General features: G+C 39.7%; 6 protein-coding genes and 1 long non-coding RNA gene across 25 annotated transcripts in view; 4 read left to right on the top strand and 3 right to left on the bottom strand.

Annotated features, from left to right (window-relative positions):
• The first annotated feature begins 15,731 nt into the window (after nucleotides 1–15,731).
• On the top strand, nucleotides 15,732–18,992 carry dbx1a (developing brain homeobox 1a). Its single transcript, XM_067495581.1, has 4 exons — nucleotides 15,732–16,241; nucleotides 16,354–16,455; nucleotides 17,987–18,189; nucleotides 18,313–18,992. Exons 1-4 carry the CDS (start codon nucleotides 15,875–15,877, stop codon nucleotides 18,604–18,606), a joined length of 966 nt encoding a protein of 321 aa, XP_067351682.1. The 5' UTR covers nucleotides 15,732–15,874; the 3' UTR covers nucleotides 18,607–18,992.
• A 70-nt stretch (nucleotides 18,993–19,062) lies between these two features.
• nav2a (neuron navigator 2a) lies at nucleotides 19,063–193,398 on the bottom strand. Of its 14 annotated transcripts, XM_067495572.1 has the most exons (41): nucleotides 193,305–193,398; nucleotides 191,714–192,228; nucleotides 92,984–93,101; nucleotides 89,740–89,792; nucleotides 78,530–78,602; nucleotides 77,590–77,833; nucleotides 77,296–77,352; nucleotides 75,067–75,200; nucleotides 67,742–68,978; nucleotides 65,977–66,080; nucleotides 65,782–65,890; nucleotides 64,157–64,576; nucleotides 58,841–58,963; nucleotides 45,454–45,583; nucleotides 43,934–44,252; nucleotides 43,016–43,739; nucleotides 41,826–42,045; nucleotides 40,553–40,839; nucleotides 39,547–39,612; nucleotides 38,816–38,860; nucleotides 38,120–38,280; nucleotides 37,557–37,739; nucleotides 35,373–35,425; nucleotides 33,330–33,353; nucleotides 32,872–32,946; nucleotides 30,720–30,803; nucleotides 30,505–30,628; nucleotides 29,648–29,817; nucleotides 27,688–27,860; nucleotides 27,158–27,311; nucleotides 26,484–26,670; nucleotides 26,276–26,376; nucleotides 26,075–26,170; nucleotides 25,671–25,848; nucleotides 25,252–25,487; nucleotides 24,727–24,878; nucleotides 23,396–23,467; nucleotides 23,098–23,294; nucleotides 22,886–23,004; nucleotides 21,915–22,115; nucleotides 19,063–21,584 (listed from the first exon to the last, which is right to left on the bottom strand). In XM_067495572.1, exons 2-41 carry the CDS (start codon nucleotides 191,792–191,794, stop codon nucleotides 21,459–21,461), a joined length of 7,410 nt encoding a protein of 2,469 aa, XP_067351673.1. In that variant the 5' UTR covers nucleotides 191,795–192,228; nucleotides 193,305–193,398; the 3' UTR covers nucleotides 19,063–21,458. The 14 variants fall into 14 exon arrangements, with proteins under 14 accessions (XP_067351673.1, XP_067351680.1, XP_067351675.1 ...); XM_067495579.1 differs by lacking the exon at nucleotides 38,816–38,860; XM_067495574.1 differs by lacking the exons at nucleotides 191,714–192,228; nucleotides 193,305–193,398 and adding an exon at nucleotides 155,647–155,776.
• On the top strand, nucleotides 49,172–51,938 carry LOC137116518 (uncharacterized). The gene is made up of 3 exons (XR_010913583.1): nucleotides 49,172–49,442; nucleotides 49,571–49,669; nucleotides 50,359–51,938. It is a non-coding gene; the product is annotated as an uncharacterized lncRNA (long non-coding RNA).
• A 3,573-nt stretch (nucleotides 193,399–196,971) lies between the features above and the next one.
• On the top strand, nucleotides 196,972–204,191 carry e2f8 (E2F transcription factor 8). 2 transcript variants are annotated; one of them, XM_067495556.1, is made up of 13 exons: nucleotides 196,972–197,261; nucleotides 198,163–198,424; nucleotides 198,514–198,667; nucleotides 199,242–199,568; nucleotides 199,951–200,112; nucleotides 200,230–200,367; nucleotides 200,575–200,772; nucleotides 200,870–200,945; nucleotides 201,282–201,816; nucleotides 202,136–202,402; nucleotides 202,489–202,624; nucleotides 202,783–203,129; nucleotides 203,393–204,191. In XM_067495556.1, exons 2-13 carry the CDS (start codon nucleotides 198,254–198,256, stop codon nucleotides 203,555–203,557), a joined length of 2,676 nt encoding a protein of 891 aa, XP_067351657.1. In that variant the 5' UTR covers nucleotides 196,972–197,261; nucleotides 198,163–198,253; the 3' UTR covers nucleotides 203,558–204,191. The 2 variants fall into 2 exon arrangements, with proteins under 2 accessions (XP_067351657.1, XP_067351659.1); XM_067495558.1 differs by having other exon boundaries at nucleotides 196,973–197,261; nucleotides 199,242–199,556.
• A 937-nt stretch (nucleotides 204,192–205,128) lies between these two features.
• csrp3 (cysteine and glycine-rich protein 3 (cardiac LIM protein)) lies at nucleotides 205,129–208,631 on the top strand. Its single transcript, XM_067495560.1, has 6 exons — nucleotides 205,129–205,285; nucleotides 205,930–206,041; nucleotides 207,091–207,262; nucleotides 207,552–207,681; nucleotides 208,108–208,201; nucleotides 208,411–208,631. The coding sequence occupies exons 2-6, from the start codon at nucleotides 205,930–205,932 to the stop codon at nucleotides 208,482–208,484; spliced, it is 582 nt and encodes a 193-aa protein (XP_067351661.1). The 5' UTR covers nucleotides 205,129–205,285; the 3' UTR covers nucleotides 208,485–208,631.
• Nucleotides 208,632–209,882: 1,251 nt separating this feature from the next.
• zdhhc13 (zinc finger DHHC-type palmitoyltransferase 13) lies at nucleotides 209,883–217,744 on the bottom strand. The gene is made up of 17 exons (XM_067495559.1): nucleotides 217,636–217,744; nucleotides 216,360–216,583; nucleotides 215,460–215,582; nucleotides 215,005–215,082; nucleotides 214,533–214,677; nucleotides 214,383–214,447; nucleotides 213,925–214,087; nucleotides 213,396–213,521; nucleotides 213,150–213,283; nucleotides 212,946–213,046; nucleotides 212,622–212,746; nucleotides 212,453–212,515; nucleotides 212,269–212,362; nucleotides 211,772–211,855; nucleotides 211,536–211,693; nucleotides 211,143–211,240; nucleotides 209,883–210,465 (listed from the first exon to the last, which is right to left on the bottom strand). The coding sequence occupies exons 1-17, from the start codon at nucleotides 217,657–217,659 to the stop codon at nucleotides 210,327–210,329; spliced, it is 1,944 nt and encodes a 647-aa protein (XP_067351660.1). The 5' UTR covers nucleotides 217,660–217,744; the 3' UTR covers nucleotides 209,883–210,326.
• Nucleotides 217,745–245,291: 27,547 nt separating this feature from the next.
• Nucleotides 245,292–252,380, bottom strand: part of mpped2a (metallophosphoesterase domain containing 2a) — a 54,403-nt gene continuing 47,314 nt past the window's right edge. For all 5 annotated transcript variants that reach the window (XM_067495551.1, XM_067495552.1, XM_067495553.1 and 2 more), the window contains exons 5-7: nucleotides 249,247–249,362; nucleotides 247,904–248,017; nucleotides 245,292–247,133 (exon numbers count right to left, since the gene is read on the bottom strand). In XM_067495551.1, the coding sequence (XP_067351652.1) occupies nucleotides 247,015–247,133; nucleotides 247,904–248,017; nucleotides 249,247–249,362 (349 nt within the window). In that variant the 3' untranslated portion in view covers nucleotides 245,292–247,014. The remainder of the gene's footprint in view (nucleotides 247,134–247,903; nucleotides 248,018–249,246; nucleotides 249,363–252,380) is intronic.

Raw genomic sequence — 252,380 nt, 5'->3', positions numbered from 1 at the left:
TTCATGATCACTTTTCACTCTTTCTCTTTCTTGCCTGACTGGGTCTTTTTAAACTGGGAGGGAGATGAGTGAGAGTCAGAGAGAGAATTTTTTCCCCTCTTAAAGGTTTTGTGTGAGGACGGCTGAGTGAGCGTCCATTATAAAAAAGGCCCAGACCACCACTGGATGACCCTGCTTGGAGGGACAAAACCCAATTGGTCATGGCCGCCAGCAGCTAATGGGCCAGAGAGGAATAGCCCTGGGTGGGTAATGACTGTATTCTCTGCTTTTCTCTTTACGTCCTTCTGGTGCCCCCGTACCCCCCACCTTACCCCAGTGGCCACCAGCCCCGTGCCCTCTCCGTAGCCCCTGCCCCATACACTATGTGCCCCCTGGCCTTCTCTTCCAGTGTCATTTACACTAACACATATTTACACAATGCTGTATGTCATAGTGTCTGATTTTGTGGTGCCCTTGGAAGACAGGTCAGTCAGAACGACTCGTAGAACCATATGTTTAGATGAGTTGTTGTCCTCTTGCCTTTCCCAAATAAATGGGTGTTTTTACGGCAAGAATATTTAAGGTTCTAAAGTTGTGTTTATATTAAAAATATCTTTACTTTCAACCTTATCATTCATTTCAAAAAAAGGGCTGCGTTGATGTCAGTATGTGTCCCTACCTGAGGGACAAACATAGATTGTTCTGTCAGTTCCAGTGCTTTTTTTACCTTCCAACCAAATTCCAGACTTATGGTCTGGTTTAATGTGGCCAATTAAAGCAACAATTGCCCAGTATCAATATTATTAATTAACTCCAGTAATCCTCTGTTGCTTTGACATTGTGTTAACTTTAGCTTGTTCACTGTCTCAGTGGGAGATGTTTAGACACTGCTCCAGTACACACAGAGACATGCATGTTGGCCTTTACTAAAGAGGAAAAATGGGATTTCCCCTAATTTCTGTCTTGTGTTATTTAAATCATGGGTTCTAGATTCTGGTCCTCAGATACCAATTCACTTTTTCTTCCCACACTCAGACCTCTTAAATGGTATGTTCCAGCTTCTCATTGACTAAACACACCTGATCCAGCAACGAATAGGCCAGATAGTTAGAGAACACACAGAGGATGAGTTCTTTACGATAAGGACTGAGAAACCCTGGTTTTAATGCTGTATGCTCTTTTACATGCTAAATGAGTAAACTAAAATAAGTTAAATAATAAACTTATCTGCATCTACGCCTCTCATACATAATATACCTAACCACCGTATAAAAATCATGAACGACTTTGGTGATGGCCCAGATCTTTTTTAATCATGACGAGACAAAATTTACATACATTTAAGTGAACATCTGGATTCAACAAAATCCGTCAGGATATTCTTTTAATTTGAAATGATTATATACCCAATAATGTTGGAAAATGTCTGGAAAAAAAGACCCTAACACCAGTTTGAATTTTGCTGTTTTAGCACCTTGAAGGGAATTATAAGTTTAGTTTATTTTCTAAGAAATCATGAGTAAAATTATGTGCAGTAGTTTCTCAGGAAACCAAAAGTAAATTTTCATCAGTCATGAGTGTTTTCAAATGACTGCGTCTCAGAAAACTCTGAGGGGAAAAATCTTTTCTAAATTCCCGCATGAATTTTTCCTTGCACAAATGTGTTTAAGAAGTCATATCGTTAATGAGTTGAATAGAATTTAATAGAATTTAATAGAAGTTAAAAATTTAGCTTATTCAGTTAAAAAAAACAGTGTGATTAATTTTCGAATACCAATATTAGCGATATTCACCTTAAGTAAAATAACCCAAAACAAAATAAAATCAATACACCCTTTGATTGACCTCTCTCAGCACACACTTACAGGGCTATAATTTTGGTCATTCTTTGCATTTTGTTGCAGCAGTACAGTGCTGTACACTTTGTGGAATAACTACATTATATGGAATTGAGAGTGAATTTTTCAGCATGTCAATAAACATCATCATTAGAACACAAATAATTAACATAATATATATAAATATAATATATATATATAATAATTAATTCATCAAACAGATCTTAATTCTGTCTATACCAGTAGAAAATCAGCACAGTGCACACAAAATATGCATTTAATGAAAATATGTAAGTGAAAACTGAGGCTGTTTGTGAAAGTGAAGTTGACAACAAGGCACTTATTTATTAGCAGGATGGTTGGGGATGCTGGGTGGTTGGCTACAGATAGGAAGGGTAAAAGGAGAAAAGAGGAGGAGGAGGTGGTGGGCAGGTCACACTGGCTCTATTCAGGCCCTAAGACAACACCACATAGAATGATAGACTCCTCAGGATTGTTTGTCCCTTACAGGCCATTCTCTCATGTCTCCCTCAATGGCACCCTTAGCCGCACATGAGAGGCTCTCACAGGTACCACAGACAGAGAGAGAGAGGGTGTGTGTGTGTGTGTGTGTTAGAAGGGTGGAATGGGGTGGTGGAGGTGGGGTTGTATTTTAGAGATAAAGCCTCCTAGTCCCATGGTTGATTGCCCCGCTATAGACACTCACTCAGTGGCTCTGAAAGGCTCCCTCAGACACCAGTGAATAAACTCTTACTCTTACGCTTCCATACATCACCCTCCACCTCCCCTTCATCCTCCTCCTCCTCTGGCAGATCCACCCCCTCCACTTTCTTACTTTGTATTTTCCAGGGACTTGAGTACCACCCTTCAAACCTTCCACCTTCCCAAAAGTCTCCACTTTTCCAAAAAGTCTCTGATTTTCAATGCTTAAAAACATTCCTGACTCACAAAATGAACAGTCAGCCTCCATGTTAACCATTGTAGGTACAACACTTCTAACTGAATATTTGAGAGAAAACTTAGTAGAAAAGTCAATTATGTCAAATTAGATACAGTATATGTTTTGGATAGTGGTATTTTGTTGTAAATTCTTTTTATTACTGTTGTTACTATCTGCTGATAAATAATCACATATTATACAGTAGCCCTCATTATTGTCTTTTGACAAAAGGCCGAAGTGTTGCCTTCTGTCAGCCGTCTTCCTTTTCCTTCCTTATTTGACACATGAAAGAGACAGATGCTGAAATGGTGATGTTAATCTGGTGAGCTAACCATTAGCCTGCATCTCTAAGGCCACAGTTAGCACTGTCATGGCTCATGTCAGCAGTTTCCTGCCTGCAGGAAGAATCCATCTGACTCTCGTCACAACAGAATGAGCTGAACAAGTAAATGACCAGAGGTGGAAAGTAACTAACTACACTTTAAGGTTATCAAGCTCCTGATTCTGTAGTTTCAATGTACAGGTGTATTTATTTTAGGAGAATATCTAGTTTACCTTAACTGCAATTTGGCAGACAGTATTAAAGATTATTTGCTAAACTTAATAAATGCTCATTACATTTTGTTGTTGTTAGGGATGTGATTTTTTTAAAACATTATACAATTTTAATTTCTACTTTTAAATTGAAACATTAATAAATAATTATTAGCCTTAATACTCATTTATCATCAGGATGTACAGGAGTTGGTCAGTGGTTAAAGCAATTTCATACGTCTGTCAGAAAACAAAATTTGTTTTTGGAATACTGGTGACATTTGCTTTAATTTTAGCACAAACACAACTCTGCCAGGTTTAATAAAAGATACTGGTTTTAGTTAAAGTTATGGGACGCTCACCATCTTGGTTTCACTAATAGTCACACAATTGAGCAAGTGAGGCCTTTTTTGGCACTCTACTTCCTGATTTGCTGTAGGTTGAGGGGATTTCAAGCCATAAAGTCATCTGTCCTACCCTGTCATTAGACTAAAAGACCATTTTGTTAAAACAGCAACTCCACATAGGGAGGTAGATATCTGTTAAAATTACACCTGTTTTGGCACCCTAAACCAAAGAAAATATATTTTTAGTCCTTTCGTCGAGCAGATCATTTGTCCACATCTGGATTTGGCCAAATTTATTATTTTTTTGGCCACTCTATCAACTGAGCCACTGCTGCCCCCCAGAAAGATGACAAAAAGAGTAAAACAGAGACTAAAACAGAATTTATTTAATTAACATTAACCTTCATCAAAAATGTATTCAAAATAAATGTAATTAATTAATTGACTAATTTATATATTCGCACTAATTTAATTATTATTTTCGTATTACTTTTTTTATAAACTCCATAAATATTTTGGTTACTTGTGATAATGAAGGAATTTTGTACTAGCTAAATGTGCAAATGTGTTATACCAGGGTTACACTGGCATTCCCTTATATATATTTTCAATGGAAGAGATGCAAGCCCCTCCTTAATCCTAACATCATCATAATATAGCATATTCATCAATAGTACAAATGTTTTTTTTATCATTAGAAGTAACAAAAATGGTCAAGGAGTACATAAGAAAAGTTGTAAAATTAGTGAAAAACTTTGCACCCCACTTGTCTGTAATACATTTCTGATGAAGGAACAGTTGTACTAGCTAATTGTGTATTAAATATTTTTGTTGATTAAAATAAATTATTTCTTTTAAAACTCTTGTGTTCTGCAGCTTGAAACTAAGGAAAAAGTCAAACATTTATTTTGAAAGCGGTTTATCTCCGACTCATTGTTTTAACAGTACACTACATAACTGTGTAGGTCAGTTGCCTCAGAGGCCATGGCTACAAGGCTTTACACACAGCTGTGTGACTGAAACTGTCTGTCACATACAAGGAACTCAAATGTTAAATTTCTTTTTTGTGAGGAAACTCTGAAACAAATTTTATAGATACTTATTAATTTTTTATTTGCTTGACAGTTGACTATCTATTCCCTTTCCCAACAGTGACACTATACATACTCACATTTCCATTTTTTGACCCCTGACTTCCCAGCCACTATCATACATTTACATTTTGTAAGCTTTATATGTAAAGCCAAAAGGCTTGAAGAGAGCTTAATGTTGCCTCCTTATGGTGCAGCCTGGTTTAAGTCATTCAAATTCAGCCTCAGTGTGGAGGTGCAAAGCTTTGCATATTCCTCAGGGACCTTAGCACAGGCGGCTTACCTTTGTCTGCACCTCAGCCTGTGGACCTCTGGGAGTTATTTACTCTGATCAGACCTTAATTTAAACAAGTGAAACAAAAACAGCATCTAAACCAACCAGGTTCCATCCATCAGAGACTGATTTGCAAGCTGTTGCCCTTCTGCCTCTGGTTGGATGGTAAATGCTAATTCTTAAGGTTTTTGCAGTGTTTCCTAATTTACACTTTCACCACAAAAATCATCTGTTTTATCTACTTCTGCTTACGAAATACTAAAACTCTGTATGGTGTAATTTTTTTGTGCCATTTTCAATTTTATGGAGGAATAGTAAGCCAGCTGAGTAGCTGTCTTTTTTCCCAAACTGTTTTCTTTTTAATGACACTTTCAAACATTTATAAAAATCTTCAACAATACATCCAATATAGACTCCTCTTCAGCCTTCTTCTGCACTGCTGTTTCAGTCATCTCATACACTTGTGAGGAACTGTGGCTAAATTAGTCTGCTTAGAAACAGAGAAGTGCCTTAATTAAAACTTCATCCCTTCTCCAAATCCCGCACTCTCCTTTATTCTTCTCTTCTCATCCTCTTTCCTTCTCATCAAGCAGACAGAAGAGCGGCATCATTGACTTGCACTCCAAGGCCTTCACTTGTACGCCGGTGTCAATAGAAACTCCCCGTTAGATACAATGACCTTGCAAATTAAAGGAATGACTGTCCAAATTAAATCAGGCAAGCCAACCCCATGCAGGCAGCCGGGCTCTCTAGTCTGAGCTTAGCCTGCTCTCTGCTCACTCCCCCCTCCTTCCAGCACTTCAGTCTTTCTCATAAGTGAGAGGTGAGCAGAGAGAGTGAATGGAGGTTTTCTTCACAGTCCTCCTTGAGATGCTACTTCTTGCTAATTAACTGGTGCTCTTTGTCATCTCCTCTGTGAGAATGAAGGACCTTGTGGGGACTGAATAGAGCTTTCTCAATTGGCAACCCTTGCCAACTGTCTCTTGCTCTCTTCATTCTGCTCTCTTTGGCAAATGTTGCAATAGCAAATGAATTGATAGTGCTTTTATTACTTAGCATTGAGAGTGTGTAAAACATATTATCATTGCAAAACTAGGAATTTTTGGTGAAAAAATGCCTGGCTGTGGTAAACATTTTGTGTTTGCAGGTCATTAAAAATGTATTTTCAATTGAAAGAGGAGTAAACACATTTACAAGTGTGTGTATGTGTGTGTGTGTGTGTGTGTGTGTGTTGGTGTGCGTGTGTGTAATCTTTTTGCATGTGAATGCATCCATGATCCCTGGATTCACACGGCCTATCATGGCCTGTCATCTTTAATCCTTGAAATATTGTCCCAGCTCATTGAATGGTGTAAAATTGGAACATATGTGTCATTATTCTGTAAATCTTTCATTATACTGTGATCGCTCGCTTGTCATCTCATCCAAGCCTCTATTCACAGACCATTCTTTACAAGCTGCCGTTATCCCACATAACAGTAATTATTTGCAAATAATGTCCTTTTTTCAGCAGAACATGCAGAAAATTTCAGCTTCTTGGATTGCATGTATGATTGTTGTGGATTTACTTCAAATAATGTTTGAGTAAAACTATGTGTCTGCCTCTAACAATAAAGAGTGGCTATCATTTCCCATCCATCTGCTGGGATCTTGGAGATTGTCAGAGATCTGGACAGGCTACACTGTTTGGACACACATCGTAAAGCTAACATGGTTAGACTGTGACACTTGATTTTCCCTTCATCACTTGTCCCATTGTATCACCCCCCGAAGAAAAGCCTGCAAAGATCCATCAAACCAAAGGCAAGACGATGGGAAATGTTCAAGGAGAGCCATAACCATGGATAATAGCTGGAATTGCATTCTGTCCAGTGGAAAAAGTAAAACAACTGCAACCAAAAATTCTAGTTTAGCACCAGCTTCAGGATAGGTATTTTTCAGCCAAAGAGGAACCATGAGTGACCTAAGTGTAGCCAATGCAGCAATCACGATGGAGAATGTTTTTGATTTAGGTTCAAAGCTGTTATAATTTTCATCCCAGGGCTGCTCTAATGACACTTTATTGTGTTTTCCTGTTAGAAAGTGCTGATTTATTCACAGAAAATTTGGTCAACTTATACAAAAAAATTGCTGTGCGTAATTGTGATTCTGTGTTTTAGCCCAGTGGGATGCTCTCTGTCAGGTGAAATATTAGTGATCTCATTAGAATTCCTGCTCCAACTCAGTGACTAACCCAGCAGTGGAGGGTAGTGGTGTGATAAATTACCACTGGCTTGCGTTCTGGGATTGTTGAAAAAACACATTTATTGAATAGAAGTGTGCAGGCTGAAAAGAATAAAGGTCTATATCAGGACTATATAAATGCACCCTTAGCCAGCTTCAGTGCCACCAATTGTGGTATGAATGCAAACAGAAAAAATCCCAGTGAAGGTACATAACTCTGAGGGATCCTCCCCAGGGGAAGTCCCCCAACTGAGTCACTAGAACAGTATGGTACAAAAAGTGCCCAACTGGTCACTCCCTAAGTGTTCACGTCACCCATACTGACCAAACAGAAGCCAAGGTGTAAGAGCAGGTCAAGGACCCTCCATCCTTGATGCAGCTCATATTGTCCCAAATGAAAAGTTGACCTATTTTCTGGAAGTTTTACCTCAACTAATTTTTAGAAGGGAAGTGAAAGTTTAAAATTCCTGCTCTGCAGCTTCTTGTCTTAGGAGTGCACTTTCTCTAAGGCTATTGTGCTCTCTTTGACCTTAAGTGTCTTATCATTTGGCTCCGCAGAGCAGAGGTCACTCTGCAATAGGTGACCCTCCCCCCATCCGGTTCATTCGGCTTTTGTACAAGTATGAGGGGACTCTAGGACGACTCTCCAGCTGAAGATAATATACAAAGTACTCTGAGATAAATCCTATTCTAATTTGAACGACAAGGAATGGAAGCCAATTAAAAACATTTAAGAGGTTTGATCATTCAGAAGAAGATTTTCAGACATTAATCGCTTCATTTAAAGTATCTGAATAACTTTTGAAGAGAGCCCTGCATTCACTTCCATGTTGTCTCTGATGGACGGATTTAACGTCACATCTTGGTCATGAGGTCATCATGAGAGGCCAATTGCAATTCTGGTGTTTCTTTGTTCACTCAGCTGATAGCTGGGAGGAAAAAAATGAACCTACTCCTGCCTCCCAGTGTGTCACTGGATTTGGATAAACTGTCATTTCTTGCTCATTAGGCTAAAATGGCTCTGAGCTCAACATGGTGGCTAAACCTGGGAAGGGAGAAGGCGTGAAGAAGAAGAAAGGGGTAAATGGCCTGCAGGAGATGTTGAAAGGAATAGATGAGTGATGGTTTGGAGAACTGACAAGCAGAAGAAAAAGGGTGGAGTTGAAAACCTGGTGGAGCAGAGGTCACCTCACCTAGTGCCTCATAGATCCACCATAATGCGATGATGGGATCAATTACAGGCCACGCTGGGATGGAGAACCAGCTCAGGCCAATGGATCCAAATGGCTGTATGTGACTTTGAGATGCAGGACTCTGACTGCTCCAGGAATTAGACCCTGGGGGTCTGCTGTGTTGAAAGTCAGTCAGACCACATTACTGCTGTCTGTATGACCAAAGTCCCTGACCGTCCTGATGGTCAACATGCCTCACAGAGTTTCAACAGGGTAAATCGACCAGTTTATGCTCCACATCCGGGTTGAAGAGAACTGGCTTTTGCTGCTGGCCACCAACAAACCACTACAACTACTGAGGTTCACACATGTTGCTGGCCTTCTACAGCTTTATCAACAGATGTTTGATTTATCATTTCCAACTGAAATATTTAACAAACATGACAGCAACATCGTTTCTTACACTTAATATTAAAACGCTGATAATAATTTTCCAGTTAGAGTATTATATTCACTGAGGAAAAAGCCAAACAGTGAGAAACAGTAAGTGTGATATTGTGGGTATTGTAATTTGATGTGGATAACAACCTCAACTTAAAGCTTATTGTTTCATTTGGAATTATTTGAGCTGGAGGACAGCCAAAAAAGCATTTACAATAAATTGTCTTAATAGTTTCTGGCCACAAAATTGATTCAGTAAAAAGAGCAAAGCTTAAGAAAAGAACTCAAGTTGTAGATTTACAGCTAATTCACCAAAATCTGCACCTCACATTTCAACATTTTAAAACTATATTTGGTATATGATGTTTTAATCTGTATATCAGCAATTTGCCTGCAGGCAAATTCAACATTCATGTGGCAGAGAACAGTGATGGTGGAAGATACTGTTCTTCAGATACAATATCAGATAAGACTCTAACAATGCTTCTTGAAACTTTTGGTAAAAATCCACAGAATCTAAAGATTAGCAGCGTTTACTCTGGTCATGTTCATTCATAGCAACATCAACAGTGATCTCCTGCTCCTGGCTCATTTTTTTTATTGGTCAACGTGTAAAAAGCTAAATGTTGTGTCGCTTTGTTGTTGATCTTCGATTAATCATGAGAGGCCAAGGGCAAGAACCGTGTCCAGGCTTGTTTATGCAAGGCTCAGCTAGGGCCCTTTCAAACACACACACACACACACACACACACACAGTGCAGCATGCAAACACACACTTGTGCAGCAGGAGCAGCAGCAGCACTGAAAAGATCACTAGTTTCCTCCTGTTATGCAAATGCATCAAAACGCTTGAGTGAGAATTATATATGAATCCAATGAGGCTTTTTCTCTCTTTTAGAACTGCTTAGCCACAAGTACTGAGAGTCCTCAATGGCAAGCGTCCGCTTCACTCCCTGGCCATGCGCATTATTCAGCTTGACGAGATGCAAACTGACATAAGCACCCGGGCTCACTTTCACCCACTGGCAATCCGATTATATGGCCAACACGGCATCAATGCTGCAGAGCCAACAGGCAGTGAAGTCCGTCAAGCATCCCCTCCTTCACCCAAGCCCCTTCTTTCCCCATTCATACCTTCTTCTTCTTCTTCTTCAACTGCCTCACACAGCTACCCCTCCCACACACACACTCACAGACACACACACACATTTCTTCAAGCCTCAAATCCCAGTAAACAACAAATCTCCAGAGCTAAGTAAAACTTTCTAGAAAAGATGAGAAAATAGTGAAGTAAAACTTATAATTGCTCCTTTTTTAGGGATTTGTCTTTGAGCAGGACGAAAGAAAACAACGTTCGCTCGTTTCATAATTACTTATGGTGCACATAACTTAAAAACATCTCGCATAACATACATTTTGTTCCTTTTTAAATCCAGCAAAGTTTTCAAGTTGATGCAGCTCTGCAGAGCACAAAGGCAGCATTAGGCAGCTGCATGTGGTGGCCTTCTGAACCCTGTCTAGTGTCGGTTCATTCCATAATAATCAGGTATTAGCAGCTATATCTATATCAAACAAGTGCTGCAGGTCAGTCTGACCAGGAGAGTAAATATCATGATGGGACTCCTAAAGTTGTGTTGACAACCACAAAGCCTGGCCTTCTATTTCAGGCTGCCTGGTGACGCTTGGGTCTTCAGAAGGGGCACCCGTTGAAGTTGTGCTATTTGCATGATGCTACACTAAAAGACTGCCAGGTGCTGGGGGAAGGGGGTGGGGTGGGGTGGAGGCTCCTCTTTAAAATCGTACTGCATCCGTGAAACTAATGTAGAGATGAGATTAAACTTGCCGAGAGATACATTTGCAATTGATAAATGTTGAGCCACTGTGACAAATTGCACGTACTTCTGAGAGAGAGGGTGTGTGTGTGTGTGTGTGTGTGTGTGTGTGTGTGTGTGTGTGTGTGTGTGTGTGTGTGTATGCGTGTAATCTAAAATCAATGCAAAATCAATCAGAATAACTGGCAATTTTGTGTTTAAGCCAGAGAGACAACTTCTCACACTATCTGATCCATTTTGTTTGTTTGGGGGTTGGTTTTGATGGTTTAGATGCTTCTGTTCACAAAAAGTATTAAAATATTTAGATTTTAATAAATTCTAATCATTTCAGGTCGAGTTTAATAACACAGGGGAGGGTGCTTCACCTGCCTGCCTAAAAACTAGGATTTAGAGAGATATGCTTCCTCTGCACCCCTCTGCTTTTAATGAGCAATTAACTTTGCATACAAGGTCATGGACAATGGTATTGGTTGTCAGATTATGCTAATGCTGTTGGTTGTGGCTGCACTGAAAGAGGACAAGGAATCCCGGTGAATAGAGAGGGTTGTGGCCTTTCTACGAGATGAGAAAATGATATGCAAACTGTACCAACATGCGCTTTAAGAGGATTAGGACAGCACTCAACATCCATACTGACAACTGCTAATAAATGAATAGCAAGAAAAGGAGATAAATGTTCCAGTCTGGAGCAGATTCAGCCATTTTGCTGCGAAACTTTCTGGAGTTTAAAAGAGAACTTGCATGCTAGTGCAGACAGCAAACTTGAATGTGAAAGGCTTGAGCTTAATGATGTGATCTGAGGAGTTGTAAATGTTGGGGTCTGAAGATGAGATCAAAAATGATGACAAAAGCCCAACTGAAAGAATTCAATGTGGGGTGAAAGCGGATGAAAAAAAAGCCTGGGGTGAAACTAAGAAGTTGAACTCCCGTGACCAAGTGAGAGGGAACAGGTGCAGCCAGAGTTCATACAGAGCGCTTTGTGTGCTGATATGGCTCCAGTCCATTTTGGGAAGAGGGAGGGGCCCATGTTTAATACAAAGTTAATATCAATTTAATGCTTGTCACTGCTCTTCTGAATGTTGTGGCATTGCTAATTCGCTCAGTGTTGAGCAGGGGGCTTTTGCAGCGCCTGCAGCAGATGTTTCAGGGACCTTCAGTGCCACCGGTGAGCTGAGGTGAAGCCACGGCCAAAACACCCCAAGTGGGAGCCGCTGCTGAGGTGAACCCCCATCAAACAACTGAAATAGTTGTTTAGTTAACTTCACATGGCAGGGGCGAGGATTCACTTCACCATCATCTGAAATCTGTGCAAATAATCTGACAATGTGCAGCGATGTACTCGTAAAGCAATACCACAATAAAAAAGTAGTTCATTACAAGTAACATCTTGACACTCAGACATTTTCATGTAATAGTATGTAAAAATGATTATGGCTTCTTTTGGGATCATATTTTATTCATTATCAAGGATGTATTGCTATCCACAACACTGCTCAATGAGTTATTTTTACCTCCTTGATTTTAATTTTAATTTCCATAATTATTGTTGAGTAGTTTAACAGTGGATAATTTATTTAGTAAAACTAGATACCCAAACTGTACAAAAAAATAAATCATTGGTTGTTTAATGTCATAATGTTATAGGCTACCAATCAATGCAAACATCTCTTTAAGACTTTATTTTAAAAAATACTCAAATAGTGATTAAACATTGACAACACAATCTAGTGCAACATATGTAAAACGTTCAATTATTCAACATTGTATGAACTTACAAATAATTATAAAAAAGAATAATAAAGTTAGTAGGCAGGGCATATGATCTCTAGTGAATACAAAGAGGTTACATAAGGCCCACCGTGTCAAACCTGGGTGAACATAATTGAGTTTACCTGTAATCACTGCAACAAACGCGATACCCCTGATTTCCAGTGAAGGTTAAGAAAATAATAAAAAGGTTGTAAAAAAACTAACAAAAAAAAACAAAAAAACGGGGAATTCTGCAACTTCCTCCGTTATGGCCTTAGGTGTGTCTAATGCAACTTGTGATCATGGGTGAGGAGTTACCTAAAGATTTCTAGACGTCTTTAGGAGCAGAGAGAGTAAAAGAGCATCAGAGTGACTGATCAGATTGAGGCTGCAGGAAGTCAAACAGCATCGAAGAACAAAAGCAAACAAAGAAGAACTTCAAACTTCAGAAGTAGTCCAATTACCTGACTCCTGTTGTGCTGGGACGTCCTGTATGACCTACAGCACGCATGCACTTTCACAGAAAATAGCTACAGTAAATAGTCTGGATGCATGTATTAACTGAACTTAAGAATTTCATTTATCGAACCCTGTTGGAGTTGGGTGTGGGCTGAATGGCTGCAGGGCTGAGATGGATGGACTTGTGACGGGTGTCATTTACGAAGCTGCAACCAGTCAGCACAATCTGTTCATAGCCGGTTGTGAAAAGATGGGGAGTTCCCCTTCTGCGGGGCGTCCACGTCACCGATAAATAATGAGGGAATAATAAACAGTTAACCACCTGTCGGACCTGCAGCACAATAGGGCGGCCCATTGAGAGCCTCTCATGCATGGGTAACATATTTACTCAGCCCTTTTCACCTAACGTAGCAGAAAGAGAGCCAAGACAATGGTTAAGTTCATCTGTTTGGTAAACTGGCATAGCCCTGTCGGAAAAAGTGTAACAGTTCCATAACAATCTGTGATAAATGCATTCTACAAAATATAGCTGGAATACGATGGATGATTTTAGTAATATAGCAGCGTGAGTTAATGCAGTAATCAATATGAGTAATCCCATCCCCTGTACGGATGTCTTCAGTCTATAGCATATAAGATCAGCTGCCAGTGTGAGCGGGACGCTGCAGAAACACGTGAGACGACGCCGTGCAAGTTAAGCACACAACTGTAAAATACTGTAAACTCGCAACAATATCTGTAGTAATATTTTTCAGTCATCGTGCAGAGTATTGGACCGAGAAATAAACAGGCTCCAAATTAAAAATAAATGGCACCAAGTGTCCCATCATTTATGTATAGTGCAACTTCTGTTGAATCTGATACAGTGACGGGACATCAGTGATGGTGATAGTGATGGTGGGGTGGGGGTGGGGGTTTGTTGGTTGTAATGTTTCAGAGATGTGCTTTTAATGGCTTTAATTCAGCCGCAGCCAGCTGTTTTTACTCGGCCTGGTAAAGGAGCGGGGACGTGGCAAGCTTGCAAAGCTCGTAGAAATTGGTCTCGGTCAGCCAGCGCAGCCTGTGCTTCCTGCTAACCATCTGCTTACAGCTCACAAAAGGCGGATTTTGGGCAGCCAAGTAAAGGAATATGGGCTCATTAAAAGCTTTGAAGGTCTCGTTACTTATTGGAAACGTGGCTGTGGTGACGGAGCGCCGTGTCACCGCCTGTTTGTGCGTCCTGTGCAGACGCACTTCTGATAAGCGTTGACTCTGTCCAAAGGATCATTTCACGGAGGCGTTCCCTTTTAATTATCGGATTGTGGCCAATTTATATTAGATTCATGTTGAACTACTTATCATTATTGAGCTGATTCCAAACGCTGCGAACTGATCTGACGGTTTACTCCAGCAATTTCTTTTGGCAAATAAAGCTGACATATTGATTTGACACACCGGGTGCCATAATTTAAATTGAAATTTTAAAGTTAATGTACACGCACTTGAAATTAACTTCCTTTATTAGCCGGGTTATTAGTCTTAACAATTAGTGGGTCATGGTGGCGAGCCCAACATAAATGTGTTAAAAATATAGTTAAAATATAGTCTAAAACTAGTAAGAGCATATTATTGGTTTGATCATTTAATTTTAAACCAGTAACACAGAGCTACATGACAATAAAACAATTAAACTTCCACAGAGTTGATAGATATTTCTGATGTTTAAATCTAAATCCTTTTTCTCTTAAATTGCTTTATTGTATTTATTTTAACTGGCAACATTTACGCGTTTTTTTTCCCTTTTTTTCTCCTCTTTAAGTCTGTAACGCTTTCTCGCCTGATTGCCCTGCTTTAACTGGTTTTCAGGGGTAAAGCTGACAGAACACGACTATCAGGTTCCAAGTAGCTTTAATACGAGTTTTATTTGGGGTCTCAGTGTCCGCTCATATGAATGCGTTTTAAATCAAATCGCAGATGCACTTTTATTCAGCCGGTTAAAATAGCAGAACAAAACCGTCTTTAGAAATAAACCTTTTTTATTCTACTGGGCTTTTCTGAAGCCGAGAGAGGGAAGGAGAGAAAGGCCGAGGGGCGCCTCCTCCGCAGCTGAGGGTGACAGTTAGTTCATGGTTAACAGGATCATGAGCGCACGGCTCAGGCCGCACACTTTTCCTGTGCGCACTGAGCTGCGGCTCCACACACTGAATGAAGCCTCTGCAAAAAGAGTGATATTTAACACATCTGTTAAAGCGTTTTGATAGCAGAAATCCGTTTAAGACATAATTCCATGACGAGGGCCAGATTGAGTGTTGAGAATCCTGTGAAACCCTAAAACTCATTTACATTTGAGACGCCACATACGCATGGCGTCTGTAACCCATGTAGAAATTTGGATTTAACAATAAAAGACAAAATATACACAAAAAAATAAATCGTTTTATATACCTGTGGCCATTTATTTTTCAACTTTATCAAATAGAATACAGACATAATTTAGGATTTAAACGAGCTTAATTGTGTGCAGTGCAGAACAGAAGCGCACGTTGAGCGAATAAATCTATTTCATTAAAAGCGGCTACTCATTAAGAGTCCTCTTTAAAGGCGGCATCTGTAAAGATTGCTCTTTAATTAGGCCGCTTGCCTCTGGCAAACAAAAGAAATTGAAAAGAAAGTGGTCAACATGCAAAATTGATGACTGGGTCCCTTTTGTCGTGGTTACATTGTGTGTTGCTAGCTTATGAAGTCTAATGCAATCATAAATTGCGTCCTCTGACCAATCAGCGGGCCTGGGGATGCAGCATGAAAGCGACCCATGTGGAGAACTTTTTTGAGCCCCATTGTTGAGGCTGTCAGCCCTGAGAGGAGGGCCAGGGGTGGGGGGGCAGGCTGCTATATAACTCGTCTCCCCAGAGTGAGGAAACCAGAGGACTTAGCAGCCATTCAAACGACTGGTTCTCCCCTGGCTGACACAAGGAGTATTTCAGATTTCACACACTGACTTTTTTAAGCCGGGACCATGATGATCCCAAGCGTCATTGCGCCTCCTGCCCTCTACCCCGGGCTCTACAGGCCCGCTGCAGCTCTGCCGCTCCACCAGACTCTGCCCTCCGCCTTCCCGAACCACTCCAGCTTTCTAGTGGAGGACTTGCTGCGGATAAGCCGCCCTGCCGCCTTCATTACTCGGACTGTCCCGTCAGCGAGCGCCTCCCTGACAACCGCCACCACCACTGTGTCCTTCAGTGGCGCGCACGCAGAGCGCGCGGTGGCTACGACCGCGGTTACGCGCGAATCGTGCTCACCGAAAACGTCAGTGCCGAGCAGCAAGGACCCAACTTTTCTCAAGTTTGGAGTCAGCGCCATTCTCGCACCTTCACCAAAGACCGGTGAGTAGCTAGACAGCGTCCACCGTGTTTCCATAGTCTGCAAAGTGTGTTCCTTTACATTTCACTTCTCACCCTGGGGAATGATTTTTAACATGCATCATGTTCTCCACAGCGTCCTCACACCCTATAGTCCACAGCCTGCACTCCAAGACCTTCCCTGTCCCCTGCTTTGACGGAACCTTTCATCCCATATTCAGGACGCCTTATTTACCAGGTAGGCGCAACTTTTTCTCATTACAGCTTTAGCTATTCGCCTGTTTTTAGCCTTTAGAAATGTCTCCAAACTAATCGCATATAAATGTAAAAGGCTTTCACCCCTGTCACATATTTTAACGGCAGGGGAAACAGAAAAGGGACAAACAGCCAGAAAAAAAGAAATCACTGTCCTATTAACGATGACCGCTGGCTCTGCCCCAACCCGGACCAACCCACCCACCCCCTAATTAACCAATTATCCCAAATCGTCACGCTCTAAATTTGAGGCGGGATGGCGAGTTATCGTCCCCCCTGCTTCCCATTGGGGGGCGTTTTGGCATTTCCCTGGCTCCGCGTTTTCCCACAGCGTCCGGGGGGCCACTGGGCCGCTGTGGCGGGCAACAAAGCCTTCAGCACCGTGACCAATTTGGTCAGCTCCCACCGGGCGAACCACCCACACACCCCTGAGAGTGACTTTTACCAGGCGGGCCAAAGGCGTGAACCAGTCATGCACTAATTTCCCTATTAGGCGCTATTGAGAGTTTTCAATATTCTCACAAGACCACATAGCGCGTCGTTGTTCCCGATTCTGCTGTGGCCACAGGGCAGGAAGTCCCAGCAGCAGTGTGCAGAGGGGAAAGGTGTTTTGCACGGCGGGATTTGAAGTAAAGCGATTTTTCCCCCCTCAAAAGCCCAAGTACAGCCAAAATGTCCCAGCTGGGGAAAGTTTTTCTCTCCGTGCCGCACGCCCCGATATCACTGACCTCAAATTTTCACTCTCTCTGGGCCCTAAACGTTCCTCTTTTTTTTTTTTTCAACCGGGCCAATCAACGAGCTGGAATAAAGAATAATCTCCTGGAAAAGTCTATAAAGTCGCTAGTCCGTTCTTTCATTCCAACAAATCATAATGGGGATAGAGCCTTTTCATGAGCTCAGCTGAATGCCCCAACAAAACAACGCCAGGGTGCTGAATAGCTTTTCGTGTTCATTTAATGAAAATGATTCGAGGGCACGAAGAAGAAAAAAAGCGCCGTTCCCCTCCACTCTTCACTCCCCCCTCTGGGCATCAGTATTCTGGTATGCAGTTGTGTTTAGTTTGAAAGTGTAAATCTCCCTTTGTTGCCATAATATATGGCCTTCGCCGCCTGTCCAGAGTCTTTTCTACGTTAGTTCATTACTACACAATTACCGTTCACGGTTTATTAACTCCTCTATCCGCCCTCACAGGGTTCCTTAAAGGATACGCTACCTCTTTACCATACCAATGCGTTGGGGACCGGCCAATGTGCTAATTAGTCACCTCGTGCCATTTCACTCAAAACAGAGACGTACTGCACAGACTAAAAACGGGAAAACGTCCAATTATAAGCGCTTGGAGAGAAATCCTTATTTTCATATGGAGCCTCCTGATGTCCCGAGTGGTTCAGTGTTCAGATTCATAAAGCAGACCTGTGATTCTCTTATTCTAGCTTTATGATATGCTATAAGAATAGTTTTGTGGGAAGATGTGACAAAGCAGCGTTAACAAATGCCAATTTCTCTTCTTATAGCATCTTCATCGGTTGTTCCTATCCCCGGGACTTTTTCATGGCCTCTAGCCGCCAGAGGAAAACCCCGGAGAGGGATGCTGAGGAGGGCGGTGTTCTCCGATGTGCAGCGCAAGGCCTTGGAGAAAATGTTCCAGAAACAGAAATACATCAGCAAGCCCGACAGGAAGAAACTCGCCTCAAAACTGGGCCTGAAAGACTCACAGGTAAAAGTTCAGTGACGCTCACATGGGTTTAAAATGTGCAGAATTTGACACTTAGGCGCAGTTTACTCCTCTCCACGTGACGCAGACCCATTGTAAACGCTCCATTTTCTCCCCGGCCTGCAGGTGAAAATCTGGTTCCAGAACCGGCGCATGAAGTGGAGGAACTCCAAAGAGCGAGAGCTGCTGTCGTCCGGTGGCTGCCGTGAGCAGACGCTGCCCACGAAAGCGAACCCGCACCCGGACCTCAGTGACGTGGGCAAGAAGTCCTCAGCGGAGGAGGAAGACGAGGAGGAGCAGGAAGAGGAGTTCGGAGGAGAGAGAAGGAGCGCTGCAGGCTCCAGAATCTCCTCTCCCTCTCTCTCCGGTAAGCACTCGGACTTCTCAGAGTCAGATGAAGAAGAAATAACAGTATCTTAATTTATTTAAAAAAGCAAATATAGAGATTTAACCCACGTTTTCTTTTCTATAAGACTCTGACCACATTTGTAAAAGTCCATAAATGCCACTGTTTAAAAAAACAAAACTTTTGCTCAACTTTGTTGTTTTGTCAGTGCATGCTGACTGTACAGGATCTGCTTCTGAGACACAGGTTGCTGTTTTGCACAGCTTTGTTCAATTGTACAGTATTTTGTACAATTTTGTATGGAATTTTTATGCCAAGTTATTGAGTTGCTTTTGCCTTGTCCTTGAATAGAGTTGTTTATTAAAAATGTAGCTATTTCGTTAATAATTTATATGAAGTTGTTTAATAAGTATGTTGTATAATGCGCTGTATATATGTTCATTTCACACTTTTTGTATAAATACCAAATAAATGTGTAAACAATTGTAAGTAAAAAGTTTCTTATTTAAAAATACTCTGACAAAGTTAAATCATAAATAATCATTATTTTTATTGAATCACAATAACTTAAGACTAGTACAGTGATATCAGATTTAATTGTCTCAGTCCTGGACAGACCAGTAACGGATCACTCTGCTCTGACTTAAAGAGACTGTACACAAAATACTCCTTTTCAAGTACTGTAACAAATCAGCTAGAAAAAGTCATCAAAATGCTGCAAGATAAACTATTTACAATGTTATGTTACATATAAAAATGCAAATAGCAAAGAAGGCTAAACATTCATTGGAGTTTGTGAGTAATAAACAGACAGGTCAAATGCTTCAAGGACATCCATTCCTCTCAGAGCAGGCTTTAAACCAGACACAGAAGCAGTCTCTTTGTGCTTACATGGACCATAGCAGGAGAGGTTCTATGGAATATACAGACACATGTATGGACAGACAGCATTGGCTACAAATGCCAGAAGTTTTCACCAGTCTGGTTCCGTGCTTTATGTCTCGGCAGTGCTGAAAACCTCACGTGGGACACACGCACATTCAGCTTTTGGCTTCCATTTGGAGAATACAATAATTGTTGCATAGGATCGGTGACAAAAACACTGAAAGCGATGGAAGTTGTGCTGAACTGAGTGACCCCTCCTTTAAACGTCTGTATGCCCTTCCCAGAAAGGAAGGCAGGCAGGGAGGTTTAACACAAAGGAAAAATACAATATACTTTATTTTTGAAGCCATAGAAATGATGTCAAAGTGTTTTAAATTATCGTTAAACCACATGTACCTTTAACCTCCCAATTAATTATATTACTATAAACAAAGCAGCATATACACTAGTTTTCACATAATTAGTTCAACATGTTTGCTATGACAGCTTGTTCATCACAAATCACATCATCAAAACTGACACTGAGCCTGTTGAGGGAGGATGCGAAATCAAATCCACGCATCCTCTTCAAACTTCGGATTCTGAGCACCTAAACACATCATTTTCTTTTCTGCTAGTCGTCCAAATATTTACACCAGCGTTGGGTCATACATGCATATACCGTAATTTGAAACTCAATACTACTACTCATCCACATCTCTTTAATCCCACGGCATTGGTGTTTGATATGATGAGAGGTCGACACCGCTCCTTGACAACCCAATGTACTTGAGGAGAGAGTCGACTTGGAGCCCTGTTAAGTTTACAGCCATTTAGACAAATAAAGAATCAGTTAATGCACATAGTCTGTTAGAAAAAAGTAAGGCATTGTTAGACTTCAGTCCAGCACCACAAGGTATTTGTGCTACAGCAGCCTGTAGGGGCCAATGTGCATGGAGTTCTCAAAGGATTATCAAGGGGTTAAAGAAAACAATTATGAGTATAAATCACATGGGAAGTAACTACACAGACAGAAAGGACATTGTCTCAAACATAGTAAAAGTTTAAAGGATGAATATCACCATGGTGAATGTTAATTTCCTTCCTGAAAGACTTTGTTGTTTGAGCTGGGACTTTTTGTACATTAGATTTTGTTCTTGTTTTGCTTGTAAGAACTAGCTGTACATAGAGTGGACAAGAAATGTTTTTATATTTACTCATTCATTAATATGTTGGTATTACAATTTAGCATGTTGAAACACCAGCTCTCACCCCTTTTCTTCATTAGGTGATTTGAAATTAAATTAAAAAAATGCAGCTATGTCTCAGTGACACTTTGACACAACAATGTGTAGAGTTTGGGATTTAAAATGAATGATTTCTTAGGACATTTTGGAAGTGAGAGCATGTTTCAGGACTCAGCATTCATTTTGGCTCAATTTATCCTTTAGCAATCACACAGGCAACTTCAGCTGCAGATGAGGGGAGGCATGAAGTGGCTGGTTGTTCATCCCTCCATCCCTCCATCCCTCCATCCAGCAGCCTCAGTGATGCTCCAGAAAAATGGCCCTATGTCGCCATCTGCAGGCAGCTCAGATACTCTGTGGTTGGGGAGGATCGGCCTGAGGAGCCATAGCTACTGGTGTGCTTTGGTGGAGGATGGAGGACGCCTGGCTGGTGTTCGTGTATGCTTATGGCTGGTGATGATGTAAGGATGATGCCTCACAAACAGTGTGTGCTTTTATTCTGTCTGTGTGAAGTAGATGACAAGCTCCTGACAGAGGAGCTACGGGCCACAGCGGTGACAAAAAATAAACAAAAAACAAAAAACGGAAAGACAGAACAAAACAGCACAGTGCAGTAGGAACGTTTGTTGCCCGTTTTTCTTAAATGTAAGTTTAACTCTGTTTTTCTTTCCTTTTTAAATTTGGGTTACCTGCACCCAAATTATTGTGGCTGCTTTTGTGGCATGAAGTTATTCTCTCAACAAGAAGTTTTCACAGAACAGTTCTCGCAAAAAGCTTCTCCTAAAAACTGTTGCCAGTGTTTACTTTTGACGGCATCACAAAGTTGACTCCAGTGACGAATCCAGGAAGTCGTCCTGGTGGCTGTTGCTGTTTGAGTCACTGTCGTAGCTCTGCGGGCTCGACGATGTTGCTGCCTCCTTTAGGCGCATCAGCATGTTCATCTGTTGGCAGAAACAGGTGTCAGCCTGATTGAGCTTTACAACACACGGGATGGAGGAAACACCGGTTCATGTTTGATTAAAATTTGTGGATCATTTTCTTTGACTCCACATTCCAGCTCTATAGAAGCTAAAAATCTGAGGAAGCTTAACAGAGGAAGCCAACTGCTGTTATTTAGACTGAACTTTTTTTCATCCTGTTTGTATTTTTCAAACAAAGGTAACTTATAAAATGTAGAAACTCAAAATTAGTGAGTGTTTGCACTTAAATGTCATGCCTCACTGTTTAAACTAGTAACTCTTCTTTGTGTGTGTTTGTTTTTTTTGGCTCACCAGTGGGTCTGCATCACTATCACTCTGTGGTGGCTCTTTCCTGATTCCTTCTCTTGGAGCAGAGAAACCATCAAACCCCACATCCTCTGGACGTAGCTGCAGCAGCGGGGGCCATTCAGATGGAGTTGGTGTGGCTGACCACGGGTAAGTGTCAATTACCCATGCAGCAGGGTCCTCCCACGCAGCCCTGCGGCCATACAACTACAACGACACAGAACGGACACTGAAACATACTAGAAGGTGCTCTGAGGCAGAGCTGGTGTTGTTTGTTGAACAGCTGAAGTTTGCTGGAGCCAGTTTGTTTGTGTGTTGTCTGAGGCACAGCTTGAGTAACATTTCTCTGCATCTAAAGTGTAGGTGCTAATCTGCACAGGCTGCATTATGAAGGAGAAAAACGACAGCAGGCAAAACTGAAAGCTGCTCTGATTTTGGAACCAAAATGGCATCTGAACAAATAATCCACAATTAATAAAAAAACAACTAGTAATACTGCATGCAATGTTTTTCAAGCCAAGATTAACAGAAGCCACCGTAAAAAAACTGTATTCCCACTTCAGCATCATTACATTATGGTTTCTGTTCTAAGCCTCTTGTCATACAAGCATCCCTTCACTCCCTGTGAGTTGTTGCATTAGCAGCTACTTAATTAAATCAGATGCTAATTACACACAGATTAGGAGAACAAATTGTATCCATTTCACTTTGATGAACATATGGCTGGTCCTGTGAGGTTAAATCTATTCTACTTATTACTCATTCTGCTTAATTCGGATGGAGGCTTCAAACATCCCCTCAGGATGCCAAAATCACTTTCTTTATTAGTTTTATCATAGTGTTACGTCTAAAAGATTTTTAAAATCCCCGATCACAAAGAAAAATCAAATCAGTTCTATGGCCAGCACCTGATCTGTACACCATGAATCCGACACAGCTTTGGACAGACTGTGTGTTTGTGTGTGTTTTTGTGTTACCTGCAGTCCCTCTCGTATGGCCTCCAGCATGTAGGGGATGATAGAGTAGTTCCAGAGGTCAGTGAACCAAACCCTTGACCCCTCTACGTCAATAGGACATGACAGGAAGAGACGAGGTCCTGCACACCACAAAGCACACAAATAAAACACCAGCTGTTCGCCCACTAACCTTTATGAAACAGTCCTTCTTCACTCATGTAAGGTTGCCTTACCGATGGTGACATCAGACGAGCTGTGTGTCTCCAGGAAGCGGTTAAGGTGGTGCCACACCCGTGGGATCCAGTCGACAATCTTTACTAGCTCCATGTTACGTGTTCTGCTGCTAATCTCCATCTCTATCAGTTTCCTCCTCAGGTAGCGACCAAGGAAGCCTTTCACTGGCTCCATGTGGTTGGCACACAGCACCCATCTGATCAGAGAGAACACAGGTATATGAGGACTCACAAATAGTAAAGTGTTCCCAAACACTGTTATCTTCTTTCAGCTGGGGGCAGGAGGAGAGGCGTTTACCTGAAGTTGTGATGAAGCTGCAAGTTGGGAGCAGATGACGTAGCTTGGCTCATGGTTCCAATGATGTATGGGCTGAAGAGAGAAACAAACACAAATTGCTATTGTGTCATCTGGTAACATTAGTCCCTTAAAGTTTTAAATAATGATTAATAAATCATATACAACCCCAATTTAAAAAAAGTTGGGATGATGTGTACAACGTAAATAAAAACAGAATGCAATGACTTGCAAATCTCATCAACCCATATTTTATTCATAATAGAACAAAAACAACATACCAGATGTTGAAACTGAGACATTTGGCAACAGGTCAGTAACATGACTGGGTATAAAAGGAGCATCTCAGAGAAGCATAGGATGGGAACATATGCTCCCATCCAGACAACATGTCTTTCAGGGAAGACCTTAGATATTTCATCAAGACAATGCTAAACCACATACTGCATCCATCACAACAGCATGGCTTCGCAGGAGAAGAGTCCTGGTGGTGAACTGACCTGCCTGCAATCCAGACCCTTCACTTTGGTATTTTGGTACATCATAAAATGAAAAATCCCGCAACAAAGGCGCAGGACTGTTGAGCAGCTAGAATCCTGCATTAGACAAGAATGGGACAACATTCCTTACCTAAAACTCTGGAAACCGGTCTCCTCACTTCCCAGATGTTTTATAGACAGTTGTTAAAAGAGGAGGGGATGCTACACAATGGTAAACAGCATTCTGTTCCAACTGCCATCAAATTCAAAATTAAATATTTTCCATGAAATGTTACAATTTCTCAGTTTCAACATCTGTTTATGTTGTTTATGTTCTATGCTTTATGAAATATGGCTTGATAAGATTTGCAAATCATTGCATTATGTTTTTATTTACGTTTTAGGTATCGTCCCAACTTTTTTTGAATTGGGCTTGTACAAGCAGAATATTAAAAGGGGTATATTTCAGTTTCATAATGGATCAGAGCCACCTACTAGAGGTTCAGATAGCTTCAGAAACCTCCTCCCACCACCACATATTTCCAGTGTTGTATACGGAAGTGGGTATTGAAACATTTCTGCACTTTTTGAAACTGACAATCACATTGTCTTTTTAATTTTACCTTCAAAAATACGTGTTTGAATTAGAACACATTTGATATAGATAGACCCTTCATCTTTACTGCCTTTACTCTCCTTTGCACTGTGTCAGATGCCCTGTATGCTGTCCTAGCAGGGCTACTCTTTCACAGATACCATTTGTTTTTTAACCATATTCATTCAAACATTCACTTTTAATATGAGTCTGCACATAAATGAATATGTGTATTTTAGCGTTTGTGTGCGTAATCTGACCAGTGCTGATAGTTGCAGTTGAAGAGTCCGTTGAAGATCTCTCCCAAGGAGCTGACGTGGTGCAGGTTGTCCAGAATGATCACCAGAGGACTCTCCACCCCTGGGACACCACTGCACTGTTCAGCTAAACCTGACAGGTACTGACGCAGCTCCTACACACACACACACACACACACACACACACACACACACACACACACACAGAGTGAGACCATTTAATGTTATTTTATTATTTATTTAATCTAAACATCTTTCTGATCTACATAAGCCAGGATGTTTAGATGACATAAGGTTTTGAGTTGTCCTGATTTGCTAAATTAATCACCTGTTACCTTAATCTTGCCATCCAGAACTAGTGTTAAAATGCTGTGCATTTATCTCATTTTAATGATTGTTAATTATTTCTATCTAATATATTTTGCAAAATGCAGCAGAGTGTCTTGTTATGTTGCAGTGCCTTTTCTAACAATAATCAACTTTTGGAAAAAAGATTTAAATACTAAAGAAGAATTTGAATGTGTTTACTTTGCTGGACTTGTGGTCCACGTTGAAAGTTACGACCGCTTGTGATGTCCATGGACGGCCCTCCAGCAGCAGCAGGTGTCGAGACAGCTGATTGGCCAAATAGGTCTTTCCTGTCCCACTGGGACCCGACAGAATGATGCGTCTGTGCTCCTTTAATAGGGAGACGTACCGCTGCAGCATCAGCTTTGGGATCAGAGAGTCGAACACCAGGGAGTCCACACTTTCACTATTTGCACCTGGATATTCACAGACACACACACAGACACACACACACACACTTTGTTTACCAACGAAGGGGACTTTTTCTATTCTTTTTCTCTCTGCTGTCAACAGACTGTTAAGGATGTAATAATGTATTAGACTTGACGTAGGAGCACAGCACGATCCTTTGTGCAATGAGGTTAGCAAAGCATCAGTACCTTTGAGCTGGATGCTGATGGTGTTGCTGTCTCCCACTAGGTAACCACAGGGCAGCAGCTCAGGTGTCTGGGCGGTGCTGGGGCTGCTGGGTCGGTGGATTTCCCCAATGTTGTATCCTTCCACACTGTCTGAGCTCAGTCCCAGCTGGCTTACTGGGTCCACATGGGTTATGTACTCCTGTTAGATGCAAAGTGTCAGCGTTTAATGAATGTAATGGTAAAATTTCTAAAAAGAAAACCAGCTAGAAATTTTTTTCTTGTTCTAATTGAACATGTTCTTAGTGCACAGAAGCATGTTTTGCTGTACTAGAAAACACGAACGCTAAGACTCAATAATTTCAAGATTACCAACATTGTTGGATTTTTTTCAAAAGCCTGCTTTAGTTATTCCTGATTAGCTTTACCTTGAAAAGTCGTCGGACCACTCCATCCAGAACGTCCCACTTGGTTTTTCCACTCACACCAATGCAACCAATCAGAAAATGACGAGACCGACCCTCCTGTGATAAAAGAACACAGCTGGTCTTAGATACCAAAAAGCCCACAGCTACAATAAAAAAATAAACCTTAAAAGATCTTTGAGTTGTAATTTTAACAGGTCTCACCTCTCCCCACTTTCTGTCTTCATCCAGGCTGACAACAATTTTTACATGTCTCCCCTCCTTCCTCATTCCAGCCTCTCCAACAGTATCATCTAGTAGCATGTCTGACAGAAGAGCACAGCAAAACAGATACGGTTTTTACATTTGTCACTACCAACATTTAAATCAGGTAGATCTGGAAAAAACAACAACAAATTTTTCAACTATTTACTCAGGCTGGTGGACTCGCTGGTGGTGAGGTTGAGGCTGTGCTGGGAGAGCCCTGGCCCTGGCCCTGTTATCTGGCTGTGTGTTTGAGGGAGAGGAGATGATGAGATGGAGACCTGGGAACCCGTCCTGCTGCCCTGATTCTCCAACTTAAGACGATCATTCTCTGCCTTCAGTTTCTCAATCTCTAGCTGTAGATACACAAAGATGAAGTTGGGTTAAAAGAACATGTAAAGGAATTAGCTGAATAACCTGTGTAAGGAATGTGTTTTGATACAAAACATTACTTTTATCTACTATATGTGCATCCATAGGGGATGCTGCTATAACCTTAATGTTATCATTCTAAAAATGACCGAGCTTTAATTAAAAGCTAAGATAGTAAGTACTTCAGGGTATTTATATTCTTTTTTGTTGGACATAAATGCAATTTGATTATTGTATCTAAAATGTTATACACTGGACACGTCAATATTTAATATATCCTATCTAATATTTTAATAATGTTTTCAATAGTACCACCCAGCACTTTATCAACTGTTTTTCCACAGCCTTGGCACACCGCTCCTGTTAATGTCAGTGCTGCAGATTATCAAACAGCTGTCAAAACTAAAAACCTACTGTGGGTTACGTGCAGCACCAGCTTTGATTTAGGTGTGTGTGTGTGCGTGTCCTGACCTGCATTCGGTTCATGGCCTCCCGAAGCTGGTCCAGCTGATGTGCAGAGCTGAGAGCCTCTAAGCGAATGTCAGTCAGCTTCATCTCCTTCTCTCTGAGCTCACTCCGCAGTTGCATCACTGTCTCTGCTTCACTGTCTAAACACTCAGACAATCTGTACAAATGCACACACATTCACAGACATTAGGATGATAAATGCTTCACAAAAATACAGACCACAGACAAAACAATGTGACATACAGTACGACTATGCACTATAACCAGCTGAAAAGTGATAAAAGTATTTAAATATAGAATTATATAAGCAAGTAAAGATGAGAGCAAAGATAAAATTCAGTTAATATGCAGAAACAAAAAACATTTCAATAAAAGACAATATGATTTTCCAGATCCAGAAATGACTTAATTTCATCGTCAGTGATCAGGTCTGAGTTTGATATTTTCTTCCTTTGTATGCAGAAAAAAAAATAATTTTCTACAAACTACATTCTACATTCCCAGTAGGAGAGTAGTAGCAGTGGCATACGTACAGAGTGTTGGAGTGTGTATTCCTGAGCAAGTGGCTGGTGGCTGTGGTACCATTGTGGGGTAATTTGGGGGAAGATGGCAATGACGAGTCAGTCATCTCCTCAATGTCAGAGTGAGAGGAGGCCGACTTGGGAGATTTCTTCTTGCTGAAGGCTTGTTTGAAGGAGCTTCGCAGCTACAGGTAGAAAACAGAAAAAGGAGAGTAGCTAGTGAGAAGGTGAAGGACATTCTCCTGAAAACACACGAGTGAGAGGGAGGAAAGGAGTGTGCCAGGGAAAGTGGGGGGTAAAAAGCTATGAAAAAGTGCATGTGACTCAGGGGGAGACAGGGAATTATGACTTGAGCTAAAGCTCTAAACAGACACACAGTGTAGTGTGTCAGGTCTTTTTCAGAATGCAATTACATGTCATTTTATACTTTATAAATAGAATATCAAGAGAAATTAGATTTTAGTATCTGTCTTAATGTCCATTTCTTTCACTTTGTAGAACTGAAACATCTCGTAGGCTTTGCTCTTAGTTTAGCTCTATAAAAACAATGTTTTTGGTGAAAATCATTGTTATATTGAAACTACTAAGCAAATACTTACTTTTTCATAGGAAACGTCTCAAAATCTGTTTAATATTCATTATATTACTTTAGCAAAAGTTTTGTGTTTAAAGGAGAATTCCACTGGGAATTCCACACTTAGCTGAAGATACAAAGACACATCTGTAAGCTGTAGCCTTTACATATATCTTTTCCTAGCTTCCATTAGAATTTATTAAATAAGTGTGGCAACTTCAGCGCACCAGCCCGATTTTTTCCCTTGCACTGAAATTATCCCAACACTCCAAAAGTATTTTAGGGTGGACTTGTCCTTTTAAGATTCAGCTCATGTGTCATAAGAGCAATTTTCAGGCAGCAGCAGTGTTGAAGAGGAGAGAAAAGACACTACGGTGGCAGCATAAGCCAGGAGGAGAAGAGGAAAAACAGAGGTTAGTAACCTATAAAAGGTGTGGGGGTTAGGCTGCGATTCTTTTCATTTCACACAGCATGCCCTTCTTACCTCATAGACCTGCCACATGAAGCGAAGCAAAGGAAGACAGAGAGACAAAACAACACATGTTCATATGTGTTGGGGTGTGTTACTGTGTCATGGGGGGACAGATTAAACCAGAGGCCCCTAGAAGACTAGAGCGCATTTCATTTGACTTCCAGCTACATCTACATCACTACCACCATGAAAAGGAGTCTTTCATTGACCATTATAGACCCTCTTACACACACAGCCCCTATGCACTCAAGATCGCACACTGTCTGCCACCTGCATGGATGAGCCTCCTGTGGGGTCTCCCTCACTCCATTTATTATCACAGTTAACCAAAGCAGGAAACTGTACGCAAGCTGGCGTTGTTTAGCAGCTACCACAAAACACACACTGTCCTTCCTAAAATTCACATCAGGATCAGAAACTAACAACCACAGAGGTCTAACACAACATTGTCTCATAGAATAAATAAGCTGCATACTTCATCTTCTCTGACTTGTCCTCCGGTGCACATAAGAGTCTTAACAGCAAAAAGGAAAAGTTCATCTTTTAAGTAAATGTTAGACATTTTGTAGTATGATGAATTATGCAAAATGAGTGATGACTAATGGGCTAACATCACGACTACGCCATAAGCACTGCTTTGGTCATTTGCAGCTTAAAAGATACCAACAACCAAACTCAGCCCAGTTTTAACTTGAATGGTATTTTTCAACCTTGCAAATCACCAAGTTAGTCATTACTTGATATTTTCCAGAAATTAGTATATTCACCTTCTCTCCAGTGAAAGACGCCTAATGGGGCAGAAACCCAAACATGTGAAAACAACATGCATATGCAAACATACAAAGAGACAAAAACCACATGGCTGCTTTTTTGTCGGGTAACTCATCACACATTGACATTTGCCTTTTTATTTTCTGACATCTTACCCAGTTCTTCTTGTTCTTTTTCTTGTTCTTTGCGTCTGCGTCCAAGTTGGAGCCCACACTAGAGTGGCTAGTTGCACTGGCGACGCTGCTGACACTGTCAGAGGAGTGCTGCCTCCTGATGCGCAGGTCTGGCTGCAGATTCTGCTGTTGTGGACTCCCATTACTACCAGCTGAAGAGAGACAGGCAAGGACAGATTAGATGAGCCCATATACTGTACATGTACATTATAGGCTTAAATATGTCTTTCAATAAATATTAAACCTTAACCAGGCAGGGCTATGCGCGGTTGATAAGATACAGGTTTTTTAAATTAAATCTTTAGAATAGGTTCCTTTCAAATTAATTAGGTAAAGTGCATAAAGTGCATTACCCAAGTGTAAAATGCTGATAACCCACAAGAGTTAAAACTTTGTGTCGGTTATCCTACTGTTTCAGAGGTTTTTCTCTCCTGACAACATAAAATGTCCCACACATTCATATGACAGATTATTGACAAAGGAAGATTGTTTATTATGAGGTGTGGTTTGGGCAGGCTATGGGATTCTTTTTGCACCATGTGTTTTGGGCTTTGTATCTACTATAACTGATCACTTTCAACAACACACATTGCAGAAATTTGAAGTAATTTGGATTTTTTTGAGTGTTGAATATTTTTAGTTCTCCCAGATGTTTGCACATGTCAGAAATACTGTTTAACATTTTCAATTTTTTAGGTGAAATAAAAAGAAACAGTGTATTCATGTTTAATAGCATTTGTTTGCTTCACAGTTTATTTAGTGGATAATCAGACTGATGTTGAGGAACACATTTGTTTTTTTGATTATTTTTGCATAATGTTTGCAGGGTTGGTCTGTACCTGTCCTGTCCCCTTTAGGTGTGAGTTCAGGTGTATTGATAACTCCAATGATGGCGGCCTGAGCAACAGCATTCTGCTTTTTCAGCAGCTCAATGGTCTTCCTCAACTCATTCAGCTCAGAGTCCTACACAGTGAAAATAAAAAAGATCAAATCAGCTGCAGAGTTTAAAAGCAAACTTTAACAACTGTTATAAAACCGGAGGAGGTATTTTTACCTTCTGCTCTGCCGTCAAGGTGAGACTCTTCAGTCTAATAGTCATGTTGCCCAGACTCTGTTCAAAGGCTGCCACCAGGTGAGCCTTTTGAAAAACAAACACGTTATAGGTGTATTACTTAGTCTATGTGTAGTTATATTGCAGTGGAAAGTACTGAAAACAAACTCAATATATTGACATTAAAGAGAAAGGGACTCTAAGTTTATCTAATTTTCTGCAAGCACACAACCACAGCAAAGCAATTGTGGCTAAAGAAAATACTCCAGTCCCAGAATCCAGGGGTGCAAACAAAACCTCCTTAAAACATTAAGAGACAGAGATAACAACAACTGAAATGTAAGACTCCAGTAATCACTCTAGTCACAGAAGAAAGCTTTGTTCATAAACCTCCTGTAAAGATATATCCCCATTAAAACAAAATGAGCAATTTCCCCCACTGGCTGCTGTTCGTGGAGGGGTAAAAGTTTAGGGGAGCCAGAGTCCTGTGCTGCTTGTTGCAGGTTGGTGGCTGCTAAATGCTATGAAAGAGAAGTCAGCTAGAGCTGTTCCAAGATAAAACAGCTTATACCTTCTGAACCACTGACATCTGAATGGATGTCAAATGATCCAGGGGAATGTTAGGTATTAGCTGAGCTGTGATAACCAGCAGAGAATGAACAAAATTACCCGTAACCAGCAGAAATATGAGAACTGTTGACACAACTGCTTTTACCTTGAAGCGAACACCCAAACATGACATCAGTCAAGCAGTCTTCATTTTAAAATAAAAACATAATCCAAATAATGGTGCAAAATAACAACCCTTCTGTTAGAATGATACCCTGTGGGTCCGGCTTGGACAGGTCCCCACACTAAAAAATTCAACAAATGAATGCAAAACAGTCACATCATGTTTGCCAAAAACTGTCCTTGAAGCTACAGCCCTCCGTTTACCCTTCGACAACACAAATTCATCTTTGGGTAAACCCATTTTGACAACAGTGTTCCTTGCGTTATAAAATGACCTTCTGACAAAGAGATAACAACATGGGAGGCTTCAAACTGAGTAGGTGGTGGGAAAATAATAAAAAGGTTTAAATAAAGTAACATAACAATACAAGACAAAACAAGTATTCATTTAAAAACTTTTTTTTAGTAATACCACTGATGTTTCCTGTTTCAAACAAATCAGCTAAACAAGGGTAAGTGCAGTCATTCTCCATTATACTGTATTGCTGGCTGTAGGCTATAGGCTTAACAAATACAAATCATCCATGACTGCCCCACTAAAGTTGGTGAGCTGACTAAGGTTTTGACTGAGGTGTGATTTAAATTGTGAGTTTATGCAGCAGAAGATGTACTTAGATTCTCGGCCTCGGGCCTTCAAGGCGTGTTCTGATAATTCATCTGTCTGCAATGTGTAATTAAATATGTACACAAAGCCCCCTTAACATCCCACCCCAGGACCTCCCACTATCAACTTCTCTGTTTCCTGTCTGTTTTTATTCCAAAACACACCACTCCTTCTTGTATCTAAGCATCGTGAGCTGTAAATCTTCAGTTCACATCTGGAACAGTACCTCAGCAGTCTGCTCATACTCAACCCTGTGTTGTAATCTAAAACCTTTGCCTTCCTTGCATATCTCTAATCCACATATTAACTGCCAGCGTGCACTAACTGAAGCAACAAATTACAAGCAGAGCGAGGCAAGACTTGTGCAATATAGAAGGTAGCGTGGCAGCAAGGATCGTGTCTGGAGACGCTTAAGGAGATTTTCTGATGGTGCTGCCAGGTGTAAAATTATACCCTCTGTGTGCAGAAACTATCTGTTTAGAATTGGATAAATATCACAAAATGTTCTTGTCTGTGTGGGTACTTGTGAGAGATAGTGTTTTTAAGTGGGTTTTGAGACTGGAAAAACATCAAAGTTCACTCAGGTCAGCCTGATTACATATATTTTCTGATATAAATCTAGATTGCGTTGTCCTCCATATTAATCAGTCCCTCAATACTAGAGACTGATATAAACTAATTTACAGTATAATTTGCATGAACAAACATGCACAGCCTATGTAAGTATAACATTACTTTTAAAGTAGCCATGTAAGTGATTACATTCATAGAATGACAAGCATTGTTCAGGGGTGAGCGCATGAGTGCTTGTTCACTCACATTGGCACTCAGCTGTGTCGTCAGGGCGGAAACTTTTTCCTGGGAGGCATCCAACTCCCGACGCAGCTTGCGGATCTGAGAACGTAAGAAAGCATGACATCAAAAAGCACCAAGACAAAAGCACAGATACTTGCTCCATAAAACACACACGTATGTACCTAGACACACAATGAAAAGAAAAACAAAAAAAAAAACTGTAGCAACAAAAGAGGGAGGTCCCCAGATTTGAGCTCTGATATGTTCATGTTGAAAGATGAAACATGGCAGATGCATAAAAGAGCACATACAGGTGTACACAGGTGTTTGGGGAGAACCAAAGGATTGTTACAAGGTCAGTCACAATAGTTACACATGTAACAAGATACAACTGTAAAAATGCTCCCATTTTTCAACCATTCTATTAACTGCACGCAGAAGATTAAAAAGGACAGAGGTGATGTGGGTGGGCTGAGGCTTACCTCCGACTGAGACTTCTCCTCGTTCTGTAAAACAAACATCGGAATAAGAGAAAGTCATTAGACTACATGACTGAAATCCGCTCTAAAGGGAAAAAAAGAGCAGTTCGAGCTCCCAGTACAAAAAAAAAACTGCACATGTCCTGATTCCCCTTTGAGTTGTTGGGGGATGAGCTTTATAAACTATGGAGGATATTGTTTGGTGTATAATATGTCTGGGAAGTAGAGCTTTTCTCCTGAAGGCATATCTGAGTGTGAGAGTCTCATCATCGTCATAGGCAAACAGAACAATAGTAAGGAAGGACAGGTAGGCAAATACATAACGTACAGAGTGAGAGCATGCAAAACACTCACAAGAACACAACACACTCTGCTGTAAACCCAAACAGTTCAACATGAAACACCTACATTAAATGTAAATAGGCTGCACTGTACAATTTTCGATGACTGTCCAGCTAAATTGGAACTGGGAGCTCCCTGTGTTTTCTTCTTTCATTTTTTTGTTTTATAATTCCACCATTTTTTAGCATTTGTAAAGCATTTTGTACCGGGAGCAGCGAAGCACTGATAATTAATGATTTTTCATGTGGTTCCACCTACCAACCACTAAGCACTAAAACAGGTCTAATGTGTCTGTGCTTGTTTAGCAGTGTTCTGTGGCACGAGTGGATGGTTGACAAAGTAGCAACTACCAGCACATGGTCTACACACCCAAACAGACCTGTTAATTACACATGTGTAGCAAGTTGACCCTAGCTACTAAAAACATAGCAGCCAGTCTGTCTTGGAAACATAGACAAAACAAAGATCACTCGCTCTGACGCAAAACCCTGGACCAGCATTTCACAAACAAAAACAGTTCCACTGCCTATTTGTGTAATAGCTGGAAACATAAGCAGTTAAAAATGAACAGAGGTCAAAGGTATTTAACTAATGTTGGAAGAAAAAGGCAACATTGGCAGCAGCAGATATCTTTTCATCTGTTTTTCAGATATGAACCATTTCATGACACATGGATCCACATCTAAAGAGACTTTTGCCCTCAGTCAATAGTCTTTACTGCATAAAATATTGATAGAGACACAGAATACATTTCTAAAATATTAGTTCCAGTTACTGACACAACAATATTTAGCCCCAGTGGAAATGAAAACATCCTCCTCCTCATCCCTACCGTTTGTTGCCAGGACGTGACAGTTCCCGTCAGGGATAAAGTCGCCATCATTTTGCCTCCTCTCTACTCTTCTTCTGTGAGTCTCTGATTCAAAGTACAAGCCAGTGCTGAGAAGGGATCCAGTGTCAGTGTCAGTTTCTCTACTACACCTGCCCAGGTGAGTAAAACAGCCCACTGAGGGAGGAGGAACTTTGATTTGAAGCACCAGTGCTGATTGGCTACAATTTATATATGTGGGCTGTCTTAAGTTTGCCTGTGTTTCCACAGCCAGGCCCTTTTCTCACAAAGTGTTTGAGTCAGATTTCTAGATGGATTAGTTGGTAAATGTATAACAATGTATAACAACTCAAATACTTAATAGTTCATAATAAAATAGTTCATAATTCTCAAGACAAAAACAAAAACTTTTGATTTTTGAGGCTTATACCAATGTAGATGTATAGAATACAGAACAATCTAAAAGATAGTTTTCTATTATTATTTTACTGTCATGCTGACATTATTCAGCAATGTACAGTGGATAACATGACCGGGTGCATGAGTAGGACAAGGATGATGCTGTATGCAGCAAAGAGACCTGCTGAACCCCGAATGTTGTAGTTACATATATGGTTTATACCCTAATTATCAGCCAGGGCATTTTGAAACGGTCTCTTAAATGTAGTTATCGAGGGGTTGGAACTTAGACATGTTCCATATGATATTTATCCTGTACAGGACATGAATAGTCAATAAATTATCAAAGTATTTAATAGTCGCACAATATGTACGCAATAAGAAAATAAATTACCTTTGTACAATATCAGTGTTGAGGCAACACACACACCAAAAAAACCCAGCTCCAATTAACTATTGATGTTTTGTGAACTCACCGTGGAGTAAATTGAAGAAGTGCTGGAGACAAGAGACAGAGAGGAGCCATGAACTGAAGAGACAAAAAGCACAAGTAAAAGTGGGATTAGAAAGTACATCTGCACACAAAACAATACTCTGATTATTGTCAGACCGCCCACAGTCTATATACACACCACCGATCGTGCTCCAACCATTCCTCCCAGTGTTCCCAATGCCTTGCATTATCTACCCACCTCCTCCTGCACATGTCTGCAGCGTTGCTATCATAAAGAGAAGATTTCTACACGTTACAACCAGACTACAGCACAACTAATGACACCCTGAGCATTACTCTGCTAATGACTCAGCCTCTAATTACTGTACACATCAGAGGCAGGGACACAATGCCAGCTCTGTTTCCTGCCTGGGAGCAGATCAGAATGGATCAGCAGCTTGAAGTCTTCAGCCACGCAGACAGGTTGAACTGAGCCCAGCAGAATTATTCATTCCCTTCACCAGGAGCAAACATGAGTTTACTAAGGACTCACCTTTATTTTAATTTAGATGAGACAGTAGTTGTACTAGGAGCAACACAAGAAGGACCATATTCATTTAGATTTAGTGTTTTCTGGTCTGGATTGCATCAGTCTGTTTGTACAGGTCATATGTGATATATTACCACAGAGACTCACTGGCATTGTTTTCGACCTACTTTGACTATTGCTTTACAGATTACACTCAATATATTTAGTGTTGATAGAATACAGATTACAAAGTGACTCTGCCTAATGGTGTTGTTCAGGTCTGGGTGGATGATGCAACCTTTGTCCTGTCAATCTAACACAATCGTGTAACTCTACACTTTCACAACTTGCACACAAACCATATACTCACACAGGCCTACACACTTAAACACACACACACACATTAGGAGAGAGGGAGGGAGAAAGTCATTTTGAAGGATTCTTGTATGTCATCAAGTCTCTCTCACGCCTCTCACTGTGATCCCTGTAATTATCTCCTCTTCTGAAAGGGAAGAGAGACTCTTGGAACTGGGAAAAAAAGAGTGAGACAGATATACAGTAACCATGCTACTTGCGGGGCGGGTACATTAGGACAAAAGCATAACAAAACCAGCAACAGCTCAACAGGATTTTGCTTGAGAGAAATGATTTTTGGAAATGGCTGTAAAATGTAAGAGTTTTTGTAGTGGAGCTCAGTGGGTCGTCACCAGTTAAAAACTGCAATCAGTTTGTAAATACATTTGTCAAATACTTCATCTATCCATTCATTAGCTTTACCACATATCCCAAAAGAGGGGGGCTGAAGCCATGCCTTGGCCGTGAAGTGGGGTTCACTGGGCAGCTTGTCAGTCTATAACAGGTATGAGATGTAGAGACATTCATGCTTACATTTAAAACAAGCTTTCAGATTGGGGTCTTTCTGCACACAGCTTTCACACCCACTCAGCTTAGCTAGATTTGATGCCCAAATCTTTGTCTGTGTCTTGCCCTCTACATCTGCCATGCAGCTCTACAGGAAATAACTACGGTTGGATCTGTTTACACTGTCAGGTGTAAAATCAGTTCTCTGAAATAGAAACATTTTGTTTAGTTTAGGAAAACTTAAATGTGGCCCCTTTAGCTTCAAATGTGTGGCGGCGTCATGTTATGGTTTAATATTGGATGTGGACTGTTTTTTTTTACATCACTGAAATGTTCGAGGCAGGATTTTGTCAATAAAAGAACCACTTTTCACAAAATACTATGGCTACATTCATAGTTTGTTCCACTAAATCAAAGCACTGTGTTTCTTGGCTCTGAGGATTGAACAGTGGAACAACCTTGCCTCAGCAGTTCATCTGCCTGCTGGTGGAAAAAGCACTACTGGATACTATTTCTAATAAACAAGCTTATGAAAAACAAAGCCCCCCTAAAGCTGATTAAGGATTTCTAAAGGTTAAGAGGGCTTTTCTTAGAGAAGCAGTTGTAATCCGCCCAAATGTTCCTCTAAACAAATGGAATAATTCTTTTGGCTTGGGGATTTGGAATAAGAATGGGAAGGCTTCAGAGAGGTGCGGCAATGAAGGTCTCGGAAACAGATTACACCTAATAACAGATTTCATCCCATGACTAGAGGAAATGTGACCAGAAGTCACACTGTCACTAAATATCCAGCACCCTTGTCGTATATATATTTATCCTGCTTTCGTCTCTTTTTACCTTCCTCAAAGCCTTCCCTGAACGAGCCTGATCGACTCATGGTGCGAGTCTTCTCATCAAGCGACATGCAAGAGTTTCTCAGTCGATTGTCACTGCAAGGGTCAAAGGAGACGTCCTGATTGGTCAGGCTGTTGTTGCGCAGGCCAGCGAGGTTGATGGGAGCCCCTGTGGTTGGGCTGGATGCTGTGAAAGTGATAACAAAAAATTATATAACCTGCAAGTAAGGATTTATTTCATTATATAGATATACTGTATATTTTATACAATGTTTTATTGATTAGTGTTAAAAATGTCAGCAAACTCAGAAAGCAGCCATGAAAATTTCCAAGGTAACATCTTCAAATTAATTATTTTGTTCATCCACAATTTCTAAAGCCACTGATATAAGATTTGAAATTACATAAAAAAGCAGCAAATATTCACATTTGAATGTTTAGGATTTTTGCAGGATAAACTTCTTTAATTTTGTGTAACGATGAGATTAAAAAAGCTTATCACAGGAGCTAAATCCAGTAGAGTTTGGTAACTACTCTCAGTGGGTTTTGTTAGTGTGCAGTTCATACCAAGCTGTCCAAAGTTGAAGCGAGTGCCGGAGGGGGAGGTGATGCTGGAACCAGGGGAAAATGGGGAGTTACTGGCCGAGTCCTGCAGCCCGCTAGTGGAGTGGGAGCGCAGCCAATCACGTGCCTCCTCATGGCCTCGAAGCTGTGGAGACGGGCCATACCTACAGAAGTCAAACAAATGGTTTAAGTGGGGGCGAGGACACCAAACAGAACAGGTGCAATGTGGATTCTATACTGTTAAAAAAGTTGATCTGGGTTCTGATTTTTCCGCTTTTCAGAATTAATGAGGTAGATATTTTTCCCCTTAAGCAGCCAGGTTATCAGCCAGGATCAAACAAATAATCAATCAAATGCTGAAACATGAAATTACAACAGCACGAACAAAGACTGATTCTCAGCTGTGAGCAACAGAAACTGGGGAAAAAAAGCAGTAAAGAGAATTTGACACCTAAAATTAAACCCGCTATAGCACAAAGCGATACACGTGTACAAAGACAAAGTGACATTCTTCTTCACAGAAGCACAACACAACAACACATGTGCGAAGTGCCAAACAAAAACTACGAAAATATTTTTAAAGTATGGGCACAAGCCTCAAAAGTGAATGCAGACAAAGAATAAAAAGGAAAAACATAAGAACATTGGTGAACCAGAGTGAAGAAGCTCAACATGTCCAGCAAGAAGTGAAGTCAGTACCTGAGTCCCTTCTTAGGCAGAGTGTTTCTACCACAGTGTGGCCCGCTGTGGGAGAGAAACACTTCAGAGAAGGAAAGCAAAAAAGAAAAAAAAAAAAAGCAGGGAGGGAAAGAAATATGTAGCTACATCTCTCAGGCGCTAACTAATACCAGTTGTAACCAGCAAGATATTTCTGACAGTAGTACTGTAATGCTACTGAAATAAGCAAAATTATACACTGCAAAAGCAAACATTTTTCTTTAATCCAGCCTGCTTTCTTTAGTCCAGTTCTGCTTTTTCTTTGTTCTTGACTAAAAATAGTGAGGTATGAGCTACTAAGCTCTGAAATTCTTAACATGTTAAGATTTAATTTATAACAGACATGTTTGCAGTGTACAATTGATAGTAAACTTTCTATGCTCATGCTTTTGGGCAAATTTACACAAACCACAAGGTGGCAGCATGTACAAGTCATAACACACTAGAGTAAAACACTGACGCTGCCCACATCCAAACAGGCAACCTCACTTACACAATTACACACAAATCTCCATTCATACAGTAGTTGAAGGTCCAAAAACAACCACAAGCCATTACACAGAGAGACACGCACAAAACCCCCCACAAAGTACAACAAGCTGCTATGGAGCATCTTTGTGGTGCTCTCTGTGCAGCAGCAGGTGGTGGTGGTGCAGTAGGAACCTCCACTGCTGTTTCATCAGAAGCCGAATACCGCACACAGGTACATTTACCTGTCCTGCTTCCGAGGCAGCGTGTTTCGGCTGAATATAGGGCTAGCAGAGGGGGAGGAGAGAGGACTGATGGATGACAGCAAGGGAAACGCACAACAGAAACAGAGAAAAGATATTTTTAAAAATAAAGTAGATGAAAATATCCTTCAGAACAGATTTCAACTGATTTTTCACCAGTGAAGCTAATAAGAGAACTCAGCGAGGAGTGTGATGTCATAGCCTTAAGGCTGCGACTCCTGATGCTAGTTTCCTCTGAGACATGTCACGTTACACAGTCAAGCTGACAGGATGGGCAGGATTTTAACACAGTCAGAGATGGTAGAAATAAACAGGTTTTACACTTAATTAAATGTGTCAATATCAATAAGGGGAAAACATCAATTAAAAAATACCATATTTAAAGGTATTCCTGAGAAAAAGTACATGTGTTTTATGAAAAATTAAAAAGTGCTCATGCTAAATTATTAGAGCCTTCCTATATTGTATTACTGGATTATTACTGCATTATATACAGCTGGTTGAGGTATAGGTAATTTAATTTATCTTTTATAGCAACTGTATTGTATTTTATAATCTTATCGTATGTTTTGTATGTGAAACTTACCTGAGAGGTAATTAGTGACCACTATAGTTACTCTGAACTACTGCAGAAGTTTCAGTGCAACATGTGAACTCATTAGCAATAAAATCGCCACTTACTCAGTTCAACATACTTATACATTTTCCTGCTAAAGAATTGTTCTTCAAGTACAGTACTTGAGTGAGTTGCAGACCAGTACAGACCAGCGTAGTCATCATTATAAGCCCCCCCAAAACTGCACCAGTCTATGAATTAGTTTGTGGCTACAAGTCCTTTAAGTCATGTTGATTTATAAGTCACACAAAATAACAGATTGTGTTTAAAGTTTGTAGGAAAATGAAGGCATGATACTACAGATATATACTGTAGCTGGAGAACAGGGAACACAACCTTTTTCAAAACCTGGCACCGCTTTTGTGTTCTTACCTCTCCGACATGCCAGTCTTGACACTGCCAGTGCGGCCCAGTGCGGACAGAGTATCCTCCCTGTGAGTCCCATGACCACCGCCTCCTCCAGTGCTGCCCAGGCTCATGTCGATGGACTCGCTGCTGGTGTGCATGCTGCTGACAGAGGGGTAGCCCACGCTACCCATCCCGCCGTGCCCACCAAGCGTGCTCTCCCTGCTCTGGGCAGAGGAAGTGCTGAATGTGGTGCCCCATATCAGGCTGTTGGAGGGGCCCGTGGAGGAGTAGACTGAGCCTGGACTGGAGGCCTGTGGAGGGATATAAGGGAAATTATAATTTAAAAATCAGTCTATCTAGTGCTAAAATAAATAAGTGAAAATTTTCGTTCTGTACTGTTTTTTGAAATAAAACAAGGTTAAAGATATTGTGTTATTGAAATTCTAATTGCCTTTTTATAAATGTTTGTATCAATTTATAAATATTTTTCTTTTTTGCCTGATGATCTACAGTATGTTTACAGATAACTCATTAGTCAAAATTCTGAACCTATACTTTCTGCTTGTAAAGAGAATACTGCTGCTTTGAAGTACAATGTCCTACTGCATGTGTCACTTAATGACTCATAACTAGTCTGAAAAAACTTTTATGAATCATTGGAGGATATGACTGAGCATGCTCACACACTGTTCTGCTTCACTTCAATATGTAGCCTATAGCTAGTTGAGCAAGTGTCAACACTGCCCATTCAGTATTTCCAACGAACACCCTTATTAGCATTTGAAAGAAATCATCAGGTTTGAGGCATTAATCAGATGAGAACAAAATCATCTTGCCTTCATTGCGTCAAAACTCGACGAACACTCGCCCACATGCTTTCCACCTACATACTTAATCATCTCTAAGCTCAAATGTTTGGAATAATGTTTAATGTTAAACCACCATTCAAACTGAGAATGAGAAAAGTCCTCTCAGCACTACATCATTCATTTCCTCCAGTAAGTGCTGTGAAATTTCAGTCTTGACTAAAGATTGAAAAAGACTGAACAGACCTTGCCAATTCAAAATCTACACTGGTACCATGGAAAAAGATCTCAAACTCAAGTGCAACTCCAAAATTAACCGGAAAAAAATGGGCGGTGATTCACAGGAGAATGTGCGCAGCTAAAAATAAGCAGCTAATGAAAAAGCAACTGGTCCTGGTGATACAGTTTTAAAAATAAACGCGGCTACCGGTACTTATACTAGTAAAACAAGTTGAAACCAAGACATATTAAAGGAATGTGCTCCCGCTCACCTGCTCACTGCCCAGTGTCCCCGTCCCTGATCCCAGAGCTCTGCCTCCAAACAGGGGACTGCTGGTCTCACTGTCCCCACCTCCCAGCCCTCCATCAGGGGACTCCAGCACCGTGGACACATGGTTCATGGTGGCATGTGGGTTAGATATAACAGTGGAGTTCTTCATGTTTTCAGCTGTAGTGACTGGAGCCTGCTTACTGGGCTTCCCACCAAACAATCTGCGACAAATCAGACATGGTAGGAAAGAATATAATGTATTATTTATGACCAATAAAATGTAGAATACCAGAAATTTTCAGCATCACAAAAAACATAATTCATAAGAGAAACACCATTAAATGGCAAAAAGAATCATGTAAATGTTAGAGTCATTTGGATGTCTATAAACAAAAAAAGGTACATAGCTTTTTGTGACCACAAAGGGGAGTAAGTTATCGCTACTTTACTACTATCTACAGCAGTGATCGTGTGGAAGTGCACATTTTAGCCTGATGGCACAAGAGAAAAGGTTAGGAATAGGAATGTTAACACAATGTTCCTGTAAACATCGTATTCATGACTGGTCTTGATCAAAGTGTTATATAAAGAAAAATAGTGGCGATGAGAAACAATGAATACAGTGAAAATACACAGAGAAGACACTGGTGGTACAGTAGCAGGTAGTGCAGAAAGTTAGGAGTCAGTAAAATGGCCAACACACATGCACACTCTGTCCTGGTTCTCTAATCCTGGGGAAGAATTAAATGGCAGGGTGTGATGACTGTAGCCGTGGTGGGTGAAGATGGCGGCGTCTTTTGAAGAGTTATCACTCCCTTACGTTAATGAAGGCAGAGCACTGAGGTATGACTCATGACCCATTGGCTTACACCAACCAACCCCCCGTACAACCAAGGCTGAGGCTTGGCAGCTGGTCGGCCAGCTCAAGGTCTGCATTCACAATGGCCTGATTTAGCCTCCCTGAGTGAGTGAGTGTCTGTGTGTTTGTAAAACAAGCCCACACACGTGAAACTTATTCACCGCTGCTTATCAATTACTGTGACAGCATGATTAATGTCATTTAAAAAAAACGTTTGCATGTGTGTGCTGTATGTGGGTGAAGTCAAGCCCATACAAGAGGGCGCCACTCACTGTGGCTCATCAGTAGCAACAGCTTTGTCTGTGTGAGCCACTATGTGGGCACGAGCTCACCTGCGTAGTGTAGGTGAAGAAACCTGCTGTCTTCCGGTCAAAGGAACAGTTGCTGCTCCTCCACCCTGCATCATGACTCCACTCCTCAGGTTGTCAATCTCAGAGATGCCCTTCTCCCGATCCGTCTGATTGGCAAGCAGACCACCTGAGCCACTGGCTTTGGTAATGCTGATTGGGTTTTTAGCTTGAGATGTGACGGAGAGTACAGCACCTTCAATGCTGCTAGTGGAAGAGCGATTTCCGTTGCGGATGGCGGCTCCTGAGCGACTCGGTCTCGGCAGGCTGCGGTACTGAAGCGTGGAGCGGGCACTCATGGGGAGGAAGCCGTCGTCATGGTGACCCAGTGCTGACCCTCCATCCTGACCACTTGCCTTCAGGCCTCCTGCCAGCGAGCGTGCCCCAGATTTGGGCATCTTCCCCAATGTGGCAGAGCCACTGGTGATAGTGGCACCACTGGCAGTAACTATGGTTACCATTCCAGGGCCCTGCTTCTTAAAACCGAAGGTGCTTGTAGGGGTGTGTGATGTGAGTGTGTTAGTCTGAGGGTGGGGGTCAGAAACAGTGTGTGTGAGTGCATTTGTTGTTTGCGTGCGGCTGGTGGAGACGGAAAGCTTTTTTGCTTCTTCACCACTGCTGCGCCCTGCATCCGAGGATGAGTGGTGGAGGCCGTTATGACGAGGAGAGACATGTCCTTTTTCTGACACCTTGACATCGTCTGTCTTACCTGCAGGGTACACAAACAGAGACTGCTTGGGTGTGGGTGCTACTGCTATGTAATATAACATCACAAAACAATGTCAAAATGGCATCGCGGTTTTAGAGTTTCAGTCAGCTGGGTTTTTTTTCAGTAGCCAGCAGTACAGGCTGCTGGTCTGCAGTACAACTATAGTTTGAAGATTGCTGTACAAATAAAGTTACCTGAGCTGTGGGATTTGAGGCTTACAGAGCCTGCCGAGCCTGTGCTACTGGTGCTTTTAGTCCGAGGGGATGTCACTCCAACCTGAGTGCTCATGCCTCTCCTCCAGGAGCCTGTGTGGGACACAGACGGGGTCTTTCTCCCTGAGGCGCCCTTGTCGGAGTCATCAGAGATATTGGAGGGGTTTCGGCGGCTCCACTTAGAACCTGGCTCCATCCTGACCCCACTGTCTGACCCACCGTCTGGCCTCTTCACCTCGTCTCCTGACCAGGCCTGCTGCACTGCCGTGGAAGCCGAGTGCTTCTCTGCATCTGTCACAGGCTATGAGGACACAGACACACAGTATTTCAGATTTATTACTGCTGAGGAAAGCGTCTTTTATGAGACACCACCAAGGGCTATAAATAGCATGCTTTTCTAAGACCACATTTTGCTGGGTAAACCTGCATCCACACCACTCTCACCTAAGCCGTTTGTCAGGAAGCTGTTTGATCACATCAAGGCCTGAGCAAAAAGAGTTCTCTTAGCTATGTGATAGAAGTTTTGCTACTTTTCTTTGCTTTGAAAAAAGAAAAAAGAAACACAGTCCAGCTAATTTGATAGACTTTATTAACCTTAACTGTCTCAGAGCTGCTACAAAGAAAAGCTCCTTCATGTCTTTTGTTTTTCTTCAGCACTTCAACAGCTGCACCAATGACGGTAACATGTCACATGTTGACTGGCACATGTGTTAATCATATATTATCATTATGAAATGCCTTCCTAAATCATATTGGCTTTTAATCAGAGATTAATGTTTTCAAGCCTGTGTCAACATCAGCATTGGCTTCTGAGTTCACAGCTGTGTCACCCAGACATTATCTCACATTCTTCTACAGAGGAATGCTGCACCAGACTTGCTTTAGGGAGGAGAGACAAATTGTAGTGCAGACCATGCAGATGTATTTTGAAAGCAGAATATTTTTGTATTAACATACTGTAACTACCCACATCTTATTTCTATGTTTTCAACAATTTTTCAATGTCAGTTATACTTATACTACCTTTTTTTCATTTATATTGAATATATTGTTAAGTATGTTTCTCACTGTGAGTTTTGATGTTTCCACTTATGATCTACTACTGGATGCTGTTTATCACAGAGCCTATTGATTTATTACTGCAAACATCATTCAGTTCACTGTGAGTTATGTATATACAAAAGTAATTTGCCAAAATGACTCCTTACACTGAACTTTGTTTTTTTTTTGTTTTTTAATGGGATCTACAGGCTGTTATTTAGTGCTTTTCTACCTATTGGTACTCAAAGCGCTTTACACTACTTCTCATTCATCCATTCGCACTATGCTTTGCAGCTGACCGGGAGCAACTAAGTTGGGGTTCAGTGTCTTGCTTAAGGACACTTCGAGATATGGCCGGAGGAGTCGCAGATTGAACCAGCAACTGGGGGATCGGTGGACAACCACTCTACCCTCTGTGCCACAGTCGCAACATTCATGTATGTGAATGTGTGGAGTTTTACCTGTCCGTTAAGGCCCTTGCGTTGTGCTGCAGGCGTGTTGGCGTAGGAGGAGATAGATGAACTAGTGTTGATGTCATCTGTGTCTATGTTATCACTGATGCCGCTGCTTACAGAGCTACTGTCATCCCAACTGGAAATACAAAAGAAGATAGAGAGAGACTCACTTTAATATTCTTTAAGCATTAGATCATCCAATGTGATGAGTACTGGGTCTGAATTATTACGGTTATGGATGAATACATTTACAACAACACATACATTCACTGGTCTTAATGTCATGACGGCCAAGGGTCAGCATGACCACTCTGAGCAGTCTGCAGCTACACAACCCCATATGCAGAAAAATGTGATACACTGTGTGCAGAGGTGGTAGAAGTACAAACTAAATACTTAAGTAAAAGTGCAAGTACTGACCTAATAAACTTACTGAACCATGGATACGGAATACATTTTATATATACAGTATATAGTTCTGTGCATTTCTAAGTTAATGGACACAATCTATAAACTACAATGTTACATGGACCTAAGACTGAAGTACTAACAAAAAATAAATAAATAAAGATAATAATTGAAAAAAAAAAAAATCGATCTGGTTTCTCTGACCGTCTCTTCATATATTTTTTTCAGTCTGACTTCAGCTTGGGCACACAGACACACACAGACACACACATGCAAACAGGCTGAATGGGGCTGTCTATCATATGAACAAAGGCTTGGCAGAGGGGTGGCATCATGGTGGGTCTGTGTGGCTGTGAGTTGTTCAAACAGACCCATCTGAACAGAGCAAACATACTGGGAGTTAATTCAGAATATCTGGAAATTTGTGTGGCTAAGTGTGTGTGTGTGTGTGTGTGTGTCTGTTGAGAGTCTGTGAGGGACAGGAAGTTCGGCCAGTTGGCAAACATCACTCTGAAAGGATCAGAGGGGGACTGTTGATGATTCCCATTGAAGGGTTGACTGCACTAGACACACACACAAACACACACACACTCGTCAGTATTTTCATAGACATCATGAAGCTAATGATATATCAAGCAAGATTATACAACAATAGTAGGAACATATATGCATTTCTCCCAACATTTTAAAGTAGTTTGAGCAAATGTGTTTTTAAACATTTTCAAAATGAACCAAAATTATAAGATTAGTACATTGTAAAAACACAAAACATTGTAACACAACACAAGAAGCCAAACAAGAATTTCCTTTGCCTAAAAAAAGTGTTTGTTTACAAATCTAAGATTCTTAGCATCTCAGCAGGTATTAAACACAAAATTTGTGATACTTGATGACAAACACATTTCTCAGTGCAGTAACAAATAAAACGAACGGAAGTTTAATATGCAGTGCTACATATTAACTCCCATTCATGGGTCAAGTGAGCTCAGGAAGTCAGTGCAATGCTGTTCAGGGGCCAACATGAGCACATGAACCCATCAACATAATAATGGCTTTGAAACACAAAACAAAAACAAAGTTCAGTGGCTGCAATCCCGGATTCAGATTACCACCACTTTTGTTTAGCAGATTCCATGCCAAATACAGTTGTTCATTTTAAAGCGACCTTGCAAATAACCTGACAAACAGACATAAACGGATAACATAACTTCCTTCAGGATTTACTATCAGAATAAATAAAACAGCAGCAGAGCGGAAACACTAAGTTTTAGAGTTGAAAGCATCAGTGAATCAGAAGAGCTGAGAGCTGCTGAGAGATTTAGAGGGACCACAGTGTTCTTAGCTTGTTCATACAGCTATAGGGGAAGTCCCCCCACCACACACACGCACACACACACACACACACACACACACACACTGTAAGGAAATAAAGAAACAGACATGTACAAACCTGCAAAGATCTCAATGCTTCCTTAACACTGACAAAGCCATCATAACTAGTTTAATGATCTACACATTGCTGCGTAAACTTTCCTGTACACACTCGATCACAAGCATGCATCTACCTGGTCAGGGTGCCTGGGCTGCCGTGGGAACCAGAGCGCTGGGGGAAAATGCCAAGCTGGACAGAGAGCTTCATGACTCCATGACACTGGGAGAGTTCAAACAACCAAATCTCTCTCCCACTCCCTCCCCTGCTGCCTTTCTTGCTCTCAACTTTCTCTGTGTCTCTCGTCCTCTCTCTCACCTGGCAATGTTCCTAGACTGATCTCCTTTGTCACTCGTTGCACTGATGCTTCATCCCTTGGGCACTGTTTGTCTCTCTCTGGACTGAGATAGAAACTCAGGGAGAGAAGAGGAAGGACCTGCCCTGCTGTTAGTAACATGAGCCTCCCCTGGGACTGTTAACCACTTCACTGCTGCAGATGCACCACACAAACACACCCCAAGCTCTCAATAAGCCACTTCAGCCTAACAAGAATCAAATGCCAACACAAGTCAAAGCCACATGATCAGACACAAACTGAGAACAATCCTCATCCCACTGTTGCTCTACTGTGTTTTCCCCAGCTATGGTTTGTGTGTAGGTTTGTCTCTTTGTGCAAGTCTGCAATTTCCCAGACAGATCCACCCTTACTAGCTGACAACCCAGTGCTAATTAGAGATCAGGCCAAGTGGCGTGGCCCAGCCCACAGCCTCCCCCTGGCAAAGCAACCCACCAGTTAGCAACCACTGATCCCTTCATGGCCAATCACAGGAGATGGAGACATTAACCACAGGCTGCCCCAAGAACTGGTGCCAAAGCCAGGAATATTATACCAGTATCTAATATAGATAATAAATAACTTTTTTTTTTTCAATTACATTTTACACTATCTGGACATGCTGTTTTCAGAGATTTCTGCCTTCCCTATAATGTAAAAGAGAGAGAATGAGATTTTGCTTCTGGCACTCATAGGAATTAAAGAATATTCAATTATAGTAGACTAGACACCATTAAAATGTGAGCATGCAGGAATAATATGCACAATCCAATACCTGTCCTCACACATTAATTAGTTAACTTTACTCAGTTATCAACAATTTGCACTGCTTACTAGTTTTCATTAAGCTAGAGGTAATTGCTGGGTGAACGAACTTTTGTTTTGTTTTTGATCTGTGCATCAGATAATTACAGGTAATCAACACAAAGCGCACTCTTTCGATAGGTTACCTTAGTAGTATAGTATAAATTAATAGTATTGTTTTACAGTATCGCAGTGTTATCATAGCAAAGCTTACTTGGCAACTGGTTTGCATGGTTTTACTAATTACAAAACATTAACTTGCAGGCAATTGTAACATTAGTTAGCTCAACTTGAATGCGTGGTATAGAACACACAAAGTACATTTAACTTGAAATGATACTGTTGATTGGAATTATAATTCTGAGTACTCCATACTAAATTAAGATTGTGTAGAAGCGTACTGCACACAACTACAGAATATATCCCTGTTCCAGTTAACTTGCTTATTTCAAGGTTTGCATTTTTTTTTTTTTAAGAAAGGTCAGCTAATTAGAATTTGCAGTGTAGAAGCTTGTCATTCATTATGATGACATAAGACTTCGCTCATTCACTCACTAAAGAGGCTAAAAGGCTTGTAAATCAATAGTAGAGGACATTAGTCGAGGAGAAGTGACCCACAAGGAGACATTCCACAGAGAAATCTTGCCTCTCGTCAGGTCCTTTTAGAGTCTCTCTGCTTTGCCAAAGGGGTCAGAGTTCAGAGGCCAAACCCCCAAACTTTCCCTATAGAGAAGATCACAGTGGGGGAGAGGAGGGGGCAATGAAGAAAGGGCAGCCATGTAGGTCAGCCAATAGGAGTGTCTGGTACTATCCTGAGAAAGAGGCCGTGGACGTGTTTGTTTAACTTTTCTTGTGTGCGTCCCTCAGGACTGTGGCTGTGTTGGTCTGTTGGTCGGCCCTGCAGTACTGTAACCCCCCCTCCTCAAAAACCCCGTCTGGCTCTGGCACATGCTCACAGGATCTGTGCCGCAGAAATATATACACACAGACATGTGGCCACAACAGAGCTGTGAAGCAGAAGTAAGGGGATTTCCTGTTACACTATCTAGACATGCTGTTTTCGGAGATTTCCTGTGTTTGATGGTCAACTACTGGTCTTCATATTGTGTCTGGATCATATAGCTGCAATTCTCTGTCTCTGTCCATAGAGAGAGACAGACAGACAGCGGCAAGAAGAAGGGAGGACTTGTCAGCCCTCAGGGTTGGGAGGGGACACAGACGACATCATGGACAAGTTGACAGGACAGGTTTGTGTTTAAGAACAAGACATGCAAAATATGTTATTCCTCCCAGGAAATATGCTTTGTATAACAGCAAAATGTGAAAAAACAAGTTTTTCTCATTGATCTGGATCATAAAGATTTACAGACAACAACACAATCATCTAGCAGGTGTGTTTTCAGTGTAATCATAAGGTACCCTGATAATGTGGGTTTGAGACAGTTTGAAACTTTTTGATAAAAGCACAAAGACTGTGTATCTTACCCCATGGAATAAAAACGTTTCCCTGAAAAACCTGTAATTTAATAAAAGAAGGTTTGACATGCAGGCTAAGAGATGACATGATCACGTGGTGTTATATTGTCTAAAATAAGTTGAATTGCACTAGAGAGATTGTAAACACAATCAAGCGAATACAGAAAAACACTGTTTGTCTTACAAACATTATATTATGTGGGGGCAGAATTTATTTGCAAATGAGCTGAACAGAAAAACACCACAACAGATATTTCTGCTCAGCTGCTTAACCAGTTTTACTTGCCTACATGACTATCTGTACTTGCAGCTTCCAGAAATACAGCTAATAACATTGTTTTGATTAACTATACAGTTTTAAATATACTTCTTATTAAAAATTTAATTTTCCCAAAAGAAAAGTTACTATAAATCTGTAGAAAAATACTACAAATCTAATTGTAAAAAATTCTGTGCAAAGTAACAACAGCCAGGACTCAATGGACAGAGTGTAGAGGACACAGTGATGGGGCCACTGGGACGGTCCCTGGTACATTCCAGGCTAAAGCCCAGGAGCCGTGTGGTACAAAAATGACACAGCTGTCCCTAGAGTGACGAGAAATGGCAGGACTGGACTGGACAGCAGAAGCAGGAATGTCTCTCTCTCTCTCTCTCTCTCTCTCTGTCTTTGTCTATCTGTCTCTCTATCACTTGCTCCGTCTATGTCTGTCTCCCCTTGGTCCCATTGTCCATAGTCTTGGGAACACATTTACTATCTGCATTCAGAGAATTTGTCAAAGCATTGCGAGCCCTCTGGCTGTCTTTTTCTTTGACTTGTCTCGTTCTCTTTTTCTGTTTGATGTGTAAACACACACTCCCTTAGATTCCACCAACTGAAACACAACAATACTGTCACACGTGTGACATGCAGCACTGAACACAGGCACAGTGGTTGCAACACGATGCCATCAGTCATGCACCCAAAAGTGAAATTTAAAAGACTACTGGGACAAACACAGGATTTCTTGTGTATGTATCTTGCAGACATATTGGTTTAACCATCACTGCATACAAACTAATTTCACCTCAGTGTTAGAATGAACCTGTAACTCCTGCCACTACACATGTGATCTAGAAAATTGATTCATGGGATGGCTTGGAGCCAAATAATAAAAAATGACCAGTTCTGGAAAACTTCAAGCAGAAGTTTCCCAGAATCTGTCCTTTTTTGGGCCTCATCTGGTTTGAAACTTTTAAAAATGTCCCCTGATGACAGATGACAATCCACTTTGAGAGAAAAAAATAAAATACATTTTCAGGAGTTTCCACTCTGAGCATCTCTTCTTTTTGCTCTCTCCACCAACATCTCAAGTTCATTTGTTTTGCAAATAAATAACACTTTCAAATTGTTTAAAATTGTTTATGTAAAGGAATGGGTTTGTGAAAAATAGCATCATCATTACACTGCCGTTTGGAAAACATCAATTAATACACGTATTGCCAATTGTATAAGAAAACCTACAACTGATATTGACAGACAAGTTTAATAATGATGGTTTTGAAGCCAAAGATAGATTAAACCAAACTTAATATAAAGACAATGATTACCAAACATGTCATTGCTAATGTTGAATATTGCGTAAAAACTGAATTGTAGTTTTAAATCTAAACATCAAATAGGTTAAACAAGGAGCTGGTATAAGCTGAAAAAATAAAAGAAATATTTTATTCTGTCGGACAGTGTGGAAGCATGGGATTTTTCCAACCTTATAGCTACTTAGTGGTAAACAAAATGGAAAACCCGCAAGAATCACAAATAAAAATGTTTCATGTGAATGGGACCAAATTATAGGAATATGTTGGTCTGTAGCCTGTTGTATTTCAAGAGTCCATGACATTATACTTCTAGCTTGCTCACTTCCTTGTCCATAAGCTTTTCCTGCAGCTCACATTCTGAAACACACATAATCAACTTTATCCCTTTATTTAAAGCTGCAATCTACATGAACCTGCTGACTTTTGGACCTGCTCGTATCCAACTTCACAGAAAATAGGAGTCAAAGGAGCACAGGATTAAAGCTTTACCCTGTCCTGAGTACACCACAAACCACTCACTGAAGATTAACTGAAGTCACTGATCTCGCTCTACTTTCTCCATCTACTGTTTACTCCTTGTTCAGACATGGGACTGAGCCTCTGACCTCTGTGTTTCTCTTATTCAATTACTGGCTCAGTGGTAGCTTTGGTTGGCCGAGGCTCATGTACTTTGCAATCAAGACATACTAGTTTTGAATCTGGCCAGCAACCTTTGTCGCATAACAAGCATTTTTCTCTCTGTGGGTCATTACTACATTCCACTGCTTTCAGCTGCGTTATAAACCAAATACACTTAAGATAAAGAAAAATCAAAATCAAACTTATAGCAACAAAATGGCAGCACAATGATTAAAACAACACTGTAGGTGTGACAAAGAAAACCTCTTGATTACCTGAACAAGAGCCCCACCCTCGTTAGTGTGCAGTTGTAGGATTTCTGGAGTAAAGCAGGTCTGCTTATTAAATGCCTATAGAGGACAAAGATGGTCTGCTGATACAACATCCATGGAAACAGAAATATCTGTCTCTCAGAGCAAACTTTCTAATTTCTGCCCATGGATTCTTTCTCATTTGCTCTTTATGTAATTCTAGAATCTCAACAGTAATTAATCAAACTTCTTCTTTGATGAAGCTGGGCAGCAAATTTCTTCAGTGTTTGCTTACACTGCAAAATGTCTTTTGCCAAGTAATGTTGCCTAAAACTATCCGTGGAGCAAGACGATTCTAATAACCCCTAAACGTTGTTTGACTAACAAGAAAGATTTTCTAGACATTTTTGTCTTTACTAGAAACAACAGATAAAGACAAAGTCACACCCCAATAATCTAACTAATTATTATTAGTATGTAATTAAAAGCAGAAAACAGACGCAAATAGAGAAAATAAACTTTTTTTCGTCACTTTTTAGTCTCCCCCAGAACTGTTGTGGACAAGTTTTAGTGTGAACACTAAAAACATTTGGATTTGTAAATGTATGTTTAGTTTTTCCCGGAGACATTTCCGTGGTGTTGTACTTTGCGTTTCGTCATTTGGTTTTTATGGCTTTGGCAGTGCCTTTCTCAATTTGATGGGTTGGGGCTTTTTGTACTACATTTCTTAATGCTCCACCTGTGTTGTCAAATTGACAGATTTGTTCTTGAAATTTGCTTGCGTATTGTCTATTTGCATGTGTTTTCTCGATTTGTAGTGCCGTGAGCTCTCAGGGCCAACGTACACTAAGCTGAACTCATCGTGTTGCTGGAGGGCTGTACCTGTCATTGTGAGTCCACACTGGACAGGTTCCCAGGATGACATTAAAATGATTTCTCAGCCCTGCCTCATTTTTTCACTGACTTAACTAAGATGGAGATAGGTGGAGGAGCAATCTGCAGCAGCTGAGGTAAGTTGAAGATTCATTACCTTGGGAACAAATTTGACCCCACAGTTTACATCTAATAGCTATAGACTACCACACACACACACACACACACACACACACACACACACACACCACTGAGACACAGCATCCAGCATGAGCTGGAAGGCATTTATAGTATTTAGCATTCGAATGGAGTCAAAGGCTGTGCAAAAGTCTAGATATCTTTGAAAAAATATTTGGCTACAGTACAGAAAGTGTGTTGTGAATTTGAGTGAGTGTGCCTCAAGTGCACATGATAAGGATAAAGCAGACAAATGATAGGACCGACTGTAAGGAAGTAACTCGAACCAAATGCTTAACATATTTTGTTTAGGGTCAAGTCTTTTTTACCTTTACTGACAAGACACAACTTTGATATACAGGACCTGACCAACCAAGTCTTCTAGAATTTGCATTAATATGTATAAATATGTTTTGTAAAAAACATAATCACATTTAAAACATATTTTTAAATAAATTCCATGGAGTCGTCCATGGACCACAGGGTCAGTGGTTCGATCCCTGGTCCCGGATCCCTGGTGGTATCACTGATATGATCAGTACTAGTTAAAACCGCGTTTAAATTTTAGAAGCAACATTTTTATCTTCCCTCTTTTGACTCATTTCATGCATACATAATGCTATTCCAAGATGTTAAGCAATGCAGACATTTTGAGATTTCCATAATTTACTAAAATATTTTATTTGTAACACCACAATAAAAAATAAAAAAAATCAATGGAGGAATTCACTTGTAAACTTTCAAAATCCTTTAAATTAATTTTTAAGGTTTTCATGTTTTTTAATACAAAACAATACAAAAATCTGGAAAACTTCACTGACAAACATGGTAAGCATATTCGCCCTGTAGCTACTAATCTTGGTAACACTGATTCAGTTTGCACCAGTCTGCCACCATTAAACAAACACTCCTGGTGTTTTAGAAGCAAGGCCTAACACACACGCATTCCAGACTGGGACATGTAAACTGCAGGGTTAATTGTCTCCTAGCAGGAGAGAGACTGACCAGGGGAGTTTGTTGGAGGTAAAGGTGCAGATGAAGCTGTATTCCTCCTGGTCTGTGATTATCATAGAGATAGACTGTTGGTTCTACAGGGAAAAGAATAACTGGAGCAGAGTGAGGGGAGGAGACTAATGCAATGCTTATTATTTCAGCGAGAGAGAGCTCAGGGGCAAACCACAACATTCACTCTTCTGAACCGGGGGAGCAGGTGGAGGTGGGGTTATAGAAAACAGACATAGTGATAGGTAGACGGCGAGACAGGTGGAATGCCAGGTGTTGTTGGTAGCTGAGGAGACTTGATAAAGGAGAGTGAACTTCTTTCTCCCTGAGGCCAGATGAGAACATGCTCAAGTCCAGACAGGAGGGCATAACATCCTAGGGCTTTGAGCATGTGTGTGTTAGTTAGTGTGTTATTAAACGTTCTATTCAAGCTCCAGGATCAAAACCCCCTTTAGAGTACAAGATGCTTCTAATACACACAAACACACACAGCGGTAGCTCAGTTGGCAAGGCAGTCGTCCACAGGGGCAGTGGTTTGATCTCCAGTCCCGCCTATATGTCGAAGTGTCTCTGGGCAAGACACTGAACCCCCAACAGCCCATTCCCATCCCAAGCTGTACATTGCCCGGGGGTGGAGTTGTACTGAAGAGCCTTATATTAAGAGGTTAATAAAAACATTTCATTAAAAAAGCACGACAAAAAAACTACAAAGGTAAAGTTAAAAATAAAGAAAACAAAATTCTTAAAATTAAGGATCATCCCAGTTTCTAACTGGTCATTCACACAGAAAACAGCTCCACTCTACATCATCAAGTGCACAAGGCCATGTTAGATGGGAAGCATTTTGTTTTGTGTACCAATAAGAAGATAATTCAGGAATAGAGCCATTAGTTGGAGTTTAACATGTGCCATAAAAGTGCAAAGAGAGAAGGGATTTTCACACCTCCATAAAGTAATTACAACAGAATTAATCAATTCACATTGCAGAGTAATCTGCTAGGAATGTGGGCTTGCATTAATTTGATTGGCCAGTGAAAGAGGATGGTAAATGATGTCATGCTATGTTGTTATTTGGTAAGCATTAAATCAATTTGAAGGTTGCATGTTTAAATGCAGGGCTTATGTTGACCTGCCCAAGAACTAGTGTTCAAAGGCTTAGGCAAGTTTACTCTTATTTTTATTGCACACTTTTTAAACTTTCAAGGAATTCAAGTACTTCACAAAAGGCATAACATCTACAATTTACATATAATCAGAATGACAATGAAAGCATTCGATTGAATGACAGCTGCTAAAGAGACAAAAAACACCTGCTGATGGGAGGCTTTACCAGTGCTGTTTATGCCGAAAGAAGCATCACATGGTGCCAGTGGAACAGCCATCGCATAGATTAACATATCTTCTTATACTCATTCTCGTTAGTTATTCCATCTTGTAACAACTGCTGATCTTTACTGATGGTGTTTGACTCTATTTTATGAATAATGAATTACATTAATTGCAATCCTCTCATGTCCAGATGCTTACTGTCAGACCTCTGGCATTTAGTTTCATGTTTTTTAAAGCATTTCTTGAGTTGGTGAGGTCATTTTTTTTCACCAACTCCGAGCGAGTAGCCTTTGCTAAATTTGCTAATTTTACCTCATAAACTGACATCCTTCTCTGATGGATTATATGGCACTTGCAGATTTAATTTTTCTTAAATCCCTAAATATCTAAATGTAAGAGAAATGCAGAGGAGGTGGAAATGGAGGCTCTTTCACCACCCTGCCACCTCATTATAGTGATATATAGACTTTTTCATGTGAAATCATCACGTATGAAGCTATGAGTGGTTTGTGTGGTATCTTTTCTTTCTTCTTTGTGTCAATTTCCCATTTGGAAAAAAGAAATGATATCTTCACAGCTTTACAAAGATGGGAGGGAGGGGTTTGGCTCTCTTTCTAACACTCACAGCTACAGCGGTTTCACAACACAAAGACCTCTCCTTTGTCTGCTTTAACAAAGAGGATTCAAATCAGAAGGCAGACTGTTATAGATTGCTTCCTCTTTCTACAGCCACAGAGATAAATGACCAGGATAAGCATGCTCTCTCTGACACTCACACCCTCACTCACACACACACACGCACAGTTTCTAGTCTCTATTGTCTTTGCCTATTTATTCAGCCTTGCAGTTCCTGTTGTCCCATGACTCAGTGTGATCCTGCTCTGCTTACATGTGTATGTGGCCTGATACACATCTTCGTAAAACTAGTTTTAGCACTTCCAGCACTCACCATCTCAGCTGATGACCTATACTCTAAAGCTTTTCAACATAGTTTCTCTATTAGCATTCTTTATTCTCCCTGTTAATTCAGGTCTGGTCTGATTGGGAGGGTTTTGGCTCAAAGTGTTTTGGAATGCTCCTGAGTGTGAACCTTGACTCTTTGAAGCTTGTGACCTTCTCGTCAAGGGGTAAGGAGGTTTTCGCTCCAATGCCACAGTGACATCCAACACCTTTCCCCACCCCCATTTCCTCACCAGCTCTGAGAACTGCATCACAAAGCAAAGGATGTAAAAAAGGCTTTTGAACACTAGCAGGTTTACACTTTGGATAAATCCCACATAATGTTGGAAATACATGCAGAGAAAAGTGCTCACCCGTCACTACGTGGCCAAACTGCACCATTCATCCATATCTAATGTACTAAATTAGTCTCATCTTTAACAACAGAAACCAGTCACCCTTTTTTACCCTCCAGCTCCACAGGCTCTGTTTATTATGCTAATGCATTCAATCTGCAGCTTCTGCAACTCTCCTAATTAATCCCAAAGTAAAACCAGTAAGCACATTTATCAGACTTTCCTTCAGGGAGGAGAAGGAGTCACCTCATCTTTTCTTTATCCTAGAACTTTCTCCCTGCTCTTGTCTCTTATCTTAGGAAAGTGATAATGAAGCCAATTGACGATCATGAAAGGAAACGTGACATTACTTGAACATAACCTGCGAACTCGGTCAATTAAACTTCACAAAGATACATGAAAGCTAAAAAAAAAAGAACAGAAAGCACCCAACTTTGAATATTTAATTGCTTTATATTTTCTTATACTTGCTGCCCTCTCTAATCAAAACATGTTTGAGGACAAAATAAGGACAGGAAAGATGGACGCATGCATGCATTGGTGGGGAGTGGGGGAATGAAAGGTGGAGAGGACAGCTTGCGTTAAGCTCCACCTAAAGGCTTTTGGGGTTTAATATGGAGGACTGAGTTTATGTGCAGAGCATACGGGCAAAGGTCAAAAGTCTTGAACACAGGAAATTAGCCACACCTGAGGATTTAGGAAAAAGGCTGCTTAAAGCACTTGAAACAGCTTCAAGACACACCAGCACACCTCTCTGCATAACAGGTTTAGGGCCCAATAATTCTAAAGCCAGTGTTTAATATTTTGAATAATATTAGCTATTAAACATTTGTAGACATTGTAAAGATCACAAGCTGCTGATGGCTTGACTTGAAGCAGGGAAAAATGTATCATTCAGCATGTTTTGTGTTAGGCCATTGTCTTGCGATTTGTCCTCCACTCATTTATTCTGACAACCACCATCACCCATTCTGCAGTCCATCTTTTATCAAACTGGCTCCTTCCCCCACTACTCTTTCAGTCTCCCCCCATCTTTCTCTTTTGCGACTTGGCCTTCATCCATTTCCATTTGTCAATTATCCAGGAACCAAATCCCTCTCCATCTCTGAGACAGGACAAAGACTAAAGCGTTTCACCACATCACTCACGTTGACATGGGACACTCTGGAAAGTATATCGCCATAATGCATGTAGAAATGCATTTGTCTCACTGCTATCCTTCAACAATCAGGTTCAGTTTGTACTGTAGTATCAATAGTGTGGCTTATTGCACAAAATTCAGTTGCATCATGTTCTGTATAGCTGTACTAGTCAATACCTGTGTGGTATTAGTCTGTTGAAGAGACGTGTAAAACAGAGTGAGAGAGATGACGTAAGACAGAGAGCCAGCTAACGTCTCAAATTTCATTTACTTATTTAATGCATTAGATTCTGGCAAGTTGGTTTCATTGTAAAATATTTCAGCTAATTCAGCTTGTTAACATTAAGCAGAATACACTGTGTCTTAAGGTCTTTGTGTTGTTTTCTGAAAAGCTCTCTACACTGGCTTCTTAAGAGATTACACCCTGATAACTGACATTTAAAACTTTATAAATTCTTTGAACTGTTTTCCCCATCAATACAATCAAATGTTACTGGTTAGAATAAGTTAAAAGCCAAAACCCTTGTGATTCTTCCTCTTAAAAATAAATAAAATAAAAATATGTCAAATCTGAACTCAGATAAGGTAGAAACAGCAATTCTACTCCTGAAATGAAATAAACATCACACATTGTTACTCACATTTAGATAATTAGGAGGGTGACAATTTTTTTAGACCTACCTGTCAGCATCTCCCTGCCCTGATGAGGTGTACCGATGGAGTGTTTCACGCACAGCACCCATGTTTTCAGGCAGGCGGTTCAGGCGCCGTGTATACAGACCCAAACCTCCATCAGTCATGTAGCTGCAAAGCACAACAAGTACAAGTACATTAAATAGTGGCACAAGTAAGTGGGTCTATGATACACAATTACAGGGCTTAGAGAGGGTGATTTGAAGTTGTGCAGTATCAGAGTAGAGGCCAAAGCTAACACTGCTTTCTTCTTCACAGAGCTGGGGTTTTTTTTGTTTGTAGGGCTGGAGGAACCCACATCCACGTAGTTATCCGGCTGAGGAGAAGCTCTCAGCAATCAAAGTAAATATTTGTCAAAAACTTCCCACACAATCACTCAAGACAGCAAACTGTCTGACTAAAGTGGAACATTATGGCCTGAAGAAAACAACAGTGGTCTTACAAGACATTCAATAGACAGAGGACGAGTCTGTTCTTGATTCCTGCAGAGAGGATATAGCTAAGTCCATCATAAACTCCATGCTAGGATCTCATGATTGACAAAGTAGCTAAAAACTAAGAAAAGCTAAATACATGTCATTCCCCAAATATAATAACAGAAATTTTGAAGGGACTTCAGTGAATGGTTGGTGCAGTCAGAGCTGACCGTTAGCAAGAGTTACAGTCTGAAGCTGATGCTGTGGCCCTCAACAAAAACAAACATTCACATTCAAACTAAAACAACACTAACCAATTCCCCAAATATTTGCCCATGGAGGCGATTGCTAATGGAACTAAATATTGACCCATCTATCCCAGGTGAAATTTAATAAAATATTTGCTTATTTAAAGTTCAGCCTTGACCGCTGACATGCTGAAAGCTTGTGTGAAACTATGTGATGTTTTTGCAGTTAGGTGGGTAGAACAGTAAACCCAGTAGTCGTCCGATAACTAATCAACCTTCTGTGCTATCTATGGGGATCTCAGCCAGAGGAAATCCAGCACACACATTAATTTAGATACACGTTCATCTATATACAGTAAACACACAGCACGGTAGTCCTACAGACAGAGCTCCTTTGAGTATCTGCTGTCAAACAGAAACAGCGTCTGAGCTGCAAAGCCAAACCTCAAAAGCAATTACTGAAGAAGTCACACAGCAGACCTGAATAAAAGTGGGTTTATTGGAACGTGGTCAAAACAAAAGCTGTTCAAAATGAGAGTTGAGTTTCCAGTCTGATGTTGTAAAACATTGAGATAAAAGGGGCTAAAAGGTTCCTTACGAGTACTATTAAATGAAGGGAAAGCAGAAACACCTCATATCATATGGACCTAATAATTATTTCACATGATAAATTACTTAATTATTAATGATTTCACTGCATTTGGGGCTAAATTGTTATGCCTCAAGAATGTGCATAGAACTTTAGAGGTTTCAGAGGCAAATTTGGAAGGACCAGATGTTATACTAGCTCCCCAGAAAGTAAGTGCAGTGTAAAGGATGTGGCTGCTCCCTCAGGTCATCTGGTTGCGGTTTGGTAATCATTCCCAAGAGTCCTAACTAAACATGGACATTCAGCATTTTGGAATACCAAAAGACAAAAAAGCTCGGACAAACGTAAAGATAAAAGCCTGATTAAAAAACCCCTAAGCTCACATAATAACATTTTACTATACTGTTTTACATTCATTCACAAGTAAATTGTCTAATTGTCTGTTTTTTACGTCAAGCATTTGATATTGTCTTGGGTTTTACAGAGGTAGGAAGGGAAATCTAAATAAATCTGTCTTAGCTACAGAGGTACAATAACAAATACAGACCACCATTAAAGTTAAATCAAATGAATTATAGACCAGTATATATATTTTCAATATAACTTCCTGACAATAATTGTTTAGAAGATTCTCACAATAACAAGGGAGACAACAGACAAGGTTCAGTTGAAGAATGCTAAGAGGGGGGTTAGCTGTTCTTTATGGAAAGCATCCATCATCCCAAAGCAAAGTCACCTTGAAGACTGTTGCACCCCCCAATGAACACACACACACACACACACACACACACACACACACGCACACACAATTATTCAATCTCACTAATGAGTAACTGAACCTTCCTGTCCTCCTCTCTTAGACGCTTATTAACCTGTAACCTTCTGCAGCAGGGGAAACATGTTCAAACCAGAAAGTTTATAGGCTCCAGCTAGGTGGAGTTTACACAGATAAGAAACTAACAAAAGCTAAACTTAGACTTCACATGTAAATTAAAGTGCAGAGATTTTGGAGTTCACAAAGAATGCATGCATTCAGGTTGAAACAAAAGGAAATTCTCTACATGTCACACTCTTAACATACCTTTCTGCCTCAAACATGGCAACACTGTAAATCCAAAGAAAGTGAAACACGTCCAGGTGAGGGTTAATCCGTGTCGGTAAAACTTTCTAAATCACAGGTTTCCGTTTACAGCTCCGGATACTGACTGTTATTACTAATGTGCAAGATCTTTTATGTGAATAATCTCACCACGTAAAAACGTGGTTGATCCTGCCAGAAGTAAGAGGTTTACTATCAGTGAGCTCCTCGTGCATGTAAACATGAGTAGCCTGAATATGTGTGAGAATGTGTTGCTCTGTGGTAGCTCTGTGTCAGTATGCAGTCTTTCTCCACAGTGCCACATGCTTTTTCCTCCTGACTGGAGGTTGGGTCTGTCTGACAAACGTGGAGGTGGAGAAGGGAGGGGGGGTGTGAGGGGGAGGGGGGAGGTAGGGGGATGGCAGAAGAGTACATCAGGCAAAATACCCCCTAGCCAAAAAGATGGGGGGGGGGGGTAAAATGTGGAGGGGGTTGGGAATGGATGATAACCACTACAGTTTCATCAGTGATATTGTCTACATTAGAAAATAAATGAAATAAATTACCAGATAAAAGATAAATGTTTATGGAACAGCAACTTGGAAAATGTTTATACTATCATCTAGTGATTGTTTTAATTATTGGGATGGTGCAGGGAATATTGATTAGCTTTCACATTAGAACAGCTAAAAACACATAAATGCAGAAAATCTAAAAATTTACGCCACTGCAGAGACACTGCATCAGACATCAACTAGTGGATTCTTATTTACCACAATTAATACACTGTCAGCAGATTGTTATGAGTTTATGAGTTGAGATATAAACATTTCACCAGAAATTTTTAGCATAAATATTACACTGTATAGAAGATTATTTAGAAGTATTTTTCGAAATGGGGTTTGTGAGTAATTTGGAGTAACAATCATTGTTTCTGCTGATTATTTTATGTTATTTATAAAGCAACAAACACAAATGTCACCTCTATTACTGTGCATTAGAAGTCAATGTGTCAGGGACAGCAACAACCCCTAACCCTAGTTATTATGTATCTTTTGTAACGTGAGTGACCTGACCCTGTAAGTGACAGTAAAGAGTTTAACTAAGAGACTTAAGTACTGTATTCCAAATGCCGGCTCCTCCTCTTTGAGTAAACATCCCACCTATGTGTGGATAAACCAGTTAGTCAGATGCTAACAGGCCTGTGATAACGCTAACCACTCAATGGCCTGAGGATGTAGAGGTGTGTGTGTGTGGGGGGGTATCATCAGTCTATTTTAAATGGCTAACCAACACAGCAGCTCCACCCACCATATGCAAACATCCACATGTTTGTACCCATATATTCTTCCTTACATTTACACAAACATAAACAGAACACACCTGATGAAACACAGCACACTCTGCTTTTTCCATGCCCCAGCACAAGGAGCCTAACCTGCTTCTATTTGAATATAACATAAATGTAACAGCCATCACATCATCTACTGTGTTTACACAGTTGAGACTCTCATATACACACATAAAGCATGCACTGTATGTATCATACACACAAATACACACATAACATTTAGAAACACTGGAGAAAGCACAGTGCCAAAGCATTCACTATTGTAACATCAAATCCAGCTCAGAATAACAAAAACAGCTAAATGAAACCACATAGACATTTTTTGTATTCTTTTTATAATTCAAACTGTTAATCAAGCACAAATGCATAGCATTTCACATTTAGATTTTTTTTTACATCGTCATTTTCCACAATGCTTTTATCCAAAGCAACTGGCAAGTGACGTACAAGGCATGCAAAAATCTAAGTGAAGGAGAAAACATTGAAGCAAAAGTGCTATGAGAAGTGTTTCCATCTCATGCGATTCAAGTGAAAGTTAGAATAGATGGGATTTTTATTTTATTTTATTTTTTTTAAGATTTAAGTGCATAGGAAGTTGCGGAAGAGTTCTACAGTTTTGGAATATTGGGAGTGAGGCTGCTGAGCGTGCAGAGGTTGGAAGCTCAATGCACCAATCTAGGTCCACTGAGTGAAAGAGTTTGTAAAGAGAGATGTAAAGTTTAAATTTTTATCTCTTTGCTTCATTGATTTCAGAATAAAAAAATTTGTGCATTTACAATCCACTGAACTTAAACTAATGCCTACAGCAGCTCTCTTAGTAAGGCCTTCTCACTGTGTCTCTGGCTTTTGATGCCATCTAAAGGAGAGTTGGAACCTTTTACAGCTTAATCTGATAATAATGATGCCAGCAGAGGTTTAAAATGCACATTGTGATAGCCGAGGTATGCAGGGGACCTGTTACAACATGGACATTGGCATTCAAAAAGCTAATAAACATGTTATCAGCATATCAGTGTTACTGCGTCTGCAGAGAGAGAGATGGGATACTTGTGGGATCTGAGCTACACAGAATAAATGCTGCTTATGACATCTGGGCTAAACTGTGGGATCTTGGCTTACAGGCCTAAGAGCAAGGAACACTACTGCCCTCTTCTGGCAAGCTTGCATTCAAAAAAGATCTAGGAGTATTAATCACAGAGTACTGTACCTAGTGAAAGTTACAGTATGGGGAGTATGTAAATGACATTGTGGCCCACCAGATTTGGGTACTCTAAGTTAAGAAATTATTTAACAGCAATATTTTTTAAATGACCAAAACTTTAAATAAACATTTTAGAGAGACAGAGAAACAGATTCACAGAGCTGAAAGTGACATTCTTTGCCTAATACACAATTCCAGAACAAAAGGTTTTTTATGTACAGTGATAAAAATCAGAGTAAAGCAGCAAACACCCCAATTAGAACGCTAGAACCGACAAATAGTGAAATTGGCATTTTTTCCAGATAAAGGAACAAAACTCTGGTCAATAGTTTCTTTTCTCTGTCATCACTATATTTATTATTTGTTTCAGGATTAACAGTTTTGAAATATGCTTATTGGATTAAAAGTGTAATCCACTTACCCACTGGTGACATCATCAGTGCGTGCGGCATTCTTGCCTAGCACGTCACCATCGCTCATGTATCCTGTGACCTCCATGGCAATGCCGTCCAACTCAATATCTTCCCTGGCCCTGTCTCCGAGGTCCACACTACAGAGGGCTCCTCCCCTGCCAGCCAGTTGCCGACGAAGGTGCCCAGGGTACAGGTAGCGTCCTCCCTGGCCAGTAACCACCCGGCCATAACCATTCCCCGCAGAAGGAGCATCGCCCGCCTGCAGACGAGGGCTGGACTGACCCAATCGCCATGATGACAGTGAAGGCCGGGTGGAAGTGATGCTGAGGATGCTCCGACCACCTCCACTGTTGTTACTGCCTCCACTGCTACCGCCGGCACTGCTGATGTCTGTGGTGACACTAGCATCAAAGGTGGTTTCCAAGGTGCTTAGCAGGGAAAGAAGGAGGCAGAGGAGAATATAGACAGGCAGGAAAAAGTTAATCACTCAAACCATCTCTGAAGAAAACATTTTAACATTTTTAATGTTTTCTGATTCAAAGCCTTCATAATACATTTGAAGTAAGAGAAAATGACATGAATCTGCTCAGCAAATAAACTAAAAGGGCCTTAAGGTGACATACAATTCAAAGCTGTGCTTTGATGACTGCAACAGTTTCAGTGTTACAGTAAGCAAAGAAACCGTGGAAATCCCACATTTGGATTGACACCCAATTTAAATGGAGGGATTCTTTGCTCAAGGTCACTGTGCCCACCAAAATTCACAAAAATGTGTTCAAAGTACAGGCAAACAAACTGCCAAACTAATGGTTGAAAACTGCACAATCCTCCCAGTGGGCAGACATCTAATAAAGTAAACACATGGGAGTCTTTCTTACAATCTAAAACAGGCAAATAGCACGCATGAACCTTTCAGCAGAGATTAAATATAACCTGGGCAGCTGGGAGACACAAGGTCAGAGCAGGGGTCAAACTCCTGTGGGAGGGAACGTGATTAGAGCTAAACCTGCATCAAAGACAACGTGAAACACATGTGCTGCGATCAAAGTAAAAAATTCCTCAAAAGAAGAATGAGACAGCAATAAGTAAGAAGAGTTAATACCTATAAACCTTGACAGACACAGTCGACCGACCATGAGGCAGTTGAGCCAGTGACTAAAATCCCCAGCAGTTAGGCTGACTTAGCCTATTCACCACTCTGTAACAGCTACTGCAAGGTGCTGCACTTTGATGTTCTACAAACAGCAGAGTTTTGTTTTCCACTGGAAACTGGACTTGATAAGTTCAACTGAAAGTGCTTTAGAAAAAAATGATTAGCTTGATAAATTATCAGTACTGGAAACTCCCATTTACTCATTCTTTTAACTGAATTTTTACATTAGTTACTCATTTTCAAAACATGCAGTATTCTGAGAATATACGACTGGTACCATGTACCGTGTTGACTAATCTTTTGCACAATGTCCAGCATAATTACACTACATTTTTATTGTTATCTGTGTAATTTACCTACAGTAAAATATTATTTTATTCTACTATTTCTACACTTGTCTTACAAAAATTTAACAAAAACAGGTTGGGTCACCTGTCACTGCCAGTTAAAACCATCTGAAAAATGAATAATAATTTTTACCTGTGTGTAACCTGAGTTCCTCGCAAGCTAGACATGGTCTCTTCCAGATTTTGTCGCAGATCTGCTATGTTTTTGACAGTTCGCAGTCGCCTTGTCTCTGGATCTTCTCCTTAGAGCAAAAAAAAAAACAATAAAAGCTCTCAGAAAGACTTAGCAGAAACACGAGACATAATTCACTGTAAGCCGTCAACCTACCTGAAAGGTCCTCGATGGAGGGCTGGCTGGTCTTTGTAAAAGAAACGTCTCCACCTCCTAAGCCAGTCTCAGTGTTTGCTGTTCCCTCGCCGTCTGTTTGGGATCTGGGAAAACAAGTTATGTGAGGGATGAAAGTGAGGAAATCATTGATTGTGAACTATTGTGCATTTAGTGGAAACCTAATATTCAGCAAATTGTCCCAAAGGGGGATAAACCTGATTAAGAATTAAATCTGCTTTGCTTCAAGTCTTGTGACCAGGATCCAAAACAAATGCCTACTTGGCCCTAAATGCCAGTAAAGTTTGTCTTTAAAGTATAAATCAATACTGTTCACCTGCTGCAGAAGAGTGGTGCTTTTTGAGATGACAATTTTTGAATTCCTCGGTTATATGCAGCCTTTGGCCTTTGCCTTTCCCAAACCCTGAACATGTTGACTACTGAACACGCTAGGCTGGCAAAAACACTGACTGACTACAGAAAATGTCAGTTAAACTTCTGGTTAACTCACTTAATATATGTAAAACTAGGTTATTGTCATGTACTAAGAATTATTCTGACTTGAATTCATTTGTATTTTCTTTTGATTCTACCAGTCCGGAGCAATTTAGAGACTCCATTCTAAATTCTAACTATACATCTATAATTTCTATTATTTGCTTTCAAATATGCTTTTTCAGACAGGTGGAGGTGGTATAATACTGCTGTTAACAGTATTTGGGAGGAAGTTTCCGAGTACTGAGAAAGAGAGAGAGTTTTTGGGTGAGAACCTACAGAAGGAGAAAGAGCAGCAGCAGGGGAAGTGCCAGGAGGCTAATGAATGGTAGTTAGAATTGAGAGCAACTGGGACCTCCGTTCTTATCACACTGGGACAAGGACAGAGGTCAGAGGCACACACACACAAATTTGCACAGATGCATGTGACCACTCAGGCAGACATTACCCTCCTCAGCCACACACAAACAAACACAGTTGTAACACTTTTAGTTAACAGTTCACAGACGTCTGATGCAGATTTTGCACTTTTAAATGCTGTCAGAAAAACATGTGTCAGATGATATGTGACGGCAGACGTCAACTTCAAATTAGATACACAACCTCAGAGTTATACACCATGAGCTTAGCCAGAAATGAATTCCTCCGAACTGTTATCAGTGTGCAGCTAAAAAAATAAAATCCAGTAATCATCAATCAGTTATTAATAAAATTGTACTTAATAGTGGATATAACTTGTAGCTGAAGATGTACAATGGTTTAATGATCTTGTCTGTGTTTTACAAAGACTGATCTTACTGACTGTTGTGTGACCAGCATGCCCAGCTCTGAGATGTTAGTGACATTACTTCATGCGATTTAACAAATTTAGAGCAGATTTTTTTCAGCTAAGCAGCTAAGTTTTCTTTTTACAAACTCCAAACAGACATTGATGTGGATTTCTCTTCTTAATGTTCCTGTCACCTACTTCATAGGATCTCTAGTCTGACCTCCTTCTTTAAGGGAACTGCTATATAATGCTTTAAAAAATGATCAGGTATAATTAATTTTGTATGGCAGATCTTTGATCGCTTTTCTGCTGTCTTTTAGAATATAGTGCATTTTATGGTTGTATACCGTTACATAACTTGTATAGAACTGTTGTTAATATTTACTATAAATGGTGGATTTATGAATTCTATGCGTTTTAAATTTATGCTTGAGTGGAGTAACAAATGTGCATCAGAACAGATTTCAAAGACTTTAATGTTGAACACAAAATGTGAGATCTCACCTGTACATGAAGGGTGCGACGGTTGCTGTGTTGGGGTGGCTGTGGTGTTGTTGAGTTTGAGGTAGCTGCACACTGACCGTGTTGCTGGCTGTGCTCTGTGTAGTGCCTCCTCCTGTCATAGGGGTGGCACTGCTCTTTCCCTCTGTGGAGGCAAGGCTGGAGGTAGAGCTGGAGTGCCTACTGTCCCTGTCTCTCTCTCTGTCCTGGGGACCACGGTGCATGCTGAGGCCACCCCCTAACCGCATGCTCCTAGGCCTTTCCCCCGCCTCTTTCACTGAAGAAGCTTTCCCCCCAACTGCTGGGGCTTTGCCCCCTGGCTTTGGTATTCCGCTTTGTGACGGGGTTGAACTCTCCTTTTTGGCCAATTTACCCCCCTTTGGAATGAAGCTGGCAATTTTAGAGGTCCTTTTGTTTGAGCTGTCATTGTCTACAATAGCAGGTGCTACTTCCTGCTTAGGCTCATCCCCTCTGAGCTCTGTCCTGTCAGGTGCTATGGAGCGTTTTCCCATTTCCTTCCCTTTCTCCTTCTCCTTCCCCTTTTCCTTGTCCTTGTCTTTCTCAGGGCCTTTGACAGAACCCTTCTTGGCAGTCAAAGCTCTGCTAAAAGTGCGTTGGGCGATGCCCCTCAGTGCTATTTTGGGGCTGCTGGCAGTTGTGGAGACAGTAGTGCCTGCTGAGGGGGCTGCTACACAGGCTGTCCCATTGCTGGTCCCATTCATTCCTGGCCGGACATTGCCATCATCTTCCTCCAGGGGGTCAGTGTTGGAGCCAGTCTCGGCTCTCTCCGTTGGCCTGGTTGGAACAGCGTTGTCAGTCTGGACTCCATTGGAGGAGGATGCGGATGATTTGGAGGCTCCTTTACTGTTGAAGAGCTTAAGCTTCTCCAGCATTGATTTCTGAGCGACAACCTTAGGAGGAGCTTCAGTTGCTGGAGCAGCCTTACAGGAGGTGTCTTTCTCCAGCTTGGCAGACTGCATGACAGACAAGGAGGTGCTGGTGGAAGAAGGAGAAGGAGAGGAGATGTGCTTGGAGCTCATCGACTTGCTTCTCCAGGGCTTGCTGTTGCTGTTGGGCTGGGGAATGGCTGTGGAAGAGGATGATGAGGATGGCAACGATGAGGGAAGAATCAGGGCAGAGGTAGCAGCAGAGATGCTGGTAGAAGAGTTGACAGTCACCACAGTTGATGGAGCATGCTCATTCATCACAGAAGGCTGTGAGTTCATGCCCTCTGAGGAATCTGCATCAGAAAAGAGCTGCGTTATTAAACAATGCGAAAGGAAGGTACAGATGAGGAGGAAATGTCAAGCAGAGGAAGATTCTGGGGGAGAGAAGAGAAACCCGATTCTGAAAGCGAATCTTCTTTGACCCCACGCAAAGTGGCCTTATAAGGATCTGGAAGTCGATGTAGTGTCCCGTGTCGATGTAGCCAAATGGGCCATTATTTTCCTTCAGGCTAGCCACCAAAACTGTTAAAAAACCCTTTGCACTAACAATGAGAGAAGCACATCACAAACTGTTTATAAAAACAACGAGGAGCCAGCTTAAGTGCTTTAAAGTCCTGCCAAGGAGGCAAGTCAAGAAACAGCACGGCTGTACTTATAAGGCTTGGACTTATATGGACTACTTTTGGTCAGTGTCCCTCTGCTTTACAAAGAAACACTGTCTGATTACATCTGGCAATATGTACTCAGTCCCTCATAAATTTGATTCATATACAGGATATAAATACTATTTAACCTGGAGATGGGTAGAAGAAGAAGATTGTGCTGCAGTGTAACCATGCTCTATAACGACTGTTATAGATTTATCAGCCAAAATGAAAAAAATCTGGGTAAATCAACAAACAGCAAGTGACTCAACAACAACTTAGCAAAGCAAACTTACCAAGTCGAAAAGAAGCACGAGAGCAGCTAAAGGTCCTGGTGTAATGAAGTCTATGCTATGAAAATAGAGTATGCTGAGTTCTGCTGAGGTTTGTCAGTATGTGTGTGGAGTGGTCTTACCAGCAGCACATAGTTCAGACCAGTATCATTTGAATATTCAAACACCAACGGCCAGTGAGAGAGAGGGCCTGTGCAGGGAGTACTGAGTGTAATGAATCATAACAGTTCCGTTGCAACATACCCCTGTTACTTTGTGAACACACACACAAACATACAGTAACTTAAGGAAGTATTTGAAGCTTTCCAATGTTTTAATGAATAAAATTTGTACACATTAAAATGAAAACATTTGATTTTGTCGAATTCACCTAATTATTAGCAATATTCTTACCTTATTTTTCCACTATGAAAGGTCAGAGGACAAACACAAGTGACTTTTTTACGGTGTGCTGTATTTTTTGGTTCTTTTACAGGGTTTACCCAAAGCAAATCAACCCCTAATTTAAATATTTTTGTTTTTTTGTTTAAAGAAAAGAAGACTTTCTGTTCTCACCTACAGTAGATGTATATGAGATAAATGTGGCACATAAAATTGCACTGTTTGTGTACATCTGATTATGCACACAGGAAAATAATCATTTAGAGCGTATGGTGCTTTGTTTAGATACCAGTGAAGTTTCCTTTAATTTTCACTAGCTACATTGATTCCACATTCTTATGATTACATAAGGTTAGGCATATTAACCTCTTGACCCACTTATTTACCCATTTCTGGCTCCCTGTTTTATTTCATTTTCAAAACACCTTTCATGTCCTAATTGGAAATAAGTACCAGCTCACTGCTTCCCCTTTCTTCCCCTGTTTTGCATTTAGTGAGAGCAGCCTGAAACAATGCAACCATTAGGGAGTGATTAGGGCCCAATTAACCGTGCTAGCAGTTAGCAATTGGAAAAGTGGGTCAGGTTGCTAATAGCTGGCTTCCTACTGGAGTTGGCTGAAAGAGAGAGGGACCTGCAGTGATTATGAACCAGGCAGAGAGAATTAGGAAACTGGCGCTGCAGGTTTGGGATGAGAGCCAGCAGGATGGTCAGTGATGTCAGTAAATGGGGTCAGCCTGGATTTTGGGTCAGAAAAGAACAGAAAAAGAAAGGCAGGACACTGAGCGGCCGTGGACACTGGGATAGGTGGTTGTTGTCCTGAGTGAACCCAGTGACATTACTGACATGCTCCAGTTGGGTTGCCATGGGCCAAACAAAAGTGGTCAAACTTTAACGTGTTGGGTCACAAATGACACTAGGGATGGACTTGGGCATCTTAAACTAAACTCTTTAAAACAAAATCAAAACAACAACTCTGCATTTAAACAATATTTCCAGCCAAGCTTCAACTCTTGAAAACACAAATATCTCACAAAAAAGAGAACTTGAGAACAAAGGAAGGTCAAAGTAAAAGAAAAAAACACCAAAACCAAATGGAAAAACCCATTCTGATCATAATCACAAGTTTTCTTCTGGTAGAATTTTTTATTGCAAGCACAGAGTGCCCTTAAGGAAGTACTTTCCCTGGAAAAACAAACAAATAATTGTTAACATCCCCTAAGAATAGGTCACCAACCTTATGACCCTGTGCAGCCTGAGGCCAGATCCTTGCACAAAACTTCTTATTGCCCCCTGTTCACTGTGCTGGTGAAGTTGTCTGTTTGGAACATGTTGAAAGAATTTTGGTGTTTACAGCTAAACTGCTTAATTACTGCAGTCATCACAGATTTAACAGCAGAGCAGTGGAGGAAAACCCAAGGGCAAAAGAAACACAGACCACCTATCTATTTCCTGTCTCCAATAAAAAACTTGTCTCACCCTCTCTGACTTTATCTCATGATCTGCACAGTTGTCTACTCCTCTCAGAATCTCCTGATAACATCTAGGCATTTTGAAAATTGGCTGAAGTGGACTCTTAATAAACTGTCACACTCATGCATGCCTGTTTTTCTGTGTGTTACGGTCTGTCCACAACTCAGGAAAACTATGTGATTTTACACAATAGAGTGGCAACAATGTTCTCTGTGTTCTTTGTGTCCATGTGTGCATGCATGTCATGTTTAGGATAAAGACCAATGTTGGTTCTGCTCAGCCATTCTAAACACTGTAACCTCTATCCATTTGCTGGACTTGAGCATATACTTCGGAGAGCTGTGCCAGCATGCTAACACATACAAGGAGTAAATGCATAAAATGTGAAGTGTTAAAGTGTTTAGACATCATAACCCAAATATTGTTCATGGGCCATGAGACATTAAGCTAAACCTTCTCAGTAACTAAGCAAACAAATTACTGAACTGCAAATGTCCAAACATAAAAGTCACATTTAGCAGATTCTTTGGGAATCTGCAATGTTGATTGTTGCCAACAATCAATTTAACCAATCCCTTATAAATTTTGCATAACCTTGCAATTTAAAACACCATAAAAACATTGCTACATGTATCATGATTTTTTTTAGGAAAACCTGTTATGTAATCGGGTGTTTTAGGTTGCAGAAAAAAAATCTCAAAAAGTTCTGCAGAATCCTGGAAGCATGTTTGTGCTTTAAAACCCAAGAGGCCTTCATATTCAATTTTTAAAACCTGCCTAAATTATATGAGACTAACACAAAGGTTGCAGGTGTTTGCTTACTCATCATGTTCTGATTTCAGAAGCCTGCTCTCTCTCTCTCTCACTCTCACCCTCTCCTCAGTCATTGTGATTCAAAAAGTGAAAGGGGCAGCAGGCCTTTGTGTGAAGAATGGGTCTTTTTAAGGTTTCTTCACATGAATGCACTCAAACAGTGACGCTACAGCTCATCAGAAAGCTATTCATTCAGCGAAGGCACCAGTAACACAAACACACTGCAATACATAGGCAAACAGAAACGTGCATAAGAACATGCAATCATAGGTGCCCCCTGCTCTGTGTCTCATGTCACAGAACAGCCACATGAAGTCACCTTTTATTAATGCAGAGGAGAGAAGATTCAGGTCTGTTTGATTACTGTACAGCCGTGCAGTAATGTAGCTCCATTCTGATGTCAGAGCCATTGTCACAGGGCAGATCTGGTCTTACAATAAAAGCTGCAAGTGTCTTTCTAACCAGCTGCACCTGCAGCAACACTGTCTCACACAAGCATAAAAATATGTTTAACACATAAGTCACAATGTACATTTTGGAGGAATAACTTATCAGTTTATATCAGTCAAGTTTAACATAACTGTAACAAAGGTAAGTAAGGTAAAATTGAAACCCATACTGATAGAAGATAACTTGTTGACTAATATACCTACAACCCAATTACTTTTAAAAATGTAAGTCTTTACAAAAAGAAAAACTTTCGAGCAACTGGCCTGGAACCCACTTTCAGATAGAAAACTGCCCTCTATGGCATAAATAAATGCATACATTTTCACCAGCAACATAAAGAAATCAGTAAAATTGACTAAATCCTACAGCATTATTTTAAAGATTCAATTCGAAGTTCAAATTACTCGTCTGAAACTATAGCCTGGAGTGCTAGCTCAAGGTGATCTATAAGCTGACAAACCTCATGGGTGCTGCAGGCATCCAGTGAGAGAAGGAAAGGAGAGGAAGAAATGACAGGAGAGAGTGCATGAAGAGGGTGGTGTAGCACTACAGACTGTAGGAGGGGCTTGGCTGCATGTCAGCCACAGGTCAAGAGGAGGGAGGGTTAACCAGAAATTCTCATCCTACCTGCTGCCAGTCATGTGGCCTACCACTCCCAAACAAAAACATATGCACACACAAATACTCCCACCTGCCAGGAAATAAACTTTGTTATTGTTTTAATAAATTAAGCTGATCTGAATTTGAGATGACCTTTCTGGGGCAACACTGCTCACCTAACGTCAAATAAATTGTCACACTTTCACATACACTGAGCAAGAGAGACGTTGACAATAGTGTGGCTTAATCTACTTTATTTATTTTTTCTATTTTTCAAGGAAGTCACTGGCCATTCCAAGAAATACTCCACTACATAACCCCCAGTAAACTACAACATATTGTTTTAACTCTTGCAGGTTAGCTGTTTGCCCTTGTTTGCAGTTGTTATGCTGAACTTAGCGAACTGATGATTTATGTTTAGCATAAAGACATGGGAATGATAGCGATCACCTTATCTAAATATCGGGAAGAAAGCCACAAAGGGTATTTCAAACTTACTAGCCCTGGCGTTACTACTAACACAGCTTCAACAACTAACACTAATAAAAAGCATCATTAGCATATTATGAATATTCTAGGGCATTTTCTGCTCCTAAGTCTGTGTTAATTTATTTCACAATTATCATCATGAGCATACATGTTCACAAAAAAAAATAGCTATCATGTAGAACCCCTTCTTCAGTGAGTCAAAGTGTTTGGTTCCAATTAATTTATCACTGTTTAAACCCAGACAACAGACTCTCACTCTCACACCCTCATTCATCCCATCTTTGTCTGAGCAGTCAGAATTCTCTGTCTAATGAGTTTAGACTCTGAACACTAACACTGTCTATATAAAGACTTGGCCCACTGAGTGGTGATAGAAGCTATTTCGAAACTAATACTCTGTTTGTATCCTCCAGCACACTGACATGGGGCAAAACAAGTTAAATTGGTTCGTAGCAGTTTGAAATAAACAGTTACACACTCGAGCACAAACATACCATTGCCAATAAATCTATTCCTCATTTTTAAACATGAGAGTACACGGGTTATGCAACAGTTAAACTATCCAGTTTTCAGACCACATTTTTGAAATTATGAATTTAAAGTAAAAATGTACAATGGAAATGTCCTGTTCGTTTTCTGCACAGATATTGTTAATGTAGGTGGCTGGCAGTGGAAGCACCTCGAAGGCAATTTGTTTGCATGAGAAAGCTCAAGAATAAAGCATAATGGAATATCTGTCCTAAATAAAGCCTTGGTTTATGTTCAACATTACCTATTAAAGGAGGCTAATGACTAATTATTAATTAACGTATAATTCATATTATGTAAGCTTCCCGATTCACTGCAGTGCTGCATGCTGGGTGGTATGCATCATTTTGGGCACACTTCTTAATAACTCCTCTTGGTCTCAGAGCAACATCGCTAACTTTTTTTTTTGCATTTTAATGAAAATAACAAAAAATACCCAGAGGATATTTCACTTTAAAATGATCCTAAACACAGAACACAACTTTTAATTTTTTACAGTTGCACAGTTAACATATGCACGCACTCACTCACACACACACACACACACACACACACACACACACACACACACACACACACACACACACACACACACACACACACACAGGTTGTTAAGTTGTTACGTAAGTTAAGTTGGCAGTATAAACAACCATTCCAGAACAAAATAAAGTGCATCAGTAAGTGTCTGGTTGTTGTTGCACATCATACCTACCTTTGTTCAGGTGTGTGTTGGCTTTGGTCTTGTCACTGAAGCCCTGGCTGCGTCTGTTCCCGGCAGCAATGATCGCACCCCTTGGAGGTATGTCACTGCCAGCAGTGGACACCCTTGCTGTGGGCCCAGGAAGTCTGATAGAGACATATCAAGAGAGAGAGAGAGGGGGGGGGGATGGAAGACAGAAAGAAGAAAGCATAAACAGGCTACAACATTAAATTTGTTTACTATAGTGACTGAATGAAATGAGATAAGAAGGTAACATCTCTGGTACAACAGAAACATATTAAAGGGTTAAATCACTTTCTGCTTGGACAAGGCAGTTTACAGTTTCTAAACACAAATGGCAAGTTATCACTTAACTAACAAACTGACTGGAAAGGGACAGGGCAGCTATAGACCATCCCCTCTTTGCATTCACACCACCACATAGGACAGCACAAGGGTGTTTGTCATGTTCACAGGCAAATAAGTTGGCTGAAATTCCTAATGCAATGCAAATATTTACTATCACATCACGTGTTTCAGACAGGGAAATCTACTAGTAAAGTATTGTTTCAGAATGGCAAAAAATAGAAAAGAATCCAATTTTAGACAATTTATGTTCTTGGTCTGCACTCTATCTTTGGTCTTCTGACAATGAATGCTGTCTAGAGAAATATTTACAATGGAGTAATCTCCCGTCTAAAAGTCAGTAGCTTGGATTAGAAGAAAAACAGATAATGTTTACTTCTCCTCCGGCTCTGCCTCCCTATGCACACCTAAGGTAATCCTAAGGGAAACATATGGCTTCACAGCACTGTAGATGTATATGAGTAGGTTGGAGAGTCTGACTGAGCGCAGGTCCCCGGGGGGCTGTGAACTCAACAACATCAGATTACAAGTCCTTTATTTCCCCACATGGATTAAACAGGATATACTGACCACAGATAGGCCTTAGTGAAATTTATGACACCTTGATTTCATATTGTAAGTCAATATGTTGCCATCGATGAGTCAAGCTGTAATCTAACCAGGCTGTGGCACAGAGACCCCTAATGAAAAGCTAATTCACCAGTGCTGACATCATCTTTATCCAAGGACCGGAGGCAGATGCTTAGCAGATTACAGCTCTGTCTTTGAGCTCTTGTATACACTATAGAAACTCAAATTTCCAGCATGCCATTCACATTGACTGGCTTTTATTTATCTAGCAATTGCAAGGTAATAGGATTTACCATTTTATTTAGTCAAGACGTCATTGACTTTCAATTACAGCAAGATTAGTGAGTCTAATGAAAGAACTGTTCAATTTGATGGTTACAATATACACAGACATTTAAAACTGCTGTTGACATACTAATTTAATACAAAAAGCAAAAAATAAGTCAGATCAGTGATTTGGGGCCTGTCGATGTGAAAAATTGGCAATACTTCCCATCCCACCCTGTATAAATCCTAAACCTCTCTGAAATCCAACAAAATGTGACTGGGTTCTACATCGTTTAATTGGGTTTTACAAAAGGGTGCATCATCATAAAAGCCAACAGAGCTTTGAGTCAAGAGCGAAAAGCGCTTTATTTTGCAGTTGCACATGCTGAGCAGAAGGTGGGGGTACTGGATTGCTTTAAAGAGGATCTGATGTGCGGCAGGTGCAATACAAACAAAATCTAGGATGGACATCATGCAAAACCATGTCCTAAATCCAAATTGAAGGTGCAGTATCACATAGTACAGCACTGCATGCTACAAAAGAGTATAAAATGAATATAAGAACACTTCAGACCAGACCCGAGCTTAATTTGAACACATCCCCATATTAGATCGACATTCCAGCTGCAGATTCTTTGTGTTAATTATTAATGTCACATTATATGGGGGATGTGCTTGTCAAGCAAGTTCACACACAAGCGCACACACTTACTTAAGGGTTATCTAAAGGTCTCTGACAGCCCATTTAACAGACATGCCAAATGAGACAATCCCAGACAGACAGACTGTCTGAAAATGAAGCCTGGAGCTTTAGTTGCTATCTGCTCAATTTTACCACTCATGCATATTAGATAATGCTTGTAGTAAAGACTGCCCTTAATCACAGACAAATAACTACATGAAACTCATTGGAGTACAACAGAAATGTTATTCTTGATTAGGGGCAATTTCTACCTTCCTATTTCCAGGATCGGAATGGGACAGGAGTGAAGGACAGAGAGGGAGGAGCAAGAAAACAGAAAGGCAGAGTAAGCTGACCTAGATGTCTTTTTCTGACCAAGGGAAAACTTGAGGAGTTTACCCTGAGACCCATCCCTAGAGGAGAAGAAAAGACAAGAGAGATGTGGAGGAGGAATAGACAGAGATGTTGAGTTTACTGTTATAAATGACAGGAAGTGTGGGCAGGAAGGCAGAGATGACAAAATGATGGATTAGAACAGAAACTGCAAGAATGTGAAGAATATAGACACAAACCCATTCACTCAGTTTCAAGGGTGTGTTCCTCATATTTCCAGGTTACAGAGTTTGCATGAATGGAGCAGTGAGCCTCACCTGGACTGCATCTCAGCCTGTGCTGCTTTCTGCGCTGAAAGGACAGGCGTCCCATGCGGAGAGTGGCTGAGCTGGGCTGGGGCACTGCTCTGCTGGCTCAGGGGAGTGTGTGCGCTCTGGGGCTGTGCGGTGGGTGGGAGAGAGGGCTGGGAGTTATGCCGCTGGGCCTGTTGCTGCTGTTGTTTGTAGCGGGACAAGCTGAAGAAGAGACCGAGGATGGCTTTCAGATTTCCATTCCGAATATCTGTGGTTCAAGGAGAAGAACAATGTGCAATGTGAAAAAGTAATGGTCAGATAAAGTGAAGAATAAATTATACTAATAGAGGAAGAAAAGTTTAAAAGAAATTTTGTCTCTCAACCATGAGGTTGAGCAGTACTGATCTGTGCTACATAACTAAAGCTACTAATATGCTATAACATAGCACTGTTAAAAAACTACTTCTACTGGTTTGTAGCCTATTGTTATCTTGCCGTTATACTTTATTATGTGTAATACTGTCTTGTTCCTTTATTGTATTTACTTAGTTACTCATATTTAGTCAAATTTAGTCAAAGATAGAACGGCTCATTTACACAGTACTACACAGTTCTACTTATCCCTGTGAGGTAAGCTCACAGTGTGCTTCTAATAACATCTAATGTGACAAAAAACAGATGGGTCTGTAAAAAACTAATTGCACTATTGTGAGCTTTCTGGTACATTAGTTCTATGTTTAGTATGATCGGCCCCTGCAAAACCTGCGTGATTCATTATGTAGTGTCTGGCATTAATGTAGTGTGTCCTAGCAAAATTGACTGCCAATATAAATGCCTTTATGCATCAAGAAGCCAATCTTTTTCCAATGCATGACATTCGTTTAGCATCTAAGCCTAGCCAGGCCTAGATTTTTGTCTATATCTTTCGATTCAGTGAAAGTAGAGGTGGAAGAATCCAGCTTACCCTCTGCAGATAGACCCTGGATGTTGACTCCTTTGGCTGCCAGGAAACTGAGGCAGGCATCAATGTTCTCAAGCTGGACAGACACATGGACACAGCTGTAAGACACTGCACATTTCCATTCAAATTTACATATTTTTATAATGTCAGGATGCATGTTGGTCTCTCTTCTGCGTGTTTCTTCTGACAGCGTAATGGCAAAGTTGAAACTGAAAAAACTAACGATATATATCTTATAAGAAAGTTGTCAGCAAAATTATCGCTAAGGTTGTTCCTGAACTTCAACACCGACAAAAATAAAAATGCTGGAAATACACACTGCATAGCCTTTAATATCCAATGATTTAATGCCATGATACCTTCGGAGAAAGGCTGTTATAATGGTAAATCTGTTATTCAAAATACATGGTTTCGAAATTTTTCTGAGAATGCCCCACAGTGGTCTGAATGTGCCATTTTAATAATGCAACAGTAATGCTAACAAATATTTAAAATGTGAGTCAAACTTATTATCCCTTATTTATCATGTTTTTTAAGCACTAAGTGCACTAACCATTAGATTTCTAGAGATTTCTAAAAGTTGACATGTTAAATAGGCGACACATACACCTGTAACCTGGTACATGGAAGTTATTTAACATACTTAAAAAACAATCTGTCAGCAATTTTTCCAGGCATATGTTTATCCAAATTGTAAGAGGATGTGGAGGGAATGCAAGGACAAGGGGGCACAAGAGAGAGTAGAGGAAAGAATGTAGGACTAAAAGTAGGGACTTTGAATGTTGGGACTGTGGAAGGTTAGAGAGTTGGTTGACACGAGGCAGAGAAGGAAGGTGGATATACTGTGTGTACAGGAGACCAGGTGGAAAGGTAGCAAGGCTAGAAGCTTAGGAGCAGGCTTCAAGTTGTTCTACCATGGGTCAGACAGGAAGAGAAATGGAGTAGGAGTTATCCTGAAAGAGGAGTTTGTGAAGAATGTTCTAGAAGTGAAAATAGCATCAGGTTGATGATGAGTCTGAAGTTGGAAATTCAAGGCATGATCTTCAGTGTTGTTAGTGGTTATGAAGTAGGATGTGAGTTGGAAGAGAAAGAGAAATTCTGGAGTAAGTTAGAGGAAGTGATGCAGAGCATCCCCAGAGGTGAGAGAGTGGGGATTGGTGCAGATTTCAATGGACATGTTGGTGATGAGAATGTGATGGGGAGGTTTGGTCTCCAGGACAGATGGTGGTAGACTTTGCAAAAACGATGTAAATGACTGTAATTCATACTTTCTTCTAGAAGAGGCTGGAACATAGGGTTACATATAAGAGGAGGAAGAAGCACTTAGGTGGACTTTGTCTTGTGTCGATGTAATCTGAAAGAGATCAGTGACTGCAAAGTATTGGTAGGGGAGAGTGTAGCCAGACAACTCAGGATGGTGGCGTGTAAAATGACTCTGGTGGTGAAGAAGATGAAGACGACTAAGGCAGAGCAGAGGAAGAATTGATGGAAGTTGAAAGAGGAAGAATGTTGTGTAGTTTTCAGGGAGGAGATGAGACAGACTCTGGGTTGTCTGATGGAGAAGTACAGAGAAGGTCATAGGGAGTTGCATTGTGTCTTCGTAGATTTAGAGATAGTGTACGACAGAGTGTCAAGAGAGGAGCTGTGGAATTGTATGAGGAAGTCTGGAGTGGCAGAGAAATATGTTAAGAGTGGTGCAGGACATGTATGAGAGCTGTAAGACCTTGGTGAGGTGTGATGTAAGTGTGACAGAGGAGTTCAAGGTGGAGGTGGGTCTCCATCAAGGATCGGCTCTGAGCCCCTTCTTGTTTGCTCTGGTGATGGACAGGCTGACAGATGAGGTTAGACAGGAATCTCCATGGACTATGATGTTTGCAGATGACATTGTGATTTGTAGTGAGAGCAGGGAGCAGGTGGAGGAAATTCTAGAGAGGTGGAGGTCTGCTCTGGAAAACAGAGGAATGAAGCTTAGCCGCAGTAAAACAGAATACACGTGTGTCAATGAGGGGGACCCAGGTGGAACAGTGAGGTTGCAGGGAGCAGAGATGAAGAAGGTGCAGGACTTGAACTACTTAGGGTCAACGGTTCAGAGTTACGGAGAGTGTGGAAAAGAGGTGATGCAGGTTGGAACGGGTGGAGAAAAGTGTCAGGTGTGTTGTGTGATAAAAGAGTATCAGCAAGAATGAAAGGAAAGGTGTTCAAGACGGTGGTGAGACCAGCGATGTTGATCGGCTTAGAGACAGTGGCACTGAAAAAAAGACAGGAGGCAGAGCTGGAGGTAGCAGAGCTTAAGATGTTGAGGTTCTCTTTGGGAGTAAAGAGGATGGAAAGGATCAGGAATGAGGACATCACAGAGACAGCTCATGTTAGATGTGTTGAAGATAAAGTCAGAGAGGCCGGATTGAGGTGGTTTGGACATATTCAGAAGAGAAACTGTGAATATATCGGTAGAAGGATGCTGAGGTTGGAGCTGCCAGGCAGGAAGTCTAGAGGAAAACCAAAGAAGGGATTTATGGATGTAGTGAGAGAGGACATGAAGGTTGGTGTGAGAGAAGAGGATGCAGAGGACAGGGTTAGATGGAGACACATGATTCACTGTGGTGACCCCTGAAAGGGAACAGCCGAAAGGAAAAGAAATAAGAGGATGTGGAGGGAGAATAGCAAGTGCTTTCACCTAATTTCTTTTTCATTTGTATTTTAGTTTTCTTGGTATCAAGCAGGTAGATAAATCATACTAAACCATGATTTCTTTGGCAAGCATTAATAGTAAAATTTCATGTGTTAGGAAGTGGTAGGAAAGATTTGTATTACTGTGAATGTGTTCTGTTGTGTAGACATATTGTAAAACTCCAAATGCAACGTTGGCCACATGGGGACATAGTTATAACGAGATTCAAACCCTGCAGATATTATATATCAGTAGAGCTAAAGGGAAGCAAACCATCTATACCGACTCAGTTGCTATGACAGCAGCCTTGGCAACCTGGGCAGACTGCTGAGCAGTCACTGGACTACCAGAGGATTTGACTGGCAGACAAGCTTTGTTTATTGTCCACGGACCCATTATATGTACATCCAGGCTTCTGGCTGGTGCATGTAATCACAAAGTAAACCACATAAAACCAGCCTCATCAAGCCTAGTCACTACAGATGACAGCGATCTAAGTTTACCTTCTGTTTAATGAGCAAACATACCAGGTACGACACAAAACATGTTATCATGGCCCAGTTATTGCTCTCACTCATTTTGCTGTTCATACAGAGTTAGACAAGGAATAATCTAGGGAGGGGAATTCACAAATGATTTAACTTTAAAAAGCATTTTACAGTATGCACAAAGGTTAAAGAACTGGTAAATCTTCTTTAGTTTTACATTTAATATAAGTGAAATTAGATAACAACTGAGGCCGATGTACAACAATATGCTCACAACACATCTGAAAATACAACGGGTCAGCTTATGAGAGTATACATGCAGAGCAGTGATACATCTAAACTAAAATAAAACACATATGACCTGTGTCCTTTGTAAACAAGCCCAGGTGTGGGCTGCTACTGGGAGGGACCAGCTCACTGAAGATTAATGACATAATTACACATAATATGCAGCAACTAAATATAGCTCGACCGACAGCTCTCTCTGAGGTTCTCTTGTGAGAACGTATCCAGCTGTGAGGTGAGGAGCTAAAATAAAATCTAGTTAAGAAATGTCTCCGCTATAGAGTATAAAATTCTTATTGCTAAAAAATTAAATGTTCCCCATTATAAAGTCTACAATGCTATAGTGACTGCAGATGCCTTGAGTATATCCACATTGATCAACTATCAATAGCCGACAGCTGTTGGAGCGGCTGACAAATGCTTTCCTTCGAGGTGATACGGCGGAATACTTTGGATGACAATGGATCTATCTGCATACCACAGCCCCTTTAAAAATAAACCTCACTCCAACACCCAGAGTCTTCCCTTTATAGCTCCTGGTCTAAACTTAATCAGAGTGTCTAAACCACTCCCATCCTGCCTCAAATTATCTAGCATAGTTGCAGTGTAAATAGTAGCAGCCTGCAGAAAATATTTCATGCTTCAATCCCCATTACAAATGAATATTTTCCACTTTAGATGCATGCTGAGATGCTCCCAGGGGGTATAAATACTGAAACCTCTATTTAAGCCAGGGTAGAAATAGTCAGTGACAGCTTCAGAGTTGCAGATCCTAAACTATTTTTATTATTATTTATAATAATATATAATAATATAATAATAATTATTATACTATTTTTTAGGCAGAAGGATCATTTTTTTCCTTCCAAGTACAACTTCGGCATAGAGCAACAATGTATCTATGATGTGAAGTCACTGGACTCAAGGCCGAAATTCTACTTTGAAAAGTTCCTCAAAGAAGCCACCCATATGGTCTTTAGTAATTACTGTACATCACTGACCTGTCTGCAATGTTACGTGAGTTAGTCAAGAGCCATGGTTTTTCGTTTGACCTAAGAGCTCATGTAATCATAGCACCCAAAGTTCAAGTCTGGCCAGGGATCTGTGTTACTCCTGCTCCTTTTCAATGCAAAACATGAATAAAAAACATCACCCTACTATGATGTCAGTAGCTGACATCACATTAATTATCAAATATTTAGATATCAGCATGAATATTAAGAATAAAACGTTCCCTTTGAAAACCAGCAATACTACTGTATGTGCATGAAAACTTTTGCAAGGATGTAAAGAGTAATGTAGGCCTTTTTTATAGTTCAATTTTTAGGCTAATTTTGCTCATTATTTTTCAGTTCTCTACAAACTCTGTTGTAGGACAGCTGACTAATAGGATAATTCAAAAAACATAAAGAATATTCCCAAAATGTGCAAAAATATAAAAGTATGCTCATGTTATGAAATATTAAGAGGCAGAATACTAAATATTCACTGTAATAAATAATCACTGTAACGGAATACAATAACTGAACCAGGTACCAAGGAATCTACCAAGATATGCATCGAAACTCCTACCTGTCTAAATGTGTAATCTGTCAATACTCCGCCTGGCCTCTCACCTCCACACACACCACCGTCTTCTCCTCCTCTGCTCCAACTCCCAGCAGCAGCTCAGGGCTGGCCAGCCAACAGCCTTCTGAACAAACACTTACTTACATCATAGTGGTGCTATTGTGTGTGTGTGTGTGTGTGTGTGTGTGTGTGTGAGTGTGTGAGAGAGAGAGAGAGAGAGAGAGAGAGAGAGAGAGAGAGAGAGAGAGAGAGAGAGAGAGAAAGACAAGCACGTGTGTTATGTGTCTAAAGCAGGATATGACTGATGCAGGCTTTTGAGGACTGATCGTGAAGCTGATATTTTAGACCGAAAATACATGATTTTTCATATTTAAATTAGACTGTTTAACACCAACGAAACAAATCATTAGAGTTCTGCCAAGAAACTTTCACTTTTGAGACTAAAAAAGCCTCTGAAACACATTTATAAGCACAAAAGAACATAAGGTTTCCATTTAAATAGACTAAGTCAAGGTCTGTTTTATACAAGTCAACTTCACGTTTGTATTTAACATATGTATAGGTATTAAACATTATTATTAAATGCTATTTGAAGTAATGTAAAATTATAATTTTGGTTTATAACAACTTCAGTCCCAGCTTGTAGTTGTGCAGTCTCCATGATTCCTTATGATAGCCCAGTACTAACTAAAAAAAATGATGAGCTCTGGGAGCATGAAGGCATTTCCAGGACTTACTTGATCAGACAGGATATTTACTATAGAGTTTACCTATATTTTTTAATTTGGAAGTAAAACTAAAAGCGAGTGCACCAACAACCTCCTTCAATGCACATGTAAACGCAGGAGGTCAAAGTACAACCAGAACTCTTAAAACTGTGATGAATGTTTGGGGCACTTGGGTTATAAAAGTTTTGTTTGGCTAATACTGGCGGTTTGTTAAAAAACTCTCCGATCACCTGATCGCTCACGTTTAGTGATGTTGATGTATTGAAAGATTTCAACTAATAACTTGCTGAACAACAAAACTACAAAAATGAGTCCTGATTTACAAAAAACTTTTTTAATTAGTGTGTTCCAATATATTCATTAAGTATACAAAAAACCAACAGTGTAGGTGTTCCAATTTTCTTCTTGGAGGATTAAGCGAGAACCTGCATACCATCACTAAAGACATTAACTGTCTAATGTCAAGTATTCAATACATTCATTACGACTATTGGCCTAAAGCTAGTGACTTTCCGACTGTTGGGTCTCGTTGAATCGGAACATTTTGTTGAGAGAGAATGTGTCAGTATGTGTGTATTTATATGTGTCTGCATGACTGTGTGGTTAACTCTGTCAGTATCTGCCCACACAAGCATTTACTCTATGAAGAAGATTCACAGATTACAGATACCAGCTCACCTGCGCAATTTGACATCTACAATTATTCTCAGCCTCTTGACAGAAAAATGTACGCAGAGGTTTCAACACCTCAGAGAGGTGCTGGCTTTCACAGCTTATTGCTAAATAATGATGCACCAGCAACTGTGACACATACACACGATCCAAAAACCACATACAGGTTCTGTAAATGCATTTTTATTAGCTTGCCATTTTGTGTTCACAGGGTGTATATTTTTATTTAATAGATTTTAAGATGTTTTTTGTGTTACCTGCTTATAGTGGATAGCTGATAATATCTGCTTTCACAAATGAAAGCAAGAAAAAAAGAAATCCTCTGGCTACATTAACATTTCCCTACTGAATGAAACGGATTGCAATGATTAGGGCAAAGCTGCTTCAATTTCTCAAAAGGAGAAAGAAAATAACAACATGAAAACAAAACCCCAACACTTTTTGGCTCCGTGCATTTTATATAAGAGGCAACTTTTTATGAGGTTTGATCAAACATGTCTTAGGTAATATGAATGGGCTAACTATGAATGCAACAGATGACTTTTTTTTTTGTCCTTTTTTTTATCCTGTGCGTTCAGGGTCACCACAGTGAATCATTTGGTACAGTTTTTATGCCGGGCTTGGGACCGGCACTGTACAGCTGGGGATGGGCTGTTAGGGGTTCAGTATCTTGCCCAGGGACACTTAGACATGTGGTCGGGAAGAGCGGGGCGCAAACCTCCGACGCTATGGTGGGTAGGCGGCCAACCCTTGATAACTTGCAGTACTTACACAACAAAAAAACAAATTTACAACAGGGGCACGAAATAACATTGCCTGTTGCAGGGCTGCTGTATTTATTTATTTGCATTATGACATGTGCCTTTTCAAATTTTGTCCAACTCCTGTAGATGCTGTTTTAGTTTGACTTCATGTGAAGCAGAAAAACTGTTTAGCCCTGAAGGATAAACATTTGAGGTCTAGTTCTCTTTTTCTGTCTTTTGCTTACAAAAAGTAACAGTGATTTCTGATCAGTTTTCAGTTCATTATGTGATCGCCTGAGCTGACACAGTCGGGGAATTCTCTTGCTCCGTCTTGCATAAAGGGAAAGTGCTGCTCCCATTGAACAAACATTAACCTGCCTGTTGAATCATTATTCAAACATTGTTTGGGTCATCTACAAAAAATACTGAAAATTATAAGCGTTAAATCCACAACCATCTACCCACGGGTCTGAATCCGTGATCAGCCTTGTGTGCACATAGACAAGTATTTCACAGTGTGAACATATGTTAAATACTGGGCTTTCTGATCAGATAACAACTGTGTAGCAATTAAAAAAAATAATGCATATGTAGGTGAAACACAGGATGGATGATAAAGAAAAGCTTTACTGTCGGATAAGTTAACTCACCCTGACATCTGAAAGGAATTTAAGTACAAGTTTTATTTACATTTAACATTCCTTGAAAGCTGCTGTTTCCTTCAGTCTGTTTGTCATCAAGTCCAATAAACACCTGGTCCTGCTAGTTTCTACCTGTGTGCCTGCAATCTAATCCTTTAGAGTACCTCCCCCCCCTCTTATTCCTTTCTTCAGGAGCAGAACAAAGTAAACAGAATGGAGAAAATAACCTCGCAAAGCCAGCTGTGTGCTCAATTATTAATAAATTGTGTAATTAGACCAAGCAAATATTGAATTCTGTTTAGCTTTAAAAATATTTTCCCAAAAACTAAATGAATTACCAGAGTTAATGGCATGGACGAAACAATGAAATTGTTTGTCTGACAGAATATGTTTTTAATCCAGTTTATTTCAGAACTTTCTGCTTTAACAGTATGACTCTGTGAGTGCATGGCATCCTGTGTGGATTTAACATCACTGTGTCAAATCAGCCCGCTCGTTCTTGGATGAACCATCGCAGACAGACAAACACTCCCACACAAACACAGTGTGACTGGGTGGCAAAAGAATGACCCAACACTGGGGGTCTGTTTAACAAGGTTGTGACAGTTGTAAAAACATCCAGTCACTTCAGCCTGGATAGCCAGCATGCTAATGAGCCAGCATGAGTGTTAGGTGAGAGTGCTACAGTTTATTCCATTAATAGAGCTTGTTTCCATGTTGATTCATTTAAAGACAGAGCTTAGGTTAAGTGGTGGTAATTGGCAGCGGCTTTAGGAGAACTTGGGGTTTGAAAACAATGAAATGAAGAGCAGTAAAAGTGGGTTCTTACACTTCTCTAACTAAGCTGCCGACTAAACTCTCAGGACCCGTGTGTGTCTGTGTGTGTGGTTGATTTGACAGTACTACAGCACACAAAGCTGACATTTGCCTAATGACTGCGGTTGCACCTGCCCTTAGCAATGCTCGAGCCCTTTTTGCATTAAAGCTCACAAACCTGCTGAGATTATATGCAGCAAACCAAGAATACTCAGACAACTAAACAGACACACATGCTGCAACATCTGAGCTTGTCCATGCATCATAATAGTCAATTTTGACAGCCACTGTCAAAATTGTAAGGCATATTACATTACTTGCAGGCACACTATTAATATATCTGCCTGCTTCATCACTCGCATGCACAAACTGTCTGTCTACAAACCGTTTGATTTGTCTCAAGTGTATCCAACAAACTTCCAATCTTCAAACAGACAAACAAAACAGCTGTGTTTGCAGATGACAATGGGACATGGGGGAGGCTGCACAGGATGTTGATAATAGCACAATAAAACCACAGAGATGCCCACAACACTGACACCAAAGAGTGCAAATCGTTTAATTACAGGGGCTTGTGGTTGTATAATCAGCACTGATGGGAAATGCGTAACTGATAGTGAGAGGGAAGAGGAGCAGTGAGGGAGGTAAGCCATTACCAAGTGTGGGTTAGTACTGTCCTAAAGTACATTTCTCCAGTGACAGAGAAAATTCTATAGCAAAATTACATTCGAAATTGGAAAGAATGGGCAAAGTAAAGCTGTTGGGAGATCGATACACTCCATCAATCAATCAATACACCTCCATTAAGCAGCCATCTTTCCATTTTAACAGCCATTTCCATTTTAGCAGCCATCCTTTCAGTTTCAGTTCAGTTCTTTAAAGTTCCAGAAAAAAAATATTAACTGTTCTGTTATCATCTGAAAGTTATGGTCTGTTGACATTAGTATTAGTAATATTGGTAAATAATCTCGGTGTGCAACAGGCCCTTGTAGCACAAAATGAGATAAGTGGGTTACTCAGCTAACTTTGTTTTTAACTTAGTACCATGAACAGGGACGGCATCTGATTTTATTAAATTTGATAACTTGAGTGCTCTGCTGTGAATCTACAGTTTGATTCTTCCAAGCTGTGGTGTGTGTCATTATTCCTCACATCCAACATGGACAAAAGAATTGACTTAATGATACTGGCTTAAGAGCTACAAAAATTTTACAGCTCAGTAGAAACATGATCTACAATTTTCAGTGTTTTCACTCTGGTTTGAAAACAGAGCTTCTAACAAAAACAGAGATAAGTAAGACAGTAAATAAAGGTAATTAAAGCTGCATTCCTATTACATCTTTAATTTCCTAAATGGATTTGTGATGTTGTGCTTTTGTGCTATTATTGTATCACTGCAGCTTAAAATAACATGAGATATCTTTGGAATCATAACTGGAAATAAAAACTTTGTTGTGGTGGTTTATTAGAAAAATAACACACACACTGTTAACTATAGCTACCGACATTATCAGACTTAGTTTCTGCTGACTTGTCTACTTCGGCAAAAGAAACTGTTTGACATTAGTATATATATTTCTATGTCCAGTACAAGTTCATAATAGTTTGTTATTTATTAGACACAAACTGAATAACTTCTTTCATTGTTTGAAAAATGCCACTGGATAATGTAATTAATAACTTTTTTTAATAACTTTTCTGACACAAATGTAGTCAGACTTGAAAGCCAAGAGTTACCTGAGCCTGTTGATAACCAGCTTTCTGAAAGTGGTCATCCAGTTATGTTATGCTCAAAGCAGACAGGTATTCTCAGGTGTACTATAAGTTTTCTGTAGCATGATTAAAGCAGAACAAAAACTTATAACTTGGCATAACACAGAAACAGACCACCACTAAAATGTCAAAATAAGGCACTAGAAATCAATCTAAAACAACAAGATGACCTCAAAACCACAGTAATTTCTGTCCATAAGAGCAGGTACGTTTGCAATGAACAAGGGTTAAGGCATCAGCTGTTCCTCCATCTCATCCTAGCTGTTAACTTTGGTGTGTTTGTCTTTGGTGCTTAGTGGCTTCAGTAGTCTGGCTGGAATCCAAAAATAGCCCCCTCAGCTGGCACACTGGCCCAATTTATGACCCTTTGCATTCAGCGGTTAGCCCTGCCTCGGGACTGCCATTTCCCACAGAGAACTCCAAACTGAGAAATCTCTGAAATCCCACCAGCAGTGTAATGAAGGAAATCCTATTTAAATATCTGTGTAATGTTACAATAAACAATGCCATATTATAACTTGCTAAAAATGTTTTTTGTCATTAGTGCTGATGCACCTGCCTGTATCCTGGAGGTGACAGGTGATCCCTTGCTTGTGTAATAACATGAGGCAAAACTGGACCCCGAAATTAAAGCCAGTGGTGCTTTCAACTAAGTTGGAGCCAGAAGTTTCACAGATGACCACCCATAAGACCACACAAGTAAAAATAATTGGACTGACCCATCTTACACTGACCCTACAGCTGTTCACCAGTGATTTCTGTACAGCAGTGATGAACACACAGGTCAGAGATGGGACATCAAAATGTGCTCATCTTAGACGGTCACTTACCATTTGAGAACGGCTCTTAGGACAGCCATTAATGTCGTCTATCTTCTCATTGGCTGGGAAGATACCAACAGAGGAGGCAGAGACAGAGGTAAAACAAAAAAGAGAGAATAAAATGTTTATGATTGGTTTGATTAACGTAATCTTCTGATACAATCCTCTATTATTAACAATAGAGATCCTGGTGTGTGTTTGTGTATGTGTCTGTTTCAGACAGTTTTGCCTGAATGAGGAGAGCAGAGGTGTTCATGCCAGTGACTCTAAAAACCCCTCCCTTTCCTCCCCTCCCACTGAGACATGAAACACTATCTGGTCTAAGCAAATGGGAATGGGGCCACTGGGGGCCAGACTGGGATGGGACGGTTGTGCTTCTTGTTTTCAAAGCCAGCCGTGTGTGCTGTTAGGGATTCCTCCTGTCCATTAGCGTCCCAGCCTACAGCAGCTGAGGCACTACCATCAGCTCACAGCTGACAACTGTGCCAAAAGCCCAGCCTCTTGCTTCAGGAGTCAAGGTGGAGCCTGCAGTACAGCTCAACTCATGACCACATACACCTAAAGACGTGTATAGATGGCCGATTGATGACTAGGTGCAAGCCTGGCATGTAGCATACGCAACATGGGTTGTCTAGTGTTCAAAATGCTTTTTTGCAGAGTTGACAGTTATCATTCAATCAGTCTACTATTTATGATATGCATCACTAGGTACAGATCATAAATAGTAGCCTTCAGTGGCCTACTTTTCACGACACCTCCCGCTGGCTTTACCCAACCCTAGTTCAGCATCATTTTGTTGTTGCTATCACATTCATCTTAAACACAGAAGCTTTCACACATTGTCCTCATTTTCAGCTTCATGACCTTGTAGAATAATTCACACTCATTTTTAAACAGTGTTTCACTCTAACGGCTGATGCTTTTGTAGACTTGTTTGCTTCATATTTAGATGTTTAACTGTATTTTTTTTAATTGTTATCTATTGTTGATATTTTATATTTCACATTAAATGTGTGTGAGGACTTAAATATAATGCACTGTGGGAGGTTGAGAAAATTACTATTTTGTTTTGATTCCGTAATGACAATAAAGTTCTTAAATCTTGACTTTAGTTTGCTAGATTTAACTCCATCAAGGAATATAAAATAATGCTACTTGCTTAGCAGTCCAAACAAATGTGTCAACCTAATTTAATGATCATGGAATTATTACCAGTAATGCTGGCAATAATGTATGTGCTTGTATCAGTGATCAGCGACATCCCTAAGCAACAGCTACTACTGTAAGTAACTCAAGACTGGGAGCTGAGGATAAGGCAAAATATCTTAAAAGGTGTCACACACCGCTAAACTCTGCTTGGCAGATGAAAGTTGTTTGTGGCAAATTGAAAATTACCTCGATCTGAAAGTTTTCCCTGTTCTAAAATCTTGACCTTGGGTGTAAGCAGGTCAAATAACTGAACAGGTGCTATGTCCGGTTAGGACTGTGTGCCAGTCACTGGTCCGACAACAGCAGGCTGCTCCGGTTTCATTAGTGATTGTTTAGTGTGAGCTTTCCCTCAGTGAACAAGAGGGACCAGGCAGAAAGGCATGGTGGAACAGGTGAGTGGATGGCTCTGGTTCATGTTGTTTAATATGACACCAGAGCAGCAGTGGTCAGCTGTCAAAGTCTATATACAGTGCTGTGCAAAAGTCCCAGGTCAACATTAGAAGGTATATATAAAAACAGCTTCAAAGTATTTAGTGGGACCAACCCTTGCATGTCTTGAACTCTGTTAGGCCAAAAACAAGAAAGGAAGACCAAGAAAACTGTTTCTCAAACTTTTAACCAGACCAGACCAGGGTCCAGCAAAGACCTGGATCAGCATCATCTGGCAGCTTCATATGGATGCCAAGTTGATCTGTTCAAAGTGCAAAGAAGACTGATCAGGATTGGCCTTCGTGAAAGGATAGCAGCCATGACACCACTTATTGGAAGGAGAACAGGATTCATATTGCCTATATTTTCCAGCTGTATTCTAATAAAGATTCTGAGAAAAAAACAATATACATCACAGGGTACAGTGACCTTTATCACAGCACAGGGACAACGTTTTAAGAATGCAGAACCTTTTTGACGGACTTTGACACACTGAGCAGAATGATAGTTTTACATTCCACTCCCTCAAAATATGTTCTCATTGCATTATAAGCAATGCTGTCGATTAGGACTCAATCTGCCCAACACAAATACACCCACAAAACTTGTAAATACTGAGTTAAGTCCTTGGGAAAGGGGCCACTGTAAGCCCCCAGCTAAAGATTAGGTACACTAAAATCCTTATCCTTATGTGACTATGCCCCTGTAATATTCAGGAAAAAACAAACAACCACAAATATGGCAGGCAGCTGGAGCAAGTATTGTACATAGTAGTATAGAAACATATAGCAGAATGAAAGGAGAATGTGATAAAAATACAGTTTACACGCAGGGTATAAAATGCCTTATGATGCCTCCTCTACCTCTAAAAAAGAACCACACTAACCAGCTACAGTATGAGGACAGTGAGACATAGGAAGCGTACAATCTGGGTCAGAGACATGGGGGCAGAGCTGGGGGGAGAGAGTCAGTGACATGCTGAGTCACCAGTCAGCTGGTGTCAGCCTCCTTGTCAGCAGATGAAATGACAGGCTGAAGACAGGCAGACGAAATGACACAGTGATGATGCTTTAGAAAAGGACATGGCTCAAAGCCAAGGCCACTTTAACATCCTGTAGTTTCTTCATAATGAACTCACTGCACTGTTTTAACTTGTGGTTAACAGTAATACACTCTTTCTATTTACAATCACAATACAAATTAAGAACTGTGCAAATAAATTAAATGCATGCTGGTGAAAGTGGAAACGAGTTTCATTATTTCTGACAAGCTTTTTCAGAAAAGTGACTTTAATTTGTATTCTGTGTTTTTTGCATTCACACTAAAGAAGTCTGAATCTCACCACACACAGATCTGTAGAAATGTCTTTCATAGTTGGAGGAAACAAACATCCTTGTATGAAGCATCACTGTATGATCCTGGCATCATTAAAAGAGCTGAAGAGCTTTAATGTGTAACATCAACTCCCTTGCAAAATGCCTGTCTTAAAAAAATAACAGCAGCTACTTGTTTGGAACTGGGCAATCATGAGTTTAAAGCTAAGTCATGATTTCACTTTTTTTTCCCAACAAAAACAGCTGACTTTGCAGAGAAATCAAACATCTGCTTTCCTTACCTACAACCTGTATGATCTCAGCCAGCAGCACTCCGTCTGTGACGTCTGTTTGCAGATCCTTGATCAGACGCTTGTGTCCCGACTTGGCGAGGTAATGGTTGGCCCAGTCCGTGTAGATCTGCGGTCAGACACAAACACAACCACAGCTTTCAGTTACGAGCCAACAAAAATGAAATCCATTCCAAAACAGGGTCAACCCCGTCAAGCCGTCCACTTGTTTCCAACTTCATAAACACTTGAAAACTACAAAAGGTATAAATTGTTGAGACAAATTTACAACTCTAATAAAATAACAACATGGTTGAATTGGAGCAGAGTAGCCCTCTTTCTTTTGTTAGGGGCTCGGATCTGGCATGTATCCGCCTGGTATTCAAATTGGGGCCATTGTGCTCAGCCAGCGCATTCATCTCTGAGCGCATGGCGGCTGTTTTCAATGGGCCATGCTGACATCACTCTCTGGGGACAGAAAAGACCCTTCACTGCCTGGGGGGGAGTGGGGAAGGGGGTCAGAGCAAGCATCTGAATAATCTGAATAGCTTCCTTCATAATTAGTTGCCAAACTCTTTCTTTTACCCCCCTTTTCTCTCCCATCAAGGCAAGTGAGTTTCTATTTCTGGGAAGATAAAAAAAGGGCACACAAAGGTTAGAGAGAAGTTTTACAAAACAGTATTTTTTAAAACAGAACAGGTTATTTTGGAGAAATGGATACCTTGTGAATCTATCTTAATTTGAGGTATTGTTAGGCTTGTCTATAAAGATGCAGAGACTCTGTTTGACAAGTGGAACTTCAGAGAAGCTTTACCCCCAAGGGATCTAAAACGTGTCGAAAGCTTGGCTAAATAAAGACTATTCCCCCTCTACAGTACATCTCACACTGGTTTTCACACAAAACTCAAAAACTGTTATGGCAGTCTGGTGAAACAGATGAGATGGAAGAAAACTACTATGTTATTGAAACCAGATCACTGTCAGCTTTCTTAAGTGCCAAGTAAACTAAAATTCAGTAACGGGATTAAATTAAGTGATTTATCCTTGAGGAAGCTAATTTCCTTAGAAATTTAGGTTTCTACATGTACACGTGTAATAAAGTATGACAGTTAGCAGGATAAAACAATAATTCATCATTAAATGATCATTCTATTGATTCAAAAATTTAATTTGATTTATGTTTATTTTTATGTATTCAAAACACATACCACCCATAATTGTGAAATTCTGAATAATTTACAGTAGAGGACGCAACTGTCATGTGAAATGTAAACTAAAGCTCCAAAATGGCGGGAGAAATCTGCTTACTGACCTGCTACATGAAAAAACAGCAAGTTACAAGGTCCTCTGACACTAAAGGTCTGAAAGGGATTTCATGATTTCTCTCAGTAACCAGTAAAGTTTCTCAATACTGGAGGGGGAAACTAGAAAATTGACCTTACTCTTACAGCTGTGAAATTCAAGTGCATCCATTAGTGCTGAACAAGTGCACACCATTGTTATATTACAACACAACGTGCAAGGTGAGGTGTGTGGTGCACAGCTGTGCTCCTTGTTTCTCTGAGTTTGCACTGTAAACAGACCTGTAGCTTTTCTGCCATGCCACTCACCGGATGAATCATCACTCTCATGATGGCTCACAACAGGTGTGAGCACTTAAAAGGCCCCCACGCACACACATGAACATATGTATACATCTACATGCACGGTCTCAAACGCAGAAAGGTTTATGACAGCGAACGACCGCACATAAAACACAAAGGGCCTCACAGCCAGGCTTAAAAATCACACAGACTGCATACCCAAACACAAATGCAGAGACCTGAGGGACATGCTGAACTAAAAGCCTTCAAGCAATGGGATTAGGCTCTAACCTTTCAATTCACACTCGCAGCTTATCATGAAGAAAAGCCATTGTTCACAAGCTTTATGAGTGTGTGTGTGGACTTTCTTTGAAGTAGTTTCAGCCAGGTAAATTGAGGGGTAGAAGTGTAATTAAAAACAAGGTGAAATGGGTAGCTGTCAGTCACAGACCTGAAACCCACATAGAGGTTACATGGCCTGAGGGCAAACAAGGAGGCACAGGCAGGTTGTAAGAGGAAAGGCAAAGGGAAGAGGGCAAAGTTACTTCAAAGTCCTAAAAATAACTACACTTTACAAGACAAAGTTTGTGTGTCAAAATGTCAGCTCCAAACCTAAGATACAATACATCAGTTTGTGTTTATTTATCTTCTGTGTATATGACTGATTTTAGGCTATAAAAACTTTGCGCTGAGTGGACTGAATGGAAATACTAATTATAATACTAAATTAGTGTAGTAAGACACCTGATATGTGATGTAAAATAGAAAGGATTAGATTAAAAGGAATTTGATTAAAAGGAAAAAATATTAACTGAGACACCATCACTATGGTTGTCTAACCCACCACTAACCAAATGCTAAAACATCAGTCCAATACATGTATTTTAAAGATAATGTTAATGATTGAAATTTAGTAATAAAGAAAGTTTTATATCATGTGTCAGGAGGACAAAGAATTAGAGGTGGAGAAGCAGACACCTCATCTGAGAGACATTTCAATCGGCTGTTTAGTGGAGAAGAGTAGTGGCTCAACATCGTGTGTCTATCCGGCTGGAATGACTTGTTACTATCCCAAACCTGGCTACTCTCCGCATTGGTAAGAATCACTCTGCTCGCAGAACATCATATTTTCAATCAGATCTCCCCAGGTTAGTGAATGACTGATGAACTGGTATTGTCTTGATATCAGAAACTGATTTACTGGAAAAGATAAGAGGGTGATGTACAGGCTAAGTGATAGCACCGCAATGTAAGAGGATTTAGGTTTACTTTGTATCTGCACTACAAGTGTTCATTTGTGTCAAATATCATGTTAAAAATACTGCTCAGTTTTTTTATTTTTTATTCTGTCTTTAAGTTGTATTTTTTATCAAATTGTATTTGACAAAAGTATGAAACTCATGTTTTGGCTTGGCACCAGTTCTGTACTTCAGTACAAAACTGGTGCCATATATGCAGCCAGTGGCAGTGGGAGGGTGGGGGACCAGCAAAATTATTAGATTTTCTTTGGAAAATTAATGTTTTTACAACGTTTGCCAATCAATTAAGTAGATGTAGAGATAGTTCTGGTAAATAGAAATATATAATTACGATTCACTCCAGTGCCCTGTCTTTCACACCCATATGCTAACACAGGGCTAAGGGAAAATCCCGGCCATTTCCAGAAACAAAGTAATGCCAATCGTTTCCTCGTGGGATTGTGGGTTTTTTTCGAGAGCTATGCATTGGTACTAGGATAAGGGACATTCCCGTAACAAGAGAGAGCAACATGACACTGACTCATTCACAGTGTCAGGGTCTAATGGAAGATGTCTTATGCGGCCTGACAAGTTCTAGTTTAGCTTCCTGGTTTCGGAATTTGTCACCTTCAGGAAAAATATCTGTGTCCAGGTAGCATAATGTTTGGTTTAAACACTGACCATTAGTACACAAGACACAACATACTGTATAATAATGTCCAATTTAGGTCTGGAAAAATGACACACACAGTTCTTTGAAGCTTGTGATGATCAGTGATGAGTCACTTATTCAGACAGATGTGCCTCTTTTCTCAACACAACAAAAATCAGCTCCACATCCAGCGACCCTGCCGCCGCGGCTTGCTGAGTCACCAGCTTCAGTGTGTGATGCCTACAGAAGGGCATGACGCACACAGGCCATCCCTGCAGCGCTAGGTCGGCCTGGGTGGGAAGAAGGCGAAGGCAGCCAGGGCATGATGCTGGGAGAGCGCCCTTGAGTTGAAGGGGACTTTTTGGTCTGGATAACTCAGCTGCAGAGGCAGAGGCATGAGATTAGTAAATGTCACGACGCATCGTGACGGAGACTGATTATGTAGGTAGGCAGATGTGCTTTTGTTCTTCTTGTGGGCATGTTGGCCATGTGTGTGTTTGGGTGCTTTTATGTATTTGTCAAACTATCACTCAGCTGGAGCAACCCTTTGTGGTACTTCCCTCTTTAATCTCTGTTGCTGTTTGCACTGCCTTGTTAAGTGATAACCTGGGCTTTAAGCCAACACTGAAGTGAAGTTGATGTATACACTTGCATCATTGCCGTTTGGAGAAATATGTTAAAGTACAAAAGTACTTCGTTTTTAGGCTAGGGTTTTGGGGTTTTTTTGTTCAGTGGGTTTTCATTTAATTGGTTTTCAAGAATTTCATTGTTTACTAGTATGTCCAATAAGTATATGTAGTCAATGACAATAAAAGTTGTTCTTCTTTGAAAGACTTTGTATTTTTCCATGTTCAAATGATCACATTCAGTCAAATGCACAGCAAGACTAAATCTGCACAAACCAAATCAGTACAGTACAGTATGATGAGAGAAAGACTTGATTCCTCATCTAGCATTTGTCTTTAGTCTCTTCCAACTAACCACTAATCTATTACCTAATGCACACTTTTGAGCACCACAAACAGATGCACTAACATTGCATACAGTACAAGGTGAGGTAGAATCATAGATTTTATTATAAGTAGTAAAGGAGGAAAAGGAGGCAAAAGTGACATTGACATTGTGGCCAAAACGACATGCTAGCAACAATTAAAACAACCACAAAAAGGACATTCCTCATATTCTTATAATCCCATTAACTGATCTTTGATTTAAACAGAAGATTTTGAATAATATTTCTTGGTTTAGTTGATTTAGTCTGCAACAGTAAATTCACAAGCAGTAAAGTTAAATTGTTCACATTTTCATAGGACAACAGTAACACACAACACCTCAGGTTTGTCCATCTAAGCAATTCTCACATACGTTGATGGAGCAGGGCTTTCCCGGAACAATTATGTTGATAACTTAGAGCTAAGTGTGTTATTACTTTCAAGGTTCAGTAAGGAACCTAAAAACCGCTGCACTAAACACGCCATTATAAACTAATCTACCAGCATGAGCACCAACTGTAAAAAAAGAACAGAGCAGGACCAAAGCTGCTATAAAATGCTATCTCTCACGAGAAGCTTTCATTTGAAACCTGGGCTTAAGCAGCTCTGACCCAAGTGCAGAGTCTACAAAAGATGTGTGCTGATAACAGTCCTTTCTTTTAACTTTTCAAAGAAAATCTTAGTTTAAATATGAAACACAGAGCCAGCTAAGATGAAGGCCTCTTCCACTCACTATTGAGTGTCAGTCTGTAGAACCAAAATCCCAACATCAAGCTTCCAAGAGGCTTCTAAAATAATTCCTAGCTACTCCTGGAGATCTGGCTCTACCCCCAACATTTCTATTTCAAGCTGACCCTTCCTCTTTCCCTCATAACTCCCAAGTCACTTCAGTTTAAGTCGGTGGTAAATGCAAACACATTATCCTCACAAGAAATTGTTCCCTGTTATTACACATTTCAGTTCATGCTTTCAGATGTCAAACATTACAAATTAAATAAAATGCTTCTTAGTCAACAGGTGGGTAGCCTGTGTGGAAATGCATTTATGATATCCTAAAAGGTCATGAACTATTCACAGACTTCACTATGGTAATCGCTCCCTTCCCTCTCTCATTTCTTACCACTTTGTAGTTTTCACAGGAGAAGTGGCTGTAGCTCCTCACTGGCACCCTGAGGCTGCCGAACTCCGCCATTTGTGCCTGTCACTTTAATAAAAACTAACAAGACAAAGCAACCAGCTACAGGTCCACAAACTTCTGAAGGAAGACAAGCACGGCCTTTGATAAATTATAGGTGGAGGGGGTAAATATAGCATGCTGTTTGACTCCTCTGTCACTCCTCATTTCTCAGAATGAGCGCTGTGTGTCTGCCTGGCATCTTCTCTGGATGATCAGCACATGGTTTACTTCTCTTTGTATGTATTCCTCTCTTACCTCTCTAACTCCCTCTGTCAAACTGCTTCACAGTGAAGCCTCAGAGATACTGACACAGTTTTAACCTCTCTCTGAGTGTCAATTACTCTGTTTGAGTCAGACACCCTCTGACTCACTTACTTATTCTTGCTACCTGTAGAGAGATATACCAACAACATAAAACTAAGAAAAGCATATATGCTTCAGCCAATCTAAAGACATGCAGTTCTGTAATAATGTCAAATGTAAATTTAACGGATCTACAGGTTTGCTCAGGATACACTGTGTCACACTTTTTTCAGGGATCACTCTAAAAAATTGAAGATAACTACATGTGTCAGCAGCTTTTCTGTCAAAAAAACTAGGTAGCCTCACAGCAGGGCCTAACCAGCAATGCTGTCTACCTGCTAGGTATTATGGGCAAACTATGACCTTATATTTCCTCAACCAAACTGTGTACTGCACTGTACTGAATCAGGATAAAGTACAACTGGCCTGGAAATTAGACGGAAAACAGAATCATTTTTCTCAATATTTTTAGAGCATGTGGTGTCCCACAGCTCACGGCTGTTTTCTGACAGATGGTGTAAATGTGAAGGATGTCTCTCCTGAATACTACATGACACACCTGGTGCTGTACATAACAGCAAGCACACACACACTGAAAAACATGAAACACGAGGGCAAACGTAGGTTGTACAGTACCACACATCATTTTACCTCATCAGGTGGTTTAACTTGAACCGACAGAGACATTTGTTTTAATCAGAATGGTGCTGCTCATTATTCATATTCATACAGTATATTGATGTAAATTACACCTAGGAGTGAAAGGTTACACACTACACACAAGTTACACACTAAGTGCAGTTTAATGCTGGTGGCATCTTGCTCAAGAACACACATTTTTTGTTCCTTGATACAAAATGTGAAACTATGAAAGGAAATGTAAATATCCCTAATGACCCTGATCAGCAGTGGTGATGCACATACTTTGAAAAGTGCTGGTGTTGAAATAAAAAAAAGGCACTTTGTCTGCTTTCTGTATGCAGAAAGGGTTAAAGTGTACATTTTTGCAGATCATGATCAGTAATAACTGAAGCATTTAGGTAAGGCATTAGGACTTACACATTGTTTTGCTGAAATAATGATTTTTGAAAGGAAGAACCCACAAACAGTGTAGTTTTGTTAACTGGTGTGAGCACAATCACAAATAAACTGGTGATGGACATCAAGAAGTCCGGGACTCCTGTCAATCCTCTCTCCATACGGGGAGAGCGGGTTGAGGTAGATTACGAGTACAAATACCTGGGTCTCCACCTGGACAATAACCTGGACTGGTCAGTTAATGCAGCATCAATCTATAGGAAAACACAGAACAGACTGTATTTTTTAGGAGACTAAGGTCTTTCAACATCTGCAGCAACATGCTGCGGATGTTTTATGAGTCTGTGGCAGTCAGCTCCATCTTCTATGCTGTGGTTTGCTGGGGCAGCAATATAAAGGTGACAGACAGTAACAGACTGGACAAACTAATAAGGAGGGCTGCTTCTGTTCTGGGGAGAAGCTGGACCCTCTGCATGTTGTGGCTGAGAGGAGAATGTTTTCCAAACTCCTCTCAATCCTGGACAATCCCTCTCACCCACTCCACTGTGTGCTGGCCTCAAAGAGGAGAACTTTCAGCCAGAGAGAAATCACAGTCAAGTTTTCCACAGAAGGTCACAGGAGATCCTATCTCCCACTGGCCATTAAACAGCTCTTCCCACTTCTGTAAGAAAGAGGGTGACTAAATGATCAAAATGGAGAAATAGTATAGTATACAGTATTGTATTTTAGGAGTATAGTATATAGTATTGTTTTTCAAAATATATGCAGATGAAAGAAACAATACATTTAGTAACACACAAGTAACTTGCAAGCAGGGGGATGGGGTGAGAGGTGGGTGTACGAAGTGCAGGACTGTCAACCCACATGCCAAGCTAGACTTCCTAGAGTTCTGTGTGTGGTTGGTTTTAGGCAAAAAAAGCACTTAGGGTTAGGGTTAAAGAAAGATTGTAGATATGATTAAGCAAATTAACATGTTGTGTATTAACAGACTGCAAATTGTTTCTCTATTAAGCGAGGAACCTGATCTTTCTCTTACCCAATCTTGCCCTAACCACCTGCTTTGAGTGCTCAAACATAACCATAAAAAAGGCTGGAGTCATACAAAGTTTGCAAATTTGGTTGGAAAAAAAGAACAAAATGTTTTGGGAACAAAACATATGATAACTTTTCCCTACAACAGTTTCCTGAAGACTATTTAACACTTTGAAACCAGTATTAGGCATTTAATATTTGCTTTAGCAATTGTCCCGTAGTATTCTTGTTGGTGACCTGCCCTGCTGCCTGGCAAGGCTGAGTCAGTTCTACGTGCTGTTACAGGCTGAGGGTGACATGTGGCAACACATACCCTCTGACCTAGCCTGGGCTGGCTAGCAGATGGCTAGTGGGACAAGTGATGGATGGACTAATGAATACACTCAATCCATAATCCAACAGAAGGATACGAGGAGAGCAGTAAGTGGCACATAGGTGTAACGCTTGAAAGTCTCTTAATGTTCATAGAGTGCTATTTTTCTCTGTCATACTCAACATGTAAAGTCAACCAAGGATCTAGCTGTGAATGCAAGACCCCCCAAAAGTTTACATAAGTAAACAGTGGATTAAGGTACTTTTCGTTTGCACAGCTCTTAAACACACAGACAGATGGCTTCTGAGAAATCTGTGTTCCTGGTTCAATTGACATGACGCCTGGTCTCCAGCTGTTCTGCTGCTGTGATGCTTTATACTGGACACTAGACTCTAGCCTTGTGCTCTAAAATTGAAGTTTTCAGTGCTTGACCACAAACTGGACTGAGGCATCCTGGTGGCTCAGTTGGCTGGAGTCCATGGGTCATTTTGCCTTTCTAAGCTGTGGTTTGTCCACCTGTCTGATAATTCAGTGAAATAAGGTGCAGAATACAACATCCAATTGCCCAGTATGTCAAACCACGTCACTGATTATGATTATTATTTTTTTGGTCCCCTGCTTGCTATGTGAGTTTCTTCTCTTATTTCAGCTTTTTAAATGTGCCACTGCAGTGTTAGCTGTTTGCTGTTTTTCATTTTCTGTTGCCATTTGTTCTAGTTTTGAAAGGTTTGTTTGTTAAAGTGCATAATGTGAAGTCACGCAGCTCTACTGACAACACCTGCAATTACCAGCAATAAAAAGTATCACCTTCTTTTCAATGACCACATTTTGTTTTAGGAACTGCCCCAGAGACACACAAAGGTTACTGATAACACAAGTAGAACTTGGGACATATTACTATGTTTTGCAGTTGAAACGACTAAATGAGTGATAGTGTGACATATGTGGCCACCAGCAAACATTTGCCTTTTCCCTACTCTCTCTTCTCCATCACCACTGCAGCTGAAACCGCTTCTTCTTCTTGTCTGCTCAGCATGGTACACCAAGCTGGTTTTTGGTCTGTGGGACCCCTGGCAGCTACCAACCTCTGCTCTCTGTTGTACACACACAGGCCTCTCAAGTGGCTTTAGCCCACAGAAAGCTGAAACAGGCCAGCTCTAAATCAGCCCTCATGTCTGTGCTTGCTCTCTGTTTGGCAAATGAAAGACATGTGGCTTTGTGAAGGATAGAGGCCATGGTAGACAAAACGACTTGGTCACAACACTGCAGCTTAGACTCTGCAGTTTAGAACATTGGAAACAGAGCCATCTGTCAGAAAGCCAAAAGACTGAGTATGTATGTGCGATCATACATATGATGCATAAACTGCAAATCACATCTGGTGGACAGAAAATGAACTTCTGAAAATATTTGTGTATCATTTACCCTGAGTCTGACAATGACTGAATATGCATTGAATATATATGAGGTTGCTGCTTTCGCTGCTGTCCAGTTACAATGTCTCAGCAATGTCTGCTATGCAACATCTGATCTGGACAAATCCTAAAACCTGTGGCCTGATTCACATGAGGGGAAAGCAAAACAGTCTCAATAAAAAGGGCTGAGCTTATCATTAGTACAAAATTAGGTAACTAGACGTATGAAATGAGATACATTTTTTCCTTGCAGAGAAAATTCTCAAGCAGCGGGTCATTATAACTCCACACTCTCCAGGTAAGTTTAGTAGATACAGTTGAAGATGTACATTATTTTAGAATGAGGATAATTTGAGTTTGAGAAATATACATGACAACAATATCACAGCTTTTTGGAATTACTAAATGGGATTTGTTTACACATGCATATAGAAAAACATTTTTTAAGGAATGTTCAAATGAACAAAAACTAGTTAATTAATCTAACTTGTTAGAACACTTGAAAATCTAATCCAGACAGGGCCAAAGCCACGGGCCAATCCTTGACAAACTGCACAAAAATGGCAATGTGGTCATCAAAAATTATTTTAGAAATGTTAAATTCATGAAGACATGAGAGAATTTGTTATTACGAGACACACACAGCATTGCACACAAAGACGCACACGGTAAAAAGTAATTACAGTTTAATTAATTCTTTTTCTGGTGAGTGCATGCAGATATAACTATGACAGGATTAAATAAAAACATAATTTGTGCCTTTGATTTATGCAGCAAATTGACCATTGACCAGCAAAGGACCATAACACTAATCAATAGATCTGTATTACTATAGGCAAATTTTGACTATACGTCATAATGTGGTTGTTTGTGTGTGTGTGTTAAAGTGTACATCCCTGTAATCCCTTTATCATTCTTACTCTCTTATTTACACACATGCTGACCCTGTCGCCCATTGGGCTCCTGTCAGTCATGCTGTGTGTAATTAAGTCAGCCTCCTTATCAGCTCATCTCTAGACTCTGGTAATAACCTCCTCTGCTTCCATCTCCCCTTCCTCTGTGGGCTCACAGCAGATCCAGATAAGGACCATGACTTAAAGTAAAGTAAAAAAATTAAAAGGGCACAGAAAAACAGAGGGGAAAGAATAAGCAAGCGGATGTGTCCCATGCACCCATGTAAGCTCAACAGTGTGCTCATGATATAAAATAACTTCATAATTTTACAGTTTTTTAATTGTATTAAATAAATGATTTATTGGAATATTTTCTAATTTAAATGCACAACATTCCTGTCATTTTCTTTATCACATTGTCCCAGATCCTATTGAATATTTACCATTTTGGTAGCATTGCACCTTCATCACAACAAACAAAGCAGAATGACACCGTCTTGCACTTACACATATACACCCAAATGTGTTGAAAATCTCTGGTTAAAGTCCTTGCTTAGCCAACATCAAAGTGATGCAAGAATCATGTGAGGGGAAAACTGTCCAGAATGCATGCCTTCAGCACGTCTCTCTGATATTAAAATTAATCCATTGCTTGTCTGCAATCTAACGCCACTGCTACTGTAAGGTGTTAGGCTGATGAGCCAAGCATTTTTACTAAAAACACAAAGTGGGGAAACAACTCTGTGAGACATCTCCCAAACCCACAGTTTTATAAAAGAAAATAACTATAAAGGTGTGACACTGTATTTATACAAGGACTCAACAACAGGAAAAACATTAAATGGCTGTGACTTTATGCAACATGCACAGAAACGAACAGTAACACATATTTCCGTATCTGCCCTCTAGTGTTGACCTATGTGATGACCCGGAAGTGCTTGGCCTACCAGTTTCATGGTGAAATTGTTCTGCTCCCAGCGACACAGCATCAAACTCATGGTGCTACTTGCAGCTTCCTTCCTCACAGACACCTGCCTCACAGTGAGGAGGGCTGCTGATTGCTGATGCCAAATCTAAGCCATCAGAACTAGCCCTGGAGCAAACTGGACCCCACAGGACAGCAGCAAAACACAAAAATCAATGAAAGAAAAAAAAGGTATCAAAACAGTGTTTGCAGATTTAACAAAAATGTCCTGAGTGATTGCACTCTGTAGTTCCAAAGGAAATTGTAGAGCTGCTGCTTGCTTGAACCCCAGCAGGTCTCTGTATGCCTGAGAGGGGGGGAGCTCAGCGCCTCAAGCTTCTCTCCACCCACTTTGTGAAACAGAGGAGGGAAAAATAAACGCAGGAGAAGAAAGCCAAGAGGAGCTCTGCAGCCTCTACTGCCACACTGAGAGGCAGCCAAACCAAACGCACCCAGAGGAGGAGGAGTGGATCCCCCTTCCCCTCCTCCTTTGCCCACGGCAACACATTGTGCTATTGCTCTTCAATGGACCATTGGTCATATAGGAAGAAGAGAGGAAGAGAAAAGGAGAGAACTCCTAACCTTCTATAACCCCTCCCCCGATAGTGAATCTCCTCCATAACAAAAAAGTGCAACATTGGGACAAAAAGGGATGACCACTGCACCCTTGATAACAGTAGAGTGACTAAATATGGGGAAGTGTAGAGTGCAGAAGCCATACCGCGTGGACCTCAACACCAACCATCAGTTTTCTATTTATTATTTTTTAACCAGCCCCTTTGCTGTCTGTTAAGGAGAAGTCAGTTTTCTTTTCTCCAAACTCAGACCAACAGTCAAGTCTCTGATCAGCCGTCACCCACATCAAATTGCAGCAGCTGCATGTGTGTATTTATGTGCATGTGTACAGTGGGTTCATAACCAAAGTATTATGCATGTGTGAGTAAGTGTATAAGAAAGTCCACAGCACATGATGCACTCTGTTTGAATGGGTTCCAACCCCCTGTGCACACACACCCCACCACCGGCCACAAATTACAAGCCGAATTTGAATTTTGGGAAAGGCCCAAGATTTACAGAAAGTTCCCACAGTAGGGGGGGGTGCCTGATCATTTCCAGCAGGCTGAACACTTTAAGCTTCATGAAGCAACAATTATAATGAAGCCATGTAAACACTATAATGTAATGACCTGTGAGAAATAAATGTCAATTTTGATTCTCTACAGCCAAATACTAAAATACAACAGAGAACAACTTACACCCACTTTAAGACAGATTTTACACTCACTGTCTTGAGGTAATTTATTTATTTTTCGTAAAAATACTAAGGTACTGTCATTTGTTGCTGAAATGCACTGTTCCACCACTCCTGAATTGCATTACAAACATTTGACAGTGGCTTGCTGTATTGATGCAATTCTACATAGAGGAAAATGAGAGGATTGTGCTTTCTAGCACATGTAAAAACATGTGTAAACTTTTAAGGTGTTTTATTTTTTAGGCAAATTACATCCAACAATTGTTAGAATTTTGACATGGGGTTTACATGTGCATTTTAGTCACCTAAACCAGGGATTTCATGCAGCATTGTATTGCACATAAGATTTTAAGAGATTTGGGAGACTATAAGGTGCTATGGGTGTTACAGCAAACAACATGCTGTCTTTCATCCTTTGAGCAAAATTATTTAATTTTTTTTTTTTGTCCTTTGGGCTTATCCCGTGAGTTCAGGGTCGCCACAGCGGATCATTGTCCGCATGTTGAGTTGGCACAAATGAATGTTTGAACTAAATTTAATTTAGAGATATTAAGATGTTTTAGATATTTCAGTCTGAAGCCATTACGAACAGGCACAATACTAGAGTGTCTTAAAACAATGCATCCATGAGTGAGTTGCACACCAGACAGAAACCAAACCAAATCAAACTTCTTTTAAAAAAGTCAATACTACTGCGTATTGGATACTTCCTGTGTCTAAAGTAGCCCACAACAAAACAAAACCCATCTACTTTGCCTGCCACACTGCTGAAACATCAGTCCCCCACTGCTCCTAACCAGCAGTGATTCAGTGGCATTCTGACTCTACAAGAAGAGAACATGTCAGCATTTAGGGTTTGTGTTTAACAGTTTTAGCACAGGCCTTCAACAAGCTTATTAAGTGCAGCTGCAGTGAATGGGCTGAGTAAGGTTCCTTTCACAGTCTCAGATAAACCTCAGCGTGTTTGGGACAATGGGGGATAACTCCACCATGAATGGCCTTTGTTTTGGGGAACCTCCACTTCCAAGCTCTTGTGGCTGTAGAGCAAGGTTTGGGTGAAGGTAGGGTGGCGGGGGGTTGGGATGGCCATGCTGTCAGGCTGCTCCATTCTGTGGGAAGGTGAGGGGGGTTGAGGGACATATGGACTTGCTGGGGGTAAAGAGACATGTACAAAAGAAATTAGGGGTCCACCATTGAGGTAATGGAAAACCAAATACCTTGTCTTTTTATTGACTACTCTTTTATATCACACATTTGCCTTCACATCATGTGAAAAATGTGTATGGAATGGCATAACGAAGATAATATATAAGCTACACAGAATGCTACGTTTAGACTGAATCAATTAAAAAATACATTAAGTAGATTTAGGTTGTGAAACTAGAAAAAGTGTTTACCGTTTTTTTTTGTGTCACATAATTAATAGTCCAAAATCTAAATGCCTTCAACTAACCATGAAACATCATTAAAAATATAAAAATTGATGAGAGGAAAACCAAAGACTTTTCAGAGTGTCATCTGGACAGACACTACCTTCACTAACAAAACATATTTAACCACAGTGCAATTCCTATTTCTGGTGGTTCACCAAGCTGTGCCTTACAGACAGATGTAGTACAGATGTAGTAAATAAAAAACGAACATGATTTAATCCTAAACTCATTATTAATACATTTGATGAGCAACATCTGATGCAGCTTGTCCAGTTTTCATATGAGTGCAGATAAAACGAGTTGGTAAATTTTACAACATCTGTTGTTGGACTTAATCGTTGCTCAACTAATTTTACAAATTTTATTTTTTTACTTAATTCATGCAATTTGTTTTTTTAATCTTTGTTTAAAATAAATCGATTATAATCAAAGGATGCAATATCAGTATTAGAAAATCAAAATGAAGGACATTTAGAGAAACTTTCTGTTGTTGCAACATGATGTTCAGTTCAATTTCCAGCTTGCCCCAAAAACACTTAAGAAAAAGGTCATGAAAATTATCTAGTATGCAACTGTACACTAAAGATGTAAAGATGTCATCTGGGCCTGGTTACAGCTACCAGTCAAGCCCACATTACCAATGAAACCACATCTAAATGCACAGCAGTGATCTCTCCCACAGTTGAGTATCTTGTAGCATTTTCAGATGTAGTAAAGATGCACTGCGCACATGTGTGCGCACATGAGATAATGCAACACGGAGACTGTGTGTATTTTGATGCTGTTGAATGGAAGATTTACAGCCTCATTTTGGGATTCAACACTTATCGGAAAAGCTCAACTGTCAACTGAGCGAGCTCAGACATGCAGAACATACACATACACGCATTGTGATTCCATTCAAGTTGAAATCAGAGCAAACCAGCTTGGGAAACTCCCTGAAGCTGCAGGGAAACAGAGTTGAATGTTAGAGATGTAAAAATGCACTCATCTTTTCACAATCAGACAGTTCTGACAGGAAGCCAAAATAATTTTACAGCTGGATTCATGTCTGTTTACACTAAATAGACACATCAAACAAACCATCAAATAGGGTTCACTAAATACACCCAGTTGTCAGGTTATTAGACACACCTAAATAAGACAGGCTCATACAACAGTTGTCTAATAAATTTTCCCCTAATGAAGGTGATAATGTTTTTGTTAAAACAGTCTGAGAGAGTGTTGTATGGCAATCTGCTGTGCATCTATGTAAGTGATGAAAGCCACAAAACAGTTACTTCTGTATATTCATTACATCTATCACAAAGGAAAAAAACATCTAACACAGGTTTAGAGAAAGAATTTGGGTAATTGCTTTTTTCTAAAAAACTTTATTTCTAAATGAAAGGGTTAGATAGAACATTAAAAGCAATATTCTGTTTATAATCTCTCTGACAGCTCAAACTGACTTAGGCCGTAATACGAGGTAAATTCTTTAGAAAATTGAAATTTTTTTTTTGTAGTTTCATAAAAAATCCATATCCATAAGATTTTTTTAATACTTTAAAATAAAGAATAACTACAAATAATGGTGATCAAATGGTAAACCATTCATTACATTGCTACATACTATCGTCAATTTAGTCTGTGTGTATTTTACACACTATGGAAGCTACTGTGCTTCTCAACTCTTCACAAATCACTAATTTACTCTACTAGATTAGACTTTCTCTGTTTGGCAGCAGAACAACCAGCAGACGTCATAGGCTCACTGCTGGCTCCACAAAAGTTATCCAAACTGGCTCTTGGCCTTGGGTAACTGGGCACCGGCGTCTGGGGAAGGTGACTTCACCCCTGTTGACCTCTACCTCCTGGCCTCTCCTTCTTTTCCACACTGCCTCCTGTTTCCAGACAGAGATGAAGCTGATTGTATTAGTCTAACCGCTTCTGACTCCCTGGGGGGCAGTGCTCACAATGATACAGTTGTCTGCACCAACAGACTTCCTGTGACAACTAATGCAAAGAAAGCAGAGAAAGAGAGAAACCGAAGGGAGGAGGGCACTTGGGGAGAGAGATCAATGGAGGGATGTTCACTCAGGAGAAGCAGATGCTCTTGTCTTAATTAATATGGTTATGTCCTTAGCCATGACCTCACATAGGAAGGTGCAGGGACAACGACACAGGAAGTGGAATCTGACCGAGACGCATTAGGCAGAGATGAGCTCATTACAAATGGAGCCAACTGTTATATGATCACAAAAGAGTGCCATTTTGCACTGAAAGGTAGCTGCTGGGGCAAAACCAACACTTCATTGCTATAAAAGCCTCAGGCCTGCTGCTATCTGAAACGGTCTGCCTGTGTGAAAACCCTGTATGAGCATCGCAGCTTTCGAGCTGTGGTGTGTTGCCAGTGTTATCAACAGCAACACGGGCTGGTTCCTGTCTGATGCTGATAGTACACGTGTGTTCCCTGTCCGGTGAAAATCTCTTATCTCCAAAGTGTCACCTTTCCTTGGATCTAAGAAAACAGCCTGACAAATCTGACGTTTTGTCATTTCTGAGGACTTTTAAGTTCAGAAATGTGTTTTTTACATGACAAAGACAGATACAAATACCAGCCGTTAAGGCACAAAAACTGAATGCATTAGGATCACTCACAAGACTTCACATGACATGTTCTATTTTTCTCTGCTCTCTCTGAACTCTTGTAGTCTCTTAAAGTATTGTTTATTGAACAATGAACTCTCCAACAATGAATCCCTAAAACATCCAATAAATCTGGCTTTAACTTGCAGCCCCTCTTCCGAACACATATGTGTGGCCCTTTGTCATGATAATAAAGAAGCAGAAATATAGTCAGCCAGCCCCCCAAGCCAATAAGTCCACCTCTAGGTGGGCAGGAGAACATTAACAAACCAATGCAATATGATGGTGCTTTGGCTCCTGCTGGGCTGGGTCTTCAGGAGACTCAGGATTTATTATACAGCCAAAACCATAAAAAGGATATTATTGCCTTTCACGTGACACTAAGGAGAAGGGGAGAAGGTCAAGATATGTGAGAGGTGTCCTTAAAGGGTCAAGTGAGATGGGTTTCAAAGTCTAATGATTTATAATTAAACTGCAGGGTGAAGATGCAGAAATTAAATATTTTGTCCCAATACTTGACTATTTGACTTGTCCAATGAATGGAAGAGCTGTTAGTGTTTTTGATTGACTAGAATCAAACTTTAGGCTTGAAAACAGCATTTGGCCCAAAAGATCACTTTAATATATATAGGGTTGCAACTCAGAATTATAGACAGTCTAAAATAACCTCTTAATTATTTGTCAAAAAATATAAAAAATGTATTGTAGTACATGTTCCCAGGACCCAAGGTAACATCTTCATTAAATGTTTACCAAGAAAAGCTTTATCGAATCAAAATTGTTATCAAATTATCTTGTTGATTGAGAATGTAATCATTTTGGCAAATGTAATTAATCTACAGGAATCTTTTTTGAGTTACCAACTGTCTAAGTCTTAACTTTCATGTGTTCAATATTAGTGGGGAAAAATGGGTATTCAATTAAAAATTATAACTCACATGCATGAATTACCAGGCAATGTGATTACTTTTTTAACTAACTTATATATGGTGATAGTTTTCCACTAAGGGTAATTTAATTACGTTTGAATCCATAATGAAGAGTTTACACATAACATCATTAAGTATGAAGGTTCTCAGTCAACTAATTTCTGCAATGATAATACATCCATGAAAATACTTAAATGCATTAGGAAAATTATTATCTTTAGCAGTCACACATCTTTAAGATTGAAGGAAGGATTTATTCTAATTAACGGTGCTTAGCATCACCAATGCCTTTATCACACAGTATAACACTTATGATTTAATATTTAGACTTAGCGTTTCTCTCCAGGATGGGGATCTATCTAAATTGTCGATTCTGGTTTCTTTACAGCAAAAGCATCTATGTAAATATTAGCTGGAGTGAACACTGACACATTCACTGGTCCGACTATGTGTTTATTTGATTGAGATTCAGCTCCTAGGCTGAGATGAGCTTTTATAATGAGTCTAATAAAGAGAGCCTTTACACAGACCTTGACGTAAGCCTTTGTCTGAAAAGATACTTATTAAGATAAGGCCTCCTTATCACATTGGCACATGGACACATCTCTCATTGTGACTGTATGGTCATGTCTGAATGAGCATGTGACTCTTTGCTTAACAAAGCATCACATTTTTTTTTCAGGATCTCCTCCTGTGAATATGGCTTTCAGTGAATATTGGTTTGAATCATTTTTCTTTTAAAACTGCAATAAAAGTAAGTTGGCAAACACGGACAAAGAGGGACAGAGAGGGAAAAAATAAAAGACGGATAGATTGAGTGAAAGCAAAGGTGGGTGGGGATGATTAATAAAGATCAACACACACACACACACACACACACACACACGGACACACACACACACAATCTCTCTCTCTCATCTCACCTACATTTATTAATGAAACTGAATGCTGGACCACTAGAGGGCAGCAGAGTATTTGACAATGGTCTCGACTGTGTGGTAAAAGGTTAAAGGTTGGAATAGCTTGTCATTTCATTTGGTGTCAACCTACTATGCAGACGAGAAGGAAAGGCCCCTCCAACCCCTACCCCAACACACAAACACGCACACAAAAAGGGAGAGGGCAGACAGCTTTAAATACCATTCACACATTTCTAAACTATCCCCTTTTCATCTGGGTTAACAGACTGTGCCACACCCAGCCACCCAACCCCCTCCACACACACACACGCACGTTTGTATTATGGATTAACTTTGTTACAGGTATACACAACATGTTTGTGCATTCAGTGCCAACTGGGCCATCCAGCTTAATGTTTCTGAGGAGCAAGAGCCTTGGCTACAGTCCAGATGACTCCACTAATCCCTCAGATAACTATTACTCTGTGTTGTTATAAGTTACTTTCTACAAGTTTCACATTTAGATGTTTTTCTGCTGTTATATTCGTTTAAACCAACATGAGCCAGTGGTTTGCCTACATTTTCTACAATGTATAGAAAATGTAGTGCCTCAAATTATGTGGTTTATATAAATACTGTACCTTTCCTCATGCTTCTGTTGTGATTGTGTTGTTTGTTTAGTTTAGCCTGGATTCTTTCGAAATTTAGACCACAAGAGAACATTCTGGTTAAATAAAAGTAAAATAAAGATTGTCAGAGAGTATTATCAGAAGGGTAAGTTTTCCAAGTTGTTAAATGACTCAAATTTCAACCCTCTGTTACAGTGTGACTAGACCAAATCACATTCTATTTTCTGCATCTTTAATCCTTTCCATTATAGATTGTTCTCCCTGTATGACTGTTGAAAGGTTGTGCAAAATGGTAGATTCAGTAAGAAGCTCTTCTGCCTTGAAAATCTAATGTTTTTTGGTGAAATGGCGCTTTCCCATTATTAGACTAAAGAAAAGGAGTCTTCTAAATCATCCATCCACTACAAGAAACCGCCTGCGGAAAAAACAATGAAACACCAGAAACATAAAGCTGCCACCGGAGAGCCCTGACTCATCTCATTCTGCCCTCTGAGCAGATTGGGTTCTTGCTGAGGACCAGTGGCATTTGAACATGAGATCTGCCAGAGGTTAGACCCGCAATGACAGCTACGCAGCATGGAGGGTTCAGAGACTTAGCTTGCAATTCTGTCTCTCAGCCCTTCCTCCAGTCCTGTCAGTCCCTGGGGTGAAACCAAGCAGTAGAGTCCACAAATAACAACGATAAAACTCAGATAGGAAGCAACACTTCTGCCCTGTATTAAAGGAATATCTAATCATGGACTATAACAGAGTCTGGAGAGGGGCAGTGGTGCAAAACATTTTATGATATTAAAGTCTAATATAAGTGACAATTTCCACAGCCATTCCTGTCGCTATTAGTGATGCTGATATTTTATGATACTTCATCATTGTATATTCTCTAACCCTTTATCGTCTCTTGTGATGGACACTATTACAATATTTTAATGAAATGTGATGCATAGCAGTATAATTTCTTCTAGTATATAATAAACTGTGATGAATATTTCTGCTATTACTGAATTATATGTGCACGTATAATAAAACTACAATTCTGGTGTAGAAACTTTTTATTTTTGCAGAATTCTTTCTTTATTAAGCAGCAAGTGAGTTGGTTCTTTGTTGGTGAAGGTATAATGTCACATTTAGTAGTTAATATAAGATGAAATCAACCTAAAAAAAGCAGTTTATTGGATAAGCTTATCTTTTGTAAATGTATTTGTATTCATAATTTTATGAATTCACCCAAGTATAGGCAACATATTTATATACAATCAATACCCAATAAAATGACTGACATATTGTTCAGTCCTGAAGTTTTGGCATTTTTGTTTTAGATTGGTGTGGTTAAAAGGAAGGCAGACAGTGCAGTTTACACTTACAATAAAAACAGTAGCTGTGCTGTAACGTGAGCACCTTGTGTAAACATTCATATTCATCACGTTCACATACATACATACACAGGCATCATGGATGGTTTTCACAAGTTGACTACAATATTCACATCACTGCTGCTGGTCAGGAAGGTCAAAGGTTAAGCAAGATGAGTGTAAAGACAGCTGCATCATCAGCATCACAGGAATGGAGAGTGCCAGAGAAAAGAGGACAGAGAGCAGGGAAAGAAATTCAAAAAAGTAGGTCAGTGAGAAAACGTGATTAGCCACTAAACAAATAACACCAGCAGCCGACTCGTGCCACGTCCGATGGCCCCGGTCTCCCATTTTTTCTCTTCACGTGATCTGGATTACGCTGAATTCAGATTTGTCTCCTAAACAATGGTGTGCCGGACTCCTCAGTGGTTCTGAGTCACGCTTACTGTAAAGACAGGTTGCCAAGCATGCACTTGCTGGCTCGCTAATACACACAAGCACACACAAACACCTCCTTCCTCTCTCTGCCTTACACAGAGCGATCCCTCTTGCCATTGCAACCGTCTGCATGGGGTTGCTAAGCACAGCCAATATTTCACAAACACAGCAAAACAGTCACCCTGATATCCTGCCACACTGCCATTCTGGACGGCAGAGAAGAGACACAGCCTGCTCTGTCTCCTTCCAGGAACTCGCTGAATTTGGCTGTATCTGTCCATTCTGGATAACTTAGCCAGAGAAAGTATGCCAACACTAAAAATCTGTGTATTGATTGATCATTCTGTGATCCACCGTAGCTAAAGAGGAATGCAGAAACACTGATAAAATTGTATGCCTTTATATTTTTATATCTAACATTTAAAGTCCTTCAAACAGGATTTAGACCAACTCACTTTTGAAATTGGAACATTCGAACTACAAATTACTAATATACTGTCCACAGATATTAAATTAAACATTATATTAATTCAAGCTCGAGGTGAAGGAATCTGAATGTAATTTAAAAACTTGTGTTTTAACAAACAGCTTGCTCTAAACCATACTGTATATAAGAGCCATAAAGTGGAAGTACTAAGCAACATTAAGGAACAGTAGAACTCGGAGGACTAAAATAGAGAGAAATAAAAATTATAGTTCATTATGTGGGTAGTAAAGGTGACATAAATTTTTTAACATTCTGACCTGTGCATTCCTTCTAGTTTCTGACCCTGGAGTGTTGCTTCTCTGGAGTCCTGAGCCCACCTGCTGGCCCAGCAAAGGGGTCTGGGTCTTGAGCTGTGCTGGAGGCAGAGCTAGAGCTGACGGCCTGCTGGGGTTCTGGGGGATTGGCAGAGCACTGTGCACCGGTTTGGGAAGTCCTGACTTCATCTTTGAGGCCACCAGGATGGCTGGCATCTTCTCCCCAGCTGCCTGATGATCACACACTCCCCTCCCCGTCACACTGAGAGGGATGTCCTACTGCTAGCCAACAGGACTCCTTAGCTCACATGTAGTTCATCTACTTCTGTGACTGTGAATGTGTTACTCAGTTAAAGTAACAAGTGCAGTTCCCACCAACTGGCTTAAGTAATCTATGTGATTTCTGGGTGTCCAAATCTTGGCTCCTTGTGCTGCTCCTGCTGGGGATGAGCTGAGCTCCCCAACATACAGTGGAGGGGTTTTAAACCTACTGATGCCACCTGTTTCCTGGTAGTATTTTCCCCTTTTTATTCCATGTAGAGATACCTAATCTTTCTCAGAAAAAAATTTGTCCAGATAGAAATGAGACAACAGCAAAGTCCAAAAAAGAAATAGAAATATCCCATTTCATATTCAGAGGAATCCCCAAATGCCTGGTGGCAGAGGAAGTGTTCACTTCCATTTATTTCCAGCACTGATTCAATATCAGGAATTGGCTAAAACATTCATTAGGAAGCAGAGGTACGCTTTCTCTCCCACCTCCTCAGGATGACAGCAGTAATGATCAAGTTCTGTCAGGAGGAGGAGAAAGCAGAAAGCAAAACATGGAGAGCAAAAAAAGGCAGCAGCAACACAGCGACCGTTCGCTTCAGCGACTGCTCAGCATGTGACTACACAGCCTGAAACATACTGCACTCTACTGCCTCCCCCCTCTCTCTCTGTAAGTCGTGGTTAACAGCAGGTGTGGCTTAGATCAGGACTGACATATGTGGAGAAAAGCTCCACACATCAACTCAGTATGCACACCCGGGCTGCCTCTCTGCCCTCATCCTTTTCATACACAAATGGCCATCTGAACAAGCCAATTAATCACATTTTGAGTTTTCCACTTTAGTGGATTCCGAAAAGCTACAGTGTCTAAACTTTAAAGCTTTTAGTCAATCTACTACGATTTAAGAGAAATTACAAGAATTAGACTGATGAAAAATGGTCCCCAAATAGAGATGGACTCTTTTCAGTATTCCAGTTCAATAAGACCATCTCAGTTCATACTCAGGTAATGATAGAAGATGAAAATATGGAAACTACAAATTGGTGTAGCAGACTTTATAAAAGCAATCGAGAAGAGGATCTGTTTAGTATGTTAATCCTAATCTTGTTATAATAATCCTAAATTATGTAAATACTAATATAAGATTACAATTTAGCGAGATTTTTTTGTGTGTGTTTGTGTGTGTGTGTGTGTGTGTGTGTGTATAAACACAAAGAGACATGTGGGAATGTCCAAATGTGATGAAATATTTGCATTTCCACTTAACATTTTTCTTAATCTAAAGCCTACAACCCTACTAAATTAATTAACAAGTTTAGTTTGACCCGGTTAGTACTTAAAATTGAGCTTATGACAGTACCAGCAAAATTACATTTACCATGATTCCATTTAGTAAAAAGGTGACCTCCAAGGTGGAGAGAATCCTGAAATCACATAAACAGTTTTCTTTTATTTAATGAGTGAGACTCGTTTACATTTGTGAATATACTGTAGGTGCAGTTCAAAGATTTTCTGCTGTGTGACGAATTACTGACTATGTTGAAAGTGGAAATAAGTGAAAAGCACGGCCGCCTTCTACACCAAAACAATTTGACAAAGACATAAAGGAAAATACATTAACTCCACCCCGCTAGCCTCAGATGGCAATCTGCGATTTAGAAAATGGAAACAGAGGAAAACATACAGAGCATAGCACAACAAGGAAAACTTTCCTAATTTTCCTGCTACGCCGATGGTAAACATGTCTCAGACCCTCTCAGATCACAACACCGACTTCACGGAGAAGGAAAAAAACTGTCACATGTGATTTATGTAGCAACCTTTGAAGATACCTGATGACAGTCCAGTGGAGTCTAATAATAGAGCTGGGTTGGCTTTAAATGGGCGGTATTGACAGTAATAACTAGGACTCCTACTGCCTTGCTCTGCTGTGTGTTTATACTGTATTTCTTTTTAGAATAATAAACATTCGTGTGGGGTAGATGGTGGGCAATTGCTGGGAGCTGTGTAGCTATGTCAAGAGATTAGTGTCAGTACAGATATAAAATTCATATAGCAAATGCCGAATGTGGGTGTGCTACTAAGAATTTTGAATTGATTTTACGTTGTGCCCAGATCTGAACACTTTTGCTTTGACACTATAATTTTACTGGTGGTTCAGACCAAAGCAGAACTTGGTTTCTCTAACAGTGACATGATAAAATATGATTTACAATTGGCATGTGCAGTTAAAGATCAGTAAGTCAACAAAAACACAGGTTTTAACACTACAAAATAGGACTTTACCACTTTTCGAGCAACAAACTTTTACCATGTCAATCATTTAAGTAATCTGCCAGAATGCATTTAAACATTTTGTTGTGAAAAATAACTGAGCCAGGTTCATCTTTGTTCATGGACCCTACATTTTAGTTTTTTAACCATGTGCATCTCCAACTCTGTGAAAATAAAATCAACTACAGCACGGATGTGTTTTACCCAGTGTTTCACCATGCTAGCATGTTTTAATACTAAAGATATTTCTTAACCTTTTAAAAAAAGGTGTGTAAAAAGAAAGCTAATACAAATTCAAACACAGACTATAATTTTATGGACTAAATTTGGTCTTCAACGACACCAACACAAGTGCCCGATAAGAATTTTCTGTATATCATTAGATCTACAACAACGTACAAAATCAATACATTCAGCTTTGGTTTATCATTTGTAAAATGCTTTAAAAAAGCTTCAAATTAAATATCTGCTCAGACTTCCACAGTCTTCATCCAACCCTCACTAGCTCTACATTTTAGACACATACACACGGACATTCACACGCACACACACGCACACACACACACACACGGCTGATTGTTTTCATTAGCAGAGTTTGCAGAGCTGAACAAGTGGGCCCTCCCTGACAAGAACTGTGCTAACTGGAGCGATGGCCTGACTTACCGCTGTGACTGCACAGGATCTACAACTTGACCTACACATGACTCTCTTACCACAGACATGCATGCAAACACACAGAAACACAAATGCATACCACACACACACAGAGTCAGACACAGGGTAAAAATGAGACAGAGGAGACAGCAGCACCCAAACAACAGTCTCCATGCAGTAAACTGGGGTGACAGAAAAGGAAACTGGGGAGAAGTCTTAACAGCCACAGCTCCAATGTGCGTGTGCACGCATGTGTGCGTGTGTGTACATGGAAAGATATTCCAGCATTTTCTGACATGTTGGAGAAAGTAAATACTATGATCTCCTAATAAAATTTACATAATTAATCAGCACTAATCAGGCTTTAGTAGTATACTTAATACCTATTATTTTATGGTAAAATTGCATGTAAACACATTATGTTGGACATGCTTTCTAACTTAGTAATAAACAGCTATGATGTGTAGGAAAACTAACTATTTAAGGTTAACATTTTCAAACCATGATGAAGAGACAGCCGTGAATAATTTATGAATGAATAAGGGTGAAGGAGAGGACAATGTCTGAGGGCATAAACCAGAGCCCTGAAGCAAAGCTGATGTTAGAAAATCCTCCAAATGAAATTTTTAAAATTCATTAGACAATTTTAGCTGATCTGAGCTTCTTCATGCCATTCTGTTTTTAGAAAATATCTGAGAAAGTGGTGAATCAGCCCCCAACCACCATCAAGTGACATTCAACTAAATCTGCTCTATACCTTGCACAAGACAAAGCGAATAATCAATAAGAGTGAGATTAAAAAAAATAAAATAAGAACTTCACCGTATTATAGAAGTGTAATAAACCAGCCGGTGTAATGTGAGCCCCAAGGCTTAAATAGCAATTGACCCCTATTGTTGTGACACAAAACCACTTATTGCTTTTCTTCTCAGTGACAAAATAAGACAGAAAGGGACACAGACAAGGACAGAAATGGTTTTGAAAAAAAAAAAAACAGAAAGAGAAAAAGTAGTAGGGATAAGAAAAGCTATGTAGATGGCTTCAGGAGCGCTGAAATGCAGAATACAGCACAGAGGTGATGCTGAGGTATTCTAAAGTAATTCTATCCATACCTGCCCTGGTCTGATAAATTACTATGTGGATGAAATTCGATGTGTACATTTTCTGTTAACAGAACCAACCATCTCTAAAGCAGTATGGGTAAAAAGCATCTTCAGGGTCACAGCCGTATTCCTGACACTTGCTTCCTACTTCAGGCTTCCTTCCAAAAGTATATAACAACCATAAAGCAAAGTGTATAAAGCACAGGACAAATACAATATATTTAGCAGAGCGTTATTATTAGCATTGTGTTTGTTGATGTGTGTAAGTGAAAAGCATTTAACTGCCAGATAATTGACTGAACCAAATAAAAACATATAAAATCCTTAACAATTCTATTTTAAAAAAAGGTGACTAAAAGAAACTACATTTCTGGCAGATTGAAAGCTTGAGCTGAAAAAAGCTAAGTTGCTAATGGCATTCACCAAACAAAGTGCTGGAAATGTTGTGCTTGTCTATCAAGGTGACTGTTTGCATTGATGCATTATTCATTGGAGGAAACTGAATTTTTAAGTGTCTTTCCTCAGCACTTCAAAAAGAAGAATGCTTAGCTTCTAGTTTTCTCTTTTTTACTAAATGTGAAAATGCAATTAGTCTAAAGGTACACTTAATTATCGTCTAGGTGATGCGCAGGGGACTTTAGGTAGTTTCAATAGTTGTAGTAACTTGTAAGAAGTGGAAGAAATATCTTCTCAATGAAATAAACTTACATTTGACTTTGACAGTGACTGCATTTCAACCCACTCTAAAATCTTTTCCCAACCATAACCACTTTGTTTGTGAGCCTAAACTATACAACAATGATATTGCAAAACAGTGATTAATAGCCAATAACACACTACATATATGCCCCAACCATGTGGTCACATGTTTTTATCAGTTACAAATAACTTAATGCTTAAAATCAGTTTACAAACTCAAACTATACATTTAGTGGTGGCTGTAAAACCTGGACAACAAACTGTTCCAACATCTGTGCTGTTTAACAGGGCAGTGAAATTTATAGTGACACTCCACCCCAAATTGTTCTTATATCAAACAATTGCCCCTGTAGGCATAAACGGTGCCTGTAAAAAGTCCATTCTTTGTATGCCCAGCTTGGATTAAGTTCAGTTACAATAGATTCCAATATTGACAGTTTAATGCGGAAAAAAAACGATTACACTGTCCACACAAGTATTTTCAAAAACAAGTAACATAAAAAATAAAAAATAATTCCCATCCTTTGTAAAACACTTCACAGAACAAACACTTAACTCAGACAAGCAGCAAGCACAATTAGCCTTGTAAAGACTGTCCTCCCAAGAAAACTGACAATAGAAAATTGCTACGATATCAGAAAATACTAATATGATGCAGAAAATGTACGAAGGATTAGTCTAAACTTTGCAAATAAAACTATGAAGTTAAATAAAGACAATAATGGAGGAAAAAAAGAAATCTTCAAATTTTAACTTCCACAGTTTAGGCTTAACTTCCAGTCTGACAGACCCTTGTGGCTGGGTGTTCTTACACCTAATACAGAAAAACCTAAAAAAAACTCCAACGCACAGATGCACAGATGGGTGCTTTCATGTATGCACATGAACAACACATACAAATTCTAAAATTCATCTCAAAGCACCCATTTACTGTTCTCAAACTGCCATCTGGCATACATATGTGAGCTTCTGCTGAGAGCTCCAGCGTTTGACAGAAACTCACACTCAGCTGATTCTAAAATCAGTGCACTGCTGCGGAAACAACATGGGACAGGGAAACAAATAAACCAACAGTCAAAAGCACTTCTTACCTGCAACAAGGTCATCACACAGGCAGGATGAATGGGAGCAGATAGAAGAAAAGGAGAAAAGTGATTTTAGTATTGCAGATATACAGTAGGGAAGCATTTTCATTATCAGGGAATTTTATTGAGTCTGTAATATTCATTAATTTTACTCATTCATCCTCATACAAAATGCACTCATGAAGGTAATACCCAGAGTTGGCTGAGAGACGACCGTTTAAAGTCATGTTTCCGTGCCTCTCATGTTTCCATACGTCTATTAAACCTCTAATCCTTTTAATGATGCAGGTATGAGCAAGCCATAAAACAAATCAAACATATAAAAATGCCTACAAGAAATTTTTGATGTTACAGAATAGCACACTGAACATTGGTTAACATCCATTATTGATTCAAAACACTGTAATGTGCTACTTATTTTATCCATCATTTCACAGCACGGCAGCAAGTTAGAGTAAATAAGGTGCTGTGTTTGGCCCTCTACCAGCTGAGACCATTGTGGGAGCCACCCGTCTTGTTTACGGCCTGTTTCTGCCTGTGGGGTGCCAGGGATGAAATGTGCTGCCAAGTGCTGCCCACCCAGCTTAGCCCCACTTACTCACTGCTTCCATTCGATAGGTGCTGCTATTTTCACAGTGATGTAAAGCCAATAAAAACTGCTTTCCTGGAGGCCATTTCAAACTAAATGTGAAAAGTTCGTGGACACCTGTGTTACCAAAAAGAAACCTATTGTCCTTTCACATTTAGAGGGGCATTAGAAAATTTGTCTCTATGGTATTCCTGCACAAACATTATCTATATTTGGATGATATTCTTACACAAGTTCTAAAACCAGATAAAGAGATAAAGATAAAGATAAATTTATTTGAAAGGGAAATTTGAGTCCGATGTTTCAGCCAATGTGACGATCAGTGGTGAGTCTGAAGGCCCTGCCTTATTTAAAGATAAAATAAAAAACTAATTTCTGAAGATTTTAGAAGAAGAGTTGTTGATGTTCACCAAGATAGAAATGGTTACAGAAGACTTTTTTGGACCCCACCACTTGACTATCAGACAGATTCTGAACAAACAAGAAAATTCAACACTACTGTTACCTTCTCCGAGGACTGGTCGACCAACAAAGACCACACCAAGAGCAAGGCATGTAGTATTCTTGGACTTTATAAGGAATCCCAGGGTCATGTCTAGGAAACTCAAGGCCTCTCCTACACTGGCCTATATCGGTGTGTATGAATCCAACAGGAGAACACTGGACAACAATGATGTCCATGGCAGAGTTGAAATGAAGAAAATGCTACTATAAGAACCTTATGTTGCCTCCAGGCTTTGATGGAAACTTAGGAGCCTACAAAGTGAATTTTATGAAATGCTGTAAAAATCTTTAACGTTTGAAAGCAGGACTTTTTAATGTTCAAAGCCCAACAGCTTGGGAAGAAGAAACACACTGACTCCAAGCCACAAAATGGAATGGCAATTAAAGGCTCTAATTTGGCAGAGGTTGGCAGGGATGTTTCTAATAGACGGGCTGCACCACAAGCTGCTGAATAAAACAAAGAGCAGCAGCCTGGCCAGATACTTGAAAACTGAGAACTGTTCAGCAAACGATTTATGGGCCCAGTGGACAGAATGAAAATTTTGGTTGAATGTGTGAAGTGTATGCACAGTTTGTATGTGTGTCTAAGGGTGCTGTTTGCAAAGAGCTCAGATGGAAATGGACAAACACCAACACACACATCAGCACTTAGCATTCAAGCACTGACATCACTGTTCGGAGCAGATAATTGCCTGAACTCTACTGATGGAGCCTGTCAGCGGAAATCCCCAGAATAAAACCAAAAAGGTCCACGGCATGCTCACCACGGCTCATGAGCCAATTTGGCTGCGATGAATCTGACTCCATACAGGGGCCCAAAGGTTACTGTGTTTAAATGTGGATGTTTTTACCACTGATTTACACTGGTAAACTCCACAGAAAGCTGTATTCAGTGATGCAGGTGTGACAAGAAACTCAGTGGAATCCTTATCCTTTTGGCTCATTCATAAATAAATATGTGTGTTCTGAAAGTTTGATAATACAGTTTTAGAATTAGAATTTATATTCTCAAGATTAAGATTATTATTATACTGTATTTAAATTGTTTATACATGCTCACCTTCCCTGTACATGCATTGATGGTTCTTTGCAGTTGTCATTCTAACACAATAAATAATGTGTTTAGTAACCAAAACCTCCAATTCATTTCAATAATAAGAAATTATGAAACTGTTTTGTTTTTTTTGTTTTTTTTTTACAAACTCTGTAGTGTATCATTCACATTTAAATCCTAATGATTTTCTCCTTGACTACTCATTCAACCAAAACTAATAACTCCTTAGCTGTTCAGCACGCCAGTGGTGCCTATTTAGCAGCAGATGCCACATTAAATGCACCTCTACTGTTTCTGACAGTAGCAATCTGGAGATCAGATTAGAAGGTGTGCCCTTTATCAGTAGGCAATCCTTTAAAGAGCTCAGTGCGTGGGCCTTGCCTGGATCAGTAAAGCACCCGCTCAAAATTGCCCACTCTACGTTCTGCTATAATCCTATTTGCTGTTAAGTATTCGTGCCAAGCCAGAGTCAAACTTTCAGCCACAGTGAAAAGAAAACCACAAAGGATTAGTTTTTTTATTCCTTGATGTGATAACAAGGGGTAGGTAAACATGCACTAATGGTGGTGTAAAAATCAGGGTTCAAGTGAAGTGAAATGACAGTTACAAAAACCAGGCCTTAATCTTCTCATTACGGCATAGCAGTCACACCAGCTGGCAGCAGCAGATCACTGCAGCAGCAGGAGAGTCATTGATACATACAGTATGAGAGCTAGAGAGAAAAACACAGATGCCTGACTCGATGAAGACACTCGATCTAAATAGCCATGAAATGGTTCCTCAAGCTGGCTAAAAGGAAAAAAATGCCTTAAAAAACAGGGAGAGAGGACAAGGGTGGACAGAGTGATGCTGCGAGGGAGATGAAGATAGGAGAGAATGGAGGGACTAACAGGAGGGGTTGGATCTAGCTGGTTTGCAAAGAGATTTTCATGGGCCCGAAGCATCCTTTACAAGCCTTTACCATGTCAGATTAAATCAGCGTCACTGCCAGCTCCTTCCCCTCACCATACACTTATGGACACACCAATGCAACTGCACAAAAGACCAACACACTACTCTGTACACAAACACACACACCTTGAAAAATGAAATGCTGTCCTTGAACCTTGACTCATCTCCCCCTTTATTCAGCAGCCCCTGTAGTCCAATTTCACAGCAGCAGCTTAGCAAAGGCACACACATACAGCCCCTGTGTTAAACATGGACATGAGGTACAGTAAGCATGTTTGGTGGCTGCTGAGAGTGACAGGCAGGCCAATCTCTAAGCTCCCAAAGGATCTGTCACAAATACCGTCCATCATCATACACCCATCTCTTTCTATTCCACATTTCTTCCTTTGGCATCATGTGTGGTCCGATTCAACTATATTTCTCTCTCTCTCTGATGATAAGTGCTATGTTTTCCTGAAGAGGAACACACTAGAAAAGCTGCAGCTTCCCCTCTGACTGATTGCCTGCCTGAGGATAGCCACAGTACAACGCAGATATTGTATTTTAGGTTAATCTGATGTCTTGACTCTACAAACACGCACTGAGGATTTGGCATTGAGCCACATTCTTTGGGTTTTAAAGCTATGTTTAAAAGTAATTATAACAAGCAAAAACACTGTCCACCAAAATCAGGGCTTGTGGATCATAACTTTGTATCTCAAAATGAACAAATTAGTAGTACACAAATATAGCCAGTCTATTTTAGTCATTTCGAAATTTGTGGAATAAATTCTTTTTATTCACTTACTAAAAAACTTGAACTGTGGTGTGATATATAGTATCTTAACCCCTATTTCTTTCAACAACCTGATATGATTTAAACCAGAAATGACAGTGCTAACATACACATTACAAATGTTCAAAGTATGGCCAAGGAGAAACAAAATATAAAAATATGACATTATGATGATAAAATTAATGCAAGTGAAACACGGGGTACACAATAGGTAAATGGAAATATCCAGAGTTTTAAAAGAGGGGAGGGATTTAGCTTATATGTAATCATGTCCATGTGCTGTGTGAAGAAAATTCAGCAACTTTTTTTATTCCAATATTGGAAATTGTGACATCCTCAGTCAGTCTATAAGGTCTTAAGTAAGCAGTTTACAGTTAGCTTTCTCTGTAAACCTGATTTCTTAAAAGAAAAGCTGGTTTCTGAAACTGAGATAATGATTAGGGAAACCTGGTTTCCCCAGGTAGATTTCTATCAGAGAACACTGATTTCTTAGCGCGTAACCAGGTTTCTAATTGTCTTACAGGAACATGTGGCTGAGTGAAAGCCTGAATAAAAAGAGAGCTCATTAATGGGGCGATGCTGTCTCGTTTCTAAAATAAAAAAGTCTGCTTAAATTACGAGAGAAATTTAATAATTTAATAATTTAACACAAAGACCCGAACAGATTACTCTTCTGCATCATGTATACACAGATTTCCAGTAACCAGATATACTGTTTAGATTCTGTTCCTGCTAATTAAAATCTAGTAAGTGGTAGTTTTGAATAGCCTGTAAATTTATTACAAAGTGTTATAAATGCATATTAGATAGAGAAATAACTGCAGTACTTTCCAGTAATTGCCAGTCAAAAGCAGAGACATTTGACTATAGAAGATGGTGCACCTTGTAGCTCTCAGAGCAGTCAGTATGTTCAATTTCTTACCTCTGACCATCCGGAGAGGTAAGAATGAACTTTTTATACAACAGTGGAGGACCACATGCTGTCAAATCCGTGGTCTGGGACCATCCAGTATCCACGGGTATTCACCCTGGGGCAGCTTTTCACAAAGTATTCAGCTGCCATCCACTGGCAACGCCAGCAGCAGCAGAGGAGCATGCAGTGTTTTTAATAAAGTCTTCAAGGAGCCAAAAGCTTCTGTGCAGCCTGAATTAATTTACTTGGAAAATCACATGTCCTATCTCAATATTGTGTTAAATTACACGGGACAATAATAGATTCCTTCATTCACCAGAGGGGAAAGTCTTTCCTGACTTTGTTGAGCAGTGTTTTCAGCAGTAAAAAGGGAAAAGTACTCCTGACTTTAAAGTTAAGGGGAAGTGAATAGGTTGATTATAATACACAGTGGAGTCCTCTTGTCTTCATGGTATATCTACCAGAAACTTTGGAAAAAACACACAATAAAGTTAAAGCAGTCCATGTAATTTGATGCCATGTTTCTGCCCAGTGACTGCTGGGACATGGTCTAGCCCCCCTTCAAAGACGCTAAATGTGAGGAAAAAAGAGAATAAATGTCACTTGTGGCAAAGTTGTACTTGCTATTATCTGGCCAGGTTAATCAGCTAACTGAACCTGCTAAACAGGAACCACACCAACTCCTCAAGCCTCCACTGCAACAGAATAATTTTAAAGGTTTACTTTTCAACTACCTTTAAATAGCAGGGATGTTCTTAAAAGAAATGAAAAGCAACAAAGGATAAGCTCAGTTTACTCTAGCATTTATGGGAAAAGACACAACATATATTGTAAATAGGGACAAGATAAGTGAATTAGGCCTTTGGAAATACATGCATTTGTCCATAAATTTAAAATAGATCACCTTCAGAGAAATGAACAGACACAAACTATTTTAACATCTCATTCAATAGTTTTCATACACAATGTGATTATTAAAAACATTTTGGGGAGTGTAGAGTGAAAAAAGTGTGTGTGATTAAGTTAATGACTTAGAAAACGTGACGTTCAGTAGGTTAAAGCTACTCCCAAACTCTCAAAGACTGCTGTTCACCTCAAACATTTGCTATGCTAATCAGTGGAGATGAAATCTCAACTAGATCCTGCTTATTGGTCTGAAACTAACCCCTGGAAACACCAAGATATAACCCCCAGCCCGAGGGGAGCTTGTCTTTTTGCTTTTGTCATACAGCCTAGAAAGAGTGACACCACAGTCACCCCAGCTTTAGCTGAATTCTGAACTTAATATCACCACAGAGAGAGAAGGAAAAAAGTGGCTCATTACCTCAAATATACACACACACGCTGAATTAGGGCTTTGTGTATATAGAAAGTAAAATAAAGAGGATACAACTGTAAAGGAGGGTAAATACAATGCACTATATATAAACACTGACTGAAATTCATTCTGGGAAAAGTATTACAGTATACCATTTTAATTAATTGTTTCATAAGTAAAACTGGAACTGGAGCTAGAGCTCACTGAGAAGTTCTCATACAGATTTGAGCAAGTTTGATGCTGATTCTGGAGCTGGCCTCAGACTGCTGCTGGCTGCATCCCAGGACTATCTCTGCTTCACTGGCATATCTCCACTGGACTCTAAAGCTATAAAGGGCTTGCAGACCAGAGGGGGCTAACTAGATCCTTTCATAGCCGCCTTTAACTGCTGCGTAGCACAGCTAGCTCACATCCTCATTGAGTGGTTTATCTATAGCTACTGCACAAACTCTTGTCCAGTAGCAGATGTAGACACGTCACCCGTCATCACAAATTCAAGATTCATGTATTTACCTTATGTCATCATTTAAACACTATGTATTTAATGCTGTCTGGAAACACTAACAGATGATCAGGAAAATTGCTTCAAGTTCAGGATGCAGACTTTAGGGACAGTCCAGGTCATATACAGTGTCACAGAAAAATGTTCTCATTGCTCTCACATTACTATGCCTGTATTATCTGCTCCCATGACTCTAAACCCATTATTCAATTTTACAGGCATTTTCTGATTCAAAACTTCGTGGAAAATCAAATTAGACCACCCTTCATCTGAAACAAGCTAATCAAATTGGAGAGAAGCTCCTTGATAAAGATGTCACCATGGAAAATGGGTACATCATCATACAGCTGAGAGGCGTAACTGAAATCAAATTTAATCAGCAAGCCTTTCTTCCTCCTGAGAACTCCATCTCCAAACGCGCCTCATGAAGAAATAACACTGAATTAATTACTGTGATTAACATGGAGACTGACTAACATGATGTAGTCAGTCTGTATGCATCTCTATCACCCAGGATTTGACATGTCTCTGGGAGACTCTGAAGGAATGAGGATGGCGACAGTGATGTGGTCGTCAATTCAATGGTTCGATGCAGCTGCTAGTCTTTCCAATCAGTCAGCAAACATGTTTTTCCACCATCAAGCCAAGTCAAGTGTTCAAGATCCAATCACGTTTTTAGTCCTTGACATCAACTGTATTCTCACCTATTTCCATTTTCTCCTTCTGTCATTTCCTTTAGCCTATTTCTTTCTAACCAGTGTGTGATGAGGCCATTTCTTCTACTCCCTGTGGGCCCTGCGCTGATAGGTGACGGGGGGAGGGCCATTGTAGCCGGAGGCTGGTTGAACCTTCTCTCAGAGTGTGAGGCTGTTTAACCTGAAGAGGGGAGCCTACCTAACTAAGAATTCAGCCATTTTCACTCACACAATATGACACTACAGTACATTCACACCCAAAAGACTTCCCTGTCACATGGAACAAATTTTATGATTTTGTAACACATTTCAGCGAGCTCCAATGCTCTCTTTTGGTTAGGACACAAACACGAGAGTAATGAAGGTAAAAGTGCAGTGATGGAAATAATAATGTTGCCATGTGTTTGATGGGTTGGTGCCAAATACAGAAAGCTGCTAGTGGTGTGAGGAGAATGCATCTTTTCAGAAACAATGACAAACATCAAAGATGGTCCCTTTTGTGTAACTATGCAGCCCTTTAAAAATGTCACACCACGAACATAAAGCTAACAGATAGCCTCCACTGTCCAGCAACACTGTCCCATAGGGGACTGCTGAATATCACCTCCATGTTGTCTTCACAAAAAATAGAGCAAGGCCAATGTGACGTATACATTTCGTGAAAGCCGCAAACATAGCTGAAAGGGATGCAGGGATGCATTCATAAAACACACACACACACACACAGTGTTACTCAAGGGAGGCCTCTCTCCTGCTTGCTTACACCCCTGTTCATCGTCTTTGTCTGCTGTTTCCATGGCAACGTGCCGCCTCACTCTGCAGCATATCGATAAAATGGGATGAGAAGTGTAGAAAATAGCAGGAGAGTTATTTCTGCTCATTAGGTGCTCAGTGTGGCAGCAAGAGACAGAGCCTGCTCACATCCTTAATATCCTTTCACACATGGACTGTAGTCAAGACTGAAGTGGCACCAAGACCAGTCCTGCAGTCAATATTGAGACTCAGTACTGACTGCCTTTTATCATGACTAGAAGCAGAAATTAATGTTTACTTTTGGGGGTTAATATGGGTTTTTAATATAAGGCTAACACTGCTGAAGTCCATTGTGGAAAGTCAAGGACTCCAAAGAGTCACAGTAAACACCTCACAGTAAACACCACTAAAAGTGTATTTTATTGTGTACTGATGTATGGGGACACTCAGCAGTATTATATAAAAAAAATTACGCTACATAGTGGGACTATACATAAGATTTTTATGTCACATTTTCTTTGTTACATAAGAAAGCATAAACCGTGTACAGTACATTGGTTTTTTACCTTTAGTGCGACAACGTAAACTCTTGATCCTGTGCTCTAAAAAGCTGAGCAGAGCTTTAATGCTGTAAAGTTTCTCTTTACAAACAGTCATACACAGAGTCACACAGATGGAGGCCAACAAGAAGGAAAAGGAGTGGCTGTCGTGTTTTTATTAGAGACTGAGTGACGTACATGCTGGCCATGTTGTGGTTAGAGGTGTTGCAGCAGTTGCCATACTTTGGGTGGAGGGACCACCAAGAATCCCTGAGTGGGGTCTTCAACAAAATTAAGGATAATATTATTTCACTAATCCATTACTTGAATGTGTTCTATAAAGGGGAAGGGACACAATGAAATACAAACAAAGATTCTACTTTTGTTAACCTTTTTCCTGCATTTTACAAGCATTGTAAAAACTTACTTGAGTTACTTGAGTAAATGTCATGCTGCATTATGAGATGGACATAAAATTTGGGAGGCAAAGATCATTTACACAGGGTCGCCACTGCGGATCATTGTCTGCATGTTGATTTGGCACAGTTAAACTATAAAAAATTTACAAATTATTTAATTAATTTTCTTTTATTGGAACACAAGACCAAGACTGTCCTCCTGTGATATTTCACAGAGTAGTTGGTTTGTTCCAGGCGGCTAAAATGAGCAAGATACGTGTTGCCATTTGACTACATCTAGCAGCTGTAGTAACAGCATTTAGACACTCCAAACTTTGTCAGGAGGAAGGTTGTGGTGGTGGATGGGTCACAAAACATAGAGGATTGGAATTCGAGTTCAGCGTAAAACAACAGTTGTTGTTGCCACGACATTCACGTGACGCAATAAAGCGACAATATTATCAAATCATGCACTCCAGCCTGCGCCACTCGCATAAACATGTTTAGCTGATGAAGTTCCCTTTAACAACAGTAGTGCAGAGAGGGGAACCCAGGTGAGTGCAACAAGGAAGAGTAAATTAAGGACACACGAGACAGGAAGTAAGTAAGTAAGTAAGTAAATAAAATTTATTTTATATAGCACCTTTCACAGATAAAATCACAAAGTGCTTTACAAAATGTAAAAAAGAGAAGCCAATAGAGACAATAAAACTTCAAATATAAAGAAGATAGAAGCGTAGACCAAGCCTTCTACACAGTTTACAATTAGTCTCACTGAATTGATCTCAGTGCAAACAGTGGTCTCCCTGTCTCATAGAAGAGCTGGACTAACACACAAATTATCTGAAGAAAGCTGAGCTGTTCCTCTGTGATTATCATTCTCAGCAATTAGTCATATTCAGTTTCATTTTATTGAAAGTTAATAAGTATTTGATTCGTGTTTTCCTTTTTTCATCACACACTCGGGAGTCATTTCTCTGCAACAGCTGGCACTGTACGTATGACACAGTGATTAATGGTGTAGGAGCCCTGGGGTAGAATGGAAACCAGTCTTGGCAACATGCCATGGCATCACATGAGTGTAAAAACTAACAGGCAGACACACACACATACACAAAATAAGAGCCTATACATGGTCCAGACACATTTACTTATTTATATTAGGCCCATGACGCAAAATAGAGACCTAATTTCCGTAAAATGTCCCCAAAACCTCTAATGGAAGGCTGTGAGGTGGGAGGGAGAGAAGCCACATAAAGAGAATCAACCAGCGTAACAACTTCAGTTCCACTTGCGCTATTTTCCATTTCAACCATATAGCTAAACATCTGGTGTTCAACACCCTCATCCTCCTCCGCGTCTTTCTTCTCCAATTAGGCTGCTTCCTTCTCCACTATGTCACTAACAGCATCACTTCAACAGCGGTGCAAGAGGTTCTCACTTCTCCTTCACCCATTAGACCTGCTCAATGAGTAGAAGGACGTCTTAACCTAGTTTTACTCTAAGTAGATTTAGATTAACATTGGTTCTTTTAAAGAGGATGGTCAATGATGAAAATATTCTGAATACATACCTTAATACCAGGATGGAAAGTATTTTACATGCTTTGCATCACTCACCACGTGCAACAGTGACACCACAGTGTTTTAATAGCAGAGGTCACTACTACATCACATGGTGAGAAGACAAACCACTGGATTTGAACAATCACAAAACCACAATATAAATGTGACTATAGTAGACACCTGACACTTTTACAGATTTAAGACTATTTTAAATTACTTCAAATACTATTACACTGAATTGAAAATGAAATATGCAAAGAAATATCATCTGGTTCTGTTGCCAAGCATGTTCAAATTGAGTTCATGACATTGTGTCAGCCTCAGAGGGTCAGCTACTTACATAACCAGCAAAGAGGCAATGAACAACTCTTCCAGAAACTAAAGGCATGTCCTCTGTGGAGGCCCAGGACAGGCGTTCTTTCCCAGGCTGGCACTACTCAGCGACTCCTGCCAGAAAAGCTTCATTCACGGATAACAACGTGTATAAATAGAACTTAGAGTAACAAGGCATCAGAGGTGCAGTAAGAGGCACAGAAGAGACAAGACAAGCACAGCATGAAGACATTAGGTATCGAGCTAAATAAACTGAGTAACTCCTAATTTTTCCAACAAAATGGACACAGTGAACTATGTCTATTCTAAAGTACTTAGTCCTGCCATAAAACACAGGCCAGTGCTTTGCTTGGCTGCTGTTGCAGTGCACACAGCTCTGCTGTGAATGATGGACTTATTTGGTTGTTCTGGTACCAGTCGTAAGTGCCAACAAAAGCAATAAGGCAACACAAGGAGTTAATGATGCTGAAAACTGTCGTAGCCGGAGAAGCTGAATGCAAATAAACTGTAATAGTGAGAAAGAGAAAGAGTGGATGCAAACTTTCATCACATTAGCTGCTGATTTAAAGGCAGCATGGCAACAGTGTTTAGGACAAAGTGGCCTGCTCAGTAAACAGAGAGGCATGTGGGTTGGACCCCCCCCAAGGGTTTGAGAGACCACCAGCAAAGAAAAACACAACATAACAGATGACAGACTGGTGCAGCCGGAAAACTGGAATCAGTGGAAATGACAAAGCCAGACCTTACAGTTGTATTAAGGTGACACTGAAATGTTGGACAAAGTAGGTAAGAGAAAGAAGGATGATAATTAAAAAAATTAGAAAAATATTAAAGAGAAAAAATGATGAATCACACGAGTTTATTATAAAACAGAAGTCCTGAGATACTCCTTAACAAGTACAGAGCCAAATGAGTTTTTAGTGAAAGACTAGTTTGCTTTCATGCACTTGCACTTATAGGAACTGAGTTGAATTTTCTGAGTCTGACGCTGACATCCATGACAAAAGAAAGACAGCAGGAGGTCCCTACTGTTTCTTACACTAATTTTAACTGTGCATTAGAGACACACTTCTGAGCTGTCCCACACATGAGATAGTTTTTTTAATGAAGTTACAGACCCATACAGCACATCTGCAAACAGCCTCTGCAATGCAAATACTTTTGAGTTTGATCACAGTAAAACTGCCCTTCCAGTGACAGAAAGAGTGAGAACAGACTATTGAATGAGCTCACAGCAGACAGGTGTACCTCATGCGACCTCACAGATGACCCTCGGGTATCTGAGGGTATCGGGTATATGTCCCTTCTGTATAACTGCAATAATAATAATGTTTGTGGGGCTAAAGTACAGAATATCAAGCTGAAAACCTCTGACATGCCATCCGTGTCCAAAGAGCTGTCTATTTTCACATCCAACTAAAACAAAACAATTATAATTTATTCAGAGTCGTGTTCGTGTCCACCTGATCCATGCAAATCAGGTATTCACTCTCCTATTTTTCACTAGTCTATTTCCGCTAACTCCTGAGAAATCCTTTAAAATCTGCAGTTTGCTGCTGCATGAAATTAAAGTGTTGCAACTGAAAATGTGACATACAGTGCATCCACAAAGTATTTCCATTAACCTTTTCCACATTTTATTAGGTTACAGCCTTTTTACAGATCAAATTAATTATTTTCCTCAAACTTCTACAAACAATACCCCATAATGACAACAAGACGTTTCTTTGAAATCTTTGTAAATTTACAAAAAAATAAAATAATAATCACATGTACATAAGTATTCACTGCCTTTACTTAATATTTTGTTGAAGCACCTTTAGTATCAATTATAGCCTCAGGTCTTTTTGAGCATGAGGCTACAAGCTCTGCACAACTATTTTTGGGCAGTTTCTCCCATTCTTTTTTCAGTACCTCTCAAGCTCCATCAGGTTGGATGGGGAGCATCGGTGCACAGCCATTTTCAGATCTTTCAGAGATGTTCATTGGGTTCAAGTCTGGGCTCTGGCTGGGCCACACAAGGACATTCACAGAGTTTTCCCGTAGCCACTCTTTTGTTATCTTGTCTGTGTGCTTAGGGTCGTTGTCCTGTTGAAAGATGAACTGTCGCCCCAGTATAAGGTCCAGAGTGTTCTGGAACAGGTTTTCATCAATGATGTCTCTGTACATTGCTGAGAGTGTCCTGCACAGATCACATCCGGTCATCTTGTTCTTTTTTCAGAAACATTCTTGTCAGTCTCACAATGGTGGACAGCAGGCATTATCAGTAGAAAGAGGGTGGAGATACACACTAAGCCACTTACGCAATTAGAGGAATAGTTACGCACACCGACCCACTCACACACATACACACACTCACTCTCTAGTTCAAACACATCTTAAACTCTAGCAGATCCTAATAGGCCTTTGAACAAACTAGAAAATAAGTGAACATTTAATGCTGCTGAGTAAAAAAAGAAATATCAGCAGATTCAATTTTCTCGAGAGAGATGTTACCTGAGATTAAGCTGATTCAGCCAGCATCTGTGTAAAAGCCTACACACATACACAAACACACCTCAATCTCCTAAATCTTTTTATCGTTGCCTTAAGCTTTTTGAAAGCTGACCTCCTCTCAGTGACAGCCAAGATTAACCATGAAGCCTTGGTGACTAATCTACAATCTGGCATGTCCTCTGGCCATTTGCTTAAGATAAATTCTGCGGTGCAGCTAGGCCAAGGTAAAGTTTGCTGACAGGGAAAACATTAGACAGGCAGAGAGAGTTTTAAAAGATCAAATTAGGCAAAATAAAAAATATAGACTCATAGAAGCTGGATGCTGTACATTTGATTGCTGAGAGCTAGTGACTGTGCTTACATAAAGAAAAGGGAATATCATTGTTTAACAACATTAGGAACCAACAGATAAACTAACCTTTTGTAAAATATATGAGGGAGGAGAGAGGAGAGTGATTGCTATTCTTTTTATTGACTCCTGAGACATATACAAAGAAACAAAAGTGGATTGTAGTGGCCTCCAGTGGTCAGTGAAAGCAACTGTATTAGTATTCACCATGCCAAATGTAATTTTCCTCAAACAAATAAATATTGTTTCGATAGAAAAAAAATTAAACACATAAAGTCTATAAATTAGTTATAATGGGACACAGGAGAACCTTTTAGAATGCTGTTATAATTATTCATGTAAATCTAAATTGTTCAGAAACATCTGTCCCATTAAAGATGAGCAAACTGTTTAACCACAGACTGTGTGGGTAGGAAAAAACAAAACATAAATCAGGTGTTCCTCACATTGTTTTACGGGGCTTCTGCCTGGCTCAGAGTGGAGCCAGTGAGCTGCAGTCCAAATCAAACATCCCCTTGATGTCAATATGAAGTCTTCTCCAAACAATCTATATTTTGTGATGGTCTAAATCATTGACATTTTAAAGCATGTGTCTTCACCTTTACACCTTGACATCGGTATCTCCTGAAACATCACAACATGTGAAAAAAAGTCCATGGTCCAGCTAAGCTTTGTTCATTAAGATATGTCTGTGCAGCTAGATACTGGCTTTTGTTTTCAGAAAAATCAAATAGGGTCTGATATTTGTATTGTAATGTTTTCAATACTGTACACAATGGGTCACCAGTGGGAAGAAATTAAGGAGTGCTGCTATACAGCATGTCCTCTTTTACACCAATAATCTTCTATTTTTTTCCCTACATTACAGCAGGCAGCAGAAGCAGAGACATTTTTTTTTCAATCCAAAAAACGAATTAAAATTGAAAATCAGAAAGCTGACAGCACCAACAATGAGTGACACCTTGAGTTATTGATTTCAATCATAATGCATCGTCGCATTTAAGCAGATCTAGTCCGGTTTTCCCTTTTATTACAATTAAATTTATCTTAGCAAGTCCACGATACTCCGTATATTCCTGGATTGGGTATTAGAAACAAAAAGCCTTACAGGGCAATAGAATAAAATTCCCTCATTTGCATTAATCCCTCTTAATTAAGACATTAAATATGATCTTCTGCTATAAACACAGAGCACATGAGCAAACATGCATACCCATATTCAATACATCCCTTAAGCATGCATGGTCCGTAATACAATTTCAAGCTACCTAAAGACATGCCTGCTTCGTGTGATTTCACACTCATTGTTTTAGCTGAGATAAAAGATTAACTTCCAGGGAGTCATACCAGCAGAAACAGAAAATTCAACAGAACCTGGCAGGGACTGAGTTGAACAACACATCCGTACATATGACCTATGGCACAATGAAAACTGTTTTTAATCAAGTCCTTATATACAGTAAAGGTATCCAGTCCAGAGTTTATTTTAATGCACTTTACACTTACTCTCACATGAGTTGTTTAAGAATGCTGAATTTGTACCAAGCATGATCCACCACTAGGTGGGAGCAAATAAACTGATAGCTCACTGGATATTAAGTCGCTGAATAAATGCTTGTTTTGTTGTACCTCTGAACATATGTATAATCAACACCTCTGAGTTAACAAAACAACACCAAAGTCTCTAGAAAAAGCACAGAAAATGCTAATTTGGTTCTGAAGTGAGACAGAATGACATGCTTTTGGATTTTGTCTTGTCTGCACAGAATCACATACAAGAGAAATGTTACATGAACTAAAGGTTTGCAGTTAAAATGGATAAATAATATATCAAGCAGAGAGGGTCTCTACACCCACACCCACTCCCAAGACATCAGCATCCCTGCTTCAACAGCAGAGCAGACAGGAGGTGCAATGGGCACTCAGAACTGAATGACACACACACACACACACACACACACACACACACACACACACACAGACACACACACACAGACACACACACACACACACACACACACACACACACACACACACACACAGACCTCGCACAGAGTGAAGAGTCCTATTCTATGTAGTTGAGTGGGTTGGCATAAAGAGAGGTCCTTCCACAAAAAGAGAAGATAACATGGCTTGATCCATTAGGAGGTCTATGGGAAGTACAACAAATGAAAAGAGCTTCCAGAGGAGAGTTGTTCAAGCAGCTCATTACCTCATTTTAACACACACACACACACACACAAATGCACATGACCCCAACAATGACCCCTCTGCCTCTCATGTCAGCGTTCACAGACAAGACAGGTTTTCCTCTGCAGAAAAGAGCCAATTAAAGAGCTCCGATGATGTTTTAGTACCGGTTCACTTGGATAAGCAAGAGACAGAGGAATTGTAAGCAAGAGAGAGGGAGAGCGAGATGGAGGGGAAATCAAGGTAGTCTTGGAAACCTGAACCCAGAGGGACAGAGGGCATTCTGGGAGTTCTAACTCTCACGTGACTTTATATACACCCTCGTTAGCTTCCTTCTACTCAACTATATTGCCAGAGTGTATATGTACTCTAGACTGTATACTGTATGTCTAACACTTCTGGAATCACTTGGTTTTCTTTGATCACTCCTAAATTATGCTCCAATCATTGTCACAAATAAAAAAATAAGCTAATAACATGAAAACAATTGAAATCTTTTCTGCATTTACTGAACAAACCCAGTCAACAGTCACATTGCTGATAAAAAACACAGGTGCACCTTTGGATTTAATAAGTTGTCAAACCTCCTTTGGCACCAATAACCTCCTCCAGTTGCTCTGGATCTGATCTTCACATTGTTCAGGAAGATTTCTTCCATTCTTCCTCATAAAACAGCTGTAGCTCAGACAGACTGCAGCTCAGTGTGGGTTTGATATAAGGGCTATATGAGCAGAGCATTTACATATTTTTAGAATGTCTGACATAACTGGGATGTTTGTTTTTATGTGTCCATGCGGTTTGTAGTGCTGCTTGTTCTTCCCAAACAATTCAGCCGTTTCATTAATGCTCAGAACATTTTCCCATGTGATTATTGGTCATCGGATTGTGACTTCAAATGCTGACCTGCTGTGTTACTGTGATTCAGTGGTGCTAACTCCCAACCAGAGGTGGTGAATATAAAAAATGACAGCAAAAATTGACATTTATGGGGGGAGTAAATGTGAGGGGTCCTAAGGATACAGTACAGAAGGTTAACTGACCACTGCTGCCTTTCCCCTGGGAATAAAAAGGGCACATAGGGTCTGATCTAATCACACCATTACTGGCCTCCCAGTGCCTCAGGGAAGTGGAGCAACACAAGTACACAGGCACATACAATAGGGTAATTAAGTTTTATTGCACCAGAGAATCAGGAACCAAAGTGCTGGAGAAGGAGGGGCTAAATTGTAGTTTAATGATTAAAGATTGTATTGCCCTTTCTTCTGCTGTCTGGCTCAACTATCAGCAATATGTTTTTTTCCTTTCACCACAGCTTTCCCCTCCATTTCCTGTGGTCTAATCTTCATCTCTCCAATTTTCCAACTATAGACCTGTGTATAATCTGCTGTTTTATGTACATATTTTAATGAGACAATATGTTTGTTTTTTCTCTCCATTTATTGTAACATTATTTTAACATTCTCCTCTCTCACCTTAGAAGCTTTACATTGTTTTTTTCCTTACATTTCACCTGTACTGCACCAACACTGAATTTCATATGAACAGCTACAGTACTACGCCAAAGTGTACCACACTCCTTTTCAGGCCCAAACCCAAATGAACACATAAATCTTATATTAACATGTTGTCTACACATGTGAAGAGATGAGATTCAAACAGAGCTACAAACAGCACATAATTATGAAAATGTGCCAAAGAAGATGCACTGAATTTTTTCATGATTACAGGCAAGCAGATAGCTTATGCTGCTGCTGTATGTTGTATCTCATCCCTGATCACTTTGAGCAGCAATGACTTCATGACTTTCTTTATGAATAAAATCTTAGCTATTAGAGAACGAATTCACCAGATCCTCCCCCCAAAAATTACAGATAGATCTTCATGTACAGCAGTGCTAGAGTCATCAATAAGGCCCCAATCCCTGTTAGACTGCTTTTTATCCATAGATCTCTCTGAGCTAACTTCAATTATTACCTCATCTAAACCAACAACCTGTCTGCTAGACCCTATTCCAACTAAGCTGCTCAAGGAAGCTTTACCCTTAATAGATACATTCATATTAGATATCATAAATCTATCTTTAGAAACAGGCTATGTACCACAGGCCTATAAGTTAGCTGTAATTAAACCATTACTTAAAAAACCCTGTCTTGACCCAGGTGTTTTAGCCAATTACAGACCAATATCTAATCTCCCCTTTATTTCTAATATAATTGAAAAAGTAGTCGCAAAACAATTATGTGATCACCTTCATAGGAATAATTTGTATGAAGACTTTCAGTCAGGATTTAGAGCTCATCATAGTACAGAAACAGCACTGGTAAAAGTCACCAACGATCTTCTCATGGCCTAAGATACTGGACTCATCTCTATACTTGTTCTGTTAGATCTTAGTGCTGCATTTGATACCATTGATCATAACATTTTATTACAGAGACTGGAACATGAAATTGGAATTACAGGAACTGCACTAGGTTGGTTTAAATCTTATCTATCTGATAGATTTCAATTTGTTCATGTTAATGATGAATCCTCCATGCACACAAAGGTTAGCTATGGAGTTCCACAAGGCTCTGTGTTAGGACCAATACTTTTTACTTTATATATATATATCTCCTTTAGGCAACATTATTAGAAAACACATACATTTCCACTGTTATGCTGATGATACAGCTATATTTATCTATGGAACCAGATGAAAATAATCAGTTAATAAAGCTTCAAGCATGCCTACAAGACATAAAGGCCTGGATGTCCCACAATTTTTTACTTTTAAACTCAGACAAAACTGAAGTCATAGTATTTGGGCCCAAAAATCTCAGAGATATGATGTCAAACCATATTGTTACACTAGATGGCATAAGTCTGGCCTCCAGTACTACTGCAAGGAACCTTGGAGTTATTTTTGATCAGGATCTGTCCTTTAACTCACATATAAAACAAATCTCTAGAACAGCCTTCTTCCACCTACGGAACATTGCCAAAATTAGGAGCATCCTGTCTCAAAGTGATGCTGAAAAACTGGTCCATGCATTTGTTACCTATAGGTTGGACTACTGTAATTCCCTACTTTCAGGATGCCCCAGTAACTCCCTAAAGAGCCTGCAATTAATCCAAAATGCTGCAGCAAGAGTGCTGACTGGAACTAGCAAGAGAGATCATATTTCACCTTCACTAGCTTCTCTCCATTGGCTTCCCATTAAATGTAGAATAGAATTTAAAACCCTGCTTCTTACATATAAAGCTCTGAATGGTCAGGCTCCATCATATATAGAAGACCTCATAGCACCATATCCTCCCAGTAGACCACTTTGCTCTCAGAATGCAGGCCTACTTGTGGTTCCCAGAATTTCCAAAAGTAGAATGGGAGGTAGAGCCTTTAGCTATCAAGCTCCTCTCTTGTGGAACCAGCTCCCAGTTCAGATTCGGGAAGCAGACACCCTCTCTACTTTTAAGTCTAGGCTTAAAACCTTCCTTTTTAATAAAGCATATAGTTAGTTATAGTTATGCTGCCATAGGCTTAGACTGCTGGGGGACCCACCCCCCAATGCACTGAGCTCCTTTCCTCCTCTTGACCATCTCTCCTCTCCTCTCACCCCGCAATTGTCACCACTGTATGTCATTAACTCTGTGTGTTCTCTCCCGTAGTTGTCTTTGTCCTTCTCTGTCCCCCTCTCTCTGTCCCTTTCTGCAGGTGTCCCCCAGCTTTGAAGCTGTGTGTCTTCCAGCGTGCAGCTACTGGTCCTACCAATCTGCCCGATGTTTTGTTGTTGCTTTTTGTTGCTCTGTTCTTTTCTCTCTCCCCTTTCCACTCACCCCAACTGGTCGAGGCAGATGGCCGTCCACCCAGACCCTGGTTCTGCTGGAGGTTTCTTCCGTTAAAGGGAGTTTTTCCTCTCCACTGTTGCCTATGGCCTGCTCCAGGGGGAATTGTTGGGTTCTCTTTATATATCTTTATAATCTTGACTTTATTATGTAAAGTGCCCTGAGATGACTTTGTTGTGAATTGGCGCTATATAAATAAAGTTGAATTGAATTGAATTGAATTAAATCAATGTAACCACTGGGCTGAGTAGTGAGTGCCAATAGGGCAAGCAAGTCTTTTGTCTTACTTAACCATGCCACTCATCCTGTGAGTATGTCTTTATTTTGTTCTTAAGCTAGTCAAAAAACTGATGCTGTTGCTACTTGTTCAGCTTCATGGTCTGATTATAGTTTCTTTCTGTAATTGCAATTGCTGTTGTCTCCCCACTATACAAAGAACCTGAGCACCAATGGGAATCAGCCGGCTGGTGCCGTTGTAGTGCCCTCTGCTCACATCTCCCGCCTTCCCCATCTGTCCTCTGTCCCGAGCTGCTCAGTGACAGCTCCATGCCAGTGGTGAACAGTGCTCATAGCTGGGACATGCACATACCACACAAAGTGTCAATCTGACACTACCTAATAATTACATTTTTTTGTACTGTTTGTAATTAAACAAACACAGTGCCAAATCACACATTATTATTTTATTTTTTTAGGCAAACTTTACGGCAAACATTATTTGTTAGCCAAGTAAAATTACTGTCTAACATACAGTAAAGTATAATGAACATGGAAAAGTGTTGCAGGTCATTAAATTCTTCTTTTCCTTTCGGCTGCTCCCTTTCAGGGGTCGCCACAGCGAATCATGTGCCTCCATCTAACTCTATCCTCTGCATCCTCTTCACTCACACCAACTAACTTCATGTCCTCCCTCACTACATCCATAAATCTCCTCTTTGGTCTTCCTCTAGACCTCCTGCCTGGCAGCTCCAACCTCAGCATCCTTCTACCGATATATTCACAGTTTCTCCTCTGAACATATCCAAACCACCTCAATCTGGCCTCTCTGACTTTATCTCCAAAACATCTAACATGAGCTGTCCCTCTGATGTACTCATTCCTGATCCTGTCCATCCTCGTCACACCCAAAGAGAACCTCAACATCTTAAGCTCTGCTACCTCCAGCTCTGCCTCCTGTCTTTTCTTCAGTGCCACTGTCTCTAAGCCGAACAACATCGCTGGTCTCACCACCGTCTTGAACACCTTTCCTTTCATTCTCGCTGATACTCTTTTATCACACAACACACCTGACACTTTTCTCCACCCGTTCCAACCTGCTTGCACTCGCCTCTTCACCTCTTTTCCACACTCACCGTTGCTCTGAACCGTTGACCCTAAGTACTTAAAGTCCTGCACCTTCTTCACCTCTGCTCCCTGTAACCTCACCATTCCACCTGGGTCCCTCTCATTGACACACATGTATTCTGTCTTGCTGCGGCTAAGCTTCATTCCTCTGTTTTCCAGAGCAGACCTCCACCTCTCTAGATTTTCCTCCACCTGCTCCCTGCTCTCACTACAAATAACAATGTCATCTGCAAACATCATAGTCCAGGGAGATTCTTGTCTAACCTCATCTGTCAGTCTGTCCATCACCAGAGCAAACTGACAGATGAGGTTAGACAAGAATCTTGCAGGTCATTAAATAATAATGCTAAATTCCTAATGATCATATTCATCCAAAAAATCTGTCTCTTGGATCATGAAGAAAGTGAAATGTCTTGTGAGTAAAAGTATTGTTCAGTTGTTTTTATTTATGAAACTATGAGAGATGAATTGATTTGTTGCTCAGGTAGATACTTAATAAATAGAGAGGGTTTGGATTTTTGTAATTTTCAGTTGTCTGTTTAGGGCCAAGATCAATGGACTATCACTGGATTGTGTGCACAAAGTAAATACATGTGCACAGAGCCATACCATACACAGATACATATTGATTCAATGTACATGTCTTGGGAGTGATCTAAGCTGCATTTGACTGGAGGGGTTTTAGAGATGTGAAACTTTTAAATCTGTCAATGTTCAAGTCTGTGACAATATTTATGACTGAGTGAAGTCAGATATCCCTGGTGGGTTAGACTTGTTACTAAACCTGACGCTCTACACATCAAGACTGTCGAGGGACTGCAAACACTTTAACTGAACGTGTCACTACCTGACTCTCAGTGGACACTGCTGAATCTGTCTTAGAAAGAACAGTTGCTGGAATAATTAACAAATAAAATTCCTCATGCTCCATGGAGAATTGCCACAAGTCTGTAACCATAATTCAAGCACATCACTTCTAGCTGAGATAAACAGATTTTGGCTCTATGCAGATTTTCACCTTTAAGCCTTCTGAAAGAGTGGCTCAGAAATCAGTTTGATCTTTAGAGCCAAAAAGCTGAATTCTCTCCCATTTGTCTCATCTTTCCACCTCTCATTCCATCTCGTTCATATTCTTATGTATAACCTATGCCATCTCTCTGAAAACATCCCTCATCTTTGCCTTTTCTCCTTTGTATCCATCTCTTCTCCTATCCCTTCTTTTGTTCCACCTATTCTTTTTGTTCCTCTACTGTATCTGGCCTTCATGAATAATTCCCCAGACACACAGGAATGGAAGAAAGCAGAGCCAACAAAAGGCCCAACAGAAGGAGTATTGGACATTGGGCAGCACACTAAGCAAACACCGTTACACCTACATTTACAAACATTTACCTAATGTATATGAGAGTTTTGGAAAATTCAAAATTCCAGGAATGTGTGTTCACTTCACTATTTGCAGCTGCAGTACCAGCGCCTGAGGTTACAATCCTAAAAGCATATAAGCAACCGTTACTTTAACTTCATAACTCTTTCAGTTGTAAAGCAGCAAAATTAATTTATTCCTTAAAATGTCATTCATCCCTCTGAGTATTAACTTGCCTCTTCCTTATTCCCTTCTGTCTCTGCGGCTGCCTCCCTGTTTATGTCAAAGAAGATTTCCCATTGGAGCAACCCCCTTTATCCCAAATAAGAATACATGAAATTCCCACTGCCAATACTGTACTTCTCCTTTCACCAGCCAACCTCTGCCCTCCAGGAAATAACACTACATGCAAAGTAAGAATAAAAAATAAAACCAGTTACTGGCGTAAGAACTCAATCACATTTTAGCAAAACATGGGTTATTTTCACAATAAAATGAAGCAGGAATTCCTTTTTGCTTACTGACAGCACGCACAAGTGAACAGTGCCTTGCTGACTTTTCCAACTGATTGTATCTGGCTGCTTTTTGTCATTAATTCAGTGAGTTGTTAGACTAGATCCTATTCATTTCCATTCTTGCTGAATGGTCCGTGATTCATCCAGATGAAATTCTATTTCTCCAGCTGAAAGGGCAGCACTCTTCACATCCATGTCCTCCTCCTCGCTCCTTGCCTGCTGACAGCCAGCCAGTCTTTAATGCACACAATTGATTCTTTGGCCTTTCTAAGCCACAACAATTTGAGGAGCTAATAAATAGGGAAGTCTCCACAGTTAGTCTGTGACCCCAGATGGATGACCCCAGCTGAGCCAGATAAGAGGCAGCAGAAGTGGGGGACAGCACGGTGGAGAGCTGGTGTGGTGGGGGAGGATATTTAGAGGTTTGGTTATGGAGAGTGAGACAAGGGTGCAGGAAACAAGGGCAGAAAGTGATGAAATAAAAATGCAAGCAGCCTAAAGTTTTCCCATCCTGAAGCCAAAAGTTAGTCTGGCCTAGTTTACTATTTATACGTGAGTGGAGTATTTTTGTCTGTGACTGCAAGCATGTGTAATGATGTGGACATAATAAGAACAGAAGAGGTCACTCTGCCAGTTGGGGTGGTGCACCTGTGGGGGGAATGATGTATGGGAGCTGGGACAGTGTTTAGATACTCAGCACCAGCGTGCTGTGCAGCCGAGAATAATAAAAAAAAAAATCACCATCATCACCATTATCACAGTCATCATCATCCACCATTCATCAACACCTACATGGTTCTTGCCAGCATTATCATCCATCATCAGTGTGACTGGCTGGGTAATATAGGCAGTAAGATAAATCCATAATGTTGTTTCTCCTTATTCAAACATATTTGAAGCTGCCACACCATAAAAAAGCGCTTAATTTTTTGGTCTCCATTGTTGTTCCCATAAATGCCCATAAATAACCATTTTGGCCACTGACTCCAACTTTTTCTAAAATAATAAAGGATGATCAGATGTGCCCTCTGAAAGATATAATGATAGGTGTGTCCCCATAAAAAAAAGGTGTAAATAAAGTTCACAACATAAAAGCCAAGACAGCAAGAAAACACTATGTAGTCATAAGTAGGCATAGTCTGTCACGTAACAATTTGCCAGTCAATACAAAATATAAAAAGAATGAAAAGAAAGGTAATGAAAAACAAATGTATGGCTAAATAGGAACATAAAAACTCAATCAACGTGCGGAACATGTTCCACTGTGGACTCCACGAAGGGACAAGCCTGAAGCCATTGCCATTGACTGTAAGTTATACAGTTCATGGAATCCTGCATTGATACTAGAACATGCCCCGGGCTGCATTTTTCTTTCGGAACCTGACCCAACTCAAGGTTGTGGTGTCAGAACCTGATCTGAGTATGCCAAACATGCTGTTTTTTAGTGTTTAAAAGCACTTTAAATTAGACCCTGTCGAACATTTGTCTTAACATTCACCAAAGCAATGCCTCTACTTTTTTGCATCACTATATGCCTACACCATGATTCCTCCTGGTGACACTTCAGATAGAAATTGAAGCAAAGTAACACTGCATTCATGTTTGCCTTTATCACATTTACGCCAACATTGTAAAATGCAGGCCAAACAACCTTTCATTTGCAAGTTACAAATAAACATAGATTTTAATCTTTTTTTCCCCCAAAACAATTACAATGACGTTCTGGAAATGGACTTTGCAATAAAGTTCCTATATGGACATTTGTGGACAAGATTGTCTTGTTGGAATTCAGTGCATCTGACAGAAGACCACCACTGTTGGGAAGTAATTTAGTGGATCTTAACAACTCATTTACCAGCCTACCTAGTAACTCAGTTACCAGTCTCATTTACCAGATGCCCTTCCTGACAAAACCCTCCCCAATTTCTACCGGGCTTTAGACTGGCACTGCAGGGCTGGGGATGGGCTGTTAGGGATTCAGTGTTTTGCCCAGGAAAACTTCGACATGTGATCGAAGCAAGAACCTTTGACCTTATGTTCGGCAGGCAACCACTCTACCAACTGTGTGAGGCAATAAATGTGTTAAAATGGTATGGTGTGGGGTGGGTGATTAAAAGGAAACAGACTAAAAATAATGCAACAACAACAAAAATTAGGTGAGAAAAAAACTGTTGAAAACAAAATGGTATGAGAATTATTATCAATGCAATGAAGAGAAGGAATTTGACCAGCAACATTGTGTACATTGTGTTATCAGCCTCCACACAGCTTAGCATTCCCAGGGTACAGCTACAGTAGACAGGTCACCAGTTTGCCAGTCTGTTACTGGCTCAATTAGAGACAGACAACTATCCACACTCAAACGTCACATTCACAGCTAAAGGCCATTTAAATTACTTCAATACACCATCCAAAAAAAAAAAAAAAAAAAAAAATTGAAAAAATTGAAAAAATTAAATAAATAAATAAATTATATTTATGTAAATAAACCTGATTTAGACAATTAATTTAAAAATGCAAACAGAATATAACACACATTTTTTACAATTGTGACATAGCAGCAGGAGTAAGTACAGAAAGGCTTGTTTAAACGGCAAAGCAGAGTACTGACAGCACATATCTCTAAAATGCCATACCTATGCTCTCGGTTAATCTCTATATAGTCTAAAATAAAAGCCATATGATATTGAACCATATGATTTCCATTTCTACTATTACAGCATAATTCAAACAATCCTAACACATTCAAAAGTAAAAAGTTAAAGAATATTCAGACTAAACATGTAGACAGCGAGGCGTCACTATCAAATCACAGCACATCTGCACTGATGGAGCTTTCATGGAGCTGGGCAGTGACAGGTGTACTAACAGTCTCATTATGTAGTGATTAGCCTCAAATGGAATTCTCTCAGGGGAGCAAAGACCCTGTCAGAGGGGACATAGGTAGTCTCTAACACTGCTACTACAGCAGCCTGGCTGCACTTATAAATCAGCTGCCTCCTGGAAGCAGTAGAAAGGAGTGACCTTGGGTGGAGATGGTGGCCTCAACACTGGCAGACACTCACTTACTAATGATTTGATTTTTTTCCTGGACCACCATTTATACTCTAACACACACACAGACACTGAAGGCCCTAGTATGCAGAATTCTCCAAGCTCAGCAGCTTTCTCCTTCTTTTTCTGCTTCGATAGTGAGGTGTCCTCCTCGGTCATTACAGCACTGTCTAGCTCTATGAAAACCCTGCTCTTCACTGAGAAGACAGCCATTATTGCTGCTGCTATTGCTGCCTCTGAGCCTTTCGTATCTCTGAGAGCTGTATGAGAAGATCAAAGAACAAATGTGAGATAATAAAGGTGATAGACCAACATGAAAAAAGCAAAAAGCAGTGTGTGTGTAGTTGAAGGAGCAGCCGTGTGTAGAGTAGATCGATACACACACTACAGATTTTGTATGCAAAGAGACAACATTAAATATGCTGCATTAACACTGGACTTATTGCTGAAATAATTAGCATACTTCTTGACTACTAAAAAAGTGTAGACACAAAAGGAAAGTGTCACCTGCACTAGAGATTCACAGATAATCCACGTCTTACTAAAAAGACCTTTTTACTCTAAGTACTAATCACTGCACCGCCGTTCCAGCCTGTTGGTGATCTATCAGTGAAAATGAGGTGCACCAGCAGGGACGTTTAGTGTTTTAATCTGAAATGTAGGTTAAACATTTCAGTCTTCATAATGTCTGACAGACCCTGATGAAGTCCACAAACTTTGGTCGATCACTAAAGTTGGCCAATAATCTCCAAGCGTTGTTTGAAAGTTTCATCTTTTCAGGTTCATTTCCCTCATTCATGCATATTGACAGGGAACGTTTTTCCAGAAGTTTCAGCTTTAAATAAACTTAAGCAGAAAAATATTTCGGACTAATCTGACTTTCAGGGCAAATTCAGAGTTTTGATTTCTCTCTATTCTCTTGATTGTCAGTAGTTGAAGGTTTTGTGTAAAGCTTGACTTTATATACTCAGCTTAGTTGACTTTATTTTGTGTCTACTGTTTATACTTCCCTCTGAGAGAATATTGTAAGCTGTAGAAAAAAGTAGAAAAAAACTCTTGATTGAATAGCAATCCAAACATAGTACTCCAAACAAATTTTTTTAATACTACTACAGTCTATTAGTGCATAAATTTGTAACTGTTTGCATAATTTTGCACAACTTTGTACTGTAGCTGCTCTACAACTACAAGCAGAAAAATATTTCTGACTGATCAGAATTTCAGGGCAAATTCACATAGAAAGTGTGTTTATGTGCATTTTTTTTGTCAAATGTATCAATCCACCTGACTCTGAAACAGGGCCATGAGACACTTCACAAATTTCTTACTGCTGAGCCTCCATGTAAAATATGGTTGTCCCATAAATATATGCATCTTTCACAAATGTGTGTGTGTTTGTATAGTATGTGTGTGTGTTTGTATAGTGTGTGTGTGTGTGTGTGTGTGTGTGTGTGTGTGTGGGAACAGGGGGTAGGGTACCAGCCTCCCGATGAATGCTCTCATCCTTGTCTGACAGGTTGTACACAGTTTGAGGCCTCCTGTTTGTCAAACACCTCCTGTCACAGCTCAGTGAGGAAATCATGGTTTCAGAGAGTCTGTCACTTTCCTAACCTTCTTACCCACTTGTATATAGGGTCCAGCCAATGTCATGTGATATGTTTTCTGGTCATGGTACACTGGTTGTATTTTTATCACAGTAGGAACTAAGGATTTTCCACTTTGCGCTCACACTGAAACCTGCTCTCTGCTGTCTGAACTTCAGTGCCACAACAGCTCTGGTTGTACCAATACATCTTCTGTGATCTGGTGAAGCTCACATTGAAGGTTAAGCTATATGCTAACCAGGTAAGGATTTAATAGGCTCCTCATCCATTTGGCTCCCTGCACAGTAATATCAAGAGAGGAAGACAGAAGCAATGGTCTTAAAGAAGGAATTGTTGCTGCTTATCAATTAAAAAAAATCCAAACAATTGGAAGCTCAATGTTTGACCGTAGGAAATATTATTCACAAGTGGAAAGAGTTCAAGACAGTTGCCAATCTTCTCAGGAATTGATGTCCAAGCAAAGTCAGCCCAAGGTCAGACCATTTAATGCTCGGAGAAACAGCTGCATCTCAGATCCTACAGGCCTCAACGACCATGTTAAATGACAGCACAATTAGAAGAAGATTTGTTGGGCAGTGTTGCCTGGAAAAAGCCTCTTCTGTCTAAAAAGAAGGTTGGCAAAAATGCATTTGCATACCAAAGTGAAGTTGTTTGGCTTTAATGCGTAGTTCCATATTTGGCTAAAACCAAACACACCATTTCAGCAGAAACACTTCAGAAACAGAAGCACGGCAATAGAGGGATGATGATTTGGGCTTAGTTTGCACCCACAGGACCTGGAAACCTTGCAGCCATTAAGTCGAAGAACTCCTCTCTATATGAGAGGATTCTAGAGACAAATGTGAGCCCATGTATCTGCCAGCTAAAGCTTGGTTGAAAATGGATCATGCAACAGGACAATGATATAAAACACACCAGTCAGAATCTACATCAGAATGGCTGAAAAATAAGAATCAAAAAAGGATCAAGGTTTTTGAATGCCTCAACCCCACTGAAATGCAGTGGCGAGACCTTAAGAGAGCTGTGTATAGTTAAATGCCCAAAAACCTCAATGAATTGAAGCAATGTTGTAAAGAAGAATGCGCCAAACTTCTATATGAGAGACTACAGGAAATGACTACTTCAAGTTATTGCTGCTGAAGCTGAATCTACACGCTATTGAATCATTGGGGGTTAACAGTTTTGCCCACACTTTTTTTCTTTTAATGTTTTTATGCACACACACACACACACACACACACACACACACACACACACACACACACACACACACGCAGAGTTTAAAGAGAGGGTACTAACATTTGCACAACTATACCTAGTTTCACATAATTGTAAGTATCTAAATTTCCCAAATACCAAAATGCATGTGACAAGAATTAAAATAAAAAAAAAACACACTGAACTATCTGAACTGTAAATAGTGGCCAGCTGCTAAAAAAATCTTAGGACGGTAGAATATGTGCTAATATCTGCAAATTAAGCTCTAAAGTGATATATCACTGAAAGGCTTTCACAATAACATCTCCGGGGACTTTTGACAGGTTTCTCACATTATCAGTCTTTGTCTGAACTGTGTTTTAATTAAAATGCAGCCACTTACTTATTTAAATCAGATATGTGTTAGTTGAAGTGAAAATTGGGTCAGGGTTAAAATAAATTATATTAGGTGTAAAACAGAACAACGCACCCAGTGACTTTGGTGCTGGACTTCTAGACATTTAGTAATTTTCATATTGACAGGTTAAGTTTAGCCACAAAGTGAGACAGGATGTTGAAGCTAAAAATATCCCTTTTAAAAAGTATTTTAGGGCTACAGCGTTTGAAGAAAAAGACAGAAAGATTCATCTGTGATGTCTGAAAACAAGTCTTATGTGACCCTTCAGGAAAAAAGGAGACATCTGTGTAAGATATCTGTTGGCAATTGATCTTAGATTCTAGTCCCATTTTGTGCAGCAGTCTATTTTTGTTATTCTCAAAGAGCAAATATACATATTTAAAGCAGTGACAATGGTGTTTTGGTGATCTACAGTAAAACAATGTTTTTGTGTCCCTCCTTAAAAAAGGTGATTTATATCATTTGCACAGACAAAAGAAATCCCATACTCTACTTTTAATGTTTATCTACAGCATTAGTGTATGCAGACTTTTTTTATTACTTAATGTACTTAACATAAATCCCAGACTGATACTTATTTAACATTTATTACAATTGTTATTTGACAATGTGCAGAGTTTGCACTGTTTTTAGAATGCAATAAAACTTTATTATCGCTGTGTGTGTGTGTGTGTGTGTGTGTGTGTGTGTGTGTGTGTGTGTGTTTGTGTGTGTGTGTGTTTGTGTGTGTGTGTGTGTGACTGGCTTCTAATGGCATTAGTCCGTCCTCTGCACTGCATCAAAAGACAACCATGCTGTCCCAGGACGACGTGAATCTGTGTTTTGGGTTTAGGGCAAATATTTGTTTCAGCCTGCAATCCAAGAAAACATGTGTGATAGCATTTAATCAAAGCTTTATTCGTAACTAACCTTGTTTATCAAAACTAAATCACTTTTTAACATCAAGATGCAGCTTTCAATAATGGTTTAACAATTATCATAGACATGTGTCTCATGGCCCTGTCTCAGAGTCAGGTTGATTATTACATTTGACTAAAGAAAATGCATTTCTGATCAGTCAGAAATATTTTTCTGCTTGTAGTTGTAGAGCAGCTACAGTACAAACTTGTGCAAAATTATGCAAACAGTTAGAAATGTATGGACTGTAGTAGACTGTAGTAGTATGAGGATAAGTGTGTTTGGATTACTAATCATTCAAAAGTTTTTTCTACTTTTTTCTACAGCGTACAATATTCTCTCAGAGGGAAAAGTATAAATTTTAAGTATAAACAGTACACACAAAATAAAGTCAACTAAGCTGAGTGTATAAAGTCAAACTCTTCACAAAACCCTCAAACAGTAATACTGACAATGAATACACAGAAAACAAAGCTCTGTTTCACCACACACATGCACGCACGCACACACACAGAGCAAGCCTCAGTTACCATAGAGACAGGGCACTCTGGACATATTGAGGATTTATTAAAAAAGCCTTCCAGCATTATTACTCCCTCTACACCCTGAGAGCAGAGACGCAGACCGTTACCACACGGCAGGGGCAGGAGACACACCATAGTACAGCGTCTAACCATTGTTGGATGAATATCATTCAGTATCCTAATTGCCTGCCCTCTCTGGCTCCACACCTGTCACAATGCTAATCATCAACTGGAAACCAACTGCTTGCCATTTATGGCAGCAATATCATTATGGGGTTGCAGAGGCTGATAGTGAAACAATATGGAACTGGACAAAGCTATGATAGTGAGTCTATGAGAGTCTAAGCTAACAGACATGTCTTGGTCCTGTAATTAGACAGTACACTCAAACAGTTGATACAGGGAAGTTCGAGTCAACAGGCACTTGGCGGAGCCATTGACAATGACACTTTCAAGGAATAGATTCATAATTTTTCTTTAAATAATTCCAATAATTCCTACTGGTTTACTGTACCAGCCTCATTCCCTCGAGATAAATAAGGCATGTAGACTCCCAGGGTCTCAATATTTGATGCACCTTTGATGCACCTTTTCAATATGCATGCATGGAGCATTACAAACACAAACATGAGCAACTTTTAAGCATCATCTGGACCTCATGGAGTATTAATGCATTTAGAGTGTCCATTCTCTGTGGATAGCAAGGAGTAGTCTATAAAGTAGCATCATTACTTCCTGGTAGACCTGTAAGTGTACAAGAAAGCCCCAACAATGTTCAGTTTTGTCTATTTGATTTGTAGCTTTTGTAACATTACAAAAAACTGTTACAAGAAGGTTTTCTTAAATTTTTTGAGATTGTGACTTGATTTGACAATGGCTCATCAAATTAATTAAGAGATTAATGAATTTTATGTATAAAAACTGTGCTGAATTTGAGAAGCATTCTTTCTGCTGACTCTTTTGTGGAAATATTGAAGGTATCGGCTGAATATGTACTGTATTATTTATCAAAGGATCACAAAACCCTAAAGCAAGGGATTATATACATTGGAATTAAAATGAAGGCAATGTACTTAAAATGAAACCCTCTTGCCCTTACTGTGTTCATAGAAGGAATATATGAGACACTTGCATAAAAGATAAAAAAATAAAAAATAAAAAAAGATTAAAGCAAACGTGATGGATGATGGTTTGATGGTAGGAGCAGCAATGTCAAAACTCCTCATTCCAGGAACTCAAATCAGTTTCCTCCTGGTCTCCCTGAGGCTGTTCCACATGAGAGATCCAGCTCCCGCCTGCATCCACAAAGAGCGGGATGTCCGATCCAGCAAGAGAGTGACATTTGACTTTGGGAGAGACCCCCCCAAAAAACCCAAACAAACAAGCATGCCATATATTATTTAATATACACAATTTAAAGAACATCTCTCTTCCAGCAAGAAAAAACATTACACTTGCATAGGGATGCATGAGGATGGCTGAATGTCAGGAAGAGAGTAGCACAGGAAAGAAATGGGAAGTGGGAGCAGGGTAAGATAAAAGACTGTCATTTCCTTTACTGAAAAGATCAAATGTGACTTATAGAGGACATGAGAGAGATGATGAAAAAAGCAATGCGAAGAAATCTGAAGACACACAGAGACAAAGGGAAAGCAGTCAGAATTAATCTGACTGCTGGTATCCATTTGTAAAGTCTTCAGCACAGATGAGAATTTCCTTGTGACCTCAGCTTACACTTTATCAACTCTCCCTACCACCCTGTGTATCCCCACATACTCTAATAATGTAGCACACTTTCACCTTTGAAGTTGCCTTGCATGCTGAATCTTTTTATAAGCATTGCCAGGCATCCCAGTCAGCCAGCCAGAACGTGGAGAATGGGACAGGGAAGAGGCGTCTGGGAGGGGGACTGATTTATATTCAAGATCACACAGACGCTGAACCTGAAGCAATGCAAAAATTGCAGAGAAATCCAACCAAAAACCAATCAAGAAGAACGACAGGGGGAAAAAAAGAGCACAACCCACTGATTTTGGCCAACATGGGACATTGCCTACACATTTGCACCAGCTTATGCAGCAATGCAAAAATTGAAATACAAACACGCACCCTCCAGGCTGAGTGTGGGTGGATGTGTAGGTGTGGGAGGCAGGGGAGATCCTACCCCTTCTAGGCACAGGTAGCTCTCTAATAAAATTAGCTTTGGTGTCAGGTTTGTCTGCATAAATGATAACACAGAGGCCCCTCATTACCCTGAAGACTGTGGAGCCAGAAATGTTCCATTCAGGGCCTGAGTGTGAACAGCGGGGGTCTTGAGGAATAGCAGTATAGGGGTTCTGAAGCCACAGCAGACAGGAAATAGACACATGCAATGATATTTTTCCTGAATATATGATTCTACACGTTGTACTGTAGTTACGTAAGCATGTCTGTCAGAGTTAATACGTATACAAATTAAGGCTATGAGTTCACTATTTGAATTGTTGAAGTCAAGTCTAACATTATTTAGGTGTTTTCAAATCAAATGACATTAAAATGATCTTGAACTAAATTGTTTTTTTAATATAAAGAGTTGCATAAGCTTCAAACAAGGCTGCATTACAATTATTAATGCAACGCATTTTCCAATAGAATATGGGCTGTTGTTTTGATGTAACATGGAATTTGAATAAATCTGCCTCTAGGAAATATATTGTCCATTCCTCACTACACCGTGACATTTACAGACAAAATAATTAACTGATAATGAAACTAATCATTAGCGGCAGCATGAGCTTACGGCTGTGTTTGACTGCTTACAGAGCTGCAGGTTTCCTTATTGAAAATGTGTGCTGGCTCTACTGGTACCTTAAAATTATACCCAATGTTTTCAACAATATGCAGGAGGAATTTAATTTGGCATAACATACAATAGGTAATGCCAATGACAATATGAAGTCCTTGCAAGCTTTTATTAGTTTTACAAATACCTGTGTGTCCACTTACTAGTACTGGAAGCATGAAAAATGCATCTTTCTACCATTTTTGACACACAATAAATGTTTGCTTTGTAAGTAATATTTTTTCTAAAAAGACCATGAGCGATAGTCTAGCAGCAGTTAGTTATACCAGCTTAGCAAATATGTGTTTCTTCATCACTTAATGTATTTATCCCTCCCTCCTTTTCTTGTGTGAGTTTACTTAAAATGAAATGTGCTATAAAAGTAAAATTGCCTTGCCTCTTCTGGCCTCTTCCTATCCATACCCTTATTAGTTGTGACAAAACAGTGAAAGCAGCAGAGCCAGCCAGGTGGGGAGATCAAGGTGATCTCTCTCTATCTTACTTTTTTCCCTTCTATGAATTATGTATTGATTAAATTCCCACTTCTCCAGTCTTTTCCTTTCCTTACCATTTCCATTTCCCTCTTCCACAATGTTCACCCTGAGCCACAGGGGAGAAATCAGCTTAATACAACACCCAGATGATGTCCAGACATGGCCATTAAGGTTAGACACAAAAGAATGAGCTTTCTCTTTCCACTTTCCTATGTCCCTGTACTGTTTAAAAAGAAACACGAAGACAAAGCCTTCAAAGACTGTCCATCGCTTCAGCTTCTCACTTGCTTCTTACACCCTACAACCCATGGGATTTCCTCTTTTCCCACGGGCTATAGCACTTCCCTGGGACGCATACGTAATTAAATCTGTGTGGGCCACAAGCAGCACATACAGTGGAGCAAAGCCACTCACTCTGTTCGTGTAACAGCTGAAAACAAACACACACACACACATAGGGTCCACACTCTTTTTCATGAATTGGAAATACTCCCCAAATTAGTTCTTGTTAAAAAACACAGAGGTGGCCAAATTCTCAAATCCCGTCAAAAAGGTAGACCCTGTCAGTTATGCTCAGGAAATCGAAGCTTCCCTGTAGTGAAAGGAATCCTTTCGTGCTCATACAGTAGCTTCAAAACCACACAGTGGCCACTGAAGTAAAAAAGAACCAGAAAAGATTAAGAAAGGAAAATGCAACATACAGCTTACCAAACTGCTTCAGTCTTTGTTCATCACATACTGCTACAAAGGCCTGATCAGTGACCTCACTGTTTAGATTTAAAACTTTACAATCTAATAGCATGAGCAGCACTGATTTGGACTTGGACCCTAAAAACCAGACCTGTGCACCGCTGTTTCCTGTTAAACCTGTCGACTTGAAGTGTGACAGGAGTTGAATATTAACAAGGATGATGACATAGGTTGTACGGAAGACGACACCAAGCAATGAAAACGAACACTACAATAGCAGGGGCAGAAAAATAAACTAAGATCTAATAACTAGCTGCTGTGTGCTAAATCAACACTCTGACCTCGACTCACCCCAAGGAACATTCAGGTTTATCTGTAAAGTCAGTCTTGAGACAAATTTAAATACATTTTCTTCATCTTTACTCCTCTTTGAAGGGTGAGTTTTACTTTAAGTACAGCACAGGTCTCATGTTGGTTGACTCAAATGAGAATATACGGTATACAAAATGTCATTTAACTCACACTTTGCCCAGACATACATAGTAAAACACTTGTTTATCGTCTGTGTTTGTATTACATGAGGATTATAGCTTCAAAACAAAACTGTCTTTGAGGAGATGATGCATCAGGGGACAAAGTCTAATTTCATCATCTGCAGCTCCTGATGAAGAATAAGCCAGAAGCACAACAATCTGGTTAGTGTAAAAGGCTAGTAAGTAACATGAGGTATATTATGCAGCAGATAATTAAAGATGAGCTAAATTAAAATTTATGTCTTATAATTAAGGTATCACAAGCTTAAGAGGACACTGCCTCTCTCACTCTCCCTCCCTTCTGCTCCTTTCATCTTTTACCTTCTCACACACAAACAAACACACACACACACACACACACACACACACACACACACACATACAAACACACACACAGAGACTGCTGTGTTGCATACACATGCACACACACCTGAACAACACATAAAGACACACAATGAATGAGGTCTTTAGTGTTTAATGAGGACTCTAGTGCATTCATTGTATGGGCTGTAATATGGCATTTGGGTGGAGGAGCAAAAGAGCTCACAGGAGACTTCATTAACAACTAATTGATTTCATTTGCTGAATGATAGCATACAATTTTGCTCTACAGAAGCTTAGTGACTGAACCATTTATATATGTCAGTAGATTACTGCAGAGAAATGAATGGTACATTTTACAGAAAAGATGGCAATAATAGATATGAATATACCCCATATAGCCCAAGATATTATGATGTTTAACAAAGAAACAGGGATTCACTGCTCTCTTTCTCCTCCCTCCTTAATTCCCTTTCTATCCATGATCCTGTTCCCGCTGAATCTCAGACTAATTGAATTAGAGCTGTGTGATTAGGGCTTATATGGCAAGGCGACAGCTTCTAGTCTTTATCATCTGTGCTACTGTGAGGCCTTGGTAGGCTCAAAGGAAGCAGTGGCAGAAGATTGTGTGTATGTGTGTGTTGGAGAGGGAGATAATGGGGAAACCAAAGTTAAAGCGTAGAAACTGAATCCAAGGACAAAAAAGCGTTCAATCCTAAGATGAGTTAACCAGAGAAGTAACCAGAGTGAGACATGTAAACATGCTGGAACACAGCCAACGAATGCTCTATAAAGACAGTTCAACACTGACTTGGTAGATGCTGTCTAATCCAGGCATTTTGTAAAAAATATCAGTAAAGCTGTTGCTATAATGACTGGAGCAGGAATTGATTAACCAGTTAGGATCTAACATAAAGAAGTCCGATGGTTGAAATGGAGCTGTGGATATGCCTGGCCCCTCTGGCCTCTGTGTCACATGAAAAATGACCTTGGACACGTAAATCTCTAGGGAACCCTCATTACCCCATGACAAAGCCACAAAGAGCCATCTCACAGTCTTTAAATGCTTTGCAGTCGGCCGCTGACCTTCAGACAGTGATGCAGCATGGTCATTCAAACATTCAAGTGCCCTGACTGGGAGGGGGTGCAGAAGCCGATTTCCTCAATTTAGCAGCTCTCTTCAGAAAATGACCAGCATGCTAAAAGTCTGGCCTGCTTCAATTAGTGCTAATTAGTCAGGATCCTGAGGTGGTTTCACTCCTTTTAGATCTCATGTTGATCCAAGGGCTGCCAATAATGTGCTCCCCATTTCCACTGAGCTCTCTCACAGTTCAGCAGTGATGGCAATGCAAAGAATAACAGCTGTCAAAAGCAAGTTTCCCCAGCAACCATCTCTGTGGCAACGAGAGAAGCAGCCACCCTGACACAGTAGGAGTTATTAGGCTGAAAAAAAAACTCAAGAGTTAAAAGTTCAGAGAATACAAATATTGCAAGAGACAGCTTTCTAAGTACTTTCTCATGTAGACAGGTTACAAAGACAGGAAACGAATTTTAATTTGTTTTGGGCATCTTAATTCAGGTAGGAGGACACCACATACTACGGACCAATTGGACAGATGATGGGATTATGTAGCATAGACTGTTCTAGCATGGTTTATTCGTAACCTTTTTGGTTTGTAATTTTTTACAATTTACTTATATCTAGTTTAACCAAAGCGAATTTAACTCTAAATCTGTTTTGTTTTATTAGTAAGAATTCTGATCTGTCATTGATCAAGCTGAAATCTGTGTTAAGCCATAACCATGATTCTGTTGGGCTAGCAGAACATATTCCTTTTCCTGTCTAGTGCCAATCCTTCCCACACATTTTATCTCAGTCTGAGGTTGTTAAGTGGGCTTATCCCAGCCATCTTGTCTCCAACCCGAGCTGTCACCTCCATGTAATAAGCCATTCACCAACAGTCAGGGTAATAACAACATTGCTCGGGCTGAGGCCAGTCATCATTATGGCTATACAGTCTACTGCTTCAACAATAGCCAAATCCCACAGACGGTATCTCAACCACCCTTTTCAACTATTTCCCAGTTTCACACATACTTGCTAAAAAGAATCATTTCAGATATTATGACATAAGGAACATTACGTGAAAAAAGATTCACCAGTTATTAAAGAATTTGTCCCTCCAATGTTTGAGTCGTTAGAACAAAAGGTTGACGCTGACCTCAGCTCCTGACTCTGCACAATTTGTCCTGTTTGATTGTACCTCCTGTTTGTGTGCTACACAGTCAGTGCACGATGCAGCCTAACACTGTGATCCACTTATGACTCAACCAGTGACAATGATGATGATGTACTTTAACCACCTCTCTGCCTTTGCACAGGATAATTGTGCATTAGTTTGATTGTGATTACAAAATAGATGAATATGTATCAGCTCTGTGTTTTCCGTGAGCATACAGGGTACCATGACAATTGACATGAATACTTTTTCCCACTACAAACTGAATGCATAAAAATACTTTTCAAAGAGAATGAAAATAAACCTGTGAAATACATTTATGTAGGGATGCCCTGGGTTCCTGTTTATTTTTTATGAAAGATTGAAAGATTTTAATATAGCTAATATTTCTTTTCGTGCAGCAGCATCAATTAATGGCTCGATTGATGGCATAAAATAATCCTACTTCTTTAGCTTATAGACACCTAACAAACTATTGGCATTAAATCTCGCTGTATGTTATTTGAAACCCACACCTTTTCATTAAAATTTTTGTTTTGATATAGGACCATTAAGCAACAGAGCACCCGACTGCTGCATCATTAATACAATTAAGAGGGCTCATGTCAAAATATAAACCTCAATCTACAACAATTTAAATGGACAAAAAAGGATGGACAAAGGCTCTAATAAGAGATTTTCAAGATTGAACAGAAAGTTCGGAAATATCCCAAGTGTAAAGTCACATCCTGTCAGCTAATCATTGACCACATTAGCCTTTACACCAGACATTTCTTAATCGCTGTGGCTGACAGCTCTGAGTGTCCCATCTGCTTCACTGCCAGCCAAACTATCAGTAACTCTGCAGGGTGCTAATCACCTGTGTCATTTAAAATATAGCTTTGTGGAATTTTTTACATACTTGTCACCAAAGTCATGTGCAGTAACTAAGCCAATCACCGCAACCTGCCAAATACCTCTGCCACAACTCTAGCAGCAAATCTCCCAGGAGCCAAATAATCATACATAATTTCAGCCAAAAGACAGACATCTGCCAAGTGACATCACTGATGTGAGCATGACGACGCCACTGCCACTGTCACACTTCTGCCCTTGTGATTGATACTTCTCCCATTACAGCTTTGACCATTAAAATCCTAACCAATGCAGAGGTATTTTAAAATGGCTTACATAAATGTACTGTATAATAGTACCAGTTAAAAACACAAAGCTTTAATAGTGTGGTAAATAATACAATAGCTAAGGCATTCACAGTTCAACACAGTGCACTCGAATGCAACTAGCAGTTCCACTTTGTCTTAATCATCCCACCCCTGGCTGTCTCATGGTACCTCAGGAAAGATATTCTCCTTGCATTTTAAATATAATATAATATAATATAATATAATATATTGGCTCATTGCCACAGCTCCACAGGAGACAATAAACCATGATCTCAATGTCTCATCAGCCATCATTAAGCCTTCACTCTCACAATTCCTACAGGAAGAGTCTGTGGTTTACCTTTCAATTTTACCTTGAGCTTAGATTATTTCCATTATTAAGTTTCCATTTTAAGTTTTCATAAATAAAAGGAAGCAGCATTTGATTTAAATATGGGGTTTATTTGTTTGATATAAAAAATGAGTCCATGTAGCACGCACATTTGATTCATTTTGTATTGTCAATTCTTGGAGTACTTAAATTTAAGGTGTATTAAATTAATTTCTCTTTTTCTCGAGTTACCATTCTGTGTTGACTATCCAAACAAAAGGTCAAATTAGGGCCCTTGTCAATTTTAAATACTTTCTACCTGGCCCAGACTGTACCAAGTGCCTCAGTGGATGCAGGGAGGGGAAAACATGGGGAAAGGGTTTCTTTAGTTGTTATCGGTTACTTATTGCTTTATTTGGTACATTATTTTGTTATTCCTTTTGCATATTAAAAAAATCTGAAATTGTTAGTAAACTGTCTGTCTAGTGTGTTTAGAATATGCTTAGTTACAGTACTGGCCACCCCTTGTGTGTCATATTGGTTTGGCCAGCCAGTATATATGTTTCCCCTTGTGTGTCACTTGGTTTAGGTCAGTTTTGTCTTTGTTCGTGGTTAGAACCTGTGTTGTAGTTCCGTTTGATGTTTAAAGTTTAGCTATCTTTTGTTCACCTCTTTTATGGCCCAATTTTGTTAGTAATTCAAATTTCTTTCTATATATTGCATTTTGGGTAAATAAAAAACAACTTTCTTTGAAATGTAATTCCTGTGTCTACCTGCTCGGTCCCTGACAATTACCTTGAGAGAAAGTCCTTTAAATCTATATACAGATGTGCATTTGTGTTTTTTATGATAATGGCCAGCTAGCAGCTTATTATTCATTGCTTAAAATGCAATGTCACAAATACAAATGAAGCACAAAGACAAACATCCATGACACACGGTATAAGCTTTCCACCTCGTTATCTCCACGCCAGGGTAAACGGCAGATATGCCATCTAAAATGTATGACCACATTATGCAACACGCAGCAGCGCTCATCTCCCTCCTCCAGGCATACCAACCCCTGGGGCACAAAGATTGACATTCATGGGCAAAGTTATGGTCACACACTCAAATACCAGTCTCATTACAGAATGAGAGGCCGGAGGCCTTAATGAAGCCCGGATGTTTTTCTGTGGCAAACCAGGCAGATGTGTGAACACAGGGTGAGAAGAATTCTGGGTCTCGGTTTCAGACTGAGGCCAGCGCAAGCAAGATTACAGCACTAATCCAATGTTTGTCTGACACCAGTACTGATCCCTTAATCCAGACTGCTGCTACCTAACAGTTTCCAACTAGCTAGTCTGCCAACACTCCCTCATTCAACACCCATAACACACACAAACACACACCCCAGGATACAGACACCAGCTGTTGGGCTCAGCTGTGTCACAATGCCTGGCACTGCATATTTGTGTGTGCAGTGGTTAATAAATGCAATTTCACACATCTAAATGCAGATGTGTGAAAAGCTGGAGATAATAAATTTACTTTAACATGAAACACTTCTGAATGTTAAAACATCATAATGTACAGAACATTGAGAGGCAAACAAAGAGAGAATGATGAATCTCAGCTTTTTGGAAACAACAGATTAGAAATCAGCCACTGTATTTAATTTACATTAGAGCAAGAGTGCTTGGCCACCTCTCTGTGTGAGCTAGAGGGACGAAGAATTTCAGCTCTCTCTTGACCCTTATTATAACATGTTCCTGGACTCTGACAGTTGGAAAAATTACTGTACTAACTTGACTCCAGAGTAGTTCAAATTTTATTTATACATGAGCTTTGTTAATTAAACTAACCAGAACTATAAAACAGCCAAGAGTTAAACCGGCTCCATTTCAGGCAGCTATTATATTAAAATACTGCTTAATGTTCAATAACACAATATCCAAAAAGGTAGTGTTGCTAATGCTTTTGCACTTAATTGTACTATTATGCAGGGTTCTTAGTTGCACTGTGATATGTTTAGGGCTGCTCTAAAAATTATTACCCTTAGGTAATATTAGTAATTGTTTTAATTCAATTACAGCGACACTTCTAATAATTGCTCATTGCAGTTTTTAAAAAAATGAAATTGTGGTGTGGGACTTCTTTGTTAAATAATTCACACAAGAAAAGCATAAAGGCATTTACTATTTAAGTAAGATATAACTAAAATTTTATCACAAAAAACAGTGCAACTTTGCACAGTAGCATTTCTGGGACGAAATGATGGATTTCGTGAGGAATGTATAACAAAGGGGAGTTAGTGTGTCCGAAGAGGCTGGCGGCAGTGAGGGGGCTGTAAAGTGGCTCTGCTGGTGATTTGCAAAGTCAGCAAGGGAAGGAAGCCTTTGTAGTTCCCTCCAGGTATAAAAAGAACCTGTCTCTAATCTAACACCAAGGTGCTTCCAGCATCTGGGTGGCATGTGTGAGTGTCTTGGTGGATCTGAATGTACATTGAGATCATTTTTAACTTCCACCAGTGCCAATGCATAAAACAGCCACGTTATTTTTCTTTTTCCTCTCCAAAATAATGTGAAAATTAACATCCAGTTGTTTTGCACTGGGGCTTATGCCCAAATAACTATCAACCTGTGCTACAATTCTACCAAATCATAGACAACTAAATGCGTATACTTACCAAGGAAAAACCTATTATTAACTGAAATTATAGATGTTATGAGTAAAATATTTGTTTTTCTGTTTGTTCTGGACAAAACTACTTTATTTTACACTTATTCTAGTCTCTAATATCTTTTTAAGGTTAAATCATTCTGTTATACATAGTTTTTGTCTTATCTTGTTTTGTTTTTTAAATCTTGATGACAAGCAATAGACCTGAAACTTAATATTATTGTCAAACATCTTCCTTGCAAATAAAAAACTAAACAGTTTTAAATTGGCAATTTTATGGGGAGTAAGGGTTAATTTAATCTGTACATTAATACGTGTATAAAAAGAAGAAACGAAGAGACAGAAGATGGAAATAATAACTGATGATTCATTTAACATTAAAAATTTACTTTCACGTGAAATACAGCAGAAATTTACATCCTAAAGGAATTCATGTCTCCCCTGTTTCTGCCTCTCCATCTCCAAGCTGGCAATCCATGCTGTGAGAAATGCACATTCTGACATTTTTCATGCTTTCTCATCAAACAGGTAATTAAAAACAGCCACCATCGCTGGGTGATTTAAGATGATAGGATATACACACTATGTAGGCGGCCCCCAAACTGTGTAAGGCACAGCTTTCAATTTGGTAAGCCGACACAAAAACAACAGCACTAAGGCAAAAAGAAAAAAAAAATCTCTGGTTTGCAGTAGAGGTGGCATGACAGTGTGGAATTACTACACCAAAATCTGTGCGCTAAAGAACCGGGCCGCTGTTATTCTTTTGGGGCATTAGGTTAACACTTTTAGAATAGCTGAGCAGCAGAGATTATTGTAGTACATAAAGTTTTCATTTTTAGGAGACTTTCACGGGGAAATTACTGCTATAAAACACTACAGTTCATAACGTTATGGTGTTTTGGAGTAAAAGCCTCCAAGCTAGGAGATGGAAATTTAAATTAGTTCTCTCTCTTTTTGCACACATTCAGATCACTATTTCCAACCAGCAGTGACCCATAGAAGATGTTTACGGCACAAAATGAATGCATACATGCTGCTAAAAGTGAAATGAATGTTCCCTTTCTCAAAAGAAAGTGCCAGCAGTGGGCTAAAATGAACCCAAGGTGCGGCATGTCACTCTCTTATATTGTCAGTTTCCAGATGCTCCCCCTCCCTTACACCCCTACCTCCTCTTCTCCTTCAAAAACACTACTGCTCTGTCAATAGGAGGTCATCTGCAGCCTCTGATCTGCTCACTGCAGCAGAATCACATGGTAGGTGATGGTGCATGTAAGTGATTACATACTGAGAGTACACTTGTGATCAGCAGTAAACACTTTGTATGTGTGCTCTGTTATCATGACTTGTCCCTATTAACAGCAGCAGTACTCATTTTTACACACAGTTAGGGAGTCTGCAGAGAGCAGTGTATGCCAAGGCTTTCTTAGAATCACAAAGCTGCTACGAGTTTCCAACTGACACCATATCCACACTCAGCCGGATACATCTGAAAACACTTTTCACCCTCGTTGTGGCTTCTTATCCAAAATAACTCGGCGTCTTTTGAACACATTTTACACATTCTTACCTCAAAAATCTTCAAAGAGAGGAATTTTAGCAAACACACAAAACAATAACTGCCCTTCTCCATCACATCCTCTCTCTGTTCATCCTCCCTGCTCAATTTCAAAGTCATCAGAGCCCCATAATGGCCCCCACCAGGGACAGTTTATTTTGCATCCGGTACAGGATTATACATTGCAGATCCTCCCTTAGTTCATGTTCCAATTGCCTTCACTGAAATCCTCATCCACCCTCCAGCCTGACTGGTGCAGTCCCTCTAGGGTATGCTCACCTGTCATCATTAATGAGGGCTCCCCCACTCATGAAGTGGGGGGGAGGCAGGAGGGTTGGGAGCTACAGAAAAGGGGATAGAAAAGATGGAAGTGCAATGCAAGGCCTTGACAGACCTTTCCCTGTGATGGATAACGAATAGGGGATTAAGAAAATAAGAAGCAGAGCGATTTCTGCTGGGAATAGGCCATCATTGGGCTCTTGTAAAAACTTCAATAGACCATACAGATGCACTCTTAACTATACCGCCCTCCTTCATTGTTCAAGCTGTAGAAGCACTGCAGGCATTAAAAAGACTATATGCTTTGCCATTTCTGTTGGATTAAACCATAACACATAAAAAGCATAGTGCATATAGCACATTCCTGAATGTGCAGGTGAGACAATTATTGTGAAGCATTCTAAGGTTTTAGCTTCTCAAATTTGATCCATTTCAATTGATCGATTTAATATTTTACAAATTAATCAATGTTTAAAATGATCTGTGGCTGCTGCCCTACTGTAGGTGTGAGGATCATTATGAACAAACTACAGACATGATCACTGGTTTCTGAGAACAACTCCACCATTACAGACCTAATATAAATGGCATTAATAGTTTTACAATAATCTTTGGCAGCTTTAAGCTTTGGATTCAATATTGATATTCTATGAAACTGTGGTTTGACACAAGGCAAAACTTGAAGAGCAAAAACTAAATTAAATAACACGTTTAAAAATTGCAGTAATATTTTTTTAAACCTTCTCGCTTGCCCTGAAAACATTTTGCCTCTTTGCCAATACACTCAATACAGTATTGGAGTATTTTTGTAGCTAGTGTAGAACAGCACAGACTAAACTAAAGACCCTGTAATTAAATGCTGAAAATTAATGGAGTGAAAGTCACAATGGCAGAGACTGCACATACAGATTGTTTACAACAAAGATTAACTGTGCTTTGCTCGTCACCCCATTTTGTTAGTTTTGCTTGTTAACTCTGTGAAAGAAATGTCTGTGGGCATTTGATGCTGGTAAACTTCTTTCATCTTATTTTGTTCTTATAGGTCATTAGTGTTTTACATTTGCAAGAACTGAAATAACCAATAATGTTCACTGCAAGCACCACAAGTCTCATTCCCAAATTATAGCAGTGCTATACCCCAAGGTGAACCACCTGCTCTAAGACAGTCTGCCATGAGCCACCCACCTCACACACACTGCTCAAGGGTGTAAAGTACAAAATGTGAGGGGCACAGTTTGACATCAAGACGGGTAACACACAATGAGGCCCCGAGGACAGCTTTAACAGCACATTACTACAAAGACAGATATATGCACGCACACACTGACAAGAGCAAGAGCATGTGCACTGAGCACAGCTGGAAACGAAATGTGTCTATGTGTCAGTGATGAAAACCAACAATTAACATGAAAGGAGAATAGGCTGTCAGACAAAGGGAAAGAGACAGGGAGATGATAAACATAAACAAAGAGGAACTGAAAGAAAAACCTATATCAGTATCTTCGTGTGTTGTTTTTTTATGCATATACACAACAAGACTTTCCTTTCTGTCACGCTGCTAGACATCATCAACAATATAACATTTGTGTTAAATTAAAATAATGTTTGCTCTCTTTCATTAATTTGTCCCTAAAGCAGTAGTGCAGAGCACAACTACGGTTTTACTGTAGCAAGCTAGTGAGCCTAGAAATGTGAGATGTTTTGATTGTAAAATAGTACATAGGCGCCTGACATTCACACAGTAAGTATGACATTTTATAGCTTCTCTGCATTAGCTTCACACTTTATCAAAGCTGAAACCTGCAAGGGAGCAGGGAGGGCGATCCTCTGCTCTCCAAACCATTCAATGTTTCTTAACACCCATTTTGTAAGTGCTCTCAAATGTCAGGTCAGCTGTATAAAATCATCAGTCTCCTATGCATCTGCCTAACTTCATTGGTCTTGCAAATAAAGAGTATGAGATAAACAGAAAGAAAGGGGGAAAACAAAACAGATAAGGCAAACACTTCAGATCCCCGATGACTGTACCTCTGCATTCCAGTCTGATACAAAGACCTGGCCTTGACAGTGGGAAAGTGGCATCATCTGCCCTCTGTCAAACCACAGACACACATGAAGAGATAATATAATAAATTTATAATGGAGCAGCATTCAGTGCAGCAGCCAGACAGGCTGGCAGAAAATGATTGAGGGCTGAGGTTTTTTTTTACAACACTTGTTTTATTATTCATAAAGAGGATGAGGTTTCCAGGATGCCTTGCTTGTTGTTGGCTGTAGTCCCGAAGCAGCTCCATTCATTCACTCCCCACAAGACACACACACACGTGCACACAATACTACTCAAAGTGTTTGTGCTTGGATACTGTACTATATGTCTGAGCAGCACATCTAGTTTCATACGTGGGAAACTACTACTGCAGCAGCTTAACTGTTTATAATGAGGCAACACCATGAGGCTTGAAAGGACTTCTGCCAAAAGTGGCAAAGTGTGTTGGTCATAAAAAAAAAAAAAAACGGCAGTAAAAAGAAACTCCAAATCAATGCTGTGGCTCTGTGCTTTCTTCCATAGCGGTGATAAAAGCCTGGGTTCAATAGCTCGTGTCACTATACATTATGGGGCCTAACACAGATGCAGTCCTCTGAATTTTAATATTTTATTAGTCTCATCCACTATTTCCCACCAATCGGTCGATATCCTAAAAGAACGAGCATAGGAAGTGACAGTGTCCTGTGTCAATCATTTCTACAGTCTAGGTCAGGGAAGAGTCTGCTAGCACTCATCTATGCCTTGCTTCTCAAGTGACTTTGTAACTAAAAGATGACATAAAATGAGAAGAAAATTTAAAAAAGAAGTAAGAAGACGTGACAGAGCAGTGCTTGTCCATCAAAACTACAGGTTGCTACAACCATAAGGAAAAAAATCCTTCTACTTGCAACAGCTCCAAGAGGGGTTGTTGTTCTGACTTGTATAGAGAAAGTTTACAGAGTAGAGTAATTATTATACTGCCATATATACTGTTTTATTAAATCAAACAGGAAAACATATAACTAATAGAAATGAATGGGAATAATGAGAACAAATGTCTCAATATTGCACAAACAGTAGTATGAGAACATAAAGGGTTATGACTTATGAAATCAATATGTGAAAAAAATATTCAATTATTAGAGAAACACAATCAACTCTAGGTATGTGGCAAATTAATAAGTCTGAGTGGAGAAGTGGGAGGATGTAGGAGGCAAACCTCTGCAAGTGAAAGATGAGCAGGAATAAATAGACAAAGCATAACAAATGAAACTATAAACCATCAGATGTTTAAACTGGGGTCAGTTTACTAATAAATTAGGCTCCTTTCCTCGAGGTACTCTGGTTTTCTCCCACACACCAAAGACATGCATGATAGGTTAATTGAGTGAGAATGATTGTCTCTTTGTGTTGGCCCTGAGATAGACTGGCGACCTGTCCAGGGTGTACTCTGCCTCTCACCCAATGACAGCTGGGATCGGCTCCAGCCCCCCATGACCCTAAGCAGGATAAGGGGTAAGAGAATAGGGGTAATACAAAAATCCTGCTTCTGGCTTTCTAAATGTATGTTCTAATTGAATCATAATTTAAAAAGCTACTATGAGGTGATGGTGATTACCCCTATCACCACAATCATCCAGCCCGCAGTTAAACAATCATAATGAACACTAGGGGGTTGATCACGACAAGTAAATTAACAGTTTGTATGCAGAAGAGCCGAGAGAGAAGAAAGCAAGAATTAATTTTGCTTTTGCTGGTCTATCACCAGAGCTTGTCAAGATCCTGGCTGTAGCAAAAGTCTGTGCAGAATAATCATTGTATGATCTTAACTCACGTTATATTTGGAGTGTGTCCCTGCAGTGTGGAGGAGATTGTGTGACAAAAAACAAGTCTCTTGTAAAAATCTCCAACTGGTGGCTCCAGCACAGGAAGACGAAACCTAGTGAATGGACTTGAACGAAGGCTGGAACAGCAAGTAGAAAATGTACGTATAAATAAAAAAGTAGAAGTTATTCAGAAACTGCAACGCTCCTGTGACTTTCCTTGATTATGACACTTTCACTAAGTATGAGTTCTTACTTGACCTAAACATCTGCTCCGTTCTGTTTTGTTAATGTTGTTCCTGCTCAGAAGGATTCTGGAGGGGTAAACAGTCTGTTTTCACTGAGGAATTCAAAATGCTCAAAGAAAAACAACTCTTTCCAGAAAAGAAAGAATAAAAAGCATCATTATCGTTTGGTCTCAGAACTGAGCTCATTTTGCTGGATCACAAATGAAGTGAGGAGTGAGGGAAAAGAAGCAAACAAGGAATGATGAAATTAGTCGCCAAGCCTCAACTAATAACTTACTGAAAATGAAATTCAGTGAAATGGATATGAATACACCTGATATTTAGCAAGTAGAATGTGTTTTTGTTTTCCTCGCTCTGAATTGGTGAACAAGCATCCTCTTCAGATAGTTATAGAAAAGTCTAGGTAGTGTGGAAAAATTAAAGATAAATCAAAGAAATATAATTTCAAGAAATTCTGTTTAAAATGCATGTAGTGTATACAAGTGCATTCTGATTCTTTCAGCCAACCCAGTGGTGCTTTCAGTACCATCTCAGGAAATAAAGAGGAGTATAAGAGAGAAAGGGCTATTGTGTATTCAGTGTGACTTTTTCATTTTCTGAGTTCTCTGGTGTACTTTCTGTCTCAGAGCAAAGCTGAGCACTTCTTTGCCAAGAGGAGATGCTGCTCCTCCACCTTATCTAGAAGGTGAGTGGTGAGGATTGTAGGGAGACTGTTAAAGTACTTCTCTCATGACTGAAGTTTGGTCCAGCATGACCTCTCATCCTCCTCCACAGTGACACAGAGCCACTTCAGAGGCAAACACACCACTTTAGATAGAGGAAAGTGCACACAAACCTTCACAAGTGCACAATAAAGGGAGGGAGAAAACATTGCAATTGCAATCTCCACAATGCACACTCCACCAAGATTATTCAACAAGTAGACTTTTGTTAAATGTGCAAAAGATTAAGTTAAAGTACCTTGTCTAAGACAAACAAGGGGTTTCAGCGTTACAGATAAATTGCAGGGTTGTAAAGTAAGGTCAGATAATATATATTCCATCCCTAGTATTTACAGCCAAAGCAGCTTTAACCATGTTGAAATTGTTTATAACAAATGTATTTATCAGGTACACATTATTATTAATTATTACCAAACAGTGCTCAGAAATCAGCTGAGCTCGCAGCAGAGTTATAACTCTGTTACATAACAGAGCTGCGAAGAGATTTTACACCTATGATGCTAGGTGTGTCTTCATGTTGCATATTTTCACCTAAAATAGCTGAGACTGCGTCCTTTCTATTTGTAGTGTTAACACAAAAATACTGTACAGTACATCTTTGCAATATCCTCACAAAAATACTTTTAAAAATCAGCATGTGTGTGAAAACCCATGCGGTGCTTCGGTGAAGCCCGAGCATAGCTCGTACCGATGTTAATACCTGAGTCAGGTGTCCAGATACTCTCCTGCCAACACACCATGAGAAAGCATCATGAGCAAAAACAAGTAAGAGAAGTGTGTTTAGGTCTGTGTGTGTGTGTGTGTCAGTGAGTGTGTAAGTGAGCTAGGGAATGCCTCAAAAACAGTGAGGATGTTTGAGTGAGTGAAATTTTACATACAAGGATGGCCCCTGGCAAAAAACACATGGACATGACATGGTGGAAGAGCTACTATATTTAAAGACAATATAATCACTGCTGCTGCTCAGGTACAAGTCTTACAGCAGACCACAACACTGAATATCTTCTTTACAACCATGTAAATGTAACCCTTTCTCATATTAATCCAAAGCGAAATGGTCCAGACATTGTTCTCACAAGTTGCATCCACAACCTCTTTCTAGAAAATGCTGTGTTTCAATAGATGATGTGTGTTCTGGGTTTGTTGCAGTGCTCCCTCTCATTGGGAAGTGTGGAGAATACCTCCACAGTAAGGCTCCTTGCTGATGTCTGAGCTGCTTATCAAAAGACTTTCAGAAATGTTTTCAATTTTGATGTTTTTGTTACCATAAAAAAACTAATCTGATTGTGGGAATCTGCTGGGAAATATACTACAGTAACACACCTGAGAGCAGTTAGTAGAATTACAAATATATAAAGATTTTCACATGAACACATAAGCGTTAATGTTTGAGTAATGTAATGTAATCATAGACAAGCATTAAGCTTTGAATTTGCTGGGGATATCATGCATAACAGGATAGACAGGGAGAATGACATAAATGCACCAGAGAGACACATGTGCTCTGTGCTGCTTTATTAGCAGCCAGATATTTGCCATCTCTCCTAATGCAGTACACACAGAGAAAAAAAAGACACACTAAGGAACACTTCAACTCATTTGCATGTATTCACTCTATAAAAGTCACACAGCATCAGAGAACGTGTAGCGAAAACGAGAGATGATTGAAACAGGAGAATGCTAGTCACATCAAAAGTAAACACCTCGTCAGTCAGCTGCATGGTTTTCTACCTTAATAACGCCCACGTGCTAGGTGTTAATACTTTACATATCACACACACACACACACACACTCACACTAAAGTAGCACATTTAGCATGTTGTAACATAACTGTCTGCCTACAGTGTGAGATAAAAAAATATTCTGAGTGACAAGATAAGATGTGAGAAGTAACAAAAACAACAGAAGCAACCATGTTAATTAACCTTTGATGTAGCTGTACATTTATTCTTCTCAGTTACTCTACTTTATCATTAACTGATTCTTGAACCACATTAGAATTAAAAAGAATCTTTTTTGTCCGCTGGTTTCATTATAATACCTAAAACATTATCTAAATGGGGGAAATCCCACTTCCTGAAAAGCAAAACTCTAATCTATTCTTTGTCCCACCCTTAACTATCATAAATATTTGTCAGTAAGACTTACAGAATCATTATTTCCAATCATCTGTTTTTTTTACCATTTCTCTGTTGTATAGAAAAAGATAAAAAAAGATAAAAAAACAAAATATCCATCCCATCTGCATCAGGTATGTATGCCAAATGTCAAGGCAATATCAAGACCACCTGTTGTCACGTGCAAACCTCCTGAGCAGCTGGAATGGAGATAAAAATTCAAGATGAACGGTATGATTCTTTATTGAGTTCACGTGTCAAGGTTTTTTTCAATCATAACACGAGCTGTAGAGGGGAAAATCAAAAGGGAGCTGGGTATCAAGGAGTATAAATAATCCAAATGGAGCTAAAGGTAATGTTCATAGCACACAGAAATAATACAAACACTATTTTTATTTACTACCCACTCCAGTGTGAAAAATTAAAACCATTTACACATAAAATGCACAAGCCTCTATTAAAACCTTGCTAGCTTCCACCGATGAAGGGAAGTGATGCAAATAGTTCTCAGATGTACAGTGTAAAAAAAAAGCAAAATATGTGCCCTAATTGGTATAGGGAGTGTTAAAGTAAGCAAAACAAGAGATACATCATTATCCAAAATACTGCATTTCTAAGCCTGCTGCAAGAAGTGCTACTTAATATTAGATTTTCTCCTTGAAAGGTCCAATACACACGTCAACATGTCCTTGAGCAAGACACTGAACCCCAACTTAGTTGCTCCAAGTGAATGTTGGCCAGCTGCATAGTAGCTCCCCCATCGGTGTGTGTGTAATTGTGAGTATGAATGGGTGAATAAGAAGCAGAGTAAAGCGCTTTGAGTGCCAATAGGTAGGCTTCAAATAATAACTGCCCCTTGACATTAGCAGTATGAGCCATTGTATAATGACGGATGCTTTTCCAACAAGTAGAAAGTTCAAACCTTTGATTTCAGGAATAAATAGGCAATGGTTCATCACTGGCTAAAGGTAAAGTAAGATTCTTTAGGGTCCGGTGGGAGAGGAAAAAAAATATTTTAATATTTGAAATCACTCAAGTTGCACACTACTTTATGGTTCTACTTTTTGTCTCTTTGACAAACATCAGCACAGGGATGAGAGTTTTATTATATTATGCAAAAATACAGAAGAATGGAACAAAAATGTTTTTATCCACAATAGTTTGATCCCAAAGTAAGATAGGCACACTTGCCAACCTTGCCTCTGTGAAGAGGACAGAGACAAGAAATCCCAGTAGAATTACTAAATCAGGGATTAAAAACCAGTTTCAAACAATAGTGTACACACTAGTACGCTCTAAATAACACGCTTCAACCAATGCCTATAGTCACAAAAAAGGCAATAGCAACAAAACATTAAATTCTAGCATCAGCTTTCCAGGTTTAAAATTCTAGCTTTACTTTTGCCGGCTTCAAAGTCTTATAGTGTTCACTGATTAAGAGAAAAATTCAAGGTCTCTGGGTCAAAATAAGGTTTTGTTGCTACTGCTTGGCTTGTGCTTGCATCATCAGGTGCAGGATTTGTGATGCGCAATGCAGCCCAAAGGCAATGATTCTCATTATTAGCTACTAGTTTAATGGAGCACACATCAGATCTGTCAAAGACTGAAAGATAAAAGAATCAGCTCCACATCCTTTAAAAAATTTGGATTAGGATGTGTTAGTGACAAAAATGCCCACTTTCCTTTGCCCTCTGTGTAGGCGACACCTCACACTCTTGACAAGGCAGTATGCATCAATCACAACCTAAGTATAAAAACTATGTATTTAGTAACTTCACTTCCCAAATTTGGCTTTGATTAACAAACCTTCAGAGGTAGGATTTTACCAAAAGAAAAAGAAACAAATACAGGACAAGATCTGGTTGTCCATCAAGTGTGCATTCACATTTTGTTACATCAGCTATCTGAGATTAGAAACCTTCCTCCTTATTTAGTTTAATTCTTAATAAGGATTGGTGGATGGAAATCCTGGTAATGATCTGCCCAACTTACATACAATCGAATACCTAATTCACAATTACAGTAGATGTTAATGCCTAAAATTACTTATTCCTATTTTTTCAGTACTTATAAATAGGTATGTAACATTTTTTAAATCCTAACCATTTTGAATCGCAATGCCTGCAGTTAATAGAAGGTGGCACTGCTAACAACACTAAATATTTCTGTTCACTTTTTAAGAGCTTTTAAAAGTCCTTTAATGAGGAAAATGCATTTAATGTCTCTCACAACCTGCAAAATAAATTCTGAGCTCCTTAAAAACCATTACACTAAAGTTTAAAATATATAGTATAGTTTCAGGTCTGGTTAGCTTGTAAATGCAGTGCACACAATAATTTAGCAAACTTAGATTCTGTAACTAGGTAAAGTCTAAGTGGGTCACCACACAGAAAAAGGGGACCAACAAGCCCCAAAGTCCTGATCACAGAAATAAGCATCCTGAAAAAAAGAGCACAAGCGAAAGCAGAGCTGCTGATCAGTGGATTGGATCTTGAGGAGGAGAGATGGGGATGGATCCTTACTCTTTCACAGAGGCGGGGAGAAAGGTGTCTCAGAATGGAGGCATAATGTTCCTACTTGCTGATGAATGCTTCTTCGTGACACATAATACATCATCAGCAGGTGACAGCAGTGCTAGACTCTATTCGCTAGAGTTCGAGGGCTGTTATTTTCTCAAAGTATATTAGACATTAAAAAATTGACTTAGTAAAAGGCTGTTTATGCTCTCCTGGTAAATACAGAAGAGGTACATTTGGCTCTGAGTCAACTAAGTCAACTAAAATATTCTGATCCACATCCAAAATGCAAGATTCTAGCCAAGCTAGTGACTCCTGCATTCTCTTCTTAATAGGTAAAGTATTACAGAGCATAAAACCAGTGCTGTAAAGTAACAAGGCACATTTACTTAAGTACGGTTATAAGGTATTTCTACTTTGACTTCACTACATTTCTGAGGCAAATATTCTACTTTTATTCCACTGCATGTATTTGATAGCTAGTTACATTTCATATTAAATTAAAAGAAATATAGTATAAAAATAGATTATTGTCCACTCTGAGCAGCCCAGTGGTGGAGCGGTTAGTGTTGCTGCCTCACAGCTAGAATGTCCTAAGTTTGCATCTACCTGCCAGCTGCAGCTTTTCTTCAAGGAGTTTGAATGTTCTTCCAAAGACATGCATGTTAGGTTAACTGGTGACTCTAGGTGTAAATGTGAGTATGAATGGTTGTCTGTGATGCCCCTGACACTGTTCAGGATGTACCCTGCCTCCCATCCAATGACAGCTGGGATAGATGGACTGTCCACTCTGGTGAATGTCCCAAGCTACCCAGCAGTACTTAAAGTAATCAAACTAAAACTATTAGATATCATATGACCGAACATATAATCATCAAAACACCTAATTAATTAAAATAAACTCCATCTTGATCAACAGTAATCTGATGAACACATGAATATACAGCATCTATATTCCAATAACATCAGATTCACTGATGTGAAATTAGCAATTATGCTAAAGACGTTTTGCTTTTAAAGAATTCAAAGCCAGCTGAGAGTAGAGAATCTGATTAGCAACAAACTTAGTATCTTAAAGAGATGTGATTTAAACCTTCCAACTCCTTTATCAAATTTTCACAAACTTTCAAAAACTTTAGCTTCAGCTGTTCAAATCACACACAACAGAATTTAACAGTTTGTGATTTTCAATTCCCACCTCCATAGATGACACAGAGTACAGAGTACACAGTGAGTGGAACAACAACACAGTACATAACCAAGTACTATAAAATACCAATGAAGCAAAGAAACCGAGAACTAAGTAACAGTTTGAAGAAAACTTCTTTCAATTGGTTGCAAACTATATCACATCTCTACTGCGGAAGGACTTAGCTATTTATAAGCATCTCAGTTAAAACGGTTTTAACAACACACAGCCAATATGGCCTCGGAGTGAACTGTGTAATCTGTATTCTGCTCACAGGAGCAGCAGAAGCCCTACAGTAAACCTCCGTGGCTATGGTTTAACATATCATCTCAGTTGCTCATTGTTTTTCCTGTTTAAGACTAGTGGGTAACAAATGGTAATATTACACACCGCACACATTACACATCATCCAATTTCTACTGTTCTACATTTATAGCTCGGAAGGGGCTGTTTTTCACACTGGACGGTTATCACCCATCACCCAACAGTGAGATATGGTTCAAGCTTTACTGCATTTCCATAGAGCTGAGTGTTTTTCAGCTCCAGCATTGTGTTATCACAGGCAGCTCCCGGTGATCCTTCACTAAGACTTACTTTTCTCATCAATTCTGCCTGTCTCTCTGATGAGCCTTACACATTTGATTGGCTGGCAGTCAGGGCCACCTATATGGAAGAAAACTCTCATTGGCTAAGCCATGATCTTCATTAGAGAAGACTTGGACAGTGGGCTGACCCCTGGAAGGTTCCAGAGCATGTTGTGATAAATTAGCTTTTTTATCTCTGTCACACCACACATTCATATACACATGCATGCACATACATATATGCATGCAAACAAACATACACAAAGAGGGAGCACACACTCCTCTCCTGTGAATACTGCATCACTCTGAAACAGCTGAGGCTAAGCTGCCTGCAGACTTGCCTTCCAAATCTATATTAACGTTTAGTCAAGTGCTTGCTGTTGTCTAAATGAAGATATGCAAACACCCAAACACCCAAACAGTCTCATTTGCATTCTGAATGAGCCAGTCTTCAGTTTTTGGCAGGTGCTGCGGAGCCCCAGCTGACCTTGATAAATCGCAGCAAACATACGGCAAATCTCTCTCGATCTGATACAGTAGATTAACCCTCTATTTAACTGCAGCTACAATAGAAACTAACATGCTTTCCTGTTGTGATTCAACACGGCACACATGGTATAGAAAAGAAGCTTGACCTCATCAGGGAAATTATACGATTATGATTCACAACCTTTATTTAAAAAACCATCAATAGAACCACACTTGAATTGTTCATGTCTATCTCTAACAGTTTCCTTTTATATCATTGCATCCTTTGCTACAATTAAGAATAATTCTAAAACTTTATATAGTTTATAGCTATGAACAAAGCATTTTTGAGACCATCCTTGACTAATTTTCAACCATAACAAATGACTGAAAATGCAAGTTTATCATAAACAAATAGAATCTCTCAGGCATTACATTTATATGGACTTGGTAAAGGGTAAGTGTACAAACTGTGTACACCAATTAAGTACCCACGTCTTTAGAAAGCCTGTGTCATGTAAACGGAAGGCAGGTTTCCTAAATTGGTGTAAGGGATTAGGGAAACCTGGTTTTCCTACCCCCTGCACTCTGCAATGACACAAACACACACTCACACACACACAAAGTAGCACTGTTTGCTGTCACTATACAGTTAAAATCTGTGAGCCAGGCTTCCAAAATAAGTCTGGGGGGGGCGAAATCCGGTTAATTTTCTGCTGGATGTATATGCAGATTTCAAGTAACCAGGTTTTTGAAATGGGTGTAAAGAAGAAGAGACAGAGAGGCCACCTTAAATACTGTAAAGCTACAGGAAAGAAATCATCAATACAATGTATAGATGCAAAGACACTGTTATAGACAACTATTTATGAAATCACTCAAATAAATATAAATGATTATTACAATCTATGCATTAATTGAATTGGTGCCATATAAAGATCACTGACAGTTTGCAGTTTGTAGAACCTAAGTAATACTGTACCGTAAATAATAAACACAGTTTGTACACAATCCAAGTCTTTATGTTCTGCACTGCTGCTGTTCCACTACCCAACCACTTCAAATTAAATCACACCTCCAGACGTGCTGCTTTTATGTGTCAGAGTATGCCTGTTTGTGTGTGCTGCTCCACTCTGCATGAAGGTACAGTACCCTGTTTGTTTGCCTCTGATTCACACACTATCGTTGCGTTATCATTTAGCTACAAGCGTTTCTTAGTAAAAAACCTCACTTTCTTGCTGTTTCAGCCAACTGGGACAACCTCCTGCTCTCCTGCAGCACAGCCTCCCCTTGTTGCTTCCTTTTGCCAGCGCCACAGTTCAGCGAGCCATGGAGGGTTAATGTAAGAGTGTTAAGAGCCGCCTGCCAATAGCTGAAACAGCTGGAAGGAGAGGCTCAATGAGAGAGAAAACACAAGAAGCGAATTAACCCCCAGAACCTAGCAACTCAAACAGCATTAAACCTGTTGGAGATGGGCAGAACAGGAGAAAAACATTACTGCAATAAGGGATAAAAGCCGCCCTATAATCACCTCTTCAAATATTCACATAATCAGATTTTGGAGTAATCCTTTTTTTTCCAGAGAGAGAGAGAGAGAGAGAGAGAGAGAGAGAGAGGAGACAAAGCTCCCAACAGCTAATAAATTTGCATGTTTTTACATGCCGTTATCATGTGCGTATTGAGTCGATCTTGTTTGAGGAGGAGCTGCTAACACGTTTGTCTCCAACTGACAAATAGCACAGTGGATGACTGTACAACAAAGTATAGAAGTTTTACACAGGGAAGTAATAAAACTTCATCAAACTGAAGATAAAGATGCTCTTTAAAAAATTAAACTAATGTTTGAAGATATTTTGTCCAACATCAAAGAGAAGTTTTTTTCATAGTATATGCACCGACTCCAAATAATAAAGAGGAGGGATTATGATGATGAAGTATGTAATAAGAAAATAAATGTATTTGCAGATAAAGCAGCTTTATGCCAAAAATACAAAGAAATATAATCTTATATAATTCCTCCGGCTGTTAATCAATTTCTTTCTGAGATTTCCGTGCTGACCAAATACAAAGGAGGTAAAACACCTTTTGTTGTGTGGTGGTCAAAGCTAAAATTGTTCACAGAACATGACTCGCTTTTGGTCTCAATAAAACAGTAGCGAGTGTTGTAAATAACACAAATAAAACAATAAAAAGGCGATGTCTGGTCAAAAACAAGTTTTGCCAAAGAAAGTTTCTCATCTTGTCCTCTGTGACAGGCTTCTTTCAAGATTCAGGAATTTGGAATTCTCTGTTTTTTAGCATCTCTGTATCAAGTGTGTGGCTGACTCCTATTACAAAGACAACCAGGCCAGACAATTGCAGATAGACTTGCAAAAGAAAACTACCAACAGACAAGATGCAGATGAGCAGGCAGACGGACTCTATTCTCCTCCCTCTTCCTGGATAAATATTTGATCAGCAGAACTCTTATGGATATTGAGTGGAGCCCTTATCCACTCTTTATTGATCCCTAATGACTGTGATTACTGTTTAAAAAAGAAAACACACGCGCGCATGCACACACACACGCACGCACGCACACACACACACACACACACCCACACACACAGACAAACACACACACACACACACACACCTGGTAACCTCTGAATATGAAACCAAATTGAAAGGTTAAAGGCTTAAAGCATTTAACTTCACTAAAGTATTTTAAAGGCTCTGCTTATCTTCTAATGAGATTATAGTAAGGTTGTTGTGAGAACATTAAAGAACTGTAAAGCACTGATAGTACAGAGGTGTCTGTATACAGCACACATGCATGTCCTGTGGTGCATATAAATAGCAACTATTAGGTTAGTGCTTTCCCCCTCCCCCCATCATATTTCAGTTTAAACTGAAAATATTTAAAAGTTTTAGATACTAGTTGCTTTTTGCGAATATAGATTCTTATAAAAATTATTATAAACTAATAAAACATTATATGTGATTATACATTAACCACCTGTCATTACATAAAGTCACAAAAATTATTTTCTAAAACTTAATGATTTCTTTTGTTCCACACAAGTATAGGTAACCTCTGGGGCGACTGTAGCTCAGTCGGTAAGGCATTTATCCAGGACGCTATGGGCAGCGGTTCTAGTCCGGGTCCCTCCTGGCTACGTGTCGAAGTGTCCATGGGCAAGACACTGTACCCTTTTAGTACATGCACTTTTAGTAATTTTTACCATGTACAGCTTTCTACTTGAGTATTCAAAATATTTTAAATGGCTTTCTATGTGTAGTTGTACATGTATAATCTTACCACCTTTGCATGTGGTATATAAGTACATGAAGTTTAACACATTCATGACTTTAAATCCTTATGAGAGGTCAAAACACTGGTTCTAATAATGTTTTACAACATTATTCCAAATTGATGTGCATGTATGAATGTAATGGTAGGTATGAATGGAGCCAAAGTATTGATCAGAGAATTCAACCGGACACAAATCAGGAAAGAAGTGAAAACAAAGCACTAAAGGAAAGACCTAGGGACATCTAATGGATGTAATCAAAGTGTAATTCTGAGAAATCCATCAATAGTAGACAAGCATGAAACATTTGTCCCCAACCACTGATATTAAGCAAGTTGTTCTTTTATGGTATATAAAAGAATTTAATCAAATCCTAAATTCTATAACTGTGGTGCATTAGTTTGAAAAAAAGATAGCAGTGGTTGTAATAAGATTCTTGCAACTAGTTTACTGGGAGTTACCACCAGTTATACTTAAGTGTACTGTATGTGGTTGCCTTTCAGTAAAGTAGAACCATTACTCCTCTATTTCCTCATGATTCATTTACAAGTGAAACCATAGTAGTGAGAGATGAAAAGGGGCAACAGAGAAGCAAAGTGCTGATGTAGGGATTGAACCCCAGTCTCTGAGTTAACGGTGCGTGGGTGGGAGTCAGTGATGTATATTTTCCCTGTGATACATCAGCCCTATTATGAAGCAACTGTTGGTCGCCAGCAAAACAGCAACAAGACAAAGAATATACATTTTCACTAATCATGTAATTTCTGATCTGTCAAAACATTGAGGGTCCTGCAATACAGTATCACCTCAGTTCCTCTGACCAAATTAAATTGAACACATCTAAAATGCAGAGAATTTACGGTTATTTTATATTATTGCAACAATTTAATCCTAACAAGGGAACCCACTAATGAATCAATCAGAGCCAAAGACATCATACCTGATTTCACTGGATTATTCTGAATGCACTCTGAGTGTAATGTGTCCAACTAGGAAATTATGGGTAATGTCACCTTGAAATCACAATAGCAATTTTCGCTCCTTCACCAAGCTCTACAGGACCCTTAAGGCAACAATCAATCACAGAAGAAGCAATCACTCTGCTTGTTTTGTTTAGACCAAATCTCATTAGAAAACTTTACTTTGCTGTAATTTAAGATTGCACGTTTATATACACACACTGCGTAAAACATAATATGGTTAAACGAACACTCGGTACAAAACACAGAATATGTCACATACAGTGGACAAACTTTACTAATTTTGTACAGCTTTACTGCGTGCTTTTCAAACCCACATCCTTACACCAAGTTGTAATAACCACTGTTTTATTTATGTACATAGCTCTACAGCTTGTTGCAATTTGGGAGTGTGTGTCAGCGAGTATATATTCATAAAGACATTAGCATGTGTCTTTACAGAACCATAACAGAACTATTTAACTTATGATAATGCTCTCAGTGTCCAAAAGACTTAGACTAACTGGGGCGAACTGACTAACTAGTCAACACTGGCTAAGGCCCCATCTGCTAATGTCAAATGGCTTAATGCATTCTGCCTCTAGCCAATACATTGTTATTAACTGGCATATAAAAAGAGGCATATGCATTTCCAGCAAAGCCAGAGGTGAAGGTGCCCCTTCATCATATTATAGCACATACAACCTATTTAAAATGTTTATATCTTTGACATGTGCAGGAATTTACATTTAGTTTTAAATGAGAAAAGAATTAACAGCAAACAATGAGTTCCATCTCTGTAGCTTTTCTTGAGATAGAAATACAATAAAAATAATTACAAATCTAGACTTCACATCAACATCAATCTGATTTCCACTATTAAATGCATTCTGAGCTAATGTCTTGAAATATGATATGTTCATATAGCCAAAGGAAACAGAGGCTTTCTTGACAGAGAATAAGGACCTGTTCTTCTCTCGTGCCATGTAGTTATGATTGGATTATTATTAGGACTTACATTACTAAAAAACTCACTATTACATCATAATTATTCAAATCAATCTTTCATTGGTTGGTCCTCCACTGTGTGTATCCACTATCAATCAAGAATGGCATTGCCATTCAAACCATTCTCAACGTTTTGATAACTAACCAGAGGTGCTCAAAGTTACTCTACAGTCTCTGTAAAGCACTGCAGCTACAATTATGTATACTTTATTATGTTATGAAAGAAAATCATTGACCTAATACTAATAGATTTCTCAACAAACTGTCCTTGTGTGAAGCAAGGGCAATACTCCATATTCTCCCTGTGTACAGAATATCTTTGAGATGACTGAGAAGAACCAGGTGCAGGTGATCAAGTGTCCTTTTCAAGATCCTTGATTCTAGGCAGGATGCCACAGTCTGGGCTTAGCAGCTGTGTACACACAGTACCTAGATCAATAACAGCAGAGAGCCTGTATTGATTAAGGGTGTAACTGATACTAGAATGGGGGTTGTTATGGAAGAGGAGTAGAGAGGGGGAGGTAGATGGCCTGGGTTTAGATAACAACCTGGTGAAGACTCTGGTATATGTGTCTGTGTGTGTTTTGCTATATTTCTTTCCTATTGTCTCACTAGACTGGACTGTCAGGGAAGGCAGCATGTCTAAAATATGTGCACACAGATGTATTATTCCATACAGATTGACCCCTGAATTCCAAGGAATTTTCAAGGCATATGGTGAGTGAACAAATTACTTGCTTCACTGGCCATTTCTACTCTGGTGGCATTTCAAAATGGAGAAGAGGGGAAAAACCTACATTCTGTGATTCTGTTTGAAAAGATCACAATATAATATTTTATCCATATCGCTGCAACAGAGATAATCTCACACAGTCCTAATCCCTGGGTTTATAAACTCTCATGTCAGCCCTGTGGTAATTTCTCATGACTCAGTTGGAAGAATATTCTGGAAATCAATATTTATCGTGTATCTTTTTAACCATTTATGAATACTATAAAAAGTATTCTATGATTGCTTTTACTTGACTCAATACATTTGATGTCATTTGATGTGACTTCAATTTGAAATATAATTTTACTCTCAGGCAAGTTTATAGCTTTGAAGAGTACCAATCCCCTTTCTGCTATTTGGGTTATATTTATTTAAAAAGATGCTCTAGGTTATCATTCCAATTAAAGTGTGCAAATATGCCTCCAAAGTAGTTGGAAGACAATACAGGAAATCAGTTCAGTCAAAATCCCTGTTTGTGATTACGGTAAATGGTCTATTGGCACTCAAGGTGCTTTACACTGCTTCTTATTCACCCATTCACACTCACAATCACACACACACTAAAACACTGATGGGGGAGCTGTTATGCAGCTGGCCAACACTCACTGGGAGCAACTAAGGTGGGGTTCAGTGTCTTGCATAAAGCTTGACCGGAGGAGCCGACAAATTTTATCTTGGAAGTTTTCTGATGAATATACTAGTAGCATAATCTGTATTGGGCAGTGTTTGGTAACTATGTATTAGCACAGATGTTTTTTTGTAGTATGCAAATGAGAAATGATGATCGCTCTACATTCAAAGTATCTTTGTTTTACTTTGTTTACAGTATGTAAAAATTTCACAAAACTCCTAAAATAAATTCTACGAATCCATTGCACTTAATATTTATTAAAAAAAAGTTGAAAACCTTAGCACTTAATTAATAAGGCTTTGATATTAAGCTAAACTGCACAAGTAGTTCACACAATACAAAACATAACCCGTTTACACCATTGTAATCCACTTGCCCCTTATTTACATTGATTTTCTTTGCTATAGACAGAAACATGAAAAACAGCTGTTCTAACACCAAGCTTAGTGCTCTCGAAGGAATTGAATGGCTCAATTAAGGCAGAGCTTTGTCTTTGCAGCACCGTCTTCAAAACAGTACCAATGCAGCATCGAAAGAGCACAGGGAACTCTATAATCGAATGAGATCAGAAACATAGAAAATCAGAAACCAAAAAGATTCTGGCCAGCTGTGGTACTATTGAAAGATATTGAAGATATCTTTAATATTCCTACTAATTAGGCATTATTCAGCTCTGAAATATTGAAAAGGTCAGTGCTAAGATATTTTACTGAGGTGCGGAACCTTATGTGCAAACATGTCTTACCTTTAAGTAAAACTGTAAAAATCATTAAAATGTTATGAATATTTCCCTCAAATGAACTGTGTTCAGAAAAGGCATAAATGGTGTATCTGTAGTTACATAGGTCATTACTGTCCAAAATTTTCCTGATTTTGTCAACCTAATGCTGCAAAATAATGCTGGAAATGCTGGAAGTCAAACTGATGCTGGGATAAAACTCAAGGGTAGATGAAACTTGCTTGATACATCATGTACAGTGTGTAATGCAAAAATCTGGAGTTTGCTAGCCTGACTTGGTCTTTTCTGTCTAACATCATTTGCAAAGTATTACCTTATTTTAATCACATTCATGTGTATGGGGAGTCAACAGAATGTCAGCCAGCACTGTGTTAGTGCTTTGCTGTATGGTCCAAATTGCAGAAGCATACAGAACGTCTGAGTGATTTTTATGGCCAATGGGTGTTTCTTCATTCCAAATAACACAATCCTTGTAAATATTAACCTCTTTGGAGTTTCTGTAATCCATTTCCATAGCCCTGCAGCAAATGGTCTCCAGCAAGATTTCAAAAGACAACACATGACAGAAATTTCAGCTTGTCCACCTTCTTTTTCAGAATGAAAGTGGTAGAAATTTTTTCTGCAAACTTGGTTGGTATACACCGTAGACTTGGTGGAGGTAGGGCTGAAATTGTGGAGTATGTGTGAGTGCGTGGGTGCATGTATGGGGGTTCAACTGGACAAACATGAAGAGCCTTGATGAACAGCATCTTTTTTATCATTATCCCTTCTTGGAAAATTCATGATGTGCGCACACATGAATGCTAATCCAAGAAAACAGTGTTTTAGTCTTTGTAGAATGAAGGCTGAATGGATTCACTTTAATCCAGTGAGGAAAGGAGGAACTCACTTCCAATATTGTATATGCTAATTTGGTGGCATTTTGACGTTCCATGTATTCTCACAATAGTTACAAATAATACAGTGCCCTTACCTTCCTGTGTGTATTCCTGTCACATACAAATGCAACATCAACCTGTAGCAATCCCAACAGGTGCTGCACGTGGATTTTATGTATTTTTTACGGGCTCTAAATGAAAAATATGCATGACTACAATATGAAATATATTCCCTGGCAAAAACCCATCAATATGAGAGGGGAAAAAAATTAAACAGTGAAAGTGGCACAGCATTAACGAGTGATAAGGGTAGACAGCTGTAAAATAAGATCTCCCCAGATATGAAAAACAGTGGTGCTCAGGTTTAATTATAACTGCATTATTCCTTGAAAGAATGAAACTTAAGATTACGAGAATCCTTTATCTATAAAGGCTGTTTTTAGTTCACCGCCACCTACTGAAATAATTAATGGCAAAAAAAATGGGATGTGTGTATATGGATGCAATGGCCATAATTCAGAGGAAATCCCATCGCTACAGGAGCGTAATGAAGCACCTGTTCATCAGCAGAGCACCTCGCCTGAACCAGGCTGAACCAGATCCTACCCAATGACCCACAGACAGGCATTACAATGTTGTGTGAGTCAGAACAGCCGGACCATCAAACACCCTGCTGGGTGTGTTACATACAACACAATTTCTCTCCCCATATACAGTGGACTTGAGCTGACAGACACAGCACAAAAACTAAACTGTGTTAGTTCAAATTCAGTTGTATCTGTTTTCCAACAAGTTTTCACTTTCTTCTTTTCCTTCGGGGTAGAAAAAGTAAACATACTGGCTTAAATAATACAAATAACTAAATACAATTTTAAAAATGACATGGAAACCTGCTTTTTTATATAAAGATGTTCATTTCAATTGTCATCTGCTGTCATAGTTTAGTCTTTTTCAGAGGCTGTTTTTGTTTTAAGGAAAATGTTTGCACTGTACATAGACTGAAGCAGCAACATGTCTGTCAGTATCAAACTATTCAAATTCCTATGATTTGTGTAATAACAATAATTTCAAATAATAATTTTAAATAAATTAACTTAGTACTACAAATGTGGTGAAACACCAAAAATGAAGACATTCATTAGTCATAGTTAAACTCAAATACAAACTAAAGGAAAAACATTTCATTACATGTAATTAGGGATGCCCTTCATGACAGGAAACTGAGGTGGCATTTGGTATGTGAGAGGTAGGTGCTGCCAATTGTGTTGCCCCATGGATGAAGTCCGGGCCTTCCCACCAGTCCTTGCCACCTGTCCTTCGCCCTCCCTCAGGGTGCAGGGAGTGGGTGATAGCCAGATGGCTCTTGAGGACCAAGCAGATCCTGAGTGCAGGATCTTCCCAACCCCCAGCCTCAAAGCTCCAAGCCTGGTCCCACCTCCACCCTCCGACCCCCCAACCCTTCCCCAATCCAAACCCCTAAGCCCCGGCGCTCGTCAGTGCTGCATGACTGGTCAAACACAGTCCTTCACTAAAATAAATCTCCTGTCTCTCCTCTGCAGCTGTCTGGTTTTCAAAAACAGCTTAGCTGGTACCTACAAGAGCCCTCATCTCTATTGGCAAAACAGCATATATGACATTTGGATTTACACTATCACAAAGAGCCAGAACCTGCTACTGATGCTGATTATCAGTTAACTTAAAATCTTTAACAGAATTTGGTTTATGTCTGATTTAGCTACAGACTACCTCAGCTAAATAAGATAATGACAAGCCATACAAATTCTAGTAATCACTTATCTGAACAATCCCGTCGTGGAATGGCTGAAAAGCAGCAACTTTTGAAAAAGGGGTTAATATCTACAACAGGTTCTAAATCATCTTGCAAGGCTGCTCATTTGTCATCACACCATCCCATAACTCTTATAATACATTCAATTAGTTTCTGAAAGCAGCAGTGCAGGGGAGCTGCACGCACAATCAATCAACCCTGTCAGTGACAAATTGTCACCCTCCTCTGTCACTCTTCGTATCTTGCAAAGGCCCCAGCAACACTAAAGACACGATTGTGGGCAGTGATCATGGATACCTAAATGTGGAGTCCGATTCTAACTGAGATTGACAAGGTGAGTCATTATATAAATCTGTGCCAGCAACAAATGGTCATTGCAACTATTCAAAAAGGTGCATGAACAGTAGACACAGAGGTGATGTCCACTGTGTTTTAGCTTGTTGAAGACAACAATGTAAGATGTCACTGATTGCAGCAATCTCAGTGGTAGTTAGCACAGATGTTGCAGCCCTAATGAACAGGTTGAGGGCTCAGAGAGAGTACAATCAGAGCGACCTTGCCCATATGTCCAGCTAAATGTCCACTGTTGGAAGAAATACTGTAAAGCAGTAAACTATTTCTTTGATTATCTTTACAAGCACTGAGGTGGATTTACATCTTAATAAGTTCAGTGTGATGTGATTATGTAAGAAAGAAACGTGAACATTTCAATCTTTCCATTTTATCAGCCGAGCAACTGTTGGTTTGTTTGGTTTGTTCAACACCTGCCAGAATTCATGAGATAAACTCACCTGCATACAGTGAAAAAGATGCCTCAAAACTGGTTATCTCAAGCAATTGCATTACTACTTTACTATCAGGCATTTTATGCCCCAACAATCACAAAATGGTCAGCAAAATTTTAGAGGGACTGATTAATGGAAGGAAGGGTACGTACATATCAGCAACCTGTTTAAGTCCGTTTAAATCTGTTTGCAAGCTTACTGTCCTAAGATCATTAAGATAATTCTACCATAATGATTGGACATTGTTGAACCATTCAAAAAATTGAAGTAGTCCCTACCTTGCAGGAATGGGAAAACAATCTTAAGCACCTTAACCGGCTCTGTCCTGCTGAGTTTGAACTTAATCCTGAAGTTCATGATTAAGTCCACCTTGTAAAAAAATTACCCACTCATCTGTTTCTCAGTTAATTTTCAGGCTGTTGGAGAATCACTGCAGCAGAGCAATCACATCCACTTTAAACACCTCTCTGTCTTACAAAACCCAACCATATCAAACACCTTTTAAACAGCAGTCAGAAATGGCTAGTGAAAATAAACACATAATTTCCAATGACTCTGATTAAACTGTTAAATTCTCTGTCATCCTCATTGAGTTCAATCAATAATAGATTCCATTACAGCCTGCTCTCTCACCTTCTGAATGCCCTTTGTCATTTGTTTCTCACACACCAGTTGAAGGAATTGAGTTCTACTGTAAAACGTGTTCCTTATTTTACTGTTTTTGTACTGAAATCTTGCACATTTATTTTGTTAATGCTCTCCAGATGGACACTTGATAACTTGGTTAAAACTTGGCTATGGATAACAAAAAGTTATTGTGAGTGTTGTTGGCTCACTAAAAATTTAGGTAGCTTTAAAACATGACTACGATAAACACAAATTTATGTCAACAAAATTAGTGCTGTAAATCTGTACTATATGCATGACAACTTGGTGTGAGGTCAGGATATAAATTTAAGAAGCACTGTTTCATTAGTGCTTTATGGGCTGTATGGGAGGCAGGCATCTGCCAACAATCCAATATGCTGTTCGGACATACAGTAGTTAATCGAAGATCAGCTCAAAGCTCATTTTATTTGACTGCACTCCAATAAATTAAACACGCCTCTCAAACACTACAGTTCAGAGGCATTTAAATCCTTCCAACCCAATTTCACACTGGCTCTTTCAAATTCGTGATACAAAGAATGCACAATGAATGAATACAAAATGATTAATATGTAGTATATGGGGCTTTATTCAGATGAAAAAAATTCTGTATCAATTAAAAAGAGACAGACGCTTTTTCAATGTAGTACATAATTGTTTTTAGGTTATCTAATTGATAAACCTGACCATAATGTTGGACGGGGTCCTCTTCTCTCTGAGACGCTTCTACAAGAAACAGACTCTGTAGATAACATTAATCTGTATTATTATTATTTTGTGTCAGCAAAGCATGAGTGTACCCCCACCCCCCACCCCATGCTAATCTGCCTCTCATGTTTATATTACCATCAATGCAACTTTTCAGGCACCAATTAAAACTACAATATGCAACTTAAGCTAACGCTATTATGAGACTTAATAGTCCTCTCTGCATCACAACTTGCTGCATACAGTATGTAACAGTGTACCCACAGACCAGTGAGAGTGCCCATGCTGATCCCTGTCCACCACAAAATTAAAATAAATTAAAACCCGGTCGTGTTCATTTTGTGTTAGTTGGTGTACAATCTTTCAAAAAAAAACTTTTAGTGATGTGGTTTCTAACCGGTTCTAAAAAGTTTATTCTGCATGCGATCATCATTAACTAAAGAGAATCACAAAAATATGCTTTTCAACAAAGTTGTGTTACAGATTGGGACAATACTGGAAAGGCACACCAAAGTGTCAGTATACACCCACAATCATTACTTGTCTGTAGCTGGACACTTCAAAACACTAAATATCAAATCTAATCAAAACTAGTCCACTAGTTCAATGAGTACCAACTGACTGCAAATAGGCAGGCTACTAGTGGCAGCAAATTAGGCAGTTCTGCTCTATCAAACACTGAGTCTGTATTCACCTCAATACAATACATCCTTAATTCACATTGACGGCTTTTCCTAGTAGGGCCATGATTACTGTTCAATGACATTAATATATAGAACAGGGGACTGAGGGAGAGTAAATCTACAAATCCCTTTTGCTGGGATGAGCAGCATATATAGGATCATGAACTCACACAGCCTATAAAATTGTCAGGGGACATTGAATCTTGGTGCATGGAAGCCTGAAGTGATTCTCCAACAATAAGTGTCCATATGTTCATGTTACTACATCATTGCTTTCAATTTATTTAAGTCAGCTGATGTCCATTAAGAGGAAAGGTGAGTATTGCCTCAGTTACCCTCCCTGGAGAGCTCAGAATGTCTAGTCTGATCTAGTCTCCAAATGATGATGCTGCCACATTTCAGCTGCATGTGAGGCTTCTAATGAAATGTACACACATCACTGCAGATAACTCATCCAGCATGAAAAGGGCGTGAATGTCACCACGGTTTGTTTCCGTAGCAACAACTACAGTTTGGGTGGGATTTTGTTAAGAACAAGCTTCATGTTATATCCTACCTCTATAGAAAGAGTTCCTGTGCTGCTCATTGTGTCACTACAGCCATCTCCAGGCTTGGCAGTCTGGAAAATTGGAATACAGCAGCTGGGACTGTGTTCCCATTAGTTGATATTCATGTTCTACATAATCCCAAGAGACTAATTTCACACACCTGATCAAATCAATAATTTACAAGAGGCTCCCAGAGAAGACGGGAAAAGTATAAACCTTGTTTCATCTCATGCCTGACACACCTTTAGCAGAGTGACTAAAGTTCAACAAATCTTACCACCGGCTGGAACAAAACCAGACTTGCCAGTGGCTAAACAGCACGATGCATGCTAAAGCCCAAATGAAGCCACCTATGAGCGAGGAATCCCCCTCTCTTTATATTATCTCAGCTGTAAATACACTGTAAACAGAGAGCTAAAAATAGCAGAAAATATAATTCATATGATAATTTCATAGCAGAATATCGGAAAAGCGGTAAATTAACTAACTCTGCACTGACTGTAGGAGAGGAGGAGACATTCAATAGGCCACCACATTACAGTGCTGTAAATCAACAGAGACATCTAGTTGGCCTACACTAAGTTGTTGCCTGGTGCCTCCATCCCTTCTATCACAACTACCCATTGTCACTTTCAAGTGAAAACCTTTTGTCTCCCAAACATCAGCTTATCCAAAACTACAGCAGGAAAAGAATCCAGGGTTTCTCTCATTATGTTTTTAATTCTATCGTAAAAGTTGACCATAGACCCAAGAACTGAAGATTTTGCCAACAAAAAAAGGACCTTTATCTTAAATCAAACCAAAGAAATTAGGAGAGCTACAGCCCTGAGGTTTAATCAGGGTTATTACTGTAATATAAGCAAAACCTAACACCAAAGCTATTGCTTTTATTAATTATTTTTTTGATTTACCCACAGACAATCAAAAACTAAAGCATAACTAAGCTAATAATGGATGCAAATAATAAAATTGTAAAACATTATAAATAGAAAAAATTATAGTTATGGTTCTGTGAGTCAAAAATCCATGTACCTACAAGCTTTAGACACAGTGTGAAAAAGCAAGATCAGTGAAACATTAAATTTCATTTAAGGTTACCACTAAAGAAAGCACAAGTTCTTTGTGGGAAAAGAGATCAAAGAGAAAGAGCAGCAAGGGAAACATTAACATAACCCAGCAAGCAGGAAGCCCTAATGCAGTGCAAAGATTCGAGTGGATGACCAGGTTTAAAAACAGTTAAATGCACTCATCTGTTCATTGAGACCTAGTATGTCAACCAGATTATGTCACATGCAAGCTTTCAAAGGATTTAAAATGGATCAAAAATGCTGAATGTGCAAAGAGCAACTCAGTATCACTGTGTTATTAAAGTTTTTAGTTAAACACACATCAAGAATACGGCATGTTGTTGATGCCTGTGCATATAACGACAGCACTGCTATGAAATTATATGGGTGGAAAATGCAGAGTGAAGCTGAAACAGGAAAAAAGAGCTGCGCTATCAAGTACTCCATCAAACTTAGTGCAGACTGTGTAAGTAATTCTACACAACCACAAAGCATCAAAGAAAACCTTGAAGGCTTTGAATCAAACATCTAACTTGGTCTTCTTGATGAAAGTCAAACTAAGTCACACTCTAAGATACAATTATTGGGCCACTATTTAAAGTCCACTATGACAGAGTGAGATATATTTTATATTTGCAATAATGGAATAAAATGTTCATCTGTGCATCTTTTTGTTGTTGAATGATTAACAGGTGAATGTATTTCAAAGCCTGTTAAAGAACAGTTATCAAAAACACAGTTTATATGCAGTTTATATGCTTTACTGAATTTGTTGCAGACAGGTAAAGCTGGGGAATAAAGATGATTATTTATTAACTTACCTTTTTCTGGTCCTCCAAGCCGTGCACCACAGGCTTCCTCCTTGGGTGCTGCTGTGGACTAGCGTCTGCTCCTGCCTCCATCTTCCCATAAGTGATTGAGTTCTCGGGCCTTTCCACAGATAACTATCCGATCTTTAAAAACAGGATGTTGAGGGAATAAAGTGAAATACCCGCTTAAAGTATGTCAGTCCCCTTCCCACTTGATTTCCAATTGGTTCATGAAGGTCTATCCAAAAATATGAAAATCTGTCTGGTCATCAATTTGCTGAAAAAAGATTGCGGCCAATCTGTAGAGGGATCCAACCTCAGCAACACGCTGTGTTTCAGTCATATTGTTTCTTGATTGTTTCTCTTTGCAGTTTCTGGTTCCAAGGGGCTGACCTGACGTGAACATCAGGGCCAGGAACAGGATACAAAGATAACCAAGATGGCCCTCTCACCGCTGACATGGAGATTTGATGAGACTTGATGATGTCATCATTATGATCTTCTCCACTGCCAGTGATTCATTCTGTCTGCCACAGGGGAAAATTTAAGCAGGTTTCAATTTTTATGCAGCCAAATGGGTAGACTTCAGTTTCCCAGGAAGCAATCAGAAACATAAAAAAGGCACAAAAAATAAAAAAGTCCAACAAAAGCATATGTGTAAAAGCTGGTGTAAATCACAGTTCAAAGGTCAAGTGCAGTATCCTGTGTTGTGCTTGTGTTGAGAAAGAAATCAGAGTTAAACTGAAGCATTTAGGCAAAGGCTGTGGTTTCAAACAGAACTTGAGACATGTTTATTATTCTACTAAGTACTTGACTTGTAAACTAGTTAAAAAAAAAATTTAAATTCTGTTTTTTTTTTTATTGTCAACATATCCAGTGGGGGTAGGTCCCTAGAGAGCACATGAATCTTTCCCAAATGTATAGTACTTGCAGTAGCAGGATGGATGTGGGATTTACTCTTAAACTACTATAGTCAGATCCATTCAAATAAAGGAATAAGAGGCCTTGTTAACTTCACTCGTGGTACGCAGGAATCGGTCTGATTTGTACATAGTTGTTTATGGATGAAATTTATTGTTAGTTTTTAGTGGAACTCATGGGAGTTTTTGAGAAGAAAAACGCGAAATATTTGCAAACGTATTCTTTAAATGCGGTGACCTCATATTTTTATCTTTTGCTTTTAAGGAATAATTCTGCTGCTTAACAACCCGACAGCTAACTGCTGCAGGTGCAGGCTTTTCGCCGCTTCACACAATGAAAAACACGTTTCGAAACATATGTAACTAACTTTTTTTTAAGTCGTAACTTGCTTTAGAACTATGCAATTTTTGTGAGTTGTGTCAAACATGGCTACTTAGCCCACGCTTGACAAAAGACAAACATTAATCCAGGAGTCACAATCTGGAACAAATTGCTTGCCGAAGGTTGGAGCTACTGCAGCATCCCTGCAGGAGAATCTGAGACCTCATAGGCTGCCTGACAGACTGCTGCTCGGAGCTTTCTGGAAACTGACCGTAATTGACTACATTAAAGAACAGTAAATAAACCGCGCGGGGAAATAAGAGGACTAGACGCGGTATCTGTGATAAGAAGTGATGCTCACCCTGCACTTGCCTGTTTCTTTCCTTCCCGGTGGAGTTGATCCCTGCCTCGTGCGTAGCATGTCCCTTCCCGTGGCTGCGAGCGGAGCAGCCAGCTGCTGTGTTCACGTGCCTTCGGACAAATCCTGCGCAAGTGTTTGGTCAACGATATTGAAGTTGTAACCTCAGGTTTTCTTTGCAGTAAAAACTGTTAATCGTTTTAATGCATAATACAACTCTCATCTCCCATTTTGACTTTTTAAAAGCCACGCTCTTTTTATAGTTTTTAAATCTAATAATTTAAAGGTTTTTGTTTTGTTTTCTTACTTTTTCTACTTCTATTGCCTGGCTGTTTTAGCACCTCGTGATCTTGATATCTGTTTGTGTGTTAATACTTAATGTAACAAATGTATTGCTAAGTAATTAATACTAAATTATATTACAGTTTTAATATGTTTCACTAGCAGGTATGTTCAGTTCCTTCGATCCACTTTTTAAAATCAAAATTCATAGCTGGCTGTGCTATGCCAAATGAAGACAGTGGTCTAAATTACCTGGAGTACTTGAAGAGGGCTTCAGGATCCCACTTGCTCTCTCACACCCGTAACATTACGTCACTAGGTGCTTTGAGCTCCGCTGTTCTCTCCCTACATCCTTGAAAGCGCCAGTTGGTTTCCATGGTGACTACTAGTAAAGCGAGCTTCACCGCCACCCAGCGCTGAAATGGAGCCATTTCAACGAAAAGATTCTGAACTATTAGTGATTACAGCCAGTGTATTTTTTTATTCTATTTTTTTCTCCCGATTTATATCAGTTTACGTATTTAACATTTATGAGACTCTCACTAACTCACTTGAAAGTATATTTTTATTTTATGAAAAGGTCAAAATTTGAAAAAAGGCAATGCAACCACAAGGGGACACAGGCCAGTGTCTTTTTGTGCCAGTCCCAAGTCTGGATAAATCCAGAGGGTTGTGTCAGGAAGGGCATCCGACGTAAAACACATGCCAAATTAAAATATGCAAATCACGACTTCCACACCTAATCTGACCTGTCTATTTATGGTATGTGTTCCATAATAAAGTTGTGTAAAATCAACCCAGCAAACACAAAAAACGTGAAGCCAAAACTTATCCACCATCAGAGTACAACTTATTGACCTTACAAATATGGGAGGTTGTGTCCAATAATTTCTGTAACTTTCGGACATTGTTTCCAACATTGTTTCATATCCTCTGCATGCTGATTGAGAAAGAAGCCAGTGAGTCAGTAGGTCAGTCTAGCTTTCTCTTGTTATTTGTTACATTCAGCTCTTTGCACTTGTAAATTAGTGAGTGCAACATTGAGTCTTCAACAAGAGACTTAACATACCCCTTCTCATTACCTTCTATTGTAGTCAATAAGGTAGGCTATAAAACTTTTTGATTTCTAACATGTTTGAAGAAATGTTTGAGTGCTGTTAAAACAATATAATCATAATAAAATAACATGAAGAACAAAACTGAGATTACACTGATAGAAATGAGCTGCTTAAACAGTCAACAAATTATTAATACAATATTTTTGCAGCATTTTAAAATAATCATCCTAATGCAGCAGAGGAATGTAATTAATCACACCTAATCTACCTCTACCTCACTATACAGTGCGTTTTCAGACCCACTTTACTTTTTAAAAAATTTTTATGTTGCAACCTGACACTACAATCATTCAAATTCATTTTTTCTTGTTAATCTACACTCAGTATCAACAAAGTTAAATCAGGATTTTAGAATTTTAGTTGAGTTGACCACTAAATTGTATGTGCTATTTGAAAAGGTCTGAATACGTGATATTTCCGTTTTGTTTTTCCTTTGATCATTAATCATTAATTAAGACATTTTTAAGTTTCTGTTTTCACTTTGTTACTATGGGATACTCAATGTAAATTATTCAGAAAAAATGCAAATTTAAACAATTGTAGTGTCAGATTTCAACATTACGGCGGCGCATTGCATTCACCAAAGAAAATAAAAATTAGAGACCTTATCCATTATCACGTTTCTTGTATGTGACGGATTTAGCTTTTCAAAACGTCTACAAATACGCTTTAAAGCGAGGTTTCATTTGCACCATATAGTATACCTCTGCATGTTTCTTCTGAGGCAGGAATTTGAAGGCTACACTTCAGAACTTTCCTGATAATAATCACGTTTTCAAGTTTCCTTCAATGATACGAGGAAATCAGTGAGTTAGTTGTACGCCCAATCGTACAAAACGAAAACGAAAGGTTAAAAAGCCAAGTTAAAGCCAAGAGTGCAACTTTTCGAGTGAACACTTTTAACATTCAATGTATAATAATTTCTAAAGATCCAGAGATCAAGATGTGTAGAATAGTTAGCATGGTTATACATTTGTCTTTATTTGACAGGACAATGGCGACATAGTTTAGGATAACCTAATTTAATTCTCTATTTTATTTATGCTATTCAAAAACTTACTGAATTTGATCTTAAGTATCAATTTCCGTGTTTCATTTTCGACGTAGAATTTTAAAGAATGTCACATCTAAAGTCAAAGACTCGTACGGCCAACGTCTACATGAAACTGGAAGTATCGTGTTACCATGGATACGAAGAGTCACACTGTTGGCTGCAAATTGAATCTCGTTTAACAGTCTAAAGAGAGGCTCAGTTTACAGCCTATTTGTTGACATTTTGAAAAGCTAAATTCACCGAATTATCTATCGACAGTTCTGTTTTATTATAGAGTTTTGGAAGTATTGAAAACTGTCACAGAATATTGTGATACTGATGACATCCTAAAAATCTGCTTAATTTGAGGCAGGTTCTGTAACGTTCTCATGTTTATGAGATCCCCAAATCCCGTATCTCGTAATTCCGAAAAACACAACTCATAAATACCAGTTACGGATCTCGTAATTACGAGAAACATAACTTGTATTTACGAGATCCGTATCTCGTAATTACGACATAGGGTATCTAATTTATTTATTTATTGGTCTGTTGAATGCAATGCGCCGCCGTAACAGGAGCTCGCATGGGTTTCCTCGGGGTACCCCGATGTCCTCCCACAGTCCAAAAACAGGCATGTTAGATTAATTGGTTAATCTAAATTGCCCGTAGGTGTGACTTTGAGCTTGTCTGTCTGTGTATGTCTCTCTGTGGTCCTGTGGTAGACTGGTGACCTGTCCAGGCTCACCCCACCTTTCGCCTGATTACAGCTGGGCTATAGGCTCCACCCGAACCAAATAGGATAAGAGGTGGCAAATAATGGTTGGATTGATGTATTGAAATTATTATATACACGTCTCTCCAGTAACATAAATCATTAAAATGAGTGAGAGATCCCCTGTTAAAACCATTCTCGTAGCCTATAAAATTCTTTGTCTGTGCTTCCGCTGTTGAGGCGCTGGAGAAACAAATTCAGAAAAAGAGAACTGGAAAACATCTGCTTGGTTTCATGGACTCTGGATCTCAGCAAGCAACCCGTGTTTTGGTTATAATATGTCCCCCTGACTATATTGTTTCAAAAACTGTAAATTATAAGTGAAGGACGTGAGTGCTCTCTCCAGCAATGTCAGTGCCAATCCAGACTATAGCAGTAGGCCAACTATCAAACATTAATGCTGCCATTGCTCAACAGCAAGGGAGGAAGTGCGCATGAACGCGTATGCTTCACTGGGCGGGCCAAAGGCTGCTGGCCATCTACACAACTGGGTAAACTTTTCACTACTGTAGTAAAGTTGACCAAGACAGAGGCTACTCCTCCACCAGGGAGGGAAACAAGATAACTGAGAGCCACGCACATTGTTTCAATATTTGTTCCGGAGTTTGATGATTCTGCAGCCATTTTGTACGTGCAAGCGTAAACGCTTGTGTTAAAATTGACTCGGACTCAGTCTTTAGGAATCTGGAATCCACCACATTATCGTGAACATGATACAATTCATCTGAACAAGGATTATCTCGCAGATCTAGGTAAGTCTGCACGAATCTGAGTGTATCTGTGTAAAAAAAAGGGGGGAGGGGGTATCAACATGGTTGGGTTTACTAAAGCTACTCTTTAATCTTAAACCCCGTCACGTCATGGTTATGTAGGGTAAATAACCATGAAATGAAGCGGTTTTCTCGGGCCGCTAACAGTATTGTGTTTTTAAAGGAAAACAATTTTAGGAAAATGTTCTGGATTTGTTTTCCGTTTTGCTGTTTGCTGTTACGTATGTTAAAGTTAGTTAAACCATACCCGAAGGCGGATGCTCGCCGCTGGCTACGTCAAAATAAACATTAACTTAGTGAGAAATCATGCGCTTTTTAAAGCCATTCACCTCATAAATGTAAAGTCCTTTTTGTATAGATGCTTCAGACTTTGTTGCAAACGTAGTAAAGTTTAAAACAAGCCGACGTACCTAACCGTACGTTCCGCGCCAAGGATTTCAAAAACAGTTTACCTGCGCGGGACAAGCTCCACTTCCGCTCCTTCTTCGCGAGCCGCGCACCCATTGGCCCACTCACACAAAAAGGCGGGTCTGCCGCGTCCGTTGAGCCCGATGATTCGATGGAACGCATGTCAGTAACCGCCAATGTTAATCTCTGTGTGTGTGATTCATTTAGCTTTATTTAAAGAGATTTATTTTGATTAATTTGGGGGCAGCGATCATATTCGACCATCAGTATGATATTTAACTCATTGCTGGCATTACGATGTAAAAAAAAAAGATGGTACCAAACAGGTATGTTGCGTTCAAAAAGCGATAAGGCTGTCTTTGAAAATATATATTTTTTAAATTAAATTTACCATAAATGCTAAATTGAATATTGAAACGGGCCCCTGTTGAGCTCTGGAGATAGACATTGCTAATTTTACCCTCTGGCTATTTAGGATGATGACTTTGTAGCAACATATGCACCTGTAAATATCACAGAAGAACTCAACTGGCCGGAGTGCAGTATCAGTGGAGAAGCATCTAACTATGGGTCCCCTTACCACACCTAAAAAACGAAGGGAAGGTCCTTGTGTTGATCCCTGGACACCAACCTCCAACCTTAAAATGCTGATCAGTGCAGCTAGTCCTGACATCAGAAACAGAGAAAAAGAGCTCTGCATGGACAATGATGGACAGGAAGGGCTTGAATCTACCCAGGTAAGAAAAAAAACTGTAGTACTAATACATAATTGACACTTTCTGACATGCCGGGGTCTTTTAAAGTAATTTTTTTTATCTTCTCGTAGGAGAGTGAAAACGGAGAAGAGTCAGAGAAAATGGTTAGCAGAAAAGAGAAGAGCCTGGGTTTGCTCTGTCACAAGTTCCTTGCTCGCTACCCAGATTATCCAAACCCTAACCTCAACCATGACATCTGCTTGGATGATGTGGCCACTGAGCTCAGTATGTATACTGTATCAACTCCTTCATCACTCTTTAACTACAAACTGTGATCCGCTATTCATCCCTTAAGATCACAGTTTGATTTTAGAGCAGCAGTATTCGTTACGTTCAAACCTGTTATTTCATGATTCTATATTATATACTGTAATTCTCTCTAGCAGAGACTAAGGTTCTTGTTTTTCTCAATAATAAAAAGCAGTAGAATTCATGCAAAAATTCACCCATTAGGGTTTTTCCCTAAGACATAATAATTTAAAATAATAAATAATGTTTTCAGAACATAGGTCAAATATGACAAATGTAAACCAGAAAGGTGGCGTACGTGATACTGGAGTTCTTGAGTTCTTCCATTTGTGACAGAAAAAATATTAAAGGTCACTGATGCCACTGATGCTGATATTTTCCACAGTGATCATAATTGTGTGTAATTTGTTCTCACAAACAAATGTAGGAAAATGTAAACTTACTGTAGTTGTAGAGGACATTTTTCTTTCATATAAACAGTTTGCTGGGTTCTGCTAATCAACTTACTTCACTGTCTTATTTTAATGTGTTTTCCTTTTCGTCTTCACAGATGTGGAGCGCAGACGCATCTATGACATCATGAATGTGCTCGAGAGCCTGCACATGGTGAGTCGCTCCGCAAAGAATCGCTACACGTGGCATGGCCAGACCAAACTGGCTCAGACTCTGGCCATTTTGAAGCAGGTTGGCGAGGAGCACCGTTACAGTCAGCAGATGCAGCAGATTCGGCAACGTCTCCTAGACAAGGAGTTTGACTTTGATGGAGAAGAGAAAGAGAATGAGGAGGTGGCTGAATTAGAGAGCAGGGAGCAGGGGCAGAAGGAGCTTTTCTTTGTTGAACTTCCAGGAATAGAATTTAAAGCAGGTGAGAAGCAAGGTAGGATTGTATAATATTTTAAGCCAATTTTCCTTCAACTATTTATGTATTAATGAAATCATGGAACATGCAACAATGAAAGTCAAAGTTATGGGCGTTGACACCAAATTAACTTGACCTTTTAACTTGTTTTATAAATATTAATCGTAAACTAATCCTCTAATTGACATTAGATCCACATGATATAGTTCATGAAATTATGTACAGCATAACATTTTATAGTCCTCCAAATCTGTGAAACTGACGTCCCTCTAAATAACTACATTCTGTTTTCAAAACTATGCGACATAGAATATTTAAGTGAAACGTTCAAGAATCAGCTATTTGAGTAATTCATATCATCACCATTTTCGTTTCTTGACTTTATGTTTGTTCTGTCCAGCCTCTGTTAACAGCCGTAAGGACAAATCTTTGCGGGTCATGAGCCAGAAGTTTGTGATGCTCTTTCTGGTGTCTACCCCTCGTGTGGTCAGTCTGGATGTGGCTGCCAAGATCCTGATTGGAGAGGACCAGGGTGTGGATCAAGACAAGAACAAGTTTAAGAGTGAGTACACTCTTCTGTAAGATTACAAAGTAGTTATACTTCTGATTTAAAAAAAAAAAAAAAGTCTGGTGATAATGATGTTCTGTGTTTTTCTTTTGTTTGCTCATGTGTTTGCAGCCAAAGTCCGCAGGCTTTACGATATAGCGAATGTGCTGCGGAGCCTGAAGCTCATTGAGAAAGTCCATGTAACCGAAGAGAGAGGGAGGAAACCGGCGTTTGAATGGGTCGGCCCTGAAGAATTCCCAGAAGTCAAAGGTATCACCGCATTGTCACGTTTTTGTTATGGTTATTGTTTATATTTTGTCCACAGTTTCAAAAAACGTTGTGTTTAGCATCACATTTACACATCATTCTTGTCTTATGTTAAATCTAGCAGTGGGACTTGAGCAAGTTTAGCCGATCCTGCTGATTTGTAAAAAATTCTCCTACATTCATACATTAAAAGTTAAACTCTAATTTCAGACTTAAAGAGCTCCACATGTGAAGAAAGGCAAAGTGTACTGGGATCACGTGCATCTATAGACAATATTGCCAAAAACCTCTTTTCTTCGACTGGGGTTAAACGCAGTTTCACTCGACACCCCTCCCTAATAAAGCTGGCAAAGAGCATTCAGGAAGACCGTCGCAAGATTAACTCGGCCCCTAGTAGTCCTGTCAAAAGTGAGTAAAGAAATGTTTCAGACAAAGTTGCTTTCGCTGTGTGTAATGAATTGTGTGATGACTTTTTCTGTTTTTTTTTCTTCTGTTTTGTCTTCAGTTGATTCATCAGATATGACAAACAAAATGGCCCAACTTGCTGCTATTTGTAAACTCAAACTTGACCAAGAATCTGTGTAAGTTTTCTTAGTTTCAACCAAAAGTGTTTCTGGTTCTTTACTTAGATTCTGCTAAATGTGTCTGTTAGTGAAATTGGTGACTAAAATCTGGTGCAACGCAAAGTGCCCATAAAAATGTTGGTTTTAGTCTGCTTCATAGAAAATTCTGCTGTTCCTGACCAGCCACTGAATTATCTGTAATGTATTAGTCACAATCGAATAAATTTCAAATGTAATTAGGCTGCTCATTGACAGCTGTCTTTTAATGGAAGCTGTAACAACAGCTTCACTTTACCTCCCGTATAAAAGGTTTTCAGTTTCTTGTGTTTAATGAGCGTCCTGCTTATGTTCCAGGACTGGAGCTGAAGATCCAAAGCCTGCTGCTGCTGCTACTGCTCCTGCTGCTGTGGCAGCCAACGCAACTGCTGGGAGGCCTGAGCCAACCTCCTCTTTTTCAATAGAAATGCCTCAGGCACTGTTGCTCACCCCAACTCAGGAGCCTGTAGTCAATACTTCTATCCACCTCACCCCCCACACCCCACTAGCAGCCCAGCCCACAGGCACTGTTGCTTACATCCCCACACAGTGTTCGCCTCTCTTCCCCATCCTGTTACCTCATCAACAGGGGAATGGCCCTTACGCTGTGTATTTACAATCTTCATCCATCAAACCAAATCCTCTGGCCCGCCCCCAGCCAACCAGTCTTGCTGTGCGCTCTATGACCTTTGAGGATAAGACTGGGCAGAGCCCGACAGACAAGCCTGGCCCTAAGAGCCAGCTGACCTTAAGGGCATTAGACATCAGCCCCTTTGCGCTCAAAAGGCAGTGTACAGATTCAGCCTCTGAGAGTAGCCCCCTGAAAGCTAAGAGGACCGACCCCAACTTAAAGGTAAGAAAATATATAGTATTGATAAAAGAGGCAGAATAATGATTAGTAAACGAACAAAGCAAAAGTTAGATTAAAAAATGTTTTCTTTCTTATACAGTGTGCAATTAAGCCAAATTGTGAAAACACACTTTGTAAATAGCTTTTTGCCGATATAAGGTTTTATTTTCTAACTTCACACATTATAACAATGCGTTACAATATTTTAGATCACACTATGAGTTGATGAATTCATAGTGTCTAGCATAAATCTAAGAAATTTGTTTTCTGATAAGAAGATATTTACCGCCCTCTGTCCCTTCTTTGTATTGGCCTTCCGTAGCACACGTCTCCAAAGCTGTGTGAGATCCTGCAGGCTCGTCTGAAGGCCCGTCCTGGTTGTCACCTCTCTAGCCGGCCGTCGCCTCGCGCCCTCCACCTGGATCCAGAGTTTGTCAACACACCTGGTGGTGCTGTTGCCAATCAGACACTAGAACAGAGCTTGGAGACCTTCCTGGACAAAGAGGACAAGGCGGTGAACTCTGACAGCGAGGCAGGATTAACACCAGTCAGAGCCGTACCCCTAACACCTGGACAATTTCACACTGAGGTAAAATCATAAACAAGCTGCTTGTTGGGGTTTTTTCACGGATAGGAACGCTTGTGAGCATGGCGTTTATTTTTCTGCCCATTCAGACTTTAGTACCAGCTGGATACTTGATCCCAATCTCCCAGCAGTCCCTCACCAGCTATAAGGAAATTCAAGGTTCAGGGGTAGAAAGCAACAAAGCCTCAACTCCTACTTACAACATATACACAACACCAACTGCAGGTAAATAAGTCGTTAAATGTAATCAAATGTTGAATCATCCATTGTGCGAGTAACATTCAAATTTTGATAGCAAAAACTCTATGTGGAGTATTAGGGTATGCACATGTGAACAACTTCATCAAGAGAAGAACTAAAATGTTTTATTTTGTCATCAACAGGCTCCAGACCTGCCCCAGCCCAGGAAATTACACCCACCAGCCTTCGTCTTCACAGACCAGGGTTTTCGGCTTCCCCACACACCACTCCGCAGGCTCACCACCTCCACAGCCCCAGTCCTGCCATCCTCAACTTCACCCTGCAGAACTTAGGTCTGATTTCAGGCTCTAGCCCAGGAAATCCCTTTACAGCCCCTCAGACTCCAGAGCGCTCAAACTCCTTATCCAGCCCGCTGCCAGGCCCGCTGGCTATTCAGCAGAGAGGCATGGTTTTCATCAAACCTGTGTCCCCTGTGCCTGTCCAGCAGTCTTTATCTGGACAACCGTTGACCCTGATCAGTGTACAACAGGTAAGACTAGACCTGTAAAAACAGACCGTAAAATCTGCTGCTCTGGTTCATTGATTTTTGACTATTTTTATTGATTGTCTCTTCTAAATGCAGATGCAATTAACTGTAGATTTGTATTTTTTATGGTAAAAAATTATCTTAACATAAATACATTTTCACATTAATAGAAATTGAGGAGTTGCTTTTGAGTTTATTTCTTGCGTGTGTGTCTATTTAGGGGTTTAAGTTGTTTAACAATTAATTAAACATGATCTATTGTCCAGCCTTTGATGACCACACCCAAAGGGACTGGGCTCCAACACAGCTTCTTCCACACACCTGTCCCTCTGTCTCCCCTGACTGCGGTGGTGACCACAGGTGGAAACCAACCTGCCAAAACAGTTTACATCCCTCAGAGAAAATTGGATGTTGCCACTGAGGAGTCCTGAAGGTGATCCTCTGATGTCTGTAGATTATGTATGTAAGGGTATTTGTGTTTGTTTGATGAGAGGGTGTTTCCTTATTTTCTTTTCTTATTCTTTTGTTTAGCATTTGACAATATTCATTACCTCTAAACATTTCGCAGCATCCTCCTATCACAACCAGCTCTAAATTTAGGCAATATGCAATGCAGACTTTAGCTGTGGCCCAGTGGACAAAGGGACAGTTTCACAGATACATACGAACACTATTGCCATGCTCACTGTGATGCTGGGTATCCAGGATAAAACCTAAATGGTGAATTTATAATATTTTTTGTGCAGTAGCTTTTTAGTTAATTCTGCTAATGTGAGGGATGTGAACATTTTATTCAAATTACCAAGGGTAGTAAAATTCACATCAGTGCCATAAAGAACAATGCAATATCAGATGTGGCTAAATCCCAATGAGAGTCAAGATAACTTTTGCACATGTGTACATGTTAACTGTTACCCCTTTTATAATGGAGTTGTTAAGAACATGAATATTTTTGTTTCCCCTAATGACTAATGAGAAAAGTTTAATTTATATGAAAATGACTATTGTTTATAATGTCCTGCTAAATGTAAAATGCTAAATAAATTTTAATGTTCTTTCTACGAACACCATATGCTTTTTGTTTTTTGTTTTTTCAGTGAGATATATCTATAAGTATCAGATAATTTACTACTAGCAACTGCTCTTCAAATGCTGCAAAAGTGTGTGTGTGTGTGTGTGTGTGTGTGTGTGTGTGTGTGTGGCCAAAACAAAATCTGAAGTGCACAATGTACAATTATATAATATCTAAAAAAAATTAACATAATCAAAACCAAAAAATAGAATATTTAACCTTTTGATGAATGATTTGAGCAATCTGATCATTATACACACAATGTCAAACAACTAATTTGCTAATTGTTTGTCAATGTCTCCAGAGGATGAATCTTTCTGACTTTACTTACCACTTGGTGCCACTGAAAGTTCAATGTTTTTGTGTCCAACACACTCATTAAAGTAGGATAACTTGGCTTATTTAGTTGTAGAATGAAATCTGAAATCACAACTGGATGTTTATATCAAAAAGTGTCCAGTGTGTAACACTATACTGTGCAACCTAAGCTAACACTGATAGGCGACTTCTCTGCTCTCCCAGCTCTCCATCTCCCTGTTCTTATACAGCTTGATCATCACATACAAAATAAAAACAGAGTATATATATGGACTACAGGGTTGGTGGTTCGATCCCCGGTCCAGGCTACATGTCGAAGTGTCCTTGGGCAAGACCCTGAACCCCAAGTTGCTGTCGGTGGGTCAGGTGAGCACCTTGCGTGGCAGCCACTGCCATCGGTGTGTGAATGGGTGAATGGGAATCAACGTTGTAAAACGCATTGGATAAAAAGCGATTTATAGAGTGGCCATTTACCATTTCCTTTAACATACCATGTTATGGCCTCCATCCATGCAGTTGTCAGTCAGCGTTCTGTGATGGTTAGAGTTTAATGTGTCCAGAACAAATTTTTGAGTGGCTGATGTTCAGATCTCTTTCATCCTGTGATGAAGTGTCGGGGAGCTCTGCTCTGTCACAAGCTATTTTTAGAGGATAGTGTCATTGATGCGTCACAGGTGGACTCTGGTGATGGTGATATGGACAGTATTTAAGCAACTCAGGACGGTTCACCTCCACACTAGGACAGGAGAACAGCAGGCTTGAATTCAAGGTAAGGACTTGTTTCCATTGTAGTAATGTTTGCTGTTCGTATGTGACAATAGAAAGGTAACATGTTTTATATATTTATGATCAGCTTTTGCTTATTTGAAAATACTTTTCCTTTTTCTTTTTTGAAATTAACTTAAACATCAGAGCAAAATAGGTGATTTCTGATTTGTTTCAAGATTATTTAGAAATGTATGTAGCTTTGTTAGATGGAAAATCTGTTTGGCGTCTGTGGGTTTGATGTCTCAGTAAAGCCTCTATTCCTGGAACGTCACATGCCAGTCCTGTGAGGTGATAGCCAGTGTCTGATATGACTGAAAACTGGAATGTCAGACAGAAGTCCATGCAGGGAAGCACTAAAATGGAAAAGGATGAAAAAAATTATATAGACCGCACATGATTTACATGTGTAAAACAGTTTTTCTGTATGAGGCCTTTTGAGCTGTTATATAATTCTGTGTAGAATCACATCTTACAGTAAACATCCTCTGTTGGTTTTTATCCAGTGCAGGTATGAGCTGAGACAGGTACCTGGAAATTAGTAATTTATAAGATGAAAACACATGTACATATATATGTAATGTTAGGAGCATTTTAAAAGTTTTATTTCTTTTATTTTAAATGTGTATTTATTTTTCTTTCTCCAAGATGCCAAACTGGGGAGGGGGTGCCAAGTGTGCAGCCTGTGAGAAGACGGTTTACCATGCAGAGGAAATCCAGTGCAACGGGAGAAGTTTCCATAAGACCTGTTTCATGTGCAGTGAGCAAACTGGTTCTTTCTTCTCCGTACTGGTTGAACTGTCAGAGTATGATGGTGGATCAGCAGAATCACGCGGTCCAGAGCTTGTTTAACGTTAGACTGCTGTTTCCTTGTGTGTCGCACTGAAATGATAGAAGACATATTTAAAAGCACAAGATCATTTGTGTTAGTCTTTTCTTTGTCCTGTTCATTTTTCCCTTTCACTCTTCACTTTTATCGTCCTTATCTACTTTATGTTTCCTCTGGTCTTTTTTCTTCTTTTTACTTTTTCTTTGCTGAAATGTAACATTTCCTTTCTTTGCTTTTTCTGGAACCTTTCGTTTCCCCTCCTCCTTTCTTTCTTCCTTGCTTCCTTTTGCCTCTATCTATTCCGTAATTTTTGCATCTTTCGTATCTGTTGCTGATTTTTTCTCCGTCATTATGAGTTCTTTCTTCCTTCTCGTCATCATCCTACTACAATTTTTTTTCACGCGTTTTTCACATAAAATGCTCTTTTTAATGCTCTCGTAGATTAGTAGTTGAACGGCAGCTCTCTGGCTTTGACTGTGTCCCCACATATTTTTTAGCTGGATGTCCTGACCTAAATGTCATTTCTGGTCCTATAATGATACAGCCAAATTTATGGGCCATAGCCAGATATAATCCAAGGATTCAGAACTGCATTAGAATCAAGACTGGGCAGCTCATACAGTTCTCCTGTTTCACAAACACTCTCCAGCTGGTTGGATGTGAGTCTGTGTGATTGCTGGATTGTTCCACTGGGAGCTCTAAAAGGCCTCTGTGATAAGATCTCACATTTGCTAAGTGTTCATCTTTTCTCAAACATTGACCTCACACTCTTCATTCATTCTACAAATAGAAACACAAGACTTTGACTATGTGTAATGCCACTGTTGACTGATAAAACTAGCTAGGTGGGAGCTTTAAATAACTTTGATTTACTCCCCTTTGGTTTGCCTAGCCCACTTCAAGGGCTAGGCAAACCATTTCATCCAGCCAAACCACAACAGTAATGGGGCTTTGTGTTTGTTTTGTTCTCTTTTGCATAGTGACCTGCAGAAAAGGGCTTGACAGCACCACAGTTGCAGCGCATGAGTCTGAAATTTACTGCAAGTCCTGCTATGGCAAGAAATATGGGCCTAAAGGTTACGGGTATGGGCAAGGAGCTGGAGCCCTGAGCTCTGATCCTACTGGACCAGACATTGACCAGCAGCCTCATGAGTAGGTGTTCACACTGTAGTTAGAGACACGGTTAAGTCAAGGCTGGTCTTTTTATTTCATCATGTAATGTAATCAAATCAAGCTTTATTAAGAGAGAAGAGGTCTCATTATCTGTCAAGTTTCATTCTGAATGCCTTCATCAGAGCACTTTTTTTTTGGTGATTTTGGGTGGTTAATGTCACCTTTCTCCAGTATGATGAAGGACCCCTGCTCATCACAGCATCAGACGTTATAATCCAAAAAATGCTGTTTTACTCCACATTAACATTGAGGGCATTTGTTTTTCTAGTTCTAAACCAAGACCTTCCTCTACAAACTCCAATCCAAACAAATCTTTCCAGAAGTTTGGAAGTTCTGACCGCTGCCAGCGATGCTCTAAAGCCGTCTACGCTGCAGAAAAGGTGATGGGAGCAGGGAAGGTAAGAACCATCTTGGTGGAACTTTGGGGAGTGTACATAAGTTTATTGTACTTTTAAGTTCCACACATTCTTAATAACTTCTTCACTAATTTATAGTTGGCCCATCTTGCTTTTCCTTTTGACAGCATTCCTAATTTAAACCACTTAGCTCTAAAGCTTCTCAAATATGTTTTTACTGTTGCTCACAAGGTCACTACTAACAGGTTTATTGAACCCAAGCAAGTTGATTCAAGTATTCAAGTGTTCATTCTAATATTGTACTACTCAAACTGTAGTTAAGTGAGAGGGTAGAAACCCTAAACTCTGAAGCCACTACACACATTTGGCTGTGCTAATGCAAGTATTAGGTTGTTAAACATGTTTAAAAGCTAATTTTCAGAGCTTTACATATTGTTATTAATTATACTAAATATGATATGTCTGTAGCCCTGGCACAAAACATGTTTTCGCTGTGCCCTGTGTGGTAAAAGCCTGGAATCAACCACAGTGACTGACAAGGATGGAGAGCTGTACTGTAAAGGTATATGCACACACATAAACACACTAATACACATAACATATACAGGCATCACTACTTGAGGATTCCCCTATTTTTAAAATCTATTCTGCCACAAATAAGGAAACATAGCTGTATAGCATGCAGGACTAAAGTGACACACACACACATTTGATCAAATACACAATGCTGTTTATCACCAACTCCACATTGTTTTTTCCTATTTTCTTCAGTTTGCTATGCCAAAAACTTTGGCCCAAAAGGATTTGGACTGGGGAACGCTGCGATGTTGGAGGACCGAGAGTGAATGTGTCTGTTCTCTAAAAACCTAAGCCTCATGCCTCATTTGTTGCTAATACACTGAATGATGTGTGATGAGTATATTTTGTATTAAGATTCTATGCAACAGAACATTTGTTATTTTGAATCCAAAATAAAACAATTTTTTACTTTGGTATGTGTCATTGTTTATGAGAAGAGGTCCCAAGACAGAAATTATTTATATGGAAATATATAGAAATATAGGGCAAGAGGATGGGAGAACAATTGTTTTTTTATGCAGTTTTGTATCTTCAAACAAAAAAAAAAAAATCAGTATTACTAATTAAACTTTTGATAATTACAGCTTGAACAACCCTACTTTTAGTTAATTTCCATGAATGTGACCTCCATCTGTGAAACAACAATTACCAGTACCTTATCTCATAAAGTTAATTAATATAATCTTATTTGCATTTACAAATAGGTCTGCCCAATAATAATTAGGACTATCAAGGCAACAAGTGATTACAAAATGAAACATGTTAATTCTTGCCATTTGTGTTTGAGCAGCCGTCCAGAGCACTACTGGATTAGATGCTTTTGTCAAACCAAAATTAGAACTGTTATCTGACATTGTTAAATTTGCAGAGTTGACAACAATCAGATAATCATTCACTTGGCTAAAGTAGTTCAAAATCATAATATTGTACCTAAACCTATAAAAACCTCCAGACACTTTAATCACAGAGACTGCTTTTACATTATAAGGCTTTACCACACTAGTTAAAAACAGATCTCCTAAAGGATTAGTTGCCTATCAAGACTGCTGTTTTCTGCCTCTGAAATAGTAAGATTTTCTGTTTTGTATCACTTTTGGATTGGGATTTTGGATTGTTTGTTGAACTTGCACAAAAAACATGCACTCAGAGGAAACTGATGCACATTTTTTAACTTTTTGACCATTTATAGTCCAACATATTGCTTTCAAAACAATAGGCTTATTAATGAAATTTTTCGATTGGGCCAGAAATAAACCCAAAGAATTGCCATGTGTATGCGGTTACATTTCAAATATTTAAAGGTTGACCACAAGATGTTGATCATCTTTAGTTAAAAAGTGTGTTTTACTACACAAAAAGCTGTCTGCTGCTGCTTAGAACAAGGCTGGTGAGCAGTGAGACTGAACCATGCAGTGAATGGGCTACAAAATCAGAAACAATAAGCTGAAAGCTCAAAAGCTCATAAGAGTGGCAAGATGGTGATATTTCTCTGCAGCTTATGTAGCTAACAAGATATTTTGTAACAATGCTGTAAAACTGAGGCACAACAATGACAACAATCCAAGTAAATGACGATCATTTATGAGCGTACCCTTAATGTCATTTGCTGTGTGGGTTTTTTAATGATGGCTCCTATATTAAGTTCCACACATATCCAGTTAAAAGACAGGCACAACATCAATTTATTGAAGTACTATAGTGGTCATCTGGTATTAAACACATGCAGCTCTTACAAAAGTCATAAAACCATATGTTTACAAATATGGAAATCCTTTTTTCCCCACAACAGATAAAAATAGGCATGATGTGTTCATAAAAAACAGCTCAAAACTTCCATTACAATTTAGGCCTTTAAAGGTTCAGTCAATCTTACCAAATTTAAAATATGTGTATTTTTTAATTCACTTACATTGGTCAAGTATAAGGCAGCAGCAGTCTGTACAAAGAGCAATTTAACAATATCTACATGTTCCTATCTGTTTTCTTAACTTCAGTATTGTGGTCTCTCTCCACAAGGAGAACACAATAATTAAACAGAACCTTTGCTTTTGGTCCCAAACTACTGTTAAAGTCTGACCCTTGATCCTGAACACAGGGCTGTGTGGAGATCAGACCATGTCTGTGTGTTCGAACATGTGCTGGTCACGGCCAGCTGGAAACTGCTGTGTCCAGTCGATGCTGGCAGGTTTGAAGAGGCCGCAACAACGCAGTTGGAAGAAGGACACCAGGTTCCGCAGCACTCCCAAACTGCAGGCAGACGATGAGAGATGATAGAGGACAAGATGTTCAATCAGATGACTGATATCTGCACTTAATGTTCTATTATTAACTAGCTAGATTAGCTAGAGTTTGGATTTGAAATCTGAACAGAACTTCTATTTTCTTGTTCTTCTGATTAATTTCTAAACTTATCAACATCAAGCCTTGTTTGCAAGAGCTTTGGATTTTTTGTCCAACCCCTTTGAACATTTCCACTAAAATGATCAAATTGTAAAATGTTAAATTATTCCAATCATTGAACCTTTCATTGCATAGAATAACTAATTAACAATTTATTTACAGCTACAAGCCCAAAAGACAAAAAAGAACTGGACTTCAGCCAACAGTGCAAATACATTAATGACTGGATACATCCATGCCCCTGGGTTTAAACATATCACAAAGTTCCTAGCTGATTGTTTTTTAGTCACATGTACAATTTAATGGGTACTGAAATTTGAAAATGTGTGTTTTGGTGATGGTAATGAACACCCTGACTGAAACAAAGCTCGCTCTGCATGATGATTCTAACACAGCCATTAACTAAATAGCTCAATCTTCTGACATTAGTGACATATAGTATTCATGTCCTAATAAAATAAAGGGCACTTGAAAATGTGAAAAATAAATTCAGTAAATATTAGGAAAGGTAATTTCCCACTCACTTGTATGGATTCTGTCTCAGGGAAACAGATTGTCGGAATTTCCTTTGGTGAAGCGTCAGGTTTGTTCGCTCTGCTGTGGTCAGTCCTAGAAAGGCAATCTGTTCCAAACGAAAATAAACAGGTCAGTCATCACTACACAGAAGACATTTACCATTTGTTTAAACACAGCAGATGTGGGGCCTGTATTTAAAATTCAGTCTAAGATGCTGTTAGAATTCCAGCCATTGTGGACCATAAATGCAGTTTGAAGATTGACTATTTGACTGCATGACATGATGAAATCTAAATATTCAGAGGGTTTATTTGCTTTGTTGAGAGTCTGGTTTTAGAGACAGAAAAACAAGGATAACTAGGAGCCAGAAACTCTTTACCAAACTTGAAGAAACTAATCACCTGGTAGAGCTGCAGCAGCAGGATCAAGCCGGACCAGCAGGTGTGGTAAAAGGCCAGCAGGAAGACTGTGAGAACCCAGGGAGAGCAGCTGACCAGGGCAGAGACCACTCCCCACAGGCCATGCTCCTCATAATGCAGCCCACAGTGATTTGACCAGTCTGAACATACAAACAGATGTGTAAACTGTGTGAAACTGTTCCTGAAATTGTTATTGTACTGAGTGTTGGTTTACTCACACGTGAGACAACCGTAGAACATCCAGCTGCCCATCAGCATGAGCGAGACCAGAAAAAGTATGAAGTAATGATGGTTCCTTGCACCTGGGGTTCAACAAATGGTCTCAAACAATGTAAAATTATATGCCGAGCAACTACAGGAGGTGTGATGTAATATATTATCAATTAATCTGTATGTGTGACAATCACTAAAGGATTAAATAGATTTCATTTTCTGCTTTCATCAATCTGTTCTCATGTTTCAATTTCCACCATTTCCAACACAATGTACCCTGACATTAATGAGATATTTTGTGATTAAAATTTAAAACTTTGAGAATACGCAAGTTGAAAATGGATCCCTTCATCTGTTTAAATGAATCGTTGACTCCCAAAACTTTTAGTTGTATTTTGTTTATCTTAACACTAGACTAGATAACAAAAATAAAAGATTATTAAGAATTTACCATTAGAATTATTAAAATCATACACAGAGCTAAATGTGTTGTTTTTCATACCGATGCAGCTATTGGTCCAAACGGAGTGGTGGTCCTGCTTCGCCACACAGGCATCACAGCTGAAGCAGTGGTTTGTTCTCATTGGTTTTTTTATCTGTGAACAAAATGATGCAAAACTATGAGATTTTTATTCTCAGTGGCAAAGTGTTGTACAAATGGAAGTTTCTTTGTTCCCAGCTCTCACCATGCAAGAAGTACAGAATATTCTGGGGTCCAGACAGCCAGCTTCAGCCAACACCAAGACATTCTGACATCACAAAAAATTTGACTTTCAAGACCTTAAGCTCTTGTGTCTGTTACACATACATGCAAAATAACATTATTTGGTTTCTAAATGGTAATAGCCCTCCCACCATTTTCTTCTCCTCTTCTGTTGCCTTGATGAAGCCTGGGTCTGTCTTGCAGGTGCGGATGTAGTAATAGAGCAGAGCAGTCGCATTCAGAGTGAAAAGAACTTGAACTGTGGCGCTATGTCCTTGTGAGGTTTAACGATAAGAAACTGTTCATCAACCTGATCAAAAGGCTAAAATATCAAACATCTATTTTCAGATAATAGCATCTTAAAGAATATCTGTCTGACCAGTGGGGAAAAAAAACCCACTACGATGTAACAAACCCTGATTTGTACAAACACACAATCATTGTTTTCTGGTTTGCTTCTTTTAAAGAAAGGATATCTGGCAGAAACCAGAGACACCAGGTGACAAGCATCCAGAAGACTGAAGCCATGAGAGCTGAAGCTGGTAGAAGAGACTGAAAGGCTGGACCTGGGAAACTCCTGTTTGCATACAAACATTTTTGTTTAAATAGCAAACAAGCAGTTTTGCAGATTGGATCTGCACAAAGTAAAATGTTCAATTCACAAGAATCAAGAGCCTCACCTTGAAGCCAGATTAATGACACCTATCACACAGGCCAGCAGGATCCCTTTGAGCAGCCACGACTCAGAGTTCATATCAACTATTGCACCCACGCTTCCAAATATGGCTGTGCAGAGCAAAAACTGCAGAATGACCTGGACGATTACAAACATTCCACAATTAGAGATTTTTCTAGAGATTACAGTTGTTTCTTAATCACAAATCAGTTTGAAATGTCTGAATGTGGCCTTTTTAGTATCTGTGTACCCTGTATCTGTTGACCATTCGTAGACAGCGAGAGTTGAAGCGCAGCCTCTCCTGTTTAATGTGGTTGAGCATGTGGATAAGCAGCGGGCTGTTAACTTGTTGGGCCAAGTCGATAGGAGTGTGCCCCTTAAAAACACAATACAGACAAGCACCATTATTGATTCATTTGAGCCCGTCTATTTTCATATGAATTTGCGAATATGTTGACATTTTTGATTTTGTTTAATAACGTTTAGCTTGTAGCATCTACTTTCCTCTAACAGGTGCATTATGAACCAGCTGGAACAAAACTATTTGTAATATGTATTAATATGACATATTTAAAATGGGCATAGACTAAATTTTCCTAGCAAATGAAGTCTTCACAGAGTCCAGGAATGTGTTTTACATCTTATTTAGCATACAGATTATCTTTCTCAGTCAGTCAGTCTGGGAGAAATAGGTTTCTGACTAGTGGCATATATTCCCCAAAGTCTGAAAGCTACTACAAAACGTATGGATTTTGCAGGAAGTGTTTTGAGAAGCTCACATTGATGTTTTCTGCGTCCACACTGGCCCCGGCCTCCAGAAGGATGTGGGCAGCATCAACATTTCCTGCCAACACGGCACAGTGCAGCGGAGTGTTCCTGTTCACTTTGTCCACAGCACTCACAGAAGCATTATTCTTGATCAAGAAATTTGTGGGTTCAGGGCTAGGAAAAAAGAACAACATACTTTAGATACTACTTTCCAAAGTCAAATTTGGTGGTGAAAAGATGTATTTTTTTTTAAAAAAAGGCTATTTTCTGATTATCCACTAGTTTTTATTATTATTTTAAACATATAGGCAGATACAGTGGAATCTTTCAGATTTAGAGAAATCATATATGATCACAGATAGATATCCTCCATTAAAATCCATTCAATAAATGATATTTAATAGTGCTTAGCTATTTAAATGTTTCCTTGAACAAACTGGAAACGTATATCAGTAGGTGTGGTACTTACCCAATTATCTTTTGAGCTGCTAACATTAGTGGAGTCTGTCCGTTACAATCAGGCCCATCGACTTCCTAAAGGTGCAGCAAAAAGGCAAATAAGGACAAGCCAGCAAAATAAAAGTTTGCATAAACTGAAAAAACTTCTTGGGAAACTGACCTGTCCCTTAGCCATTAGATAAGCTGCTATGGCCATATGCTGGAAGAGAATAGCAAGGTGGAGAGCTCGGTAACCTTCTCCATCAGCGATGGAAGGATCTGCTCCATATCTCATCAGCTGGATCACCATTGGCAGGTGGCCTTGCCTATTCATAAACCATGTGAGAACATAAGTATCGTAACTGCAGCTGACAATTCAACAAGACGGACAAATGAAATCATGTTAAGTCTGAGTTTAAACACTATGGTTTGAAGACAAGCTTCCAAAATGCATGCTAGGAAATCAAGACCCAAACAACGGCAGCAAACACGTACAACAGCACAAAATTATAACTGCTTTTGTAAGAATTATAAATATGCTTTTCAGACCCCATCAATTATTGAAGGCAAAGTCTCAATCTTAACTGGTGCATAAATATTTATAGATTATTAGCTTTTATCCTTAATATAATGAAAACTAGAGTACCAATCACCTTATGGCCCAGTGAAGAGGAGTAGAGTTCAAGTCTCCACCAAGCTGGTCAACTATTGCCCCTTTAGAAATATAATACCTGTCAGGAATAAAAAGCATTAAAAAAAAATTTTTTTTCACAGTTCTGAATATTTGGTGTTGGTGTATTTCAGTTCAATCCCAATTTGTTTTCCAGAGTGTAAAGCTATTTACTTTTGCTCCAAGCACTGATTTTTTGTCTGACAAGTCCCTTAGCATCAATCCATTTCAATTCACTTTAACTTGTGACTGATGTAAATATGTCAAACTTATTTTGGAGGGATTACTTACTTACAAACTTACTTAGATGGATTTTGATGTGAAACAGCCAATGTAATTTAATGATTTTCAATGTTTTAATTTCAATATAATTGTTGTGCTCACACCTCTGTGGCATGTCAGTTATACTGAGAGAGAAAGTGTATTTGATGGTCTTACTTGACCAGCTCTGAGCGATTGTTGATGGCTGCCCAGTGCAGCAGAGTGACATTCTCTTTGTCTGGCTGCCTGACATCATATCCTGCTTCCACTAGCTCCTTACAGCGTTCAAGGATGCCGAATCTGAGAAACACATAAACAAAAAGCAATTTATACACTAACAAAAACAAAGCTTTAAGTTTATCCCAAAAATTCACACAGAAAACAATAAAACAGAAGTGAGCACTGCAGATAGTTTTCTTTTCTTCCATTAATCTTGCAAGAAGAGGGACCTTTGCTCTGCTGCACCTCAACTTGTCAAAGACAGCCAGGACTTTGGTTAACAGTGTTGTGTACTAAAGCATAATGACAGATTTCTGCAGCCTTTTCTTTAATAGAGCTCTGAATGCCTTTGTGTGAAACATTCTTTGAGTTTTGTTGTGCAACTCTTGTGCAAATACATTGATCAAATACATCTAAGGGCCAGATATTATTATGAGTAAAGAAGGTGGCTGGGCCACACCTGGTGGGGTGGGATTCAAACCTGCTGCCTTCCCAACCCAATGTTCTACCACTGATCCACCAGGCCACCTTAATACATTTGATACCTATATCCAGCGCCAAAATAAACTGAAATAACTAATTTGTCACTGCAAAAATCCTGCTGAAGCCTTATTTGTAAAAAAAAAACATAGTAAATAAACTTAGTAAAACATTGTCTGTGGAAATTGTTTAATATACTGACACAAACAATTACATGATTGCACAGTATAAAACTTCACCTCTAAAATATATGTGCAGAAATACACATTGGTGTTAGCTCCTGCCAGGAAACACAGACACAGAGTGATACATATCTAATGCTTGCTCCTATGACAATTGTAAAATGACATGAAATTGTTCTACTGTTCCACCACTTACTGTGATGCCTTAACTATGTCCCAGCTGCTGCTGTCGTCCATGTGCGACCTTTTCTTTGGCTGCTGAGTGAGTTCCATTGTCTGATCTGCACTTTTGCCAAACTGTCCATGAAATGCTGGCATGTAGGGATTCGCCATCCCGCCAAACGCGGCCGCTCTTGGTCCATGACTGTGAGAATGACCACCATGCCCGTGGTGACAGCTGTCACGCATGTGGCTGTGATCCTGCAACACATGCACAAAAACACAGCAAAACACAGATTTGGTCCAAAGTTGTCCACAAACTTTAAACTGGCTGAGAACAGCAGCATTACTGAGTTAAGTCACCGTGCGTAGAAACATCTGTAGCCTTTACCGGATGATGAAAGCTAGCAAGTTGTTTGCGGGGAAGAAAGCTAATAATCTACAGTTATTTTGAGAACCAATTAATTATTTATCATTTATAAAGCAAAATGCCAAATAAGCTTCTGGTCCCAACCTCAAAAATTTGCAGACTAGCTGCTTAGCTCTGTTTCATATCTTTGCAAGCTGAATAACTAACAGGCTAATAATAAAAATAATAACAATCATCATAATACAGCTGACCCGATTAGCTGATTAATGATGCTTAAACCTCGTATTATTTTTAAATAAAGCTAAATTTATACCATTTCACTCAGTGTATTAGGAGGGGATGCCTTGGCAGCCACTATGACCAGGAAGAACACAACAAGTAGAACGTGTTTCAGTCTTTCAGTTACGTCTTTCAGCGCTCGCATACGCCCCTGACCACTGTTTTAAGAGAAGACTTGAAAAACGTGACTAGCGTCAATAGTCCAAGACAACAAAGGCGAGTAACGTAACGCAATTTAAAGATTTAAACGCGTCGGATGTCACTTCATCACCATGTCAGCATTGAGACGACCTTCCGTATCGTGGAAGTCGATAGCTTTCTGCAAATTCAGTGAGCTACATCTGACTGCGAGTTCAGCTACCTGCACTTGCTACCGCCAAGTAACTAGCGGCAGGTTAACAGAGCCTACGTGAGCTAAACTCCTGGGCTGACTGACAGCTGATGTGTCTCGGTGTGTGTTAGCCAGGACAGGTTCGTAACACAGCTGCTGCTTAACCGAGGAGCAAAACCCACACAGCGAGTTAGCTAGAAACATTTCGCAATCTACTTCCAGTTAAGATATTAGTCTTAGGGCGATGAGTCTCAGGCAGCTCCCAGCAAGATAAAACCGTGTCCCCACAAAAACAGGACTGTGGAAGCAGCTGATGAACACAAAGCCACTTACATCGCCGTGCTCACTCCAGTCCATCTTGTTGTGAAGGGGCGAGGGGAAAGTTGGTGCCGCTGAACGGGTTAGAAGCACCGGCCCACTTCCGCTCGTTTTTCTTCAGAGTAAAAGCCATAAGTATCCAGCTAAAGGACAAAGGTATTTGACGATAAGTAGATCTCTTCTGGGACCCGGGATGAAAATGTCGATTTTGTGTTTATTGCTAATCTGTCTTTGAATTTGGGGTTTTCATATGTGTATTTAGAAGTCCAAGAATAAAACACAATAAACAAAGTGTGAGAGGGAAGACGCTGGTTTATGTCACTTGTGTGTTAAAAGGCTCAAAATACTGTTGAAGGATTTCTTAGAAGATTGTATTATAAAAACTAATTAAAGTTCATATTTTAAATAACAATGTTCAACATTTCCATTCTTTCCTCTCCCATCTCTCCTGCATTTATTCCCTCACTGACCACTTTAGATCCGTACAATCTTAATGGAATCCAATAAAACAGCTCTGCCATGAATTCTAGTTTTGCAAGGTTATATTTCTCAGGGTTTTTTTTTTTCAGTTGAGACTGTCAGGAAGATAACAATCCTACTTTATTATTGAGGCTGGGGGAGTCATACTGAAGTACATTATGCTAAGAGGTGGTTTTAAAGTTGTGGCCACCCTATTTAAAATGGGAAAAAGAGCTTGCGCAAGGGTTTTGAGAAAGACTTGTTGTTTCATTACATATCCTCGTGGTCGTGGCTTTATTATGTAGAGGGCCTTCAAAAGATTTTGTTGGTTGTTTGTTGGTGCTAATTTAAATAAAGTTTAATTGAATTGCGGCTTTTAGTGCGGCTGCGTTTTATTTTGAAGGCAAATGTGTCAAACAGGAAATGTTCATTTGTATTAATTTCATGCAGCTTATTCACACTTCTTCCAGGAAATTCGATGGTGACTTTGATTGGGACATTCTTTTACTCCGCCTGCAGGCCTCAGTCAGTTGTGAATAAATTGTATTCCACGCTTCACTGTTGAAAAACAAGCGTCCCAGAGGAAATGTACCGAAAATCGAGGTTTTCTTTGGCCGTCAGGAACAGCACATGCATATTCTGTAACGAAACTAACTTTGTTAAATATTCAATAAAGACATCTTGCCTTTAAAATGTTAAACAAACCAGCCTTGGGGGGAATGCGTTTTCAAAATTCAAGCTGCTTCAGTAAACTGCTTTAATGTACTACAGCAATTAGTGAGGCGCACAGCCAACTTTTTAAATGTTATTTTCAGGAGTCGCTTTTCCACCGCTTCAAATTGGACCATGAAAAGACTTTCTAAGGCCCCCAGTGTTTTTCAGTGTTTAAATTCATTTTAATTGTATTACGTTCTGTTGAATATAAAATAAATATATTGTTATTCTGTATGTTTGATAAGATCAGATAGAATCTGACTCCGTGTGAAGTAGTTTAACATGTTAACTAGAAACTCTTTCCCTCTGGACCAGACTGATGGATGAACTTTGGCCTCGATCAGTATCTGTACTTACAGGTGAGTATCAGTAGATGGCGCCAATCTTCCATTCAGGAACAGAAGAACCTCTGTCTGCAAAGCAACGGATTAATGTACAGGATGATTTTGAACAGTTTTCTATTCAAACATATAGCGGAAAATTTAGTTCATATTCTAGAATATCGTCTTTAGACTTCTTTGAGATGAACTACGATGGTTATATAAATGCTAAATGAACAGGGACCATAACTAAACATAATCATGAATTTCACATCCCACCTGTTGTTCCAATGTCTTTTTCAGGAGCACCTTGCTCACTGTTACATCATGGGTGGATTATAAAACAATGGACCATCGGGCACAGACTTGAAAAAGTCCCCCATCCTTCTACATATATAGCAGCAGGGCACCCAGACTGACAGAGCCAGAAGGTGAAGGTGGCAACTTTTGGGTCTCTGTGTAGTGATTTTGCATCTCTTTGTCTCTTTGTATAGTTATTTATTATCAAATGAAAATGCTGACAATGATAACACAAGTTGTTGGTGTGTAGAGGATGGTGGATGAACATAAAAATAAAAAAGTTAAATGACAACATAGTATGCCAAGTACTAATTCTGTTTTCTTTTGCTTGTTGTTCTTTACAATTCATAGAATAAAAGTAAAATTAGACAAATTATTTAACTGTTATTCTGTGTTATTCAAATCTGGAGTCCTTTTTTTTTAAATGTAAGTTTTTCATGGTTTAATTTAATTACAATACTTTAAATACAAGTAACTTAAATACCAGATCTGTGTTACTATGTGTAAGTCGTCCACACAACTAAGCAGATGTAATTAAGCTGTCAGCAGGAAGTCATAATAGAGAAGAGGACCAAAGGTCGACATCACTATTTTTATGAGACATAAGTGCAGAATTAAATTGAAAAGGAGTGAGGGTTTTTTATATAAAAGAAATGGGGGCCTGAGCATCATCAACAACACATATTAGGCATTTTTTTATTATTATTTGTCTATATTCTTCAATTGACAGACTCTGGGGCCATTACAAACAAAGTAATTCAGGAAGCAAGGCCATCCAGTGAAAACTTGGAGAGGATGTGTGTTTCACTGCTGATAGATCGGCTGAGGTGAACTGCACCACCGGACTTTGCTCTCATTAAAGCCTGTGTGGAATTTAGTAATGCTAATGTGTGAAAACCTCTAGTCTGAGGTATGTGCACTGGTTTAAGATGGCTGTGAACAACTACTCACAGATTTGCTGTATATACAAAGTCAAAAATATTGATTAGTGCACCTTTCTGAAACTTGGTGGTGTCTTCCCTTGAGAGACAAAATTGCAGGGATGTGTAATTTTTCAAGAAGGATCACAGTTACTTAACACATCTCGTCTTGACACCAGACTGCTTTATGGTAATGAGAATGAATAAGATGAGCAGCAGCAAGCTTTCCTCAGACTCTCCAGAGATACTTGCAGATATGAAAGTGAGAAGACCCCGGCTGATGGAAGTTAATTATGGTAATGAAGTGTGTGCTGGCCAGTGGGACTGAACGTTGCAGCTCTGGCTGTTGCAGCTGTTGATTCTACCTTATAAATCAAAGGAAGAAAAACTGTTCCGGTTAATGTGAGCCAGTAATTTTATTCTTTGACTATACGAGAATATAAGATGGTGGAAGACTGAACAAAAAAATGGTGCAAGATCTAATGTTACCCAGTGCCACAATTAATCAACTCATTCATTTCCAGTGACAAATTGGAAAAATTAAATTAAATCTAATTGATTAAAAAAACATAAACAACTTTCGTCTTGTCCCTATAGGGGTCCCCACAGCAGAACACGTTCCGCATGTTGTCTTGGCAAGTGAGCCCTTCCTGCCGCAACCCTTTCCTTATATTCAGGCTGAAAACAAAGGCAGTCAATTATTCAATATTATGTTTTAGTATTGCGTTTTTGTGGACAACACTGTAAATACAGAATTTAGTCTTTACAGTATATAACAGGCCCAGGCCAGAAACCCTCAGTTTGACTAATCATACATTTCCAAAAAAAGAAAAAAGAAAAAGAAGGAAGAAAAAAATCCTATGAAAGGACAAAAGAGGAGGCATCTCTCTTCAAGTGTGAAAATAAATGCTGTGAAGAACAGTCACAAACAAACTAGAGGAACATTATAACATGTAAAGGCAGGGTGACCATGTTATTGATGTAGTGCAGGCATAAATAAAAAGAATCAATCAAGATGAACATCAGGCAAATACATAAGATTTGAGACACATGAAGACTTAACAAGAGGGATTTTAATCTTTTTCTAGCCTCACCCAATTACACATATCTTAGTGATACAATATGTAAAACTAATTCCATAGATACAGTAAATTGTGAGAATTGCAATGGTTAAAAGCTTTTCTTTATCATAAATTCTCACACAAGGTCTGAATCAAAAGTGCGAGTGAAAATAAATTCTTTCCTGTTCCTGTCTTTGATTTTTATTTGATGGCTTTAGCTTTAGTCTCTAATATTAACTCAGAAACTCACAAAATAATATGTAGGCAAACTGAAGCAACAGATATTACATACTCCTCTATCCCACAAAATTACTGTAAAGGAAAAAAAAAGATTGCATTAGTATCCTAAAGATTATTCTTTAACTGAATCTTTAATGAATAAATTTAGATCAACACATTTTACAAATAAATCTCTATCAACAGATTATTAAAATATTAACTCACCATTGTCACTGCTGGTCAACACCATTTCTTTAAAACCTTAATGTAATTGTTTATCATAACCTCATGTTTATTATTAACAAGTTGACAACTGTCCTTTAACTTTAGCAAAGTACTTATTAGAACCCAAAGCACAATCCTTTCCTAATTCTAAGCTTAAAATCTTGCTATATCTAACTATTTGTTTGCCATTGCATTGTCACATCACAACAGCTTGGTTTGTGTCTCCTGCTGACAGTATGGACACTGTTTTACGCGTGTCATGATTGTCAAAGGAACACGATAACATACTTGTAGTAAAGTTACAAACTTGATTGCAAATCCTGACAAGATGTCCACAGACCTGTATAGTTTAATACTTTTTTGAAAATGTCTTCGCTGCTTCTTAATGAACACCTCACCTAATGACTCCACTTTTCAACTTAATAAGATAAATCAATGAATAATGGCTTCAACCTGTATTCCCCTGATCATGTCTTTCATTAAAAAAAAAAAACTCCCCCATTACTTTGTGCAGTCAGAGAGTAAATTTCAGTGCGTTGGTTTAATTTGCCTCAGTGTGTGTTTGCATGTGGCTGTGAAAGTTGGCTACAGAGGGGAGGTTTTCTGGTTTAAGCTTGCCGGCGGATGGCCTCTTTGTAATGATGCCAGAGCTGAACAGGTGGGTGCGGAGCTGAGAAAAGGAAGAGAGGGGAGGGGATGCTGGAGAAGGGGGGGAGTGAGTTGGCGAGAGACGGACTTCAGAAGAACAAAGGGCAGCGGGGGCGATAATCCCACCTAATGCCCCCTGTCTTTCCCATGTCTGCAGTGTCTCTCTGCTGAGTGGGAGATTGAGTGCACTCATGCAAAAGGTTACTTGGGTGATCAAGTGCTCCTCTCAGGGGTGGGGGCAGTTCAGGCTGCCTGTCTTCATCGGCCGCAATGGGCCGTCGTTCGGTCAGTGCAGCGGCAGCAGCAGTGTTTTTATGCCGCTGATTCAGCAAAGCTCGGCCCACTGTGTTGTTGGTGGTCATGCATTATGTAACAGGCTCTGTGCTGTCTGGACAGTAAACCATTGCAGACTGGGACACTCTCAGACATGACACTGGGGTCAGTCGGGGATGAGGCTGTAGTGGGGGGGTGGAGCATTTTGCAGAATTATTGATCCGTTAGTTTGATGTTTTCTCTCACCCATTCATCTACAACCAACCTCTCTCTCACATAAAAAAAAAATACCCTTTGTATTTTCCTAATGTAATCCTAATGTTCTCTATTTTACAAATCAAAACCCATAATTAACATTGGTTTATTGTTTCCTATAATGTTTGCTTATAAACATGGTTTTACATTGAGAAGATGATCCAGATAGCGTGAGGAATTGCCAAACTACATGTATTACCTCAAGATAATAGAGACAAATTTCTAATGAGATTTTGCTTACTGAAGTATTTCCTCTAAAGAGCCCCTAAACCTATGTTGAGCTATGGCCATGGTGTAAACACAAAGAAAAACAGCAATCATCATCCCTTGGTCAAAGACTTAGCTGTTAACAGTCCTCCTGAGTTTATTCCTAAGAGGCATCCTGAGCAGTTTCTGGAAGTTATTGAGTCAGTTAACTGACCCCTTATTACAGAGTCAACAATGGTGCTGTTAATGTTACTGCTGAAAGTTGTTTACTCACCACTGAGACCTGTCTTCCCGCTTGGCCTGAGTCTTGGGTCCAACCTGTTACCATTCTTATTTGTACATGGACAAGAGATGAATAGCAACGAGAAACAATCATTTGGACAGCATTAGAGATGATCTAAATGTACGTTTACTGTTAAACATGAGTTGCTGGTGAAATTTATGTTTTCTAACACAGGACCTAAAACCTTTGCATGACATTGAACTGTACTGTTTTTATAAGTACAGTATGAAGCATTTGACCTGTTATATCTACAGGAGATGTTTTTTATACAGCTGGTGCCAAAGCTGTCTGAATTACTCAAGGCCATCATGCTGCCCTCATGTCTCTCTACCCCTGTGTTCTCTGAGAAGTAAGTGACAATGACAACTGCACCCACCTTCACCACGATAAAGGAGCCCGTCTGGTTGGATAATAAAAGAGTGGCAGTGTAGAGCAATGAATATTCATGGGAGCTGTAGTAGCAGATTTGCATAATTTGAAGTTATACATACTGAATAAAGTATTCACCTCTGTCTGAAGGCTTCACCTTTTATTATTTTTCAACACTGAATAATAGTGAGTTTAATTTGGCTTTTATGACAAAAAGAATTTGTCAAACTGAAAACCCAAATCATCACTGGCGCAGCCAACTGGTTTCCAAAGTCACATTTAGATGAGGATCACCTGAATGAAGTGCCTAAAGGTGTAGTGTGTGTATCTGTAAAGTCCAAAAACCACACCAAGAAGACAAGAGAACAATCAGGTCTTTAAAAAACAGTAGGCCATCAAGACACATGCCACTCATCTGAAAATGGAACAGAGTATGATCAGATAAGAGTCTCAGTCATTGCATGTAATGGTTATACCAGAAGTGCTCTCCAGTTGACTTGCCTGTAGTGGACTTGCTTGTAGTTCTTGAAGACATTCCTCCTCTCATCCAACAGGTTTCCTTTGGGTAATGCTGCCATGCTAGGTTAATCGGTTACTGCCTGTAGGTGTGAATGCGAGTGTAAATGCTTGTCTTTCTTTGTATATCTCTCTGTGTTGACCCTGACAGGTGACCTGTAGTATTTGGCAAGCAACGACACGCCAATACCAGCGTTAAAAAAAGATAAAAATCAACACATTTCTTTTTTTTAGGAATCAAAGCAAAATGCATGCAGCATTTTTGGAACTGCAGGACATGCAGGGCAAAGTGGTATGTGTTAAAACATCAACAACACAACAACACTTTAAACATCTGATAGATACGAACAATCGCCACAGAATAACATTTGAAAATGTAAATTTCATCTGATGCAACAATCTGCCAATTGTCACATTTATTGTTAATGCACAGTTTGTTTTGAGCCTGGAGATTTTAGCAAAATACAGATTTTCATTTTTACTTGAAGCAAGCAGTCAGAGATGATCTTCAGATGTGACCTTGGTTGAACCACACAGAAAATTGTTTTCACATTGCGGGCTCATCAGGATGACAGTTGTAATAAAAACATCTTTTATTTGATATGCACAGTAAACTCTTCGTAGCACAGTCAACTCTGAGCCAGTGTACGAAATGATCCTAACTCGAGACTTTTAAATGCCGTCTGTGAGATAAAGGAATTATTAGCTGAGGGATATGAGTGAAGTGTCTTCACTGGACGACATTCAAGCTGTGTTTAATCTATTTGTGTCAACTCCATCAAAGTGTCCATCTGCTCAGTGCCACAAATGCAGGGCACCAATGCAGTTCAGCGAATTATTTAAATTTCTCACATCAGTACCAGTTATTTCACACAACTCAAGTGGATGTTTTCGCCTGTTTTGCCAACTTAAGGAGAATTGTGCCAACAATTTTCATTTCAGCATAACACCAGCATTGATAAATGCAGAGAAACACATTTTTTGTGACCCCACCGTCTTTTATCTGTCAGTTACAGTGGTTCTAGCAAAGAGCTTTGACATAATTCACAGTCCTTTTAGGAGTGAAATGAATGTAGTATATCAAATTTAAAATTGCTTTAAAGATAGTTTAAAGCCAAGTACAGGTAAATATAAACGCTATAATTTTCAACATATAAGTCTTGAAAACGTGTTTTAAACTGTCAATTAAATTCCATATCTATGTTCCTAGAGACATATTTTTTTAAACTGACTGACCGCTAACAACAAGTGTTACTCTCCACCAGTGTGCCGTATTTACTTTACAGCAGTCGACTGAGTTGCTAGAAATAAGTTCAGCCCTGTTTACTTGTTGACAAAGTAAATTATTCATCCATCCATCCATTGCCTGTAACTACTTATCCTGTTTAGATTTGCAGGGGGGCTGGAGCCCAGCTGTCATAGGTCGAGAGGCAGGGAATAAAGTAAACTATTACTTTGAAACTCGGCTGAGGGGCTGAGCTTTGACTAGTTTTGCTGGGAGCAGATCTGATGCAGCTATGGGACTTTCCAGGAACAAAACTGCACTGTGATGCAAAGCTATGGAAATGTTTAAATTGTAAATTAAAAGTTTTTAAAACTTTTTCTGTGGTTCAATCACATTTTTCAGACCTGCATTGCAGTCCTTGTCTCTACACTTTCTTAGGCTGCAGATAGACAGTTCTATCTCCATTACATTTGGCATCATCAGTTGCTGTGTGTCAGTATAAAATCCAGAAAAGGAGGACACAACACATTGGAAGTTCATGCTGTTTCCCCCAGTCAGGCTTCTTAACCAACCAGTAGAAGTTGAATATGCAGTAACAAGGACATGACATTGCTTGCCTAATCATAGTTGTGTTAAGGGAAATACTCAGAGATTCTCCGTTTCAAGATGGTATCTCATTTATTGTATTATAAGTTTCTCACTGGACGTGCATGTTTTAGCTTTCTGTTTTTATGCCCAGTTCCTGTCACCCTGATACAGTAGCATAAATAGCTACAGAGCTGTATTTAGTGCTTTTACACAATCACAGATGTCTTTCTCATATTCAGACACTTTTGATGAGTGACCTTGTGTCATGAGGTGAGGCTGTACATTCTCAGTCAGGCCACGACTCTGTGACTTTGGGTCATAACTCTAGAAAAGGGAGCAGTGAGAACATTGCGTTCGTGTCCTTGATCAGTAACTCATCTCCACCAAGCACAGCACACCAACCAGCTTGCTGGGGCACTTTATGGCAGATCGAAGCAGCTCAAGTTTAATGTGTTTGTTGCTGTCGCAGTACTGATAAAGGGTGCAATACATAACACAGAAGTAATAGAGGAGGACAAGCCAATCAATAGCCAGAGAGGCCATTTGACCCAAGCTTTAAAATGACAAATTTCCAGTCTTGCATTACTGAGAATGTCTCTCTTCTTTCAACCATGACCAATTGGGGCCTGGAGGCCTGGAGGTGCAAAAATAACCTCTGTAGACACAATGTGACTCAGGTGAAAGGGTCTCACTTTTACTGACATTACTGCCTGAAGCCAAATTGTGCGTGTGTGTGTGTATGTCTGCGTGAAATCTCTGTTTCAGGTTCGATCTCAAAAAGGCCAAACTGGCAGTAAGAGTGTTGTAAGTAAAAACTCTGGCTTCACCTGTGAAAAGAGGCTTTTGTAGCAGCAGCCTCCTGTTTCCTGGTAGATAAAGCACATTTGCGTTACCAGGAGATAACACCAAGCATACACTCACACAGCTCCTCTTACTCTCACCTTTTCTTTACCTTTCCCGGCCTCCTTGCCTCTAGTCTTCATTCATATTTATTTCTGCAATTCCCTCTTGCTAAAGCGCTCTCTTCATGCTGCACATTTTTCATCAGTGTTTGCTCTCGTAGTCTTTTCTCACTTCTCAGACTCATTTCCAGTCTTTTCCAAGTCTGCCTGAGCACCAGCTGCTCACCATGGATGCTGTCCACTTATAACATGTGTGTTATCTGTCCTGAAGCAACCTGTCCTGGAGATTACCTTGCCCACTGTAGGAGTGTAACCTCTGGGATTAGACTGATGGCAGTGTGTGTGTGTGTGTGTGTGTGTGTGTGTGTGTGTGTTTTTGCCTAAGGTCTTGAGGTTAAATGCCACAGAGGAAACCTACTGGTGTTTGATTTGCACTAAACAGATAAAAAAAAAATTCAAACATAATCATTAATCTATTTTCTATGTTCTCCAACTTAGCATATCCAATTTTCATACTGCTTACATAACAATGAGACTGCTTTATTGATACATTGTTCAGAGGACAGACTAAGGATGTGTGTGTACAGGGCTAATTCTTGGTAACATTAATCATCTATATACTGTGTACCACTGTCACATCACTGTGGAAGGCTTAGATTGGTTAAATAGTTAACTGAAACAAGGATAGCAGAGCTCCCACATACCAAAGACATGCATGTTAGGTTAATTGGTGACTCTAAATTGCTTGTAGCTGTGGATTTAAGTGTGAATGGTTGTTTGTTTGTGTATGTCTCTCTGTGTTGGCCCTAAAATGGACTGGCAACCTGTGTACTCTACCTCACGCCCAATAACAGCTGGGACAGATTCCAGCCTCCCGCAAACCTATACAGGAAAAAATGGCTACAGATAACGGATGGATGGACAAAAATTCAACAAAACAACCCCCCCTCCCCCCCAAAAAAGCACAAGCACATGCAAACACACACACACACACACACACACACACACACACACACACACACACACACACACACACACACACACTTGTAGCCTCAGCCACTCTGAAGAAAATGTATTATCAAGTACATTTACCAAGAACTACCATAGACTGATGTTAACCTGTTTGGAAAATCTTTTATTTAATTGTTTTCTCTAGAATAACATTTTGTCTCTTTTTCTGCTCCTACTTTGTGGTCCGCATTGACTGAGGAAAAGAAACCTCAAGCTCTTATCCAGAAGTAACACAGAGCCACCACCTTGTGGGTCCATCACCTGCAGGGACAGCAATCACACCCAAAAGTGTAGTGGGGTGTGTCAGGAATGTCAGTAAGCTCTCCCAGTTCTGGAACACTCTCTCCTGCATTTTGGAGGGGGACTGTTTAAAAGTTGTGGTCAGAAGGTTGCTTGTGCCTGTTGCGGGAGCAACCTTATGACCTGCTGTTGGACAGCAGTGTTATAGGAGGATGTCAGGCAAAAGAAACAGGCCTTTTGGGCATGGTCAGGCCAGGGGTTTCCAGGACCAGAAGATGGGTACCGGCAGGCCTGATGGGCTGCAGCTCGGCGAGGCTATGGAGAAGGAATTTGAGGAATGGCCTCAAAGAAGTGCTGGCAAACCATCACTTGTCTCAAAAAGGGAAAGCAGGGATTTAACCAGGCTCAGCAGGGGAGGAGAACTGCTAACCCGCACAGAGGATATCATCAGACAGTGAAAGGAATACTTTGAAAAGCTCCTAAAAATGACCAACATGCTCTCTGGTGATTTTAAAGATTTAGGAGAAGTTTGTTGCATATCAATGGTGGAGGTCTCAGGCAGTTAAAGATCTCCCAGGTGTGAATGAGATTTGTTCTGAGATGCTGAAGGTAATGGACATTGTTGGGCTGTTTTGGCTGAGATGCCTGTTTATTGTTGCATAGAGAATGTCTACAGTGCCTGCTGACTGGCAAACTGAGGTGGTGGTTCGCATTTTTAAAAACAAAATGGACCGGAGGGTGTGCTCTAATTATGGGGTATTACACTACTCAGCCTCAATACTCAGTCAAACATGTTAACCAGTTGGTTTTGGCCTCCATCAGGGTTGACCCTTGTCACTATTCCTAAACAGATGTTGGTTACAAGGGTTTGGAGAGTGTCTGGTTTGGGGACCTAAGAATCACTTTTTTCTGCTTTTTGTGGTTCTGTTTGCTTCACTGGACCATGACTTTCAGCATAAACTGGGATGGTTTGCAGCCAAGTGTGAAGCTGATGGTATGCGAGTTAGCATGTCCAAGTCTGAGGCCATACGTTTTCTAGCAGATATGGTGGATTGCCCCCCTCTGAGTTAGGAATGGGCTACTGCCCCAAGTGAAGGAGTTAAAATAGAATATTTACAAGTGAGGCCAAAATGGATTGTGAGATTTACAGGCAGACTGGCAGAAATGCAGACATTCTGCCAAACCGATGTTGTGAAGAGGAAGGTAATTCCCAAGGCAAGGCTCTCAATTTACCAGTCAGTCTATGGTCCAACCCTCACGTATGGTTATGATAATGATGATAATGAGTAATGATAGCAAGTTTAAGATTGTTAGTACAAGAGGCCACTATCAGTTTCCTCCAAAAGGTGGTCTGGCTTAGCCTTAGAGATCGTACATAAGAAGCCCTCCCAGGTATCTCCCATTATAGTTCTTCCAGGCATGCCCAGCTGGTAGGGAATGTCAACTGTGATAGACCCAGAACATGCCGAAATAATTATATATCTCCACTAGGTGGGAAACGCCTCAGAATCCCAACTCAGGAGCTGGAAATTATTGCTGGGGAGAGGAACATCTGGAAAGCCTTACTAAACCTGCTGCCAATGGGACCTGACTCTGAATATCAGAAGATAATGGAGGGAGGGATGGATGGATGGATGGAGGGAGGGATTGATGAATTATTATTATTTAATATACAAGTTTCATTTTCAGTTGTTATGGTTGCAAACAGATTTTCAAAAATGTCCCTTGCTCACTTTGCCTCGTTGATTGCCTTTTTGAGACTGAAGCTCATTCTACGTTGATGAGGAAGTCTCCAGCCATCCTCCCACATGTATTAAGCACAGAAACATTTATGCTTCTCAGCAATGATAGAGTAATTTTATGATCCAACCTTTTTCAACCTGTTTTTCTAAGGTGGTTGTTTTGAATGTCAGCAGGTAAAGATAATGTGATATAGAAAATATTTTCTCTTTCCCTAGCGTAGTCAGAAATGTACACTAGGGGACTCAAAGGGACACAGAAGACATGTCAGATAAAATAGAAGCAGCATCAGAGCATAATGCTGAGCTTACAAACGAGACAGAGCCAGAGCAATTGATTAGAAAATCCACTACTAATGACTTTATTCAGCACAGTGTGCAGTGTTATTGCTGCAGAATCCCAAAAGGAATCAAATCACACAAAAGGAAACACAGACCAATATATGCAAAAATAAAGAGAGAGAAAAAAGAAAATATCAAACAGATCTGTCATTGCATTGCTAACATGTTTGTAAATAAACCTGAAGCACAACAGCACAGAATTGCAGGTCTACCTCATACTGCACTGCATTTAAATATGTTTTAATATAAATGCAGATACTGACAGTTTCCTAGCATGTGATGCTGCAACACGGGATGAAAAGAGGGCGAAGTGTGAAGGGGGAGAGGAGGCGTGAAGATGGTGTTGGGGTTGGGTGTGCGGGGGCTGGTTGGAGAAGCTCATTCATCAAGTCATTACAGGAGGTGGCTCCTGTGGTATTTCAGCCTGTCCATCAGCAGAGGAGGAGGAGAATAGGGAGAGAATCCCAGAGGAGGAATGGGGTTCGGCTGTCCTTCCTCCATCTCCCACCCCTTCCTCCCCCGTGGATGTCGCTGCCCTGTTTCTCCTCTGACAGCTCACCTTCTGACTACTATTACTCCCCCATCTTCCTCTCCTCCATCACTCTGTCTTCCACTTTATCTGCCCCCTCTATTACATCTGTCTCTCTGCAACTCTCCATCTCTCCCTCAGTCTCTCTCTCTCTCGAGCACGCACACACACACACACACACACACACACACACACACACACACACACACACCACCCTCCCCCTCTCCCCATTCACAGTACTTTCCTCACTCTCTCCTTTTTACATTTCTCCCGGGAGGCAGCCCTTGACTCTCAGAAGTCCCTTGCATGCCAAAAATTACTATTGACATTTCAATTCAGTGGTTTTTTTCTCTCACTGCTCTCTGCTGATGCCTTATAGCAGGAGGACATTTACATGTCAATGGGCCAGACAAAAGAGAGGCAGAGTGCCTGCTCCCATGTACTTAAGACAGTGGTTGTTGCACAGAATTCATAGCTTCTGTGTTAGCAAAGAGGCTTGTGATGGAGCCTTCGATCAGTAAATGGATTGATAAGATACACAAAAAACAGTAAACCCAACCCACAATGCCACAACACCATACCAGGCATATACACTATGTTTATGTGCAGCATTTTCAAGGTCCACGAGTACAGTGTTTCAAAAATTACAGAAATCGCAGTTAGAAACAATTAACAACATTTTAAACCATAGTTCCACATTGAAACAAGAAGAGCTCAAGTACAACATGGTGAACTTGTGATTAACAAGTAACTGTGCTGAGCATAACAATGTGTCAAATATAAAATAAAATGAAAATATAAATGATATTTCACTGAAAGGCCAGCTCTATGTTGCAGAAACACCCTGATCACACTATCACACATTTTTTTCTGATGTGCTTCATTAAAAGTATCTAGCAATGTGTGAATAAAATAAATACATTGTTCAAAACGCAGTCATAAAATATTCTTGGTGTCACCAAATATTTATGTCATTTGTTAGTACATATTAGTTCCACCCAGATTTAACCCTACTGGCCTGACAACGTCTGGCCACCACCGAGTTTGTGGAAGGTCAGTGAGGGATTACATTGTTGTTCCCATACTCTTCAACATTAGCCTGTGCCTGACCAATTCTTTCTTTAAGGGTGATTAACCTTCTAAACAGTGCTGGTTCAGTCTGGCTTTGTAGTGAACTGAATGCGGCAGCTTAAACTAGCAACAGTCTGAACGTACTGAACTGCAGACAGTCTGAATCAGAGCTGCATGAACACATGAACAGTAACATGTTGACCAATTGCTGTTTGTACTCAACTGCATTTGTATCACATAAAGCAACAGCAGCCACTTGACACCAAAAGCTCCACATAGGTTTCGAAAGGCATTTCAGTGAATTAGAGTTTTCAAGCTTTTGGTTTCTTTTTTGTTTGTTTGCTTTCATTACAATGAAGAAGAAAGCTTCACAAGAGCACATAAGTGTCCAACAATGTCTTTCTGGGAAAGCTATGTAGCAAATGCAAGGGTAAACATTGAATTGATAAAAACTTTGAGGGTGCGAGTAACCTGCACAATGAGTCTACAACAAAGTTTACATGATAGTTCCATAGTTTTGTATATTCAACACTGGCAACACCTGGATGAGCACATATGTATGTGTTCCTGAGAATACTGTCATCAAACAGGAAGTAAACTGAAGAAAAAAATATGCTGTAATTTAGCCAATATAATGCAAACGTAGGAATAGAAACACAAGCAAACAACAGGATCTGGCAAATTAACTGGATCCAAAATTGAGATGAGAAATAATCAAAATGAACAGAAGAGTCTGTCATCTAAATCAGTGAGGGGCTTGAAGCTCTGTAACTGGCCACTGGGCCATTCCTTTTCCAGTTCTCTTAGTACACCTGTACTTTGATTTCCTACTGTGCTACATCAAAGTTTTTGGTTGTATTTTCCAAAAAACAAACTTGGCAGTGGTATTTACACTGCTAATTTCTGGTTGGTCAAGACATGTTGGGAATCCTGCATCTTCTACAGGTAAAACAGGTTACTGGCAAATGAAGAACATCTGGAGACAACAATGTTTGTATACTTGATGTGTCCATACAAGATTTGGTTTGCATTTTTCTGAATGTACAGGCTTGAGTATATTTCCCTTACAAGGAGGCTTTTCCGACATGCATCTTAATTTCTAAACCTTGTAAGGGTATCACCACCTGACTGTTCCCAAGGCACCATGGCTCCTGGCTTGCTGTGATTATCTTAAAGAAGATGCATTGCATATGTAAATGTCCTGTTTTGCAAAGAGCTGGCTGCTGCTCAAGTGAAGGGGAAAAAAGCCCCTCCGCATTGATCTGCCCTTGTGCATTTAGTCTGGGTTAAGTGTTCAGTTTCCATTAGGACAAAATTCATGCAGGGGTTTGTATAATTATGCCAGAGTCAATCCCCATTACTCCTTAGCACTATCGAACAGCTGCTTACTTTAATAAAAACACATGTCAAATTCAGGGAGAAAAGATGCTGTGTATATCTGTGTGTGTGTGTCAGTTTGCCAGCATGTGTGCCTATTCATGTGTTTGCACATAATTTGAATGAATACACACAGGAAAGAGAAATTACAGTAAAACGACTAACTGGTTGCAGGCAGAAGAAGCAGCAGACAGATCTCATGCACCAAAGGTTCTGTCAAGTCCACAATCCTTTCAATCAGTGCAACAAACAACTCTTTCAACATTTGTCTCTTTCTCCCTCAGGACATGATTCCTCTCCTCTGTCTCCTTACAGGAGACCATCAATCTGCAGCTTCTTCCTGTTGCCCTTCCTACATCTTTCTGGGTTTTTTTTTTCTTCCAATGAGAGCTTTCAAGCCTGACCTTTGTGCTCCTGGAAAGAACCGCTGCATGTAACAAACACTGCAGACCAATCACAGGTCCATCTGAGTAGTCTTATTGTAGGTATGTGAATGTTACCTTAATGGCATTAGAAAGTCTAACATGGGTTTAAGGTAGCTGATGATAATTCCTGACATGTATTTACATGCACAAATATCCCTCATTGCTCTTATTTTATAGCTTAAATTCCCTTTATACCCTTTTATTGACTCAGACACCTTCACTCTATAGTAGATGGTGGCATGCACATTATGTTTAAACTTTCCATGTAGGTCAAAAGCTAAGCATGAATGTAGATTTGTAGGAATCGTGTGACAGTACTCTTTCCACATCTGGTAACAGAAAACAATATTTTTTTTAAGTAAAATTAAATTTTAAGTAAAATGAACTTAAGTAAAACTAAAATGTACTTCGAGTAATAATTACTACGATCATTTAAATAACACCTTATTTTAAAATTTCAGATCACAAATTAAAAAATAAACATGCTTTGGTTTTGATGGAATAAAACAATACTTCAGCTAACAGGATTTTTGTCATGTTCAGAATACAAATAATAAAAATGTTCCAAGGTAAGGGTATAACTTGGCAAGCAAGACACTCCCTACTAGCTCCCCCGGGTTAGGGGGTTGGGTTAAAGGCAAAGAAAAAATTCCATTGTAGCTCATAAATGCTATATAGACTCAATGATGACAAACAAAGTTTCTTCTAATTTAAGATTAGGTGGTATTAAAGCTTTAATTCCTATGATATATACTCCTACACAGCAACATACTTGTGAGATAACATTTGCTAGATCACCAGCTCCACACAAACACAAAACATTAACAATTTGTTGCCAATACCTTGTAAATGCTAAAAGTTAATATACCAGCTAAAAATACCTCATTGTTTCTGAAACGTTCAAACACTCACTCACACCCACTTCACACAGTGATTGGTTCGCTGTGCAGAGGTGAGAAATTGTATAGGTTTGATATAAGTTTAACTTATAGCTAACTTTTTCAATAGACATCGCATCATATAAAACAGTAACTGTGAGTAATGATGCGCTTTTGCTAGTTTTGCACATTTAGGACCCGTCTATAGCACAACATGAATTCAATTCATTGTGGCCGTGGATTCAGTTTCTTGCAGGCAAAAAGTGTCTGATGAATGAAGTCAGAGGAAAAACAGGGAAACTCTAGAGGACTGCTGTGATATGCCGTTTGGAAGTTGGCAGAGGTAACTGGTGAGGGTTAAGCTTGATTTATATTATAATGTAACTTATATAACCTTCTGTTTTGTGTTTGTTCTGTGTACGTTCTGTGCCGAAGCCTGATGTACACCTCTCAAGAAATCTGTCACAGCAACACTGACAACTATGATTGGTCCACTGGGTCCTCCTGCCAATTGGTTCAGTGGTCATATAGACCAGCTCCTCCAGAATCAGCTTCCTTTCCTGCCTTACAGTAATTTCAGTAAAAGCAAGTGCTCTGAAAAACACCTAGTAGCTCCACCTCCATCTGCTCAGCTTTAGCCAGTCACACACACAAAAACTCAGCACAGTGGACAATCAACACCGTGGCACAGAAACCCCACCATCAACTGCTCGTTTGGTGGCGTAATTACAGCACGACACAGACGCACAGCTGTAAAACTGTTAATGCTCACTACAGAGTAGCCCACTTGCATAGCCTATGCTGATGCCGCTGCATAGATTTGACCTGCCAATATAATTCGAGCTTTATTTAAAGTGGGTAATAACTTGATAGGGCTACACCATCCAAAAACTGGCCACCTACTTTGGCATCCTTTATCCAAACCTGTGCACACTGATGTAGTCTTCTGGGACTATCCCTGTTCTTCCTCTAGCATAGCTTTACATCTCCAACTCTAACCAGCTACATCTGTCTACCCCCGAAATGCACATCGCATTGGCATCTGACAGTCTTCCTGTTTCTCCTCCAACGTCATTTTTCACAGTAAACTGAATCAGTAACAGTAATCATGCAACACATCAGCAACACATCTCTGAGGCCTGTGGACTCATTGCCGTACACGGGGTGTTGAGGGTTAGGAGATCAGCTTTTGGCACGCGATAACAATTTGAAATAAAGCTACCATCTCTGTCTAAATAGGGCTTATGTTTCTCCTAGGCTGAGATACAGCTGAGAGAAGCAAACACACGTCAATGATCAGTTTTGTTCATGTCCGCTGCCCCTGTACACCCTGTATCACTGCTGATCCAAGTAAAGATCCTCGAGACAAAGAGCTGTTGTGCCCGCGTGGGCTTTGTGACGTCACTGCATACAGATTTGTACATTACGCCTTGATTTTGATGGCCTTGCACTGAAGCTCACAATGGTCTGCAAATCGCTGTGTGTGCTCTCAAAGTAAGAAGTTGTAACTAAGTGCAGCACCATGAAAGCTTTCAAGGACAGACTTGCTCTCTCTGTGACAGGATGCATTTCACACCGCCTTCAAGCCATTCGAAACACCTATAAACAGTTTTCCCTTTAGAGATAGTTGGACGACAACAAACTTTCACTTTGGCTTTAAGTCAGGCCCATCAGTTGCTGAGCTTTATCTTACAATAAACATTATGTGAGATCATGATGCAGAAGTGGTGTTATTGTTGTTATGTAATTTGTTATTTCTTTTTTAAAAAAGTACATATTTGTGAGTGTTTCTTAAAAGTGTAAACAATAACTCTGCTATCACAAGCAGCATCATCCCCATGCGAGGTAATGAACGCCATCAGTTATAAAGACATTCCTAGCCTGTGTGTAACAGAAATATTTTTGAAGGTGAAGGAGATTATAGTAACATTAATTCAAAATAAATGCGTAATTAACATATATTATTCACATTGTAGGTGGTTGATTGGCTGGCCTCTGTCTGCAATGGTGTTTTAATGACACATATTTAGGACCTGAAAAAGTAAATGAGCTAAGAAACACTTCCAAAAAGATTATTAGGTCTAGATCCAATCTCTAGGTTTATGGGATTTCATCTGACAGGAATTAATGTGCATGCATATTTAGGAGATTCTCCAGTGCAGCGAGAGGCTGTCTGTGCGAGTGTCTTTGTAATTATACTGATTCAGTGAAGCAGAGTGTAAACTGCTGCTGATGAGAGAGAGAACTTGGATGTTTTGTAGATGGAAACGAGCCATGGATTGTGTTGGGAGGCGTTCAGTGAAGTTTTCACACGTCGTTTCTCACTGTCTACCACTGGAGACAGAACTGCAACCAATCACATTAAAAGTAAAGAGCAGAGCTGTCCTGTGTTTCGGTCTGGCCCAGGTTTTCATCCCGCTCCTCCTCCCCAGGTCTCAGACTTTCGCTCATCAGCGGTTTAATGTCGATGGAGGCCTCAGCTGATGATGAATTTTGTTTCCTTTGATGATGCTAAGAGGCTTAACTGCAGATTGACTGAGATGAAGATAAATACAGCCCATGTCTAATAGGTGAACGTTATTTGTCATTATAAAGTCAATGTAATAAATCAATACAATTTGTCATCTGGGTTGTTTTACAAGCTGGACACTTTTGGAGAAAAGTTTGTTGTTTTCAGTTTAGAGGAGGGACAAATGACTGTGAGAAGGTATAACTTTTTTCAAAAAATGAATTTGAATAATCAGGTAGTGCAATGTAAAAGAGCTTGAAGTTCAGATATTTTAAAGGTCCATTTGTACAATGTTGCAACCCTACAGCACATTTTCACATACTGTAATTTGTTGTCTTGTGCTTCACTAAATATATAAGGGAAAACTGAGCCAGGCTGTTTTCTGCAGATGTGCTGAAAACAAAACAGAACAAAAATGAGATATAACAATAGCAAAAAAGAAAGCCCAGACAAAACAACAACGACAACAAATGTTTTGGTAAAATCATGTTTTCCCATTGAGCAAAATCCCAACAATCACCTAAGGCTTGTCCTTTGGGGTCAGAAGGAGCCCCTCACTCTTTAACTATAGGAACAAGAAGCACAGCTCCGTTGCTTCCATTTTTATTTTTAACAACCTGGTCCCCTTTGTTTCCTCAGGTTAGCTATAGCTAAGGCTAATTAGTAAGTTGCATAGCAACAAGAACAATGATGAATGCTCCTCCAACCCTTTGAGCTCCTGCTCTCTCTGTTGCTAGTGAACCTCTCAGCTGAGCTTTGTGAACGAGCTATAAAACACCCTCCAATCAAATCACAGCCATCATCACTGTCTCCCCATAAGCTGAAGGCTCTATAAAATCGGTGATGAATGTTGTCTGTATGCATAGATCTTCTATACTGCTCTTCATTTCACTTCATCTGTTTTCCTGGCATCCTCAGCAGTGCAATAATTACTGCTGATTTAATTAGTTAGAGAACAAAGACAACTTGACCTTCTCCATAGGTTGTGGATAGCTGAGCACATCACAAAGAGAGCAAGCAGAGATTTAATATACTTATACATTACTGCACGTTTCAAACCAACTTTCATGCTTTCCTCAAATCAACTAACTATCTTAATAATTCTCAGCTAAACACACAGATTAAATACCTTAATGGATGTTATTTATCATATGTTTACACCAGCAAAAGCATGTTTTGTGTTTCTGAGTATCGCATCCTTGCCATCTCTCTAACAGTTACAAAGACAGTAATTACACAGAAGGCCATTCAATTACAGGAGGGCCATGCACCTACATGGCGTGTCACAGAAAAAGAATCATGGCTAATTAAATGATTCAACCCTGGACTCAAGGCCAAAGCACTGAGACACACGGGGGGAGGGATACGCTCCGGGTGAGAACCAACCTTCAGCCTTGAACACTATGATCAGCACCTCAGACAAACAATACACAAAAAGCTTTTAATTGCATTTTTACACTTGTGCTCAGAAAACTGTGCTGTAAGTGTGATAACATCAAGCTCATCTAGCACCTTAAAAGACCCTATTGTAGAAATATATTAAAAGCCACAGAGGGTCATTCGTCACTGGCCTCTTTATACGACCCACATTATGGCTACAAAATGATTCAGTTTCTCTGATTGCCACCTCTGTGGTTAAAGTTTGGATAAGTTTAGGTCATTTCGACCTACAATATCAGATATCATTGACAAATTATTACCTTTTACTTGTTGCCATACTTGTGGTTATTTGCACATCCAGCAGATGCAGTGCAGTATTAGCATTCACTTGGAGGGATGTTTTTTGGAGTGTTTGGTCTCCTAGAAAGTTAGTTAACACCAGACCTCTTGAGGGAAACAGCTGCATGAGTTATGGTCATGATGATGAAAATGTTAATTAGAAAACTTATTACACACCACTCATGTCAGTCATATGTCACTAACTGAGGTTGCCGCCTGTCAACAAGTCAGCATTACAATCCAGTACAGATACAGATTATGTTAAGGAAATAGAAGCAATTTAACAGACTTAGGTTGAAAAGACACTTATTAATTAATTCCTGGTTAGTGTGATTGCAGCGTTCACTACTTTACTCACCTTCACGTTCTCTGGTCAAACCGTGGAATGACTATGTAGCGAAGAAGGGTGAGAGTCTGATAAACACCTGTGACACTGACGTTATCATTTTCAGTTACGCTGAAATAGAAACATTTTTTTGTTCTGTGAAGGCTGGGGGCTGGGGGCCGGGATGGGGTCTCATGTCAAGTGGCCACTTTTAACAGCTGTGGTGTGTCTGAGCAAGTCTGAGTGAGTTTGTGTGTGTGTGTGTGTGTGTGTGTGTGTGTGTGCTGAAGGTTTGTGTCATCAGGGTAAAGAAAAAACACTGGCGCCAACTAACTCTTTCACAGGACGGGAGAAATTCCACAGGATTAAAGAAAAAGTCCTTAGTTTTGCTGTTAGAGCTCATTGATTTTAATTTGTTTGCTGTGGCTACTCTGTAAGGAAAAGATGTGTGATGCCAGAAATTACCTCGTGTTTACAATGTCTGTGGTACCGCAAATTTTATAGTTGGAATTCGCTCATAGGTCTAAAATATTTGTTTAGAAATTACACTGAGTTGTTCAAATGTCTTGAAAGTCTTTGAAAATAAGTTAGCTTTGTTGTGTGTTTTTCTTCATTCTCACCATGACCCTGAAATTCAGAAGCCGCTAAATACAGTAACTCACCATTTTCTTTAGGACAACATGGTGACGTTTTTAATGTAACTTTTGCAATTCTAAAAGCAAAAACTCAGATTCCATTCAGACCTTTTATACATTTAGAAGTACCAATTCTACACACAATACATAAATTCCTCTTTTAAATATTTTCTCTTACTCGAAGTATGATTCAAAACACACCTCAACAATACAAAGATATTTATATAATATTTTATATATTAATTACGTGTTATATAAAAATGTGATGCTTACTCTTTAAAACTACACACATACACATGATCTATATTGACCAATGCTGATTTTATCATGTCATAGACAGTAGGTCTAATGTGTGATTAAAGCATTTTCTGTCCCACTAAAGAGTTGTACAGTTTAGGAAATGGCTTGTAAATGATTTGACTGTACTATTTTCTGTCGGTCTAAAGAAAGTGGTGAGCAGAATCATACCTAGAAACAAATATACCTAAGGCTCAAGTGCTTTATGCAGAGTGGTTGCATTCATGCGGGTTTCAGCTGCTGAGCCAGGTCATGGTGCAGGAGTGAGGCACTTTTTTTTAAATCAAAATTTCTGCCAAACCCTCTGCCCCTCCTGTTGTGCCCTCTTGACCGTCCCTGCGCTGTGTTTGGCATCCTCAGTTCTGGCTGCAACGTCCCAGTCGACACAGCCATAATGTTCACCCATATGGCAGACAGCGAGTCCTGCTGAGGGACTCCCTCACTACTGTTAAAACACACCGTGTAATAAAGGGCTCAATTGAATTAATCAGCTTGAAGACATTAATCAGACATTAATGAAGTATTGACCTCTGCTCTGCACTGCTGTTCACGCTTTTTGCCTGCCTGTTTATGTCTAGAGTCTAATCGACTTACTGCTCTGTTTCTCTGGGGGTTTGCTGTTGATTGTTGGGAATTGTGTGTTTTTCAGTGAACTGACATGAAAAGCTGAAGCTGCTGCAGTTTCTAGTATGAGTTTCTAGTACGAAAAGCCAACAGCATTGGCTGTCTCAAAAAATTATTAAATCAATAATAAAAAATGATTTTAGGCCAAGTGGTGTGAGAATTGTTTTTGAATCTTCGTGCAAAAAAACTCTTCAATTTAAAATAAAACTTCAACACCAGAAGCTCTGGCTGCTTTTCTTCAGTTTGATTTCAAATTTAGCACAAAATTAGAAGTAGCATTGCTTTTTTGTGACTGTAATGTAACTTACAACATAAAAGTTCCGTGGGGGGAAGTTCCTCCTACTCAGAGGACTCCATCTTGGTTATGAGGTCGAAGACAAAGGTGCTGCGGGGCTGAGGGGGTGGGTCAAGAAAATCCTGCTTTAGCTTAAGAAAAAGTAAGATCCAATATGGATCAAATACGCCCTTTTAAAAAAAATCTCTTTCTTAAAATTATTAGATATAGTTCAAGTAGTACAAGTCGAAAATTGCATGTTTAAATATTTATCTGCTTTGTCAAAACCAATTACCATGTTTGTGATTGCAAGTATTTTAAAGTTTGCTGAAGTAGAGAGTTTCCTATAATCTACACTGCTATATTCAGTTTTCAAATAATTTAAATGAACGTTTTGGGCACTATTCTTGATTAGTGAATAATGGATGAATGGTGCCCAATAACTATAATTATGGTAATTTTCTAAACTCCACACAGCTGATCAATGAGGCGCTTTTAAAAACTCTGGCGAGAAAAGAGACAGAGGAGTGAAAATCAGGAAGGAAGTAAATTGCACAGCGTTAGACAAACGCATCTTTTGTGGGTGTAGTGATGTAAAGAGACAGCGGAGGTACTAATCATCTCCCGTCATTCAGCTGATCCACTTGTGATAACCATGTATTGTTACTGGGGTTGGGGGGCTTCCTGGTCAATCAGCTCTCAGAGATTCCTTTAAAACCCAGAATGCAAAAGGAAATGACAGCATCAGTCCACTCTGCTGGGGAAATAATTAACTTGAAAGATAATTAGCAAAGCCATATCATTAGCCAATGAACTCTGATTTAATCACGTTTTACATTAAGAGCTCAGTAAATTAAAACCAATGCCTCTCTTGTTTGCATATAGCAGTTCAGACAACACTAAGCTTCAGCATGTCAAAGCTTTCAGCACAGTTTTCTATTTCTTATTCAGATAAATGACAAATAATGTAAACTGCCATAATAAAATATTTAAATATTTAGAAAAAAGATGTAAAGTAAGGCCACATGGGGAAGATGAGGGTATGGAAAGTATGAGCCTGTATGACTCTGATGTAGAGAATTATTTCATTGCAACTCCACTTGTGCCAAATAAGCTCCAGATTACAATAATACCATTGGCGTGCAATTAAGTCCATATAAACACTGCATGCAGAGTGCTGGCACTAGAGTAAGCCACACACACACACACACACACACACACACACACACACACACACACACACACACACACACACACACACACACACACACACACACAAACACACACACACACAGGTGAATATGGGACCTCAGCCTCTGTCAGCCTTCACCGTGTCTTGCCCTGTATCCATCAGCAGTAGACGAAGGCTAACTTGACAAACCCTCAGTATCACCAGCAGCTGCCAGGTCAAGGATAATTAATACAGCCAGCAATTTGGCAGAGCTATAAACGTCCTGACACTGAGAAATGAAGGGGTGACTGCTGGAGAGGCTATCACAAAAGGGATAGAGGGCAGGAGAGAGAGAAATCAAGGAAATAAAACAAGAAGAAACATGGATCCTCATAAAATCAACTCAAATGTTGATCAAAGAAAAATGTTTGATTTGTAATCCACAGTTTATTTTCTGCAGAGAGGATTTGAGAGGACTGATTGTCGGAGCACTTCCAAGGCTAGAGAATGGACCTGAACCCGCCTCTTGGCTTCACAGGGAAAATATCTGGTTCTTTTGCTGAACCAGACAAGTCAATATGTACAATACTGTTTACACAAACTGTAGGAAGACCACTGACTCTTATTCCCAAGATCCATTGCATAGATTAGTTCTGACGGGTCATTTGAAGAAAGTTGGACAAAGCGTGCTGGCATCAGCACAAAGTGTGGTTTTAGTCATCATTTTTCAAGAAACCTGGAATTTAATACAATTCTGGACTATTTTGTGACATAAAAATCCTCAATTACAGCAATGCAACATGTTTTATAGATGCAAAAAGAGAATTTGTGTTGTATTGTTGTTCCGGGAGCCCTTGTAACCTCAGGTCCCACGTCCTGTTGGCCAATCCATCAAAATTATCCACCAACCCACACTCCAGCCCTGAGATAGACTGGCGACTGGCGAAAAGAGTCTTTCATACTACTGGATACTGGATGGATGGATGGATGGATGGATACATATGTCTATCTAATCATGGTAATGTTAACATGTTCAATGAGTAGAAGCACCTTTAAACCATTCAATGCCAAACATTTACATTCATTTACCTGTTTCAATGTAACTTTTAGACAGCTTGTTACCATGTTGACAGCTTAGTGTATTAACAACTTGCATGTAATCTTCCTCCCCAGTTATCTTTTCAAATATGTCTATAAAACACAAGAAAATCACTGTTTTAGTTTCCCACATCCCAAAGCGACATCTTCAACCTGTCACAAACCCAGTGATGCTCAGTTTACTATCATCAGCTCAACAAAGAAACGCACCTTCTTCAACCAACTTCTCACTTCTGAGTGACTACAGGCTGTAAATCTTTGTTTAGCTGAGCACAGAAGCACTGAACACCGAGCAAATTAGAAAGTGTATACACAAACGTATATATTAAAAGGCTGCAGCACCATAATGAGCAGAGACACAGTGCAGCGTGTGCGTTCACACCCACACCGAGGGGCTGAGCGAACACAGCAGAGCAAGAGCAGCCGTGTCTCCTCCTGCTCATCTGTGGCCTGTGTTAATATGATTAGACTGGATTATGGTAATGTGCAGGGAGATCTGGTGGGTGCTGGGCGATGCTGTGCTGCTCTTGTTTTGGGGAATAGTTAATTGGTTGGGCTGCTTTGACGTTTTGGTGATGAGAGAATGGGGTTGGTGGGAAGGCTGGCAAAGGCCCTCTACAACTCAAGCCCATTTTATTTTTGGCCTATGAGGGTTAAGAGCTGCCAAGTGTTGAAAAGGAATGAAACCTGATGAGACCTGTGAGAAATGATGCAGATCTGGAACTGAAACACTGTGAATATTCTGAGAAGAAGAACAGTATGGGAGAAACACAAGCTGTAATTTCATTTGTTCCTGTTGAGTCAAATGTTGATATCTGTTGTAGTAGTTTTTATCAAGTGTTTAAAATTGGCCTAGGGGATCCCTAATAAACAGCCATTTATTGAGGAGGTTAATTATTTCCTCAGGCACACAGAAACCAACCTGTGATCTAGTCAGAGAATTTAATTTTACACTCTTTATAATCGATTAAAATCTGTTGGTCAAGCACTACTTGAATATGTAGTTTTTCACTATTTTCTGACATTTTATACTTTGTACATAGAAAAAGCAGAAGATGAAAGTAATTGTTAGATTTAGCCTTACTCCACTATTTTTATACTCTAACAGATACAGGTTTTCCCATTTTTGGGTGCGTTAAAGTCTTAGAGGTCTGTGCTGTCACTGCTTCCTCAGTCAATCTAGACATTTAAAGAACAAACAAAAAAATCAGGTCTGAACTTCTATTGGTCTGAACTTTCTTGACTTCACAGATGCGTTTCAGCCCATGGCCGTCATCGCTATGATCTACTTGTTGATCGCTTGACGAAATGAAAAACTAGCAGTTTCATGAAATCCTTCAGAACAAAGAGACTAAGAACAAGCTAAAGCAGTCCAGACATTCACTTTCGACACAATCACCTCTCCATCCACTATCCAAAACATGAATAGTGGATGATGAAAGTTGATATTGGACTTCAATGGTGCAGGGCTGACAAATCGGCATGGAATCTGTATTTTCCTGGCCCTCTGTGGTTGCTAACTGCCTGGTTGGTAACCCAGTCCTGGTAGGTTTTCAATAGAAAAAAAAATGTAAATAATAAATTTGCTTTAGAACACAATGACTTCCGTAAGATTTGACCTCAACCAGGCCAAACCCTATGTAAGCAGGTATTGGGTTGGTCTTGAATCTGGACCATGCCAGACAAACTGTTTTATGTTAAACATGAGGTGAAAAACAAAGTCACATCTGTATGATTTCAGAAAACAATTTAAAGACAAATTAGTTTTGAGCTTCTCGTCATTTTATAGGCCTTATGACTAATTCATAATTGTGACATTTGTACTTTATGTATTATGAGTAAGATTTGCATGTTACTATGATGACATTCAGGACTAAAACTCAACCTGAATATTGCTCAAAGATGAAAAACCAAAACAAAATGTAATAAGTAAAAATCTTGCAATTTTATTTGCATATAAAGGCAGCTAAATATATCACAATTAACTGAAAGAGAACTAACATTTCCAAAAAGAGGGATACAATCAGAGAAAAAGCGAGAGAGGAACGGAGCACGAAAAGAGCATTTACAGCGGCCAAGTTGAGACAACCATCGGCAACATTTTTTTTTGTGCTAGCAAGATTGCATTTACACACAGTGCAAAATCAGAAAAAAGCAATAAAACACAAATACTATCAGATTTACACTTTGAAGGACAACTTAATGTTTAGGCAGGTGTGTTTTTGGGAACAACAAGCACCTGTTGGATTGTGACAAATTTTCCTCTCTCATCCAAAATAAATTTCTACCCTACTGGGTGAGTCAATACAAAAAACCATGAAACCTCTGAAGAATGTCTGGTGGGAGCATTCCAAAACATGTCAATCATACAGGTGCATAAACAAAAAAATGCACCAGGTTCTATTTTTTGCTCAAACACAACTTTTAGTACAGATGTTTTACAACATGAATATATATAATATATATTTATATATTTTATACATACATTTTCCAAATTAGATCAGAATTCCTTAATGAGATGTTACAAAGTTAGTTCGGGCTGTACTGTAATTCAATAGCTTTTTGTCCCTGCGTTAGTCAGGTGTTGTTTTGCGGGGATGATAGGTAATAAATAACAACTTTTCTCTGAGCTCGCAGAGAGTGGGGCTCTAGCTGAGAACATTAAAGCTAGTTTAAGGCATTGTCCCTGTCAGCCAGTAAGAAAAGAGGAACTGACAAGAAACCAATCAAAAAACAGAAAACCTAAAACGCAAAATATCAGGAGACACAACATAAAACAATGGCATCCATTGTCTGGCCAACAAACCAGACATAAAGAAATTGTACAAATTCACAAAGCATCATTTATTTTACAGATCGGACCAATATTTATCAAGAGCAAGATTGTTAAACCACAAAATCCCTCTGGAAAGGAGAATACCAGCGTTAGGCTTACAGCTCATTTTAGAATTCCCTCCAAATTCATTTTGAATTGCATACTGCAAATACATCATAATAATAAAACTCAAAGTTGAAGGTAATATTGTAAAGAATGCTGCAGAGGATAAGAATGTAAATAATAGAAAAAGATTTATAGGAAATATTAAATATATTTTCCTGTGATCAAAAGAAATTAAGCTTAGGTAAATCCATTTCATGATCAACAATTTACATATTCTGTGGCGTTATTTCCTGGATGAGGTTTCTATTCTGTCCTATGGCTGTCAGGTGATTGACAGAAAGGCAAGTGCAACATGAAGTAAGGCTGACATAAAACCCCTCCACTGTGCGTGATAAAGTCAGGACAAAACAACTATGGATTGATTCGCTTTGTGGAAGTAATTTTTTCTTACTGAACAAAACTGAACAACACTTCATGAGGGAACAAGCCCTGATATTGGCAGCTACACCAGCTCTGTACGAAATAAAACAGACATCTGTGAGGGAAACTAGCGCAGTTGGCATTATCTCAAAACAAAAGCAAAAAACACCAGTATTCTCCTTTACCCACCCAGGCAAACACATAAACAGATGTTCTCTCGTTCTCAGCTTGGAGAAGACCAATAATTGGCAAAGAAACACTTTTTTTTTTTTTATTTGACATATTAATAGAAAAAAGTAGTTTATCTTGCCACGACCCAACTAGCCCCCCCCCCGTCCTCTGCTCTCAGGAGCTGGTGGGGTTGGGCAGGTCAAACACGATGGGGGGGTTGGTGGGTTGGAAGCTGACGGTGCAGGTTGACGCGTTGATAAATGTCGTGTAGCCATCCGTCATGATCCCGTAGCCTTAGTACAGAGGATACAGGAGTCAGCAACAAGCAATATTTAATCCAGTTTTTAAAAATATTTGTTTTGTTTAGTAATTTGTACTGACCTCATTTCCACAACTATATAGCATTAAATTGACCAAAGTCATTTTTTAATCCAATTGAATCATCCACAATCACTATCTAGCTGCGAAGACCAACACTGAATCTTCTATACTCACGTTTAGTTAGTTGTCAGCCTGTAGTCTGGATCATCTTATTCGCTAGTCATATACTTCCACTGTTGTTTAAAAACCATAACAACACATCAGGCAGACTCTTCCTCTGAGTGAAATATTTCTTCATTTAATAAGCCATAATCGCTGTATTTGTAACGAATCAGCATTTACTTGTACTGTGGCTGATGAACTGAATGTGCCCAAAATCTCAGGTGGCGTTTTGGTGGCTCACATCAGCCTATACAGTATTTACGTACACCACACATTTTGGTATGAAGAAATACGTCATTCAATGGAGTTTTGTGTCTGGCGGATGTATTTTTAATAGTTTATGGACAACAATGACAAACAAGTTAATCCAGGCTGTAGACTGAGACCAAATGTGAGTGTAGAAGATTCACTGTTGGTTTTAGCATCTGCTCATACTGTGTTGTGATAAATTTATGCAGAAAACCGGGCATTTACAACCAGTGTGTATATACTTAGATTTTTAGTCAGAACAAGCTTAGACAGATTGTCCATGTTTACAAAGCCTCCTGATGTCAAACACTGATTTTTTTCCACTCAGTACCTTCGTGTATGCCTCCAAAAGCATGAAGTTTGGGTCGCACCCTCTTCTGGACCGTGTTGAGTAGCTCCACACAGCCGACACGCTGCAATTCTTTTGGAACCCAATCTCGGAAGCCTAGACACACAGATAGTCATTTAAAAATTCTCAGTTCTCTAGAAAGTCCTGCCATCAATCAATCAACACTTCCATTATACCAGCCCGACCAACAGCAATGGCTAAACAGAACTGCAACACATGATCAAAGCTCAATAAGTCAGAACGTACTTGTACTCAAAAATACTAAACTAAATAAACTAAATACTAAACTAAATCAAGAAGTATTTCATGTAGGCGAGCTAAAGTTTAATAGTAGTTCAAGTTTTACTGCAATAAAAGGGTTTTAGTAAATTTCTAAATGTATACACAGGTTAAATGCTACGTAATATAGTTTATACTACTAATTCCGTTTTAGTTTGTGTGACTGATTCCACTTCTGTTTATAAACCTGTCATATGCAAGTCATAAATGTTATGGTAACTTGTCTTCATGTTAGAAATGAGTTGGGGGTTCTAGTATTGGCTGATTCAGAGGTGTCTTGACTACAGCTTGTGACAAAATGGGTCTTTTTTATACTCTACTAGTCTAGCAAATGCTTCCTCATATTCCTATGTGAAACTTATTTGTGCAGTTACTTTGTGTTGCTGCATCACTACTAATTTATGTGAAACATATGTCTCAAGTTTGGGTAAAGTCCAGTTTTAGCGGCCACACTTATGACAAGATGGCAGATGAAACCCAGTCTTCATAATCCTCCCGTAGTATTGTGGCTCTCAGATCTGAAAACCCACCCTGCATCATCACTGCCCCCTCCCTTTGCTTTACACTCCCATGGCCTCCAATCTCCAATCATTTGCAGCATCTGTCACTCCGCTGCAAAATCGAGTTTCCACGCAATCGAACAGCCACAGTGGCTGCTGCAGCGGTAGCAGCAGCCCTCCATAGGCAAGAGGGAAGAAATTCACTCAATAAAGCCATATGGAGAGCAGAGCAGAAAAAACTAAAACAAACTGGGGGAAAGAAAGGGGACCAAACAAGTAGAAGGAAAATAAAATCAGTCTTTTTTCCCTTAGTACAAACAGAAAGTAAAGTAAACAATATGTCTTTTCTTTTTCGTAAACCAAACAGAAATATTCAATCATAGACTGTTCAGGGTGTTCACTCCAGATGCTGGTGAATTTAGATGAAAACTCAGTTGACTATAAGGCACAGTCCGATGCAATGCCTCCAGTGACTTTATACAGATTTTGAATAATGAAGCACAACCTCATTAGATGAGGTGCCTGTGATTGGATAAGTGGACTCACCGAGTGGAGGTCCGTGGGTCATCAGGATGTCGATGCCTTCAGGGATGAGGTTCCATTTATCCAGCAGAGACTGACCCCGAGGAAGGTTGAACCCCCAACCATTAAACCATGGAGTCCTGCAGCGTAAGAAGGAGAAAGATCACATTGATGTTGCTCAGGAGACCAACCCTACCATGTCATTTAATAAAAACCTGCTTTATTTAAGTTAGTTTCATATTATATATTGATATATAGATATAGATATACAAAACTCAAATAATTCTGTCTTTGCCTTAAAACCCAGTCATCGCAGCAGAAATGGTGCTCACTGTTGAAATAAGGGATTTGTTTCTTGCTTACGCTTTACAGAGTGTACATTAATCTTGAAATGCCTACAGTAGTAGGTGTCCACAGCAAGAAGAATAAAAAATAGCAATCCATCCCTGTAGACAACATGATGCTATTGAAGAATATTAATGTAGTGAAAATGCTTGAGATGTTTAATGCCAGCACCTGTGAATGGTCAGGTTGTTTACCTGTAAATAGGGAGTGCATGGTTTGATACACCTGAGTAGCTGTTTTAAATTCAGAGTCACACAGAAGCTCAATTAATTTTAGAGCCAAAACTTTACAACTGACTGCACATGCCCACTACAAAAGACAAAAAAAGAAATTTTCTAAACAGCAGGAGCCACATCATGTGTCAACCCCAGCCCCTCTGCTACTCAGCTACAGACTGATTGACAGCTGCCAGGCAACCTCCAGCAGGCTGGATGGGAATCTGCAGTTCCAGGGTGACAGGCAGCATCTCAGCCTTCCCCAGCAGACACAAAGAAAGCCTCGAACTTGCTGAGTGGGAATGAAGGATGGATGTGGGGGTGAAAACAGATGAAGAAATAAAGCGAACTGTGGAGAGGTTAGATATAAGCGGGGGTGGGGAAACTGAAGGAAGAAAATAGAAATAGAGTAGAGGCTGGTTGATAAATTGAGCCTTCATTTATCACAATAGTGGTAACGGTAGAGGAAGTCTGACAACAGAGGAAAGGAAGATAGATTATCATCACATAATACCTCAGTATATAAACTGACCTACTGCTACACCTCCACAAAAATCTTTTAATTTTACTTTAAAGTTTATTTGCACACAGCAGTAGAGAGTCACAGATGAAAGGGTGATTTTGGCTCTGTTATTCACAGGTTAGTTGGAGACATACCACTGAGTTTGGTGCAGCCTCCACTCACATAGTGATGAGGTTGGCTATGATATTTGACCTAGGGGAAATCAGAGCTCCACAAACATCAATAGGCTTTGTTACAGTGAAGGATGGACGCTTCGGCCCTAATCAATACTTACTTTGCCACAGGAGGGTGGAGTGGGGCTAACTGGAGCCTGAGCAGACTTAAGATGTGTAAAATATGAGATCGCAATCCCTCCTGGTTCATTTTAAAACAAAACCAAGCTCCTAAAAATCTCTTTCACTGAATAATAACATACACACACATAACAATACTGTTAAATTACCACAGCAAGAAACGTTACAGTAGCATTGCAATGCAATCCAGCAACTGTACAGTTTGGTCTGGTGGTCTAACTCTATACTAAGTTTGTCCACATAGAACAAAAAAGTGACAATGGCGAGACCTGAAGCTTGCTCTTTCCTCGTTCTCTCGCTTGGTAGAGAGCTGAAAAATTAGGTTAAAAATGAAATTTGAGGAGCGCACAGTGGAGTCAAGGCCAAAGACTGAACTGATTAATTAGAACTAATCGCACAAATCAGAGCTAATGGAAGTCTAATGGATTATTGGGAAGATTTGCCACATCTCAGATGGAAATAGCACTGCTGCAAAAAAAAAAAAAAACTTAGAAGGCAGGGAATCAGAGCTTAGCTGAGATGGTTGGCTGGCTGCACAAAAGAAAGCAGCGGCAGGGTATTTGTCTGGTTCCGGTTTGACTAATAACGACAAGTTCTAACTGTGAAAAATGGCCAAATGCATTTTTTTTTGCCCCCATTCAGAAAAAATTAATTGTGGTTTCTTGTAGCAAAAATAAATAAACAGCTGAGACCTTGATTTTGCTCCTTGTTTCACATGTTTTCTCCTGCAGAAACACATTCATCTGGGAGATGAAACATAAACCCTGACATGATCCATGGATCTGGAGCCAACCAAAAGGTCCTGACTGAGTACAGTGTTAGACGCTGCAGTTCGATGCCACAATGGCCCCATTGTTGGTTGTCTGCCTATGAAATATACCTTCCATGCAAGTGCATTTGTTAACCTCCACCAAGATTAATGACATCCCGGTCACATAAAGGAGAGATTGTTTCCTGTGTGGCTATGACACAGGCTTTTATTATACTGTAGTTCTATGTGTGTGTGTGTGAGTATAGTGGGCAGAGTGCATGTCCACCAGTATCTGAGTAGGATGCAAGTGTTGAACAGAATGTACGATGTCCGTGTCTCAGTCTGTTCCCAGGGTATATATATATGTCGACCAACGTGTGGTGTGTGTGTTGTAATCAGACTACATTCAGAGCCCAGCCTTGCCTTGACACCCGCCATCTGGAGCATGTCGCCGTGGCAACAAAGGAGAAGCGTCTGGAGGCAGGCACAGTGGGAAGTAAAACACCAACACAGAAATAGATGCAGAAGTAAGAGAAAAAAAGGGGAGGAGGTGACAATCACAGAAAATATAAAAGAAGAGAAAAAGAGGAGGAGTTCAGCAGGAAGTAAAAGAATGTGTGGAAGTATAAGATAAAAACTTCACCTTCTAGTCCTGTTTTTGTGTTAGAAAAGAATAGTTTCAGTTCAATAGGACCATCATCACACTTCCTGCAGCAAACAACAAAACTTACTGGGGGAAAAAAAAAAAAAAAAAAAAACTTTGATTCAAACATCAGAGTCTCAAAACAACATACAAAACAAGATGAAGCACTGCATGAAATGGAACGAAAAGCCGGTAACCATGGTAACAGGGGCATTTAACATTTAACGATCCCCCGGGAATCAAACAGTGGAAGCAGGTTAAAAAAAAATAAATCAAGGCCCTGGCCAGCAAAAGAGGTGACGCAGAGAGAAGACATTTAGCCTTTGTATGCAGAGCGTCAATTTTCAATTAGGCCAGTAGACATCATTAGAAAGGTGGCGCAGTGCTT

This window comes from Channa argus, chromosome 2, assembly GCF_033026475.1.
Source record: "Channa argus isolate prfri chromosome 2, Channa argus male v1.0, whole genome shotgun sequence".
NCBI classification, from domain to species: Eukaryota; Metazoa; Chordata; class Actinopteri; order Anabantiformes; family Channidae; genus Channa; species Channa argus.
This window is presented reverse-complemented; position numbering and strand designations above follow the sequence as displayed.

Excerpts from the sequence above, each read along its gene's own strand:
- nav2a (XM_067495565.1), bottom strand. The coding sequence starts at position 115,088 with ATGCCAGCCATCCTGGTGGCCTCAAAGATGAAGTCAGGACTTCCCAAA. Across the intron at positions 77,353-77,589 it reads CAGGCTGAGATGCAGTCCAG|GGATGGGTCTCAGGGTAAAC; the intron begins GTGAGGCTCACT and ends CTTCTCCTCTAG. Across the intron at positions 43,740-43,933 it reads CCTCAAATCCCACAGCTCAG|GTAAGACAGACGATGTCAAG; the intron begins GTAACTTTATTT and ends TGTACCCTGCAG.
- zdhhc13 (XM_067495559.1), bottom strand. The coding sequence starts at position 217,659 with ATGGACTGGAGTGAGCACGGCGAT. Across the intron at positions 213,047-213,149 it reads GTCATTAATCTGGCTTCAAG|GAGTTTCCCAGGTCCAGCCT; the intron begins GTGAGGCTCTTG and ends GTATGCAAACAG. Across the intron at positions 212,516-212,621 it reads CAGAAGAGGAGAAGAAAATG|AATGTCTTGGTGTTGGCTGA; the intron begins GTGGGAGGGCTA and ends TTGTGATGTCAG.
- dbx1a (XM_067495581.1), top strand. The coding sequence starts at position 15,875 with ATGATGATCCCAAGCGTCATTGCGCCTCCTGCCCTCTACCCCGGGCTC. Across the intron at positions 16,456-17,986 it reads CAGGACGCCTTATTTACCAG|CATCTTCATCGGTTGTTCCT; the intron begins GTAGGCGCAACT and ends CTCTTCTTATAG. Across the intron at positions 18,190-18,312 it reads TGGGCCTGAAAGACTCACAG|GTGAAAATCTGGTTCCAGAA; the intron begins GTAAAAGTTCAG and ends CCCGGCCTGCAG.
- csrp3 (XM_067495560.1), top strand. The coding sequence starts at position 205,930 with ATGCCAAACTGGGGAGGGGGTGCCAAGTGTGCAGCCTGTGAGAAGACG. Across the intron at positions 207,682-208,107 it reads AGGTGATGGGAGCAGGGAAG|CCCTGGCACAAAACATGTTT; the intron begins GTAAGAACCATC and ends ATATGTCTGTAG. Across the intron at positions 208,202-208,410 it reads TGGAGAGCTGTACTGTAAAG|TTTGCTATGCCAAAAACTTT; the intron begins GTATATGCACAC and ends TATTTTCTTCAG.
- e2f8 (XM_067495556.1), top strand. The coding sequence starts at position 198,254 with ATGGGTCCCCTTACCACACCTAAAAAACGAAGGGAAGGTCCTTGTGTT. Across the intron at positions 199,569-199,950 it reads TAAAGCAGGTGAGAAGCAAG|CCTCTGTTAACAGCCGTAAG; the intron begins GTAGGATTGTAT and ends TGTTCTGTCCAG. Across the intron at positions 200,946-201,281 it reads AAACTTGACCAAGAATCTGT|GACTGGAGCTGAAGATCCAA; the intron begins GTAAGTTTTCTT and ends CTTATGTTCCAG.